This window comes from Saimiri boliviensis, chromosome 17, assembly GCF_048565385.1.
Source record: "Saimiri boliviensis isolate mSaiBol1 chromosome 17, mSaiBol1.pri, whole genome shotgun sequence".
Taxonomy (NCBI): domain Eukaryota; kingdom Metazoa; phylum Chordata; class Mammalia; order Primates; family Cebidae; genus Saimiri; species Saimiri boliviensis.
In genome coordinates, this window is record NC_133465.1 from 7,711,476 (window position 1) to 7,951,525 (window position 240,050).

The 240,050-nt window shown below is 52.9% G+C and overlaps 19 protein-coding genes and 1 long non-coding RNA gene across 36 annotated transcripts; 15 read left to right on the top strand and 5 right to left on the bottom strand.

Annotated features, from left to right (window-relative positions):
- The first annotated feature begins 2,389 nt into the window (after nt 1-2,389).
- On the top strand, nt 2,390-7,863 carry EIF5A (eukaryotic translation initiation factor 5A). Of its 3 annotated transcripts, none has more exons than XM_003929156.4 (6): nt 2,390-2,508; nt 5,011-5,196; nt 6,423-6,527; nt 6,748-6,879; nt 6,978-7,051; nt 7,219-7,863. In XM_003929156.4, exons 1-5 carry the CDS (start codon nt 2,440-2,442, stop codon nt 7,038-7,040), a joined length of 555 nt encoding a protein of 184 aa, XP_003929205.1. In that variant the 5' UTR covers nt 2,390-2,439; the 3' UTR covers nt 7,041-7,051; nt 7,219-7,863. The 3 variants fall into 3 exon arrangements, with proteins under 3 accessions (XP_003929205.1, XP_039331802.1, XP_039331804.1); XM_039475868.2 differs by lacking the exon at nt 2,390-2,508 and adding an exon at nt 2,982-3,144; XM_039475870.2 differs by lacking the exon at nt 2,390-2,508 and adding an exon at nt 3,362-3,506.
- Nucleotides 7,864-8,070: 207 nt separating this feature from the next.
- Nucleotides 8,071-10,847, bottom strand: GPS2 (G protein pathway suppressor 2). Its single transcript, XM_003929154.4, has 11 exons — nt 10,737-10,847; nt 10,379-10,524; nt 9,904-10,013; nt 9,707-9,819; nt 9,465-9,544; nt 9,291-9,373; nt 8,969-9,122; nt 8,790-8,879; nt 8,621-8,700; nt 8,439-8,534; nt 8,071-8,250 (listed from the first exon to the last, which is right to left on the bottom strand). Exons 2-11 carry the CDS (start codon nt 10,470-10,472, stop codon nt 8,167-8,169), a joined length of 984 nt encoding a protein of 327 aa, XP_003929203.1. The 5' UTR covers nt 10,473-10,524; nt 10,737-10,847; the 3' UTR covers nt 8,071-8,166.
- Nucleotides 10,848-11,030: 183 nt separating this feature from the next.
- NEURL4 (neuralized E3 ubiquitin protein ligase 4) lies at nt 11,031-24,967 on the bottom strand. 5 transcript variants are annotated; one of them, XM_003929152.4, is made up of 29 exons: nt 24,432-24,963; nt 22,820-23,264; nt 22,545-22,610; nt 22,099-22,397; nt 21,845-21,956; nt 21,666-21,754; nt 21,053-21,125; nt 20,624-20,885; nt 20,218-20,399; nt 19,830-19,915; nt 19,543-19,705; nt 19,256-19,454; nt 19,088-19,164; nt 18,923-19,001; nt 18,394-18,563; nt 18,174-18,305; nt 17,022-17,167; nt 16,721-16,945; nt 16,522-16,620; nt 16,273-16,434; nt 15,921-16,085; nt 14,408-14,566; nt 13,854-14,033; nt 13,628-13,715; nt 13,425-13,532; nt 13,143-13,287; nt 12,821-12,933; nt 12,567-12,732; nt 11,031-11,729 (listed from the first exon to the last, which is right to left on the bottom strand). In XM_003929152.4, exons 1-29 carry the CDS (start codon nt 24,711-24,713, stop codon nt 11,525-11,527), a joined length of 4,677 nt encoding a protein of 1,558 aa, XP_003929201.1. In that variant the 5' UTR covers nt 24,714-24,963; the 3' UTR covers nt 11,031-11,524. The 5 variants fall into 5 exon arrangements, 4 of the variants coding, with proteins under 4 accessions (XP_003929201.1, XP_010338077.1, XP_010338075.1 ...); XM_010339775.3 differs by having other exon boundaries at nt 18,388-18,563; XM_010339773.3 differs by lacking the exon at nt 22,545-22,610.
- Nucleotides 24,968-25,849: 882 nt separating this feature from the next.
- Nucleotides 25,850-30,007, top strand: LOC141581792 (uncharacterized). Its single transcript, XR_012514531.1, has 3 exons — nt 25,850-28,848; nt 29,152-29,331; nt 29,618-30,007. It is a non-coding gene; the product is annotated as an uncharacterized LOC141581792 (long non-coding RNA).
- Nucleotides 30,008-30,274: 267 nt separating this feature from the next.
- On the top strand, nt 30,275-52,204 carry ACAP1 (ArfGAP with coiled-coil, ankyrin repeat and PH domains 1). Of its 2 annotated transcripts, XM_039476582.2 has the most exons (22): nt 30,275-30,537; nt 31,049-31,106; nt 36,644-36,763; nt 36,967-37,020; nt 37,106-37,164; nt 38,173-38,356; nt 38,489-38,533; nt 38,645-38,740; nt 38,846-38,920; nt 39,659-39,768; nt 42,655-42,706; nt 42,802-42,902; nt 44,465-44,588; nt 44,692-44,903; nt 45,567-45,636; nt 45,773-45,867; nt 45,953-46,122; nt 46,673-46,845; nt 47,601-47,710; nt 47,784-47,894; nt 48,229-48,278; nt 48,572-52,204. In XM_039476582.2, the coding sequence occupies exons 1-22, from the start codon at nt 30,485-30,487 to the stop codon at nt 48,670-48,672; spliced, it is 2,223 nt and encodes a 740-aa protein (XP_039332516.1). In that variant the 5' UTR covers nt 30,275-30,484; the 3' UTR covers nt 48,673-52,204. The 2 variants fall into 2 exon arrangements, with proteins under 2 accessions (XP_039332516.1, XP_074244231.1); XM_074388130.1 differs by lacking the exon at nt 30,275-30,537 and having other exon boundaries at nt 31,049-31,125.
- KCTD11 (potassium channel tetramerization domain containing 11) lies at nt 50,206-52,204 on the top strand. Its single transcript, XM_003929158.4, has one exon. The coding sequence runs from the start codon at nt 50,206-50,208 to the stop codon at nt 50,902-50,904; it is 699 nt and encodes a 232-aa protein (XP_003929207.1). The 3' UTR covers nt 50,905-52,204.
- Nucleotides 52,205-52,388: 184 nt separating this feature from the next.
- Nucleotides 52,389-55,899, top strand: TMEM95 (transmembrane protein 95). Its single transcript, XM_003929159.4, has 7 exons — nt 52,389-52,632; nt 52,844-52,900; nt 53,092-53,172; nt 53,268-53,288; nt 53,400-53,504; nt 53,628-53,715; nt 53,832-55,899. The coding sequence occupies exons 1-7, from the start codon at nt 52,464-52,466 to the stop codon at nt 53,863-53,865; spliced, it is 555 nt and encodes a 184-aa protein (XP_003929208.2). The 5' UTR covers nt 52,389-52,463; the 3' UTR covers nt 53,866-55,899.
- Nucleotides 55,900-67,893: 11,994 nt separating this feature from the next.
- Nucleotides 67,894-76,110, top strand: TNK1 (tyrosine kinase non receptor 1). 2 transcript variants are annotated; one of them, XM_003929161.4, is made up of 13 exons: nt 67,894-67,952; nt 69,311-69,564; nt 69,724-69,794; nt 69,905-70,096; nt 70,189-70,344; nt 70,449-70,732; nt 70,963-71,233; nt 72,705-72,799; nt 73,130-73,294; nt 73,531-73,610; nt 74,199-74,497; nt 74,581-74,676; nt 75,370-76,110. In XM_003929161.4, the coding sequence occupies exons 2-13, from the start codon at nt 69,402-69,404 to the stop codon at nt 75,481-75,483; spliced, it is 1,986 nt and encodes a 661-aa protein (XP_003929210.1). In that variant the 5' UTR covers nt 67,894-67,952; nt 69,311-69,401; the 3' UTR covers nt 75,484-76,110. The 2 variants fall into 2 exon arrangements, with proteins under 2 accessions (XP_003929210.1, XP_010338081.1); XM_010339779.3 differs by lacking the exon at nt 67,894-67,952 and adding an exon at nt 67,966-68,550.
- Nucleotides 76,103-82,248, bottom strand: PLSCR3 (phospholipid scramblase 3). Of its 3 annotated transcripts, none has more exons than XM_010339778.3 (8): nt 81,119-82,248; nt 80,732-80,805; nt 80,231-80,466; nt 80,090-80,132; nt 79,830-79,987; nt 79,405-79,566; nt 76,983-77,144; nt 76,103-76,787 (listed from the first exon to the last, which is right to left on the bottom strand). In XM_010339778.3, exons 2-8 carry the CDS (start codon nt 80,736-80,738, stop codon nt 76,731-76,733), a joined length of 825 nt encoding a protein of 274 aa, XP_010338080.1. In that variant the 5' UTR covers nt 80,739-80,805; nt 81,119-82,248; the 3' UTR covers nt 76,103-76,730. The 3 variants fall into 3 exon arrangements, with proteins under 3 accessions (XP_010338080.1, XP_010338079.1, XP_074244234.1); XM_010339777.3 differs by having other exon boundaries at nt 79,767-79,987; nt 81,119-82,246; XM_074388133.1 differs by lacking the exons at nt 79,830-79,987; nt 80,231-80,466; nt 80,732-80,805; nt 81,119-82,248.
- A 6,606-nt stretch (nt 82,249-88,854) lies between these two features.
- On the bottom strand, nt 88,855-90,039 carry TMEM256 (transmembrane protein 256). The gene is made up of 4 exons (XM_003929164.4): nt 89,900-90,039; nt 89,567-89,598; nt 89,221-89,301; nt 88,855-89,088 (listed from the first exon to the last, which is right to left on the bottom strand). The coding sequence occupies exons 1-4, from the start codon at nt 89,982-89,984 to the stop codon at nt 88,945-88,947; spliced, it is 342 nt and encodes a 113-aa protein (XP_003929213.1). The 5' UTR covers nt 89,985-90,039; the 3' UTR covers nt 88,855-88,944.
- A 492-nt stretch (nt 90,040-90,531) lies between these two features.
- Nucleotides 90,532-106,614, top strand: NLGN2 (neuroligin 2). Of its 3 annotated transcripts, none has more exons than XM_039476660.2 (8): nt 90,533-91,491; nt 93,921-94,621; nt 98,088-98,138; nt 100,406-100,555; nt 100,726-100,911; nt 101,016-101,208; nt 102,244-102,840; nt 103,654-106,614. In XM_039476660.2, exons 2-8 carry the CDS (start codon nt 94,165-94,167, stop codon nt 104,525-104,527), a joined length of 2,508 nt encoding a protein of 835 aa, XP_039332594.1. In that variant the 5' UTR covers nt 90,533-91,491; nt 93,921-94,164; the 3' UTR covers nt 104,528-106,614. The 3 variants fall into 3 exon arrangements, with proteins under 3 accessions (XP_074244232.1, XP_039332594.1, XP_074244233.1); XM_074388132.1 differs by having other exon boundaries at nt 90,538-91,491; nt 94,489-94,621; XM_074388131.1 differs by lacking the exon at nt 98,088-98,138 and having other exon boundaries at nt 90,532-91,491.
- Nucleotides 106,615-106,679: 65 nt separating this feature from the next.
- On the top strand, nt 106,680-108,447 carry SPEM1 (spermatid maturation 1). The gene is made up of 3 exons (XM_003929172.4): nt 106,680-107,292; nt 107,389-107,449; nt 107,642-108,447. The coding sequence occupies exons 1-3, from the start codon at nt 106,984-106,986 to the stop codon at nt 108,364-108,366; spliced, it is 1,095 nt and encodes a 364-aa protein (XP_003929221.2). The 5' UTR covers nt 106,680-106,983; the 3' UTR covers nt 108,367-108,447.
- Nucleotides 108,448-110,978: 2,531 nt separating this feature from the next.
- On the top strand, nt 110,979-112,922 carry SPEM2 (SPEM family member 2). Its single transcript, XM_039476583.2, has 3 exons — nt 110,979-111,188; nt 111,355-111,412; nt 111,550-112,922. The coding sequence occupies exons 1-3, from the start codon at nt 111,051-111,053 to the stop codon at nt 112,851-112,853; spliced, it is 1,500 nt and encodes a 499-aa protein (XP_039332517.2). The 5' UTR covers nt 110,979-111,050; the 3' UTR covers nt 112,854-112,922.
- Nucleotides 112,923-113,967: 1,045 nt separating this feature from the next.
- Nucleotides 113,968-118,140, top strand: SPEM3 (SPEM family member 3). The gene is given in 4 exon segments (XM_039476584.2): nt 113,968-114,105; nt 114,562-114,619; nt 114,739-118,103; nt 118,105-118,140. Coding segments are annotated over 4 exon segments (3,597 nt in total).
- A 4,185-nt stretch (nt 118,141-122,325) lies between these two features.
- Nucleotides 122,326-125,401, top strand: TMEM102 (transmembrane protein 102). Its single transcript, XM_003929169.4, has 2 exons — nt 122,326-123,022; nt 123,125-125,401. The coding sequence occupies exons 1-2, from the start codon at nt 122,809-122,811 to the stop codon at nt 124,435-124,437; spliced, it is 1,527 nt and encodes a 508-aa protein (XP_003929218.3). The 5' UTR covers nt 122,326-122,808; the 3' UTR covers nt 124,438-125,401.
- A 46-nt stretch (nt 125,402-125,447) lies between these two features.
- On the top strand, nt 125,448-132,011 carry FGF11 (fibroblast growth factor 11). Its single transcript, XM_010339783.3, has 5 exons — nt 125,448-126,704; nt 128,366-128,476; nt 128,671-128,774; nt 129,507-129,705; nt 129,987-132,011. Exons 1-5 carry the CDS (start codon nt 126,512-126,514, stop codon nt 130,055-130,057), a joined length of 678 nt encoding a protein of 225 aa, XP_010338085.1. The 5' UTR covers nt 125,448-126,511; the 3' UTR covers nt 130,058-132,011.
- Nucleotides 132,012-132,157: 146 nt separating this feature from the next.
- Nucleotides 132,158-153,872, top strand: CHRNB1 (cholinergic receptor nicotinic beta 1 subunit). Of its 2 annotated transcripts, XM_010339784.3 has the most exons (11): nt 132,158-132,258; nt 132,343-132,482; nt 133,143-133,187; nt 133,855-133,964; nt 134,048-134,156; nt 134,494-134,641; nt 135,605-135,814; nt 147,061-147,284; nt 148,848-149,020; nt 149,365-149,512; nt 150,154-153,872. In XM_010339784.3, the coding sequence occupies exons 1-11, from the start codon at nt 132,201-132,203 to the stop codon at nt 150,292-150,294; spliced, it is 1,506 nt and encodes a 501-aa protein (XP_010338086.1). In that variant the 5' UTR covers nt 132,158-132,200; the 3' UTR covers nt 150,295-153,872. The 2 variants fall into 2 exon arrangements, with proteins under 2 accessions (XP_010338086.1, XP_010338087.1); XM_010339785.3 differs by lacking the exons at nt 132,158-132,258; nt 132,343-132,482 and adding an exon at nt 132,581-132,686.
- Nucleotides 153,042-176,478, bottom strand: ZBTB4 (zinc finger and BTB domain containing 4). Of its 4 annotated transcripts, none has more exons than XM_039476031.2 (4): nt 176,286-176,478; nt 162,417-162,487; nt 160,864-161,972; nt 153,042-157,629 (listed from the first exon to the last, which is right to left on the bottom strand). In XM_039476031.2, exons 3-4 carry the CDS (start codon nt 161,961-161,963, stop codon nt 155,682-155,684), a joined length of 3,048 nt encoding a protein of 1,015 aa, XP_039331965.1. In that variant the 5' UTR covers nt 161,964-161,972; nt 162,417-162,487; nt 176,286-176,478; the 3' UTR covers nt 153,042-155,681. The 4 variants fall into 4 exon arrangements, with proteins under 4 accessions (XP_039331965.1, XP_010338090.1, XP_010338089.1 ...); XM_010339788.3 differs by lacking the exon at nt 176,286-176,478 and adding an exon at nt 175,984-176,228; XM_010339787.3 differs by lacking the exon at nt 176,286-176,478 and adding an exon at nt 175,711-175,923.
- A 1,845-nt stretch (nt 176,479-178,323) lies between these two features.
- On the top strand, nt 178,324-179,832 carry SLC35G6 (solute carrier family 35 member G6). The gene has a single exon (XM_003929173.4). It carries the CDS (start codon nt 178,499-178,501, stop codon nt 179,336-179,338), a length of 840 nt encoding a protein of 279 aa, XP_003929222.2. The 5' UTR covers nt 178,324-178,498; the 3' UTR covers nt 179,339-179,832.
- An 866-nt stretch (nt 179,833-180,698) lies between these two features.
- On the top strand, nt 180,699-213,338 carry POLR2A (RNA polymerase II subunit A). The gene is made up of 29 exons (XM_003929165.4): nt 180,699-181,190; nt 192,779-192,911; nt 193,050-193,186; nt 193,279-193,452; nt 193,610-193,891; nt 194,228-194,389; nt 194,521-194,741; nt 194,946-195,078; nt 195,884-196,008; nt 196,126-196,336; nt 197,847-198,056; nt 198,148-198,316; nt 198,495-198,589; nt 198,740-198,943; nt 199,110-199,332; nt 199,730-199,913; nt 200,332-200,503; nt 200,599-200,704; nt 200,800-201,005; nt 206,803-207,027; nt 207,491-207,737; nt 208,074-208,174; nt 209,935-210,039; nt 210,128-210,310; nt 210,547-210,750; nt 210,893-211,079; nt 211,212-211,325; nt 211,507-211,656; nt 211,754-213,338. The coding sequence occupies exons 1-29, from the start codon at nt 181,098-181,100 to the stop codon at nt 212,908-212,910; spliced, it is 5,913 nt and encodes a 1,970-aa protein (XP_003929214.1). The 5' UTR covers nt 180,699-181,097; the 3' UTR covers nt 212,911-213,338.
- Nucleotides 213,339-240,050: the final 26,712 nt, after the last annotated feature.

The window sequence follows — 240,050 nt, forward strand, 5'->3', positions numbered from 1 at the left end:
AATCTTTCTGTTTCTATGGATTTATCTATTCTAGATGTTTTCTAAGAGTGGAATCATAGAATATGTGACATTTTGCGTCTGGGCTTTTTTTCACTTAGCATAGTGTTTTCCAAGATTCATTCAGTTACAGCATGTACTTAATCTCTTTTCATGGCTAAATAGTATTCCCCATTTTTTAATCCATTCATCTATTGACAGACAATAGGGTTTTTTCTACCTTTTTGCTACTGTGAATAAGTGCTGCTATGAATACTCACATGCCCGGATTTGCCTGAGTACCTGTTTTAAAATCTTTGGGAGTATATATATATGGAGTAGAATTGCTGGGTCATATAAACAATAAATACTTTGCTTTGAGAAAAGCAGGTGTTGGACTTTTTTTTTTTTTTTTTTTTTGATACGGAATTTTGCTCGTCTCCCAGCCTGGAGTGCAGTGGCACCATCTTGGCTCACAGCAACCTCCGCCTGGGTTCAAATGATTCTCATGCCTCAGCCTCCTGAGTAGCTGGGATTATAGATGCCCACCACGACACCCAGCTATTTTTTGTAATTTTGGTAGAGACAGGGTTTCACTATGTTGGCCACGTTGCTCTCAAGCTCCTGAACTCAGGTGATCTGCCGGCCTCAGCCTCCCAAAGTGCTAGCATTACAGCCGTGAGCCTTTGTGCCTGGTCAGTGTTGGACTTTTGAACAACGTACTCACAAAGTTTTTGTTGTTGTTGTTGTTTTGTTTTGTTTTAGCAAAGGAAAGGGCATGAATTTCAAAAAATTAAGGGGAAGTAGCTGGGGGTTAGTATTACAGGCTACACAAATGTAGTAATTCAATTTAATGTTTGCAGTTCACATGTATCGTGTCACAAGACTTGTTTTTTTTAAGGGACAGGGTCTCTATTGCTCAGGATCAAGAGCAGTGGTGGGGACTATAGCTCACTGAAGCCCTGAACTCCTAGACTCAAGCTATCCTTCCACCTTGGCCTCCCAAGAAAGAAGAGTAGCTAGGTCTACAGGTACCAGCCACTGAGCTGAGCTTCTTTTGTTTCTGTTTAATTCTTTATTTGTAGAGACAGGATCTTGTTATATTGCCCAGTCTTGTCCGTAACTGCTAGCCTCACAGGATCCTTCCACTTCAGCCTCCCAAAAAGCTAAGACTACAGGCCTGAGCCACTACAGCCAGCCCATGTTGCAGAATTTTCACAACGTCCTAAAAACTTGAGTTCAGGAATCATTATTATTCTCATTTTATGGGAAGAAAATCAAGGCAGAGCTATCTGAAGTAATTCCTTAAAGACACAAAAGAAGGACGAGATCTGAAGACCAGATCTTTGGTCGCTTTATTTCGGTCTTTTTTGTTGTTGTTGTTGTTGTTAAGAGTCTTGTTCTGGAGTGCAGTGGCTGATCTCGGCGCACTGCAACCTCCGCCTCCTGGGTTCAAGCCATTCTCCTGCCTCAGCCTCCCGAGTAGCTGGAATTACAGGCACACGCCACCACGCCCGGCTAATTTTGTATTTTTAATGGGGACCGGGTTTCACCATGTTGGCCAGGCTGATCTGGAACTCCTGACCTCAAGTGATCCGCTGGCCTCGGCCTCCCAAAGTGCTGGGGTTACAGGCTTGAGCTACCGCGCCCAGCCGCTCGTTTCAAGTCTTGTTACCTAACAAGGTAACGATGAAGGTAGTACTAGAAAGCCAGGAATTGGAAGACTATGACGTTTCAGGAAAAGCAGCAGAGTTCTTCCCTAAGATGGGGGTAGGAGGAGGGCAAAGAAAAGGTGGTTAGACAGCTTGTCTCCAGCTTCACGGTCTCCTAGGATTAAGACAATGTCAATGTAACCTAATATACCACTTTTTTTTTTTTGAGACAAAGTCTTGCTGTGTCGCCCAGGCTGGAGTGCAGTGGTGCGATCTCGGCTCACAGCAACCTCCGCCTTCTGGGTTCAAGCGATTCTCCTGCCTCAGCCTCCCCACTAGCTGGGATGACGGGCGCCTGCCACCACGCCCTGTTAATTTTTTTTTTCTGTTTTCACTAGAAACGGGGTTTCACTATGTTGGCCAGGCTGGTCTTGAACTCCTGGCCTCGTGATCCGCTTGCCTCGGCCTCCCAAAGTGCTGGGATTACAGGTGCGAGCCACCACTCCCGGCCCGCCACTCTTTTATAGACAGTTTTTTTCTAAAGGACCTCGTAGACAATTCTTTCGGGAGCCGCAGAGCACACCTGGGGAAAAGACAGGAATACTAACTAAGGGTCTCTAGGGATGCCATAGGGACCAACACGGACTGAGGGCTTCAACAAGATGGTGTCGCCGCAGGACCGCTCTATCTTCCCGGATGAACTCTATCGTAGCGCACAGGCGTTCGATTTAGAGAAGTGAAGCCGAGATGGGTGGGAACCTGACCACAGAAGCGCGCTAGGAAGAGTGGGGCGGAAAGACAATTCCCGCGCATGTGTGGAACTGAGGGGACGGATTCCAAGACAAGGGGCCCACCCCACAGAGCAAGTTTTCTGAAACGTGTGAGTCGTTTAAGTCCAGTGAAAGCCGAGGTGTGGCGTATCCTGCGACGCATGCGTTCTAGGCGAGACAAGCGGTATAGTGGCGTGGTCTTTTCAACGCCCGGCGTGCAGACGACGTCTGAGGTGGAAGGGGCATTTAAGATTCCGAACACGCATGCGTTCTGAGACCGAGGCGTTTCCTTCAGTGGGTGTGGAGTGGAGGGCTCCTTATTGCGCAGGCGCAAGGACTGTCCGGTAGGACGAGCGGTCTATCAAGGGGAGGGAAGAGGAGGTTGAAGAGATTAAAAAACCGGGTGCGCCTGCGCGTTGCCGATTAGTTAGAAGCGCTCAGGGTTTGTGAGGGGCGGAGTCACGTATGCGCGTCATTGGACGGGTAGGTGGGAGGGAGGGTGGAGATGGGGTGGGTGTGTGCGCTTGCGCAGTGCGGGGGTGGAGGGCGGAGGAGATAGCTAGCACGCTTGCGCGGCTGTCATAGGGCTGCTTGGTTGGTCAGTGGGGAGTCGGCGCCTGCGTACTAAGACCCGTGTGCAGCAGCGACGGCGGCGGTAGAGGCGGCGGCGGCGGCGGCAGCGGGCTCGGAGGCAGCGGTTGGGCTCGCGACGAGCGGACGGGGTCGAGTCAGTGCGTTCGCGCGAGGTGAGAGCGGGCAGGGCGCGCGTGCGCGGTACCTTGACTTGGGCCTGGGAGGAGAGATGGAACTGCGCGGGGGTCGGGGAGGGGGCAGAGGGGAGCGGCGGTCGCCGCGGCACGGGCTCGGTCGGAGAGCGGCGCGAGGTGCGGAGAGGCGCGGGCGCGCGCCCCGGTTGGCGCGCGGGGTGACGGTTGGGGCCGGCCCGGTGACGTTGGAGCGACGCAGGGAGGGGGACGGTGAGCCGCGCGGCCGCCACGCGGGAGAGGCCGCCAGGCGGCCACGCCGGGGCGAGGGCCAGGTGCCAGATCGGCCCACCGGGGCAAGGGTACCTCGCCGTTGAGGACCGGGCGCCGCGCGGCCACGTGAGGTGGGGGAGGGGGCTATTCGGTGAGAGGGCATGTTGGGGGGGTTGGCGGACGGTCGGGGGGAGGGGAGGCGGCGTGGCTCCGGCCTGGCGTAGCCTCAGAGGAGGGGGCGGCCGCGGCACCGGAAGTGCCCCCCACGGGATGCTGCCCTCGGGGTCTCAGGCCGCATGGCCGAGCGTGGACCGGGGCCGCATGGCAGCGCGGGGACCCCTCCCCCTAGGTCCCGGCCACCGGAAGCCCTGGACCGCCACATGGTCGGCAGGAGCCGGCAGCTCCTACGGCGGAGAGAGCTAGTCCTTGCGGGGGTTCCTAGGGTGCCTGAGGTTTTGCGGAGTGGGAGAAGCCTGAGGTCCGGGTCCTGATTACCCCGGAGAGCCCGCTGCAGGCATATGTTAGCGCTTCCCAACCTCATGGGCCTCAGGAGTTTTCTTCAAAACCTTCCTGTAAAGTGAGGCGGCCAGCCAGGTGTAAGTGGCACTCCTCCGAGCAGGGAGGCCGGAGAAATGGGGAAACTGAGGGTGTTTGGACAGGAGCCCAACTCTTCTGTCGTCCCGTGCCGACAGCGCCTTAAAGTCTCAGGCAGACGAGTTTCCCACCGTGATAGACGCTCTTCACCTTGTCACTGTCTTCTCGTTGTAACTGGTTTGGGAGTTCCTCGGTTTCGAAGTCCTTAATTCTACTAGCCTAGTATCATTTCTACTACTCACTACTACCAACCTTTTGCTTTCATTTTATTGTCATTCACCACCCCCCCACCTCTCCCACTTTCTACTGACTGTACTGGCCCGGCCTGAAAAGCCGACAGAACAGATGCATCCTGGGAAAAGTGGGAGGACCTTCCAGGAGAGGCTGGGTTCCTGGGTTCTCTTTGGGAACCAAGATCGAAGTGTTTGGCAGGGGGATCATTTCGGAAACAACTTTGCTTTCTCCCCCTTGGCTCCATCTGCAAGTGCATGTTGGCGAGGCGGGAATCCCCCAAAGAGGCCTTGTGGTTTCCTGTAGCAGTGACTGGTTTGTGTGTGGATGGGGGGGGGGGGGTGTAACAGATGGGTGGGGCCTTGTCCTCCGGTCTCCACCCTCCCCCCCATTAGCCCTGCCCTTTTGCTGGATCATAGCTGCTCACCTAATTATAGCCTTGGCTATATGTGGGGGAGAGGGGTGGTTGGTTTCAGTGGCAAGTAACACCTGAGTCCTCCACCCTCCCAAGAAGTAGGCCTTTTCTCATCTCTGAGTTTTGACATTCCAGCTCCCTAGAGCCTTCCTTTCCCAAGCCACCACTGTAGCTTTGATTTGTGGGAGAGAAACCAGCTATTCCACCCTCCCATATACACAACAGTTCTTGAGTATATTTGAGCCCAGTCAGTATTTAAGTTCAGGAACTTTGACTTTATTTTAGGTGGGTAATGGAATAAAGAGTTGGGAAAATGTTTCTAGAGAGAAATGGGATAGATTGGAGGTCCTGTTAACCTCCATGCTTATTCACTTCAGTTCTCTTCTTGGCTCTAGTTGGAATCGAAGCCTCTTAAAATGGCAGATGATTTGGACTTCGAGACAGGAGATGCAGGGGCCTCAGCCACCTTCCCCATGCAGTGCTCAGCATTACGTAAGAATGGCTTTGTGGTGCTCAAAGGCCGGCCATGTAAGATCGTCGAGATGTCTACTTCGAAGACTGGCAAGCACGGCCACGCCAAGGTTAGAATTTCACCTCCACATCTTGCTTTCCCTGTGTCTCCAGTAGCCTTGGCGCTCCCAGCAGTCAGCTGCCAACAGTGCTGACCTTCCTTTGACTTTGCTTTGATTGTCTGATTCCTTTTGTTTAGGACTCAGCCCTCATACCCATTGAGACCACTACACCTGTTCCCCAGTCTTCAGCCTCTTGCGGTTACCCTTCTGTCCCCCCATCATTCTCTGGCATTCCCTCCATTTCCCCAGCTTTGTGCCAGTCTCTTAACTTCAATTCACAGGCCTTTATGCTCTAGCTGTTTAGTTGCTCCTTCCTTATTCTTGGTTTTCACTTTTTCTGTTTCTCTCTTCCCTTGAGCCATTGTAGGTGGTTGTTTCCATTACTATGCCCAAGGTTTCTCCAATTCTGACAGAATGAGGCCTTCCCCTGGAGGGAGGGACTCCTGCATTAATTCTGAACTCTCAGATCACTTTGCTGCTTGATTCCTCAGTTCTAGCTTTCCCTTTGGTACTCTGATGCAGGATCACACTCCCCCTACCTGCCCCATCCCACTCTCCGTGAGCCTCCATGCTTGCTTGGGTTTTAACATTCTTGCTAGCACTTCCCTCATCACCTCAGACTTATCCTGTCTCTTTACAATTTTTTCAGCCTGGTTCTTGTTGAGTTTCTTGTGGTGATCTTCCTTCATCAGTTTTTCCATCTTTTGACTTGATGCTGATCTTGAGTTATTCCCTAATGGCTAGATCCTTCTCTGTGCTCCTCTGGCATCCTTACTTTCTGGCTGCATAGTTATTTCTGATCTCCCTGCAAGTCCCTTTTTCTTTTCCGCTCTTTCACATTCCTTCTTGTTTTCTTAGCCGTTTCCTTCTACCTTATTTCCCAATTTCTCAGTTCCTTATCCTGGTGTCCAGAAAACTCTTCCAAACTTTTACCCAGACTCCTCCCGCCTCCCCTAGACTCTTAGCATCAACTGTCTTCTCCAAGCCTGCCATGCCGTTTTCTCTTGTGCTGTCAACCCCAATCTCAGTGGTGGTCTTTTACAGCCTCTGTTGGTTGTTGTTTTTTCTTTTAAGAGGCTTTACTGTTTCTTTAGTTGATTGGTTCAGTTCCAACACTCCCAGTCTTTGCCCCAACAATGTAGTCTGACTTCCCTCATCAGGCAAGATCAAGTTGAGCCTTTGTTTTCTCCATCTTAGAGTTTGGTTGGGTTTCTCTTTGTGATGCATACATACAGGTCCACCTGGTTGGTATTGACATCTTTACTGGGAAGAAATATGAAGATATCTGCCCGTCAACTCATAATATGGATGTCCCCAACATCAAAAGGAATGATTTCCAGGTATGTAGATGGTCTGAATGAGGATGGGTTAGTGGTTTATGGTGGAGTGGGGTTGGAGGACAGGGACTGACCAGAAGAGCTTGTGCTGGGAGATAGGAGGGAAATGGCAGGAGAGGGTATTTGGTATTAGTTTGCTATCATTCCAATTTGTCTATCAGAGCCTTTACTCTCAGCCTACTTGGGCTTAATACCTTCAGCTTCCTTCCCTATGTGCCCCTAGCTGATTGGCATCCAGGATGGGTACCTATCACTGCTCCAGGACAGTGGGGAGGTGCGAGAGGACCTTCGTCTGCCTGAGGGAGATCTTGGCAAAGAGATTGAGCAGAAATACGACTGTGGAGAAGAGATCCTGGTATGGTGCCTCCCTCCCTGCTTTTGTGCTCAGCTTTGCTCTGTACATTTTTTCCTCTGAGCTCAGACATCTCCTGGCTGTCCCTCTTGCTCCTCCAGATCACGGTGCTGTCTGCCATGACAGAGGAGGCAGCTGTTGCAATCAAGGCCATGGCAAAATAACTGGCTCCCTGGTGAGTCACAAATCCTTCACTGTCCCCTTTACATTTTGTTGTCCTCAGCAGAGCTGCTCTAGTCTTAATTGCTCCAGGCTTACTTTCTGCCCCTAGCCTGGCCCTGTCTTCCCTGTCCTTCCTGTTAAAGGTATTATCCTGTCTTACAATTTCTCTCTCCAACCCAGGGTGGCGGTGGTGGCAGCAGTGATCCTCTGAACCTGCAGAGGCCCCCTCCCCTAGCCTGGCCTGGCTCTGGCCTGGTCCTAGGCTGGACGACTCCTACACAATTTATTTGACGTTTTATTTTGGTTTTCCCCACCCACCCCCCAATCTGTCGGGGAGCCCCTGCCCTTCACCCAGCTCCCTTGGCCAGGAGCAAGTGAAGCCATGGCCTTGGTGAGCTGCCCTCCTCTCCTCCCCTCACACTACAGCCCTGGTGGGGGAGAAGGGGTGGGTGCTGCTTGTGGTTTAGTATTTTTTTTTTTTTTTTTTTTTTTTTTTTTTTTAATTCAATCTGGAATCAGAAAGCAGTGGATTCTGGCAAATGGTCCTTAGGCCCTCCCCACTCATCCCTGGTCTGATCCCCTGTTCCCCATGGCCCTTTACCCTAAGCACCATCCCAACAGACTGGGGACCAGCCCCTCCCCTGCCTGTGTCTCTCCCCAAACCCCTTTAGATGGGGAGGGAAGAGGAGGAGAGGGGAGGGGACTTGCCCCTCCTCAGGCATCTGGGAGGGCCCTGCCCCCATGGGCTTTACCTTTCCCTGCGGGCTCTCTCCCCGACACATTTGTTAAAATCAAACCTGAATAAAACTACAAGTTTAATATGAAGCCCCCAACTCAGCTGCTTATTTCAATTAAATGGGTATATTTGGAAGCCACAAAAAGACTGACCTCTGCCACTGAGTTCATTGGAACCCACTATCTGTATCACTTTGACTTGCTGTGGACCTGTCAGCCATCCCCCGACCCTCCAAGCAGCCTTGACCTATTCCAGACAGTTGGGTGGGAGGCAACACAAACAGCAGCAGCCAGGGGCAGTGGCAGGTAGATTTTATTGGCCTGGGACACACAGGGGGTACCCTCACCCACAGTGGGATGGGGGGTATGGTGTTGAAGATAATAATCTGATGGTCACTTGTGGTAGAATCGCGGGTTCTGGCTGTGTTGGATGAAGGGGAGCCGAGGGCCAGGTTGGCTGGTAGCTGCAAAGCCCGACTGGCGGTGGTGATGAAAAGAGGGCTTTGTCACTGGGCATACTCTCCCTTCCACTAATACCCTTACTGATAACCACCCCCAAAGAGGAAGGAAAAACCGGATGATGTGGGCCACCTGTCCTACCTAATTCTGCTTTTCTGGATCCCCAGTGTAGGGATTCTGACAGGTAAGGTTGTTACCATTCTTACCTTTCCTGCTGGTTGGATCTGCACAGGGAGCTGGGGGGAAGCAAGGAGTCCAGGGGCTGGATGCAGAGCCTGGGGGTGCATGGGGCGCAGAGAGGACTGCAGAGAACAGAGTCAGGACCTGAGGCATACTGAAGCTCCCCTTAACATATCTTTAACCCTGACCTCCCAAGCGCCATACTCACTGAGTCAGAGAAGCCCGTCTGCTGGTTAGCATGTTCCATCTGCTTTTGCAAGGACAGGGCACCACCAGGCTGGAGGAAACCTAGGTGGGGAGCGGGGGCATGTGAAACAAGAATGACACAGGGAGGGGAGGACCCAGAGAGCTAGAGGTCCTGCATGGGATGTTATCACCTGTCTGAGTGGGCTGAAAGTGGCCGTGCACCGCATAGGGCTGTGGCTGTGGCTGAGATAGGTACTGCACTGCAGGGAACGCCGAAGGAGCTGAGAAAGAGACACAGCTATTAACCCTTTACTCAACAGCATTCCTCTTTTGACCCTGAGGAAAGCCAAGCCCCCATCCGATGACTCACCTCTGAGCTGCTGGCTAGGACTATAGGCTGGCTGTGTGGGCCCATAGTGAGGTGGGGGCTGAGCAGTCCCATAGGCTCCACCAGGACTGCCTTGGAATTGTCCATGCTCTGGTGTCCCCGCAAAAGCAGCCGCTGAGCCCACATAGTGCCGGGTCTAAGGAGGGAGAATGAGAACTCGCCTGCAAGCTCCTTGAAAGCTGAAACTCAGTGACTTATGTATATCTTTATGCTGTTTTCTCCTAAATTTAAGTGCTTGATATGTCTGTGACTTGAATACTGGTGGCAAGGATATTTGGGAGTAGGCATCCCATCCTATTCTTACCGTAAGCACTTGGGGTCCAAACATTTGTTTGGCTCTGTCAGCTGCCATAAGGGTGCCTGGGCGATTGTGTCCTCCAGGGCTCCCTAGCAGGGGAGAAGGGTGTTAGGATGCCGAAGCGGGAGGCTGCCACCTCAAAGGCGGCTGGTTCTATCGGGTAGTTTCTTCAGTCCTCACCCTGCATGCTGAGAAGATGAGTTCCTGTGTGAACAGTCAGGCTCTGCTGGTATGCAGCTGATGTCAGGGTGGTCAGGTCACTAGAGTGAAGGGAAAACAGGTGAAAGTCAAGGACAGACAGCCCCTCTTCTGTCATGAAACACTGGCGCTCTCACCGTCTGTCCCCAGCCCCACTTGGCCCCCATTTCCGCTTTTGGTATTAGTTTGCTATCATTCCGATTTGTCTATCACTCTCATCCCACCTTTGTTCCTTGCGCCTCCGTTTTTCCTCCTCGTGTAAGACTTTCTTGAGCTGCAGGAAAAGCTGGTGCTTCTCTTCTTGTAGGGCCAAAAGCTTCTCCTGCAACTTCAGAATCTGGGATGGGGTGGGGAGAGAAGATGAAGGCAGGAAGAGTCAAGGGAAGAAATCAGAGCTTGGAGAGATCAAGGGACTGCTTACTTGTTCCTTGGTCTCCTCTAGTGACATTCTCTCTTCCATTTCCTTTTTCTTCCTTCTTTCTTGCTCTTCCTTCATCTTCTGTTCCATCATCTTGTCCACCTCTTCTTCCTCTGGAGAATCAGGCAGAATGAGGAAAAGGCAGGGTAATAAAAATTCCAACGTTACAGATTGAAGACCAGCAAAACCCAGTCATCCCAACACGCCTGTGGGCTCTTTTGCCTCGAGGGGACACGCTCCCCCCATCGCTGCAATAGGGAATGGAATGGAGAGGCTTTATCAGGTGCTCTCCAAGGTCCTTCCCAGTTCAAGGGTTCTGGAGAGTGGACGAGGACGCTTAAATCCTACCACAACAGGGCTGTTCCTTCCCTCCTCTGCGCTCGGCAGCGGGCGCGCAGGTTGGCCGGTGGGTTGGGGCCAGCCCTGAGGTACAGGAGCCATTCTGGGCCGTATGCCCCCCGCTATGGCCCCGGCTCACCCTGCCGCTTGCGCTCCCGTTCCATCATAATGTGCCGGTGCAGCGCCCTGGCCATGGCGTTGGAAAGCTTGGGGCGCTCCAGGAGTGCAGGCATGGTGCTGCCGTGGACGCCCGGCTGTCTATCACTGCCAGACCTCAGACGAGACCTATAGGGAGGCGGGCGCTCAGAGGGGGCCGCGCCCGGCTCAGGCGGAAACCCGTCCGCCCGGCCCGCTCGCCGCCCCGGTCACGTGTCCCGGGAGCCAGCCACCCGGCCGAGCCCGCAGCCCCCGCTCCAGCACCCGCGCGGGCGGTGCTGGGTCCCCGGCTCGGTGCTGCCGCTCCCTGCCTGCCCAGCCCGGACACCAGACCTCCTTACCCGCCTTCTCAGCGCTTTCTCCGCGGCTCCGGCGCGCCCTGGGCCCTGCGTCACATCCGGCGGCCCGGCGAGTCCTTCCGGAGACACGGCGGCGGCCGACATCACTGGTTGGGTGAGAGAAGGCGGAAGCGCGCTGCGACGGGTGCCCGCGGCGTCCAAATCCCGTCGTTGCAGGCGACGAGCGCTGCACGACTGCTTTGGCATCCTTAGTTCTCTTAATTTCGCGGGCCCGCCTGGCAGTACCCCAGAGGACGCAGGCTCCGGAAAGGGGCGCGTGAGAGAGAGGCCGAGGCGGAGGCTCTGAGACGGTGTTTATTGGCTCCTTAGAAATCAGAGTCAGTAACAACTGTACAGAGGCCCCCGTCTTCCGTGCGCCCGCCCTTCCCCGCTCCCGCCCAGTGGCCCCGGAAAAAGCAGCTTCATATGGGCACAGGTAGAGACTCCTCTGGGATTCACAGTAACCAAAAACAAAAACGGAAATAAATTAAGTGATGTCGGGGAGGGGAGTAATAGGGAGTCATGTTCCGCAAATCAGTGCATGAAGAAGGGTACCAAGGCCTGGAGCTGGGCTCCCGCAGCTCCTCCCATCAGACGGAGTGCTGGGCCTCTGGACCTGGAGCTGTGCCGCTTCCCGCCTACATCTGAGAGCCTGCCTACATGCTCCTGAGCGGCCGCCGAGCCCCAGCACCTGTGCATGCCACAGTCACGGGAATGAGGTGGAGGCAGTCGCCACTCGGAGTCCATGGGCCCGAGGCCCGACTGTGCTTGTCGTAGTGGTGTCTCACCCCTCATTCCACCCGTACCAGCAGGGCATAGAGGAGTGTGGCCCCCTTCTCCTTAGTGACCCACTCAAGTTCGGCTGGGCTGAAGTGAGGGTCAGAGGGTTCTCCATGGGCAGCGGAAGGGGGTCCTGGGGTGTAGGAGCCAGGACGCACACACACCTGGAACGCCACCTGAGCCTGGTGCGTCCGCTGGGATTTGGGGTCCCGGAATCTGTCAGACAAGAAGAAAAAGGGAAGTGAAGCCTCTCGCCCCATCACCTCTCCCCTTGCAAAGTCTGTTCCAACCACACAAGCCTTGCTATACCTAGAAAATCCTCCCACCTCATGAGAACTTCCTTCTAGCTGTTCTTTCTACCTGAAATGCTTTTCCTCCCAAAGCCTGCTCAGCTACCCTTCACTTCCTTCACTTCATTTCACCTTCCTTCTTCAAGCCTTTGCTCGAATGTCTCACACCTTCCAGGCTGGAGTGCAGTGGCACAATCTCCGCTCACTGCAACCTCTGCCTCCTGTGCTCAAGTGATGCTCCTGCCTCAGCCTCCCAAGTAGCTGGGACTACAGGCGGGTGGCACCATGCCTGGCTAATTTTTGTATTTTTAGTAGAGACGGGGTTTCACCATATTGGCCCGGCTGCCCTTGAATTCCTGACCTCGTGATCTGCCCACTTCGGCCTCCCAAAGTGCTGGGATTACAGGCGTGAGCCACTGCACCTGGCCTCCCACCTTCTTACGATGCCCACAGCAACAGCACTGGTGTTTCCTTCACCCCACTCTTTGTTTCCGTAGTTCTTACTTAGACATACTAAATATTTACTATGTATAAACATTATAGAGAAAAGGCAGAAGTTCCACAAGAGCAAGGTTCCTTTACCCACTAGAAGAGCATACAAGTGGTTATTTGTTCAGTAAGTGAAGAAAGGACTGCGTTGGAGACTGGACAGCTAGCAAGACGAGAAAAGGGGAGGGTAAATCACGAAGACCCTAGTGGCTTCGCTGGGGCCCCTCTCCGTCTGAGGCCCTGGAAATCTCCCCCCACCCCTCCCAGTACTCACTGCACTTTGGAGGCCAGGGGCTCAGCCCCAGCATATTGAAGGGAGGGAGAAAGCAGCACCGGAGGGGGCTGCTCTTCCCGAGGAGGTGCACAGTTCTCGCCAGGCTCCTCAAACCCTACCCTAGGCTCTCCCTTCAAGGGACGGCAGCTCAAGATGGAGGCAGTACCTGGGAGGAGAACTGGGTTAGGACAGCCCTCTTTATTCCTCCACAGCCCCCGGGCTCAGCCCACCCTTCGAGGGCCTGCTCCCAGTACCTGCTCCCAGCTCCCCTCGGTCCAGCACTCTCCGTACAGCTGCCACATTGCTCCCGTGATATGCCATGTGCCATTTCTTGGTTAGTGTCCCAGCCTCCAGGCAGGGATTCACTCTAGGAGGTGGACAAGCGGGGCAGATCGAACAAAGGCCACTGGCTCCCCTATGGAGGAGCTTCACAGGGCTCTTCCTTAGGAAGTTCCTGGCACTTCCTGGCTTTTCCCTAGACAAAAGTTCTATCACTTCTTCCATGCACCCTCTTGGGATCCCCATTTCTCCAGGGAGCAAACAGTAGGGGAAATGAATGACCCTGCCCATATGTACCTGAGGTTGAACCTGCACCAGCCAAAGGGCAGTGCGTATTCCCGGGGAGGCTCCCCTCTGCGCCTGTGGGCCTCGTCTCCTCGCAGCTTCCAGCAAGACTCACAGTAACAGAGGCTTCGCTTTGGCGGAGGCATGAAATAATCTTCTGCAGGACAGTGAGTAGCAGGCTTGGTGCTGTGGCTCCCACCCTTGATCTCCAGCACACTGCCACCCTCCAGCTGCTCTCCAAGGCTCTGGGCCTGGCCCTGGGAATGAAGTCAGTTCTGGGGGACTGGGACTCACCAGGAAGCAGGAGGAGTTCTTGGAAGCGAGAGCAAAGGGCATGGTACTCGCAGCTCTTTAGAGGGCTAGCAGCAGGTGGTGGACCCCAGCACACACTCTCCTTGATACCTGAGGGAGCAGAGGGGCACAGGTCACAGGAGCTGGGCCAGAAGGGTGGGGGTGGGGGAGTGGGGCAGGAGCTGGGTCCCTTTGGGCTGGCACACCGTCCACCATGTCCGCTTTCTCCATGTCCCCTTGGGTTCCAGAACTTTTCCCACTGGCAGCCCCTGGTTCTGGGTTCACGATTGTCACCTGCAGAGAAGAGGGTAGTCAGACAGAGCTTGGTCAGATCCCAGAGCCTGCAGATCCCTCCCTGGACCACAGACTGTCCCTGTCCTGGACAGCCCAGACTCTCAGGCACCCCTCCTCCCTGCCCCCACTGCCACTAACCTGCTCACACTGGCCATAGAGGTCTACAAGCGCATGGCATGGCTGGGGCACATCTGGCACAGCTACCCCCTGGTCCACCCCATTGACATGGAGATGCAGTCCCCCAGAGCTGTCCAGCCGCAGTCCCAGGATGGTGCCTTCAGGGCACGTGTCCAGATTTGGCCCAAACTTCTCACAGATCTGGGAGGAGAGACCAGCTGTCTTCCAGAGGTCAGACTGCACCACAGCAGCTGTCCCGCCCTTTACTCTGTTTCCTGCTGCCAGTGCCTTGGCTTTGCTTCCACACTTGCCCGCTGCCGAGGCTCTCCTCCCGCTGCAGTTACCTAGAGCCCCTCCCCTTCCCCAAAATTGGCACATTCGCAATGGCAGGGACACTGCAGGAAGCAGCAGGCCTAAGACTGACCAGGCAGCGGTACTCAGCCTTGCCTGCCCACTACTGTCCCCCTTTTAGACCTGTGGTCCTACCTCCAGGGCCAGGGGTCCCTCTTCTCCCTTCTGGCCAGCCCTTCCCTACTGAGGCATGGTTCCATCCCTTCTCTCTGGCTCCTACTCACCTTGAGACCATTGTGGAAGACGCCACGGCCCCGAAGCAGCCAGGCTGCCCGTTTGAGGGCACACGCAGAAGCAGGGAAGTTGAGCCTCTCAGGTGCACAGGTGATGACTCCCAGGACAAGGGAAGATGTCCACTGTCGGTTTAGGAAATCTATCCGCACCTGGGGAGGAAGGAACTGCTCCACAATCACAGCCTCCCAGGAAGAACCAGGCTTCTCACCCTTGCCAAGGAGGGAATATTGCACCTCCCAGAGTGTGGCCTGGGATGCTGCCTTTTCTTATGCTTGGAAGGACCAGAAATGCAAATGTAGTTGTTTTTTCCCCCCTTAAAAAAAAAAAAAAAAAAAAAAAAAGAACCATCAGCTGGGTGTGGTGGCTCATGCCTGTAATCCCAGCACTTTGGGAGGCTGAGGCAGGTGGATCAACTGAGGTCAGGAGTTCAAGACCAACCTGAGCAACACGTGAAACCACGTCTCTACTAAAAATACAAAATTAGCCAGGCATGATGGTATGTGCCTGTAATCCCAGCTACTGGGGAGGCTGAGGCATGAGAATCACTTGAACCCGGGAGGTGGAGGTTGCAGTGAGCCCCAAGATCGCCGTTGCACTCCAGCCTGGGCAAGAGTGAAACTTCATCTCAAAAAAAAAAAAAAAATCATCTGCTCTGCACCTTCCCTGTTTGAACCTTTATCTTACTGTTGCCTCTGTAAGGATTCTTATCTCTAGCACTCCTTCACCTAGCTAGCTTTTTTTTTTTTTTTTTTTTTTTTTTTTGAGACAGTCTTGCTCCATCATCAGGCACCAGGCTGGAGTGCAGTGGCGCAATCTCAGATCACTGCAACCTCTGCCTCCTGGGTTCAAGCAATTCTTCTGCCTCAACCTCCCAAGTAGCTGGGACTACAGGCGTGCACCACCATGCCCTGCTCATTTTTCTACTTTAGTAGAGACAGGGTTTCACTATGTTGGCCAAGATGGTCTCGATCTCTTGACCTCGTGATCCGCCCGCCTAGGCCTCCCAAAGTGCTGGGATTACAGGCGTGAGCCACCACACCCAGCCAATTTTTAAATTTTTTTTGGAGACAGGGTTTCGCTATGTTGCCCAGGTTGGTCGTGAACTCATGAGCTCAAGCGATCCGCCTGCCTCAGCCTCCCAAAATGCTGGGATTACAGATAGGAGCCACCGCACCCAGATTTACCTGGCTACCTTTTGACATATCTTTGTGTCTGTAGTCAAAAGGCCCCCTCCTGGAAAGGCATCTCTGCCCCCACATATGGGATCCAGCATTTCCCTTGCACTACTCCAGCCTGTTCCTACTGCTTCACTTACCAGTCACCAGGTAGGGACTTCATGGTAACTGACTGACAACCCCCATTACAGGCTATGAATAAAAGCCCAGGAAGCTCATCCAAGTGGCTTCCTTTCTTTTTCTCCACCCAAAAAAGCCTTTCTTCAGGAACGTTGGTCCTGGATCACCGTGGAGCGAGAGGGACTAGGGATAAGGAGGCAGAGCCCACCTGGACCAGCAGCTGGGGCACCAGAGGCTGGTTGATGACAACGATGCCCTGATTGTAGCTGGCCACCCGTGTGGCCGTACGGTTCCCATTAGACAAGAGGATATTCTTCCCATGATTCTCCAGGAACTCAAGGGTGGCGGGCATGATACCCACTTCATTCTGGCCCTGGTGTGGAGGAAGGGACTGAGCTGCATGGGTTGCCAATGCCAGGATCGACCCACTCACTGGCATCTGCACAGAGCCTGAATGTGAGCCTCCACCCAATGAACAGAAAATCCAGAAAAGGCCTAGCATCCAACAGCCCAGCCACTGCCCAACCATATGCATAGCAGACCATCCTGCAGCCTCTTACTCCCAGGCCACGCTCCTCGCCCTCGTCATCCTCCTCGCCCTCACTGCCGGTGTCTGAACTGGGGGAAGGAGGCTGGGTGCCTTCTGACTCCTCTAGCCTCGTGGAACTGACAATTGACACACTGCGGACTGGCCCGTAGAGATCCAACACAGCCCACACGTTCTGGGAGACACACAAGACCCAAAACCTCAGAGATCAGCAGAAGACCTCAACCACACTCCCAGAACCCAAGGAAGCTCTCTGGTCTACCTTGGCAATGCCGGTGGCTGCAGGCCCCATATCCTCTCCATCCACGAGGATGTGCATCGTGTCATCTGCCCCCCGACGAACACCCACACGGCTCCCCACCTAGGACCAAGCCAAGACGAGAATAGACAATGCTCAGCCCACCTCTCCCTGCTGCCTCCACGCCCAACCCCTCCCCTGTCCCTGGAGCCAGCTGCTTCACCCCCAGCCTCTCTAGGTTCCGGCCATAGTTCATCCTCTGGAGCTGCCCATCACGTCTCACTTCACAGCTAGATACCATCCAAGTGGTCTTCGTCCGGAGCTCTGGTAGGGACGGAGGCAACCCTGGGCCACCGCCTGCTCCGGGTCCCATCTCCCCTGGTGGTAGTGTGGTCAGCCCCAGCCGCAGGGAACCTGCCCACTTCTCATCCAGCTCTTCCACTTTCACCTACGAGACACAGGAAATATGAACTGGCCAGTCATGATAGGCCTGGCAGCCCCTCTGTCACATTGCTACAGCCTACCTCAAAGACTTCCTCAGCCCTGAGTTCCTTGGTGCTGAAGACAAGGCCATGAGCATAGCCAGCAGCACGTACTGCCCTCGTGCCATCCTCCTCCAGAGTGACGTTCTTGCCACAAGTACTGTGGAATCGGTGAGCCACACCAGCCACTGCGAAAACATGGCACCAGAGGAAGGGGTAGGATTGGGGTGGCGAGCTTCAGATGGAACACAGAGCAAAGTTTTCAGATGAAACAAGATGTGGACACCAAGTGCCCATCTGCATCTGCCATTACTACTCAGGGCCTCCTGGCACCTCTTTATTCTATTTATTTATTTATTTATTAGATAGAGTCTTACTCTGTCACCAGGCTGGAGTGCAGTGGCGCAATCTTGGCTCACTGCAATCTCCGCCTCCTGGGTTCAAGTGATTCTTCCACCTCAGCCTCCCGAGTAGCTGGGACCACAGGCACGTGCCACCACGCCCGGCTATTTTTTTGTATTTTTAGTAGAGACAGGGTTTCACCATGTTGGCCAGGATGGTCTCGATCTCTTGACCTGGTGATCTGCCCGCCTTGGCCTCCCAAAGTGCTGGGATTACTGGCGTGAGCCACCGCACCCGGCCTTTATTCTATTTTTTTTGAGGCAGGGTCTTGCTCTGTCACTCAGCTAGAGTGCAGTGGCACAATCACGGCTCACTGCAACCTTGACTTCCTGGACTCCAGTGATACTCCCACCTCAGCCTCCCAAGTAACTGGGACCACAGGTACATGCCACCACACCTGCCTAATTTTTGTAGTTTTAGTAGAGATGGGGTTTCGTCATGTTTCCCAGCCTGGTCTTAAACTCTTGTGCCAGAGCAATCCACCTGCCTTGACCTCCCAAAGTGCCAGGATTATAGGCATGAGCTACTGTGCCAGGCCCTGACACCTCTTTGCATTATAGCAAGACTCATTTCCAAACCTGGCATGCTCAGCTTATGGTGTCCTGTCCAGGCTCTATGTGCCAGGTATAACCTCCCCGTCATCGGATGCTTGCCACCGTGAGCTGTCCCCTCCCTGGAGCCGGTGGCCACCCCAGCCAGCTGTCTTTGAACAGCCTCTCTAACCTGGAAGCCCTACTCCTCAGGTGCACAGCAGGCAAGCAGAGCCCATCCAGCCCCTGCCCTGCGGCACACCTGGGGAGTGTAGTGGGAAGGACTTCTCGGTGGCGGTGTTGCTGGTCGCCAGGCTGTTGTCCATGGGGCCGGTGGCATTGGTTATGGAAACTTGGACACATTGGCCATAGAGATCGACTACCGCATACACCTCTGGGGACGAGAGGGAAGGTCAGAAGCCTGATAGCCAGGGTGGTCTGGGCTGAGGGCGGCAGGCTGAAAGCCACGTAGTCACCTTTACCCGGAGGCAGGCCCGAGCACGCGGCGCCTTGGTCCTGGCCGTTGATAAAGTAGTGCAGGTCACCCTTGGCTGTTCGCATCATGCCAATGCGTGCACCTGTGCCCAGCGCGTCCAGGTCACACCCGTAATTGTTGCGCATTGTGTTCCCATCTTGCATGATGGCTGTGCCACTGGGGGGATGGCAGAAGGGTGAGTCAGCCTGCCAGCTTCATCTTCACATAGGCCGCTGCCCACTCCCTGCCTGTCAGAACCTTCCAGTGCCTTGGGCTGGGGTCTCGATCTGGGCGTAAGGCCCAATCCTATCTCCTTTGTCCCTGGGATCCTCTCAGGAAAAAGCAAGAACTACCTAAGAGAAAGGAGGACTGAGTCCCTGCGGGGCTGAGTAGGGATTCCCAGAATCCAAGGGAGGGGACAGGCAGATCCCCTAGGTCTGCCACTGCCCACAGCCACCGTAGGCCTAAACCTTGCTTCCCTGATCCCAGCCAGCTCCACCCAGCCCCAAGCTGGCCCCCAAAGCAGGAAGCCCGACCTCAGCATCCATGTGTCATAGTCAATGTCTGTCATAGTGTTGGGGAATTCCAGGTCTTCAGGGCGAATGGCAGTCACTCCTGGGAAGAGGCAGGGGTAGGTCAAGGCTGCTCCCCCAAGGCACAGGCATCCAGCAGCCCCCAACACACACACAGACACCCCTTACCAGCCTCAATGGAGCCTGACCAGCGGTCTACCATCTTCTGAATGACAATTTCAAACAGCTCTCCATCCCGAAGGGCTCTGCCAAGGAGATTGGTGATCAGAGAGGCTCTGCTTGGGTGGCTGAGGCTAGGCAATAGGAAGGTGGGGACATGAACGTCAAGAGACTGACCGATTGGAGATGACAATGGCGTCATTAAACTCGCTGCGGCAGTTGTGGCGGAGGGCGGTGCGGCCCCCGTTAGTGATGACGGCATTACTGCCGTGCAGCTGGTGGAAGCGCAGGTCAGAGCCCCCGGCCCCTGAGGACGGGGAGCTTGGAGACACCTGATTGTTCCCTTCAGGGAGTGGCTCAGGAACTGGAGGCACCTCTGTAAAAGTGGACATCACCCTTAGGTCTCTAGGTGTCTCTAAGACCTCCCAAGGCCACCCTAAGCCCCAGCCCAGCCCGGCCCTCACCCACGTCGTCCACAATGGTGGCCTGGGCCGCCTGGCCGTAGAGATCGACGACAGCATAGACGCCCGGGGGCACGTTCCAGGCAGCAGGGCCCTGAGTCATCCCATTGACAAAGAAGTGGAGAGTCCCGTCCTCCCGCCGCACCACGCCCACCGTGTCCCCTGCCTTGGAAGAAGGGGGTGCTGGAGTGAGGAGTCAGGCAGAGTTCCTGCCGGGGCTGGTCCTGCGTCAGCCCCACGGTGCCTGTGAAGCCTGCTGCGGCTGCCCGGCAGCACGCCCACTTTCCCACCTTGAGGCGGTCCAGGTTGTGCCCATATTCATCCAGGATGGTCGTCCCATTGTGCATCACCCCATTCCCAGTCATCATCCAGGTCCCTGGGGGGACAAGGAGCATCAGGGGACATGAGAGGACACACAGGGCTCCTCTCCTTTCCATAGCAGCGCCCACAGGACTCCCAAGCCCACAGCCCACCTTGCCTTTTCTTGGACAACTGGCTTTCTTCCCTGAGCAGGACAAGAAAACTCTGCAGCTCCCTGCCCACGGGGCACTCTCTAGCCATTGAATGAGTGGTCACAAGAGTGACAAATGAAAAAGGGGCTGGAGAACGAGTGCCAGGGATCTGGGGATAGCTTCCCCCCAAAACCCTATCCTGGCCCTGCCCTTCCTGGGAGCTCACCAGAGCGCAAGTTGGTCATGGTAGAGGGCAACTGGAGGTAGGCAGGGTTGTGGGTGGTGACGCCAATTTCAATGGAGCCAGCCCATTTGTCCACCATCTTGTCGATGCGCACCTGGAACACCTCTCCATCCCGCAGGGCTCGGCTGCTCAGCACCACGCCATGATTGAAGTCATCAGTGGCACTAAGGGCACAGTGAGTGGAGAGTCAGATGCCCAATACATGCTCTCAGTGTGCCAAGGCTTCGCCCGGCAATGCCTGCCAACACTCACTGCCCCAAGCCAAAGAGCTAAACCTCAACCTCCAGGAAGCTCCCCCGCCAGGCTCCCTCTGCCTTCCACTTCCTTGTCCCACCTCTCTCCCATTCAAACCCCTTCTTCAGGCTTCTTCCCACTCCATGGGCCATACTGGGGCCTCAGGGCAGTGCGTCCCTCGTGGGTGATGGCTGCTTTCTGGCCACAGTTGGGGTGGAAGAGCAGGCGCTCGGGTTCCGCCTGGGCAGGAGCAGCTCGTCGGAGAGCGCCCTCAGGGGACAGTGCCCGTAGGATGGCGTTGTTCCGGCGGAGACGGTCACTGTGGTTGTTATTGTGGACGATGGTCACCTTCACTGCCATCCCATACAAGTCCACCACACCATATACCACTGGGGGCGTCAAGGGGGTCGCCACTCCTGTGGCAGGAAGGTACAGGGATGTGGGAGTGGGCAGGGAGAATGAGAGGAGAAAGTCACACACAAGGAGACCAAGCACCAAAGAGAAGCAGGAGGAGGAGGTACGGACCCCAATCCCAGCCCCACCGAACGCCCTAGCCCAGAGGCCCTCTCTGAGCGGCCCTTACCCTGATCAATGCCATTGATGAAGAAGTGCAGGGCTGAGTTAGACTTCCTTGTGAGGCCAATGTGGTCACCCTCCTACTCAAAGAAGAAAAATAGTTCAGAGGAGTCCCGGGGCCTGCCCAGCACCCCACTCCACAAGGGAACAACTCCAGAAAGTATTCGCCAGAGTCTCAGATCACCCTCAAGGACAGGTCCTGGGCCCTTGTTTTCCAGATATGACAATTTCTACATTTCCTCAGTGCTCGATATGAGTCAGGCACTGAGTTAAACCACCTCACAGACATCAGCTTTGACAAGTCTCAGCCTATGGAATCAGCCTACTCGGAGGCTCATTTTAGAGGCCGCAGCAAATGGAGGGACAACCAAAGAGGGTCAGCTTCTTGCCTCAGTTTGCCACTACAAATGGGCAAAAAGTAAGAGGAATTCAACCATCTGACTCCAAAATCTGAGTGCTGAATTCTTGGGCAACTCAGCCTTCTTGGAAGGAACTTTTAGGCAGAAGATACAGGGACTTGCTCTAGGTTGAAGAGGAGAGAGCCTGCTTAGTGCCCAGGCAGGGACAGAGTACCTGTGGCTCCGCTGGAGAGTGACCCGAGGCTCTGTGCCCACCCTCACCTGCAACTCATCCAGACTGAATTCGCAGTACTCCCGGCGGGTACCCTTGCCATTCGTCAGAATTCCACAGCCGCTCATCATGATGGTGCCTGGGTGATGATAGACACAGGTTGGGGTATGGGCTTCCTTCCCCTCAGCAACACCAGGACTGCACCCCCACCCCTGCCCAGGGCTGGTACCTGACTGGAGGTTGGTCATGGTGGCTGGGTACTCCAAACTGTTGGGGTTGTGGGTAGTGACACCAATCTCAATGGAGCCTGACCACTTATCAACAAGCTTGTCGATACGGATCTGGCATTGAGGGAAAGAAATGCATAAAGGGCCCTTCAGCCCTTGGTTCTTCCCCAGGGCCCACCCTCCTAGCATCAAGGGCCAAGCCCCATCTTTAGCTCTCAGGGATAAGGTGCCAATCAGACCACAGGACTTTGCACACCTCAAACATCTCATTGTCCCGAAGTGGGCGGTTGGTCATGACAACCCCATTGTTAAATTCATCCAGGGGCCGCCGGCGCTCAGCTGTCTTATTATTGTTGCTGAGTTTGATGAGGGTCCCACACTTTTCATGAAAAAGCAGGGCATCGTTGGAAGTGAGAATGGGCGACGTGGCAGCACCGCTAGACCCCAGGCCTTCCCCTGCCGGCGGGGAGCTCAGGTTCACATTCAGAAGCCCTCCATTGTAGGCAGACAGGATGGTGTTGCTCACCACCTCAGACAGCTCCATGCTGGCGAAGTCTATAGCAGCAAGATGGAAGAAGGAAGCTGGGATGAGGCTCTATGCCCCCAGGCTTGGTGCCTCTCTCTGTACCCCTTCTCCTGAGGGCCCTCCCTTGTCCACCTCACTTCCCACTCCCCTTCCCAGGGCCTCCCCAAAGCCCTCACCATTATGCGACTCAAGGCTGTTAGGAAACGTCTCCGGCCGGGCCTGCGCTGGGGACACCATGAAGGCTGGGGACCAGGTAGGATGGGAGGGGAATAAGGGTTCAGTCCCTAATTCAGGGCCCATAGCCAGGAGACCCCCCATCCTCTAGCTCCCGCTCTCCCATTCAACAGACTTGGGGACCAAAGTGGCCCTGCCCACACCTAGCCTATCTTGTCACTGTTATTTCCCCCATTCCATCCCCACCCTGCCACCACTGCCCTAGCTGTGTTCTCACCTTCATCAGCAGAAGTCCCCTGTTCAGCCAAGGCAGAGTCTTCAAGGGGGGCCAAGGGCTCGAGGGGAGGTGTGGGGATGGGAGTAGGGGGGCTGAAGCCTGGCTCAGGGGGTAGCACAGTGATCTGGGTGCACTTGCCATAAAGGTCCACAACGGCCCAGACTCGAGGGGGCAGGCCTGTGGCGGCCACTCCACAATCCCGCCCATTCACCCAGAGCCGCAGCTCTCCAGCAGCTGTGCGCTCCACGCCCACACGGTCCCCTTCGCCAAGCTGGTCCAGGTCCTGACCATACTCCTCCAACACAGAGCGTCCATCTCTCAGCACAGAGCAGCCTGACACTACCCACGAGCCCCCCTTCAGCCCTGTGGCACTGCTTGGAAAGTCCAGCACACTGGGATCCAGCGCTGTCACCCCAATCTCAATGGAGCCACTCCAGGAGTTGACCTGGGATAGGGGTAGTGGACAGAGGCTTAAAATGGGCCACCCCCTATTCCACAGACTACCATATCTTCCCACCTCTCAGATAGCTAACTGGCTTTCTCTTGGAACACTAATCCAGAGATGCAGATAGTAATTTTATGGACTGTGGCTCGGTAATTATTTGGGCGTTCTTTCCTTTAGCAACTCTGCTTTCTACTCAGTCTTTACTGCACCACTCCTTTCCAAGCCAAGCAAGAGTTCCTTAGTTCTAGCCTCCTGTCTCCCCTGACTTCCCTGGGTTCTATGGCTCTCCAACCATCCAGATTCACCGACTTCCTATACCCACACCTCTTGCTCTGGTGTATCATTCCCTTCCCTTGGCCTAATTCTCTCCAAGGATCAGGCTCTACCCAGATTCAATCTTCTCCCAAGTTCTTTTTCTGTTAGTGTAGCCTCTTCAGTGAATCACACACACCTCCCTCACCCTGGATAGTTCTCCTCACCTCTGTTCTGGCACAGCCTGTGAGTTTGTCCTTCAATGGTTTGTTGTTTTTTGTTTTTTGTTTTTTGTTTTTTTTTTTTGAGACAGTGTCTGACTCATTCTGTTGCCCAGGCTGGAGTGCAGTGGCACGATCTCGGCTCACTGCAACCTCCGCCTCCCAGGTTCAAACCATTCTCCCGCCTCAGACTCCAGAGTAGCTGGGATTACAGGGGCGCGCCACCATGCATGGCTAATTTTTGTATTTCTAGTAGAGACGGGGTTGTTTCATCACATTCACTAGGCTGGTCTTGAATCCCTGACCTCAAGTGATCTGCCCACCTCGGACTCCCAAAGGGCTGGGATTAGGTTTGTTCGTTCCTTGGTATCTCTCTTCTCTTGCCATCACATCTCTGACATCTCTCCATCCTCCACGCCCAAGAAATTGTACCAGGAGGTCTGGTCCCAGCCAGTCTAGCGAGTTAGCCCTCGTGTCCCTTCTTTGCTTGAGAAAACTCAAGCTCTTAATGTCTTCTCCTTCAAACTGAATATTTCTGATTCATGCTGTCTTCCTGCCCGTCCCCTGGTACTCTATCACCTTTCTGTTCCCTCGGTGCCCGGCGATGTGAGCTACCCAGGCTGTCCTACCCCGTCTCCCTCTAGTCCCCTCCCACCGCCCTCCACATCTCGGTTCCGCGAACCCAGCGCTGCACCTTGCGGTCGATGCGGACGGTGAAGACGCGTCCATCGCGCAAGGGTTCTCGGCTCAACACCAGACCGTGGTTAAACTCCTGGCCCGGCTGCTGCCGCCGCGCTGTACGCCCACAGGCCGACAAGCTCACCAGGCGCCCAGTGCGCGGGTGCAGCTCCCCGCCGCTACCGAGAACCCCGCTGGACCCCGGTCCTGAGCTGCTTCCGCTGGGGCCCCCACCCCCGCTCGGCACCGGTCCGGGGCCTCCCCCAGAGCCCCCACTCCCACCCGACCCCGCCGCCATCTCCGCTGACACCGGGGCAGCGCGACAGCCGCGCTTGGCGGCACCGTGGCAACCGCGGCGGGCAGACACCCTGAGGAATACGACCGGGGGCTGAGGCCAGGTATGCTTTACGGCACTGCTGGGCAATGAAGCAGCCCGGGCTAGGAGCTGGGGACGACCACGGTGAGAACCGAAGGACGACGCGGTCGGGAGGCTCACTTTACGGCATAGCGGGATGACGGAGTGGCTCCGAGAGGGACGAAGACTTGGGAAGGGAGCTTTTGCGACAGTGGAAGGAAGACACGCCCACCGCAGGCATCTTTACGACGGTGGGTTGCTGGAGTCTAAACACTTTCTGCTTTGCGACAGCGGTACCGATGACTCCGCCCTCGCTTGGGGGAGGTGACACCTTGAAGCACCCACTTTACGGCAAGAGGGGGGCGTGACTCCCATTAGGCTGCACGCTCCGAACAGCGTGAACCGAGTCTGGAGAACCCAGGGAAGTGGTAGTGAAAGTCCAAGTGAAAGTCTATGCCCGCAAGGCCACCGAGACCGAAATGTCTTGCGACAGTGCCGCAATCCCTCTACTTTGCCTCACAACTCTGCGGAGAGACCGAGCGAGCCGACTGGCGGGGCTGGGGGAAGCTCGCTGATATTTCAAGTCAAGCTCAGCCTCAGCTCCAACTCAACCAAACTAGTCGATGTTTAAGGCCAAAAGTAAAGAGTCTAAAGAATCCTGACAGGCAGTTTCGAGCAACGGCGCTGAGGACCCAAAAGATCTCCCTTAGGGCCATGAAGCCCTCAGCCCAACTCCCCGACGCTCACACTCAGGCTGGAGGACCGTGACGTCACAATCGAGCTTCTCGCCCCCCGGCCTGGCCCCCTGACTGGGATTGGCTGATTTGGATGAGGGTGGTGATGGAGAAGGGCTGGAACAAATCGCACAAAGAAAGTCTTTAGGTGGAACACAAAGGAAAGGGGCGAGTGGAGGGACTTCCAGCCCGAGTCTTGATTCCGCCCGCCTCGGCTCCGGAGCAGGGGAGAAGGGGACCCGGGACTCAGCCGGAGCACCCCTGGCCGGCCCGCGGCGGAGGCGGGGCTAGGGGCGGGGCTAGTGGCGCCGGGAGGCGGGGCGGGATCCCCCGGGTGGGGCCTCGGCGAAGGTGGAGTCCCTAGGGGCTGCTGGCGGCCTCAGCCGGGACTCCCATGGAGGGGCAGCGGGAGGAGTGCCCGGAGCCGGGAGAGGAGTCGAGGCAGGCGCTGGGCAGCCCTCCGGAGTAGTCTTGTTTCACGGTTCTAGGCCCCTCGTGCTCTCAGGGGGCAGTGTAGCTGGCAGTACTGGTGCAAGCTGGCCCTCCAAGGGGACAGTGGTCCTTGGTTCCGGACCCAGTCAGCACCCAGGGGAGGCTGCCAGCCACAGCCTTGGGTCTAGAACCAGTGTATCTGGGGCGCCTGCAGGGCAAGAGGTAAACAGCCCTGGCTGCAGTCCGCACTCTGGGTCAACTTGCTTGAACCCCCAAAACTCCCAAGTGGACCGGCCCCGGAGCATCCTACGAAAGAACAGCTCCAACTTGATGCAGAAATCCCCTAATGTGGAGAAGTAAGGAGTTCAGCTCTGCGGTCAGGCAGCCCAGAGTCTGGAGGGTTCAGGACACCGGAGGGGCGGAGCCAGAAGGAAAGGGGCAGAGCCTTAAGAACGATTAGAGTAGGTGAGGGCAATTGAGTGGGAAATCCGAGGTTCTAGGCCTTCAGAAGAGCAGGTGTCCCATAAATCCTGGCTGCACAGTACTATGATTATCATTAAGTCTGACCCCATTCCCAACCTCAACAAAGGGGTATAAGAAACCTGTTTTACCGGGCGCGGTGACTCACACCTGTAATCCCAGCACTTTGGGAGGCCGGGGTGGGCAGATCACCTGAGGTCGGGAGTTCGCGACCAGCCTGCCCAACATGGTGAAACCCCGTCTCTACTAAAAGTACAAAAATTAGCCGGGTGTGGTGGCAGGCACCCGTAATTGCAGCTACATGTGAGGCTGAGGTGGGAGAATGGCTTGAACCCGGGAGGCAGAGGTTGCAGTGAGCTGAGACTGCACCATTGCACCCCAGCCTGGGTGACAGAGCAAGACTCCATCTCAAAAAACAAACGACAGCAACAAAAACTGTTTTGAATGACTGGAAAAATGAGGGACGCCTATTAGGAGGGGGTCACTAAAAGGTCTCCTCCCCCAGCCCCAGAAAGAAATCTCAGCACTGGGATGAGATGAATATCCTGGCCACCTACCACCCTGCTGACAAGGACTATGGATTTATGACGGTGGATGAGCCCAACACTCCCTACCACAGGTGGCGAGCCCTCCCCAGCCCTTCAGTTCAGAGATTCTTCTCTGTTCCATGGAGGGGACAGGTGGAGGAGGCAGAGAGAGCCTCAGGGACTGGACACTGCCTGACCCCCACCTCCCGGCCCTGCTTCCCCCTCCTCTGCAGGCTGCAGGACAGTTTTGAGAACCTCTCTGCCAGTTCCTCCCGCTCAGTGAATCCCGAGGTGCTAGCAGAGAGGTGAGAGTCCTGCCAGAGATCAGCTGGGGAGTGGGGCCTCTTCCTCCCTTCAGCCCTGAACTCTGGTCTGCTTTCTGACACCCACAGTGGGAAATGCTACAATTTCCATCAGGCCTGGGTGGAGGTGGGGTCTGCCAACTTGGCCCTGTTTACCACCCGTCCCCATTGCTATTTTCTTCTCTCGATGCCCCCAACTAGTCTCCCTCCCCTTCAGGATTGCCACGATGGACAATACCTGCCCCAAGGTCCTCCAGAACCGTGCTGACAGGAGCTCAGGGCCTGCAGACAACTTTTCCAAGACACGTGAGATGAGGGTTGGAGATTGAATGGAAAGGGGGAGGTGGAGAGCGCCTTCAGTGAGAGTGAGGTGGGAAAGCCAAGCTCTCACCGTGGTCACAGACTCCACCGACTTTGAAAAGCGTCGCAGAGCACACTATGCCGAAGGGAAGTTTCTCAAGGCTTGGAAAAACCGGCCCTTGGAGGATGAAGAGGACAGCAATGGTGGTAGTATCAGTAACAGCGGTGGCAGTCAAGATGTGATACCGGACCCAGAGACCAAGCCTGTGCAGAGAGGCTGGTCAGGAGAACGAGCCAGAGGAGCCAAAGACGAGCCAGGCCTGGCCACCCGGAGGCACATCCTTAAAGCCCAGGGTTAGCGATGGTGGGGCTCCAGGCACTGGGGGATTGTAGTCCAGAGCCCGCTCCTCACTTCTCTACCACAGTCTGTCTTCCTCAGTGCATCAGCCCAAGACCCTGCTGTCTGACAGGGAGGTAATGCTGGGAGGTGACCCCAGGAAAGAAAGAGGGCAGCTGGAGGAAGGACCCCACTCAGGATAGCCCCCAGAGATTATGGGCTGTTGAGAAATAGAAAGTCTGCTTGGGGGCTGATTTGTTGGCCAGGTCCAGTGGGTCACTCCTATAATCCCAGCACCTTGGGCGGCCGAGGTGGGACGATAGCTCGAGCCAGGAGTTTGAGGCTGCAGTGAGTGATGATGGTGCTACCACATTCCAGCCTGGGTGACACAGCGAGATCCTGTCTCAAAAATAAAATCTAAAAAAATAAAAAATACAGCTGGGCATAGTGGTACAGCCCTGTGATCCCAGCAACTCGGGAGGCTGAGGCTGGAGAATCACTTGAACCCGGAAGGCGGAGGTTGTGGTGAGCCAAGATCGTGCCACTGCACTCCGGTGTGGGCATCAAGAGCAAAACTCCATCTAAATAAAAATTAAAATAAATAAATAAAAGTCCGAAACAACCATAACGGGCAGTGGAGAGGTTCACTAAAGTTCTCTCAAACGGGAAGGGTAAGAAAAGTCAGTGAGGTGAGGACCCGGGACCTGAGCTGCTCCCCTCTGGTGAGGGGCCACGACAGACACCTGGGAGGCCTGGATACACCAGGTGGCCAGAAGACTCAGATTCATTTGGCTGATTCCTCAGATTCCTCCACCTACAGAAGTCAGTCGCCCCCAGCTGTGGCCACCATCATACTGGGGCAGGAGATTGCTCTGCATCGCAGGGAGTATTACGGCAAAGGACTATACCTGAGGTCCTGCTCCCACCCAGAGCTTATGGAGGATGTGGAAGATGAGCATCAGGATGGTGAGAGCCTGGGCAGGACAGCCTAGGGGGCAGGAGGGCTGGGAACCAATAGCCTGATGGGTACCCTTCCCCGATCCCTGATTCTAGGCTCCGGACACCGGACCTGGGTGATTGAGAACCCCAGAAACACTGAGGTCCACCTGCTGGACCACATAGGAGGCCCCTTTAGGGATCACAAGGCCCCGGAGAGCTCCCTGATGGTGACAGTGATACCACTGCAGCCTGTTGAGGGCACCAGGCCACCATCTCCCTGGGCCTGTCTCTTGGCAAGCTTCTGTTTCCCAGCCCTCTCAATTTTTTCAGGCCAGTACATCAGCAACAAGTGGTAGCAGAGGCCCTGAACATCATGGAGTCCAAGGCCCACATCAGACGGGAGAGGAACCAGGGAGACTCGGACGGTGCTGGGACCCCCTCCAGCTTGGCACCACCCACTGGCTCCATGCCCCCTCCTTGATTCCTCTCTGCCATGCCACCCCACTCCAGGTAGTTCCCTGTCCTTCAAAGACAGTGAGTCTCAAGTGGTATCCAGCTGGTGTCTGTGGCTGGTGGCCAAGGGGCTGAGCTGGCAGAGCTCAGGGAGTTCAGAGAGGGAGAGTGGAAGCAACCCCAGCTCCCCAAGCCAGAACCCCGACAGCCTGGCAGACTTAGCCTGGGCACTGGCCAGGGCAGTAGAGGAGCTGAGTTGGGAGGTTCTAGGGGACCCACGGTTACATGGGCAAGATCTCATGCCTGGTATGAGAAAGCCATGAACTTAAACTCTTCTCTCCAGCTGAAACCCTGGGACTTCGATGGACTCAGGAAGAGGAAACAAAACAATGGAAAGCGAGGCCGGCTAGGGGCGGAGTGGGGGCACCCTTCCCTTCCTGACCACCCTAGGAGTGGACAATAAAAAGCAGAAGAACAGGAGTCTGGGACTGTGAATTGGGTGCCCAGGCTGGGCCTGCTCATCATTCAGGAGAGGGGAGGGGGAAGGGGAGTTCACACACCGGAAAGATGAATCCGAGGGCAGGGTGAAGAAAGCTGGGAGCGATCCAGGGTCCTGGACCTTCTCCTCCACAGGAGCCTAGAATCCTGAGGAGGCCCAAGCTGCAGCCGGATGACAATGACGGATGCAGTTAATTTAGTGAACCACGAATTTACTGCTATCGTCTTCTTCACTTTGTGCAGCACTGGAGGAAGGGATTATCATTCCCATCTTCCAGGTGAGAAAACTGAGGAATCGGAGAGCTCCTCCAGGGACATGTGACTTCTAAGTGACAGAGTCAGGATTTGAACCTAGATCTGCCAGGCCCCCAAGACTCAACTACCAAGGGAGAAACAGGCTAGGGCCCCCAGGAGGAAGGAGCTGGCAGATTGTCTCTGAGGGCGGGGCTGTGGCTTCTCTGATCTCAGGCCCCCTCCTCCGCCCAGGCCCCGCCCCTGCCCCTCCCAGCACTGCCTGCAAGTGTGGGGTGAGAGCTCCTCCTAGGACACCCCTTTCCCCTTGGGGAAGCAATTGTGCCCCCCAGACCCTTCCCCACGGAGGACCCTCTCCTCCTTCCCCATAATCTCCCCTCCTGGGACAGAAAGCGCCTCCACCTGCATCCCCACTTGCCTGGCCTCCAGGGCCTGCTGGCCCCATAGCAGGCAAGCTGAGATGACGGTCAAGCTGGATTTTGAGGAGTGTCTCAAGGACTCCCCGCGTTTCCGGTAAGTGTGACCTGGTCTAGGGAGCCAAGGAGGGGAAGGTCTAACACCCCCAGCACACACACACACTTTCCCCAGGCCAGACCTCCTTTCAGGGAGCAGGCCTCAAAGAGGCAGGAGCGAGCTTGCGGGACAAGGTGGTACCCCAGCTATCAAAGCAGGGTGCTCCAATGGTCTCCACCCCTGCATGCTGCTCCTGGCCTCTGCAGTCTCCCTCACCCTGAGAGCTGGCATGCCCTCCTGCCTCTCACTGGGACCCCTGCCCCTCCCCCAGCACCTGCTCTGGGGCGGTTAGCAACTTCCTGCCCTGGCCACATCCACCCTCCTTCTACCCTTCCTGCTCTGGCCTGGGCGGTGGTAGCTTCTAGGCAGAGCAGAAGTGGGCGGGAGGATGAGCCTCTCAGCCCTGCAGCTTTGCCCTCCGCACCCGCCACCCTGCGACTCCATCTCCCGTGATGAGGCAGACAGCCCAGATGGACCCAGGCTCTGTTCCCATGACCCCCTTCTTTCCCAGAGCCTCTATTGAGCTGGTGGAAGCCGAAGTGTCAGAACTGGAGACCCGTCTGGAAAAGGTGACCCTGACATAGAGAGGTGACCCGGGAGCAAATTAGGTTGAGAGGGGTGGGGCCCGGGAGAAAGCTGGAGACAAGCATTCGTTTTAGAGATTATTGAATGCTGTGGGGGGCAGATATTTTGGAAACTTCAGAGAAGCAAAAAAGGTGATTCTGTACCCTCAAGAAGCTCAAGATCTTGGAAAACAAGACTTATTTTTGGGTTGGACATGGTGGCTCATGCCTGTAATCCCAGCACTTTTGAAGGCCAAGGCAGATGGATCACCTGAGGTCAGGAGTTCGAGACCAACCTGGCCAACAAGGGGAAATCCCATCTCTACTAAAAATGCAAAAATCAGCGGGGCGTAGTGTCGTGTGTCTGTAGTCCCAGCTACCACGGAGGCTGAGGCAGGAGAGTCACTTGAACCCAGGAAGTGGAGGTTGCAGTGAGCCGAGATCCTGCCACTGCCCTGCATCGTAAGTGACAGAGCGAGACTCTGTCTCAAAAAAAAAAAAAAAAGGACTTACTTTTGGACTTCCTTGTTCAGCTCTTGGGCTCCTCCTGCATTGTGCCAGGCCTTGGGCATTCAGGGAGGGCAAGATCATTTCTGCTCCCATGGAGCCCAAAGGCTGACTGGAATACCAACCAGCAAAACATTTCAGTTCAAAACAGTAGGTCTCCCCTGAACACTCTATCATACAGCATGTGTTCACAGATTCAGCTCGCTCATTCCCCTTACTTTGCTTTACTTTTCTCTGCAACATTTACCTCTGACGCATTATGTATCTGCATGCTATATATTAGTTCTTTATTGCTGTGTAACAAATTGTCACAAATTTAGTGGGCAACACTGTTTTTATGGGCAACATGGTGAGATTTCATCTCTACGAAAATATTATTTATTTATTTATTTATTTATTTGAGACACAGTCTTGCTCTGTCACCCAGGCTGGAGTGCAGTGGCAAGATCTCGGCTTAGTAGAACCTCTGCCTCCAGGGTTGAAGCGATTCTCCTCCGTCAGCCTCCCAAGTAGCTGAGATACCTGGCTAATTTTATTTTTTATTTTTAGTAGAGACGGGGGTCTCACCATGTTGGCTAAGCTGGCCTTGAACTCCTGACTTCAAATGATCCACCTGCTTTGGACTCCCAAAGTGCTGGGATTACAGGTGTGAGCCACCATACATGGCCTAAACTTTTTATTTTGAGTACATTATTGACTCAGGAGACTAGTAAGGAGCGGTCTCACGTACCCATCACCCAGCCTCCCCCAGTGGTGGCATCTTATACAACACTAGTACATTATTAAAACCAGGAAATTAACATTGTCACATTACAATTAACAATAGAGTCTAGGCCGGGCGCGGTGGCTCATGCCCGTAATCCCAGCACTTTGGGAGGCCGAGGCGGGTGGATCACGAGGTTAAGAGATCGAGACCATCCTGGTCAACATGGTGAAACCCCGTCTCTACTAAAAATACAAAAAATTAGCTGGGCATGGTGGCGCGTGCCTGTAATCCCAGCTACTCAGGAGGCTGAGGCAGGAGAATTGCCCAAACCCAGGAGGCGGAGGTTGCGGTGAGCCGAGATCGCACCATTGCACTCCAGCCTGGGTAACAAGAGCAAAACTCCGTCTCAAAAAAAAAAAAAAAAAAGGCCGGGCGCGGTGGCTCAAGCCTGTAATCCCAGCACTTTGGGAGGCCGAGGCGGGTGGATCACGAGGTCAAGAGATCCAGACCATCCTGGTCAACATGGTGAAACCCCGTCTCTACTAAAAATACAAAACATTAGCTGGGCATGGTGGCGCGTGCCTGTAATCCCAGCTACTCGGGAGGCTGAGGCAGGAGAATTGCCTCAACCCAGGAGGCGGAGGTTGCGGTGAGCCGAGATTGCGCCATTGCACTCCAACCTGGGTAACAAGAGCGAAACTCCGTCTCAAAAAAAAACAAAAAAACAAAAAAACAATAGCGTCTATAGACCCTACTTCAATTTTACAATTTGCATATACTCTTGTGTGTTCTTTTTAGTTTTGAAACAGAGTCTCACTCTGTTGCCCAGGCTGGAGGGCAGTGGTGCAATCTCGGCTCACTGCAAACTTCGTCTCCCAGGTTCAAGCGATTCCCCACCTCAGCCTCACGAGTAGCTGGGACTAAAGGTACCCGCCACCACGCCCAGCTAATTTTTGTATTTTTAGAGACAGAGTTTTGCCAGTTGGCCAGGATGGTCTCCATCTCTTGACTTCGGGATCCACCCGCCTTGGCTTCTTAAAGTGCTGGGATTACAGGTGTGAGGCACTGTGCCCAGCCTTTTTGTATGTAATTCTATGGTACTTTATCACATGTATGGATTCCTTTAACCATCACCTCATTCAGCATACAAATGAACACGAGGAATTCCTTTACAGTGGTACCCGATACCCTTCCCACACTCTTCTCTCATTCGTGGCAACCACTGATTTGTTCTCCATCTCTCTACTTTTATCATTTCCAGAATGTTGTATCAATAAAATCATAGAGTATGTGACCTTTTGAGATTTGGCTTTTTGGCTTCCCCCCCCACCACACACACACACACACACACACACACACACACACACACTCCTCTCTCTCTCTCTCTCTCTCTCTCACACACACACACACACACACACACACACACTCAGAGTAATGCTCCTGCCGGGTGTGGTGGCTCATGAGTGTCATCCCAACTACTCAGGAGGTCAAGGCAGGAGGGTTGCTTGGGGCCAGAAGCTCAAGACCAGCCTGGGCAACATAGCAAGATCCCTATCTCTGATTTTCTTAAAATTAGCCAGGCATGGTAGTATTTGCCTGTAATCTCAGCTACTCAGGAAGCAAAAGGCTGGAGGATCCCTTGAACCCAGGAGTTCAAGGCTGCAGTTGAGCTATGATTCTACCACTGTACTCCAGCCTGGGCAACAGAAACCTCAACTCTCAAAATAATCATCAATTTTTTAAAAAGATTAATGCTTTTGAAGTTTATCCACATCGTTGCACATATCAACAGTTTATTCCTTTTTATTGCTGAGTACTATTCTATTGTACAGATGTCCCAGTCTGTCACTAGTCCAGTCTTATAAATATAAGTTCCTTACTCATCTAAGGGGCAGGGGCAGAGATGGTTAAGGAAAGAACGAGCCACTCAGTTCCTAGAGTCACACAGTGGTTTGTGAATATCCTTGTCCCTTGTCACAGACAACCCATGGTGATGTCTGATAAGATTTGATCTTGGTCAGTTTCCTGAGCATTACTGAACCTGCCAATAGCTTGACCTCAAGTCAAGCTCTATTTCCCTGAAGCCTCCGCAAGCCCCAGAAAATGGTTTTCAGTTCAACAGAAGTGCTGACCAACAAAACTGAATGCCTCTATACAGCCCAAGCTTTCTGAGCCCCTGCTGCTCTGGACTTCCACACATGAGCTCCCTGGTGGTCTCCTGCCATCCTGGGCTGAGCTGAGGGCTCCATGGACACTTACTTGCTCCATCCCAGGTATGGTGACTCAGGCCAGAGCCAAGTGGCATCACCTCAGAGGCAGTGTAGTTGCAACTCTGTAGGTAACAAGGTCCAGGGCTCAGGAGACTGACTCTGGGTTCTGATCACCCAGAGAGACCCTCCTCAGGCAGCCATTCCCTCCAAGTTTACCAAGTCTCTCTCTTTTTTTTTTGAGATAGAGTTTCATGCCTGTCGGGTTGGAGTGCCCTGGTGTGAGCTTGGCTCACTGCAACCTTCATCTCCCAGGTTCAAGTGATTCTCCTGCCTTGGCCTGCCAAAGTGCTGGGATAACAGCCATGACCCACCGTGCCCACCCTCTTTTTTGGGGGGCGGGGCAGGGGAGAGAGTTTCCCTCTTGTTCCTCAGGCTGGAATGCAATGGCACAATCTCAGCTCACTGCAACCTTCACCTCCAGGGTTCAAGCAATTCTCCTTCCTCAGCCTCCTGAATAGCTGGGATAACAGGCATGTGCCACCACACCCGGCTACTTTTGTATTTTTAGTAGAGACGGGGTTTCTCCATGTTGGTCAGGCTGGTCTCGAACTCCCAACCTCAGGCGATCCACCCGCCTCGGCCTCCCAAAGTTCTGGGATTAAAGGCGTGAGCCACTGTGCCTGGCCCAATTTTGTATTTTTAGTAGAGATGGGGTTTCACTATGTTGGTCAGGCTGGTGGCCAATTCCTGACCTCAGGTGATCCACCCACCTTGGCCTCCCAAAGTGTTGGGATTACAGGTGTGAGCCACTGCGCCTGGCCTATCAAGTCTCTTTGTCAATCAAACGGGCCAGATAGGATGGGCCTCAGGAGTACCCCAACATCTCCTCTTGGCCCTGACCTGTGGCCTGGATGATGGATTAATATTTATGAGGGAATGTGCAGTGAGCACAGAATGGGACAACACCTAGCCACAAATAATATAGATTTTGGGCCGGACACAGTGGCTCATGCCTGTATGTGATTCCAGCACTTTGGGAGGGAGGCTGAGGCAGGTGAATCACGAGGTCAGGAGTTTGAGACCAGCCTGGCCAACATGGTGAAACCCCATCTCTACTAAAAACACAAAAAAATTAAGCAAGGCATAGTGGCAAGCACCTGTAATCCCAGCTATTTGGGAGGCTGAGGCAGGAGAAACACTTGAACCTGGGAGGTGGGGGTTGCAGTGAGCTGCTGAGATTGTGTTACTGCACTCCAGCCTGGGTGACAGTGCAAGACTCCCTTTCAGGAAAAAAATAATAATAATAATATAGGGTTTTTTTGTTTGTTTGTTTGTTTGAGACAGAGTCTCACACTGTCACCCAGGCTGAAGTGCAGTGGCACCATCTTGGATCACTGCAGCTCCGACCTCCTGGGTTCAGGCAGTTCTCCTGCCTTAGCCACCGCAAATAACTGAGATTACAGTCACATGGCACCATCTCAGCTCACTGCAGTCTCAACCTCCCAGGTTCAAGCAGTTCTCCTGCCTTAGTCCCCTAAGTAGCTGGGATTATAGGCATGCGCCACCACACCTGGCTAACTTTTGTATTTTTAGTAGAGATGGGTTTCACCATGTTGCTCAGGCTGGTCTCGAACTCCTGGACTCAAGTGATTGGCCCACCTCAGCCTCCCAAAGGGCTGGGATTACAGGCATAAGCCACCACACCTGCCAATCCTGTAGAATTTAATAGCAACCATGTAGAGCATCCAGACGGTGCAGGAGGTTGGACTCTCCAGGGAGCTCTGGATCTAAGCAGGTAGGCAGGGTAGGAAGAGATGTGTGGACAGGGAAAGATGTTTTGGAGGTAAGGCTGACAGAGGTGTTGGTGACAGGCTGAGAGGAATGGGCAGGAATTTGGTTTCAGGCCCAGGGCAGTGGGAGCAAAGCAGCAGCAATGAGAACATACCAGATGTGTGTTAGATACAGGGAGAGCTGGACGAGCCTGGAGGGGAGTGAGGCCAGACAGGAATGGCAAGCGCCGCCCTGGGCAAGGGGAAAGGAAGTGGGGCAGGGGTGGGGGCATCACCTGGTGTGGGGCCAATGGCACAGCTCCCTGTTACCCTCCCCTCCTTCTTTCCCAGCTCTTGAAGCTGGGCACCGGTCTCCTGGAAAGTGGGCGCCATTACCTTACCGCTAGCCGCGCCTTCATTGTCGGCATTTGTGACCTGGCCCACCTGGGTCCACCAGAGCCCATGATGGCGGTATGTGGAGGGTCTGCATCTGGGTGGGAGGGAATCTGGGATGAGGTGATGCTGTGGAAGAGGAGGGCTGGCCTGGGTATGCAGGTTCCAGGCCAGAGCAGGGCTGGGCTGCCGTCCTAGACAGCCACAGCAGGCTGGGACTTGAGTCAGGCGGACCCTGCCACCCCAAGCCTGGTACTCTTTCTGTTCCTCTTCTTGTCTAGGAGTGTCTGGAGAAATTTACTGTGAGCCTGAACCACAAGCTGGACAGCCATGCGGTAAATAGGGGAAGGTAGGGATTGCAGGGATGGTGGCCGGGTCGTCTCCAGTCCACCCCAACCTACCAACTTCTCCTTCCCTTAGGAGCTTCTAGATGCCATCCAACACACGCTGCAGCAGCAGATCCAGACCCTGGTCAAGGAGTGAGATGGGGCTGGGCGCGGTGGCTCATGCCTGTAATCCCAGCACTTGTGTGGGAAGACAAGCCGGAAGGACTGCTTGAGCCTAGGAGTTTGAGACCAACCTGGCCAACATGGCAAAACTCTTGTCTCCACAAAAAATACAAAAATTAGGCCGGGCGCAGTGGCTCATGCCTGTGATCCTGGCACTTTGGGAGGCCAAAGTGGATGGATCGCGTGAGGTCAGGAGTTCAAGATTAGCCTGTCCAACGTGGCAAAACCCTGGCTCTATTAAAAAATACAGGAAAAAAAAAAAAGGCCAGGTGTGGTGGTTCACGCCTGTAGTCCCAGCACTTTGGTAGGCCGAGGCGGGTGGATCACAAGGTCAGGAGTTTGAGACCATCCTGGCCAACATGGTGAAACCTTATCTCTACTAAAAATACAGAAATTAGCTGGGCATGGTGGCATGCTCTTGTAGTCCCAGCTACTTGGGAGACTGAGGCAGAGAATCGCTTGGGCTGTGGAGATTGCAGTGGGTTGAGATTGCCACTGCACTCCAGCTTGGTGATAGAGCAAGACTCCGTCTCAAAAAAAAAAAAAAAAAAAAAAAAAAAAAAAAATTTAGCTGGGAGTGGTGGCAGGTGCCTATAATCCCAGCTACTCAGGAGGTTGAGGCAGGAGCATCGCTTGAACCCAGGAGGCAGAGGTTGCAGTGAGCTGAGATGGCGCTCCAGCCTGGGTGACAGAGCAAGACCCTGTCTCAAAAACAGAAGGGGAGAGGAGTGAGATGGGAGGGAAGGGAGACTTATTTCCCAGAAACCAGTTCTCTGCCCTCTTCCCATGAGCACAGGGGCCTCCCCAGTGACAGAGTTGTGGGCTTGGGGGTTTCTGGTGGTCTGACTTCCATCCCAGGGGTCCCCTCGGGTTTCCCATGATGCAGAGACTAACTGAAAGGACGTGAGGGCCTTATCCTGGGAACGCTCTGCTGGGGCAGGTGGGTGTCAGCTGCGATTCTGTTGTCCCCATCCCTAGAGGTCTGCGGGGTTTCCGAGAGGCTCGCCGGGAGTTCTGGCGAGGGGCTGAGAGCCTGGAGGCTGCTCTGACTCACAACGCAGAGGTTCCCAGGCGCCGGGCCCAGGAGGCAGAAGAGGCAGGAGCTGCTTTGAGGACGGCTCGAGCTGGATACCGAGGACGGGCACTGGATTATGCCCTGCAGGTGCCTGCCCCAACCTGTCTCCATGGGGTACCAGAGCCACAGGTGTCACCTGGAGGCTGGGGAGTCGCCAGTGTGCAGTGGGAAGGGTTGCTGTGTTTTCAAGACTGACCTGGGGTCTTTTTGCATCCTCAGATCAATGTGATCGAGGACAAGAGGAAGTTTGACATCATGGAGTTTGTGAGTTGCGGTATGGGTGAGGGCAGGGTGGAGAGGAGCCTGCTGCCAGCACAAGACCAAGGGGAAAGGGGTCCTTACTCAGCCTGGCCCCCTGCCCACCTTGTCTCCCAGGTGCTGCATTTGGTGGAGGCCCAGGCTACCCATTTCCAGCAGGGCCATGAGGAGCTGAGCCGGCTGGCCCAGTATCGAAAGGAGCTGGGCGCCCAGGTGGGACCCAGGGCACAGCAGGTCATGGAGGGAGGTTAGGGAGCTCTGAGCTGACTCTTCTAATAGGGGGGCCTTGGACATCTGAGATACCCTTCCTGTGCCCAGTTGCACCAGCTGGTCTTGAATTCAGCACGAGAAAAGAGGGACATGGAGCAGAGACACGTGCTGCTGAAACAGAAGGTGAGGGGCCAGGTGTGGTGGCTCATGACCATCATCCCAACATGTTGGGAGACTGAGGTGGAAGGATTGCTTGAGGTCTGGAGTTCAAGATTAGTCTACACAACGTAGTGAGACTCCATCTCTACAGAAAATTTTAAAATTAGCTGGTGTGGTGGTACACACCTGTACTTCTAGCTACTTTGGAGGCTGAGGTGGGAGGATTGCTTGAGCCCAAGAGTTCAAGACTGCAGTGAGCTATGATCACACCACTGCACTTAAGCCTGGGTGAAAGAGCAAGACCCTGTCTCTAAAAATAAATTTTAGAAGATATGTAAAGCCCGGGTGTGGTGGTTCACGCCTGTAATCCCAGCACTTTGGGAGGCCAAGGCGGGCAGATTGGCTCAGGTCAGGAGTTCGAGACCAGTCTGGCCAACATGATGAAACTCCGCCTCTACTAAAAATACAAAAAAAAAAAAAAAAAAGGCTGGGCGTGGTGATGGGCACCTGTAGTCCCAGTTACTCGGGAGGCTGAGGCAGGGGAGCTGCTTGAGCCTGGGAGGTGGAGGTGGCAGTGAGCTAAGATCGCGCCACTGCACACCAGCCTGGGGGACAGACCAAGACTCCAACTAAAAAAATTTTTTTTTCAAAAAGCAGAAAGTGAGGGCTAGGGCTGATGCTGGGGCTGTGGGCAGGAGGCAGACGCCTGTGGCCTTCGTCTCTGCCCACCTCAGTTGCTCTTTGATCCTCTTGTGCCTCCAGGAGCTGGGTGGGGAGGAGCCAGAACCAGGCTTACGAGAGGGGCCTGGGGGCCTGGTGATGGAAGGACATCTCTTCAAACGGGCCAGCAACGCATTTAAGACCTGGAGCAGGTAAGGAGAGGACACCCCGATCAGCCCACCCCACCCAATTATGTATTTTGAGTGGTAATAGTGTGCTAAGCACTGCAAGGAAAAACGGATGAACCCCCTGCCTTTGTAGAGTTTACATTCCATCAGCAAAGACAGACGATAAACCTAGTAAGTAAATTACATGCTATGTTAGAAGGTGATGACGCTATTAGAGAAAGGTAATGAAGCAAGGGATGATGTGGAGAGCTGGATAGGGGTTGCAATTCCAAATAACTGGGCAGGGTGGGCTTCATGAGAAGGTAACTTTTGAACAAAGACTTGAAGGATATCTTGGGGAAAAAAGTTCTAGATAGAGGCCAGGTGTGGTGGCTCATGCCTGTAATCCCAGCACTCCGGGAGGCTGAGGCAGGCGGCTCCCCTGAGGTTGGGAGTTTGAGACCAGCCTGACCAACATGGAGAAACCCCCATCTCTACTAAAAATACAAAATTAGCCAGGAGTGGTGGCCCATGCCTGTAATCCCAGCTACTCAGGAGGCTGAAGCAGCAGGAGAATCACTTGAACCCAGGAAGCAGAGGTTATGGTGAGCTGAGAGCATGCCATTGTACTCCAGCTGGGCAACAAGAGTGAAACTGTGTCTCAAAAAAAAAAGAAGAAGAAGAAGAAGAAAAGAAGGTTTTAGACAGAAGGGAGAGCCAGTGCCAAGCCCCTAAGCTAACTGGGGTGTTGGAAGAGCAGGGAGGCAGCTCTGGGTCTGGACAGAGTGACGGAGGAGAAAGTGGTATGAGATGAAATTGGAGCTAATGGGGGCGTGAGTCATTACAGGGCCCTGTGGTTTTTGAAGGGATTTGGGGTCTACTCTGAGGGCAATTCGGAGCTGCTACAGGGTTTGGAACAGGATGGCGACATGCTCTGACTGGACTCCTTCCCCTTCCAGGGCCACTGCTATCCCATGTGGGATCTCTGTGCAATTAGAAAATGGAGCCACTTCCCCAAGATGCTTTTTTTAGGTTTTTTTTTTTTTTTTTTTTTTTTTTTTTTTTTTGAGACGGAGTTTCGCTCTTGTTAACCCAGGCTGGAGTGCAATGGCACGATCTCGGCTCACCACAACCTCCGCCTCCTGGGTTCAGGCAATTCTCCTGCCTCAGCCTCCTGAGTAGCTGGGATTACAGGCACACGCCACCATGCCCAGCTAATTTTTTGTATTTTTAGTAGAGACGGGGTTTCACCATGTTGACCAGGATGGTCTCGATCTCTCGACCTCGTGATCCACCCGCCTCGGCCTCCCAAAGTGCTGGGATTACAGGCTTGAGCCACCGCGCCCGGCCTAGTTTTTTGTTTTTTTGAGACGGAGTGTCACTCTGTTGCCCAGCCTGGAGTGCAGTGGGGCAACCTCATCTCACTACAACCTCTACCCCCTGAGCTCAAGTGATCCTTCCTCCTCAGCTTCCTAAGTACCTGAGACCACAGGTGTGTGCCACCATGCCTGGCTAATTTTTGTATTTTTGGTAGAGACAGAGTTTCACCATGTTGTCCAAGCTAGGCTCAAACTCCTGACCTCAAGCAACCTGCCTGCCTCAGCCTCCCAAAGTGCTGAGATTACTAGTCCCCAAGATACTTTTTTTTTTTGAGATGAAGTCTCACTCTGTCACCCAGGCTGGAGTGCAGTGGCATGATCTTTGCTTACTGCAACCTCTGCCTCCTGGCGATTCAAGTGATTCTCCTGCCTCAGTCTCTCGAGCAGGTGGGATTACAGGCACCTGCCACCACGCCCAGCTAATTTTTGTTTTTTTTTAGTAGCGATGGTGTTTCACCATGTTGGTCAGGCTGGGTTGACCTCAGCTAATCAACCCACCTCAGCCTCCCAAAATGCTTGGATTATAGGTGTGGTGAGTCACCTCTCCTGGCCTGATACTTTCATTTGTCAAAAATTTTAGCAATCTTGGCAAGTAACACTGGTGTCTAGAGAAAGAAAGAAAATTAACTTTTAAAGTATTTAAAATGTTTATTTATTTTGAGATGGAGTCTCACTCTGTTGCCCAGACTGGAAAGTGCCATGGCACAATCTCAGCTCACTGCAATCTCTGCCTCCCGGGATCAAGAGATTCTCCTGTCTCAGCCGGGTGCGTTGCCTCACGCCTGTAATCCCAGCACTTTTGGGAGGCTGAGGTGGGCAGATCATGAGGTCAGGAGTTCGAGACCAGCCTGGCCAGCATGGTAAAACCCTGTCTCTACTAAAAGGATAAAAATTAGCTGGGAGTGGTGGCGCACACCTGTAATCCTAGCTACTCAGGAGTCTGAGGCAGTAGAATTGTTTGAATCTGGGAGGTGAAGGCTGCAGTGAGCTGAGATGGAGCCACTGCCCTCCAGCCTGGGTGACAGAGCAAGACACCGTCTCAGGAAAAAAAAAAAAAAAAAAAAAAAAGAGAGAGAGAGAGAGAGAGATTCTCCTGTCTCAGCTTCCCGAGTAGCTGGGATTACAGACACCCGCCACCACGCCCAGCTAATTTTCGCATTTTTAGTAGAGAGGAGTTTCACCATACTGGTCAGACTGGTCGTGAACTCCTAACCTCAGATGATCCACAGTGTCAGGATTACAGGCATGAGCCTAGCCTAAGTATTTTTTTTTTTTAATTGTAGCAATAGACGTTTTATTAGAAAAAGAATTTTACTGCCATCTGCTGGAAAGTTGTCTTCATAACTAGGTCAAATCTGGGTTGTCCAGAATATGAATAGCACCATTTAGATGTTCCAATCTGCGCAACTGTGCACCCTTCTCTAGAATGTCTCATGGAACGGTCAGCCCAGGTGTCTCTCCTCTCAGTAAGATCCTCATGGGCAAAGAGCACAGCCTCTCTTCCGTCCCTCATCCTAAAGCTGCCCATGTCTGTAATGATTTCCATCTACAGACGCTGGTTCACCATTCAGAGCAACCAACTGGTTTACCAGAAGAAGTACAAGGTGAGTAGGCCTGGGTCCTGGGTGCCTGGGCCCCAGGGAGACTCAGCCTTTGCCTGCGGCTGGACATCCACCCCCTTCTCACCTTGTCCCACCAGGACCCTGTGACTGTGGTGGTGGACGACCTTCGTCTCTGCACAGTCAAACTCTGCCCTGACTCAGAAAGGCGGTTCTGCTTTGAGGTGGTGTCCACCAGCAAGTGAGTGCAATCCCCCGGGGTGATATTCTAATATATCTAAATAGTTACCAATCTGAAAGGCAGGGCCCACCACAATGGAGGCCCCCCATGCAGCTCCAGACCTAAACCTTTGGCGGCTAGATTGGGGGGCCATTGTGGGAGAGGGTACAGGGTGATGGGGGATATTTAGGAGAATATTACCAACTGGTACAGAGTCCTTTTCTTTTCTTTTTTGAGACAGTCTTGCTTGTCACCCAAACTGAAGTGCAGTGGCACGATCTTGGATCACTGCAACCTTCGCCCCCCACCCCCAGGTTCAAGCGATTTTCCTGCCTCAGCCTCCTGAGTAGCTGGGATTACAGGCGCCTGCCACCGCACCTGGCTAATTTTTATATTTTTAGTAGAGACAGAGTTTCACCATGTTGGCCAGGCTGGTCTTAAACTCCTGACCTTGTGATCTAGCCCCCTCAGCCTCCCAAAGTGCTGGGATTACAGGTGTGAGCCACCGTGCTTGGCTAGAAGTCCTTTTTTTTTCTGAGACAAAGTCTTGCTCTGTCGCCCAGGCTGGAGTAGTGGTGTGATCTTGGCTCACTGCAACCTCCACCACCCAGGTTCAAGCAATTCTCCTGTCTCGCCTCCTGAGCAGCTGGGACTACAGGCACACGAGACAACACCCAGTTAACTTTTTGTATTTTTTTTTTTTTTTTTTTTTTTTTTGAGACGGAGTTTTGCTCTTGTTACCCAGACTGGAGTGCAATGGCGCGATCTCGGCTCACCGCAACCTCCGCCTCCCGGGTTTAGGCAATTCTCCTGCCTCAGCCTCCTGAGTAGCTGGGATTACAGGCACGTGCCACCATGCCCAGCTAATTTTGTGTGTGTGTTTTTTTTTTTTTTTTTTTTTTTTTTTGAGACGGAGTTTCGCTCTTGTTACCCAGGCTAGAGTGCAATGGCACGATCTCGGCTCACCGCAACCTCCGCCTCCTGGGTTCAGGCAATTCTCCTGCCTCAGCCTCCTGAGTAGCTGGGATTACAGGCATGAGCCACCATGCCCAGCTAATTTTTTTGTATTTTTAGTAGAGACAGGGTTTCACCATGTTGACCAGGATGGTCTCGATCTCTCAACCTCGTGATCCACCCGCCTCGGCCTCCCAAAGTGCTGGGATTACAGGCTTGAGCCACCGCGCCCGGCCCTTTTTTGTGTTTTTAGTAGAGACGGGGTTTCACCATGTTGACCAGGATGGTCTCGATCTCTCGACCTCGTGATCCACCCGCCTCGGCCTCCCAAAGTGCTGGGATTACAAGCTTGAGCCACCGCACCCGGCCACTTTTTGTATTTTTTTTTTTTAAGTAGAGATGGGTTTTCACCATATTGGCCAGGCTGGTCTTGAACTCCTGAGCTTGTGATCTACCTGCCTGGGCCTCCCAAAATTCTGGAATTATAGGTGTGAGCCACCGCGCCTGGCTAAAAGTCTTTCAATATGACTGGGACTGGCTGAATACTGGTTCAATGTCAGCCTGCCCATCCTGCCACTTTGCTTCCCAGCCTCAGACTCCGCTACTCTCTCCCTCACCCTCCTACCTAGGTCCTGCTTCCTCCAGGCTGACTCAGAGCGCCTCCTGCAGCTGTGGGTCAGTGCTGTGCAGAGCAGCATCGCTTCTGCCTTCAGTCAGGCTCACCTTGATGACAGCCCCAGGGGTCTGGGCCAGGTACCTTAACCTGGGGGTGGGGGTGCAGAGCCAGGCTGCCTGTGGGGATGGGGCACCCCTTACCCTAGGCCCCTCGGCCACCCTTTCTCCCCCTCTCCCCCAGGGCTCAGGACACCTGGCCATAGGCTCTGCTGCCACCCTGGGCTCTGGTGGAATGGCCAGGGGAAGGGAGCCTGGGGGAGTCGGGCACGTGGCAGCCCAGGTACAGAGTGTGGATGGCAATGCCCAGTGCTGCGACTGCCGGGAGCCAGCCCCGGAGTGGGCCAGCATCAACCTTGGCGTCACCCTCTGCATTGAGTGTTCCGGCATCCACAGGTCACTCCCGAAGCCCAAGCATGAGTCCTGCTCCTTCAGGCTGCAGCGCAGCTCCCAATATAGAGCTCATCACACAGGCCCCTCTTTCCTTCCCTGTCCTGGCTTCTTCTCTTAGCTTCTGGCTTTGTCACTGGGCACCGGGCCTGGGCCCAAGCCTGTGGGGTGCCAGTTGGACCCAGGTGGGCCTAGCCCCTCTGTATCCTAGTCTGGCCAGAATTGCAGGACACCCAGTTTGTTGGCTTGGTTGGAAGAAATGTGGAGTCAAGGTTGCTGAGGGTGGGGAAGCCAATGAAGACCAGAGAAGAGGTCATGAGGCCTTAGGAAGTCTCTAGAGCCCTCACCCCCCCACCTCAGTGTGGTGGAAGGAGGGAAGGAGGGTGACATGGGAGAGACTGTCCAGGCTAAAGTGTCACTAGGAAGGGAGGTGGCTAGAGCAATGAGGGTCTCGAAATGAAACCTAAGGAAGAAGAAATGGTGACGGGGCAGGGTCCTGTGGGGCCAGGTGGGGGCTACATGGTGGCTACATGGCACAGCTGCCCTGCCTCCTGGGCCGGCACCTCTGCATGGGCTCCCCTGCTGGCCTTGCCTCCCAGTATCCAGGTGCAGTGCAGCTCCCCAGGCCACTCCCCATACAGGACCTGACCCTCCCCTCTGGCCCTCCAGGAGTCTTGGTGTTCACTTCTCCAAAGTCCGGTCTCTGACCCTCGACTCATGGGAGCCAGAACTAGTGAAGGTAACTTGGGGCACTGTGAAGATTGGAGGCAAGAACGTCGGGGGCAAGGAAATCGGGGTGCAGGGGCCTGAGCCCTGAGGAGACAGATACTCACCGTCACCCTCCCTGTCTCTGACCCTGTCTGGGCCTCCTGAAGCTCATGTGCGAGCTGGGAAATGTCGTCATCAATCAGATCTATGAGGCCCGTGTGGAGGCCATGGCAGTGAAGAAACCAGGGCCCAGCTGCTCCCGGTGAGCTTGGGGTTCAGCCTCCTAGGGGAATGGAGGGAACCTGGAGCAAGAAGTGGGAAGACTGTCTGCTTCTCCCCTCCCACAGACAGGAGAAAGAGGCCTGGATTCAAGCTAAATACGTGGAGAAGAAGTTCCTGACCAAGCTGCCTGAGATTCGAGGGCGAAGAGGTGGCCGGGGGCCCCCAAGGGGGCAGCCTCCTGTGCCCCCGAAGCCTTCCATCAGGCCTCGGCCAGGAAGCTTGAGATCCAAGCCAGGTATAGGGCAGGTTGGGCATTCATTGAACATCTGCTATGAGCTCAGCCCTGTGCCAGGTTCTGTAGGGAGGTACAGAGGGTAAGGCCCAGGCCTTCCCCTGGAGCATGGTGGCAGGACCAGACTGCAGTTTCAGGGGTTATGGTGGAGTGTCACATGAAGAATGGGAAGGAGTGTGGAGCTGGGTGTAGGCAGGAAGGATAAGGGGTGTCAGCAGCATGAGAAAAGGAGAAGGAGTGGCGGTGGGTTTGGCTGGAGTGGCAGGGGTTGAGAGCTGAGGCCGAGTGTCAAGGAGTCCGCTCACCTGTGTCATCCGGTGGTTGGACCAGATCGGGTGATGACGCCGTCTCTCCCCACACCCCAGAGGCTCCTACATGTACACAGTCACACGTACGCATACCCACGCCTGCATCACTCTACTCCTCCACAGTCCCAAGCCTCCCCACAATTCAGAAGAGACCTGTCTCATTATGGCACTGGGGCACCGTGCTAAGGGTTTTCTTCCCGGACTTGGAGCTGCTTCCCCCTAACAGAACCAAATCCCCCAAACAGAGCCCCCGTCTGAGGACCTGGGAAGCCTGCACCCTGGCGCCCTGCTGTTTCGAGCATCTGGGCATCCTCCATCTCTTCCCACCATGGCCGATGCCCTTGCCCATGGAGCTGATGTCAACTGGGTCAATGGAGGCCAAGAGAATGCCACACCACTGATCCAGGCCACAGCTGCTGTGAGAGCCCTGCCAACTTCCCCACCCTACCCTAGAGCTCTGACACCTACTCCTGACTCTGGGCCCTGCCCTTACCTCCTCTTCCTGACACCTGTTCCCTAGCGCCCCCACCCATATAGAGAGAAGCACTAGAGACTGGTTGCTAAGAGTGTGTGATTTCGAGGCAGAGAACCCAAGCTCTCACCCCTCACAGGAGACTTTTAACAAGTTATTAACCTCTGTCTCATCTGTAAAATAGGGATAACAGCCAGGCAGGGTGGCTCACACCTGTAATCCCAGCACTTTGGGAAGCTGAGGCTGGCGGATCACCTGAGGTTGGGAGTTTGTGACCAGCCTGACCAACATGGAGAAACCCTGTCTCTACTAAAAATATAAAATTAGCCCGGGGTGGTGGCAGATGCCTGTAATTCCAGCTACTCGGCTGGCTGAGGTAGCAGAATCACTTGAACCCAGGAGGTGGAGGTTGCAGTGAGCCAAAATTGCATCACTGCACTCCAGCCTGGGCAGCAAGAAGGGAACTCCATCTGGGGGGAGGGCGGGGGGGAAGGGATAACATACCTCCTAAGCTTGTACTACAGATTAACATATAAATACACGCAAAGAGCTAGAGCCAAGCCTGACGGCTGTAACCCCTTCCACGCTCCTGATGAACACACCCCACCCTTCCATTCTCTGAACTGGCCCTACCCTAAGACATCTTGAACTCTACCACTGAGGATGCCACCCTCAACCCTCTTCTCAACTTCTCTATGCAGAATTCTCTTCTTGCCTGTGAGTTTCTCCTCCAGAATGGGGCGAACGTGAACCAAGTGGACAGTGCCGGCCGGGGCCCGCTACACCACGCAACGATCCTTGGCCACACGGGGTAGGGATGACGGCCGTGGGGAGGAAGGCTGGGAGGAGTTGGGTGGCCGGCTGACCCTGGCTCTTCTCTCCAGACTCGCCTGCCTGTTCCTGAAACGGGGGGCTGATTTGGGGGCTCGAGACTCTGAAGGCAGGGACCCTCTGACCATCGCCATGGAAACAGCTAATGCTGACATCGTCACCCTGTGAGAATGCCTGAAGGGGTGGGGCAGGTGCAGGGATCCCCCCTCCACCCGCCCACGTTCGGTGGGGCCTGGGGAAGGGCCCGGCCAGCGCCGGGACCAGGCGCGAGAAAGGCTGTTCCAAGTGTGCAATGGGACGTGGAGTAGAAGGCAGGCGGGCAGGCGGGGTGCAAGGATGCTCAGCCCACCCTGACAGGCGTCATTGGCCTATCAACATTGCTGTCAGGCATCTTTTTAGCCCAGAACCCCGGTGGGCAGATGAACCAGCTGGAAGAATGGGAAGTTGGGCGGGGAGATGAGAACAGTGTCGTTCATTTCTTAATTCCCTCCCGTTCAGGCTACGACTGGCAAAAATGAGGGAGGCTGAAGCGGCCCAGGGCCAGGCAGGTAAAGAATCCACCCACCCCACTCCCTAGGCACAGCACCTGAACTCTGCGCTTCTGGTCCACGGTGACCTCTCTCCCTAGTGCCCGACTGCATTCATTCCGTTATTTAATAAATGCGTATTGCGTGCGTACGACGTGCCAGGCCCTGGAATAGGGCAAAGCGTAGGCACTGCGCGGCGCGCACGTTCCCACCCACGCTCGGAGCGCGAGGGCCCCAGGCGGGCCCAGGGCCCCGCCCTTCTGCCCTTTTGCACTGGGGCCTAGACGCCCCCCGGCCTTCCCTCCCTCCCCCAGGAGATGAGACGTATCTAGACATCTTCCGAGACTTCTCCCTCATGGCGTCAGACGACCCGGAGAAGCTGCGCCGGCGCAGTCACGACCTCCACACCCTGTGACCCCAGGCCTTCGCGGCCCGCGCCGCCCTCCCCTCCCCTCCCCTCCCCTCCCGCCACCGGGCCCTCCGCCATTAAAGCCACTGTGCTTCGCTCTTTCCTTCTGGTTCACTTCTTGGGCGCCACCTTCGGGCCCTCAGGGCGTTGGGCGCTGCGGCTCCCGGGGTGCGGGGAGCGGCTGGGGCGTTGCGGGCTCGAGTCCAGCAAGGGGCGACTCCGCGGAGCGAGGCGGCAGCTTCGGCCGCGGCCCGGGCGCTGCGGGGCGGGTGCTCTCGGGCTCGGGCTCGGTGGCCAGCCCCGTCCTGCCGACGGGTGGGGCCGGCCCTGGGGCTCGCGGGCCCGCGCGGCCGCCGAGAGAGCGCGCCGGGCCGCCCCTGTAGGGAGGCATCCCCGGAATGCCGCGGCTCAGCACCCGCCCCCTCGGGAATTCCCCGCGGGAGCCGCGGGGAGGAACGCGGCCCCCGGGCCGGCCTCGGGCTCCGAGCCGCGGGATTAGAGGCTCCAGCCCCGCAGAGCTGCAGACGTGAGGCTGGGCACACCTGAGCGGCGGCGGGGCGGTCGCGGCCACATCCGGGGCGACGCGCCTGAGTCACCTGCCCCTCGGCGTCCGCCAGTCCGGCCGGTCCGCCCCGTCTCTCCCGTCCGAGGCTCTCCCCCAACCCCCCAAGGGCCGCGCGGGGGCGGGGCGGGGGCGGGGGCGGGGCGCCAGGGGGCGGGGCTGTCTCTTAAAGGGCCCCGGGCCGCTGCCCTCAGGCCACTTCCTGGGGGCGGAGAGGACCTCAGCAGCTTCGGCGACACCCGGGGAAGGCGGCGGCGGCCGGGCACCGGGACTCCCGGCTGTTTTCATCAGAGCCCTCGGACACTCCCAGCCCGGGCTGAGCACGCATCGTCGCCACCCGGCGAAGTCGAGGCGGCTCCGCCATCCGCTCCCGTCAGTTCCGCCTCCATCTTCTGCGACCCGCGCCGGCAGCCCGGCCTGGCCTCGGAGTGGCCCCGGGGCCCGGGTGGACTCGACCTCGGCGGCAGCGATCTGCCCGGGGTCTCCGAGTCGGCCCTTCAGAGTCGGCCCTGTGCTCGCCACCGTCACCTGCTGGTTGGATTCCGGAAACCCACTGTCTGAAGACCACGGAGGAGAGTCGCTGACCACCCCAAATCGGATACGTCCAGACCTCAAGCTCCCTTCCCCTCTCTGGCGGCCCTCTGCTTTTTTCATCCCTTCTCTCAACTTTTCAGGAATTTCTGTCCCCTGAGACCAGCCCCCTACCCACCACCAAAGTAACCCGGGTGAGCCCCACACCTTACTGCCTGTGCTCCGCCTGTGCCTCTAACCCAGCAAGCCTGACAGTTTCGACCCAATTCTGCACACACCCAGGAAGCTGTGCCTTTTCTTTTCTTTCGGTGTCTCCTGTACTTCCCAAAATTTCTCCTCCTCCTGTGCCCTCTTCGCCCCCCTCCTTTGGGGGCCCCGTGACCCTAAATGTGGGGGGCACACTATATTCCACCACTTTGGAGACCCTGACTCGCTTCCCAGACTCCATGCTGGGGGCTATGTTTAGGGCCGGCACTCCCATGCCCCCCAACCTCAATTCCCAAGGAGGCGGCCACTACTTCATCGACCGGGATGGCAAGGCCTTCCGGCACATCCTCAATTTCCTGAGGCTGGGCCGTCTGGACCTGCCCCTCGGGTATGGAGAGACAGCGCTTCTCAGGGCAGAGGCTGACTTCTACCAGATCCGGCCCCTCCTGGACGCGCTGCGGGAACTGGAGGCCTCTCGGGGGACCCCTGCACCCACAGCTGCCCTGCTCCACGCAGATGTAGATGTCAGCCCCCGCCTCGTGCACTTCTCTGATCGCCGGGGACCCCATCACTATGAGCTGAGCTCTGTCCAGGTGGACACCTTCCGAGCCAACCTCTTCTGCACTGATCCTGAGTGTCTAGGTGCTTTGCGGGCCCGATTTGGTGTGACCAGTGGAGATAGGGCAGAGGGGAGCCCACATTTTCATCTGGAGTGGGCCCCCTGCCCCGTGGAACTCCCGGAGGCGGAGTATGGGAGACTGGGACTGCAGCCACTGTGGACTGGGGGGCCAGGAGAGCGGCGGGAGGTGGTGGGCACGCCAAGCTTCCTGGAGGAGGTGCTGCGGGTGGCTCTTGAGCATGGCTTCCGCCTAGACTCTGTCTTCCCCGACCCTGAAGACCTGCTCAACTCCCGGTCTCTGCGCTTTGTCCGACACTGAGGACGCTGTTCTCATTCCGACTCTGGGAAGAGAGGGAATGGGGCAGTTAATGGGGTACTGGCACCCCTGAAGCCTCTTTCCAGCTCTGCTTCAGGAGCTATGAGAGTCAGGACTCCCCTGCACCTGACTGAAGCTCAGATCTGGGCAGGAATTCCCAAACCTGAGCCCGCCAAGGACTCACAGGGGTCCAGAAGGTCTCGACTGGTGCAAATCCTCGGAGGGGCAGGGAAGGTTCTCTTGGCTTGTTCTCACCTAAGGCTGGAGGCTGCCAATCTCTCCTTGATTGGAGTTCGGTGTTTAAGGGCCTGGAAAGGTGGGGAACACCTCTTTACCCAGACTAAGCCTGACAAAACCCTGGAAGGATATTGAGGTCTGGGGAAAAGGGAGGACTTGACATGGCCCCATGGGGTCTCCTCCACCACCGCTTCTCCTCCTGAAGCTGGGTGGCCTGGCCTGACCAATGAGATGCCAGAACACTCTGGAACAAGGGAAGACGAGTTCTTCGCTGTGTTCCAAGCCATCTACTGAGGGAGAGAGAAAGGCCACACCCCACCCTCGGTTGATGTACGGGAGCTGGGAGAGTCCCCATGGCAATGGGGCTGGAGCATCCCTCATCTGGAAGAATCCCATCTTGATGGTGGGGCTGGCCATGGGGAAGAGGGTAGTATCTGTTGAGTCCTTGGGCTTCCTTCGTGTGTGCCTGCACATCAGCCAGTGTGTCTGACTGATGCAGAGGTCCCTGGCATCCCGGTTCCCACCTGTGTTGCTGACTACAGTGTCTGTGATGTCTGCGTGTCCAGGCCTGTTTGGGGTTGTCCAGCAACTATTCTGGCCCAGGGTGTGTCTCTAGTATATATGTGAGGAGGTTGACAATTAGTCGTTTAATCACAGGATGTGTGTGTGTGTGTGTGTGTGTGTGTTTACGTGCTCGAATGCATATGCATCACCACGTAGCCAGGAGGGGCCTGTTGGGGTTTGAGTCACTGGGATCTTCCCCGTGAGAGGTAAGAGAAGTCACTGGGCTTAGCTGGGCCTCTGAGGCCTGTATGGAACTCTTGGTTGCTGTGGCAACCATGGGCCTGTTGCTAGGAGATAGCTGGGAAGGCCCAAGGCGGCCCAGGGCAGAGAGAGGAGACAAGAGTTTGGGGCGGTGGGGGAGGAGATGGGAAGGGATGGGATTTCTGGCTCCCTGAGCGGATGGGATACTCGCGCGCAGCTTCTTCATGGGGGTGTCACACATTATTTATCACTGGTCATGATTTACAAGAAGAAAAATAAAACGGCTTTTGGAACCACATAATTGTGACGGCTGTTGAGGGCCAGGCTGAGGGTGCCGTCCCTGCACCACAGAAGCCCTGCTTTCTCTGCCCATCGCCTGCTGGAGAGGCCTTCAGGACCCCAGTTTCCTGAGCCCCAGCTTTACCCCAGCTGAGGATGGGTCGTGGCATTGTTCATTGTTCTGGAACACTCTAGAACCTCCAGGCAAGGGCTGGAGCCAGGGCTGCAGAGCATTCCTTGGCCCAGCTGGGGCAGGCCTGCCCTGCCCCCCAGTGGTCCTCATGTGGAGGCTGGCACTAGGCGGGGTTTTCCTGGCAGCCGCCCAGGCCTGTGTCTTCTGCCGCCTCCCAGCCCACGACTTGTCAGGCCGCCTGGCTCGGCTCTGCAGCCTGATGGAGGCCGGGCAGAAGGAATGTGAAGCCTCCCTGGACTTCTCGGCCTTTGCCTTAGGTGGGACCAGATATTCGAGGATGGGCCCATAAGCAGTCACCCCCATACCCCCAAAGGGTGGCATGTGACCTCCCAGCTGTGCCCTCCATCTGTGGCCCTTTCTGAACATGCTGGTCTCTCCCTCTGAGAGAGCACCATATCCGGGAAAGTCGGGAGAGACCCTAGACCCTGGGCTGGTGACGGACTCGCTGGTTCTCGCCCATCTCCGCAGATGAGATGTCTATGAACAAAGTCACAGAGAAGACTCACAGAGTCCTGAGGGTCATGGGTGAGGTCAAGGGGAAAGCGTGACCTAGGGGCTTGGGTAGACACCAAAGACAGGGGTGGGCAACAAGGGCTGGGGGGGTGGGCAGGGAAAGGTGGAGGGGTGGAGACGGGAGGGCTGATCGGGAGGGGGCTGCGTGAAGGGAGAGGGAACTGGCCCAGTTGAGGCCCAGCGAAGCTGCTCTGCGTCCCCAGAGATCAAAGAGGCTCTCTCCTTACTCCCTTCATATTGGAGATGGCTTCGAAACACCAAGCTCCCTGAGTACACAAGGGAAGGTACTGATGCGGGGTGGCCTCGAGGGGAGCCCAGGGTCTCAGGCAAAGGGGTGTGTCCACTCACACTCCTGCCCCTTCCTTGTCTTTCACTGCAGCTCTCTGTCCCCCCGCCTGCCGTGAGTAGGAAAGGAAAGGGGTTGCAAGCCTGGGGCCTGCGGGGTGTCAGAGGAGGGCCTGGGAGGAAGCTGGGTACAGGCTGGGGTGGAGGCCGGGCCTCCCCTCCCCAGCGCTGCCTCCGCTGTCTCCTGCAGGGGGCAGCACTGCGCTGTACAACTGCTCTACCTGTGAGGGGACCGAGGTGTCCTGCTGGCCCCGAAAGCGCTGCTTCCCAGGTCCGCATGCCCATCCTGGCCCCCCCCCCGCCCCCCACCTTGCCCAGATCCCTGAGTCCTTGAGCTCCCCAGCTGGTGAGTGTGGGTCCCAGAATCATTCGCTGTCTCCTGGGTCCCCTGCAGGAAGTCATGATCTTTGGGAAGCCAAGATTCTGCTCCTCTCTGTCTTCGGAGCTGTCCTGCTTCTGGGTGTTCTGAGCCTCCTGGTGGAGTGAGTTTGGGGATAAGGACGGGAATCCTGCCCTGCCCAGTGCCTTCCACCGCCCACCCTCCCTCCGCCCCTCCTAGGCGCCTCCTTTAGGCTTCCCATCCTCCGTCTTCCCTCAGGTCTCACCACCTCCAAGCAAAAAAGAGCTTATGAAGACCCTGAAAACCTCCCAGCCTCCAGCTCTAAGGAGTGTGCACTCTCAACTTCCACATCCCTTGGAGCGGAACCACCCAGCCCCTTAGTCCCAGCTCCAAAGACGGTCTTCCAGATCCTAAAACCCAGACATCCCTGCTTCTGGTTGGTGAGATAATGAAAAAAACAAGAAAATCCCAAAAAACCCAGACATCCCCACAGTCCCAGGTCGGAAGGCCTCCCGGGAACCCAGGCACCCACAGCTGGAAAGATCCTCCCCTCTGGCCCTCAACCAATCACACGGCGCTGTCAACAATGCCAGGAAAATATCGACAGAAGGAAAGAATCCCCTACACCACTCCCACCACGCCCACACCCCCTTCTGCCTGTTCCCGGAAAGTGGGGGCGACTGCCCCAGAAGCGACTCCAGGCCTTCCTGTGACTGACTGGGAATCCAGGAATGCGTGTTCTGGAAAACTCACCCCACTGGAGTGAGACCACATCAGTTGGTTCGCTGGCATCCCTTCCTCCATCGTGTTAACACAGTGAAACCCTGGCCTCCCTCAGAGCCCTCTGCCCTGCCAGGCCCTACTAAACCTGCTGTTCACGGTCTCTGCCCCTGCCTGGCCTCTGTCTGCAACTGGAGAGGGCAGAGGAAAAATGGGACTCTCAGAGTAGCACAGTGCATCTCAGATGCGGGTGATTTTGCACCCCAGTACACATTTTGCAACATCTGGAGTGGTTTTGTACTGTTTTGACTTGGGGATGTGTCACTGGCCTCTGGTGGGTAGAGACTAGAGATGAGCTAAACATCCCACAATGCACAGGAAAGTCCCCACAGCAAAGAATCATCCCGTCCAAAATGTCAGTGTTTACCAGGAAAGGGAGATAGAAAAAAAAAACAAAAAACAGAAACAAAGAAAAGAAAGAGGCCAGGCGCAGTGGCTCACACCTGTAACCCCAGGACTTTGAGAGGCTGAGGTGACCAGATTACGAGGTCGGGAGTTCAAGACCAGCCTGGCTAGCATGGTGAAACCCCCTCTCTACTAAAAATACAAAAATTGGCTGGGTGTGGCGGCAGGCACCTGTAACCCCAGCTACTTGGGAGGCTGAGGCACGAGAATTGCTTGAACCTGGGAGGAGGTTGCAGTGAGACGAGATTGCGCCACTGCACTCCACCTGCTGACAGAGTGAGATTCCATCTCAAAAAAAAAAAAAAAAGAAAAGAAAGGAAAAGAAAGAAAACGTCAGAGCCTGGTTGAGAAACCCTGGTTTTTGGTGCCCTGCCTGTTAGGAATATTTGGCTTGGGAATGGAATGTGGGACATGGAACATGAGAAGAAAGGCCTGTCGCCAACCGCAAGTCACATTTTGAGTGCCCAGGCCTGGCAGGGATCTCAGCCCTTACCTAGCCCGGGGTTTTTGTTTTGTTTTGTTTTGTTTTTTTTTTTTGAGACGGAGTTTCGCTCTTGTTACCCAGGCTGGAGTGCAATGGCGCTATCTCGGCTCACCGCAACCTCCGCCTCCTGGGCTCAGGCAATTCTCCTGCCTCAGCCTCCTGAGTAGCTGGGATTACAGGCACGTGCCACCATGACCAGCTAATTTTTTTGTATTTTTAGTAGAGACGGGGTTTCACCATGTTGACCAAGATGGTCTCGATCTCTCGACCTTGTGATCCACCCGCCTCGGCCTCCCAAAGTGCTGGGATTACAGGCTTGAGCCACCGCGCCCGGCGCCCGGGGGTTTTCAAACTGGGTACCTCAAGGCTCCAGGATAAGTGTTCTCAACCAGCTGTATATCAGAGCCACCTGGGCAGCCTTAAAACCACCTGTGCTTCAGCCCCATCTCCAGAGATTCTAGAGTAAGTGGTCTTACATGGGGCCTTCATTAGTGCAACCTACAGCCAGGGTTGGAATCATTGTTCTGGGATACCCAGAGAGGCCCTAAAGATGGGAAGAATTCCTACCCCTTCCATGAGAGTACCTCTCCCTTTTCCCCCAATATTAAAAAAAATTAAAAATTATTATTATTATTATTATTGAGACAGAGTCTTGCCCTGTTGCCCAGGCTGGAGTGCAGTGGGGCATCTCTGCTCACTGTAGCCTCCACCTCCCAGGTTCAAGCAATTCTCCTGTCTCAGTGTCCGAGTAGCTGGGATTACAGGTGCCCACCACTACACCCGGCTAATTTTCGTATGTTTAGTAGAGACGTGGTTTTGCCATGATGGCCAGACTGGTCTCAAACTCCTGACCTCAGGTGAACCACCCAGCTTGGCCTCCCAAAGTGCTGGGATTACAGGCATGAGCCACTGAGCCCAGCTTATTATTATTATTATTATTTTGAGACAGAGTCTCACTTTGTTGCCCAGGCTGGAGTGCAGTGGTGCGATCTCAGCTCACTGCAACCTCTGCCTCCTGGGTTCAAGCGATTCTCCTACCTCAGCCTCCCTAGTAGCTGGGATTATGGCACCCACCACCACACCCGTCTAATTTTTGTATTTTAGTAGAGATGGGGTTTCACCACGTTGGCCAGGCTGGTCTCCAACTCCTGACCTCAGAAGATCTGCCTGCCTCAGCCTCCCAGAGTGCTGAGATTACAGGCATGAGCCATTGCACCCAGCCTATTTTTTAAATTTAGAAAAAAAAAAAAAAAAAAAAAAAAAATATATATATATATATATATATATATATATATATATATATTTTTAGATGGAGTTTCGCTCTTGTAACCCAGGCTGGAGTGCAATGGCGCGATCTCGGCTCACCGCAACCTCCGCCTCCCGGGTTCAGGCAATTCTCCTGCCTCAGCCTCCTGAGTAGCTGGGATTACAGGCACACGCCACCATGCCCAGCTAATTTTTTGTATTTTTTTTTTTTAGTAGAGACGGGGTTGCACCATGTTGACCAGGATGGTCTCGATCTGTTGACCTTGTGATCCACCCGCCTCGGCCTCCCAAAGTGCTGGGATTACAGGCTTGAGCCACCGTGCCCGGCCAGAAAATATATATTTTACGAGACAAGGTTTTCACTATGTTTACCAGGCTGGTCTCAAGCTCCCGGCCTCAAGCAGTCCCCTTGCCTCATTGTCTCAGATTGCTGGGATTACAGGCATGAGCCACTGCATTCAGCCAAGTACCTCTCTATTTGTTTTCTCCATTCCATTTCAATCCCTTCATGTAACACATGAGAAAAATGAGGCCCAGAGATCATGTGAGATCATACAACTCATTCATTCATTCATCTGACAAAGGCTTGGTGAGTATCCACCCACTAAGAAGGGATGGGAAGCCATGCTTCCTGACTGCTCTGGACTGCAGTAGCTGCCTGTACCCTCCCTTGCTGTCCCCTCTTTCCAGGTTCAACATTTTGGAGCTGTCCTTGTTTTCATAGCCAATATTCAGGAGGTCAACCGTCCTACCCATTTTTATTTTTGTTTTCTTTCTTTCTTTCTTTCTCTTTCTTTCTTTCTTTCTTTCTTTCTTTCTTCCTTTCTTCCTTCCTTCCTTCCTTCCTTCCTTTCCTTCCTTCCTTTCTTTCTTTCTTTCTTTTTTGAGACGGAGTTTCGCTCTTGTTACCCAGGCTGGAGTGCAATGGCGCGATCTCGGCTCACCGCAACCTCCGCCTCCTGGGTTCAGGCAATTCTCCTGCCTCAGCCTCCTGAGTAGCTGGGATTACAGGCACGTGCCACCATGCCCAGCCACGTTTTTGTATTTTTAGTAGAGATGGGGTTTCACCATGTTGACCAGGATGGTCTCGATCTCTTGACCTCGTGATCTACCCGCCTCAGCCTCCCAAAGTGCTGGGATTATAGGTGTGAGCCACCGCGGCCGGCGCTCTTTCTTCCTTTCTTTCTTTTGACAGAGTCTGGCTTTGTTGACCAGGCTGAAGTGCAGTGGCTCGATCTTGGCTCACTGCAACTTCTGCCTCTCGGGTTCAAGCAATTCTCCAGCTTCAACCTTCCCAGTAGCTGGGATTACCTGTGTGTGCCACCACACCTGGCTAATTTTTGTATTTTTAGTAGAGACAGAGTTTCACCATGTTGGCCAGACTGGTCTTGAACTCCTGGCCTCAAGCAATCCGCCTGCCTTGGCCTCCCAAAGTGCTGGGATTACAGGCATAAGCCACTGTGCCTGGCCAGGAGGTCAAGCAGTCCTGCCGATTTTTCAGTGGTCTCTATCCTGTCTGTCCAATCCTCCCATAGCCCACCCAGAACCCTCTCACAATGGACCCCAGTCTCCCGGAGGCACCACTTGACTGCCTGCTCCCCTGAACGAATCTCACCCTCAGTGGCCATGCTGACCTTCCTAAAAACTCCACACTGCTCACAACCCCCAGCCCAGCATCAACTGATGATTAAAAATTTGGGCTTTTGGCTGGGCATGGTGGCTCACACCTGTAATCTCAACCCTTTGGGAGGCCGAGGCAGGTGGTTCATGAGGTCAGGAGACCGAGACCAGCCTGACCAACATGGTAAAACCTACCTCTACTAAAAATACAAATATTAACTGGGTGTGGTGGCACATGCCTGTAATCCCAGCTACACAGGAGGCTGAGGCAGGAGAATTGCTTGAACCTGGGAGGCGGAGGTTATAGTGAGTCAAGATCACACCATTGCACTCCAGCCTGGGGGACACAGGAAGACTCTGTCTCAAAAAAAAAAAAAAAAGAGCTGGGTGTGATGGTGCACGCCTGTAGTCCCAGCTACTCAGGAGGCTGAGGTGGGAAGATCGCTTGAACCCAGGATGTTGAAGGTGAAGTGAGCTGAGATCACGCCACTGCACTCCAGCTTGGGTGTCAGAGTGAGACCCTGTCTGAAAGAAAGAAAGAAAGAAAGAAAGAAAGAAAGAAAGACAAACTCCACCAAACTCCCATGCCACATGCTCATGAAGAGCCTACTACGGGAATGTATATCACAAGGGTGCAGAGAAGGGGCTGGGGTTGCCAGGGACACACCCTGGAGTCTGCCATGTACCAAACACTGTGGACACAAAGATTAAAAAAAACATTAGAAGGCCGGCCGCGGTGGCTCAAGCCTGTAATCCCAGCACTTTGGGAGGCCGAGGCGGGTGGATCACGAGATCAAGAGATCGAGCCCACCCTGGTCAACATGGTGAAACCCCGTCTCTACTAAAAATACAAAAAATTAGCTGGGCATGGTGGCGCGTGCCTGTAATCCCAGCTACTCAGGAGGCTGAGGCAGGAGAATTGCCTGAACCCAGGAGGCGGAGGTTGCGGTGAGCCCAGACCGCGCCATTGCACTCCAGCCTAGGTAACAAGAGCGAAACTCCGTCTCAGAAAAAAAAAAAAAAAAAACCCATTAGATGGCCAGGTGCAGTGGCTCATGCCTGTAATCCCAGCACTTTGGGAGCCCAAGGCAGATGTATCACCTGAGGTCAAGAGTTTGACATCAGCCTCACCAACATGGTGAAACCCTGCCTCTAAGAATACAAAAATTAGCCAAGTGTTTTGGCATGCGCCTGTAATCCCAGCTACTCGGGAGGTGGAGGCAGGAGAGCTGCTTGAACCTGGGAGGCGGAGGTTACAGTGAGCTGAGATTGTACCACTGCACTCCAGCCTGGGTGATGGAGTGAGACTCTGTCCCCAAAACACCAAAAAACCATTGATGGTGGGCTCATAGGGCAGCACGTGGTCTGGAGGGAAGATGGGTAAAGAAACGCCACCACCTTGATGTGACACAGTTGAGGGACGTCTAGAGAAGGGACACCCCCAGGGGCTCAAAGGATTTTCAGAAGCGGTTGTGTCTGAGCGAAAAGAGAATGGCACCCCAGGTATAAGGACAAGTCTGGGCAACGAGAGATGAAAAAGCAGGAAGTGTTTGGGCAGCTACAGGTGATTCAGTATGGCTGTCGGGGGTGCGTTGGGTGGGCAGTGTTGAGAGAGAAAGCCGCAGGGATATGTGGGGGCCAGATTCCAGGAAGTATTACACAGGTAGATCATTTGCTACTGATGAGAAGTGCACATGTGGGAATGGCGGGAAGAGAAGAAGGAAGAGAATGTTCAGGATACAGTTGGCACTGCCGTGAAGCTCCACAGAAGTCACAAGATGGGTGACAGGCTCAGGAAGGAAGGTGAACTTGAATATGGGGAATCTGAGATACCTGGGGGCATTCAAATAGAGATTCCAGGTAGGGCTACCTTTGGACAGCTCTGGCTTGAGGAGCAGATAGAACAAGTAGGAGCTGCTGATGGAGAGCCTTGAATGTCAGGGAAAATAGAGGCCAGGTCTGTAGTCTGCAGTCAGTCAAGGAAAAGCTAGGGCATGTCTCTCTTTTTTTTTTTTTTTTTTTTTTTTTTTTTTTTTTTGAGATAGAGTCTTGCTCTGTCGCCCAGGCTGGAGTGCAATGGTGTGATCTAGGCTCACTACAACCTCTGCCTCCTGGGTTCAAGCGATTCTCCTGCCTCAGCCTCCTGAGTAGCTGGGATTACAGACATGTACCACCATGCCCAGCTAATTTTTGTATTTTTAGTAGAGACGGGGTTTCACCATGTTGGCCAGGATGATCTCAATCCCTTTACCTCGTGATCTGCCTCGCTCAGCCTCCCAAAGTCCAAAGTGCTGGGATTACAGGCGTAAGCCACCGAACCTGGACTTCTTTCTTTCTTTTTTTTTGAGATAGAGTCTCACTTTGTTGCCCAGGCTGGAGTACAATGGCATGATCTCGGCTCACTGTCACCTCCACCTCACAGGTTCAAGTGATTCCCCTGCCTCCGCTTCCCGGGTAGCTGGGACGGCAGGTGCACATCACCAGACTCGGCTGATTTTTATATTTTCAGTAGAGACAGACTTGTGCCATTTTGGCCAGGCTAGTCTCAAACTCCTGACCTCAGGTGACCTGCCAGCCTTGGCCTCCCAAAGTTCTGGGATTACAGGCATGAACCACTGCACCTGGCTGGGCATGTCTTTAAGCAAGAGATTATAACAGCTAATGCTGAATGAGTGCCAATATAGGTGGGACACAGTCTCAAGCATTTTATTTTTATTTATTTATTTATTTATTGAGACAGGGCCTCACTCTGTAGCCCAGGCTGGAGTGCAGTGGCTTGATCTTGGGTGCAATCACAGCTTACTGCAGCCTCGGCCTCCCCAGCTCAAGCAATGCTCCTACCTCAGCCTCCCAAGTAGCTGGGACTATAGGCACTTGTCACCACACCCAGCTTTTTTTTTTTTTTTTTTTTTTTTTTTTTGAGACGGAGTTTCGCTCTTGTTACCCAGGCTGGAGTGCAATGGCGCGATCTAGGCTCACCGCAACCTCCGCCTCCTGGGCTCAGGCAATTCTCCTGCCTCAGCCTCCTGAGTAGCTGGGATTACAGGCACGCGCCACCATGCCCAGCTAATTTTTTGTATTTTTTTTAGTAGAGACAGGGTTGCACCATGTTGACCAGGATGGTCTCGATCTCTCGACCTCGTGATCCACCTGCCTCGGCCTCCCAAAGTGCTGGGATTACAGGCTTGAGCCACCGCGCCCGGCCCCAGAAACGTTTTGTTTTTTTTTTTTTTTTTGAGACGGAGTTTCGCCCTTGTTACCCAGGCTGGAGTGCAATGGCGTGATCTCGGCTCACCGCAACCTCCGCCTCCTGGGCTCAGGCAATTCTCCTGCCTCAGCCTCCTGAGTAGCTGGGATTACAGGCACGCGCCACCATGCCCAGCTAATTTTTTGCACTTTTAGTAGAGACGGGGTTTCACCATGTTGACCAGGATGGTCTCGATCTCTCGACCTCGTGATCCACCCGCCTCGGCCTCCCAAAGTGCTGGGATTACAGGCTTGAGCCACCGCGCCCAGCCAGAAACGTTTTTAAATGGCCTCCAAATCCTCTCTGACCTGCCTTCCATGGAGAGGTGGGTTCTATGGATCCTTCCCTTGAATCTGGGCTCTGTGTCTGGCTGACCTATAAAATGTGGCAGAAGTGACACTGTGCCACTTTCGGGGTTCCCACCTTAAAGAAATGGCACCTTCCACTTTCTGTCACTTGGGGCACTCATTCTTGAACCTAGTCACCATCTCTGAGGAGTCCCAGGCTTCAAGAAGAATCCACCTAAGGGGTCACAGCCAAATGCCAGCATCTCCTGCCACACATATAAGAGATACTACAGCCCCAGATGTCCAGTTACCCCCAGATTTTTATTTTTTCCTGCTAAGACCCCAGATATTGTAAAGCAGAGATTATCCCCACAGTGTCCTGCTGGAATTCCGGACTCACAAAGATCAGGGGCATAATCAAACGGTGTTTTTTTATGCCACCTGCTTTTTTGTTTGTTTGGTTGGTTTTTTTTTTTTTTTTTTTTTTTTTTAGACGGAGTCTCACTCTGTCGCCCAGGCTGGAGTGCAGTGGCGCAATTTCGGCTCTCTGTAACCTCTGCCTCCTGGATTCAAGTGATTCTTCTGCCTCAGCCTCCCAAGTAGCTGGGATTACAGGCACCTGCTACCACGACTGGCTAATTTTTGTATTTTTAGTAGAGACGAGGTTTCACCATGTTGGCCAGGCTGGTCTCAAACTCCTGATCTCAGGTAATTCCCCCACCTCGGCCTCCCAAAGTGCTGGGATCACAGGCATGAGCCATCGCACCCAGCTGCCACTAGGTATTATTCCTTCAAAACAGATAACTGAAAAAAAAAAAAAAAAAAAAAAAAAAAACAGATAACTGGTGCAGTGGGGCAGGAAAAGAAGCTTAGGACTTGGCACCATGTTGGCCAAGATGGTCTCAATCTCTTGACCTTTTGATCTGCCCGCCTCAGCCTCCCTGCCTCAGGGTGGTGGGTCTATCCTAGCCATGTGCACCAGGGACATTACTTCAGGAATCTGAGCCTCAGTTCTCCTGCCTGCAAAATAGAGTTAATGATGCCTAATGTGTATGGAGACAGCGTGTCAGACAGTCTAAGCATTTTATGCACTGTATTAGTTATGTGTAGCCATGTAAGACATTTTTCTAAAACTCGGGCCTAAAGCAATAACCATTATCTCACGGTGTCTGCAGATTAGAAATATGGGGCTGAGAGTGGTGGCTCATGTCTATAATGTCAGCACTTTGAGAGGTCAAGGTGGGAGGATTGCTTGAGGCCAGGAGTTCAAGGCCAGCCTGGGCAATGGAGCAAGACTCCATCTCAAAAAAAAAAAAAAAAAAGGCCAGGTGCAGTGGCTCACATCTGTAATTCCAGCACTTTGGGAAGCCGAGGTGGGCAGATCACCTGAGGTCAGGAGTTCGAGACCAGCCTGGCCAACAGGGTGAAACTCTGTCTCTACTAAAAATATACCAAAAAAAAAAAAAAAAAAAAATTAGCTGGGTGTGGTGGCAAGCACCTGTATTCCCAGCTACTTAGGAGGCCTAGGCAGGAGAATCACTTGAACTTGGGAGATGGAGGTTGCAGTGAGCCAGGATCACACCATTGCACTCCAGCCTGAGCAGCAGGAGCTAAACTCCGTCTCAGAGAAAAAAAAAAAAAAAAAAAAAAATTAGCCAGGCATGGTGGTGTGCACGTGTAGTCCCGGGTACTTGGAAGTATGAGGCAGAAAGATCACCTGAGCCTGGGAGGTCAAGGCCTCAGTGAATCATGATTGTGCCATTACACATTAGCCTGAGAGAGAGAGTGAGACCCCACTAAAAAAAAAAAAAAAAATAGAAATTTGGGAGCAGCTTCACTGGGTGGTTCTGGCTCAGGGCCTCACACGATGCTGTATCCAAGATGTCAGTCAGGGCTGCAGAAATGTAAGGGTTGATGGGGCTGGAGGATCAGGTTCCCAGATGGGCCCACTTGTGTGCCTGGCATGTTGGTGTTGGCTGTTAGCAGGATGCCTCAGTTCCTTGACACATGGAGCTCTCTCCACAGGGCTGCTTGAATGTCCTCTTTTTTTTTTTTTTTTTTTTTTGAGAGGGAGTCTTGCTTGTCGCCCAGGCTGGAATGCAGTGGCGTGATCATGGCTCATTGCAACTTCTGCCTCCTTGGTTCAGGTGATTCTCCTGCTTTAGCTTCCCAAGTAACTGGGATTAAAGGCGTGTGCCACCACGCTTGGCTAATTTTTTATATCTTTAGTAGAGACAGGATTTCACCATGTTGGCCAGGCTGGTCTTGAACCCCTGACCTTGTACCTCCAGGGTTCAACTTTGGAGCGAAGGCAATTCTCCTGTCTTAGCCCCAAAGTAGCTGGGATTACAGGCACCTGCCATCACACCTGGCTAATTTTTGTATTTTTGTAGAGACGAGGTTTCACCATGTTGGCCAGGTTGGTCTCAAACTCCCAACCTCAAGTGATCTGCCCACGTTGACCTCCCAGGGTGCTGGGATTACAGGCGTGAGGCACAGTGCCCGGCCTTGAATGTCCTCTTGACATGGTGGCTGGCTTTCCCCAGAGGGAGTGATCAAGAGAGCCAGGCAGAAGCCATGCTGCCTTACACGACTTGTCTCAGAAGTCACACACTATCCCTTCTGGGGATCCCACTGATTACACTGATGAGCCCCATTCATTGTGGGAAGAGACTGTATTACAGTAGGAATACCAGGAGGGGAGTTGCAGCAGCAGCCACTTTGGAGGCTGGCTACCACACAGGTGGACACAGTTACTTCTCCAATAACCCCATAAGGTAGATACTCCTAACACACGTATCCTGTAGATGAGGAAACAGATAGAAATGTGGAGTAACTTGTTCAGATTCACAGTCTTTTTTTTTTTTTTTTTTTTTGAGACAGAATCTTTCTCTGTCGCCAGGCTGGAGTGTAGTGGCTTGATCTTGGCTCACTGCAACCTCAGGTTGCAGTTCAGGTTATTCTCCTGCCTCAGCCTCCTGAGTAGCTGGGATTACAGATACCCACCACTATGCCTGGCTGATTTTTTTTTTTTTTTTTTTTTTTGGCATTTCTAGTAGAGATGGGGTTTCACCATATTGGCCAGGATGATCTCGAACTACTGACTTTGTGATCTACCTGACTTGGCCTTCCAAAGTGCTGGGATTACAGGTGTGAGCCACCGTGCCTGGCCTGGAGCTCTTAATTTCAAACCTCTCCTTTGCTTCACCCGATTCAGATGACTCTGTCTCACCCATTCGTTCAGCAAACGTTGCTGAGCACTTAGCACATAAGTCAGGCACCTGGCTCCCAACATGCCCTACACGAGAGACTGAACATGGGAGACGTAGTAATGCCCAGGGAAGATGGAGTCCTTGTCTACCTGCAGCTAAGAGTCTAGCAGGGGAAACAAGTTACTGGCACATTCTACAGAGTGATGAGTGCAATGACAGGAAGGCGTGGGAGTCTTGGGGCGCAGAGGAAGACATAAACCAGTCAGGGACAGGTGTCTTTCTTTTTTGTTGTTGTTTTTTTTTTTTTTTTGAGGGGGCACAAAGTCTCTGTTGCCCAGGCTGAATTGCAGTGGCCACAATCTCACAATCTCAGCTCACTGCAACCTCCACCTCCCAGGTTCAAGCAATTCTCCTGCCTCAGCCTCCTAAGTAGCTGGGATTACAGACACCTGCCACCACGCCTGGCTACTTTTTGCATTTTTAGTAGAGACAGGGTTTTGCCATGTTGGCCAGGCTAGTCTTGAACTTCTGACCTCAGGCGATCTGCCCGCCTCAACCTCCCAAAGTGCTGGGCTTACAGGTGTGAGCCACCGCACCTGGCCAGGGATAGGTGTCTTGCACTTAGCAGGTGAGACAAGAGTAGGCCAGACTGGGAGGACTTTTCCCAGCAGAGAGAACAGTCATGCAGAGGCTCAGGGAAGAGGGAGCCAAGACGCTCAGAAATTTCCCACTGAGAGCCTGGCTTGGGGGAGGTGGAAGAGGTAGAGCTCAGTGATGTCAGGATCACAGCAGGGAGGGAGAAGCTAAGGAGGTACTAATGTGGTACCTCATTGGCATGGAAAGGCCTCTGCACAGGAATTGGCCTCACTCAACCTGTGAGTCTCCCATCCCACCCCCATCCAAGGCGGTGAAGGGCCAGCCAGGCAGCTCAGTACCCTCTCTGCTTATCTTCCCCTGTGGGGGAACAATTGGCCCTGCTGCTGTGAATGTGGTTATCATTCCCGGATGCAGAGCCTGCAGGGCAGGGCAGAGGTTAGGGAGTGGGTGGTGTCCCATCTGTGTCTCCAGGTTTAAGTGTTAATGGGTGCTGCATCCCAGCCTGGAGGAGGTGCTTCCTGATGGCCATAGGGTGGCCAGGCTGTGCTTCCCCCATATCCTATCCTCTTTATGGGCAAAGGTGGGGAGGAGAGAAACTTAAGTCCAAAAGTAAGAAATAGGCCGGGTGAGGTGGCTCACGCCTGTAATCCTAGCACTTTGGGAGGCTGAGGTGGGTGGATCATTTGAGGTCAGGAGTTCAAGACCGACCTGGCCAAGATGGTGAAACCTCATCTGTACTAAAAATACAAAAAAAAAAAAAAAAAAAATTAGCTGGGCATGGTGGCAGAGACTTGTAGTCCCAGCTATGTGGGAGGCTGAGGCAGGAGAATCACTTGAACTTGGGAGGTAGAGGGTGCAGAGAGCTGAGATCGAGCCAGTGCACTCTAGCCTGGGTGAGGAAGAAATAGGGAGGAAGGGAGAAATAAAAAGGCTTCTAGGCCAGGCCCGGGGGCTCACACCTGTAATCCCAGCACTTTGGGAGGCCTGCCTCGGCAGGTGGAGCAACTGAGGTCAGGAGTTCAAGACCAGCCTGGCTGCCTGGCTAACATGGTGAAACTCCATCTCTGCCAAAAATACCCCGAAAATTAGCTGGGCAAAAAAAATTAGCCCCGCCTCTACCCTGTGGAGTCACAGAACCTGTATCAGAGATCGCCGATGTGCAGAAACAATTATAGTGTGATGAGTGGTCCTGGTTGGAGAGACAGGGTTTTGCCCTGTTGGCCAGGCTAGTCTTGAACTTCTGACCTCAGGCGATCCGCTGCAAGAAGACAACACCATGAAACAGCATTATGAAGATTTTCCTGTCCCACACAGGATCCACATAGGGATTGACCCTGGCCACAGATCCTTGGCGGCAGCCTGAATCACTCTGTCTAACTTGGCTTCAAGGCCACTCCACCAACCTTTGTTATATAGAGCTCCAGGCCCCTGGGTACCCGCTGTCCGCTCACAATTTCCCTTACACACACCTGGACCCCTCCCTTCCTTCACATCATAAGCAAAGAGGAAGAAGAAGAGCCAAGGCTGGAAAACACTGTGGTGGCAGGTGGGATCCAACATCCCACATGTTTACCAAGACGGGGAGGGTTTTCCCCTCCAAGAGACCCTTGGACAGCAGCTGCTATGTTCACGTATCCTTCCTTGGGACGGGGGCAGACTAGATGTCCTGGCGGCTTCCTCTCTGGGACCCCAGAGGAAAGTGGGAGAAATGCTCCTCCCTGGGGCCTTCTTAAAGGTCCTGGACTGAGTCCCATTGGGCACAGGCCATGTAGCAGTGTGCAGGTCGCTGGTTTCGGCAGAGCTTACATGGAGGGCAGGCGTTATGCTGGAATGAAGCCCAGCCGTGTCAGTGATGGGGAAGGGTGCCCTGAGGCATGGAATGCTGTCCATGATCAACAGCAGCTTCCACTGTAGACTCTTTCTAGTCTGGGGCTTGCTCTCTGTACCAACATCAACATCTCTCTGCCCTGGCCCCATTCCAGGCTTCATTAAGCAAAGAGTGCTAGGAAGTTCTGGACCCCCTGCCAGAGGGCAGGAACTACGTCCTGTTTAGCCTTTATTCCCCGTGCCTGGACAGGACAGCTCTTATCGGATGCTTATTCGCTTCAGGGGTGGGGTCCTGGCTGAGAGGAGAAGGATTTGGCAAGAGAGGGCATGGGGGACAGAGACAGAGGAGCAAAGTCTGGGGAGGGGTGGGAAGTTCTTGGGAGAAAAGTGGAAAGACATGAAGGAAGGCGAGCAGAGGACGAGGAAAGGGGGCTTCTCACCTTCCGGGTGATCTGGCCTGGAGGAGGGAGGGGCCGCCAGCCGCCCTCGCCACCGTCACCTTGCCCTACCAGGGAACTCGGGGGTGCGGCCCGGCCCTCGACAGCCCAGGGCCAGCCGCCAGGTCCCCGCCCTCCGCAGGATTTACTCCTGTCCCGCCTTCTTCAGCCCAGGCAGCCTGGGAGGTTCCGCAGTCGCCGCTTCCGCCTCGGCCAGGTGAGGGGGGGGGGTCCGCACCCAGCAGGGGGCCAGGGCTGGCGCGGGCAGAGGAATAGCCATCTCTGGAGGCGAGTCTGTGGGGTACCGGGCCTGTCCCCTTCTCCCGAGTCCTTCCCTCCTGTCTCCCTTCTCCCACGCTCCCCCCTTCCCACCAGGCACGCAGGGCCTTGTACCCGGGGTCCCCCAGGGTCCTGGGCTTTCTCCTTCGCCATCCAACCCCTGCTGGCACCGGGTTCTGAGCCCACCTGTGCGTTTCCAACTAGCCCCAGCCTCGGTCTTCTTCTTCCTCCTTGCTTAGACCGTAGGGGAAGGGAGGGCTCCAGGTGTGTGTTATTTAATAAAGGTTGGTGGAGTTGCCTTGAAGCCAAGTTAGACAGAGTGATTCAGGCTGCCGCCAGGGATCTGTACCTGGGGCTGAGCTCAGGTGGGTGTGAGGCTGTGTACCTGATAGCCTCAGCGCCTCCGCAGGCAGCACCTAAGCCTAGCGGCCATCACCATGCCTGATTTGATTTCAAATGTGGCTGCCTCCAGTGGAGGAGAGGCATTACCCTGGACCTCTTTTGGCTTGAGGGAGCCCTATGCCCCCATAGCTCAGGTACGTGTGTCTGCTCTACCTCAACGTCTTGTGTGTTGTGTTCATGTGGACCTTCATGTTTTAGCGAAGTGGGGTGGTGTCTAGGTGTTTGGAGGCCGTGAACTGCCGTGTCCCGTGCATGTGACATGGCTGTACAAGGAACATCTCATGGAAGGACATGGATGTGCACCGTGTGTGGCAGTCAGCCTGGGTGTTTTGTGACTGCGTGCTGGAACGCTTCAGCGTTAAGCGGACATGTATCTATAGTCTCGGGTGTGTTTTGCAGCGTATCTGTAGGTCTCAGTATGTGTGTGTGGCCGTGTGTGGGAGGCAATGTACCTTCATGTGTGTACATGCTCTACCTACATGTCGGAGGTACAGTGTGGTTGGCATATCTGGGCATCTCCAGTGTGTGTGGTCGGCAAACACGTCTCATGTTGGAGAAAGGGAGGTGTCTCAGGTGTGTATGAGTGAGTGTCTCAGGTGTGTATGTGCCACTGTGTGCTCAGGTCTAAAAGAGCAGTATTTCTGGGTGTGTGATGTGCCATGCTATCTCCGAGTCAGGAGGGGAACATACCTGGAGTCTGTAGTGGGAGCAGGCAGTGTACTAAAATTGCAGGTGTGAGCAGGACAGGTTACTCATCGGTGAGGGGATAGAGTACCCGGATGCTGTGGGCATAAGGAACATTCTACCTGGGGTTTGTGTGTGTGAGTGGCAGCGATCCTGACTGTCTATGCTGTGTCCCTACCTCTGTACCTGAGTGTTTCTGATGACTTGCAGGTGGAGCTGGAAACCGGATCTCTCTAGGGCCTACCCTGGGTGGAACAGCTGAAGGAGAGTGCTGCCATCCTTAGGGACTCCTCCTCCAGACATGCTTCCTGAGGCTGGCTCCCTGTGGCTACTAAAGCTGCTCCGGGACATCCAGCTGGCCCAATTTTACTGGCCCATCCTTGAGGAGCTTAATGTCACTCGGCCAGAGCACTTCGACTTTGTCAAGCCTGAGGACCTGGACAGCATTGGCATGGGCCGGCCTGGTGAGCGACCCTTGCCCCAGGCCCTATTCTCTCTGTCCACAGCCTATCAGTTGCCTCCCCCAACCACAACCCTCTCCCAGCCCTTTTCTTCCCTGGAAATCTCTCTGCACTGTTCCCCACCCCCACCTCCACCCCAGCCCTGATTCTGGCCTCCCACAGCCCAGCGCAGACTGTCCGAAGCTCTAAAGAGGCAACGATCCGGGCCTAAGTCTAAGAACTGGGTCTACAAGGTCTGTGTTGTGGGTGGGACAGCCTGGGCCTAGGAATGGGGGGGGGCGGGGTTGGAGGGCAGGGAGGAGATGCAGAGCTCTACATACCGGATTTCCCACCCCTGTTTCAGATCCTTGGAGGTTTTGCCCCTGAGCACAAGGAGCCCACCCTGCCCTCGCAGGGCCCACTGCACCTGCCTGAGCCAGAGGGCGGACTCAAGTGTCTGATCCCAGAGGGTGCTGTGTGCAGAAGGGAGCTGCTGGGCTCCGGCTGCTTTGGGGTGGTGCACCGAGGGCTGTGGACGCTGCCCAGCGGCAAGAGTGTGAGTGTCCGGGGAGCCTGCGTCATCCAGGCCAGCTGCCCCCTCTGTTCTTCATGCCCGCAATGCCTGAAGGCGCTTCCCCCCACCTCCAGGTCCCAGTGGCTGTCAAGTCCCTCCGGGTAGGTCCTGAAGGCCCGGTGGGCACAGAGCTGGGGGACTTCCTGCGAGAGGTGTCGGTCATGATGAACCTGGAGCACCCGCACGTGCTGCGTCTGCACGGCCTGGTACTGGGCCAGCCTCTGCAGATGGTGAGCAGGTCCAGCCGCTGCTTCCCCGAGAGCCGTGCGGCACGAGCGTGGGCGGCCAGAGTCCTGTGGGTCCGGCTGACGCGGCACGGTGCTCCCTCCCGCAGGTGATGGAGCTGGCGCCACTGGGCTCCCTGCACGCGCGCCTAACGGCCCCGGCCCCGACACCCCCACTGCCTGTGGCCCTGCTCTTCCTCTTCCTGCGGCAGTTGGCGGGGGCCATGGCCTACCTAGGGGCCCGCGGGCTGGTGCATCGAGACCTCGCGACGCGCAACCTGCTGCTGGCGTCGGCGCGCACCATCAAGGTGGCGGACTTCGGGCTGGTGCGGCCTCTGAGCGGCGCCCGGGGCCGCTACGTCATGGGCGGGCCCCGCCCCATCCCCTACGCCTGGTGAGCTGGGGCGGCGGGGGCGGTCGGGCTCCCAGCAGGGCGCATGGGGAGGGCAACAGCCGAGGGAGATCGGAGGGGGCCGGGCTTCTGAGGCAGGCTGGGACAGGAGGGGTTATCCTCCTTGGAAAAGGGGACTTCTGTGGACGATGGGAGCGCCCTGGGGTGCTCCGTGGAAGGTGAGCGCCAAGGAGCACGTGTCCGGCCCTCTTCAGCTCCACTTGCTTCTGCAGGTGTGCCCCCGAGAGCCTGCGCCACGGAGCCTTCTCGTCTGCCTCGGACGTGTGGATGTTTGGGGTGACGCTGTGGGAGATGTTCTCCGGGGGCGAGGAACCCTGGGCTGGGGTCCCACCGTACCTCATCCTGCAGCGGCTGGAGGACAGAGCCCGGCTGCCTAGGCCCCCCCTCTGCTCCAGGACCCTCTACTCCCTCGCCTTGCGCTGCTGGGCCCCCCATCCTGCTGACCGGCCTAGCTTTACCCACCTGGAAGACCTGCTGCAAGAGGTGGGGACCCCCTCGCTCACCAGATACACAGTCTCTCTGCCCTCCATTCGCCCTTCCAGAGTGCCATACAAAGACCGACGTATCCAGATGCCTGTGCTGGGCCCTGGGACTCAGCTCTGAGCAAATCAGATGCAGTCCCTACCTGCAGGGAGCTCAGAATTCTGGGGAGGCGGCTTGAGGCTACACAGATGGAAGCTGAAAGGCTGGGGTCTGTGTCTGGGGCAGAAAAGGGCCGTAGAGGAGACAGCAGTCAGCTGCAGTGGGTGTTGACAGGCAGAGGAAGAGAAACGTTCGGCATGGGAGGGGAAAATAGAAGTAATGAGGCCACCGAGTGAGCAGGAGCTGTGTCATGGAGGGCTTTGCAAGGTGTGTTAAGCTAACTAACGTGTAGAGCAATTGACCTGTCGGGGACGCTGCAGTGTCCGCTCTACGTCGGCACTATGCAGATTCACTCATTTAGTTCCCTCAACCACTGGATGAGGTTATTATTACCGAGACAGAGTCTCACTTTGTCACCCTAGCTGAAGTGCAGTGGTGGGATCTCAGCTCCCTGCAACCTCCACCTCCTGGGTTCAAACGATTTTCCTGCCTCAGCGTCCTGAGTAGCTGGGACTACAGGCATCTGCCACCACATCCAGCTAATTTTTGTATTTTTAGTAGAGACGGGGTTTCACCATGTTAGCCAGGCTGGTCTCGAATTCCTGACCTCCAATGATCCACCCGCCCCAGCCTCCCAAAGTGTTGGGATTACAGGCGCGAGCCACTGTGCCCGGCCTGGATGAGGTAATTATTATTATCTCCATGTTACTGATGGGCAGTTGAGGCACTGACTGTTTAAGTGACTTGCCTAAAGTCACACAATACATGGAGGAGCTGGGATTTGAGCCCATCGATTTGACTTCAGAGCTGTTCCCTAAGTTGCTACACTCTACTGCTAAAGTTTAGTCTTCACTCTGAAGGCATTTGGGAGCCATGGAAGCCTACTGAACAGGGCGGTGACAAGCCGCTCTGCCAATTACAACACTCTGGGTGGTGCAGGAATGGATTAGAGGGCTGATGACGAGGATGAAGGACCAGGTAGGCAACAGTGGCTGTGAAGCAGAGAAAGATGAGGAGGTCTGGATGAGGGTAGAGGCCGTGGGGCTGCAGAGCCGTGGAAATTTCCCAGAGGGGCTTGGGAGGAATCTGACGGGCCCGGATGTGGAGTAAAAGCAGAGTACGGGGTGATGCTCCCGTCAGTGCCCCTAGATAGAGCCAGGGCCCTCCTCTCTCGCTCCCTGAGCCCTGACCTGTTTGTCATGGGATCCAGGTCTGCCTCCCTCACTGAATTACAACTGGGGCACAGGGAGAGTCCCACCCTGGGCCTAGCACAGGCGACATACAGAGCGGGGCTCTTCTTTATTCCTGCTCCCATTATTACCTTTCTGACTCAGGCCACAAGCCCAGCCACCCTTTCCTCCTGTCTCCACAGGCCTGGCCTTCAGAAGGATGCTGTGTGAGGGATGTCACAGAGCCAGGCGCCCTGAGGATGGAGCCTGGTGACCCCATCACAGTCATCGAGGGCAGGTGACAGCCCCATGCCTCCCAAGCATCCCCAGGAGGATACCCTCCCAACCTTCCTGATTCCTGATCCCGTCTCTGCTTCTCTCCAGCTCCTTGAACCCTGATCTTCTGTCTCTTCTCTCCCCACTGGGCCCTGAATGCTCCAGCATGGTTCTAGCCTCCCTGCTGGAGCCACTGCTGGTCCATAGAGCCCTATCACATTAGCGAAACGGCTTCCCTTCCTCCAGGCAGACGCGGCTCCAAGGCACATAGCCTAGTGAGCTGAATGTGGGCCAGGGTCCAGCCCTAACTGCGGCCTGTTTCCATCCTATTTACCAGCTCCTCTTTCCACAGCCCTGACTCCACAGTCTGGAAGGGCCAGAATGGTCGCACCTTCAAAGTGGGCAGCTTCCCAGCCTCCGCAGTGACTCTGGCAGAGGCAGGGGGCTTGCCAGCCACCCGTCCAGTCCACAGAGGCACCCCTGCCCGGGGAGATCAACACCCAGGAAGCATAGATGGGTGAGGACCTGAAAGGGTGGGGGACAGGGGTGGGCTGGGAGAACTGACAAAGTCTAGGGACTTCTCTGGAAAGGAAGCTTGGAGACAGGACCAGAGTGAAGCTGCACCCTCCTCCCTGGGCCCTGGGTCTCCTAGGTTCCCCCGTGAGGTTTTTTTTTTTTGGTGGGGGGAAGGGATATTGATCTGTGGGATGGGGAGGGTTGGTGTGGAGGAAGAACTGGATCTCTCTCCAACAGAGACAGAAAGAAAGCAAATCTTTGGGATGTGCCTCCAGCACGGGGCCAGAGAAGGAATGCACCCCTCGAGAGGATGAAAGGTGGGTGTGGTGGGACTCCGGGGTCTCTGAGGAGATCAAACCAGCCCTTCAATTCTGACCCCCTGCCCTGAATCCGTGCCTTTGCATCTATTATTTCCTTCCTCTGAATTCTGTCTGCTGGCATCCTAGGTGGACTGAAATCTTCAAAGATAGGAAGCCCTCTTGCTTTTCCTACTGAAGAACACCTCCACACTCTGGGCCCTCCGCCTAGGCCTTGGTGTCCATGTGCACCTCTGTTCTATTGTCCTACCTGACACATGAACCACAGCTCATCTGCAAATACTTGCGGAAACCATCCAGCCCAGCATAGATGAAGACAGAGAGTGGGCGGGGTGCGGCAGCTCATGCCTGTAATCCCAGCACTTTGGGAGGCCAAGGTGGGCGGATGGCTTGAGTCCGGGAGTTTGAGACTAGCCTGGGCAACATGGCAAAACCCTGTCTCTACAAAAATAGAAAAATTAGCCAGGTGTGGTGGCAGACACCTGTGGACCCAGCTACTCAGGAGGCTGAGGTGGGAGGATCACTTGAGCCTGGGAGGCAGAGGCTGCAGCAAGCCGAGATCAAGCTGTTTCTTTCTCAACTGTGCAGGCATTTCCAGGAGTCTGGAGTCAGTTCTGTCCCTTGGTCCTCGCCCCACAGGGGGTGGTTCAAGCCCCCCTGAGATTCGACAAGCCAGAGCTGTACCCCAGGGACCCCCAGGCCTGCCTCCACGCCCACCTTTATCCTCTAGCTCACCTCAGCCCAGCCAGCTCCCTAGGGAGCGGCTTCCCTGGCCCAAAAGAAAACCCCCACACAATCAGCCCATGGGAGCGCCTGGAGCTAGCAAAGCCGCTGTCCTCTCTGGAGGCCTCTTGCCCGATCCTCAGTTGCAGAGGAAGATTATGGAGGTGAGGTCTCACTGAAATGGCCTGGTGTCCGGAAGGGGCTACATGCAGGGGCAGGGGCCTGAGTGAGGCTTTGTGTGTCACAGGTGGAACTGAGTGTGCATGGAGTCACCCACCAGGAGTGCCAGGCAGCACTGGGAGCCACTAGGGGAGATGTGGTTTCAGCCATCCAGAACCTTAAGGTAAAGCCAGCCCCGGCCAGGCGTGGTGGCTCATGCCTGTAATCCCAGCACTTTGGGAGGCCTAGGCAGGCAGATCACCTGAGTCAGGATTTCAAGATCAGCCTGGCCAGTATGGTGAAACCCTGTCTCTACTGAAAATATAAAAAATTAGCCGATCACCTGTAATCCCAGCTACTTAGGAGGCTGAGGCAGGAGAATTGCTTGAACCTGGGAGGTGGAGGTTGCAGTGAGTCCAGATCGCACCATTGCACTCCACCCTGGCAGACAAGACTGAAACTGAGTCTTAAAAAAAAAAAAAAAAAAAAGGCCACCGGGCGCGGTGGCTCAAGCCTGTAATCCCAGCACTTTGGGAGGCCGAGGCGGGTAGATCACGAGGTCAAGAGATCCGAGACCATCCTGGTCAACATGGTGAAACCCCGTCTCTACTAAAAAATACAAAAAATTAGCTGGGCGTGGTGGTGCGTGCCTGTAATCCCAGCTACTCAGGCGGCTGAGGCAGGAGAATTGCCTGAAGCCAGGAGGCGGAGGTTGCGGTGAGCCAAGATCGCGCCATTGCACTCCAGCCTGGGTAACAAGAGCGAAACTCCGTCTCAAAAAAAAAGGAAAAAAAAGCTAGCCCCTTCTCTTGGCGTCCCTCCTCTCCTGTCCCTGCCACCTGGCAGTCAGCTGCAGCCCACCCTCCTGCTTCCACAGGTAGACCAGCTCTTCCACCTGAGTAGCCGGTCCAGGGCTGACTGCCGGCGCATCCTAGAGCATTACCAGTGGGACCTCTCAGCTGCCAGTCGCTATGTCCTGGCCAGGCCCTGAGCTCGCTTCTGTGGGCATGGACACCAACATGAAAAGCCTAGGCCCCTGAGGGCCTGACCACGTGGGACCAAGCAGAACCAGAACAAGGTCCTGACAGGGGTAGACTTTCCACCTGGGGAGGAGCCCAGGGTTGGGCACTGGGAAGTGTCTCCTGCTTCCCATGCTCCTTGGCCTCTGAAGGCTGAAGCTCCTTTGGCTGGGTCAAGAAGGTTCTAGCCTGCCCACTACATTCTCAAACAAGAGGACAACTTGGAAGAAAAGAGCTGCTATACATCATATCCAGAGGAAGCTTCTACTCGCTAGAGAGGATGATCAAGGGGCCACACTGGACCATGTGAACAGCCATCCTGAACTGCCATCTGCTATCGCCCTAGACTGTGGGGCAGCCATCTTGGATGATGGAAGCCGCCATATTGACTTGGGGTATGAGGCCCAAACTCTCTTTGTTTGGTCCAGGGCCATGGTGGGTGATGACGACTGCTCTTTGCGCTCAAGGACGTTTGATGCTGGCACTATGGATCATGAGACCGGCCAGCCCCTGCCCCAGCCCTCACATTCCCCTTTGTTTTTCCTGGCACCAACTCCTTCCACCCTTCCCTATTACATACGTCTTCCAATGTCCAAAAAGTTACAAAGTTTATATGAATGTAACATACAAAGATGCAGCCTTTTTCCTAGGGCAAGGGAAGGAAGGGCGGTTAAATAAGGCACAGGAAGAGCAGCAAGCACCAGCTGAGGGCAGGGCCCTAGTGGGAGAGGAAGTTGGCACTGGGGTCCCCCTGCAGCTATTGTTGGGGAGGTGGAGACCCCATTGAGTGCCACGGTCTGAAGCTGAACTAATTAGCTGAGCAGATGCAGGGGTGGGGTGGCTATGTCCACCGTCTTTGGTGCAGCTTGCCCTTCCCCACCCCAGCCCTCTTATAAAACCCCAGAGTCCAGGGTTCCAGAGGCCTCCTTTGGAGCAGAGGCCCTGAAAGGGGGTGGGAGGGCGTACGTAGGGAAAGTTTGACAGCTGTTATGCCTGTGTGCCGAGGGACTGCTGGGGCAGTGGTGGGAGGTAGCAGGAGAAGGGCTGCCCCTCCTTGGGGACCACAGGGGCAGGAGGCCAGGGAGTAGGGTAGGGATGGGGGCCACCTTCTGTCCCCTGCAGTGTACATGGAGGAAAGGGGCTGCCCAGAGGAGGGCCAGGGCAGATGACCATCTGGAGTTCTGGCTGAGGCGATGGTCTCCTCACACCATGGTGGCCTCTAACTGGTGACGGCAGAGGGCCCAGCGCCTCCTCGCTTCTCGAAGAACATGTAGTCCTAAGAGGAGGCCACTGTCACCAGGAGATCCGGCAGGGCCAGCCCAGCTCGGCTGTGACAGGCCAGCTCTGGAACTTTGACCCCCCCTCCAACATCTATCCCTGACCTTCCCCTAGCAAGAGGCCAGGAAATGCATAAAGCTTCAACTGACGGCAAAGGACAGGCAGGAGGTGGGGACAGGGGCAGCCAACTCACAATGAGGAATGTGGCTCCCAGCAGCACAGCCTTCACCCTCACATCCAAGTCCAGTGGGAACTGTAGGCCAAAGTCATCCGCATCCGTGAGGGCTTCTCGGACCAGGCCCCCCCACTGCTTGCTGATGCGGCCCACACTTCGGGATTCATCCCGTGTCTTCACCTGTCGGCGGGGAGGCAGGAATGAGCCAACTGAGGAGTAAGCGGCCAGTCTCACGTGCCTCCGGTCTCACTCCCACAGTCGCATGTATGAATTTACAGGCTCTTCACTCAGTGAACCTTCCCTTCTAGAGGTCACCCAGTGATCGCTTTCCCAACCGGTTCCCATCACCAAGTATGACAGCTGGGGAAACTGAGGCACTCCAGATCACGCTGTAAGTCTCTAACCAAAATCAGGATTCAGACTCAGATCTGCTGCTATCCGAAGGTGATGCATGACCTAACTGAGTATCAGCGATGGGAGAAATGGAAGCATGATCTCATCCAATCCCCGTAGGGTATAGCTGTTTGCTAACTGCTCTGGTTCCCAATGCCCCTGCCACCCACAACTGGCACAGTCTGTGTCCTGCACAAAGTACCCTGGCCAAAAGGGCAAGGAAAGCTGCCTGAATTCTGGCTGTACTTCACCAGCCAAGAAGGCTCCTAGAAGGCTGTGTCTGTCCCAAAGAGTGCCTTCTCTCTAATGCAAAGTAGGGGAGGGCCTTGTCCAGCACTGCATGAGAACCTCATCTAGAGGGGATACATGCCTCTCTACTGTGGGGAGGGGCAGCAGTCAGTAGCCTTTGAGGACCACAATTTCCACTGGCTTCTCTGAGCCACACAGCAACAGGGCCTGCCGATGTGGGTAGTTGCTGCCCGTTACTTCCTGGTCCTTTTCCAGTGCTCATTCTCCAGTGATTACAACTGGAGTGATTTCCTTTTGTGTCATTGCCATCCCCTTCCTGCACTGTCCTATAGCTCTGGGGCATTTCCTGCCATGGTCCTAAGGGTACAGCCGCAAGTATGGACCATTTATAATTAAGTGAAAGGGACACTGGCCCTATGAGAACCCTACAGCCTATAAATTCCCACCCAGAGATTCCCACGCAGTTATTAGTTCTTATTCCCAACTGGTTCCCATCACAGAATCTCCCTTTGGCTACTAGGGTGACTCATTTTTTCAAAGCAGCCTTAGATAGGTACCTCATTAGAAGTGTTGGAAAGTCTACGAGATTATACCTGTTGTTTCTCCCTTACCTGCACAAGGAAGTATCCTTTAAAGAACTCAAGGGTCAGGCCAGGCACGGTGGCTCATGCCTGTAATCCCAGCACTTTGAGAGGCAGAGACGGGCAGATCACGAGGTCAGGAGTTCGAGACCAGCCTGGCCAGCATGGTGAAACCCTGTCTCGCTACTTGGGAGGTTGAGGCAGGAGAATTGCTTGAACCTGGGAGGCAGAGATTGCAGTGAGCCGAGATTGTGCCACTGCACTCTAGCCTGGGTGACAGAGCGAGACTCCATCTCAAAAAAAAAAAAAAAAAAAACAACTCAAGGGTCTGTGGAGTGCCTCTGTCTTCTAGAATCCAAGGTGCTTCCCAAGGCCTCACTCTGAAATTCTCACCACTTGGGATCTCCAGTTCCAGGTTGGTGACAGGGATGCACAGTGAGAAGGACAGACTTGGATTTCAGAATGGAAGGGTCATTTGGATTCTACTTTAGCAGGGCAAGCCACAGGATGTTAACATGTTAAAATTGTGCTTGTGGCTGGGCGTCGCGGCTCATGCCTGTAATCCTAGCACTTTGGGAGGCCGAGCTGGGTGGATCACCTGAGGTCAGGAGTTTGAGACCAGCCTGTCCAACATGGTGAAAACCCCGTCTCTACTAAAAATACAAAAATTAGTTGGGCATGGTGGCTGTAATTCCAGCTACTTAGGAGGCTGAGGCAGGAGAATCACTTGAACCCAGGAAGCGGAGGTTGCAGTGAGCCAATATTGCCCCATTGTACTGCAGCCTGGGCAACGAGAATGAAACTCTGTCTAAAAAAAAAAAAAAAAAAAAAAAAAAAATCGTACTTGCTCCAGGGCCTGGGCTGGGCTCACGAACTCATACACAGCAGCCACATGGGACCAGCCCACGCAGACTTAATCATCCTTCACCCTAAATCCAGGCTGGCATTAGATTTTTTTCCTGCCCATCTCAGGGCCATGTGTAATAATCAGAATTGCTCCTTAAGATGAAATCCTCCTTGTTATGCTCATAAAAGGGGGATTTTTATAGCACGGGGCCATCCAATTTACAAACGGAGGAATGCTGGAAATGCGGTAGGAGTGACAGTGGATTTGGATTGATGAGCTGAGGTTTTGACCTTAGTGTTAGGCATCCTGCCTCATGGAGGTGTCATCTTGGTTTATGAAGATCCCAAGAATCTCTAGGTATTCCTGATACCTCAAAGTTGGTGTCTGTGCCACAGCCACAGGTCCAGCAGGGCCCCACCACTCGCAAGACTGTCTGGCGATCCGCATCCTGGATGGAGAACTTGGGGAGGAAGGGATGCCAGGTCTGTACCACGTGGCCGATAGTGGTGCCTGGTGGAGCCTGGACTTCCATCTGGAGTGGGAAGCAGACAGGATCACTGTTGAGGCACGGTCTCTATCACCCAGCTCTATCATCTGTCTACTTGGCCCTCTCACTCAACCTCCCATCCCCACCTGCCCACTCCCACCTGAGCCAGGTCTAGTCTCAGGCGGATCTCATCATTGGCCCGCCCCACCAAGGCCCGCCCTCCGGGCCCCATCCCTCCCGCCCACCTCCTGGAGGCCACAGGGGCAGCAGCTGCAGCCACAGTGCAGCGGGCGGAGCAAACGCAGCACCTCGCGGTCCCCGGAGTCCGCCAGGCGGACACGCAGCGGCCGGCGGGCGCCACAGCACAGACGGGCGCAGCAGTTGCTCTCCTCGGCCGCCTGACCCAGGGGCTGCCCGGCCCCAGAGCGCAGTTCATACCGGTTACAGGTCTCCCAGCCTAGGAACGCTGCCAGGGATGACACGGGGAGACTTATAGAGCCTCGCGCGCCCAGGAGCCCACCATCCCGGCCACCATCACGAGGTCCAACCTCCTACTCCTTCCACTTACTTTCCACTCGCTCAGCCTTCTGATGAATCAAAATCTGATCAATCTGGGAGAGAAGGGCGGTGCGCACATCAGCCGGCCCATCTGGACGCCCGGGTCCCCTCCCAGTCACCCTCCTTCCCTCCGTCGCCGCCTCCCACTCACCTGCACCAGGAATTCGAGGCCAGAAGGCACCCCTGGCACTGGCAAGAAGGGGGCAGCAGATCCCGAGGCCACGGGGCCGGGCGAGGGGAAGAGGGCGAAGCCGGGAGCTGGGGCAGGTACCTGGGCGGGCACTGGCGCCTGCCCGGGCCCAGGATGTAGCGCCGGCTCTGGGTACCCAGTGGTCACAGGGTAGGGAGGTGGGGGCGAAGGGGCGTAGCCTTTGGGGGGCAAGTAGCCTGTAAAGGGGTGGGGGCAGGATAGATTAGAAAGGGCTCCGAGGCCTCATCGCCTTATTCCTCAGCCCATGGACCCCGAGGCTCGGGGGAAATGTGGTGCGAAGAGGCAGAGAAAGATGGGGCAGGGGAGCATGGTGGAGGTTCCCCGGAAGGAAGGGAGGGGCCCCACCCAGCCAGTCCGAGCACATTCCGGGAGGATGTGTTCGCACCCGGCTCCCAAGTCCGTGGGGGGATAACGGAGACCCCTGGCCTTGCGCGCACTTACCTGCCATGGGAGAAGGTTGGGGTTTTCGGGATGTTGGTGTCTGGGTGGCTTAGTTCTGGAAGCGATGGCAAACTCTGAGACAGCCAGACAGACACAGAAACAGACACAAAGACGGACAGGCAAATGTGGAGAGGCAGCTGCGCCCGGCGCCGGCCCAGAATCTCTAGGGCGGCGCCTCTGACTCGGGGAGAAACCCAAAGTGTCAGTGGCCGGGGCTGGGTACCTGGGACCCTGGATTCCCTAGGGGGCCCCAGAACCGCCCCCTCCCTTTGTTCTCCCATTCTGCGGAGGCGTCTGTGGGCGGACGGCAGGACAGATGGACCCGCGATCAGACCAACGGCCCCACCTCGAGGACGGTCTCCCTGATCCCTCTGTGCCCCCGCTCACCTGGAGCCCCCAAAACAGCCCGGTGCCTAGCACTCGGCGGCTCACCAGTGCTGGCGGAGGCGGAGGCGGGCCCGGGTTCGGACCCCGGCCCCGCCCCGCGACCCGCCGGGCCCGCCCTCTCCTGGGCAGCGCGTCTGCGTCGAGAGGAAGGAGGCCGCCAGCTGCCCAGGGAAGCCGAGCTTGCGCTTCGTCCCTCGGCAGTCGCCGGCGTTCCCGCCCCTTCCGCTCGGACTGCAGAAGCCGGGAGAGTAGGAGCGCCTGCGGAGGGCAGCGGCTGGGCCGGGGCCCGGCTAACCCCGCTGGGCCGGCGGGCTTGCGTGCTCAGCGCCCTTGGTGGGAGGCGAGGGTGGCCCGCGCCGCCCTGGCCCCTGGGCTCCTCCTCCCAAGGGCGGTCGGGCCACGCTGACGCAGCGAAACACCCTTCACTCTCACTCCTTGCCTTCCAGGACTGGCTCCTGGCTCCCCTTCTGCCTCCCAGGGGCGACCTCGCCCTCTGCCCTCCCTGGCGCAGCGGTGACCCACACGGGCACCTCTCAGCGACAGCACTTTCTGCAGGTGCCCCAGCCACGCGGGCGACAGGCCGCCAAACGATGTCAGTGAGCGTGCTCAGGGCGCCCAGGGGACCAGAGAAGGAAGCGCGGTCAGAAAAGGACCCTGAGACGAGTCTCTTCGACTGGATCCTGAGCCAGGGCCAGTCCTGGCCTTGGGCAAGAGATGAGTTTGGAGAGGGAGTGCAGTCCACGGACACTGGGGGCCATGTGGAAGCTGGGATTTGGCCCCACGGGCAGCAAGAAGCCCACCGAGACATTTTTGGGACAGAGAAGGTCATGTGTGTTTTAGAAAGATCGTGACAGAACGCAGTGGCTCACGCCTGTAATCCCAGCACTTTGGGAGGCCCAGGCAGGCAGATCACCTGAGGTCTGGAGTTTGAGACTAGCCTGACCAACACGGATAAATCCCGTCTCTACTAAAAATACAAAATTAGCCGGGCATCATGGCGCATGCTTGCAATCCCAGCTACTCGGGAGGCTGAAGCAGGAGAATCACTTGAACCCAGGAGGCAGAGGTTGTGGTGAGCCGAGATCACGCCGTTGCATTCCAGCCTGGGCAACAAGAGCAAAATTCTGTCTCAAAAATAATTAAAAAAATAAATAAATACAAAAATTAGCCAGGCCTGGTGGCAGGCGCCTGTAGTCCCAGCTACTCCGGAGGCTGAGGCAGGAGAATCTCTTGAACCCATGAGGCACAGGTTGCAGTGAGCTGAGATGGTGCCATTGCACTCCAGCCTGGGCAACAAGAACAAGACTCCATCTCAAAATAAATAATTAAAGAGGGCAGGCTAGGAAGGCATCACCCAGAAGGCAATAGCTGAGCAAGAACCTAAAGGAGGTGAGGGACCAAGCTGTGCAGATGACTTGTTAAGTGTTTCAGGCAGAGGGAACAGCAGGGACAAAGGTCCTGAGGCAGAAGACCCACAAGGCTGGAATGGAGTTAATGAGGGGAAGGTCAGAGAGATCATAGAAGGCCAGATGAAGATGCCCTCTGAGATGAAGGACGTAAATGCAGTCAGAGCACTGGACTGGAAGGCAGAAGCCTGGGGACCCAGCCTTGGCTCTGCCACTGGACCTTTAGGTCACTCTGGTTTTTCTGTTTTTTGGTTTTTTGTTTTTAATCTCACTCTGTCAGCAAGGCTGGAGTGCAGTGGTGTGATCTTGGCTCACTACAGCCTCTACCTCCCAGACTCAAGCAATTCTGCCTAAGCCGTCCAAGTAGCTGGGGCTACTGCCACGATGCCCAGCTCATTTTTGTATTCTTAGTGGAAAAGGGGTTGTTGGCCAGGCTGGTCTCAAACTCTTGGTCTCAAGTGATCCTCCCACCTTGGTCTCCCAAAGTGCTGGGATTACAGGTGTGAGCCACTGTACCTAGCCCCTTTGGGCCACTCTGGAGTTCCCCTCTGAGGCCTTATTTATTTACTCAGACAGGGTCTTGGTCTGTTGCCCAGGCTAGAGTGCAGTGGCATGATCTCCACTCATAACTTCTGCTTCCCAGTCAAGGCATCCTCCCACCTCAGCCTCCCGAGTAGCTGGGAAGACAGGCATGTGCCACTAGGCCCAGCTAATTTTTGTATTTTTTGTAGAGATGAGGTTTGGCCATGTCGTGCAGGCTGGTCTTGAACTCCTGGGCTTCAGTGATCCACCTGCCTCAGCCTCCCAAAGTGCTGAGACTACAGGTGTGAGCCATTACACCCAGCCTATTTATTCATCTATGAGACTGAGGTCTCACTCTGTCACTCGGGCTGGAGTGCCATGGCACCATCAGAGATCACTGCAGCCTCAAACTCCTAGGCTTGGCCGGGCACAGTGGCTCACAACTCTAATCCCAGCATTTGAGACGCTGAGGCAGTCAGATCACTGAGGGTCAGGAGTTTGAGACCAGCCTGGCCAACACAGTGAAACCCCATCTCTACAAAAAAATTACCCGGGCGTGGTGGCACATGCCTATAATCCCACCTACTTGGGAGGCTGAGGCACGAGAATCACTTGGGAATCACCTGGGAGACAAAGGCTACAGTTTGCTGAGATCGAACCACTGCACTCCAGCCTGGGCAACAGAGCAAGACTCCGTCTCAAACAAAAACAAAACTTCTAGGCTCCAGTTATCCTCGTGCCTCAGCCTCCTGGGCACTGGGACTCCAGGCAAATGCCATCACATTATTTTAATGATTTTAGAGACAGCATCTCACTGTGTTGCCCGGGCTGGTCTTGACTGCTTGGGGTGCAGCTGTCCTCCCACTTTAGCCTCCCAAGTAACTGGGTAGGAGGCTGAGGCAGGAGGATTGCTTGGGCCTGGGAGTTTGAGACTAGCCTAGGCAACCGACATGGTGAGATCGCATCTCATCTGTGTTTCATTTTTGAGATGGAGTCTCACTGTGTCGCCCACACTGCAGTGCAGTGGTATGATCTTGGCTCACTGCCACCTCTGCCTCCTGGGTTCAAGCAACTTTTCTGCCTCAGCCTCCTGAGTAGCTGGGACCACAGGTGCACACCACCATGCCCGGCTAATTTTTGTATTTTTAGTAGCGACAGGGTTTCAGCATGCTGGCCAGGCTGGTCTCGAACTCCTTACCTTGTGATCTGCCCCCCTCAAGCCTGCCAAAGTGTGGGGATTACAGGTGTGAGCCGCCATGCCTGGTGAGACCCCATCTCTACAAAATAATTAAATATTAGCCAGGCATGGTAGTGCACACCTGTAGTCCCAGCTACTCAGGAGGCCGAGGTGACAGAATTGCTTGAGCTGGGGAAATAGAGACTGCAGCCGGTTCTTATGGCACCACTGCACTCCAACTGGGTGACAACATGAGACCCTGTCTCAAACAAAACGAAAAAGAACAGAGAGGCTGTGAACAGCTGGATGGTGCAGGGTGCACTCCTTCAGATTTAGAAGGCCTCACCAAGGTGATCCTATTGAAGCTGAACTAACTATGCATAAAGTGGAGAAGTGTATTCTAGGCACAAAGAATAACTGGTAAAACATGCTGAAAAGAGCAGCTCAAAACATTGAGGCAGAAGAAAATGTGGTGGGTTGGCAATGCAGATGCCACGTAGTGACGAAGAGTCAAGGCTCGGATGGCCAGTGCAGGCCTTTCAGGCAGTGGGATGGCACTTGGAATCTATTTGCAATGCAATAGTACGTCACTGAAAAGTTTAAGTCACTCATTCTTTTTTTTGAGATGGGGTCTTGCTATGTTGTCCAGGCTGGAGTACAGTGGCTATTCACAGGCTTGATCTTAGCACACTTGTCTCAAACTCCTAGTCCCAAGCGATCCTTCTGCCTCAGCCTCCTGAGTAGGTGGGACTACAGGCATACACCACCACATCCAGCTGTCTTCATTTTTAATTTATATTTTTGTGTATGCTTTATAAAGTACAATCTGTATAATATTTTGAGGGTATGTTTAATTTTTCTGAAGGTATGCATTTATTTTTTATTTTTAATTTTTGAGACAGGGTCTTGCTCTGTCACCCAGGCTGGAGGGCAGTGACACGATCTCGGCTCACTGCCACCTCTGCCTCCTGGGTTCAAGCGATCCTCATGCCTCAGCCACCCAAGTTGCTGGGATTACAGGCACACACCACCTCGCTGGCTAATTTTTGTATTTTTAGTAGAGACGGGGTTTCGCCATGTTGGCCAGGCTGGTCTGGAACTCCTCAACTCATGTTATCCTCCTGCCTTCGCCTCCCAGGATTACAGGTGCTGGGACTACAGGCGTGAGCCACTGCGCCCCGCCTAAAGGTATGCATTTTTAAAAGTGTGCAGATTCTTTCTCTATGTGAGAAGATTTTAGGTAATTTCATCTCATTCCATTATCTCTAAATACAATCTGCATACTTTTAATTCCAGAATTTCTATCACCAACACTGGGGTCTACTGAGCTCCTGAATCCTGTAACAGCAGCTTTCAAGGCTTCCCTGAAGCAACAAAGAGTATTAGAGACCTGAAGAATTCCTAGGGGCTGGCCTGAGGATTGGGAGAAGGTCAGCAGAGAGACAAGGACAGGACCAAATGGTGGAGGGCCTTGTGCTGAGATGCTGGACTATCTTCTGAGGGGATTGGGGAGCCACTGAAGCATTTATATACAAGGAGGTGGCATAATTAAGGGTACACTCGTAGATCACAATATTTCTTCATTTTAAAGATTAGTCAGGCAGGGTGTGGTGGCTCACGCCTGTAATCCCAGCACTTTGGGAGGTCGAGGTGGGTGGATCACCTGAGGTTGGGAGTTCGAGACCAGCCTGACCAACGTGGAAAAACCCCATCTCTACTAAAAATACAAAATTAGCTGGGCGTGGTGGCACATGCCTGTAAGACCAGCTACTCAGGAGGCTGAGGCATGAGAATTGCTTGAACTTGGGAGGCGGAGGCTGCAATGAGCTGAGATCATGCCACTGCACTCCAGCCTGGGCAACAGAGCAAGACTCCATCTCAAACAAAAACAAAAACAAAACTAGGCTCAAGCTATTCTCGTGCCTCAGCCTCCTGAGCACTGGGACTACAGGCAAATGCCATCACATTATTTTAATGATTTTAGAGACAGCATCTCACCGTGTTGCCCAGGCTGTAGCTGTCCTTCCACTTTAGCCTATCAAGTAACTGGGTAGGAGACTGAGGCAGGATTGCTTGGGCCTAGGAATTTAAGACTAGCCTAGGCAACCAACATAGTGAGACCCCATTTCATCTCTCTCTCTTTTTTTTTTTTTTTTTTGAGTCTCACTCTGTTGCCCAAGCTGGAGTTCAGTTGCATGATCTCAGCTCACCACAACCTTTGCCTCCCCGGTTCAAGCAATTCTCCTGCCTCAGCCTCCTGAGTAGCTGGGATGACGAGTGAACCGCCACATTGGGCTAATTTTTTGTTTGTTTGTTTATTTATTTATTTGAGACAGAGTATTGCTCAGCCGCCCAGGCTGAAGTGCAATAAATAGCACATTCTCGGCTCACTGCAACGTCTGCCTCTCAGGTTCAAGAGATTCTCCAGCCTCAGCCTCCCAACTAGCTGGGATTACAGGCACACATCACCATGTCTGGCTAATTTTTTTTTTTTTTTAATAGAGACAGGATTTCACCATGTTGGCCAGGCTGGTCTCAAACTCCTCAGATGATCCACCTGCCTCAGCTTCCCAAAGTGCTGGGATTACAGGCGTGGGCCACCATGACTGGCCATCTGTTTTTTTTTTTTTTTTTTTTTTTTTTTTTTTTGAGACAGAGTCCCACTCTGTTGCCCAGGCTGGAGTGCAGTGGTGTGATCTCAGCTCACTGCAACCTCTGCCTCCCGGTTCAAGAGATTCTCCTGCCTCAGCCTCCCGAGTGGCTGGAACTACCAGTGTGTGCGACCATGCCTGGCTAATTTCTGTATTTTTATTAGAGATGGAGTTTCACCATGCTGGCCAGGCTGGTCTCGAACCCCTGACCGCATGATCTGCCCGCCTCAGGCTCCCAAAGTGCTGGGATTACAGGGGCGAGCCATGGCACCTGGCCCCAGTTCTCCAGATGCTGTGACTGCACTCCAGCCTGCCCTCACACCTTTTCTCACTCCTTTCCTGCCTAACTCACTCAGCCCACACTGAGGACCCCCATTTCTCCAAACCCCTCTCCTCCCCGTCTTGTTCTTTGTTCATTGTTTTTTCCACACAATAGAGCTCCTTTAAGGATCATGGCAAGCATTGTGACGCATTTTCTGATGCCCAAACATGATGATCTGTCCCTGCTTTGAACCCCAAAGTATTTTGTAACTAATGACACTCCTATCGTGCCTTGCCTTAATCCTCACTTCTAGAGTAAGTGGGTGCTTGATAAATTTTTCTAACAACAGGGCTGAAAACCATGATCCTATGGTAATTTTAAAAAATCTCAGCACTTTGGGAGCCCGAGGTGGGTAGACTGCTTGACGTCAGGAGTTCAAGACCAGCTTCGCCATTATGGTGAAACCCCATCTCTACTAAAAATACAAAACTTAGGTGGGTGTGATGGCACATGCCTGTAATCCCAGCAACTTGAGAGGCTGAGGCAGGGGAATGACTTGAACCCAGGAGGGGAAGGATGCAGTGAGCCAAGCTCATGCCACTGCACTCCACCCTGGGAAACAGTGAGACTTTGCCTCAAAAAAATAAATAAAATTAGGATGGGCGGGGTGGCTTATGCCAGTAATCCCAGCACTTTGGGAGACAGAGGTGGCTGGATCACCTGAGGCTGGGAGTTCCAGACCAGCTTAACCAACATGGAGAAACCTCATCTCTACTAAAAATACAAAATTAGCCAGGTGTGGTGGTGCATGCCTATAATCCCAGCTACTAGGGAGGCTGAGGCAGGAGAATCACTTGAACCCGGGAGGTGCAGGTTGTGGTCAGTCGAGATCGCAGCATTGCACTCCAGCCTGGGCAACAAGAGTGAAGCTCCATCTCAATAAATAAATAGATAAATAAAATAAAAATAAAACAGACTGGGCTTGGTGGCTCATGCCTGTAACCCTAGCACTTTGGGAGGCTGAGGCAGGCAGATCACCTGAGGTCAGGAGTTCGAAACCAGCCTGGCCAACATGGTGAAGCCCGTCTCTACTAAAAATACAAAAATTAGTTGGGTGTGGTGGCGGGCACCTGTAATCTTCAGCTATTTGGGAGGCTGAGGCAGAAGAATCACTTGAACCCAGGAGGTACAGGTTGCAGTGAGCTGAGATGGAGCCACTGCACTCCAGCCTGGGTGACAGAGGAAGACTCCATCTCAAAATAAGAATAGTCACTAAATAAATAAATTAAACAAATGAAAAACCTAGTGAGCATCAGAATCACAAGGTTGAGCTTATTAGAATACAGGTTCTCAGGACCGAAAGAGCACTTCAGTAGCAATCTGCATTATTTCTTTTTTTCTTTTTAAGACGGGATTTCACCATGTTGGTCAGGCTGGTCTTGAACTCCCAATCTCAGGTGATCCGCCTGCCTTAGCCTCCAAATTGCTTGGATTATAGGCGTGAGCCACCACGCCCGGCGGAATCTGCATTATTTCAAGCATTCTTTATGATTTTGATGCCTACCACGGTAAGAACATGATAACAAGGTAACTTGAAGTGGACAGAATCCCCAGACCTAAGGCTCGCTGATTAAGTCTTAAGAAATGGAGGGAGTTCAGAGGTTGAATCCCCACCCTTCGTTCTCCTCCAAGAGGTTAGATGAACAAAGACGCCAAAGTTTATTTGCCTTTCCTTTTTAATCCTCTTTTTACTCCAACTGTTTTTTAAAAAACTGCCCAGAAAACCCAGTAATTAAGCAAAAGGAAGCTCAAAGAGCCAAGGCAAGCCAGCCCAAGAGTAGCAGGGTCCCTCCCGCAGGGGCCAAAGGCTGGATGCTGGGGTCTCCACTCAGAGCCTGGTAGTAAAAGCTGGTGCAGAATAAGGTCGTTCCGGAAGCTAGCAGTAACCCAGCCTGAAGGAGACATGGCACAGAAAACAGGACTATAAGAACATGGCAGGCTGAGAGGGAGGGTGTGGGTCTTGGTCAGGGTTAGGCACAGGATAAGACTACCCAGAGGAGGGGTTAGGCCCAGGGAAAGATTACCCAGAGGGGCTTTCTGCAATGGGGCACCCCTAACAGGGCCAGGCTGTGGAAGAAGTGGTGTTTGTTGGCCTTGTCAAAGAGCTGTAAGGAAAAGAGAAACGAAGGGATATAGTAGGCAGTGCAGGTGCCTGAGATCTCCTGATGATACAGGGACCGAAGTTCGTGTCCCCACCTCACCCGGGAAGTCTCAGCTTGCTCCCAGGCCTTTGGCTTACAGAGCCTTTGGCCTTTGCTGGTCTAGAGATCCGAGGCTCGCCTCCCACTCCCGGCCCACTTCCCCAGTGGTCCCCAGACTTTGTGCCTTCAGAGACCCGCGAATCAGGGAGCCCTAGCGCAATTACTTCACCTCCTTTCCGTAGGCATCTGGGAATTGGGCGCCTGTGGAGAAAAGAAGCAAAGGTTACCGGTCCCAGTGCCAGCCCTGACCACCCCCAATCCGAGGGGATCCAGGTGGACACCGACGAGAAACGGCACCACCCCCAGGAAGCTTCCGATTGGTGGGAACACGCTCGGGCAGTACTGGGAACCAATTGGACCCGGCTGGGGGACTTCAAAAGGCTTCAGGCTCCGCGGGCTGGCAGATAAACATGAGGCCGGGGACTTCCCACAGGTTCCGCCCATGCACTAGACCCCAGAGGACGTCCCAGGCACAGTCCCAGCTTCGTCCCCAGCCCCCGACCGTGCGCGCCGTAGGAGGCCAAGCCTAAGGCCGCAGCTCCGGACAAAGCGCCCAGGCGGCGGAAAGCTGCCGCTGACCCGGCCATAGCTGTAGAACAGGACGCACGGGACGAACGCCGCCTAGGCCAGCCAAGAGGCCAGCCAATCCCGGAAGCCCATGCAAATAAGGTTCACAGGCGCCCAATCCGGGGCGTGTTCACTTCAGCATTGAGCTCTTCACCCACCTTTGTAAAACCGCTGCAGAGTGGCGAAGACGTCTGGCGGGCGGAGAAACCAACACCAATTAGGAGCGGAGGAGCTAAGAAGTGGGGGGCGGGGTTGAGGGCGGGACTAGCGGATTTGCGTCACGGATTGGCCCACTTTCCAAGTTGATAGCCTCTTCGAACGCCCCACCCCCCCATCGCTCCGGCCAATTTCCAAAGATCCCGGTCTTCTCTCAAAGTTCCGCCCCTTTTCCCGCAGGCTCCTCCTGTTCAGCTTCAAATCAAGCCCACTCCCAAAAAGAGGCGGCCCCAAAGATACCCAAGCCCCACCTATTGCCAGTAAGCCCCGCCCACTGCACGAATGGCTCCTCCCCATGTCTGAAGGCTCCGCCCTCTTTGCATGATGCCCCGCCCCCTATGGGTCAGATTTTCTCCCCTCCCTAGACCGCGAGAGCCCAGAGGGTGGAAGATCGGGGGAGGGGGGTGTCTCCACCCTGCCCTGGCCCGCTACGTCCATCTGTCCGTCTGTCCACTCCCGCCTCCTCCCACCATCTCCAATCCCCCCACTCTCCGGAGGGCGGGCGGGCAGGCGGGTGCGAGCGGGGGGTGTGCGCCGCTCTCTCGGCAGGGGGCGGGGGAGGCGGCCGCGCGGTGACGCGCGGGGCTGCTGCGGCTGCTCCGCCGGCGGATCATCACTCTCGGGCTGGGATGGACGCGGGGCGGGCGGGCCCTGGCGCGCGGAGCCGGGAGTCCGGGCCTCCCGGCTGCTGAGCGTCCCTCGAAGCCTCCCCTCACCTCCGCCTTCCCTCCTAGGAGCCGCGCTGACCCCCGCCCCGGGGCTCTGGACTCGGCTCCCGCCCTCCTCTGACTCCCCGGACCTCCCCCTCCTGCCCGCCCTCGGGATCGACTAGATCCCTCCCCCTCCCCGAGGATTCCGGCTAGATCCCTGCCCCTGCACCGCGGATCCTGCGCTCCCGGGCCCCGGGCCCCTGGGGATTGCCGTGTACTCCTCCTCCAGCACCCGAGCCTTAGGATCCTCCGCTTGGACCGCCTTCTGGTCCCTCGAAGCCGGCCCACGGAACCAGTGGACCCTCAATCTAGTCCTGTCCCGTTGCCCCCTCTTTGCTGTATCGTCCCTACTGCGGGGTTCCCTATTCTCGGGCTCCCCTAGATCCCATCCCCTAGCTCTCCTTTTCCCGGGGATCGACTGGATCCCGGCCCCGCCCCCCGGGGCTGGGGCGATCCCCCTCCCCCGCCGGGTGAGGCGCTGCGGGCGGGGGCTGGGCCTGCGGGGCCGCGGGGGCTCAGAGGCCGCCGCCCCCTCCCGAAGGCCGTTCGCCCCCAACTCGGAGCCCTGGATGGAGGCATCACGGCCCCAGGGCTGAGCCAGGTAGGACCTAAGCCGGGCCGGTGGAGGGGGCTGTGTGGCGGTCCACTGGGGTCTCCCTCTCCCCATCTCCCTCCCTGCGCCTGGTTTCCCCCAGCCTGCTCTGTCTGCGTGTCTCCGCCTAGGGATGCTCTCGCCGTGTCTCTGCGTCTTGGTCTCTTTGTCTCTGCCTCTCTCCAGTCCATGAATGATCCTTTGAATGGGCCCACAGACCCCGTGTGTTCCCATCTCCCCCTCCCCCTCCTTCTCCCCTTCCCGGCCAAGCCATTTTCACCACTGCAGGAAGCGGGGGCCTGCGGCCTGAGCCCCCGTCCCTCAACTCTCCCCGGCTGGGGGAGTCAGGCCTGGGCAGGAATGGAGAGAGAAGGCAGAGGGATGGGGAGAAGGAGGAGGGAGCAAGATGTGGCAGACAGAGATGGGGAGATAAAATGGGGGAGACAGAGATGGGGAAAGAGGAGAGAGAGAGAGAAGGTTTGAGGGGGGAATTTGGGAAGGTATTTGGAGGAGAGAGAGAGAAAGAAATGAGAAACACCAAGGAGAGAGATACAGAAGAGAAAGATGTAAAAAGACCGAGGGCGAGAGACTGAAGGCAAGAGCTGGAGCAAGCTGGAAGAGGCCCAGGAAAGATGTTCCCAGGGAGCACTACGGAGAGGAGAGAGATGGGGGGGCCTCCAGTGGGAGGGAAGGAGGGAGCGGAGCTGGCTGGCGGGAGGAGGCCAGGGGCCTAGAGTACCCTCAGGAGGAGAGGGTGACTGAGACAGATCTTGTTGTGGGGAGGGGGGAGGGGGCAGCAAGGCCATGGTAGCTGAGCCCAGTCCGGCACAGCAGAAGGAGATCCTGGGGGAATCAGCCTGAGCCACCTCCAGGTGATGGGGGAACAGGAGCCTTAGAGCGCCTGAAAGGCAGGGGGCATGGCTGGGTGTGTGTGGTAAGGATTCCTGTGTCCTCATCTCTGGAATAAATTGACACCTGCAGAGAGCCACCCGTTGGCTGGCGCCTGGCTCGGAAAACTCCGCGTCAGCAAACAGCTCTGGCGGCTGGTGGGGGGGTGCAGGGGGGGCTTGCCAAAATGACCTGGGTGCCTGCCCCTCTGGTCTGATCTTTTCCCTTGCCTGGCCCCTGCTGCCCTGAGCACCCAAGCATCAGAGCAGCAACCTGGGGGGGGGGGCGGCGGGGGCAGCAAGGGGAAGGGTGGGTGAATGGATGGGATGGGATGGGAAGAGAAGAAAGCTAAGAGTTGCCCCCAGGACATGGGTCACCATGACCTGCAAAGATGAAGAGGCGGTGGGGTTCAAGGCTGCTTGAGATTGCTGGAGGGGAATAGTAGGCTCCTGTGACGTCTCAAGCCCACCTCCCCACCCCTCTCCCCACCCAGAAGCCTGGTCACTAAGGCTAGGCTCTGACTGGCCAACAGGGGGCAAGAGGCAGGGCTTTTAGGGTTCTTGGTGCCCCCAATCTGCCCCTCCTCTCAACATATAAACTTCTTCCTTTATGCTAAGGTTGGGGGGAACTCTTGCATCTTGACTCATGCCTCTGCCCTTCCCCTCATGCCCTGAGTGGACCCCCAAACCAAGCCAGCCCCTTTCCATCTTCCTCCAGACCCCCCCCCTCCAGGGTTAAAGCTGCAGCCCGTTGTTGCCGAGGTAACATTGCGGGGCAGCATCCCGTCACCCGGCAACCGGCGGCAGGATCACGAATCTGTACCTGGATTTGCCCCTCCAGCGTCCCCTCCCTACTCTAATCCCAGCCTCAAGGCACCCCAACTTCTGAGGGAAGACATGGAGAGAGCCTGGAGAGATAGGGGTCCCGGGCAGCACATATCCTTAGGGAATGGTGTGCTGAAGAGGGGATAAGGTGCTGGGTTTGTGCAGTCCCAAGAAAATGCCTGAGTCTTGCCTGGGGAGGGGGTTCGGCGCCGTGAAATTACAGCTCAGAAGTAATTAACAGGTGTAAACAAACCTGCCACTTCCTGCTAATTAATGACTTGGTATTTTTATTTCCTCTTCCTTGTCTACTTTGTTCCCTCTCAAGGAGGTGGGAACTGGGACTCCCGAGTCCCTGAGGAGAGGCTGCCTGGGAGGGAAACCTCAGCTGGAAGAGGGCACGCGGGGTCCGGGGAGCTGAGCCTGCTCTTCTCAGGCTGGGTCGTGGACTTTAACCACATCTGGCCCCCACCCCCAGCCTGGGCTCCTGCTGAGGGGAGAAGGGCTGCTGGGTGGGAGTGGGGAGGTGCCAGGGGGCCTGTGGGTGGAAGAAGGGGGCAGCTTGGTCTGAATTCCAAGTCACTAACCACTTGTCTCTTCTGTTTCCCCGTTCCTTTCTGTCTGCCCCATCCAATTTCCCTTCCCCTCTTCCTCCTCTCCTCTGTATTTTTCTGTCTGTCCGTCTGTCTGTATCCTGCCGCCCTGTCCCTCTCGCTCCATCTCCCGCAGGTCGGGCCTGCCTTCACCTTCTCCCACCTCCTTCCCCTTCCCCACCCCGTGCCCCCTCCATGGAGAGGAACAGGCCCCTTCTCTGTCCAGTCTAACCCAGGTCCCTCCCCACCCCCCTCCTCCCTTCTTTCCCCCACCCCCTCCTCCCTCCTGGGGCGAGGGGGGCCTCCCTCCCTCTCCCCCCCCTTCTCTCTCTCTCCGAGGGGGGGGGTCCCGGGGAGGGAGGGGGGGTCCCCCGATCAGCATGTGGCTCCTGGCGCTGTGTCTGGTGGGGCTGGCGGGGGCTCAACGGGGGGGAGGGGGGCCCGGCGGCGGCGCCCAGGGCGGCCCGGGCCTGGGCCTCGGCAGCCTCGGGGAGGAGCGCTTCCCGGTGGTGAACACGGCCTACGGGCGAGTGCGCGGCGTGCGGCGCGAGCTCAACAACGAGATCCTGGGCCCCGTCGTGCAGTTCTTGGGCGTGCCCTACGCCACGCCGCCCCTGGGCGCCCGCCGCTTCCAGCCGCCTGAGGCGCCCGCCTCGTGGCCCGGCGTGCGCAACGCCACCACCCTGCCGCCCGCCTGCCCGCAGAATCTGCACGGGGCGCTGCCCGCCATCATGCTGCCTGTGTGGTTCACCGACAACTTGGAGGCGGCCGCCACCTACGTGCAGAACCAGAGCGAGGACTGCCTGTACCTCAACCTCTACGTGCCCACCGAGGACGGTAAGGGCGGGGGCACGAAGCCGGGCACCCCGTGGACACAGCCCACAAACGCACATGCAAGTCCTCGGGCACTGACACCGCTCTCCGGCTCAGAAATGGGCCTTTGTGGGGGCAGTGAGGGACGGAGTGCCCCTGCAGCCTCTACAGACCCACCCAAGGATTTCAAGGGTGCCCCCAGGCAGTCCCAGGCACACATCCCACAGACAGCTGTCCCAGAAGTTCTTTGTGCCCATAGGGAGCCATGGCAGGAATAGCAGGCACTGGTCTAGGCTCACTGGCTCTCTCCAAGTAGGCACAGTCTGCCAGCTAATCTCAGCCTGGTCACGGAGTGGGAATCCGGCGATCATCCCCTGCTCAGACACCCACTCCCTTGCCCCACCTCCCTGGCCAGACCTGGGCTTGTTCCTGGCAGAATACCCAGGTTAGCTGCATCTCCACCTCAAGGACAACGCAGGCTCTCCCTCTCCCCCTGGCCAGTGAGGGCTGCCTTCCACCTATCACATCATGTCCAGAGCCCCTTGCCTGGGCCGAGTGTATTGACAGTGGTACCAATGCCCTTGTCTTCTCCCCTGACCTCTGTATTTCCCTAAAGGATCAGGGAAGCTCTGGCCGAGGGCCCCTCCACTCAGCATGGCCCACCTATCTTCCCTGGGGCTCTTGAACTTCTGTTCTTAATGAACTCTTGTTCACTACAGGACTGCTCATAGCCTCTGGCATACTCCTGGACAGGTCACCCTCCATCCTCAGCACACCAAGACTAATCAGAACACCTTCCAGAGTCTGAACAGGGTGCAGTAGGTGGATTCCAGCCATCGCAGCAGACCAGCCTCACAAACAGCCCCCCCATGGCTCTTCTGACACCCATCTCACCAAAGCATGATAGCACCTGCATAGAGGCCATCCGCAGCCCCCACACTTCCCACAGGCGGTGTTTCCAGCACCCTTACACATAGGCCTGGTACCCAGGAGCCCCTAATGTACCCGTCCACACCCAGCACCTCCACAGCATGCGTCCAAGTCCCGCAGCAGACTGCAAATCCCAACTACTCGACACTTAAATCATCACCCAACTGACCTATACACTGATCATGGGCTCCAGCACCCCACAATCACAATACCCAATACCTTCACATCACACACGCCCCCACCATGGATCTGAAATTGCATACCCCGTCACCTACACACACCTGTGCTCCCCAGCATCCCTGGATATAGACCATGTGCCCTAAGAACATCCAAATATATACCTTATACCCCAGTAACCCTGCGCCTGTGTGCTCAGCAGTCTCCTCACACAGTCCCGACACCCCCAACACTCCCCAGTCATTATTCCCCCCTCTCCTACCGGGAGATCATCTGCACCGCACCTCAGGTGGTGAGAACACATCCGGCAACCTTGCACCCTACTCACCTAACAAGTACTCCAACACCATGCCCCCCTGTACCCCAAATCCCCCCTGACAATCCCAGAACACCTCAGGCACCCCAACACTTATGTACTCCAACCCACCCATGTCCATCCCAAAACCTCCCAAATGGACCATTCACCCTATAAACGCCATCCAAGCCATACCCCTCTTCATGTAAACCACACCTCCCAAACCCTTACACACAGCTCACACAGCATCATCTACTCTAATCCCATCTGATTTTGAAGCCCCCTGGTTCCCCATAAGCCATTTATCCCAGAACATGCCACATGTTCCCCCGAGTACAACACCCCGCACAGGAGAGCCTTGCCCTCCACACTCCTCTGCCGTCCCAGCACGTGAGCCCTTCACCTCAGTACCTCTAGGCAGATGGCCCATCGCAGCCCTCCTCACTCACAGGCTGTGCACATCCCACGGTCCCCTTATGGGTGCTGTCTTGTCACCCCTCACGTGAAACATTCACCCAGCACTCGCCACCAATGGACTGTCCACCGCAACACCACCACGAAATTGTCCAGCCCTACCCCCACACCACCCTTGCCCATACCTTCTATATTTTTAACCACTGCTTATTGCAGACCTGCTTGGGGCCTGACACATTCAGGTGATCTCACTGAATCTTCACACCAGCTCTGGGAGGAAGAGGTTGACTCAGCGCGCGCGTGCGCGCACGCACACACACACACACACACACACACACACACACACACCTCATAGTCTCATGCACACGCGTGCCCTACTGACTTTGTCCCCACCCCATCCTCTCACAAAGAAGAGGTGCTGTTCCCAGTGGGTCTCCATGCGGCCATCACTGCCACTTAGGAGACACCTTCCAGAGCTTGCCTTGGCCTTGACCTATCCTTCCTGGTGCTAGTCCCCTTGCCGTTGAGGAAAAAAACCAATCAGCCTGGGGAACCCCCAGGCCCTGGGGCTGCAGCTCTGCCCTGACCAATCCTGTAATCTGGAATAAGCCTGGAGCCAGTGTCTGGGCCTTTTCTTCACACTGGGCGAACCTCGTGCTCCTGGTACCTGCTGGCACCTGTGTCAGCCTGGCTCAGGGCACTGTGTTTCTCCTTCCCTGTTTGTGGACTGAACTACCCCCTCAGCTGTTGGGGAAAGGGGGCTTCTTGGCAGTGGAGCAGGGGCAGGGGAGGGGGGGGTGGTGACTCAGGTGGGAAATTCACCATTTTGGGGGGAGGAGAGGAAGCCTGGGTAAGGGACGAGGTTGGGGGGAGCGCGGAGGGTTGAGCTGGAGTGGAGGGCAAGACCTGATGACCCCCTTCCCTGCTTTGCCCACACTGGGGAGCTGGGGTGAGAAGCCAGGCCTGTGAGAGCGGATAGATGAGAAGTGCTGGTGGTGAGGCTGGGTAGCGGGCGGGCAGCCCCGGCTGACCTTCCCATAGCCCCCCAGTGGAGAGCAGAAGGCTTCTGGGACTGAGCTGCAGGGCAGGCTGCTCCCAACCCATCCCGCCTGCTACCCTGCAGAGTGGTCCAGAGGGAAGCAGAGTCCTTTCTGCTGCACTCTCTCCTCCCTACAGCCTTGTGGGGGCGGCAGGCAGGTGCTTCGCTGGCCCTGAAGGGGGCCTTCTGAGAGGTGGCCTGGGTGGCAGGCTGGCCTTGGTCTCCCAGGGGCTCTGGGTGGGCTTCCCCTCCCCTCCCACCCCACCTCTAACACTGTTTCATTTCCAGCAATTAGCAAACACATCGACAAGCCAAAACCTTTCCAGCCAAGTCGATATGTCTTAAGACAGGCCTCAGCCCACTCAGGCACCCCACCCCCCCAAAACCAGCCTTTTCTTTGGGGCATGACTTTTTCCGGGGAGGGGAACAAAATTGGGTTGTAGAAACGTTTTTCTCTTTTCTTGGTTTCTTTTTCTTGCAAACAAAATTTTGCTTTTTTGGCTTATTTTTTCTGCCTCCCCCACCCTCCCCTTTTCTGCTTTCTCTCCTCCCCTCCCCATCCGCCACCTCCCCCCGACCCCCATCTTTCCCCACAAAATTGTCCTTTTTTCTCTGTTTTGTGTTCCCGGTCTTAGGTCCGCTCACAAAAAAACGTGACGAGGCGACGCTCAATCCGCCAGACACAGGTAGATTTAAAAATCCCGCTGCTGCATGTGGTTGCTTATCAGAGAACGTTCATGGCCCTGACCCTCACTAAATGTCCCCACAGCCCCCAAGGCCCCTCAGTCGTTCTCCCCAACTAAAATGAAAAAGAAAAGAAAAGAAAAATTTTTAATAATTGGAAAAAAGAATTATGAAAACTTCAAACAAAATTTGAACAATGTTGGACCCACTAGAAAACCTGCCAGATAAAGTGAACCATGGTGAAAATCAGCTGAAAAATGAAAGGCAATTGGAATGTCAGAAAAAAAAATCAAAAGAATTGGATAAAATGTATTGAATTTGAAAGAAATCTGGACGGTTTTGAAACTTGTGAAATGTAACATTTGAAAGAAAAACTATTTGAAATTGAAGCAAAACAACAGCTCAAAAAAAAAAATTCAAAGTTGGCAAATTGATGACACCACTGAACATCAGAAGCCTGTCGCAATTTCCAAAACCCTGTCAGACACAGAAAACGCAAACATTGGAAGTGAATGAAAGAATCTGAAAATTTTTGAAAACAGGGCCCAATATCTTGAAGTTTCACCACAAAATTTTGAAAAAAAAAAAAAAAAAAATGCAAAGAATTTTTTTTCTTTTTTTCTTTTTTTCCAAAATGGATCTTTTTGTTTTTTCTTTTCTTGTTGAATCTGCCCCGAGAGCTTCTTGCTTTTTGGTTGTTGTTTTTTTCTTTCTTTCTTCTTTCTTGATCCTGTTTTTGTTGTGGGTTTTGAATTCTTGTTGCCCCAGCCCCTCTTCCTGCTCCTTCCCTTTCTGACCCCTCCTCCCCCCGCACTGGGAGAGGGGTGGGGGGAGGATGGGAAAACTGAGGGCACTTAGGACACGGCCTTGGCGGGGAAGGAGATTCCAGCCTAAAAGTGCTGGCAGGTCACTTGAGGTTCAGGAACAAAGGCGAGGAGAGGACAGGACAGGATTTGGGGAGGGCGTAGAAAGGGTGCTGCCTACTGGGCGCTCTGCTGGAAGCAGTCAGAAGCATGGGGGCTGCAGAGGGGGTCTTAAGAGATGGGAAGCAGGAAGCCATCTGTGAGGCCCAGGGGAATATCTTAGTGACCTGCAGGCTGACCTTCTGGCAGGAGGGACATTTCTAGCAGGATAAGGGAGGTGGGCAGAGGCACTGGGGACCAGCTGTGGAGGCCCAGGCCTGGCTTTGGTTTGCTGAGTGTCCTGGTAGCAGGGAGAGCTGGTGTCAAGAAAGAGGAGGGCCTGTGGCCAGGGGTGACCCCAGCCCTAGCACTGTGGCTGAATCGTGGGGAGCTACAGGGGAGGGTACTGTCGCCTCGGGGACCCTGGCAAGCACTCTCAGACTCCCACCTCCTCTGGAATTAGTCACCCTTCAGTCCAATCTGGAGTGATTCAAGAGCCTCAACACGTGGCATTGATCAGGGGCTCCTCTGGGGGCATGGCGGGAAAGAGTCCCAGTGCAGAACCCAGGGCTCAGGCCAGTTTGGGGATGTCCAAGACTAGAGAGCTGCACCCTGGCTTCATTAAGCAGGCTCTTCCTCCTCCTGCCACAGTAATTAGGCTGGGGGTTGCCATGGTGACTAGGGAGGTGACCTAGAAAGGAATTAGGGCGGGGAGGAGACCAAGCCCCAGGGACCCTAGGCCTGGCACCCCATCACCCACAGACCAGGGACCCTAGACCTGGCACCCCATCACCCACAGACCAGGGACCCTAGGCCTGGCACCCCTCATCCACAGACCAGGGACCCTAGGCCTGGTACCCCGTCACCCACAGACCAGGGACCCTAGGCCTGGCACCCCTCACCCACAGACCAGGGTACCATGTGGAGCAGAGGCCCAAGGGCTAAGTTGGAGGAGACGCCAGGACCCTCCCAGCAGCTCCAGCGCCAAATTCTAGCCTCGGGAGTTTGCTCTTCTCAGGGACAGGAAGGAGATGTGTTGGGGGGCGGTGCTCGGGGTTCCTTGGATCCAGCAGATGTCCTAAGGAGGGCCACTTCCCACCCCCAGCCTCTGTGGGGTTTCTTGGAAGGTCTGCATTAGAGGAGTGCCGTGGGGCAGGCTGGCATAGGGTCGGGAGGAACCGTCTGCCAGGGCTAGCTGGGGAGGGAGGAGGGGAATCCGGTCTTGCCCCCCAGGGATGGGAGTGACGTGTCTCCTGAGCTCCGGGCCAGTCCTCAGCAGGCTTGGGAGCTGGGCAGTGCTGCTTCCAGTCTGACTGTGTCCTTGTCCCTGACCCCCTGGCCCACCTGCCCACCCCCTCCCCACACAGATATCCGTGACCCTGGGAAGAAGCCCGTGATGCTGTTTCTCCACGGCGGGTCCTACATGGAGGGCACCGGAAACATGTTCGATGGCTCAGTCCTGGCTGCCTATGGCAACGTCATTGTAGCCACGCTCAACTACCGTCTTGGGGTGCTCGGTGAGGGTGGGCAGCCAACTCTGGGGATGGGGAGAGTCTGGGAGGTGGGCCTCTTGGGCAGGGTTTCTCCACATCCAGTAGAATAGCTTCTGGGCTGGACTGAGCTGCCCAGGAAGGGGGCCGGAGCGCTGTGACATATCCAGGGAGCCCTCTTCTTCTTCCACACCCAGGTTTTCTCAGCACCGGGGACCAGGCAGCAAAAGGCAACTATGGGCTCCTGGACCAGATCCAGGCCCTGCGCTGGCTCAGTGAAAACATCGCCCATTTTGGGGGCGACCCCGAGCGCATCACCATCTTTGGGTCCGGGGCAGGGGCCTCCTGCGTCAACCTTTTGATCCTCTCCCACCATTCAGAAGGTACCAGCAGTGTCCCAGCCTGCCCCACCCTTCCCGACCCTGCCAGCTCCCCTTTCTTCAGGCTGGTACTCACAGCCTGGCCTGAGGTCTGCCTGTCCCACCAGGGCTGTTCCAGAAGGCCATCGCCCAGAGTGGCACTGCCATTTCCAGCTGGTCCGTCAACTACCAGCCGCTCAAATACACGCGGCTGCTGGCAGCCAAAGTGGGCTGTGACCGAGAGGACAGCGCCGAAGCTGTGGAGTGTCTGCGTCGGAAGCCCTCCCGGGAACTGGTGGACCAGGACGTGCAGCCCGCCCGGTATGGGGTGGGAGAGGGCTGGGTCCAGGCCTTCACTCTACTTGCTGGTTCCAAGGAGGCTGAGGTGACCGGTGCCCGTGGGCATCCCATTTGGCAAGGAGAAATGGGCCGGGCACCATGGCTCACGCCTGTAATCCCAGCACTTTGGGAGGCTGAGGCGGGTGGATCGCGAGGTGAAGAGGTTGAGGCCATCTTGGCCAACATGATGAAACCCCGTCTCTACTAGGCCGGGCGCGGTGGCTCACACCTGTAATCTCACCACTTTGGGAGGCCAAGGCGGGTGGATCACCTGAGGTCAGGAGTTCAAGACGAGCCTGGGGAACAGGGTGAAACCCCGTCTCTACTAAAAATACAAAAAACTAGCCGGCCGTGGCAGTGTGCGCCTGTAACCCCAGCTACTCAGGAGGCTGAGACAGGAGAATTGCTTGAACCCAGGAGGAGGAGGTTGCAGTGAGCCGAGATCTCACCTTTGCACTCCATCCTGGGCGACAGAGTGAGACTCCATCTCAATACAAAAAATTAGCTGGGTGATTAGAACACCTTAAGTAGTAAAAAATAAAATACAATACAATAAATTAGCTGGGTGTGGTGGTGTGCCCCTGTCGTCCCAGCTGCTTGGTAGGCTGAGGCAGGAGAATTGCTTGAACCTGGGAGGTGGAGGTTGCAGTGAGCTGAGATCACACCACTGCACTCCAGCCTGGCGACAGAGTGAGACCCCGTCGCAAACAAATGAAAAAACAAACAAACAAAAAGAAAAAAAAGGAGAAATGGGCTTCAGGCCCCCATTAAGTGGCCTTCTCTTGCAAGCCTTCCTTTAGTGGAGGTGCCCAGAAGAGCAGGTGAGCACAGGGTGCCGTGAAGTGCTTTGGGAAGACTTCGGGAGAGGCCAGACCCCTCAAAGGACACACTGGAGGATTTCAAGTTGGGAAAAAGGGTCTTGCAGGTGGAGGGAAGCATCTTTGTGTGGGCTTAGCAGGCCACAGGCTGCAAGGAGGCCATTGAGCAGGTGGTGAGACCCTGACCCCTTCTCCCCAGCTACCACATCGCCTTTGGGCCCGTGGTGGACGGCGACGTGGTCCCCGATGACCCTGAGATCCTCATGCAGCAGGGAGAATTCCTCAACTACGACATGCTCATCGGCGTCAACCAGGGAGAGGGTCTCAAGTTCGTGGAGGACTCTGCAGAGAGCGAGGACGGTGTGTCTGCCAGCGCCTTCGACTTCACTGTGTCCAACTTTGTGGACAACCTGTATGGCTACCCGGAGGGCAAGGATGTGCTTCGGGAGACCATCAAGTTCATGTACACAGACTGGGCTGACCGGGACAATGGCGAGATGCGCCGCAAGACCCTGCTGGCGCTCTTCACCGACCACCAATGGGTGGCACCAGCTGTGGCCACCGCCAAGCTGCACGCTGACTACCAGTCTCCTGTCTACTTTTACACCTTCTACCACCACTGCCAGGCGGAGGGTCGGCCTGAGTGGGCAGATGCAGCACATGGGGACGAACTGCCCTATGTCTTTGGTGTGCCCATGGTGGGTGCCACCGATCTCTTCCCCTGTAACTTTTCCAAGAATGACGTCATGCTCAGTGCTGTGGTCATGACCTACTGGACCAACTTCGCCAAGACTGGGTGAGGGTCAGAGGGGCTGGGCAGGGCCAGGTGGGGTGGGCGGGGCCCTGCCTCCTTCATATGGCTGCCATCCCTTTGTTAAGGCACTCTGGGCTGCCCTCTTGCTCGAGTGAAACTAACCTAGACACCTCTGTGTCAGGCATTGAGTTGAGTGTGGGAGATTCAGCAGCATCAGGCAGAGGGACCCCTATCCTTTCTGGGGAGTGGGGGGCCCACTCAGCAGCTTGGTGTCCATCCCTCCCTCCCTCTTTGCCTGACCCTCCCCCACCGCCCAACCCCCCTAGGGCTCAGCATCTCTGGCTGGCTGCTCAGGTGTGCGTCTGAGTGTGTGCAAAGTTTGTCTCTGTCTGTTTCTTTATTTCCGTCTCTGGAAATCCACGGACAGCTGTCCCCTTCCCTCTGCTCTTTTTGGTGTTTCCTCTTTGCTGTTTCTGGCTGCCGGCTGATTTCAGCCTGGCTATCTCTCTGTCTCTGGCTGTCCCTCTCGTGTCTTTGACTCTGTCTCCGTCTCGTTTAGTCTCAGCTTCTGCTTCTCCCTGGCTATCTCCGTCTGCCCCTGCCCCTCTGCCCGCATTTCTGGCTGTCTTTGGCAGTCCGTCTCCATCCCTATTTGTCTCTCTGACTTTGTCTCTTGCCGTTTTTCTGTCTCTTCATATCCATCTGTGTCTCTCTGCCTTGGTGACTTTTTCTCTGGCTTTCCTGCTCCCCACTCCCCGCCCCCCCCCCGTCTATCTGCCTCCCTGCCCACTACCACCCACCCTTCTTCAGAGCCTTGCCCTCACTCCTCCTTTCCCTGCCCTCCTGTGCCCACAGGGACCCCAACCAACCAGTGCCACAGGATACCAAGTTCATCCACACGAAACCCAATCGCTTTGAGGAGGTGGTGTGGAGCAAATTCAACAGCAAGGAGAAGCAGTATCTGCACATAGGCTTGAAGCCACGAGTGCGTGACAACTACCGCGCCAACAAGGTGGCCTTCTGGCTGGAGCTCGTGCCCCACCTGCACAACCTACACACGGAGCTTTTCACCACCACCACGCGCCTGCCTCCCTACGCCACGCGCTGGCCGCCTCGCCCACCCGCCGGTGCCCCGGGTACACGCCGCCCCCCGCCGCCCGCCACCCTTCCGCCCGAGCCCGAGCCTGAGCCAGGCCCGAGGGCCTACGACCGCTTCCCCGGGGACTCGAGGGACTACTCCACGGAGCTGAGCGTCACCGTGGCCGTGGGTGCCTCCCTCCTCTTCCTCAACATCCTGGCCTTTGCTGCCCTCTACTACAAGCGGGACCGGCGACAGGAGCTGCGCTGCCGGAGGCTTAGCCCACCTGGCGGCTCTGGCTCTGGCGTGCCCGGTGGGGGCCCCTTGCTCCCCACCGCCGGCCGCGAGCTGCCACCAGAGGAGGAGCTGGTGTCCCTGCAGCTGAAGCGGGGTGGTGGCGTCGGGGCGGACCCTGCTGAGGCTCTGCGCCCTGCCTGCCCACCCGACTACACCCTGGCCCTGCGCCGGGCACCGGACGATGTGCCTCTCTTGGCCCCAGGGGCCCTGACCCTGCTGCCCAGTGGCCTGGGGCCACCGCCACCCCCACCGCCTCCGTCCCTTCATCCCTTTGGGCCCTTCCCCCCGCCTCCCCCCACCGCTACCAGCCACAACAACACGCTACCCCACCCCCACTCCACCACTCGGGTATAGGGAGCGGCGTGGGGAGGCCCTCCTCCCCGGCCCCCCCCGGCCCGGCCCCTCCGAAGGCAGGGAGGAGGACTCGGCGACCGGCTTTTCTCCTGGGGAGTCGTCACGTGCCATCCAGCAGCACAAAGGTGGACCTGGGACCCCTCGCTGCGACGTGTGCTTTCCCACGCGGAGAAGCCCAGTCTCCTCTCTGGACCTGGGCCTTTGAACAACTGGGGGGCGTTTTCTCCCCTCCATTGGGACACCCATCTTCGGTGTGTGGCAATGTGGAAGTATTTTCCCAAGTGCAGGTGTGCTTTCTCAAGGGGGTGTGTTTTCCCATGTGCAGGGTGAGGTTTTTTTTTTGCCGCCCTGGACACATGTTGGCCCCCTCAAAGAATTTCTGTGGGGATTTGTACCCCAGAATCCTGTTCCTTCAGGCCTTCTCCCACCTGCTCCCCTCCCTTCCCCTGGAGACCCTGGAAGTGGTATGTTCACATGCAGTGACCCTTGGCCACCAGACCACAGAGGGTGGAGCCCGGGAAGCAGCGAGGAAATCACAGCCCCCCTCGACCCTGCCTCCCCTGTGCCCCACCCTGGTGAAGCATGTTCCCCCGCCCCCCGCCCCTCCTTTTGGCACAAGTCAGATGGAAGCACGTTCTCCAGGGTGGCCCTCCCCTTCCTCAGAGGACGGGCACAGATTTCCTGCCCGGGGGGAGGGAGGAGTCCACGCATCCTGGTGCTGCCTGGAAGCTTCTCTTCCCGTGGCCCAGGAAGCATTTCTGAGTGGAAACGTGTTTGCACGTGGATGTGTGTTTCCCATGCAGGTGGCTCCTCTCTCCCCAGCCCTTCCCTGCCTCCCCCAGGCCCCAGGCCCAGCCCTCAATCCCTCCTCTCATGGCAAGTGAGCACAGACCTCTAGTGGACAGGAGCTGAGGAGGGTGCAAAACCCAGAGGGAGGCCCCGCTCCCTCCCTCGGAGATGAAGAGGTAGGGGAGGGGGCGTGGCATGTGCGGCCCACAGAGGCCATGCACGTCTGAGCAAAGCCCTCAGCCCTCAGGGGGGCAAGAACAGCCTTTTCCTCAGGCCTCGGAGCGCGCTGCTCAGCTGTGCCAAACCGGGTAGGTGGATTTGAGCAGAAAGACCCCCAAAATGTGCCAAGCATTTCCCAGTTCCCGGCAGGGCAGGAGGAACTAGAGGCAAGCAGAATACAGGGTGAGGGATGTGGCGGGTTAGGGGGGTCTCCTCTGTGCCCCTTCTCCTCGCCGCGTCTCCCCCACCCTGCCTCAGTCCCCCGTTCCTCTTCATCTCCGTCTCCCTCTTTGAAGCTGTCCCCCTCTCAGCATCAGACCCGCCTTCTCCTCAGCTGACCCCCCTCCTTCTCTGACCCCCGCCCCCTCCTTGGCTGAAAGAAAGGAGCCTTGAGGGGCCGAGGGGAGGCGGTGGGGAGAAAGATCTCATCGGGCAAATTGGGGAGAATGAGGTCAGCGGTGCTGAGGAACGGGTGGAGGGGGCAGTGGGGACGGAGCTCGGGCAGACCCGAGCGGGAAGAATCTGACATGTGTGAGATGACGCCTTGGAGGGCCTTGGGTTTGAGCCTCTGGGGAAAGAATGACGTCAGGAAGGGACCAGGGGATGCCAGTGGACGAGGGGAGAATCCTCATCTGCTGGCGTTTTCTAGGGTGTTGGTGCCAAACTTGAGTGGGGGTGGGGTGCTGTCTTCCACTGACCCCCAAATCCAGAATCCCTGGTCTTGAGTCCCCAGACCTTCGCCTTATGACTCGTCCCTTCTCCTCCTACCTCCATCCACGGAAAATTAGTTCTTTTCTGATCCTTTCCCCTGCCTGGTCTAGCTCCTGTCCAAACAGCCATGCCCTCCAACTGCTAGAGACCTGGGCCCTGAACCCTGTAGACAGCTGCCCCCAGAATTGGGGCATGGGAGGGGGGCTGGGGGACCCCATGATTCAGCCACGGACTCCAATGCCCAGCTCCTCTCCCCAGAACAATCCTGATAATCCCACGTCCCTACCCCAACCCTTTGCGGCTCTGTACACATTTTTAAACCTGGCAAAAGATGAAGAGAATATTGTAAATATAAAAGTTTAACTGTTGGTTATGGCTCCTCTGTTGTGGGGAGGGCGGTCTCTGAAGAAACGAGCCCCGGGCAAGTGACAGGGGAGGAGGGGTCCTGACCCCCAGCCCTGCTTTTCAGGGACCAGCTCTGAGGCCTGAGAGGGAGGGGGAGTGGGTCAGGGGGTCTAGTTGCCATGGTAACGGGTCTGTTTGGCAAATGAACTGTCTGTGCTGAGACTGGAGCCTGGGGTCGTTCCACAATAGAAGGAGGGACAAGGGCTGATGGGGGCAGATGCCAAACAGGCCAGAGGCCCAGTGGGTTGGTTCAGGCAGCTGGCTCAGCACAGGCCTGTGAGGCGAGAGGTGTGGCCCCTGCCAAGGCCTGGGCTCAGGCGGGAGGGGCCGCCATGGGCCCAGGACTCAGGGTGGCCCCGTGGCACACTGTAAGGGAGTGGCCTGGCCCCATTGTGACCTGCTCACTCCCAGGACCCTCAGGGATAGGCAGGCAGCCAGTGGACACTGTGGGCACAGTGGGCTGGGGGCCTAAGGGCCCTGGTGGCCCTAGGGACCCCATGGCTATGGCAGAGTGGCCGAGGCCCGAGCGGGCCTCATATCATGACTGCAACAGCAACAGCTGCCAGGACCTGGGCAACTCCGTCCTGTTGCTGCTGGGCCTCATCATCTGCATTAACATTGGCATCAATATGGTGACCCTGGTCAGGGTGGGGCCGGGCAGGAAGGAACCGGTGGGATGTGGGGGCCGGGCCTGGTGGCCAGGGCCTGCGTAGGATCACCATGTCTCCCCCATCTAGCTCTGGAGCCGACTCCGTGGGGTCTTACACCAAGCATTCCACGATATCGTTTGTGAGAAAGGTGAGCAGGGCTCGGGGCTGGGCATAGGAGGGGCAGAAACCAGGTGCTCTAGCCTCAGCCCTGAATTAGCCCCTTCCCTTCTTGCTCTTCCCTCTCAGACAGCAGAGCTGTGCAGCTGCTCTCCCTGGGCCCTGCCTCTCTGTCCCTGTCGGAGCTGGCCTCCCCAGTAGTCTCACCTCTCTCCATCCACAGAAGCTCCTAAGTCATCCTCACCGGAAAAGCAGACCCAGCCCTCGGAGAAGCAGAGTTCCCCTGCGGTCCATCTTCGGTGCACCACGGACCCTGTGATGATGACTGTGACCCCACCCCCCGCTCGCCGCCGTCGCCGTCGAGGCTCTCCTGCACGCTGCACTCACCGCCCAGTAACTTGGGCTCCTGACACTGACGATGAGAAGCCCCATCAGTACCCAGCCATCTGCTGCCACCACTGGGATGGCCCCGAGGACTGGGAAGGCTTCCAACCCACTCAGGGGACCTGGCTTCCCTGGAGTCAGGATGCCCCGGAGCCCCCTCCCCAGACCACCCACTTCCAGCCTACCATAGAGGAAAGGCCCCTCAAAACAGACATGAGGTCCGAGCTGGGTCTAAGAGCCTATGTGTATCCTGTGAACCCCCCACCTCCCAGCCCTGAGGCTCCTAGCAACAAGAACAGTGGGGAGGGGGCGGTGCTGGAGGCAGAGGCGGCTCAGTGCCAGCCTGTCCACCCTCCCACCCTGGGCCCAGCAGTCGTCCCTGAATTTTTCCGGCGCCGCTCCTCAGGCCGAATAGTGTATGATGCCCGGGACGTGAGGCGGCGGCTTCGGGAACTGACCCGGGAGGTGGAGGCCCTGTCCCACTGCTACCCAATGCCCTCTGGATCCAGCACTGCTGAGGCGACAAGCAAGAATTGGGTGTACCGTTCCCTGACTGAGAGGTGACTGGAAGAAAATAAAAAGGAGAGAGGAGGTGATCTGTGGTGGTGTTGGAGTGTGGCTGTGCAGAGAATGCTGTTCCTGGCCACAGGGCCCTGAGCCCTGAGGACCCTCATCAGCCTTTCACGCCATAGGCCTGTCCCTGTCCTCAGCCTTTCCCAGGCCCTTCTTGGTTCCAAGGCTCTCATCTGCCTCTACCTTGTTTTTCCTTCTTTCTTTCTTTTTTTTTTTTTTGTATTTTAGTAGACCGGGTTTTGCCATGTTGACCAGGCTGGTCTTAAACTCCTGACCTCGGGTGATCCGCTCACCTTGGCCTCCCAAAGTGCTGGGATAACAGGCGTGAGCCACCACACCTGGCCACGCCACTGGTTTTTATAGAGACCAGGTTTCACCACTTTGTTCAGGCTGGTCTCAAATTCTTCAAGTGATCCGCCTGCCTAAACCTCTGAAAGTGCTGGGATTACAAGTGTGAGCTGCCTCGCCCAGCCTGTTTCTTCCCCCACCCCTGAGACAGGGTCTTGCTCTGCCCGCCAGGCTGGAGTGCAGTGGTGCAATCATGTCTCACTGGAGCCTCAACCTCCCAAGCTTAAGCAATCTTCCCGCCTCAGCCTCCTAAGTAGCTGGGACTACAGGCCCCACCATGCCCACTTAACACCCTGTTTTCTTTAGTGCACAGAGAAGCCCCTAAATTCTATGCCAGGTCCCCAGGCTGTCCTGCACTAGAAGAGAGGCCTCCATCTCCATGGCCCTAGCTCCTCAAAAGGCTAGTGCCTGCCAGAGTCCAAGGTTAGGCTGCAGCCACAGGTGAGGCATGGTTCCCATGTAAGCCCTGGTTTATTTAGGGAGGGATGGCTGAGAGGGTGTCCAGCCCCTCACAGTTCCCCAGTCACCCTGAACCTATTATGCCCTTGAGCAGGATTGAGGCAGAGGATGAAATACTGGGGACCTGCTCAAGGGGTACCTCACTGTAACATCACGGCTCTCTGTGACCTCACTCCTCTGATTAACCCACCACGTCACCTGGGAGGAGACTAAGCTCAAAGAAGCTAAGTGACTTGCTCATGGCTACACAGACACTGAGGATCAAGTTCATGGCCTCAGACGCCCCATCCCATTGCTGCAGAACCAGCCTGGCCCACCAGAATCTACCACCTTCCTCAGTTTGCCATGTGGACTCAGAAACTCAGAAACACAGAAGTTCAGGCCCTGCCCTTCTCCTAGACAATTGGGATCCCCATACATGCACACACACATACCACTTGGGAACAAGCGGCCACGTGCACGAGCCCTGGCTGAGGAAGCTGGACTTCACCTTCCACTGTAGACACATTCCTGGAATGTGAGCAGACAGACCGTTTGCGAATGGCCCTGCTTCTCTCATTCAGCTAATGTTACTGATCACTTTCAACTGAGTCCACTCAGAGGATATATACTGAGCATCTACTATGTGTTTGGAGGCTGGATGGGAAATGCTTACTGGCCTTTATTTCTACTGAGTAGTTCACTGTGTAAACAAATGGCTTGCAGTCTCCAGGGTGCCACTCTCATATATCCCAGTGATGCACCTGTTTGAAGTCAAACACTTTTTGTCATATTAACAATTACATCTATTTTGTGCTTTGTTAATTTCATGTGGTTTTTCTTTCTTTCTTTTTCTTTTTTTTTTTTTTTTTTTTTTTGGAGACGGTCTCTCTCTGGCCCAGGCTGGAGTGCAGTGAGTGGCATGATCTCGGCTCACTGCAACCTCTGGCTCCCAGGTTCAAGTGATTCTTCTGCCTCAGCCTCCCAAGTAGCTGGGAATACAGGCACCTGGCACCACACCCAGCTAATTTTTGTATTTTTAGTAGAGCCTTCGCCGTATTGGCCAGGGTGGTCTCAAACTCCTGATCTCAGGTGATCTACCTGCTTGGGATTATAGGCGTGAGCCACCGCACCCGGCAGGTTAGTGAGGGTGGGTCGGTGGGAGTGCAGGGGGTTAGGATGGAGAAACCATGGCTGGGGTCAGTTCCTGGCAGAGGCAGCAACCTCAGTGAGGAAGACGTCAGTGTGGCGAAGGGGCCGCTGAGCCCAGGGACCAGCAACACCTAGGGCTGCAGTCTCTGGCCAGGAAGAGTTGGACAGAGATGAGAGCTAGAGGAGTTATGACAGGCAAATGGGCAGAGTAGGGAGGGACTGCTACAGTAGGGTGACACCTGAGGGGACTCTTACTATCCACCTGCCCATCTAGTCACTCTAGCCACTGGCCCCAAAGTAGCCATGGGGCAGGGCACACCAACAGGCTACGTAAGGTGCCATAATGTCTGAAAAGAACAATGAAACAGGAAATACCTTATGTATGCTTCAACCCCTGTGAAGACTGTGTCATTCTGTAACTACCCTATTTTCAGCTCTGGAAGCAGGTGTGGGGTTAAGCAAGCCTCAAGGAGACCGAGGAACAGACTGAGATCTGGGTTGTCTGGGGACCGGCTCCACCAAGTAGGAGCCCATGGTAGAGAAGGCGGTAGAAGGGGCTGGCAAAGGGATAAAAGCTGCCACCTCCACATTGTGACACTCGCTAGCTTGCCTCATTGTGACCTGGCTCCCTTACCAGCTTTTAGCTATCTCTGGAGATTGGCATGAGTGCAGTGTGGGTCGGGGCCGGGGGTGGGGGTGGGGGGGCGTGGCCCAGGTGGCCCAAGGACCCCCCCTCCATGGAAAACCAGCTATGGGATAACACCCTGGGATGTCGCAATCAATACCAAGAAAACCCCCAGGCTGCTGAGGACATCTTACTCCTGCTGCTGGGCCTTGTCGTTCTTGTCAACATTGGCATCAATGTGGCCACTATGGTCAGTGATGATTGTGGACCACCTCTGGGGATGAAGAGGGCCGAGGGTGGGAGCCAGCTGCAGCCTGCACCTCCGCCTGCACGTGTGGTCTAGACTGGGGCGGGAGCAGGGGCGGTGGTGCTGGGGGTGGAGATCCTGGCCTTCACTGTCTTCCACCCTGTCCCAGATGTGGCATGGACTCCAGAATGCCTTGGACAAGTTGATTGACTGGACTCCTCAGAAAAGTAAGTGCGGCTGCCGGAGAGGGAGGGGACCCCCAGCCCCACCCCTGACGACGGCCCTAGAAACCCAGGCCCCAGTGTTCCCAACCTGGAGCTCTTCCGACAATGGCCCTGATCTCGTGGACTCTTGCCTTCCCCAGATGAAGTTCAGGCCAGTGAAAGCCCCCTCAGTGGTCCCCCAAACAAGGCTCAGGACATCCACATCCACTGCATCCTGGACCCTGTACAGGTGAAGATGGCCCCATCCACGTGGCCTTCCTCTTCCTCCTGCTGCCACTTCTCCGGCCCTCACAGTAGCAGTCGTCTTCGTGGTCGTCGCCGCCGCCGCCGCCGATGCCGCCGCTGTCACCGTTGCTGCTGCAACCACCAGCAGCAGCCGCAGAACTACAGACAAATCCCCCACAGGCGCTCGGCCTTCGGTAACCCACATCGAGGCCGAAAGATGTCACAACTGCACGGGGTGCCCTTCTTTGATCGGGAGGACCCAGATTCCTCTCTGGAGGTGGAGGACGGCCTGTCCTTCCCACATCCCAAGTGCCCACGCTGGGGCTGGGGTGGGTTTTATCAGAAAGCGGGCCTGCCCTCCAATGTGGGGCTGTGGGGCCACCAGGGTGGAATCCTGGCCAGTCTGCCACCGCCCTCTCTCTACCTGTCACCTGAGCTGCACCGCATGCCCAGGCGTGTAGAGGCCAAGTCCGAGCTGAGGCTGCAATCCTACGGGCCCCATGGTTCCCAGTCCCGACTGTGGGGCAATGTGGAGGCTGAGCAGTGGGCCTCGTCTCCGCCACCTCCCCGCCGGCTGCCCCCTAACCCCTGTTGGGTCCCTGTGGGGCACGGCCCTTACCCTTCAGTGGGCTGGACGCTGTATGACTCCCGGGATCAGCGGCGTCGTGGCATGGAGGGCTTTGAGCCCCCTGCTGCCTTGGTGTCCCGGAACGCCCGGCCCCAGGCCCGGGGCTACCGGGAGCACCACTCCCCACAGTCCCACCGGCGGACCCTGCTTTGTCACGCTCACGGCCCGTCCAGCTGCAGCCCCCACCCATCCACAGAACACTTAGGCTACAGCTCCCGGGACCCCCATGAGGTGCGGTGCCGGGCAGCCGACTGGGCTGAGGCTCTGCCTGCGCGGGGTCCTCTGACTGCCTCCGCCTCCCTGACGATCTTGGACACAGCCTCTCACCAACGGAACCCAGCTCCAAGCTCGGCGCGGCTCCCCCATTCCTCCCAGCCGCAGCCCAAAGTCCAGGCTGCAGATCCTGCCCCACCCCCGACCATGTTCGTCCCACTCAGCCGGAATCCAGGGGGCCATGCTGACTACCAGGTGTACGACAGCCTGGAGCTGAAGCGGCAGGTGCAGAAGAGCAGAGCCAGGTCCAGCTCACTGCCACCAGCTTCCACCTTCGCCTCGAGGCCCTCTCTGCACAGGACCAGGAAACTCAACTGACCGGCAGGCGAATATGGGGCATGGGGCAGGGCATGGAGAGAGAGGAATAAAGAGAAAAGAGTCCAGGAAGCACTCTGGTGGTCTGTAACTTGGGAGTGCCACTCCTTCGGCCAGCCTGGGTCTCTGCCCTTGGCTTCCTGAAATGAGAAACCAGTGTCCCCTTCTTGGTGTGAGGTGCCCCATGGCTTCGTGGCTATGCGCCTGCCGCAGGCCTGCGTGGTCCGCACCATGCACTGCGTAAATCTTGCAGCAGCAGACGACAAATGACCGATCTCTGGCCACCACCCGGGCTCTCTATTCTCCTTGTTCCCAGAAAGGATCAGGTCTGGATTCTGAACTCTGTCTTGAGTGGGGCTCTTTGGGATCCACTTAGCACAGGGTACAGGACCAGGCTGAGGCTCTGGATGCCAGCCAGGCCTGCCCCAGGGCCCTGAGGTGGAGGTCTTCCCAGTCTTTGGGGTGTTCAAGGGGTGGAGGTTTCAGGATTCTGAAATGAAATTGTAGGAGTGCCGGGGTGCAGTGGCTCTCACCTGTAATCTCAGCACTTTGGGAGGCCAAGGCGGGTGGATCACCTGAGGCCAGGAGTTCGAGACCAGCCTGGCCAAGATGGTGAAACCCTGTCTCTACTAAAAATACAAAAATTAGCTGAGTGTTGTGGTGCACGCCTGTAATCCCAGCTACTCAGGAGGCTGAGGCAGTGAATTGCTTGAACCTGGGAGGTGGAGGCTGCAGTGAGTTGAAATCACACCACTGCACTCTAGCCTCGGTGACAGAGCGAGACTCTGTCTCAAATGAAAAAAAAAAAAAAAAAAAAAAGAAACTGCAGGAGCGATGGAATGAGTGAGTGAGTGAATGAATCATCCAGCAGTAGGGAACAATGGAGACACAGGAGAGGTGCATTGGCCTCCAGACCCCGTTTGACTGTCCACACCAGGTGACTCAAACCTGGTTATCAGAGAATTCCACCCTGGGCCCTTCTCTTCCTCAACCTTCCTCATTGTGACCCTGACCTGCCTTATTATGACTCAGTCCACCCCCTCCCCGACAACAGGAGTCTTGCTCTTAGTGACTATGTGAGGGTCAGGGGGCCCAGGCAGTCCTGGGACCCCAGGCCATGGGTGAGCCAGACTATCACAGAGCCCAGGTGTGCTCTGGCACCAACCCCAAAAAGTGCCAGGACTTAGGAGACTCAATTCTTCTTCTTCTGGGCAGCTTCATCTTGCTCAACGTGTGGATCAATGTGGTGACTCTGGTCAGGACAGGATCTGGGTAGCAGGATTGGGGGAACCCTGGGGTCTTGAAGGGGCTGAGGTGGGAGGGCTGTCGGGGCGTGGCCAGATAAGAGTTGGACTTAGGGCTGGGCGCAGTGGCTCACGCTTGTAATCCCAGCACTTTGGGAGGCCAAGGCGGCCGGATCACCTGAGGTCAGGAGTTGGAAACCAGCCTGGCCAACATGGAGAAACCCCATCTCCACTAAAAATACAAAATTAGCCAGGCATGTTAGCACATGCCTGCAATCCCAGCTACTCGGGAGCCTGAGGCAGGAGAATCGCTTGAACCTAGGAAGCAGAGGTTGCGGTGAGCCAAGATCGCACCATTGCACTCCAGCCCGGGCAACAAGAGTGAAACTCCAACTCAAAAAAAAAACACAGTTGAACTTAGGGGCTCACCCTACTTCCAGACTCACCTCCTCTCCTGTTTCCCTCAGCTCTGGAAGTATCTGAAGAGCTCCTTGCGGATTCTTTTCCATCACTTTTTTCCCAAAGGTGAGTGGGCCCTGGTATGGGTTCCCAGGGATATGGGCCTGTCCCCTTTCTCCTATCCCTGTCCCGGATCTCAGTTCCTAAGGAACCTGGGCTTTGTCCCATCTCACATCTACCTGCAGACAAGCAACCCAGCGGCATAGACAGCCATCCCGTATGTATTTGCTCCTCCGCGGATCCCAAGAACCTGTGCTTGAAAGTCTCTTCCCGTGTCCATCATCGCCCAGGCTTCCTGCTCAGGCATGTTAACCACTTTGACTCCTGGATACCAGACACGAAGGATAAGAAGGTTTCTAGGTGTTGCTGGATGTCACCTAAATGTGGATGTGCCAGGACTCCCAGGGAGTCTCCATGGGGACTGTGCAAGGAGGAGATGATGGGAGCTGGGGAGGCCCCTCAGGCGACCGCCTCTAAGGCTCAAGTGTCCTTGCTCTCGAAGCCAGAGACATCTTCCCAGTTCCCAAAGACGACCAAGCTGGACATGGGCCCACGCCACTTGCCCCAAGAGAGCAAGACTAAGACCCCAGACTCTGTCCCAGCCCAGGCCCCAGCTCAGGCCCAGATCCGTTCCCCAGCCCACACCCCTGTACACACCCCCACCCACCCCCAGACCCATTCCATGGCCCACACCTCTGTGCACACCCCTGCCTATTCCCGGACACACTCCAAGGCCCACACCCCTGAGGGCACCCACTCCCAGGCCCTGGACACCTCCGCCCAGGCCCAAGCCCACACCTCGGCCCCTGCCCCAGCTCAGGCTCTGGCCCACAACCAAGCTTACATCCCAGCTCCTACCCCAACCCAGGCCCTAGCTCACACTCAAGCCCAGACCTCAGCCCAGGCCCAAACTCACTCTCAGCTCCACATCCCTGAGCATACACACTCCCAGGCCCACAGCCCTGAGGACACCTCAGCCCATGCCCCAGCCCACTCCCAAGCCCAGGTTCCTATGCCTGTCCCAGCCCACCTCCAGGCCCATGCCCTTGAGCACACCTCAGCCCATTCTCCGGCATATAGCCCAGGCCACTCTCATCCAGGCCGAAGCTCGGTTCCTGTCTCAGCCTCTGACCCACCTCCTCCCGGAACTCTTGCCCCAGCCACTACTCCTGTCCTAGCTCCTACACCAGCCCCTGTCCCAGCCTCTGCCCCAGCACTGGTCATGGCCCTGACTACCACTACCATCCCTGCTCCTGTCCCTGCCCCCACACCTGCCCCTATCACAGCTCCTACACCCTCTATCCCACCTGCCTTCAGCCATGGCCTCTCCACTGGCCATGTGGTCTATGATGCCCGCAGGGCAAAGCAGAACTTCTGCCATATGTGCAGCCCGAAGGACCCTGGGTATTCCAGAAAAGACTTGGGTACCCTTTTCAGGCCCCAAGAGGGTCAGGACCTGGTGAGTTCTGGTATATCTGAGCAAACAAAGCAATGCAGTGGGGACAGTGCCGAGCCTCCTGCAGGATCCATACTGGGCTACCTGGAGCTGGGGAATATGGAATGGAAGACCTCAGACGATGCCAAAGATAAGTGCTCCCAGACCAAGACTTTCCCTTACTGCAGCTTTCATCCTTGCAGTTCCGAGAACACAGACTCCCAGGCTCCAGTCTACCCCAAATTCCTTGTCTACTCCCAGGATACTGCATGTGCCAAGCCTTGCTTTCATTCTGCAACCACTGCCCAGAGCTCACTGTGCACCCTTCCTTCACCATGCACTCTTTCCCTGCCGCTCGTTCCTCCCAGATCCTTTGTCCCTCCTCAACCCACCAACTATCAGAAGCCCTCCACCTTAGTACAAACCCCTACAGTTCTCCCAACTTCCAAGACTCCTCAGTCTAACACCACTTGCCCAGCCCCCATCCCTTCCCCATTCGCCACCAGTTCCCAACCCCTGATCCAACCCCAATGCCCTGAATGTCAAGAGAGTCTAGGCCTTACCCAAGATTCTGGCCTTCAAAGGACCCGATGCCCTACAAAAGACTCCAGAGTTCCCAGGAATCTGGACCTTACCCAAAACCTAGACCTCCACAAAAACCCAGGCCTTACCCAAGATCCAGGCCTCCACAAGAAACCAGGTCTTGCTCAAAATCCAGGCCTCCACAAATTCCCAGGCCTTTCCCAAGATTCTTATCTCTGCCAGAATCCAAGCCCTTCCCAAGACTTTGGTCTTCATGAGAATTCAGGCATTACTCAAGATTCCCACCCCCAAAAGAACACAGGTCTGACTCAGGAAGTTGGTATCCTTAGGAGCTCATGTCTCACCCAACCCTCTGGCCTACACAAGAAAACACCATTTACCCAAACTTCTGACCTTCAGAGGAGTTCAGGCTTTATGCAAGACTCTGGAGTCTACAAAAATCTTGAACCAAACCAAGAGACTGTAGTCTACAAAAGTCAAGATCTCTCCCAAGCAACTGACCACCAAAAGAACCCACGCCCTTCTAAAGATCCTGGAGGTCACAAGAATACCTGCAATGTCCAAGATCCAGGAATTGGTAGTACCCCAGGCCTTACAGAAGATTCCGGATCCCGGAAGGGTCCATACTTTGCCCAAGACTCTGAAGTCAACAAGAGCTCAGGACTTATCCAGGAATCTTGTCTCCACAAGAGCCCAGGCCTCGTCCAAACCTCTGACCTCCCAAAGTGTTCAGGCCTTACGCAAGACTCAGGAAACTACAAGAGTCCAGGCCTTATCCAAGACAGTGGTGGCCGCAAAGTTCAAGGCCTTGATGAAGATTCCAACCTCCGTAAGAGTCCCAGCCTTACCCAAGCCACTAAAGGTGAAAGAAGATTTAGCCCTCCGCAAGATGTTGGAGTTTACAGGAGCTCAGAACATAACCAGGACTCTAATCTCCACAAGTACCCGGGAATTCATCAAGATCCTGGCCCGCATAAAGAGCTAGCCCTTGCCCAAGACTCTGGCCACCCCAAGATTTCAGGCTTTCCCCAGGAACCCGGCCCCTACAAGAACTCATGCTTTATCCCAGATCCTGGCCTCCACAAGAACCCAAGCCCTGCCCTAGGTTCTGGCTGTGCTCAGCTTTTGTCCCCACTTCAGAATCCAAAGTCCACACTGTCCATGATGAAGTCACTTGTGCCTGAGAAGGCTGCTCAGAAGGAGGACACCCAGCAGCATGTCGTCTGGGCTCCTGTCCAACTCAACCGGAACTCCTGCTCTTCCAAGGTGGTCTACAACGACCCGCAGACCTTCTCAGAGGTACCTGTACTCATTGAGCTGCAGTCATTCTCCCAGCGGGCAGGCAGCCAGCACTGGGTGTACCGCCCTGTGGGTACAGTTCCTTCAGGCTACCAGAACTATCGTCAGATGTCTATGCCTCCCCAGATCAACTGGAAGGCCCACTACCCTGGACCAGGCATCCGGGCAGGACATGTGGTTTTTGATGCCCGTAAGAGACAGTTGGCCGTGGGCAAGGACAAGTGTGAAGCTCTGAGTCCCAGGCGCCTTCGTCAAGAGGCACCTAGCAACTCAGGGGAAACCACCAAGGAGTGGGGATTTCAGAATGTGATGAGAACTTTGGACAAAGAGGGGACAAAAGTGCATCAGGAATAAAGAGGCGAGAGAAATGTGCTGTGTTTGTTTGAGGACATCCACCCCAGCCCACCCCTGATGCTGGCCACCCACAGAGCCAATGAAGACTGGTCCCAATTTCTCCTCTGTAGCTGCATAGCTAAACCCATTATCATTGAAGCCCTAGAGCTGCTCTGTCCAATACACTAGCCATTAAACAAATATGGTTCTTTTTTTTTTTTGAGACGGAGTTTCGCTCTTGTTACCCAGGCTGGAGTGCAATGGCGCGATCTCGGCTCACCGCAACCTCCGCCTCCTGGGTTCAGGCAATTCTCCTGCCTCAGCCTCCTGAGTAGCTGGGATTACAGGCATGCGCCACCATGCCCAGCTAATTTTTTGTATTTTTAGTAGAGACGGGGTTTCACCATGTTGACCAGGATGGTCTCGATCTCTTGACCTCGTGATCCACCCGCCTCGGCCTCCCAAAGTGCTGGGATTACAGGCTTGAGCCACTGCACCCGGCAAATATGGTTATTAAAATGTAAATTAGGCCAGGCATGGTGGCTCACACCTGTAATCCCAGCACTTTGGGAGACTGAGATGGGCCGGTCATGAGGTCAGAAGTTTGAGACCAGCCTGGCCAACATGGTAAAACCCCATCTCTACTAAAAATACAAAAATTAGCCAGGCATGGTGGCACATCCCTGTAATACCAGTTACTCAGGAGACTTAGACAGAAGACTTGCTTTGACCTGGGCGGCAGAGGTTGTGGTGAGCCAAGATCATACCACTGCACTCCAGCCTGGGTGACAGAGCCAGACTCTCTCAAAAATTAAAAAGTAAATTAAAGTTAAACAAAATTTTAAATTCTGTTCCTCAGTCACATCTATATTTCTTTTGTTTTTTCTTTCTTTCTCTCTCTCTCTCTCTCCTCTCTCTCTCATTCTTTCTTTCTTGACAGTCTTGCTGTGTGTCACCCAGGCTGAAGTGCAATGGCCCAACCTCGGCTCACTGCAACCTTCACCACCTGGGTTCAAACGATTCTCCTGCCTCAACCTCCCTAGTAGCTAGGATTACATGCGTGCGCCACCACACCCAGCTAATTTTTGTATTTTTAGTAGAGACGGGATTTCACCACGTTGGCCAGGCTGTTCTCAAACTCCTGACCTCAAGTGATCTGCCCTCCTTGGCCTCCCAAAGTGCTGGGATTACAGGTGTGAGCCAGGGCGCCTGGCCACATTATCTACATTTCAAGTGCTCAACAGCCGCATGTGGTTAGTGGCTACTTGTCAGACAGGATCAACTCAGGGCATCGCCATCATCACAGAAAATTATATTGGCGAGCAATGCTTTAAAGTTTAGAGGAACGATTCCTTGTCACCCATTCTTTTCTCTCTCTTTTTTTTTTTTTTTTATGAGACAGGATTTCACTCTTGTTGCCCAGGATAGAGTGCAGTGGTGCAATCTTGGCTCACTGCAGTTGCTCCCTGGGTTCAAACGATCCTCCTGCCTCTGCCTCCTGAGGAGCTGGAATTACAGGTGTGCACCACCACATCCGGCTAATTTTTTTTTTTTTAATTTTTTTTTTTTTAGTAGAGATGGGGTTTCACCATGTTGGCCAGGCTGGTCTCAAACTCCTGACCTCAGATGATCTGCCCGCCTCGGCTTCCCAAAGTGCTGGGATTACAGGCATGAGCGACCCCAGCCGGCCCTTGTCACCCATTCTTAACATCTTCCAAGCTCCCACAGAGTCCAGAGAACTTAGTTCTTTTTAGAGTACCTTGGAAGCCACCCTCTGGGAAGGAGATGAGATGCAGGGATGCCCAATGCCTGGTTACTCCAGACTGTGAGAAAGAGCCCAGTCTCCAGTTCTTTTGATCTGGCCTCTTGGGTCACAGCCAGACGTGTGTGTATGGGGACATACCTCCGCAGTTCTGGGCTGTTTTGGTGTTCTCAGTTCTCCCAGGGATCCCAGCTCTGGTTGCTGAGGGAAAAAAGCTCTCTGTCAGTGACAAGGAACCTCTGATGTCTGGGTTTCCCAAATTGATCTCTAGAGTTGGGGAGTCTCTTCCTTTTACAGGCCTCTAATTTTCCTAGGTGTCCCTCCTTAGTCCCTTATCCATGGACTTAGGCCTATGCCATCCTGGAGACAGACCAAAGGCAGAAGGAATGTAAGAAAGTCCTGGCCCACGCTAGGTGTGGTGGCTCATGCCTGTAATCCCAGCACTTTGGGAGGCCAAGGCGGGCAGATCATCTGAGGTCAGGAGTTCGAGACCAGCCTGACCAAAATGGTGGAACCCAGTCTCTACTACAAATACAAAAATTAGCTGGATGTGGTAGTGGGCACCTGTAATCTTAGCTACTTGGGAAGCTGAGGCAAGAGAATCTCTTGAATTCGGAGGTGGAGACTGCAGTGAGCTGAGATCGCACCATTGCTCTCCAGCCTAGGCAACAAGAGCAGAACTCAGTCTCAAAAAAAAAAAAAAAAAAAAAAAAAAAATTCTGGCCCAGTGATGGATTAGTCTGATCTGTTTCCTATCTTTTTTTTTTTTTTTTTTTTGAGTTGGAGTTTTTGCTCTCGTTACCCAGGCTGGAGTGCAATGGTGCGATCTCGGCTCACCGCAACCTCCGCCTCCTGGGTTCAGGCAATTCTCCTGCCTCAGCCTCCTGAGTAGCTGGGATTACAGGCACGCGCCACCATGCCCAGCTAATTTTTTGTATTTTTAGTAGAGACGGGGTTTCACCATGTTGACCAGGTTGGTCTCGATCTCTCGACCTCGTGATCCACCCGCCTCGGCCTCCCAAAGTGCTGGGATTACAGGCTTGAGCCACCGCGCCCGGCCTGGTTTCCTATCTTTCTATCCAGTTGTCCTGGCTCCTGGTCCCATGGTGGTTTACAGGCATGTTCTGCTCCCTGATAACATGGGTTACTTAAAGCAATTTCCTGCTCTTGATAATTTTCCATTGCCTTGCCCCACTAACATGTATGTCTCTTCTATGAGTCCAATGTCCATTTCTAAGTCACCATCTGTGTGCTCCTGCCCAACACTACCACCTTTGGGATTCCAAGATGCTGCCCCCACCACCCAGCCAGGGAATCCTTTTTCAGCACTTCCCTGGCTCAGCTCTGACCTTGGACACGTCATATACAACCTTTCTAGGCAGTACTCTGCTCATCCCCAAAATGAGGAAGTTATAATTGCATGGAAGCATTCTTACAGATATAAGTGAGCAGGGCTCCTGTATTACATAGAGAGGCAGGGGCCCCTATCTCTCTCCAGGTCCTAAGGCGTATCCCTCTTTACTCTTTTTTTGAAATGGAGTCTCGCTCTGTCACCCAGGCTGGAATGCAGTGGCGTGATCTCAGCTTACTGCAACCTTTGCTTCCCAGGTTCAAGCAATTCCTCTGCCTCAACCTTCCAAATAGCTGGGACTACAGGTGCACACCACCACGCGAGGTTAATTTTTTTATTATTGGTAGAGACAGGGTTTCACTATATTGGCCAGGCTGATCTCGAACTCCTGACCTGGTGATCTGCCCGCCTCGGCCTCACGAAGTGCTGGGATTACAGGAGTGAGCCACTGTGCCCAGCACTTTTTTCTTTTTTTTTTTGAGACGGAGTTTCGCTCTTGTCGCCCAGACTGAATTGCAATGGCATGATCTTGGGTCACCACAACCTCCGCCTCCTGGGTTCAAGTGATCCTCCTGCCTCAGCCTCCTGAGTAGCTGGGATTATAAGCGCCGCCATTACACCCGGCTAATATTTGTATTTTTGTAGATACCGTGTTTCACCACGTTGGCCAGGCTGGTCTCGAACTCCTGACCTCAGGTGATCCACCCGCCTGGATCTCCCAAAGTGTTGCGATTACAGGCGTGAGCCATCGCGCCCGGCCCGTCCCTCCTCAGATCCATCCTATTACCCGTCTCAAACCTCAAGGAATGTTTGAGTGGAGTTGACATGGGCATGAAAGGAGACAAAATAGTCAATCTCCAGAGAACTACAACTTCCATCAGGCACTACTTCGGCGGAACGGGAAAGGATGTGGGGGCGTGGCTCCTCCGCCCAAGTAGCGCGGGAAACTACAACTCCCAGGATAGCGCGAGATCGCAGCAGAACGAAAGGAGTGACTGAACCCTGACTGGCGACCCGACCCAGCCGAAACCACCCTGACAGCCTCCAGAAAGGGGCGTGGCCGAACATGTAGGGGCGTGGCCACGTGGGCATCAGGAAGAAGTAACCTGTTGAATCTATTTCTCCTCCCCACCTTTACTGCTTTTTCCCATAAGAGAGAAGCCGCAGACCAATAAGCCTCTTCAAAAAAAGAGGTAAAGGCAGGTAGACAAGATGCAGCGGCGGAGGCTGGCTACTGCATTCCGTAGGAGGCGCCAACAGCTACTTTTTACCTGCTGAGTCCGGTGAACCAGTTCATGGGGGCGGGGACCTGCATATGAGAAAAGGGCCAGGATAGAGGAAGTATTTATTTGTTCATTTTGAGAATTAAATTTAGAACCCATCATCTACAGACCCATTTGTAGACTGCGTCTGGGGCACTCGCTCGGCCTCAAAAGGAGGAAAGCACGGGGGCGACTTTTTGGCAGCAAAGGAAAGGCCCGTCTCGGCTACCTGCCTTCCGTGTTTTCCGTGGCCTAACGCGATAGAACCAAATGGCTTCCGCGGTCTGGGGAAGTGCCCCCTGGTGGGGCCCGCCGCCCCCGGCCCCAGCTCGGCCGCTCACGGACATCGACTTCTGCTCCGGGGCGCAGCTGCAGGAATTGACCCAGCTGATCCAGGAGCTGGGTGTGCAGGAGAGCTGGAGTGACGGGCCCAAGCCGGGAGCCGACCTCCTCCGGGCCAAGGACTTTGTCTTCTCTTTTCTTGGTAAGTCGCCCTACTTGCCTTTGGGAACTCACAGCTCTCAGCCTCGCCACCACCCAGCCCCGGCTTTGGGCGACGCCCTCATGTTCCCTTCACTTTTTTCAGGTCTAGTTCACCGTCGGGACCCTCGGCTTCCTCCCCAGGCAGAACTCTTGCTGCTTCGTGGTGGGATTCGCGAGGGCTCCCTGGATCTGGGGCATGCACCCCTGGGTCCCTACGCCCGGGGCCCTCACTACGATGCCGGCTTCACACTCCTAGTGCCCCTGTTTTCGCTGGACGGCACTGAACTGCAACTGGACCTGGAATCTGGTTACACACAGGTCCGCCTCCCAGAACTGGTATGCGGAACCCCCATCCGGGAGATGTGGCAGGATTGCTTAGGACCCCCAGTCCCAGGAGGATGTGATTCGATCCACCGAACCGGGAGCAAAGAAAGTCCCAAGGATTCGCAAAGCTCTGTAGACCAGCGTTACAGCCACGTCACTGAGCACGAGGCGCCAGTGCCTTTGGAAAAATCACCTAGCGACGTTTCAGCGTCCGAGTCTCCACAGCATGACGTCATCGACCTTGGCTCCACCGCACCTTTGAAAACACCGAGTAGTGACGTCCCCAAGGCAGCCGTCGAAAGCCCAGTCCCAAAACCGTCGGACCCTTGGGACGCATGGCCCACATTATGCCCCGCCCAGGTGGCTGCCTGGTTCTTTGCTACGCTGGCGGCAGTCGCCGAGTCTCTGATCCCGGTCCCGGGTGCTCCACGTCTGGTGCATGCAGCTCGCCACGCGGGTTTCACCACCATCCTCCTGGCTACCCCTGAGCCCCCTCGCCGCCTCCTGCTCTTCGACCTGATCCCAGTGCTGTCCGTGGCCGGCTGGCCCGAGGGGGCTCGGAGCCACTCTTGGGCTGGCCCACTGGCCTCTGAGTCGGCTTCCTTCTACCTGGTGCCGGGTGGCGGCACCGAGCGGCCATGCGCCTCCGCCTGGCAGCTCTGCTTCGCCCGCCAGGAGCTGGCGCTCAAAGCGCGCATACCAGCGCCGCTGCTGCAGGCGCACGCGGCGGCCCAGGCGCTACTGCGCCCGCTGGTGGCCGGGACCCGGGCGACGGCGCCGTACCTCCTGCGGACGCTGCTGTACTGGGCGTGCGAGCGGCTGCCTGCGCTCTACCTGGCGCGGCCGGAAAACGCAGGCGCCTGCTGCCTCGGGCTGCTGGACGAGCTCGGCCGAGTGCTCGAGGCTGGAACGTTGCCTCACTATTTTCTGAGCGGCCGAGAGCTCCGTACGGGGGACGGCTCGGCTGCGCTGCTCGGGGCGTTGGCCCGGCTCCGCGGGGACCCTGCCAGGGCTCTCCGCGCCGCGGTGGAGGAGGCCAAGGTGGCCCGCAAGGGGGGCGGTCTGGCGGGCGTGGGGGGCGGGGCCCATTAAAGACGCTGCTCCTACTGGTGGAAGTGCCTCCGTGGGCGAGCGGGACCTGGGGGGCACTGCTGGCCCCTTGCCTGGGGGGGCTGACAGAGTGCCCTGGGCCTGAAGGGCCCCTTCTGGAAGGCCTCCTCAATGTTTCCTCCTCTGCGCCCCCAGCCCGGCCCCCAGCACGGGTCGCCACGTTCCAGCCTCGCAACTCTCCACATCTGCGGCCAGCACTCTGCCCAGGGGCAGCTTCCAGAAACCGTCCAGTTCTCTTGGTCATTTCTCTTAGGGACCAATAGAAACGGGAGGAACGTATTTGCTGACCAAACGGGGAAAGGAGTTATGGAGACCAGGAGCTCACACAATTTGGCTCAGAGGCAGAGATATTAAGGAGGCCGGATTTCGCCCGAGGCTGGATCTCACCACGACCCCGCCTCCATCTCTCCAGTTCTTCTCCCACTTTCCTCGTGCGGTTCTGTCCTCACTGACATCCCGGCCAGCAGGGTCCCTCTCCATTCTCCCAGCGTCCGCCATTCCGTCTCCCTTAAGCCCAACCTCTCCTTTCCACCCAGGGTTGTGTCGTGAAAGTCCCCTTGTCCCTCCTCCTCTGAAGCCTGAGGTGTGCGGCCTTGCCTCGGCTTTGCCTGCTTGTAAGACACAGTCCCCACTCTCTGCCTCCAAGGAACCCTGGGGTTCCTCCAGCCCAGCTTCCCCCTCCTATTTCCCAGCGTCTCCGCCCCCTGCCCCGCCCCCGGGCCGGCTCTCCGAGGAGGGGGAACTGCCGTCGCCGCCGCCGCCTCAGCTTCCCCCAGCCGCTGCCGCCGCTCTGCCTGGTCCAGCCACCGGCCCAGTGCTCTGACTTCGCCCGACCGGGGAGCTCCGCAGAGACACCCTCACTCCTTGAGGGTCCGGGACGCCTAGCCGGGCGTGGGGGGAAGCTCCGTTTGCGGGGGACAGGGAGGGAGGAGCCTGGAGCCGAAGCCAGCGCCACCCGCCGCCGGATCAACAGGACAGGACAGGTTGAGGGGCGTCGGGGAAAGGAAGAGGGGGTGCTATAGGCAATCCCGGGGAGGACGAGGAAGCCCTGTCGCAGGAAGCTCTGATCCGCTCTGATTTGTAGGGGGCCTGTTCACATTTGGGGACTGGTGACAACGTGGGTGCACTCCTCTCTCGGGGGGGGGGGCTGGTTAGATTGGAGGGTGTGGGATCTAAACTGTACCAGCTGTCCCCAATAAAATTTAAGGGGCAGCCAGGGCGTAGAAAAACATAACAGGGATGTGCCTCATTTTGAGGTGGCAGAAGACACCTCAAACTACCTGGTGTATCCACTAGAAAGGGTGGATTTGGAGGTGACTTCAAAAGGACTGGAGGGTGTGAAGGTGAAGAAAGGGTCTTGGCCGCTAGAATTCTAGGCTACTAGACACGGGGGGACTTGGTGAAAAAGGTATTATCCAGCCAGAGGGTCTGGGAGCCCCGTCTTACTGAACGTGGGCAACCTGGATATTCTGAGATGTTTTGGGGAGATTTCAGTGAAAAAAGTGGGGGATCCCCTCCGCTTAGAGTGTAGCAAGGGAAAAAACACCAAGGTTGGGTTCCTTCCTGACATTGGCAGTGCCCCAGTAGGGGTGAGGTGATCGATATCCCCAAAGCTAAAGTCCCACACCCTGTAGATTACAAGAGTGGATTTGGTAGGAGTGTGCCCCAAAATACAGTGGAAAGGTGTCTGGAGATATTTAAACCACGTCTTGGAAATTTTGGGGGGCTTGGCTTTGGGACAGGTGAAGTGGGGACAGACACTGGAGAGGAGGGAAAGGGGACGTTTTCAATACGAGGCAAAACTCGAGGGTGGGATCAACTGAGGACTGCTTAGGCTGCTGGATCTGGTGGCGCTAGCACTGGGCCCACGGGTGGAAGCTGGCTGCTGTGGAGGGGGAACCTGGGGGTAGTCTGGGGCTTCTCCTCAGGTCCTGTGGGTGGGGCAGCAAGTAGGGGCCTGAGCGTCAAGAGCATGCCCTAGTGAGCGGGCTCCTCTCGGGGAGCCCAGCGCGCTCCGGGCGCCGGCCGGTTTGGGGGTGTCTCCTCCCGGGGCGCCATGGCGGCGCTGGCCAGTAGCTTGATCCGGCAGAAGCGGGAGGTCCGCGAGCCCGGGGGCAACCGGCCGGTGTCGGCGCAGCGGCGCGTGTGTCCCCGCGGCACCAAGTCCCTTTGCCAGAAGCAGCTCCTCATCCTGCTGTCCAAGGTGCGACTGTGCGGGGGGCGGCCGGCGCGGCCAGACCGCGGCCCGGGTGAGTGCGGCTGGGGCGGGGTCTCCCGGCCAGATGTTTCTCTGCCTGGGAGGTTGAGGCCAGGGACTCTGAAGAATAGGGCCCAGCTGAGGGGATCCCCGAAAGTGGAAGGGGGTGGGCCAGGACAGCAAAGTCCCTACCAGGCTGTGCCTCAGTTTCCCCTTTTCTTTTGTCCATAACCTGGAGTCACCTTATTTTCGAGGTCAAGGGGAAGGCTTGATGGGCTAAGTGTGGCGCCCCGAAAGCCTCGCAGTTCCTGCTCGTCCCACCTCCCCAACACAGCAGTCCCCACCCCCACCGTCCTCCGCCTACGTGCCGGTTCTCGCGATTCTTTCAATCTGGAGCAGAGGGGCCTAGGGGGTTCCAGACGCCTGGGTCACCCCAAGGGTTTCTGCAGCTGCAGCCGCGCGCCCCCCCGTCGCCCCCGCCCATCCCGGTTCTCCCGCTCCTCCACCCCTGGGCTTGCTTCCTCCTGGTCGAGCTCTCTTGGCTCCGAGCCAATCTCCCCAGCTCTCCCTCGGGTGTCCTTGCAGCTACCTCGCCAGCCAGCCCTCTATGCGCCCTCCTCCCGTGACCTGCGCTTCAAGAACGGAGCTGGGCACCCCCTCCCATCACCCCCGCGCCACTCCGAAATCGGGTCCCGTAGGCTCAGGGGACCCTATGCTGGGTGGAACTCAGACACAGTTCACGGCTAGAGGTGGGCGCCGAGTCTTGGGGGTCGTACCACCTACAAGGGGGGGACAGGGAAGTCGGCAGAGAGCAAGCGATGGGGGAGGAGAGTTATGAGAGTTTCAGTGTGGTCCCCGTCCAGGTACGACAGTCAGGGACTCCCTCTGGCTCTGCTCCCGTCCGCTCCCAACTCCCCTAAGGGCAGCTCCCTCACGCCCTCCTCCCCGCACCACCAGCTGCCCATAGTGGTACAGTCCGCAGCCCACCCTCTGAGTGGGACTGGGCCCCCACGTGACTCAGCCTGTCTCTCCATCTCAGCCCCCACCCCCCATATCCTTGGTAAGGTCCCCCTACCCCAGGCGGGTTACCTGGCCGAAAGAGAGAGGCTGAGCCTCGGGGAGAACTGGGCCCCCGCGAGCCAGCAGACGGACAGACAGACAGACAGACAGACAGACAGATGGGTCAGTGTCAGACAGTCCGGCTCTGGGCCAAGGCAAGGCTCTCGCCAAGCTAGCGGCAGCCGCAGCAGGTGCTGAGTCAGCGTCAGGCCCAGTCCCACCCCCACGCCCGAGGGAGAGCCCCTACCCTGTGGTCAACTTGCTGCTGCCACTGCCCCCCACCTTCGCAAACACACTGCCCCTTCGGTGCCCCTGTGGTCTCCCTCTGTCCCCTGCCTATTGATATCTCTCTCCCCTTCCTCCTCCCCCTCTCCTCCCCCCTTCTGGTTGAGCTGTAGGGTAGGAATTAAGCCATTTAAATACATTTCAATAAATTAAACTGAAAGCTCCTGGTTATAGGAAACAGAAGGGACCCACACCAGCTTTCCCAGGAGTTAGAGGTGGGAGAGAGCGTGCTTGGAGGGTAAGAGGGCTGGGGCCCTGGGACCCTCTTCCTTCCTTTCATTCTCCTTTCTTCCCTCTGATCCTGCCAAGTGTAGGTATGTTGCTGGGAACAGAGATGTCATTTTCAAAGATGAATGTCTCTCTCTCCAGAGCCTCAGCTCAAAGGCATCGTCACCAAACTCTTCTGCCGCCAGGGTTTCTACCTCCAGGCAAATCCCGATGGGAGCATCCAGGGCACCCCAGAGGATACCAGCTCCTTCAGTGAGAGGGGAAGCCGGCCGCTGGGTGGGAAGGGGGAGAATGGGGACAGCAGATGACACTCCTGTTCCCCTTTCAGCTTCTGTTGCCACTGGTCTGTCTTCCTGACCCCTAACGGAAGAAGTGGAGCTGTGAGGAGGGGGGCTCAGGTGAGGGTCAGAGCCTGGTTATTGATGCTCCCTCTCTCTACCCCCCAGCCCACTTCAACCTGATCCCTGTGGGGCTCCGTGTGGTCACCATCCAGAGTGCCAAGCTGGGTCACTACATGGCCATGAATGCTGAGGGACTGCTCTACAGTTCGGTGAGACAATGAGGCTGAGTGGCTGGGGAATACTGGGAACTCCCCTTCCTCAACTTGTCCCTTGAGGGAAGGACATTTTGTAATGTGGGACACCTCCCTCCAGCTTTTACTGATGGCCTATCATCGCTGCTCATTCCAGAGCAGCTTCTCTAGGGTCTCTCCAATCCCCACGCGTGCACCCCCCCCCCAACACAGCCCCAGGCTCTTTGAATGTCCAACTCTTTCTTGTAGGGCCCCTACTTCTCACCCCACCTCCTCCAGACTTTGTTATTACTCACTTCCCTAGAGTCATCCAGGACAGGGGTTAGTGAGAGGCTGGGGGTACAGTGGAGAGAAGGAATCTTATTCCAAGACCTCTAAAAGTCTAGTTCTTTTTTTTTTTTTTTTTTTTTAAATAGTGACAGGGTCTTGCTGTGTTGGCCAGGCTGGTCTCGAACTCCTGACCTCAGGTAATCTACCCACCTCAGCCTCCCAAAGTGCTGGGATTACAGGCTTGAGCTGCGGCGCCCAGCCCAGAGCCTAGTTCTTAACCCTCAGGGGCCCACCAGGCTTCTTCCTCGTCCTTCCTTTGCTTCCAGGTCCTACGTGGACTCAGAAGTTGTCCTCCCCATCCCTGCAAAAAACATATGGATTACATCCTGGCTTGTGCATTCCACGGGCTCCCTTCTGCCCAGTGATGTGTCTTTTTGTCTCTCTGTCTTTGTGTGCTTTTCTGGGTCTTTGTCTCCTTAGCCGCATTTCACAGCTGAGTGTCGCTTTAAGGAGTGCGTCTTTGAGAATTACTACGTCCTGTACGCCTCTGCTCTCTACCGCCAGCGTCGTTCTGGCCGGGCCTGGTACCTCGGCCTGGACAAGGAGGGCCGGGTCATGAAGGGAAACCGAGTTAAGAAGACCAAGGCAGCCGCCCACTTCCTGCCCAAGCTCCTGGAGGGTGGGTATAGATTCAAGAAAATGTAGGCCACCAGAGAGGGTGTTGACCTTGACATGGACATTTAGGGGCAGACGGCTCAGGCTACGAGTGATAAGAGGACCCTGTTATGGCAGATCAAGCCAGGAAGCCTTTGCCGTTTGGGGGTTTGGGGCACTCTCCTGTGGGTTGGGGTTCCGGGAGGGCGAGTGTACGGGAAGGGAGCCCTTTCGGAGCACTGGTCCGGCCTGGGTCCCTCTGTGCCTAACGCTCCTTCCCTGCTCCTCTCTTTCTTCCCTTCACAGTGGCCATGTACCGGGAGCCTTCTCTCCACAGTGTCCCCGAGACCTCCCCTTCCAGTGCCCCTGCCCCCTGAAATGTAGTCCCTGGACTGGAGGCTCCCTGCACTCACAGTGAGCCAGCCACCACCACAGCCTGTCTCCCAGTCCCGCTCTTACCCCTGCTGCCACCCACACGCCCTGAGCAGCCAGGTCTCACCAGCTGCTCCACTCTGAGGGAGCCTAGGGGCAAGCTGTGACTTCCGGGGGCTGCTGAGACCCTTAGATCCTTGGGTTTAGGAGGGAGTCAGAGAGGGAGATGTCTGAAGATGGTCCTGGCTGATCACTTCTTTCTTCCCACGCTCACACAACCCCCAGGTCTTTTCCTGAGATGGCGCTGGGAGTTCCCAAACGGACAGCCAGGGCATAAACACTCCCCACCCCGGCTCAGCCAGTTCCTAGAGTCCTGTGCCCCTTTTCATTGCCACTGAGCCATTTATAGATTCACTGGAGTTCAGGATTCATGTGTCCTTCTTTTCCTCCTCTACCTTCTGCCTTGGTCTGGACACGTTCTGGAACACTGGACACCCTAGCCAGGGCCACTGCTGCACTAGGGCCTGTGCTGGAAGCCAAGCATGCTGCCAGGCTTTGCTCTGGATCCATCAGGCATCTGCCCTTGACTTGGATGGACCCCTGGTTTCCAAGTAGAAAGGGGCTAGCTTTGAGCTTTGTCTAGCTGTTGGCTTTGGCCTGAACTGGAACCAGTCTCAGATGACCACAGGTTTAACCTTCTTATCCCAGAGACACCCAATTCTAGAGCATTATGGAGCCATATTTCCTCCTGACTCCCAGCTCTAGAACATAGACCATGACTCCCAGCCCTTTTATCCAGGACGGAACTGGGGCCTGGATAGCCATATTACTGCTCTAAGTTCTAGCCCCACCCTCCCACCTTCTTGAATGATTACCTATTACGGATGAGTTCTGGAAAAGACCCAGCTATGATTCATAAAAACAGTTCTGGATGAATCAAGAACCACTTCTTGGTTTTCCTAGATAATTCTCTAAAAATATGATTCTTCCATATAGAATGCTAAGCTTATTTTTACATGCAGTTTCTAGCTCCTTCAACCCAGCTGAGGTCGTGTCAGGGAGACAGAGTCTGGAGAAGGGCAGAGGAATTTTGGAAGGATCCCTGGCTCATAGTAGGGAAGCTGAGATGGGGAAGGGGTCAACATTATGGCATGATTGAACCTACATCTGTGTTGGGTGGACATGAATACTTCGCTACCTCAGCAGGAATCCCTTCCAGGTCCCCTTTAAAGCTGAGGTCTTTAGAGTAATGCGTCCTGGATAAAAAGGACAAACGGACGCAGCCTTGACCCTCCCAGTTAGGAGACCCTGATTCAGCAATAAGTTTCACCCTTCTCCTCTACAGATCAGGCCAAGGAGGGCGAAGGCCTCTTGCACTCCAGACCTCATATGCCCCGACAGCTTCTAGTTGAATAGAACTTGCTTTACCTTACAGCTTAGAACCTCAGCTGGGTTTTAGGTACCCAAAAAGGGCCTGTCTAAAATTTTTGGAAAAACGTGGAGCACTAGGGGCAGCCTGGAAAAGACCCAGAACCTGCTAGTGATCTAGGAGGGAGACTTCCATAGCTTAAGACTTGGGTAGGGGCTGGGCATGGTGGCTCATGCCTGTAATCCTAGCACTTTGGGAGGCCGAGGTGGGTGGATCACCTGAGGTCAGGGGTTCAAGACCAGCCTGACCATCATGGTGAAACCACATCTTAAAAAAAAAAAAAAAAAAAAAAAAAAAAAAAGACTTGGGTAGGGTAGGGTAGGCTGTGGAGGCCCTAAGAGAGGGACTAGGGCTTCAAGGCAGGTCACTCTTCCTTAGGCTGTTCTACTTCTGGCTTGTTGCAAGAGGAGTAGACGCCCCCTCACCCACACAAATCCCTGCTCAGGCTCTACCCAACTCCTGGCACTGCTCCCAGGGGATCGGGTCTCCACTCTATGCTTTCTCAATTAAAGACGATTTATACAACTGAAGTGCTGTCTGTCATCTGTTGGTGGCGGGCTTGGCAGTTGCTCGAGGCAGGATCAAGTCCCGGGGGCGGGGCGGGTGGGCTGGCGGCTGCCCCCAGCAACAGGTGCACATTCCCGGGCTCCTCGTCACTTCCTCTGTGCTGGCGGTCCCAGCGGCTCTCCGAGCCAACTCACTGAGCGAACCGCCAGGCTATGACTCCAGGGGCTCTGCTGATGCTGCTGGGGGCGCTGGGGGCGCCGCTCGCCCCAGGTGAGTGCAGGTCCCAAAGGGACAGTGACGGTACCAGCGGTCGCGGCCAGGCACCAGGGCTGCACTTACTCTCTCCTCCCCCAGGCGTCCGCGGCTCCGAGGCGGAGGGCCGACTCCGGGAGAAACTTTTCTCCGGCTATGATAGCTCCGTGCGGCCAGCGCGGGAGGTGGGAGACCGTGTCCGGGTCAGCGTTGGTCTCATCCTGGCGCAACTCATCAGCCTGGTGAGGGCGCGCGGGGGTGGAGGTCAGAACCGTGGACCGGCCGGGGGAGTGGCTCTAGGCCAGGGAGGACCCAGGACAGGCTGGGGGCAGGGCCTGGGACGAGACCAGGTTGAAATGGACCAGCCTTTAGTGAAAATTGGGTCGAAATCGGACAAATGGACAAGCTCTGGCCTTGGCTGGTGGACCGGCCTGGAGTAGAGCTGGGTAGGGTGATGGGCGGACCTGTGAGCGGACCTTAAAGTGGAGCTGGGGCCGAGGCAGGGGCTAGGGGACGGACCTCGAGGCGGGGCCACATGGGTCCTGAGCTCCCAGGGTGGAGCGGAGCTCGGTGCTCAGGGGTGACAGCGGGTGGAGGTTCGGGGCTGGGTGGATTGTGAGCTGTGGGCAGGGCCCGGGACCGAGCTAGGCGGAGGGCTAGGCAGGCGCGGGTCTGGTAGGTTGATAGGCTGGAAGTGTAGAAGGCAGGAAGGGGTGTTTCTGAGACAGAGGCAGGGCTCAAACTAACGCCGCTTTTGGGAGGTGGGACTTGGACCCAAGAGGCCCAAGAGATTGGGGCTCAGAAAAAGGGGGCGAGGTTCCCAGGAGAGCTTGGCCTGCCAGGCCCTCTCATTTCTCTCCACCCTACTTCACCTTTACCCCTTGAATTTGTTTTCCTTCTAGAACGAGAAGGATGAAGAGATGAGCACAAAGGTGTACTTAGACTTGGTATGGAGACCCTGGGGGTGGGAAAGAACTTCCCGCTGCCTTGACGATTTCCTTGAATATCCAGCCCAGTAAGAATATTTTTTACATCATGACCTTAGATAACACGTATATAACTGAAGCAAAAGCTCAAGGAAACAACACCTAACTTTACTGCAGGAGTTGCATCCCATGCATTTTTATTTCTAATTGTGTTTGTGTGTGAGACGCAGTCTCACTATGTTGCCCAGGCTGGTCTTGAACGCGGGGACTCGAGCCATCCACCAGCCACTGGGGGAATCTCCTAAAGTTCTGGGATTACAAGCGTGAGCCACTGCACCTGGCCCATTCTAATTTTTAAAACGCTGGTTTGGGATCACTAATTTGATTCCCCATCCACGAAAGGGTCTCGAATTGCAGTTCGAAAACCACAGTTTTAGAGGCTAGCTAGTGCAGCCTCCTCATTTTACAGAGTAAAAAATTTGAAACTCAGTGCAGGGGAAGGGAAATGAGCTGATGTGGATCCCAGCGAGTGAAGGAGAAGCCAGAACCAGAACCCTGCCCCCGTGACCCACAGTTCATGCCGGCCCTGCTCCCCTCCCTTGCACTATCTTCCTGGGCTTCCTTTGGAAATCGCAAGTCCCCTTCCGGCCTCCAACCCAGGACAGCCCCTCAGCCTCTGTCTCCCTAGGAGTGGACTGACTACAGGCTGAGCTGGGACCCTGCGGAGCACGACGGCATCGATTTGCTCCGTATCACCGCGGAATCCGTGTGGCTCCCAGACGTGGTGCTAATGAACAAGTAGGAGACCTTCCAAAGCCCGGGAGGTGGGGCGGGGCCTCGGGGGGCGGGGCCTGATCCCAGATGAGATTCCTTCTCTGCAGCAATGATGGAAATTTTGACGTGGCTCTGGACATTAACGTCGTGGTGTCCTCTGACGGCTCCGTGCGCTGGCAGCCCCCGGGCATCTATCGCAGCAGCTGCAGCATCCAGGTTTCCAGGCTCCACATTGGAAGCTGAAGGAGCTCTTAGAAACCCTCGCTTTCCTTAGACATCCTGACTCCCCAGCAACTCCCATCCTTCATCTAATCCCCATGACCCTCATCTCTTGTCTGCCCTCCTGGTTTTCCACGGAGTCTTCTGTACACTTTCTTTAACTTCTAATCTTAATCAGTGACTGCCTCCCCCCCGATTTTCTCAATGGCTTCCCTTCATAACCCTCCAGTTCCTCCGTGATTCACCTTCCCTGTGCCCTCCCCAAAGACCTCCCAAACTCCACCATCGCTGACCGGTTCTCTGGCGCTGACCTGTGACTCTCCCCTCCATCCAGGTCACCTACTTCCCCTTCGACTGGCAGAACTGCACTATGGTGTTCAGTTCCTACAGCTACGACAGCTCGGAGGTCAGCCTGCAGACAGGCCTGGGTCCTGATGGGCAAGAGCAGCAGGAGATCCACATTCATGAAGGGACTTTCATTGGTGAGTGGACATGACTCCTACATCCACAGGCTCTAGGAGTTCCAGCTTCTTCTTTTTTTTTTTTGAAACAGAGTCTTGCTCTGTACCCAGGCTGGAGTGGCATGATCTTGGCTCACTGCAACCTCCGCCTCCCAGGTTCAAGGAATTCTCCTGCCTCAGCCTCCCAAGTAGCTGGGACTATAGGTGCCCACCACTATGCCCGGCTAATTTTTTTTTTTTTTTTTTTTTTTTTGTATTTTTGGTAGAGACGGGGTTTTACTATGTTAGCCAGACTGGTCTTGAACTCCTGACCTCGTGATTCCCCTGCCGCAGCCTCCCAAAGTGCTGGGATTACGGGTGTGAGCCAACATGTCTGGCAATTTCCAGCTTCTAAAAGGCTCATAAATATACTGTCAGTGATGCCCAATACAGCCCTTGGGGGTCAGCAAGATGGGTATGGCTATCTACATTTTTAAAATATGGGAATTGAGGCCAGGCTCATGTCTGTAATACTAGCACTTTGGGAGGCCAATGTCGCCGGATCATTTGAGTTCTGGAGTTTGAGACCAGCTTGACCAACATGGTAAAACCCCCTCTCTACTAAAAAAACACACACACACACACACACACACACAAAAGTCAGGTGTGGTGGTGAGCACTTGTAATCCCAGCTACTTGGGAGGCTGAGGTAGGAGAATTGCCTGAACCTGGGAGGCAGAGGTTGCAGTGAGCTGAGACGGTGCCACTGCACTCCAGCCCGAGTGACAAAGTGAGAGTCCATCTCAAAAAAAATTTTTTAATGAATATAAATATTGAAATTGAGACTTGTCCAAGTTTATTAGAGATGGGCTACTCAGCACGGTATCCACAGCTAGTCACATCAGGCCAGCCCTCTCTGGTCTAAGCGGTGGCAGAGCAAGCCATACCTGGCACTAACCAGGACAGCTCCCACATCTGTGTCCCCTTCCTTCTGCTCATCCCCAGAGAATGGCCAATGGGAGATTATCCACAAGCCCTCTCGGCTAATCCAGCCTCTAGGTGCTCCAAGGGGAGGGAGAGAAGGACAGTGCCAGGAAGTCATTTTCTACCTCATCATCCGCCGGAAGCCTCTCTTCTACCTGGTCAACGTCATTGCCCCATGCATCCTCATCACTCTCCTGGCTATCTTCGTCTTCTACCTGCCACCAGATGCAGGTAACGGGGAAGGGGCTCCTGCCCATTTGTCACTAGCTCAGCTTCTTCCTCTTCATCCTTAATCCAGGCAGGGTTGTCCTGCCAATCCAAAGCATCACAGACTGGGCCTCAGCAATCCCACCCAGGCTCTGTCTCCCTTTGGCTGCCACCTTCCCTCTGCTCAGTGAAACCTGAACTCTTTCCTAATAAGAGTCCCAGCCTGGGCTGAGTGTGGTGGCTCACGCCTGTAATCTCATCACTTTAGGAGGCCGAGGTGGGTGGATCACCTGAGGTCAGGCAGCCTGACCAACATGGAGAAATCCCATCTCTACTAAAAATACAAAATTAGCTGGGCATGGTGGCGCACACCTCTAGTCCTAGCTACTGAGGCGACTGAGGCAGGAGAATAGCTTGAACCCAGGAGGTGGAGGTGGCAGCGAGCTGGGATCATGCCATTGCACTCCAGCGTGGGTGACAGAGCAAGACTCCATCTCAAACATAAATAAATAAAGAGTCCTCTAATCCATAAAACCTCTACTCCTCTGAACAACAAACCTCTAGGCTTGGATAACTCTCCCATTCCCTCTCCCCATTGCTAACATCCCCTGCCCACTTTCAGACACTCATTAGTCCTTTAATTTTTAATTTTTATTTTTGAGACGGGATATTGCTCTGTTTCCCAGGCTGGTGTGCAGTGGTGTGATCATAGCTTGCTAGAGCCTCAAACTCTTGGGCTTAAGTGACCCTCCCATCTCAGCCTCCTGGGTAGCTGAGACCGCAGGTGTCCGCAACCACATCGGCTGATTTTTTTGTATTTTTGGTAGAGAAGGGGTTTCACCATGTTGCCCAGCCTGGTCTGCAACTCCTGAACTCAAGCGACGTGCGCTCCTCAGCCTCCCAGCATGCTGGGATTACAGGCATGAGCCACCACACCCGGTCCCCACTAGTCCTTTAACCTTTTTTCCCTGGGAAATATATATAGTAATAGCCAACATTTCTTTAGGAGGCAGCATAATATGATAACTTTGGGCAAATTCCTTAATCTCTCTCTCTCTTTTTTTTTTTCTTTTCTTTTTCTTTCTTTCTTTTTTTTTGAGACAGAGTTTTGCTCTGTTGCCCTGTCTGGAGTGCAGATTTTGGCTCACTGCCACCTCCACCTCCCAGGTTCAAGCGATTCTCCTGCCTCAGCCTCCCGAGTAGCTGGGATTACAGGCGCCCACTACCATACCTGGCTAAATTTTTGTAATTTTAGTAGAGACAGGGTTTCACCATGTTGGCAAGGCTGGTCTTGAACTCCTGACCTCAGGTGATCCGTCCACCTCGGCCTCCTAAAGTGATGGGATTACAGGCATGAGCCACCTTGTCTGGCCAAATTCCTTAATCTCTATGTGTCTCAGTTTCCTGATCTGCAAGTGGGGCCAACCATTGTCCCTATTGCTAGGATTATTGTGAGGATTGACTGAGTTAATAGAGCTATGCCTGGCACACAGTAAGTTCTATGTAAGCATTGGGTTTGGGTTGTTTTTTGTTTTTCTTTTTAGTTTTGAGCACTTACTATAAGGTAATTCATTTAACATGTTACATGTATTAATTCTAATCTTCACAACAATCCTGTGAGGTTAAGTAACCAATTGTCATTCTCATTTTACAGTGGAGGATAGAGAGGCTGAAAGAGTTTAAGTCATTTGCCTGATATTACACAGTTAGAGAGGAGCAGTGTTGCAATTCCAGCCTGGGTCAGTGGCAACCTGATTCACAGACCTGACATCCTTAACTCTGGTATTCAAAACGTGCTTTCTTCCTCTTCGCCATCAACTCCTCTGTCTACAGAAGGAGAGCGGGCCGGGCGCAGTGGCTCATGCCCGTAATCCCAGCACTTTGGAAGGCCAAGGGCGGCAGATCACGAGACCAAGAGTTTGAGACCAGCCTGACCAATGTGTTGAAACTCCATCTCTACTAAAAATACAAAAATTAGCCAGGCGCGGTGGCTCACACTTGTAATCCCAGCACTTTGGGAGGCCGAGGCGGGTGGATCATGATGTCAGGAGATTGAGACCATCCTGGTCAACATGATGAAACCCCGTCTCTACTGAAATAAAAAAATTAGCCGGGCATGGTGGTGCGTGCCTGTAGTCCCAGCTACTTGGGAGGCTGAGGCAGGAGAACCACTTGAACCCAGGAGGCAAGATGCAGTGAGCCGAGATCGCGCCACTGCACTCCAGCCTGGTGCCTGGCAACAGAGCGAGACTCTGTCTCGGAAAAAAAAAAAAAATACAAAAATCAGCTGCATTTGGTGGTTCATGCCTGTAGTCCCAGCTACTCAGGAGAAATGCTTGAACCTGGGAGGCAGAGATTGCACTGAGCTGAGATCACACCACTCACACCACTGCACTCCAGCCTGGGCAACAGAGAGACTCTGTCTCAAAAAAAAAAAAAAAAAAAAAAAAGAGAGAGTGATACAGTTCTAGGAAACACTTTCAAACGGAACCCCTCAGCCCAGCACTTTGGAAGGCCAAGACATGAGAATTTCTTAAGCCCAGGAGTTCGAGATCAGCCTGAGCAACATAGCAAGATCCTGTTTCTACAAAAACAACAAGATATAAAAAGCAAAAGTTAGTCCGACGTGGTGGTGCATACCTCTACCTACTCAGGAGGGTGAGATGGGAGGATCACTTAGAGCCTGGGAGGTTGAGGCTGCAGTGAGCTGATTTCACCACCGTGCTCCAGCCTGGGGAGTTACAAAGCAAGACGCTATCTCAAAAAAAAAAAAAAAAAAAAAAAAAAGTAACCCTTACTTCTGCCTAGAACCAGATAAATCTTGGAACCCAACATTAGAGGACTAAAGTAGAGTAGCCCATAAAAGTTATTTATTTCAGTACCATTCATGAAGTTTGCAATGTCTGTTGTATGCCAAGGGAAGAATCACCCACCTGTCATGTCATTGTATACTTTGTTTCTTTCTTTCTGTTTTCTTTTTTTTAGATGGAGTCTCTGTCTGTCATAGGCTGGAGTGCAGTGGAGTGATCTTGGCTCACTGCAACCTCCTCCTCCTGGGTTCAAGCGATTCTCCTGCCTCAGCCTCCCCAGTAGCTAGGACTATAGGTGTCTGCCACCACGCCTGGTTAATTTTTGTATTTTTAGTAGAGACGGGGTTTCACCATGTTGACCAGGATAGTCTTTTTTTTTTTTTTTTTTTTTTTTTGAGACGTCGTTTTGCTCTTGTTACCCAGGCTGGAGTGCGATGGCGCGATCTCGGCTCACCGCAACCTCCGTCTCCTGGGTTCAGGCAATTCTCCTGCCTCAGCCTCCTGAGTAGCTGGGATTACAGGCACGCGCCACCATGCCCAGCTAATTTCTTGTATTTTTAGTAGAGACGGGGTTTCACCATGTTGACTGGGATGGTCTCGATCTCTTGACCTCGTGATCCACCCGCCTCAGCCTCCCAAAGTGCTGGGATTACAGGCTTGAGCCACCGCGCCCGGCTTGACCAGGATAGTCTTGATCTCTTGACCTCGTGATCTGCCTGCCTCGGCCTCCCAAAGTGCTGGGATTACAGGATCGAGCCATCGCACCAGGCCTGTTTTATTTATTTATTTATTTGACATGGAGTCTGACTCTGTTGCCCAGGCTGGAGTGCAGTGGCTCCATCTCGGCTCACCACAACCTCTGCCTCCCGGGTTCGAATGATAATCTCACGTTAGCTTCTCGAATAGCTAAGACTACAGGCACATACCACCACACCCAGTTTATGTCTTTTGTATTTTAGTAGAGACGGGGTTTCACCATGTTGCCCAGGCTGGTCTCATAAACTCAGGCAATCCACCCACCTCAGACTCCCAAAGTGCTAGGATTACAGGCATGAGCCACAGCAGCCTGTTTCATTGTTAGATCTTTCAAATTGCTGCATGGTATCTTAAAAAGCCACAGGGGGCCGGGCATGGTGGCTCAAGCCTGTAATCCCAGCACTTTGGGAGGCCAAGGCGGGTGGATCACAAGGTCAAGAGATCGAGACCATCCTGGTCAACATGGTGAAACCCCGTCTCTACTAAAAATACAAAAAAAATAGCTGGGCATGGTGGTGCGTGCCTGTAATCCCAGCTACTCAGGAGGCTGAGGCAGGAGAATTGCCTGAACCCAGGAGGCGGAGGTTGCGGTGAGCCGAGATCGCGCCATTGCACTCCAGCCTGGGTAACAAGAGCGAAACTCCGTCTCAAAAAAAAAAAAAAAAAAAAAAAAGCCACAGGGATTGGTCTTCATTCACGCAACATTTATTTGGTATTTGAAACGTGCTAAGCACTGGGAATACATTAATAAAAGAGACAAAAATTCTTGCCCTCATGGAGTTTACATGCTAATGTGGGATTCAGTCAATAAACAAAATAAATAAGAGGACAAGTCCCAAAGATGAAAATAAAATAAGAAAAGAAGTTGAGAGCTCCGTGCGGTGCCTCATGCCTATAATCCCAGCCCTTTGGGAGGCCAAGGAGGGCAGAACACGCGGTCAAGAGATGGAGACCATCCTGGCCAACATGGTGAAATACTGTCTCTACTAAAAGTACAAAAATAAGCTGGGCATGGTGGTGTGCACCAATAGTCTCAGCTTCTCAGGAGGCTGAGGCAGGAGAATTGCTTGAACCTGGGAGGTGAAGGTTGCAGTGAGCCGAGATCCCATCGCTGGGCTCCAGTAGGGGTTGTGACTTAAAGATAGGGTGTCTGGGAATTTGTCATTGAAAGGGGAATCTTTGAACAAAGAAGGAGGCGAGAGAATGATTCTGGCAGGTGTCTGGGGCAAAAATGAGCCAGCCAGAGGAACTAGTGAATGCAAGGCCCTGGGATGGGAGGGTGCCTTGTATACTCAAGAAAGAGGAGGCCAGCGGAACTGAATGAAGTAAGCAAAGGGGAAAGCTTTAGGAGATGAAGTCAAGGAGCTCATGGGAAAGACGTATAGACCATAATAAGACCTTTGCTTTCATGTGGAAAGAGATGGGGAGCCACTGGAAGCTTTTGGAAAGAGGAGTGATATGCCGGCCAGGCATGGTGGCTCATGCCTGTAATCCCAGCGCTTTGGGAGGCCAAGGCAGGCGGATCTTCTGAGACCAGGGGTTTGAGACCAGCCTGGCCAACATGGTGAAACCTCGTCTCTACAAAAACACAAAAAATTACCTGGGTGTGGTGGCGGGCGCCTGTAGTCCCCCCTACTCGGGAGGCTGAAGCAGGAGAATCTCTTGAACCCAGAAGGTGGAGGTTACCGTAAGCCGAGATCACACCATTGCACTCCAGACTGGGAGACAGAGCGAGACTCCATCTCAAAAAAAAAAAAAAAAAAAAAAAAAAAAAAAAGTGATATAATCTGATTTACAAATCTGATTTACATTTCTCTTTTTTTTTTTTTCAGACGAGTCTCGCTCTGTCACCCAGGCTGGAGTGCAATGGCACTATCTTGGCCCACTGCCACCTCCTCCTGTGTTCAAGTGATTCTCCTATCTCGGCCTCCCAAGTAGCTGAGATTATAGGTGCCCTCCACCATGCCCAGCTAATTTCTGTATTCAGTAGAGATGGGGTTTCACCACGTTGGCCAGGCTGGTCTTGAACTCCCGACCTCAGATGATCCGCCCACCTCGGCCTCCCAAAGTGCTGGGATTACAGGCATGAGCCACCGTGCCTGGCATTTTTGTTGCTGTTGTTGTTGAGACAGAATCTCACTGTGGTCCAGGCTGGAGTGCAGTGGCAGGATCTCAGCTTATTGCAACCTCTGCTGCCCAGGTTCAACCAATTCTCCTGCCTCGGCCTCCCAAGTAGCTGGGATTACAGGCACCTGCCACCGAACCTGGCTAATTTTTGTATTTTTAGTAGAGACGGGGTTTCACCATGTTGGCCAGGCTGGTCTCAAACTTCTGACCTCAAGTGATCCGCCCACCTTGGCCTCCCAAAGTGCTGGGACTACAGGCATGAGCCACTGCATCTGGCTTTTTTTTTTGGACAGAGTTCTGCTCTGTCACCCAGGCAAAGTGCAGTGGCTGAATCTCAGCTCACAGCAACATCCACCTCCCAGGTTAAGTGATTCTCTTGCCTCAGTCTCCCAAGTAGCTAGGATTTTAGGCACACACCACCATGCTCAGCTAATTTTTTTGTACTTTTAGTAGAGATGAGGTTTTGCCATCTTGGCCAGGCTGGTCTCGAACTCCTGACCTTGGGTGATCCACCCGCCTTGGCTTCCCAAAGTGCCAGGATTACAGGTATGAGCCATTGCGCCCAGCTTGATTTATATTTCAACAAAATCAGTCTGGCTGCTCTGTTGAGAACAGACAGCATGGGAGAAAAGGATGAAGAGGGCCGGGCACGGTGGCTCACGCCTGTAATCTCAGCACTTTGGGAGGCCGAGATGGGTGGATCACCTGAGGTCAGGAGTTCGAGACCAGCCTGGCCAACATGGTGACACCCCATCTCTAAAAAAAAAAGGATGAAGAAAAGAGACCCCTTGGGAGGCCTTCACAATAATGCAAATCTAAGATAATATGCTTTGGAGCAAGGTGGTGATGTAGAGGTGGAATTTGACTCTAGACCAAATTGAGGACTAGCTAGAACAGGAACAGGGCAGAAGCAGTTTTCCATAAGACATACCTACCAGTGTGCCATGTTATTTTACCATTGCCATCAGAAGATCTAGGACTTACCACCCTTTTCCATGGCAATCACCTGATGACCCAGAAGTTAGTACCCTTTCCCTAAAATTTTCTGCCTAATCCATCACTTAATCTGCATGTAATTAAAGGTAGATATAAATGGCCAAGCATGATGGCTCACACCTGTAATCCCAGCACTTTGGGAGGCTGAGACAGGTGGATCATTTGAGGTCAAAAGTTCGAAACCAGCCTGGTCAACATGGTGAAACTTCATCTCTATGAAAATACAAAAGTTATCCAGGCGTGGTGGCACATGCCTGTAATCCCAGCTACTCGGCAGGCTAAGACAGAAGAATCGCTTGAACCTGGGAGGCAGAGGTTGCAGTGAGCCGTGATTGCGCCACAGCACTCCAGCCTGGGTGAGAGAGCAAGACTCCATCTCAAAAAAATAAATAATAAATAAATACATAAAAGTAGATATGCCGGGCGCGGTGGCTCAAGCCTGTAATCCCAGCACTTTGGGAGGTCGAGGCGGGTGGATCACGAGGTCAAGAGATCGAGACCAGCCTGGTCAACATGGTGAAACCCCGTCTCTACTAAAAATACCAAAAAATTAGCTGGGCATGGTGGCGCGTGCCTGTAATCCCAGCTACTCAGGAGGCTGAGGCAGGAGAATTGCCTGAACCCAGGAGGCGGAGGTTGCGGTGAGCCGAGATCACGCCATTGCACTCCAGCCTGGGTAACAAGAGTGAAACTCTGTCTCAAAAAAAAAAAAAAAAAAGCCAGGCGCGGTGGCTCAAGCCTGTAATCCCAGCACTTTGGGAGGCCGAGGCGGGTGGATCACAAGGTCAAGAGATCGAGACCATCCTGGTCAACATAGTGAAACCCCGTCTCTACTAAAAATACAAAAAATTAGCTGGGCATGGTTGTGCGTGCCTGTAATCCCAGCTACTCAGGAGGCTGAGACAGGAGAATTGCCTGAACCCAGGAGGCGGAGGTTGCGGTGAGCCGAGATCGCGCCATTGCACTCCAGCCTGGGTAACAAGAGCGAAACTCCGGCTCAAAAAAAAAAAAAAAAAAAAAAAAAAAAAAAAAAAGTAGATATAAGGCTGGGCACAGTGGCCCACACCTGTAATCCCAGAACTTTGGGAGGCTGAGGTGGGCGAATTACGAGGTCAGGAGTTCGAGACCAACCTGACCAACATAGTGAAACCCCATCTCTACAAAAAATACGAAAAAATTAGCCAGGCCTGGTGGTGGGCGCCTGTAATCCCAGCTACTTGGAGGCTGAGGCAAGAATTGCTTGAACCTGGCAGTCGCAGGTTGTAGTGAGCTGAGATTGTACCACTGTACTCCAGCCCAGGCAACAGTGCAAGACTCCATGTCAAAAAAAAAAAAAAGAAAGTAGGTATAAATATGACTGCAAAACTGCCCTGAGCTACTGCTGTCAGCACACTACCTCTGTGGTAGCCCTGCTCTGCAGAAGTCCCGGAGCTGTGGCACTGCCTCTTCGATAAAGCTGTTTTCTTCTACCCTACCACCAGCTTGCCCTTGAATTCTTCCTGGGCAAAGTCAAGAACCCTCGAAGCTGAGCCCCACTTCAAGACTTGCCTGTCCGGCATCAGTGGTAGTGGTAGATAAAATAAGTCATCAGTTTCAGGCTATACTTTGAAGGTAGAGTCAAAAGGGTTTGCTATGTATTAAATATTGGGTGAGAGAGAGAGAAGAGAAGAGAGAGAGACGTGTTGAGAATGACTCAAAGGAGTTTGATCTGAGCCACAGGAAAGATGGAGTTGTCACTTAAGAGATAGAGAAGACTCGCCTGGCACTGTGGCTCATGCCTGTAATCCCAGCATTTTGGGAGGCCAAGGCAGGCAGATCCCTTAAGATCAGGAGTTTGGAGAACCCAACATCGATAGTCCCTTGAAAACGCATGCTGTCGAGCTCTGGAAAAAACCCACAGCTTTTAAGAAGTACCTGCAAGAAATCTACTCAAAGCAGGTCACCAGCCAGGAGTCCTGGCCCAGGCTGCCCAGCCTGTCCTTGTGTCATCTTTTTAATTTTTCCTTAGATGGTTTGTCCTTTTTGTGATTTCTGTATAGGACTCTGTATCTTGAGCTGTGGTATTATTTTTGTTTTGTTTTGTCTTTTTTTTTTTTTTGAGATGGAGTTTCGCTCTTGTTACCCAGGCTGGAGTGCAATGGCACGATCTTGGCTCACCGCAACCTCTGCCTCCTGGGTTCCGGCGATTCTCCTGCCTCAGCCTCCTGAGTAGCTGGGATTACAGGCACGCGCCACCATGCCCAGCTAATTTTTCGTATTTTTAGTAGAGACGGGGTTTCATTATGTTGACCAGGATGGTCTCGATCTCTTTACCTCGTGACCCACCCGCCTCAGCCTCCCAAAGTGCTGGGATTACAGGCTTGAGCCACGGAGCCCGGCCTTTGTTTTGTCTTTTAAATTAAGCCTCGGTTGAGCCCTTGTGATGTATATTAAATAAATGCATTTTGGTCATTAAAAAAAAAAAAAGATCAGGAGTTTGAGAGCAGCCTGGCCAACATGGTGAAATCCTGTCTCTAATAAATACAAAAAATTAGCTGGGTATAGCGGCAGGTGCCTGTAATTCCAGCTACTCGGTAGGCTGAGACAGGAGAATCGCTTGAACCCAGGAGGCAGAGGTTGTAGTGAGCCTCGATCACGCCACTGCACTGCAGCCTGGTGATAGAGTGAGACTGTCTAAAAAAAAAAAAAAAAAAAAAAAAAAGAGATAGGGAAGACTGTGGGAGAAGTAGCTTTAGTGGTAGTAAGAGAATTTAGTTTTAGCCGGGCACGGTGGCTCAAGCCTGTAATCCCAGCACTTTGGGAGGCCGAGGCGGGTGGATCACGAGGTAGAGATCGAGACCATCCTGGTCAACATGGTGAAACCCCGTCTCTACTAAAAGTGCAAAAAATTAACTGGGCATGGTGGCACGTGCCTGTAATCCCAGCTACTCAGGAGGCTGAGGCAGGAGAATTGCCTGAGCCCAGGAGGCGGAGGTTGCAGTGAGCCGAGATCGCGCCATTGCACTCCAGCCTGGGTAACAAGGGCGAAACTCCGTCTCAAAAAAAAAAAAAAAAAAAGAGAATTTAGTTTTAGACTTTTTTTTTTTTTTTTCCTGATTTTTTGGTTTTTTGGTTTTTTTTTTGAGACAGAGTTTCACTTTTGTTGCCCAGGCTGGAGTGCAATCGTGCAATCTCAGCTCACTGCAACCTCCACCTCCTGGGTTCAAGTGATTCTCCTGCCTCAGCCTCCCTAGTAGTACCTAGGGATTATAGGTGCTCCTCACCACGCCCAGCTAGTTTTTTGTATTTTTAGTAACGATGGGGTTTCTCTATGTTGGCCAGGCTGATCTCAAACTCCTGACCTCACACGATCCACCTGCCTCAGCCTCCCAAAGTGCCGGGATTACAAGTGTGAGCCACTGCACCCGGCTCAGTTTTGGACATGTTAAACTTGAAACATTTATTGGACACCCAAGTATCCAAGAGAGGTTGAGTAGGCAGATGGATATGTATCTGGCATTCAGGGGAGACACACAAATGCAGGAATGATTTGCGTGCAGATGGCCCTTTTAAAAGCCTGTCTTTTTTCCCCCTCCCCAGAGAGAATTTTGCTATATTGCTCAGACTGGAATACAGAAGTGCAATCACAACTCACTGTAGCCTCCATCTTCCAGGCTCAAGTGGTCCTCCCAACTTAGCCTCCCAAATAGTTGGGACCACAAGCATGTGCCACTGTGCCTAGATAATTTAAAAAAAATTTTTGAGGTCGGGCGCGGTGGCTCAAGCCTGTAATCCCAGCACTTTGGGAGGCCGAGGTGGGTGGATCACAAGGTCGAGAGATCGAGACCGACCTGGTCAACATGGTGAAACCCCGTCTCTACTAAAAATACAAAAATTAGCTGGGCATGGTGGCGCGTGCCTGTAATCCCAGCTACTCAGGAGGCTGAGGCAGGAGAATTGCCTGAACCCAGGAGGCAGAGGTTGCGGTGAGCCGAGATCGCGCCATTGCACTCCAGCCTGGGTAACAAGAGTGAAACTCTGTCTCAAAAAAAAAAAAATTTTTTTTGGAGAGGCTGGGCACAGTGGCTTACACTTGTAATCCCAACACTTTGGGAGGCCAGGCAGGTGGATCACTTGAACTGAGGAGTTCAAGATCACCCTGGGCAACATGGTAAAACCCCATCTCTACAAAAAGTACAAAAATTAGCCAGGTGTGGTGATGTGTAGTTGCAGTCCCAGCTACTCAGGAGGCTGAGGTGGGAGGATCACTTGAGCCCTGGAGGTGGAGGTTTCGATGAGCCATTATCATGCCACTGCACTCCAGCCTGGGTGACAGAGCAAGACCCTGACTCAATTATTATTATTATTATTTTTTTTTAAGAGATGAGGTCTTCCTGTGTTGCTCAGGCTGGTCTCAAACTCCTGGGTTCGAGCAATCCTGCCACCTTGACCTCCCAAAGTGCTGGGGCTATGGGGATGAGCCACTGTGCCTGGCTGCAGAAGCCTGTCTTTGAATGGGCTGGAAACTTGATCACTGATTATGCCATAGAGCTTTCTTTAGGGCCAGTCCTAATCCTTCTGTCTTCCCCTCTGCCCTTCAAGGAGAGAAGATGGGGCTGTCAATCTTTGCCCTGCTGACGCTTACTGTGTTCCTGTTGCTGCTGGCTGACAAAGTACCTGAGACCTCCCTCGCGGTGCCCATTATTATCAAGTACCTCATGTTTACCATGGTCCTCGTCACCTTCTCAGTCATCCTTAGTGTCGTGGTTCTCAATCTGCATCACCGCTCTCCCCACACCCACCAAATGCCCCTTTGGGTCCGTCAGGTAAGAAAGATCTCCTTCTCCAACCCCAATCTTCCTTTTACAGAGCATAGGGAGAGCATTGCTATGGCGTAGAGTGTTGACGTGCCCAAACCTGCTAGATGTTGAAATGATGCACAATTAAGCTGGCCCCCCATCATTATCATTTCATAGATCCCATACTCTCTTAATCAATACTGCTCATCTCAGGTCCCAGGGAAATATAATATTCTTACAGCTACTATCAGATTGAAAGCTTTCCAAAGAGGGGGAAGCCCCCTCTTTCCAGATGGGATACATCCCAACCCACTAAAGAACCTGTTGTTGTTTTTTCCTGAGCAGCGTTTGTATGATTTTTGGGTTTTTTTTGAGACGGAGTTTCACTCTTGCCCGGGCTGGAGTGCAATGACGCAATCTCGGCTCACTGAACCTCTGCCTCCCAGGTTCAAGCGATTCTCCTGCCTCAGCCTCCTGAATAGCTGGGTCTACAGGTGTGTGTCACCATGCCTGGCTAATTTTTTGTATTTTTAGTAGAAACAGTTTCACCACGTTAGTCAGGCTGGTCTTGAACTCCTGACCTCAGGTGATCTGCCTGCCTGAGCCTCCCAAACTGCTGAAATTACAGGCGTGAGCCACCATGCCCGGTTTTTTTTTGTTTTTGTTTTTTTGAGATGGAGTCTCACTCCGTTACCCAGGCTGGGGTGCAGTGGCGCCATCTCGGCTCACTCCATCCTTCGCCTTCTGGGTTTAAGTGATTCTTCTGCCTCAGCCTCCTGAGTAGCTGGGATTACAGGCGTGTGCCACCGCCCCTAGCTAATTTTTATATTTTTAGTAGAGGCAAGGTTTCACCATGTTGGGCCAGGCTGGTCTCAAATTCCTGACTTTGAGATCCGCCCATTTTGGCTTCCCAAAATGTTGAGATTACAGGTGTGAGCCACCGTGCCTGGTTTATTTATTTGTTTGTTTGTTTATTTTTTTTTTTTAAAGATGGGGTTTCACCATGATGGCCAGGCTGGTCTTGAACTTCTGACCTCAGGTGATCCACCCACCTCGGCCTCCCAAAGTGTTAGGATTACAGGCGTGAGCCACTGCGCCCGGCCTTTTGTTTGTTTGTTTGTTTGTTTTTAGACTGAGTTCTGCTCTTGTTGCCTAGGCTGGAGTGCAATGGCATGATCTCAGCTCACTGCAACCTCCACCTCCCGGGTTCAACCGATTCTCCTGCCTCAGCATCCCTAGTAGCTGGGATTACAGGCTTGTGCCACCACGCCCGGCTGATTTTTTATTTTTAGTAGAGACAGGGTTTCTCCATGTTGCTCAGGCTGGTCTCAAACTGCCGATCTCAGGTGATCCACCCACCTCGGCCTCCCGAAGTGCTGGGATTACAGGCGCGAGCCACTGCAACCATCCCAACCCGCTAAAGAGCTCTTAAATCTGTGTGGCAGCATTTCCTTGCGTAGTTCCTTGTTTGTGGAAGAATGTGAACGCACACACGAACGGGAATGGGCATGTGGAGTGGGGTGGCTGGCTGTTTCCCTTCTGGTTTGAAAGCATGAAAGCATCCACCAATACTCCTCTTGTACTCTGCAGATCTTCATCCACAAACTTCCAGTGTACCTGGGTCTAAAAAGGCCCAAACCTGAGAGAGAGCAGATGCCGGAGCCGCTTCAGTCTTCTTCTCCAGGAAGTGGCTGGGGTCGGGGAACAGATGAATATTTCATCCGGAAGCCGCCAACTGATTTTCTCTTCCCCAAACCCAACAGGTAGGACTACACCCATGACCCACGTAAAAGGGAGAGGGAGAACTACAATTCCCGGAAGACTGTGCGGAAGAAACGGCCCATGCTCCCGGAAGATGCTGTGGTTGAGCATCATGGGAGTTGTAGTACCCCTTGCTGCTCGCATTGAAGGGAGGTGGGAACTAAAACGTAGGCGGTGGAAGAAGTTGCACAAGGCTGGAGAGATCACTGCCGGCGGGGAGAGCATGAAGGGCACGTTCGGGTTTTACGAACTGGCAACTTGTTGGAGGCAGTTGGAGCGGGGCCTGGATCGCTGGCACTGGCTGTCTTTGCGTCTGGGCGTGGCCAAACAGTCACTCCTCTTCCAGGTTCCAGCCTGAACTGTCTGCCCCTGATCTGCGGCGATTTATCGATGGTCCAAACAGGGCTGTGGCCCTGCCTCCGGAGCTACGGGAGGTCGTCTCCTCAATCAGTTACATCGCTCGACAGCTGCAGGAACAGGAGGACCACGATGCGGTATGTCCAACGGGGGTGGAACAAGGCCAGGGCTAGGTGACCTTGGCCCCACCCCCAAATTACGCCCCAGGAACTCGCTTTCCCCGTTTTTTGTTTGTTTGTTTGTTTTGTTTTTTTGTCTTTTGAGACCGAGTCTCGCTCTGTCGCCCAGGCTGGAGTGCAGTGGCGCGAGCTTGGCTCACTACAACCTCTGCCTCCCAGGTTTAAGCGATTCTCTTGCCTCAGTCTCCCGAGTAGCTAGGACGACAGGCGCGCGAGCCACCACGCCTAGCTAATTTTTGTATTTTTAGTAGAGACGGGGTTTCAGCATTTTGGCCAGGCTGGTCTTGAACTCTTGACCTCAGGCGATCCGCTCTCTTAGGCCTCCCAACGTGCTGGGATTACAGGGGTGAGCCACCGCACCTGGCCTCGCTTTCGTTTCTGATTGGACATCTCCCTCATTTGGTCCCACCCCCTGCTTACCTGCTGATTCTTTATGCCCATCCATTGGCTGCACTTTGGCTTTCCTGTTGCGCTGCCGGCTCTTGCCTCAAACCGGTGGTAGGAGGACCCCGGGGGGTACACGGCAGGGAAGTGGGGTGGGGAGGCTTCCCTGGGAGTCAGGGCCCAGAGCTCAGGAAGTTTCCTTTGCCTACCCGCAGCTGAAGGAGGATTGGCAGTTTGTGGCCATGGTAGTGGACCGCCTCTTCCTGTGGACTTTCATCATCTTCACCAGCGTTGGGACCCTAGTCATCTTCTTGGACGCCACATACCACTTGCCCCCTCCAGACCCCTTTCCTTGAAGACTGCAGGGTCGAGACCCAGGCCCTCTGCCACCTAAAGTAAGAGTTTGGCGGTGCTGTCAAGCCCTATCCTCTGCCTCTTAACTCCTTCACAAGGAGCCCTGGCCTCTGATTTCATTTCTGGGGACGGCAGTGGGACTGAGGGCTGGGTAGGCAGGTGTCTTGGAGCCACCTGACATGCATTATAATCTGATTTAGTCTTTGGGTTCTTAAAGAAGCTCTTTTGGGTATTCATATGTAGGTTGCCAGTGAAATAGAACAAAGAACAGGAACTAGATTGTAAGCCTTATGAGGACAAGAAGTGTGTCTTGTCCACTGTAACATCCCCAGGACTGTGCACAGGTCCTGACCTATAGTTAAGTGCTTAACATTTGTTGAATAGAGGAAAGAAACTTTGGGAAGTAAATATAGTAATTAATAATGTTTATAAGCTGGCCATGGTTGCTCAGGCCTGTAATCCCAGTGACTCAGGAGACTGAGGTGGGAGGATCACTTGAGCCCCAGTTTGAGACCAGCCTGGGTAACATAGTGAGATCCTGTCTCTAAAAAAATAGAAATAAAGGCCGGGCGTGGTAATCCAAGCACTTTGGAGGCCAAGGCGGGTGGATCACCTGAGGTCGGGAGTTCGAGACCAGCCTGACCAATATGGTGAAACCCCATCTTAATTTAAAAAAAAAAAAAAAATTGAAATAAAGTAGTGCGTATTGCTTGCATGTTGGGTCTTGTGGTTGTTTTCTTTTTATGCTTCTGTAGTTTATTATGTTTTGTAATGTGTACTATCTTTAGGATAAAAAAGTTATTTCTACAAGCATGCATTGGTAATGAGAACAGAAAACAAGCTAACAAGATTTTTTTTTTTTTTTTTTTTTTGATGGAATCTTGGCTCTTGTCACCCTGGCTGGAGTCCAATGGCATGATGTCTGCTCACTGCAACCTCTACCTCCTGGGTTCAAGCGAGTCTCCTGCCTCAGGCTCCCAAGTAGTTGGGATTACAGGCATGCACCACCACACCTGGCTAATTTTTGTATTTTTAGTAAAGACAGGGTTTTGCCATGTTGGCCAGGCTACTCTCGAACTCTTGACCTTGTGATCCACCCACCTTGGACTCCCAAATTGCTGGGATTACAGGTGCGAGCCACTGCGCCCGGCCAAAAACAAGTATTTTAAAGACCGTAATTCAAGTTCCAGCCTTGGTGCTCACACAAGCCACTAAACTGCTCTGTACTTGTTTCCACATCTGTAAGATGAAACTGATGACAGCGTATGCCCTATAGGATTGTCTGGGGATCACATAAGAAGATGGGAAAAAAGCATTATGTGGTATGTATCAGAGGTTGCAATGGTGTTTTGTTTTGCCTGTATAGTTTTAAATTTGAACTAGTTCACTACTTTTAAAATGTGGATATTTCACAAGAAATTTGGCTTCCCAGCTGCTCTTGTAAATAGTTTTATGGCCAGGTACAGTGGCTCACGCCTGTAATCACAGCACTTTGGGAGGCCAAGGCATGCAAATCACGAGGTCAGGAGTTCGAGACCAGCCTGGCCAACATGGTGAAACCCTGTCTCTACTAAAAATACAAAAAGTTCGCTGGGTGTAGTGGCACACGCCTGTAATCCCAGGTACTCAGGAGGCTGAGACAGGAGAATTGCTTGAACCTGGGAGGTAGAGGTTGCAGTGAGCTGAGATCACATCATTATACTCCAGCCTGGGTGACAGTGAGACTCCATCTCAAAAAAAAAAAAAGAAAGAAAGAAAAAGAATTTTATCAAAAAACCAAAAACTATAGAGATAGGGACTCACTATGTTGCCCAGGCTGGTCTTGAACTTCTGAGCTCAAGCGATTCACCCATCTCAGCCTCCCAAAATGCTAGCATTGCAGGTGTGAGCCATCACACCCAGCCCCAAAAATAATTTTAAAAACTATAGTAGGCTGGGTGCGTTGGCTCACGCCTGTAATCCCAGCACTTTGGGAGGCCAAGGCAGGTGGACTATGAAGTGAGGAGTTTGAGACCAGCCTGGAAAACATGGTGAAACCCCATCTCTACTAACAATACAAAGTTTAGTTGGGCATGGTGGTGCATGCCTGTAATCCCAGTTCCTCAGGAGACTGAGGCAGAGGTTGCAGTGAACCAAGATCGCACCACTGCACTCCAGTCTGGCTACAGAGCAAGACTCTGTCTCAAAACAAAAGAAAACCTATAGTAACACCAGGCCCGATTCCCCTGTTGGCAACAGCTTGGCTAGAGCTTAGTAGCTGCCCACTCTGGTCAAGTTATTCATACCAGAATTCCTCAAAGCCCCTGTACACCTGCCCATCCCTCCATAACACTAGAAAAGATACAGGGGAGCAGAGGGGGAGGCAAGGAGTTGAAGCCAATTGGGAGGCTACAGGTGGGGAAAAAAAAATGTTTATCTTTTATGGCCATCACACATTTTGTACCTCAGTTTCCTTTCAATTTGGAAGAAAGGTTACACCTGGTTTAAGGCAGGGCCATTTTGTACACAGAGACCTTTGGCCCTGCAGGTTGCATGAACTGGAGTGTTAACATTTCTGGCTGGAGGTTGGGCCAAAGTCAGCTTGAGCTTAGAGTCGACAAGCCCTAACTCAACTACTCAACTGCTGGAAGTTGCTGTCCAAAGAGGGAGCAGTGGCCATAACTTGCAGGGATCCCTGTGGGACAAAGTTAGCATGTTCCTTTCCCCCAGACCCGCCAGCCACGAAATAATTGCACCTGGCATCCCAATGTGGAGCACAGTTCATTTGTCTGGTTGGTTTATTGGCCTACAGAGTTGGACACACACACAAATGCGGAGATAAATATTGGTCAGTTTCTCTAAATTTGGGTCCTCACTACACATAGAGCTAGAGTCTGTAGAATTCTAAATCCTGCGTGCTGTGGCACAGAACCAGTGGCCTTCCCACTCCGCCGCCACCCTTCTTCCCAGGGAACATGGGGAAAGAGGGCACAAACTGACAAGACGTGATCATTTTCAAAAGACAAAACTGCAAAATCCCAAATTTCCAACATCTGAAACTCACAATATTCAAATTCCCCAGTTCAAATACATATATTTTAATCTCCACGTCGCCACAATCTCATTTGTTGCCCAGAACCACCACATTCTGGAAGCTATTTTCCTTACTCATATTTAACAAAAAATAAATGTCTCCAATCTCAATTCTCCCAACAACAACAAAAAAAAAAAAAAAAAAAAAAAAAAGAGTCCATGGTTTCGGAGTTTTGACCTATTCTGAAGTTCCAATTCTCGGGTCCATCCTCAATCCTTAACCCTTCCATTGCCCATGCCTGTCTGCCTCAGAGGAGTACGGGTTAAGGATATAGGGGCACTGCCATCACCTCTGCCCCTGCCTCCAGGCCTTCCTCAGTCTCTCTTGTGGTTCCGCTGTATAGATAGATAGATAGATAATTTGTGTGTAGATATATATATGTATTCTTTATGTATTATTTATTTATTTATTTATTTATTTTTTGCAGTTTTTCTAAAGTGCCAGAAACAAGATTTGTGGGAATTTTTAGTGATTTTTTTTTTTTTCTTTTTTTTTTTTTGCATTTTTCCCTGTTTGAAACTTTTTCCCCCCTTAAAAATTGGAACTTGGTACATTCAGTAGGAAATTCATCACTCAGGCTGTGGCCAAGATCAATAAAAGTGCAAAGAGACAGAGGAGGAATGCAGGAGACTCCTCTATGGTTAACATTGAGGGAGCCTGTCTAAAACCTCCCCTTTTGTATATGCTGGGAGGGTATGAGGGGCAGGAGGATGGTCCTGGCCCTCCCTAAACTCACCTCCCTCCAAAAGCCATGATCTTGCCCTCGGCAGTGATTGCTGCTAGGGCAGCCATTTTGGCCCCAAAAAACAGTAGCTGGGGAAAAGGCGCCATTTTGATGACAGCAACTTTTCCTTTTCAAACTGCACTCCTCTAATTCCCATTTGTCAAATTTGCTCCCCCAAACTGGCTCTCCCCTTGTGAGCTATTTTCTGGGGGGAGGTGGGTGGGATGGGAAATGTTTATCCAATCACAGAGCAGGGAAGCCCAGTTTTCAAAGAGCATTAGGAACAAACATTTCTTCATCTCCCCCACTGGAAGGAAATACAGGGACCCCTGACCAGGGTTAACTAGTGCAAATTAGGGATTAGGGACTATTTAAAGTCCCTGTACCCCATCCCTAGGCTGGGATCTTTGGGTGTGGGGAACTGAGTCAAAGATGGGGTGTAAGGTGCTATTTTGGAGGGAAAGTTGGTGGGGATACCCCAAAGCCCACCAGAAGAGTAGAATGGTTCCCCCCAAACCATCTGGAGTGACTGGTGAGGGGAGTGACACTGGGAAGACGGAAATACAGGTAAGGGTCAAGGTCATGTGCAAATCCTGGGCTTACCCACCCATCCTACCCCTACCGTTTTTCTGGCTATTTGGTCTAGTCTGGGAGACACCATCAGGAAAAAAGCAGGGATAAAGTAGATTCCCTTCTCCATCCCATAAAGAGTTCTTCTCTCCTGGCCCCCAAATCTGGTTTAGCCCAGAAGAGGCCATATGTAGAGGCAGAAAGAGGTGTGATCTGCTCACCTCTTTTGCCTTGGAAGAATCTGGGGCTCACTGGATTTGGGTGTCAAGATAGGGCCAATATTTCCCTGCCCTGGGCTGGGAAAGTACTCAGCCGTGGAACAGGCAGCCCAGAGGGGCAGCCCTCCCCTAAACCTCCCGGACCTGGGTTGGGAGAGGCCATCTCCAAAGTCCAGCAATATGGGGAGGAACATGGAAGATCCAAAGGCGTGAGAGCCGAGGAAGGCGTCTTGATGCAAGGGAAACAGGGACATGGAGACCCACGCTTGGGAAGGATGGAACCCAAAACCATGCTCCCAGGTGGGTGGGGTCAGGTATCACAATGGTCTGGTCCAGGCCCTGGGCCACAAAGAATGGAATGTGCTAGGAAGCATCTGGAAAGGGCTTAGAGAAAGCTTCAGAACAAGTGGGGGTCATCAGGTGAGAGAGATGGTTTCCCCCTAGGTTTACGAATCGGGGAGCAGGTTAGACATTCAGAGCTGGTGGGGGCTGTGAGTAGAGATTCAGGTTAAGTATATTGCTCAGTTGCCCCAAGGGCTGGAGAAGGGGGGAAGCTGGCCCTGCCCCTCATGGAGGCCATTCCCTGGAGGAAGACTGAGAGGGGAATCACGAAAGATCCCTTCCCAGGAGGTGGGAAAACTACAATCTCACACAAAGCAGCCTGACCCCTGAGCTCCAGGGGCCCCCAAGTCCCTGCACAAGAGTGTGGAGGGGCTCCCAAGGGGCAGGGAGGCCAGGGAGCTGGTAGTGGTGGGGGGTTCAGGGAGGGTGGCATCTGGTGAAAGGGGGATTGAGCCCCAGGATTCACCCCACATCACCCTTCTGGGTTCTCTCAACTCCTGCCCTTTCCCCTTCTCCCTTAGGGGGAATTGGTGGAGGAAGAGTTGGGGCAGGTGGTGTTGGCGGAGTAGGGGGTGCTGCTTGAGGATTCACTGCGTAGCCAAAGACCCCTGGTAGGAAGGGAAGGGCCCCCCCACCCTTCTCATCAGGCAGGACCATGTTGAGAGCAACCGGGAGAGCGGCCAAGTTACTGAAGTTGTAAGGGTAGGCGGCAAGGAGCTGGGGGCCGTAGACGAGCGGGTAGGGCTCAGGGTAGAAAGTAACTTTGGCAGCCCCTATCCCCTCCATCCGGTCCCCGTCACCAGCCCCCACTGGCCCTTCACCCCCAGATTTTCCCCTGCCACCGCCATGTTCCCGGCCACTCCCAATCAAAGCCAGTGGAAATTCCTGCACAGGTGGGTATGCGTAGCTGCCCCCACCTGCCACCACCGGGGGCTCCTCACCCCCTGAGATGACAGGGTCCTGGAGTGAGGCAGTCTCGGAAGCTTCCTCAGCAGCAGTGCTCCCACTGCCTGCCTCGCCGCTGGAGGAGGAGACTTGCATCTCTTGGGGGGCTTCCTCCTTGACGTTCCCGGGCCTGGTGCCGGCGCTGCCCTTGGAATAGGCGATGACAGGGGTGGGGGTACCCCCGGGCCGCTCAGCAGCATGCCTCTGCCCGTGGCGGCTCAGGGCAGCTGCAGTCTTACACACCTTGGCGCAGTGGGGGCAGGTGAACCGGGTGGAGGGCCTTCGGCCGGTGCGGGAGCTGTGGGAGCCACCGCCGTGGGCCTCTTGGTGCTTTCGTAGCTTTCTCAGGGTGGCGAAGGTCTGGGCACAGTCGCCGCAGCGGTGCCTCCGCTCTGTGCGGGCACGCCCTGCTGGGCTCTCAGCCGCCGGGGTGTCCTCCCAGCTCCTCCGTTCCAGCTTCTGCCGCCAGCGCGGTGGCCTGCGGCTTCGGGGCAGCCCCCCGCCCCCGGCCCCGGCGCCTCCGGCAGCGCCAGCCTTGCGCTTGGGTTTGTAGGAATAGTAGGGCCTCCAGAGCTGGTCCTCCCCACCGGCCTTGGATTCCTCCTCCTCCTCCTCCTCCTCTTCGTCCTCCTCCTCTTCGTCCTCCTCACTCTCCTCCATCTCCTCGCCGCTCAGCTCCCCAGGACGCAGGTCGGTCTCCGAGATGCGGCGCTTGACGATAGCCTCCTCCCCAATTCGCACAGTGATCTGACACAGCGGAGGTGGGGCCTGCAGCTGAGAGGGGCCCCGGCCAGCCCCCGCGGGGAGGCTCCCGCCTCCACCCATCCCACCCACGGGCTTGGCTGTGTAAGTCAGAGTCCTTCCAGCCCGTGGGTTCCGGCCCTTGGCCTCCTCCGTGGCGGTGGCTGTGGCTGGGCCTGCGGCGGTGGCTGGGCTGACCGCTGTGGCTGGGCTGGTGGGCGTGGCTGCAGGCTCAGGGGGAGGAGGTGGGTACTCCCGTTTCTTGGGTGGCCTCGGGGGCGCAGTGTAAGTGATAACAGAGGCGGCTTGGGACCCTGCTGCGCTGGTCGTCCCACTCCCTGCTCCACCACTGCTGCTGCCCCCGTGGACAATGACAGAAGGGGCTGGGTGAGCAAAAGTGATGACTGAGGGTGGAGGGCCAGGCTCTGGGGCAGGTGGGGGCCCGGGCGGTGGGCTGGCTGGCATTGCCACTGGGGCCGGTGTGTTGAGGCTTGGAGAAAGAGGGGCCTCTGGGGCTCCCTGGCTGTAGGTCTTGTAGGGCCGCTTGGCTGCCCGCATGGGGAGCAGGCGGTAGAGCTTGAGAGTATTAAGCTTGGGTTTGTAGCCTCCATTGGGCGTCTTCTCACTGGCGAGGAGGCCCGGGCTAATGCCATGGAAAGCTCGCTGGTGCGTCTTCAGGTTATAATAAGTAACAAAGGTCTCCCAGCAGAAGATGCACTGGTACCTGGTCAGGACAGCAGGGAACAGGGCAGGAACACAGCCACTTGAGTCAAGGGCCCTGAAGCCTCCCAGGTCCTCCTACGCCCTCCGCTCAAACCTGTGGCTCCCACAGCCATCTGCCCACCCTCCTGGTGCTGCCTGCCTCACCAGGACAGCCTCAGTGAGGAGCGCGCATCCGAGCTCGGTGCCTCCGCCAGCTGTTCCATCTGGGACCCAGCCTAACTCACACAGCCTTCTTCTGAAGCCCAAATGACAGAATGGGGAAATGCCTTAAGAACAGGGACGTTGGCCGGGCGCGGTGGCTCAAGCCTGTAATCCCAGCACTTTGGGAGGCCGAGGCGGGTGGATCACGAGGTCGAGAGATCGAGACCATCCTGGTCAACATGGTGAAACCCTGTCTCTACTAAAAATTCAAAAAGTTAGCTGGGCAGGGTGGCGCGTGCCTGTAATCCCAGCTACTCAGGAGGCTGAGGCAGGAGAATTGTCTGAACCCAGGAGGCGGAGGTTGCGGTGAGCCGAGATGGCACCATTGCACTCCAGCCTGGGTAACAAGAGCGAAACTCCGTCTCAAAAAACAAAAACAAAAACAAAAAAAAAACCAAAAACAAGAACAGGGACGCAATGTGGAAACAAGCCTGCTCTGAATAGTCTAACTACTGCTGGACATGCCTGTGTCTCTGCAGTCCTTTCTCATGAGGGCAACTTTCTCTTTCCCTCTAGGCTTTCCCCATAGCAGCAAGCCAGGACATGCATGGCACAAAGAGGCGCTAATAAACCTCAGCTGAAGGAACTAGGGCTGGAGGAAGGCAGACGGGCGAGTGGGGGTGAGCAGGGGCCAGTATCAGGATGTTGTATTTTCCTTTTAAAATTGTTTGTAGGGCTGGGCATGGTGGTTCACGCATTTAATCCCAGCTCTTTGGGAGGCCAAGGCAGGTGGATCACAAGGTCAGGAGTTCAAGTCCAGCCTGGCCAAGATGGTGAAACCCTGTCTCTATTAAAAATATAAAAATTGGCCGGGGGCGGTGGCTCAAGCCTGTAATCCCAGCACTTTGGGAGGCCGAGGCGGGTGGATCACGAGGTCAAGAGATTGAGACCATCCTGGTCAACATGGTGAAACCCCGTCTCTACTAAAAATACAAAAAGTTAGCTGGGCATGGTGGCACGTGCCTGTAATCCCAGCTACTCAGGAGGCTGAGGCAGGAGAATTGCCTGAACCCAGGAGACGGAGGTTGCGGTGAGCCAAGATCGCGCCATTGCACTCCAGCCTGGGTAACAAGAGCGAAACTCCTTCTCAAAAAAAAAAAAAAATACATATATATATATATATATATATATATATATATATATATATAAACATTAGCTGGGCATGGTGGCAGGCGCCTGTAATCTCAGCTACTTGGGAGGCTAAGGCAGAAAATCGCTTGAACCCGGGTGGGGGTAAAGATTGCAGTGAGCCAAGATTATGCCACTGTACCCCAGCCTGGGCAATAAAGTGAGACTCCATCTCAAAAAAAAAAAAAAAGCTGGGCACAGTGGCTCATGCCTATAATGCCAGCACTTTGGGAGGTTGAGGCACGTGGATCACAAGGTCAGGAGATTGAGACCATCCTAGCTAACACAGTGAAAACCTGTCTCTACTAAAATTACAAAAAATTAGCCAGGCGAGGTGGCACACACCTGTAGTCCCAGCTACTTGGGAGACTGAGGCAGGAGAATCGCTTGAACCCAGGAGGCAGAGGTTGCAGTGAGCCAAGATCATCCCATTGCACTCTAGCCTGGGCAACAAGAGCAAAACTCAGTCTAAAAAAAAAAAAAAAATTGTAGAGGTGGGGTCTCTCTCCAGGGAGGTGGAGGTTGTGGTGAGCCAAGATCATGCCACTACAACCCAGCCTGGGCAACAAAGTGAGACTGTCTCAAAAATAAAATCAAATAAAATAAAATTGTTTATAGAGGCCAGGTGCAGTGGCTCACCCCTATAATCCCAGCATTTTGAGAGGCTGAGGCTGGTGGATCACCTAAGGTCAGGAGTTCGAGAACAGCCTGGCTAACATGGTAAAACCTGCTCTACTAAAAATACAAAAATTAAGACCAGGCACAGTGGCTCACGCCTGTAATCCCAGCACTTTGGGAGGCTGAGGCTGGTGGATCACCTGAGGACAGAAGTTTGAGACCAGCCTGACCAACATGGTGAAACGCCAACTAAAAATACAAAAAAAATTAGCTGGGCATGGTGGTGGGCACCTGTAATCCCAACTACTTAAGAGGCTGAGGCAGGAGAATCGCTTGAACCTGGAGGCAGAGGTTACAGTAAGCTGAGATCATGCCATTGTATTCCAGGCTGGGTGACAAAGCAAGATTCCATCTCTAAAAAAAAAAAAAAACAAAAAACAAAAAACCCAGGCCTCGTGCAGTGGCTCATGCCTGTAATCCCAGCACTTTGGGAGGCCGAGGTGGGCAGATCAGCCGAGGCCAGGAGTTCCAGACAAGCCTGGCCAACATGGTGAAGCCCTGTCTCTACTAAAAATACAAGCATTAGCCAGGCATAATGGTGGGAGCAAAACTCTGTCTCAAAACAAACAAAAAACAAAAATGAGCTGGGCGTGGTAGTGCATGCCTATAATCCCAGATACTCAACTTGAACCCAGGAGATGGAGGTTGCAGTGAGCTGAGATCCAATCTCTCTAGCCTGGGGGACAGAGTGAGACTCTAGCTTAAAAAAAAAAAAAAAAAAAAGTCAGGCATAGTGACTCACACCTATAATCCCAGCATTTTGGGAGGAGGGAGGATCACCTGAGGTCAGGAGTTTGAGACCAGCCTGACCAACATGGGGAAACCCCGTCTCTACTAAAAATACAGAATTAGCCAGGCATAGTGGTACATGCCTGTTATCCCAGCTACTCGGGAGACTGAGGCAGGAGAATCACTTGAACCCAGGAGGCAGAGGTTGCAATGAGCCAAGATCATGCCATTGCACTCTAGCCTGGGCAACAAGAGCAAAACTCCGTTTCAAAAAAAAAAAAAAATTGTAGAGATGGGGTCTCTGTGTTGTCCAGGCTCATCTCAAACTCCTAGCCTCAGGCAGTCCTCCCACCTCAGCCTCCCAAAGTGCTGGGATTACTGCAGCTGACCTAGTTTCAGGATAACTTTCTGGGCCCCAAGCCCCACCCATTGCCACCATAGTCCCGGTGATCTCTGAGTTCTGGCCAAGGCTGTTCCCCCACCAGCCTGGACTACTCACCTGCGCTCCCCAGTGTGCCACACCTCATGCTTAGTGCGGTACTCTGCCAGGGCGAACACCTTCTCGCAGTAGCGGCAGGGGTACTTCCTCCGCCATGAGTGTACGTTGCTATGCCTCTTGAGACTGGACAGGGTCACGTAGGAACGCTCACAGGCCGCACACACATACAGCACGTGGCCGCCCACCACCTTCACCACGTGCTCGGGGCCCCCTCGGAAGCCCACTGGTGGAGGCAGGGCTGAGGCATCCACCCCTGCAGGACCACCAGGGCCAGCGCCCCCAGCACCCAGCCCTGTAGACCCTCGAGTGCTGGCCCCCCGTCGGCACTGGGCCTCATGGGTCTGCAGCCTTTTGGGATGGATGAAGCTTTTTCCACACTGTGGGCAGGGGAGGGGCCGCCGGGGCAGAGAGCACTGCAAGTCAGGGGCCTGGACCTCAGCCCTGTCACCCTCCCACTCCCCAGCTGGCCGGGGCCCCGGCCCAAAGCTGTCCTCTTCAGGCTGCGAAGTGTCCATGGGGGCTGGGGTAGGAGGTACCCAGGCATCGCCTCCCTCCCCCAAGCCCTGAAGGCGAGAGATGCCCAGACGGCGCCCCAAAGCTCCGATCTCTGCTACAGCTGCCCCGTCCCCTCCACCGCCAGGCAGCGCAAGCCGGGCGCTATAGATGAAGTTGAGGACATCAGAAAATGCAGCTGCTGGGACCCCTGGCAGCTCCAGGACCCGGGGTGGGGATGAAGCAGGGGGAGAGGCTGGAGAGGGAGAGGAAGAGGAAGAGGAGGAAGAGGAGGAAGAGGAGGAAGCAGAGGAGGAGGAAGAGGAAGAAGACGAGGAAGAAGAGGAGGAGGAAGAGGCAGCTGTGGTGGTAGCAGGGTTGGGTGCTGAGCCCGCAGTAGCTGGTGGGAGGGGCAGCGGGGCTGAAGTGAGCAGGGCCTCTCTGAAGAAGGGACTTGAAGCAGCTAGGACGCTGCGGTGAGCAGGGAACTTGGTGTCTCCAGCTATGAGGGTGACGTCACAGAAGAGGCCACGGAGCCGCTGTTCATTGAGCTGGTGCAGGACAGCGGGAGCATGGGACGGGTCTGTCACCTCTGCAGGTGGGGGCATGGTGCCAGCCTAGACAGTGAAAGAAGAGGCCGAGGAGAGTCTCAGAGGCTGGGCAGAGGGCAGGGGCTTCTAAGATCAGGCAGGGAGTGGGTCAGGGCTGCTGGTCAGAAACTAGCGGAAGGCTGAATCACTTTAGGTCACAGAAATCAGGGGTTGGCCCTTAGCCACCCAAGTCTGGCCAGCATCCAGGACCAGTATGTCTAACTCACCTCTGTATCTGGAAGAGGCCAGACATACCTAAGGTCATGGTGAAGGTCAAGGGGTCATGACCTCTGAAGTCACAGACTAGGGAGGTCAGCAATGGAAACCTCTCTCGTGGGAAGGAGGGGGAAGTCCCGCTACTCCTGAAAGCCATTTCACAGAACTCCCCAGCCTAGAAAAAATGGCCGCCCTGCTGGCCTGCTGCTTTGGGTCTAGTTTTTCAACACTGCAGTCCTCTGGGCACCTTCTCACCTGAGAGCGCAGCCAACATGGAGTGGGACGGGGGGTGGCTCAGCGAGTCCCTTCTGCTGGGCCTCTTCCTTCTGTGGAGAAACAGAAACCATATCAGGGGAACCCAGAGGAGGAGCCCGGAAAGGTCCTCAGGGAGGGAAGTGGGAGGAAAAGCCCCCAGGAAGTGGGGAGGGTGCAGCACTGTGGCCAGAGAGGACACCCGGGTCAGCCCAGACCCCTCCCCCAAGCCACAATCAGGTTATTTGTTTAGCTGCATCCAATCAAACCTAGAAGGTCACAAAGATTCTCGAAAAGCCTTGTTCTGCGAGCCCAGAGAAGTACGGTGACAAGATAATTTGCATATTCCCAATTCACCTCCAAACAATATAGCAGCAGCACGGGTCCAGCCCACAGGTTCAGGGAAGCCTGTCACATCACTCTCGAGTCCCTTTGCCCCAATCCTCAGGCCTCAGAGAAAGTCAAAGATTTGCACATGGTCTTTTACCACAAGCATCTCATTTACATATCAAAATAATTTGTTGAGTTTTTTAAAAATTGAACCTAATTTGGTAGCTATGCAAATTAGGAGAGGACCGCCTCACATCCTACCAGCCTCCTAAATTTTAGAGAGGGTTTCTGGCCCAGCTGCCAGGCAACCACTGAAGACCACTGACCCGCACACAACTGCCAGCTTGCTCTAGTCTCTGGAGGGTACTGGAAAGGTCCCAAGACTGGAAGGCCTGGTCCCACGCCTTACTCAGAGACTGATGCCCTAGGGGTTTGGGCTGAAAAAGCAGCAGAATCACAACTCCTACATCACCTCTTGCTGGGAGACTCATCCAAAGGGAAGAGCAAGGCTGGGCACGGTGGCTCATGCCTGTAATCCCAGCACTTTGGGAGGCCAAGGTGGGTGGATCACCTCATGGAGTTCAAGATCAGCCTGGCCAACATGGCGAAACCCTATCTCTACTAAAAATACAAAAAAAATAGCCAGGCGTGGTGGCTCATGCCTGTAATTGCAGCACTTTGGGAGGCCAACACAGGTGGATCATGAGGTCAGGAGTTCAAGTCTAGTCTGACCAACATAGTGAAACCCCATCTCTATAAAAAATACAAAAAATTAGCTGGCCGTGGTGGCAGGCACCTGTAATCCCAGCTACTTGGGAAGCTGAGGCAGGAGAATCGCCTGAACCCAAGAGGCGGAGGTTGCAGTGAGCCAAGATTGCGGCATTTTACTCCAGCCTGGGCAACAGTGTAAGACTCTGTTGAAAGAAAGAAAGAGAGAGAGAGAGTGAAAAAAAGAAAAGGAAGGAAGGAAAAGAAAAGAGAGAGAAAGAAAAAGAGAGAGGGAGGGAGAGAGAAGGAAGGAAGGAAGGAAGGAAGGAAGGAAGGAAGGAAGGAAAAACTGCTGTAAAAAAAAAACAAAAACAAAAAACACAAAGCTAAGAGCAAGCAACTCAAAAGCAAGCTCAGGCTGGCAGCCACTCTGAGCGCCACACCTCCGCTTTCCCCTGCAGACACCATTAGGGCCTTGAGGACTCTTTTCAGTTGAATGTTTGAGTTCCAAAGCCATACAGAGACTTATCCGAAGTCACACAGAGCTGGTAATAACAGGGATCTCGCCTGCGGCCTGTGACTTGAACTCTCCAGACCCTCTCCTCCACCCTCCACAAAGCCTGGAGCTACTGCCTATCTTTGAGGGTGTCCTTCCGTATGCCCTGGGCCACATGTATCTTCAGAGGTATCTGGCATCAGGAGTTCTTTATACAATTCCCATCCCCTGAAAAAATAAGTTATTTCCCATTTATTACTCATGCTATCTGGACTCAAAGGCCTATATATTACTCATATACCCCAGAATACTTTCCTGATACCTCTCCTGGATAGGAAGAAGGAAGATGGAAAACAGGGGTGATATTCCAAAGTTTTAACGACCCTATCTGCCAGGCACAGATCAGGTTCTAGGTCAAGTGTGACCCTGTCAGTTGGTAAATTTCAGATAGGTCAGTCACCCTGAGGAAGGGGCCTCACCACATTCACGGGCAGGTGTTCAGTTCTCTCACTCCCTTCCATGATAACTGCTGGTCCACTGGGACCCCAAGAGTCAGTGTTTTATTTGCATCACCTCATTCGTTCCTCATCACTATCCTGAAAGGTAGCAGTTAGCTTTCCCACTTTAAAATGACACTAAGGCTGGCATGGTGGCTCATGCCTGTACTCGCAGCGCTTTGGGAGGCCAAAGCAGGCAGATCCTTTGAGGTCAGGAGTTTTGAGACCAGCCTGGCCAACGTGGCTGAACTCCTTAAAAATACCAAAAAATCGGCCGGGCGCGGTGGCTCAAGCCTGTAATCCCAGCACTTTGGGAGGCCGAGGCGGGTGGATCACAAGGTCGAGAGATCGAGACCAACCTGGTCAACATGGTGAAACCCCGTCTCTACTAAAAAAAAAATACAAAAAATTAGCTGGGCATGGTGGCACGTGCCTATAATCCCAGCTACTCAGGAGGCTGAGGCAGGAGAATTGCCTGAACCCAGGAGACGGAGGTTGCGGTGAGCCGAGATCGTGCCATTGCACTCCAGCCTGGGTAACAAGAGCGAAACTCCGTCTCAAAAAAAAAAAAAAAAAAAAAAAAAAATACCAAAAAATGTGGCCGGGCGCGGTGGCTCAAGCCTGTAATCCCAGCACTTTGGGAGGCCGAGGCGGGTGGATCACAAGGTCGAGAGATCGAGACCATCCTGGTCAACATGGTGAAACCCCGTCTCTACTAAAAATACAAAAATGTAGCTGGGCATGGTGGCACATGCCTGTAATCCAAGCTACTCAGGAGGCTGAGGCAGGAGAATTGCCTGAACCCGGGAGGCAGAGGTTGCGGTGAGCCGAGATTATGCCATTGCACTCCAGCCTGGGTAACAAGAACGAAACTCCGTCTCAAAAAAAAAAAAAAAAAAAACCAAACAAAAAAAAAACCAAAAAATGCTAAAAATACAAAAAATACAAGAAAAACTAGCCAGGCATGGTGATGGGCACCTGCAATCCAGCTACTTGGGAGGCTCAGGCAGGAGAATTGCTGGAACCCAGGAAGCAGAGGCTGTAGTAAGCTGAGATCGCACCACTGTACTCCAGCCTGGGTAACAGAGTGAGACTCTGTCTCAAAAAATAAAAATAGGCTGGGCATGGTGGCTCATCCTGTAATCTCAGCACTTTGGGAGGCCGAGGCAGGCAGATCACAAGGTCAGGAGTTTGAGACCAGCCTAGCCAACATGGTGAAACCCTGTCTTTACTAAAAATACAAAAGAAATTAGCCAGGTGTGGTGGCAGGTGCCTGTAATCCCAGCTACTCAGGAGGGTGAGACAGGTGAATCGCTTGAACCCAGGAAAGTGGAGGTTGCAGTGAGCTGAGATCGAGCCATTGCACTCCAGCCTGGGCAACAAGAGTGAAACTTCGTCTCAAAAAAATAAATAAATAAAATGACAAATTATGGCTTATAGACTCTAGGTAGCTGGCCAAAGGACATATGACTGGCTAGTAGCAGAGCTGGGACCTCATCCCAGTAAGTTTGGCTCCAAAGCCTGTGCTCCTGAAGCCTACCTGCTGCCCTTCTGAAAATTAGAAAAAAAGGCTATTTTCTGCAGGAGGTAGCAGTCCTGTGCAGGTGAGCAAAGTCAAGGTTTGCTTCCAGCTCCCAATCACCCCATTGGGTGGGTCTGCCCTCCTGTAAAACCATGTGGGGTGGTCTTAGTGCCTGTGCATGTGTGACTGCCACATAGTACTTGGACAAGGCCTGTCAGGGCTTTTTTTGTTTTTGAGACGGAGTCTCGATCTGTCGCCAGGCTGGAGTGCAGCAGCACAATCTCAGCTCACTGCAATCTCTGCCTCCCGTGTTCAAGCTATTATCCTGCCTCAGCCTCCCGGGTAGCTGGGATTACAGATGCATGCCACCATATCCAGCTAATTTTTTTTTTTTTTTTTTTGTATTGTTAGTAGAGACGGGGTTTCACCATGTTGGCCAGGATGGTCTTGATCTCCTGACCTCGTGATCTGTCTGCCTCAGCCTCCCAAAGTACTGGGATTACATGTGTGAGCCACTGCACCCAGCCAGGGCTTCTTAGATCCTCAACGCTGGACTGGCCCTTGGAGATAACACAGAATCACTGCCATCATGTTCTCTGTAGCTGCCATTTATGAGAAAAAACTTTTTTTGAGACGACGTTTCATTCTGTTGCCCAAGCTGGAGTGCAGGGGTGCAAACATGGCTTACTGTAGCCTCAACCTCCCAGGCTCAAATGATCCTCCAGCTTCAGCCTCCTGAGTAGCTGCAACCACAGGCATATGCTACAATACCTGGCTAATTTATTTATCTACTTTTGTAGAGACGGGATCTTGTCATGTTGCCCAGGCTTGAAATACTTAGTATGTGCAAAGTATAATGCTAAGCATTTTATCTGCATCATCTCATTTCAACACTCAAAATGGCCTCTGTGAGGCAACAGGCTTAAAGAAATCAAACACTTTAAACTCCTCCCTTTCAGTTAGAGCGAAAGTAGTGATGGGGAGATTTGCTTCTGGGTTTGTTGCTAGCCAACCCAGCAGTTTGCAAGCAGCTTGAGCTAAACCACTCTCTCACCAGCTACTGCCCTTCAAGGCCTTTTAGGAAGTGGAAAAGACTAGCTATGCGACCCGAGGCAGGTTACTTAACCTCTCTGTATCTGTTTCCTTGTCTTTAAGGTGGGGACGATTAACAGTTCCTGCTTTGTCCAGTTGCTGTAAAGATTAAGTGAGCTAGGCCAGGCGCGGTGGCTCAAGCCTGTAATCCCAGCACTTTGGGAGGCTGAGGTGGGTGGATCACGAGGTCGAGAGATCGAGACCATCCCGGTCAACATGGTGAAACCCCGTCTCCACTAAAAATACAAAAAATTAGCTGGGCATGGTGGCGCGTGCCTGTAATCCCAGCTACTCAGGAGGCTGAGGCAGGAGAATTGCCTGAGCCCAGGAGGCGAAGGTTGCGGTGAGCCGAGATCGCGCCATTGCACTCCAGCCTGGGTAACAAGAGAGAAACTCCGTCTCAAAAAAAAAAAAAAAGATTAAGTGAGCTAACAACTGGCAATACCTAGTTCATAGAACTCAGTCCTGGAAAATGGTAGGGAGAAGCAGTGAAGAAAACAAAGGCGGAAATTGGGCTTCATGATAGTTGGTGGCTCTGTGACTTTTTTTTTTTCTTTTTTTTGAGACAGAGTTTCGCTCTTGTTATCAGGTTGGAGTGCAATGGTGCGATCTCGGCTCACCGCAACCTCTGCCTCCTGGGTTCAGGCAATTCTCCTGCCTCAGCCTCCTGAGTAGCTGGGATTACAGGCACGCACTGCCACACCCAGCTAATTTTTTGTGTTTTTAGTATAGCCGGGGTTTCACCATGTTGACTGGGATGGTCTCTTATCTCTTGACCTTGTGATCCGCCCGCCTCAGCCTCCCAAAGTGCTGGGATTACAGGCTTGAGCCACTGCGCCCAGCGTTTTTTTCTGTTTTTTTTTTTTTTTTTTTTTTTTTTTTTTTTTTTTTTTGAGATGGAGTCTTGTTCTGTCACCCAGGCTGGAGAGCAGTGGCGAAATCTCCGCTCACTGCAACCTCTGCCTCCCAGGCTCAAGCAACTCTCCTGCCTCAGCCTCCTGAGTACCTGGGATGATAGGTGCACGCCCCCATGCCCAGTTAATTTTTGTTACCTTTTTAGTAGAGACAGGGTTTCTACTAAAAAAATACAAAGTACAAGACCAGCCAGGCTGGTCTTGAACTCCTGACTTCAAGTGATCCGCCGCCTCAGTCTCCCAAAGTGCTGGGATTACAGGTGTGAGCCACCTCGAAGGCCTTTTTTTTTTTTTTTTTTGAGATGGATTCTCATTCTGTTGCCCAGGCTGGAGTGCAGTGGCAGGATCTTGACTCACTGCAATCTCTGCCTCCCAGGTTCAGGTGATTCTCCTGCCTCAGTCTCCTGAGTAGCTGGGATTACAGGTGCCTGCCACCACACCTGGCTAATTTTTTTGTATTTTTCTTTTTTTAAGACAGAGTTTTGCTCTGTTGCCCAGGCTGGAGTGCAATGGCATGATCTCTGCTCACTATAACCTCTGCCTCCTGGATTCAAGCAATTCTCTTGCCTCAGCCTCCAGAGTAGCTTGGATTATAGGTGTGCACCACCATGCCCAGCTAATGTTTTTCTATTTTTAGTAGGGGCAGGGTTTTACCATGTTGGCCAGGCTGGTCTCAAACTCCTGACCTCCTGATCCACCTGCCTTGGCCTCCCAAAGTGCTGGGATTAACAGGCATGAGCCACCGTGTGAGCCACCATGGCTGGCCATTCTTTCTTCTTTTTATTTTTGAGAGAGTCTTACTCCATTGCCCAGATTGGAGTGCAGTGGCACAATCATGGTTCATTGCAGACTCCACCTCCCAGGCTCTGGTGACCTCCCACCTCAGTGTCCCTAGTAGTTGGGACCACAGGTGCACACCACAATGCCAAGTCAATTTATTTTCTATTTTTAGTAGAGATCGGATCTCCCTTTGTGGGCCAGGCTGGTATCGAACTCCTGGGCTCAAGTGATCCTTCTGCCTTGGCCTCCCAAAAGTGCTGGGATTACATGCATGAGCCACCGAACCTGGACCAACTGTTTCTCTCTTTTTTTTTGTTTGTTTGTGTTTTTTGGGGGGATGATGTGTAGCTCTGTCACCCAGGCTAGAGTGCAGTGGCACAATCTTGGTTCACTGCAACCTCTGCCTACCGGTTCCAAGTGATTCTCCTGCCTCAACCTCCCAAGTCACTGGGACTACATGTGCGTACCAGCTAATTTTTGTATTTTGAGTAGAGATAGAGTTTTACCATGTTGGCCAGACTAGTCTTGAACTCCTGACCTCAGGTGATCCCCTCGCCTCAGCCTCCCAAAGTACTGGGATTACAGATGCGAGCCAGCAAACCCAAGTCCAGCCAACTGGTTTTTTTTTTTTTTTTTTAAAGACAGAGTCTTGCTCTGTTTCCCAGGCTGGAGTGAGTGGTGGGATTGCAGCTCAAGTAATCCTCTCACCTCTTAGCTTTCTGAGTAGCTGGGACTACAGGTACCTGCCACCATGACCAGCTAATTTTTGTATTTTTTGTAGAGACCATGTTCCCGAGGGCTGGTCTTGAATTCCTGGGCTAAGCAATCCATCCAGCTCAGCCTCCCAAAGTGCTGGGATTATGGTAGAGAGCCACCGCGCCCAGCTCCTATTTCTCATTTATCTCTGGAATGTAAGCTCCAAGGGGTAAAAGGTAGGGATTTTGTTTTGTTTTGTTTTTGAGATGGCATCTCACTCTGTTGCCCAGGCTGGAGTGCAGTGGCTGGATCTCGGCTCAGTGCAACCTCCGCCTCGTGGGCTCAAGCAATTCTCCTGCCTCAGCCTCCCAAGTAGCTGGAACTACAGGCAGGTGCCACCACGCCCAGCTAATTTTTTTGTATTTTTTAGTAGAGACGGGGTTTCACCATGTTGGCCTGGATGGTCTTGATCTCTTGACCTCATGATCCGCCTGCCTCGGCTTCCCAAAGTGCTGGGATTACAGGCGTGAGCCACCGTGCCTGGCCTAATTTTTGCATTCTTAGTAGAGATGGGGTTTCACCATGTTGGTCAGGCTGGTCTTGAACTCCTGACCTTGGGTAATCCGCCCACCTCGGCCTCCCAAAGTGCTGCAATTACAGGTGTAAGCCACTGTGGCCAGTCTTTTTTTTTTTTTTTTTTTTTGAACACAAGGTCTCACTTTGTCACCCAGGCTGAAGTGCAGGGGTATGATCACAGCTCACTGCAGCCCTCACCTCCCCCAGGCTCAGGTGATTCTCTCATTTCAGCCTCCCAAGTAGCTGGGACTACAGGCATAGGCCACCATACCCAGTGAATTTTTTGTATTTTTAGTAGACATAGGGTTTTACCATATTGCCCAGGTTGGTCTCGAACTCCTGGGATCAAGCAATTTACCACCTTGGACGCCCAAAGTGTTGGGATTATAGGTATAAGCCATGGTGCCCAGCCAGGGGTAGGGAATTTTGTCTGCTTTGTTCATTGCAGTAACTCAAGTCCTTAGAATGGGCCTAGCACATAATAGGTGGTAAAAGCAAAACAAAACAAAACAAAAAAATGGCAAGTGAACGAACCTGTCCTCAAAGTCTGTCTGGAGTCCATCCATCCTCAAGGGAGGAAGCCTTCATCTGTGCTGGACTGAGTTGGCCAGGAGATAGGGATGACAATTATAACTTTACCATGTCTGGACCAGGCACAGTGGCTCACGCCTATAATTCCAGCACTTTGGGAGGCTGAGGCAGGCCAATTACTTGGGGTGAGGAGTTCCAGCCTGGCCAACATGATGAAACCCCGTCTGTACTAAAAATATAAAAATTAGCCAGGTGTGGTGGTGCACATCTGTAACCCCAGATACTCAGGTGGCTGAGGCAGGAGAATTAATTGCTTGAACCAGGGAGGCAGAGGTTGCAGCAAGTAGATATTGCACCATTGCATTCCAGCCTGGGCGACAGAATGAAACTCTGCCTCAAAAAAAAAAGAAAAAAGAAAAAAAAAAGCCGGGCATGGTGGCTCAGGCCTGTAATCTCAGCACTTTGGGAGGCCAAGGTGGGTGGATCACCTGTGGTCAGGAGTTCAGGACGAGCCTGGCCAACATGATGAAACCCCATCTCTACGGAAAATACAAAAATTAGCTGGGCATGGTGGTGAGCACCTGTAATCCCAGCTACTCGGGAAGCTGAGGCAGAAGAATCACTTGAACCTGGAAGGTGGAGGTTGCAGTGAGCCAAGATTGTGTCATTGCACTCCAGCCTGGGTGAGAAGAGCAAAATTCCATCTAAAAAAATAAAAATAAAAACGGCCAGGCATGGTGGCTCATGCCTGTAATCCCAGAACTTTGGGAGGCCAAGGGGGGCAGATCACCTGGGGTCAGAAGTTCGAGACCAAACCCCCATCTCTACTAAAAATACAAAAATTAGCCAGGCGTGGTGGCATATGCCTGTAATCCCAGCTACTCAGGAGGCTGAGGCAGGAGAATCGCTTGAACGCAGGAGGCGGAGATTGCAGTGAGGATCATGCCATTGCATTCTAGCCCGGGCAACAAGAGGGAAACTCCGTCTCGGGGCGGAGGGAAGCGGGAGCGGAAAAAAAAGAAACAACCTGACCACTCTGGAGTCCTCACAATTTGCCTGAGACTCTTCTTGGGGCTTCACATGCATTGCCTAATTTAATGATATTTTCAGTACGGCCACCCACAGTAGGTATTTATATTATCCTGTTGCCCAGGCTGGAATGCAGTGGCATCATCTCTGCTCACCTCAACCTCTGTCTCCCAGGTTCAAGCAATTCTCCTACCTCAGCCTCCCAAGTAATTGGGGTTACAGGTGTGCATCACCACACCCAGCTAGGTTTCTTTTTTTGAGATGAAGTGTCGCTCTGTTACCCAGATTGGACCTCGGCTCACTGCAACCTTCCTCCACCTCCTGGGTTCAAATCATTCTCCTGCCTCAGCCTCCTGAGTAGCTGGGATTATAGGAGTGTGCCACCACACCCGTCTAATTTTTGTATTTTTAGTAGAGATGGGGTTTCACCATGTTTGTTAGGCTGGTCTTGAACTCCTGATGTCAAGCAATCTACCTGCCTCAGCCTCCCAAAGTGCTGGGATTACAGGCACGAGCCACCATGCCTGGCCTAGTTTTGTATTTTTAGTAGAGACGATGTTTCTTGATGTTGGCCAGGCCAGTCTCGAACTCCTGACCTCAGGTGATCCACCTGCCTTGGCCTCCCAAAGTGCTGGGATAACAGGCATGAGTCACCATCAGCCTGGCCATATTATTCTAATTTTACAGAAGAGGAAACCAAGGCTAAGAGAGGGATGTACCTTGCTCAAGGTCGCTCAGCTTGTAAGTAGCAGTCAATATTCGAATCCAGACCTGGCTGACCCCAGATGCTCAATCTTTCCCTCTGCCATACTGCTAGACCCGGCCCTGAAGGGGGCCTATGGCCCGCCAGCTGGTTACATAAACCACCACACAAGGTCTCACGTGCTAAGTGCTAAATGTGTCATGTCTGACTCCACCCTTTCCCTCGCTCCCACATCCAGCAGTCATCAAGTGTGGCTGAAACTGCGTCCGAGCTTGGGAACGGCTCCTGAAATCTTCCCTTCAATAGCTCAGGTCCTTGTTAACACTCACATGGTTCAAGGCTATGGCTTCCCAGCTATCCCCTGGCTTCCAGGCTTACCTACCTCCTCCTGCAGAGGGTCAACGTCCCTAATCACAGCTCAGGACTATCTCTCCTGGGCTTGAACCTCCACTAGTCCCCACTGACTCTAGAATAAAGTTCAGATTCTTTCACCAGGCAGTCAAGAGCACTGGTCTAACTCCAATCTTCCTTTTTATTTATTTATTTATTTATTTATTTATTTATTTTTTTGAGACGGAGTTTCGCTCTTGTTACCCAGGCTGGAGTGCAATGGCGCTATCTCGGCTCACCGCAACCTCCGCCTCCTGGGTTCAGGCAATTCTCCTGCCTCAGCCTCCTGAGTAGCTGGGATTATAGGCATGCGCCACCATGCCCAGCTAATTTTTTGTATTTTTAGTAGAGACGGGGTTTCACCATATTGACCAGGATGGTCTCGATCTCTTGACCTCGTGATCCACCCGCCTCGGCCTCCCAAAGTGCTGGGATTACAGGCTTGAGCCACCGTGCCCGGCCCAATCTTCCTTTTTAATCTTGCCTTGTGTTAGTCTCTTCAAACACACAGTACTCAGTGTGAGCCAGGCGTGGTGGCATGTACACATAGTCCTAGCTACTCAGGAGGCTGAGGCGAGATGATTGCTTGAGCCCAGGAATTTGAGTCCAGCTTGGGCAACATAGTGAGACCCATCTCTAAACAAACAAAGGAAACCCCAGACACTCAGTGTACTCTCCAGCCTCTATACATCCCATATTTCCATGCCTTTGTCTGTGCTGGCTGTCCCACCAGAAATGCTCTTTCCCCAACCTTCTCAAAATTCCTCTGCAATGTTAAGATCTAACTCCAAGGCCACCTCCTTCTGAGCCCTCCCTGACCCACAGGATGAGGACAATCTCTCCTTCCTCTGACTCATCAACCTTTGGGCCCCTATGGCCAGTATGCACCTTACACAGCAGCAGAGACTCAGGTTCTCATACCACCGGCTGGGGCTCCGTAAGCATCCGGGTCTTCTGAAATGGACTGCAGAACTAGGTTTTGCAGCAACTAGGGGAAGAGTGTTGGAGGGGGTCGCACAGAAAGGACCATCCACTGAATGCTCTGGAAGGCAGCAGAGCACAGTAGTTAAGAGCACAAGATCTGCCACTTGACTGCCTGGGTTCAAATACAGCTTCGCCTCTTACTAGCTAAGTGACTTGGGGCAAATTACTTAACTTCTCTGGAAAAAGGGAGGTGATTAGCGTGCCACTCACCATGCTGTTCTGCCGACTAACTGAGTGGCCACACATAAAAGCCCTGAGAACAGTGGCTGGTGCACAGTCAGTGCTAAGCAAGTGTGTGCTGCCATCATTATGAGCGAAGCCCTGAGAAGGGAATTCCCAGTCTTGGTGAAGGGCTGACGGGGCTGATGGGGCTGGCACAGGCACAGCCCCCAGACTCTAGCCACTTTCCCAGTCCGTTTCCCAAGTGCTTTTGGATGATACGCAGGGCAGGCAATCAGCCCCCTTCTGCGGATGAGGAACCAAGCTGCTTTCAGATAAAGTGCCAGTGAGGGAATGGTAAAGACGCCAGAACGCCTCAGCCCTAGGCCAGGGCTCCGTTCTCTGCACCAGGCCGTCACTGCGCACCTGCTGTGCAGGCTCCCACGGTGGCAACCCCCTCCCAGCCCCCCAGGCCAGAGAGCCTGTCCGAAGTGCCCGCCCTTCCCCCACGTACACACATCCAGCCAGGCCGGGTGCAGTAGACAGCGGTGTGCAGGCTTGGAATGCACTCGCGCATACACCCCTACAGAAGGGCCCGGGCCCCAAAGGTGAGGAAAACCTGTTCTGAGGAATCTGCCTAGTGAGCGAATTCCGTTCCGAGGCCCTTCCACCGTCGCAGGAGTGGGGCCCAGTGTGCGTCAGAGATACCCACGAGGGGGGCAGAGAGGGAGAGGGCGAAGCGGGAGGAGGCTGACAACTTCACGTTTCTTTTTCCCATTTTAGTGACAAGAGTCACACCCAGCCTTTACATAAACATGCCAAGGAGCCGCTCTGTCTAAGCTTACTTCCCTTGAGGCCGCCCAGCCTCTCCTCCGGGTGACCCTGACATGACATGCTGGGTGGGCTGCTGAGGGGCACACACAGACCCTGCAAAGACTAGCTGGGCCACTCGACAACACCCATGCTCCCCGGCCGCCCTGCACTACCCTGCATTTATCTCTGGCCTTCCTCATACCATATCCCCCGGCAGCCCCACCGCCACTCAGGCACACAGACGGCAGGCACGCACACGCAGCCTGCTTGCGGCTGGCCTCCTGGGTCTGAGGCCCACACTGCCCTTGTCACGCCACCTCCCTCCTCACATGTGTTTTCTGACCAGCTTGCCTCCCAGCCCAGCAGCCCAGACAGGCTCCTACAAACAACGTCACAAAAGAATCCTGTGGAGAATGTTGCAAACACACAACCTTCCCCTTGCCTGGCTGCCCATGATCCCATAAACACAACTGGTGCATCCCACCCTGAGTCCCTGACACCAGCGCCAGCTGACCCACAGGCCCCTGAGACACACCCTGGGGTTCCTGACTCCCCTCAGGATCTTCCAGATCTGAGTTCTAGACGCGTAGCCCCCACCCAACTCGCTCATCGCTGACACACAAACCCATCCATCGCCCTCTTCACCACTGGACCACACCTCAGCAAGGCCACAGAAATGGGACCCAGATGTGACGCCTTTTGACTCAAAGGCCCACAACCGTCCTCTCCAAAAGGGCACATATACTCTGCATCCTGGCACCCTCCGCAACACATACAGCATGCCAGCTCTGCAGAAAACAGTTCATAAACAGGTCATAGGTGCAGCACAAGACACACATGTGAGAAAACACATGCTGTAGGAAACACACAGCCCCACATCCAACAAACTCTGCACTCAGCGTCCTATGCCCAGCTCAGAATGCCCATCTGTCACCCAAAGCCACAGGGCTCGTCTTGTAATTCTGCCCCACAACACTGGACACCCCTCCTGGCTTTCTATCTCCATAGCCTAGGGAAGGCCCTACCCGGACCTTTGGCTGCCAGACCAGCAAACGGTGGTGCCCAGGAGAGGTTTACCTTGCCTCACCACACAGCACGAGACACAGGATCTCCAAGACTCACAGCCACAACCCTGCCCCGACGGCACGGCGGTTCCGGGGCCCCAGCTCGCCCTGCGCACCCCGCACACCCCAACTCTGGGGCGCTCGGCGGCCCACCCCTCCCCCTCTCTGCCTGGCTCCTACGCCATCGCCCTCCCAGCAGCTTGCAGCGCTTGCCCGGGCTCACACCCGCCCCACCCCACCCCCAACCTGCCCCACGCGAAGGGGGGGACTAGGCTGCAGAATTAACCCTTCAAAAGGGGAGTGAGCGCCGCCCCTTCCACGGCCCCAGGCGATCGCGTCCCCCGGCCGCCGCTTGCTCGCTTGCTCGGACGCCATACCAGGGCCCCCTTAGTCGCCCCCCAGCGTCGTGCGCACCCGGGGGCGGGGCCAGGCTCAGCCCCCGACCCCTGCGCCCCCAGGTCAACCCCAAAGGAGAGCGGTCTGCGCGCGGGGCGCGGCCGGGGCTCCCGCGGCGCCGGGCAGCGGGGAGGGGGCCCGGTAGTTGGCTCCGGTCCGCCCTAGCCCTGCCCAGTTCGCCCCGGGGCCCACCTGACTGCGATGGCGCCGCGTCCGCCAGGCCCGGCTCATCACCGTGGCCGCCCCGGGCCGCTCCAGTTTCGCCCGCCTCCAGCTCCGGCTCCGGCTCCAGCTCCGGCCCCAGCCCCCCCAGCGCCTGGCCCCGGCCCGGCCCCGCCGCCGCCGCCGCCGCCGCCGCCGCTGACATCATCGGCTCCCCCCGCCCCGGTCCTACCCCCACCCCCACCCCCGGAAACAGTCCCCCCCCAGCGCCGCCGCCGCCGCGGAGAGGAGGCCGACGCAGCGCAGCAGACGGCGACACAAAGCTCCGAGCGCCCGACGGCCTTCCCCGGGACTGATCCCCGGCAGGACGCCGCGCCGCTCTGGGCCACCAGGCGGGTGGACACCGAGCGGGGCGCGGGTCCGGCTGCAGCACCCCGGCAGAGGCGCAAGACCACTGACCCCCAGGGAAAGGGCTCCCTCCGCCCTTCCCCCTGCACGCCCTTCACTCAGAAGTGCACACTGCTTGAAAGCATAACACACAGGCTCTCAGGGTGCAGAAATGACACGCCAGACTCATAATCAGGCCCAGTGGGATCCACAGACCCAGGGTCAGCACACTCGGAGGGCCAGCCCTGGACACACACACACACACACACACCCCAGGAATGCGTAGGGACGCTCAGCAGGCCGCAGAGAAGGAAGGCTCTGGCCCCGAGTAAGGGGCACACATCAGCGACCACCAGCGCAAATGAACACACAAAGCTCGCTGGGTCCTTTGTCCCTACCAGCAGATAGATCCACATCTGTATACCTGAATGTAAATGCAGAGGCCCTGGTGTTGGCCTCTTGGGACAACATCAACAAAACACCAGGTGGAAGCACACACAGAAAAAACACGTTCCTGACACTCCAGCGGGACAATCCCAAGGACTCCTCCCTCGTGCTAGAAAATTTAAAACTCTGGAGATGGAGGAGCCAGGCTTCAGAGCTTCTTTCCTTAAAACCTCTCTCAAACAATGCAAAATATAAACAAACAAATTAATGTAAAGCCACAGAGCTAGCCATAAAAAGAATAAAAGAATCAGACAAACTTTGGAGTCATGGAGACATACATAGAAAAGTAACAGAGTTGGGCTGGGCATGGTGGCTCACGTTTGGAATCCCAGCCTGGAATCCCAGCACTTTGGGAGGCTGAGGGGGTGAATCACTTCAGGTCAGGAGTTCCAGACCAGCTTGACCAACAAGATGAAACCCCGCCTCTACCAAACAAACAAACAAAAAACAAAATTAGTCAGGCGTGGTGGTGCACGTTTGTAATCCCCACGACTTGGGAGGCTGAGGCAGGAGAATTGCCTGAATCCAGAAGGCAGAGGTTGCAGTGAGCTGAGGTTGCACCATTGCACCAGCCTGGGCAACAAGGCAACAAGAGTGAAACTCCGTCTAAAAAAAGCAGCAGAGTGGGAAAATAGGCCCACTACCACCTTAGGAGGGTTCCAGGGAAGAACCCCACCCCCACTCCAACTAGGTCACAATGGCTGGAGTTCTGAGGGGCCCAGGGTCCCTGAGCCAGGAGGAGAGGAAGAAGTCCAAGGAAAGATGGTGAGTGTGGGGGCCAGGGGCCCAACACCCCCTCCCTATAGTTCCTGGCTACTCTGTTTCCCCTCCTTTCCTAAAACTTAGCTGTCTCAGAGATACCCACAAATGGAATTCATAAAGGTGTACCCAGATGTCTGTGGAACCTGTGGCATCACACAGATGCATGGCATCTGAGGCTGCCTCCCCTTCCTCAATTCAACAGAGCATCCTGGGTCCTTTTTCTCCTCCCAGGAACAACTTACCCAGAGAAACACGATGCTCCAGGACCGCTCACTCCCTGCCTCCTGCTCCAGGCCCGTATTATACGACCTCACTCATCTTTTAGGCGCTTTCTAGCTTCCAAGAGTTCCTTAGCAAAATAGCCAAACCCTCTACAGTCCCACAGGGTCCCGGACCCCCTCCTGGCACCTGCCCCGCCCCAGGTCGCCTGGGCTGTGGCTGCCCTCATGCCTGAGCTCCTTTCTCCCTAACAGGCTGGCAGTCACCCCTTCTTCAACCTGTTCGACTTCACACAGCCATCGCCACCCTCCACTCCACCCAACCTCCCCTCGCACCAGTGCTGCCGGCCCTCTGATGCCACCAAGGGCTTGCTGGTGGCCCTGCTGGGTGGGGGCCTGCCTGCTGGCTTCGTAGGCTTCTTTTCTCGTATGGCGTACCAGGCTTCCCACCTGCCCTCGCTGGAGCTGCTCGTCTGTCGATGCCTCTTCCACCTCCCTATTGCCCTGCTACTTAAACTGCGTGGCAACCCACTTCTGGGACCTCCTGACGTCCGAGGCTGGGCCTGCCTCCATGCCCTGCTCAACGTCTTCAGCATTGGCTGTGCCTACACTGCGGTTCAGATGGTGCCTGCTGGTAACGCTGCCACTGTTCGCAAAGGTTCTTCCACTGTCTGCTCCGCTCTCCTCGCTCTCTGCCTTGAGAGCCAGGGTCTCAGTGGCTACGACTGGTGTGGACTGCTGGGCAGCACCCTAGGACTGATCATCATTGTGGGATCTGGAATAGGGACACTGCAGGAGGGGACCACGGGCCTCTACACCGCCCTGGGCTATGTGCTGGCTTTCCTGGGAGGCCTGGCACTGTCCCTGGGGCTTCTGGTCTACCGTTCTCTGGACTTCCCCTCCTGCCTCCCAACAGTGGCCTTCCTGTTTGGCTTGGTGGGGCTGCTGGGCTCTGTGCCAAGCCTCTTTGTGCTGCAGACCCCTGTGCTGCCCAGTGATCCCCTGAGTTGGAGTTGTGTCGGGGCAGTGGTGGTCCTTGCCTTGGTCTCCTTTGCATGCGTGAGCTACGCGGTCACCAAGGCCCACCCTGCCCTGGTGTGCGCTGTCCTGCACTCTGAGGTGGTGGTGGCCCTTATGCTGCAGTATTATGTGCTCCATGAGACCGTAGCACCTTCCGACATCGTGGGGGCAGGGGTTGTGCTGGGCAGCATTGCCATCATCACAGCCCGGAACCTCAGCTGTGAGAGGGAAGGGAAGGTGGAGGAGTGAGACAGAACCCGGGAGCCTGGGGATTGGGAGGGACGGGGGCACACAGAGGTAAAGACTGAAGACAAACATGGGAGGACAAGTGACCGGAAAAGAACTGGTGTGGGAGAGGGATACCTGTCAGAGTCAAGGGTGACTTGGGGACTTGGTGGAGAGGGACTACCTAGAAGACCTAGAACCCTGGGACCAGGGGATGTGGAGTGCAGGCAAGGTCCCGGGAATGGAATCAGGGCATAACTAAGGGGTAAAGTCTGAGGAGCAGATCCAAGGGGCTGAGGCAGGCAGGCCGTGGGCTGCGAGGAGGACTTCACTCATCAGCAAAGAGAAGAGCACTGGGGCTGGAGTGTTCCGGCAAAGACAGCCAGCAGCTGCGCTGGGGGAGGGGAGCGTGCCTCCCCACCTCTCCCCTCCTGGCGAAGGTTTCCTTTCCTCGTGCTTGTGCCCCCCCTTGGGGTGGTGACGTGACATTGACATCAACAAGGATTACTCTGAATGTGGCTGTGCAGTGGTGTCTCTGCTTTGGAGGGAGAGCGGAAGTCCTACGACTGTTTTCATTGGAGAATTCCTTGGGGTCCCCGCCCCCCATTTTATTCCTGAAATATTCTACAAAGTGGAGGATTTCCTAATGTTCAGATGACTTGACCCTAAATCCCCCCGGACTTTTGTGGCCCGCCCTATGGCTAATCTGCTTTTCTCGGATTGTCGCGGTCCCGTGATATATCCCGGACAGTGGCCAGGCTCCTTCCGGAGCCGGCCTCCGAGGTGAGGTCTCTTCGAGCGGTTCAGGCTATGGATCCAGGACCGTGGCTCAGTACAGCGCTACATTAGAGGCCAGGAGGTGCCCACCCGTCTCTGGGGGCCGTTTGACAATACTTCCGGACAAGCCACTGTCCCAGCCATCTTGATTTGTTCATGCATATTCAGCACGAGAACTGCATATTCATGAGCAACCGCCCTCCCCCGGGAGCCCACTCGGGAGGACCTGCCCCGCCCCGCCTCTATTACCGATTAGCAGAGCAGACCATTTTCCAGCTGGGGGGGGGGCTACGAGTGAGAGGCTTTTGCTGAAGATGAAATCGTGGTCCAAACTAGAATGAAAGCGGCCCAATTTTACCCTCGAGTCTTCAAACCTTAAGCCTCAGTGCAGGAGGGAGCAGCGAGGGGAAGCGATGGGATTAAAGAAAAAATTCCTCGCTGTCACTTCAAAAGGTCGCCCAACCAGCGAGCGGGGGAGGATCCACCACTCTGGCTCGCACCCCGTGCGGGCCTGCGCAGGCAGCCCCGTAGCGCAAGGCAGGGCGGGAAAGGAAGGGGCGGGGACACAAGGGCGAATCTATAAGAGGCGTCGTTCGGCGAGTTCGCTGCTCAGAAGCGCCGAGAGCGCGGCCGGGACGGTTGGAGAAGAAGGCGGCTCCCGGAAGGGGGAGAGACAAACTGCCGTAACCTCTGCCGTTCAGGAGCCCGGTTACTTATTTATTCGTTACCCTTTTTCTTCTTCCTCCCCCAAAAACCTTTCCTTTCCCCTTTCTTTTTTTTTCCTTTTTGGGAGCTAAAAAATTTCCGGAAAGGGAAAGAAGGGCTCCTTTCGCTCCTTATTTCTCCGCCTCCTTCCCTCCCCCACCTTTCCCTCCTCCGGCTTTTTCCTCCCAACTCGGGGAGGTCCTTCCCTGTGGCCGCCCTGACGAGGTCTGAGCACCTAGGCGGAGGCGGCGCAGGCTTTTTGTAGTGAGGTTTGCGCCTGCGCAGCTCGGCTGCCTTCGCCATGCACGGGGGTGGCCCCCCCTCGGGGGACAGCGCATGCCCGCTGCGCACCATCAAGAGAGTGCAGTTCGGAGTCCTGAGCCCGGATGAACTGGTAAGCAGCTCTCCCCTCCCCTTCCTCCCTCCTCCCCTGGCGGGCGGGGCCGGACGGAGGCTGCGGAAACTTGGCGCTTCTCGCCGCCTGTGGGTTGCCGGGCTGGGAGGATGGCTCAGCAGCGCCAAGGCCGTGCAGGCGCCAGTCTCAGGCCTCCCAGAGTTACGTTTTGCAGAGTTGAGCAAGCTTAGCGCTTTGTCCGACTTGGGCCGGCTGGAGGGAGAGAAGGGTGACTGATTTCACACTACAGAGTTACCTACGTTAAAGGAGAATCCTGGGGAGTTTACAAGTTTGATTAAGAAGCCAAACCCCGGATAGTTCCCTCCTCTTCTATAATACACATGTTAATTAAGCACCTGCTCTGTTGTAGACACAAGAGACTCTGAGGTTTCAGAGGTGAACACGACAGACCAGGACCCTACTACCTTCAAGAGCACTGTCTATGTGAAGGCGCAGGCAGTAAACATGAATACAATTAATGAATAAAATAATTCAGTTAATGGCAGTTGTCTCGAATAGAGTGAAACTGGGTAATGCTGTGGAGAGTCACTGAGGTGGGCTTATTTTGTTTGTTTGTTTATTTATTTTTGGGGGTACGGAGTTTCGCTGTTGTTGCCCAAGCTGGAGTACAATGGCGCGATCTTGGCTCACTGCAACTTACGTCTCGGGGGGTGAAGCGATTCTCCTGCCTCAGTCTCCCGAGTAGCTGGGATAACAGGCATGTACCACCACGCCTGGCTAATTTTGTATTTTTAATAGAGACGGGATTTCGCCATGTTGGTCAGTCCGGTCTCGAACTCCCGACCTCAGGTTATCCGTCCACCTAGGCCTCCCAAAGTGCTGGGATTACAGGCGTGAGCCACCACACCCGGCTATGACTGTTACTATTTTTGAGACAAAGTCTCGCTCTGTTGCCCAGGCTGGAGTGCAATGGCACAATCTCGGCTCACTGCAACCTCTGACTCCCGGGTTCAAGCGATTATCCTGCCTTAGCCTCCCGAGTAGCTGGGATTACAGGCGTTCGCCACCATGCCCCGCTAATTTTTGTATTTTTAGTGTAGGAAGGGTTTTGTTATGTTGGCCAGGCTTCTGTCTGACACCTAACCCTCAGGTGATCCGCTTTTGTTTTGTTTTGTTTTGTTTTAAAAGGCGGAGTTTTCCTTTTGTTCCGCAGGCAGGAGTTCAGTGGCTGAACTCCTGACCTAAGGTGATCCACCCGTCTTGGCCTCCCAAAGTGCTGTGATTACAGGCATGAGCCACAGCTCCTGGCTGAGGTGGGGCTACTTCAGTTAGGATGGTGTCAAGGTCTGGGAAGTCCTGTCTGAGAAGACGACGTTATCTCGATGAGAGGCAGCCAGTCATCGAAGCCATAGTTTCTAGGGTGAGAACTTTTCAGGGAAATAGCAAGTGCAGAGGGCCTGAGGGAGAAATGAACTTGGACTTGACCTAGAAGCTGAAAGATGACCAGTGTGGCTGAGGTTTAGTGGATGAGAGAAGAAGAGTTACAGAAATAGTCTAGAGAAGCATGGGATATTATATGTTATGGTAAGGAGTCAAAACTCAATTCTACTTTCAGTACGTAGTCGTTGGACAATTATAAACAGGAGAGTGACAGCAAACTCACATTTGGAAGAATACTGCTTTAGTTGCTCTATGAAGAACTGATGGGGGGCCAGGGAGGAAGAATGGAAGCAGGAGAGACCAGAGAGAGGAGAGTAGTCCTAGGGGAGAGCTATTGTTGACTTGGACTTCTTCCCTTGTGGAGCTAAGTAGAGGGAGCTCACTGGCTGGAAAGAATGGAGTTAAGTGGCTGTTTGTGGATAGAGACCATTTTGCTGGGAGAGAGTTCAGCTATGTCAGGAGTCAGAACGTCCTGATCTCACACCATACCACAGAATCAGTTCCAGATGAAGTGAAGACTTTTTTTATTTTTTTTTTTGAGACAGTCTCTGTCGCCCAGGCTGGACTGCAGTGGCGTGATCTCGGCTCAGTACAACCTCCGCCTCATGGGTTCAGGTGATTTTCCTGCTTCAGTCTCCCGAGTAGCCGGGGACTACAGGCACATGCCACCACGCCCGGCTAATTTGTTGTATTTTAGTAAAGACAGGGTTTCACTCTGTTAGCCAGGATGGTCTGTACTAAAAATACAAAAAATTAGCTGGGTGTGGTGGCATGCGCCTGTAGTCCCGGCTACTCGGGAGGCTGAAGCAGGAGAACACTTGAACCCATGAGGCGGAGGTTGTACTGAGCCGAGGTCATGCCACTGCAGCCCAGCCTGGGTGACAGAGGGAAACTCTTGTCTCAAAAAAAAAAAAAAAAAAAAAAAAAAAAGCTTAATGATGCCCTTTTCCCAGTCTTGCATGATTCAGTAAATAGTTTCTCCATTCATCTGTTAGCTCAGGCCCAAAACCTAAAAGCCGTTTTTGATTCTCTTTATCACAATGAGTTCATCTGCCAGAGTGTCAGTTCTACTTTTAAAAATATGTCTGGAATCCAGTCATTTATGACCATTTCCACCACCACATCCCACCATATTCCACCCCACTATCATCTTTTCCGTGGGCTGCTGTAGTAGCCCCAGTTGGTCTTCCTTGGCAAGCATGGCTAGAGCAGGCTAGAGAGATCTCTTCATCCCATCCCTTCCTTTCATGGAATCCTCTCCAGAACTTTCAGACTCCTTACTCTGACCTATAAAGTCCTGTTTTATCTGGCCCTTGCTTTCCTCTCCATCTCATTACTAGTCTCCTTTTTGCTTTTCTTTAACCACATTGACTGCTTGCTCCTCTAACACTGCAAGCTTATTCCTACCTCAAGGACTTTATTATTCACTGTTCCTCCTGCTTGGAACAACATTGCTCAGACCTCTGCTCTGCATGCCTGCCGGTTCCTTTATGTCTATATGCTCTCTGTTGAAATAGCGTATCTTTTTTTTTTTTTTTTTTCCCTGAAACAGGGTCTCTCTGTCACCCAAGCTGGAGTGCAGTGGCTCGATCACAGCTCATTGCAGCATCCTAGGTTCAAAAGATGCCCCCAGGCCAGGCACACTTGCTCACGCATGTAATCTCAGCACTTTGGGAGGCCCAGGGGGGCAGATCACGGGGACAGGAGTTCAAGACCAGGCTGGCAAAACGGTGAAACCCTGTCTCTACTAAAAATACAAAAATTGGCTGCGTGTGGTGGCATATGCCTGTAGTTCAGCTATTCGGGAGGCTGAGGCAGGAGAATTGCTTGAACCCAGGAGGCGGAGGGTGCAGTGAGCTGAGACTGCACCATTGTGCTAGCCTGGGTGACAGCAAGACTCTGATTAAAAAAAAAAAAAGGTGCTCCCACCTCAGACCCCCAACCCCCACCTCAGTAGCTGGGACTACAGGCTCATACCACCATGCCTAATTTTTATATTTGTTGTTGAGATGGATTCTCACTGTGTTACCCAGGCTGGTGAACTAGGCTCAAGCGATCCCCTGCCTCGACCTCCCAAAGTGCTGGGATTCCAGGCATGAGTCGCTGCGCTGGTACATGTCATATCTTTAGGAGCACTTCCTGACTACTCTGTTGAAATAGCGTCCCCCGCACCGTGCCCCTGCTTTTTCTGACCATTCCATACTGTATTTTCCTTTACAGCCTGTCACTCCTGAAAGGATTAGTTTTTCTGTTTCTTGCTTCCTGCTAGACAATGGGTTTCATGAGGGACCTTGTCTGTGTTATTCACGATTATTCAGTATCTCAGGCACTGCCTGGCACATAATAGATATGTAATAAAAATTGGTTTAATAGGCCAGGCTCAGTAGCTCACACCTGTAATCCCAGCACTTTAGGAGGCCGAGGTGGGTGGATCACCTGAGGTTGGTTGGGAGTTTGAGACTAGCCTGACCAACATGGAGAAACCCTATCTCTACTAAAAAAAAAAAAAAAATTGTATACAAAAAATTAACTGGGCATGGTGACACATGCCTGTGATCCCAGCAACTCGGAGGCTGAGGTAAGAGAATCGCTTGAACCCAGGAGGTGGAGGTTGCGGTGAGCCAAGATTTCGCCAGTCCACTCCAGCCTGAGCGACAAGAGCGAAACTCTGTGTCAAGAAAAAAAAAAAAAAATTAAATTAGTTAAATAAACAAGTGAATGAAACAACTGGACAAATATTCATAGATACGTGTAAAAGGACTTTTATTGCAACATTGTTTGAAAGTGACAATTATTGGTTTTCCTCAGTTCTTAAAAATGGGTGAAAAAAAGTGACAATTATAAATCACTTAATATTTACTAATAGGAATCCTGTTGAATAACTTAGGGTGTATTCTTACACTGTAATGGAAGACCTCCACACCTGTAATCCCAGCACTTTGGGAGGCCGAGGCAGGTGGATCGTGAGTCAGGAGTTCAAGACCAACCTGGCTAACATGTTGGCCAACGTCTCTACTAATACTATTGGGCGTGGTGGCAGGCACCTGTAATCGCAACTGCTCGGTAGGCTGACGCAGGAGAATCACTTGAACCTGGGAGGTAGAGGTTGCAGTGAGCCAAGATGGCGGCACTGCATTCCCAGCGTGGGTGACAGTGAAACACCCTCTCAAAAAAAAAAAAAAAAAAAGAAGAAGACCTTCCCAGTAGGGTCCCACACTGTGCTGATGCTCTGAGGCACTGTAGCACACTCACAGCAGCTGCAGTGAGGTATTTTAAATTTCCAAGGGAAGCACAGGTCAGATACGTCGGGAACTCCTAGTTCCTGGTAGTTCAACATTAGTTTCAACAGTAGATGGTGCCAAATCCCTTTCTATGACGTCATATCTTTGTGAAGCTGGGTTTTTAGCAGTTGCTAAGCACAGGCAAAAATCAGTTCGTATAAAAAATAAAAGTGGTGCTGTTCAGTTTGATTCCGAGGTTTGAGAGGTTGTGCAGTGCCTAACAGGTGCCATAAATGAATGATGTGGCTATTTGAGAAAGAATAAAAATACCTTGTTTTAATACATTAAAATAGTATTTTCAAATTATGTGTATTTTTTCAAATGGCTAGTAAGTTCCTAGGACATAAATGCTTAAGTTGTTTGGGTCTAGATGCTTAATAAGTTGCTGTCCTTTTTTTTTTTTTTTTTTTTGAGACGGAGTTTCACTCTTGTTACCCAGGCTGGAGTGCAATGGCATGATCTCGGCTCACCACAACCTCCGCCTCCTGGGTTCAGGCAATTCTCCTGCCTCAGCCTCCTGAGTAGCTGGGATTACAGGCACGTGCCACCATGCCCAGCTAATTTTTCGTGTTTTTAGTAGAGACGGGGTTTCACCATGTTGACCGGGATGGTCTCGATCTCTCGACCTCGTGATCCACCCGCCTCGGCCTCCCAAAGTGCTGGGATTACAAGCTTGAGCCACCACGCCCGGCCTTTTTTTTTTTTTTTTTTTTTAAAAACAGAGTCTTGCTCTGTTGCCTAAGCCAGAGTGCAGTGGTGAGATCTCAGCTCACTGTAATCTCCACCTCCTGAGTTCAAGTGATTCTCCTGCCTCAACCTCCCAAATAGCTGGGATCACAGGTGCCCGCCACCATGCCCAGCTAATTTTTATATTTTTGGTAGAGGGTTTTGCCACATTGGCCAAATGGATCTCAAACTTCTGACCTCAAGTGATCTGCCCACGCTGGCCTCCCAAAGTGCTGGGATTACAGGTATGAGCCACCTTGCTTGACCGTGGCTCTCTTTTGACATAGTAAGTGCTGTGAGTTACGGAAATGATAAGGGCACTGTGGGCTGATGTTAGGGAATTCATGGATAAATGAAAAAGTTACTCAAGTGTATGCAGAGTGATAATCTTATGTTAAAATGGGGACATATTTACATTTTTTTTCTTAAGTGTGAAAAAAAAAGTCTGGGTGCCATGGCTCATGCCTGTATAATCCCAGCACTTTGGGAGGCCGAGGCAGGCAGATCACCTGAGGTCAGGAGTTCAAGACCAGCCTGGCTAACGTGGTGAAACCCCATCTCTACTAAAAATGCAAAAATTAGTTGGGTGTGGTGGTGAGCGCCTGTAATCCCAGCTACTTGGGAGGCTGAGCCACAAGAACCAGTTGAACCTGGGAGGTGGAGGTTGTAGTGACCTGAGATTGAATAACGACAACAAATAAACAAAAGTATGGGACACTGTTGCCAGAACTCTACCGGAGTCATCTCAGGGGTGTATGATTGTTGGGGGGCTCTCATAGTGCTCTGCATGTCTTGCATTTTATACAGTGTCTGTGTTTTGAGGGGCTAAACAAATGGTTCCGTTTTGGGTAGAAGGATGGGTGAGTAAGGGGCCTCTTGTTGTGGAACAGGTGGTATTTTAGGCTAAAATGTTTTTTCTTTTTTTTTTTTTTTGAGATGGAGTTTCCCTCTTGTTACCCAGACTGGAGTGCAATGGCGCGATCTCGGCTCACCGCAACCTCCACCTCCTGGGTTCAGGCAATTCTCCTGCCTCAGCTTCCTGAGTAGCTGGGATTACAGGCACATGCCACCATGCCCAGCTAATTTTTTGTATTTTTAGTAGAGACGGGGTTTTACCATGTTGACCAGGCTGGTCTCGATCTCTTGACCTCGTGATCCGCCCGCCTCAGCCTCCCAAAGTGCTGGGATTACAGGCTTGAGCCACCGCGCCCGGCTAAAATGTTTTCTAGAGGTCTTGGGCGGGGGTCAGTGCATGGAGGGACAGAGGGCTCTCTGAATTGGCTTTGAGATAGTTGTTGTCCTTGCTGTTACAGATTTAGATGTTGTTAGGTAAGGGACGGAAGCGAGGAGAGTGGGTACTAGAGCTTTATACAGAGTGTGCACAAAATTTTGGGGAAAGAGGGAGCTGGATTTCATTCACAGTTGTTGACCCCTTATTCATTAAAAACAACTGTCTACCATGGAATGCATAACTTAACTTATTTATATCCTAACTTATTAAAATAAGGATTTAAAGCAGTAATTTGTTTTTTCTGTTTTTTTTTTTTTTTTTTTTTTTTTTTAAACAATCTAGTTCTGTGGCCCAGGCAGGAGTGCAGTGGCATGGTCTCTGCTCACTGCAACCTCTGCCTCCCAGGCTCAAGCGATTCTCCTGCCTCAGCCTCCCGAGTAACTGGGATTATAGGCACCCACCAACACTCCCAGCTAATATTTGTATTTTTATTAGAGACAGGGTTTCACCATGTTGGCCAGGCTGGTCTCGAACTCCTGACTTCAGGTGATCTGCCCGCCTCGGCCTCCCATAGTGCTGGGATTATAGGCATGAGCCACCATGCCTGGCCAGTAATATATTCTCTTAGGTAGAGTGTGGGCTACATTAATGAGTCAGAAGATTATCCTTGTCTTCAGATTATTTATAATCTTGTGAGGGGGTTTCCTATGCAGCAAATATTTACTTAGCTGGGCTAAGTGCTGGGATGGTTGCTGGGCTAGGTGCTGAGGACGTAAAGAGAAATAAAACATGATCCTTGCCCTCAAGGATTACAGTCCGATGGGAGAGACAGTTACATAACCAGGTAATTAAAATGGGGCCTGAGAACCTTGCTGGGGTGTGCATAAGGCTAGGAAGAGAGAGAAGAGTTCACAAGGAGATGACGTCTCAACTGGGCCTTAAAGAATAAACAGAAGTTTACTCTAAAGGGGGCACATGAAGCAAAAGGAGTTTTGAGGAAGCTGTTGTGCTCACAACATAAATAGGTGGGAGGTAGGTAGGAGAATGTGGTACCAAATAAAGCTGTAAAAGCAACTTTAAGCCAAGTTATAAGGACCTTGTCAGCCTTGCTAAAGGCAGAGGAAAGAGAATGAGTATTTACTGAGATTCTGTGACAGCCCTTTTGTTCTGTGACCTGAGGGACAGAACCCAAAGAAAACCCAGCCTGACTGACTGGCCACCCCCTCAAGAGTTTAAACTTTATCTTGTAGGCAGTGAAACCAGTATTGGCTGAAGGGCTGGGGGCTAAAATATAATTTAAAATGACAGTTGGAGGCTGGGCGCGGTGGCTCATGCCTGTAATCACAGCACTTTGGGAGGCCAAGGTGGGTGGATAACTTGAGGCCAGGAGTTTGAGACCATCCTGGCCAACATGGTGAAACCCCGTCTCTACTAAAAATACAAAAATTAGCCAGGCATGGTGTTGGGCACCTATAATCCCAGCTACTTGGAAGGCTGAGGCACAAGAATCAGTTGAACCCCAGAGGCAGAGGTTGCAGTGAGCTAAGATTGTACCACTGCACTCCAGCCTGGGTGACAGAGTGAGACCCTTTCTCAAAAAATAAAAATAAATGAGCCAGGTGTGGTGGCTCACACCTGTAATCCCAGTACTTTGGGAGGCTGAGGCAAGTGGATCATGAGGTCAGGAGATCGAGACCGTCCTTGCCAACATGGTGAAACCTCATCTCTACTAAAAATACAAAAATTAGCTAGGCGTGGTGGTGTGCGCTTGTAGTCCCAGCAACTTGGGAGGCTGAGGCAGGAGAATTGCTTGAACCCAGGAGGTGGAGGTTGCAGTGAGCTGAGATCACACCACTGCACTCCAGCCTGGGTGACAGTAAGACTCTGTCTAAAAAAATAATGATAGTAAAATAAAAATCAGAGTTTGTGAAATTGTGGTGCAGGGATAGCTCTTCTCATTAACCAGGATATGCATGTCTGCTGTCTAGGACACCCCCTGCCCAGTCTCAGAAATCCTGACAGCAGAATTGGTCATTAGGAAGGTGTTTGGCATGGTCAACATAGACTTTGAACAGAGAGAGGTTAAAAATTTTGAGCGTGATTTCCCTTAGGCCCCTCTACAGTGTCTGTTCTGGAGGCTAGGTTTATAACCTTCCGCTTTTTCTTGGTCTCTCATTCAAGGTGAACAAACCCCCTTTATGTTTCTCACCAGACACAATGCAGCTGATGAGGTTCCAGCTTTGCGAATTTAGTCATACATGGGGACTGTCTCCCTGAGATTTTGTCAGGTCATGTTGACGAGGATTTTGAACCTGTCCGAGGCTAAGAGGTGTTCAGAACTTGAGCCTTGCATCTGTAGACCATTTTGGTTTCTACCCAGCAGTGGCCAGTCAGATCTATTATGAGGGGATTACTGGTTTGACTGTCAGGGTAACCTCTCTTTTTCCAAGTTTTTTGAGGATACTTCCCTGCAGTGCAGAGTCCTAAGCAGTAGGTCAGTTGAACAGACATTTGTTAGGAGACTGCCGTGTTTCAGGAAGGCCCAGGTGATTCAGGATGGTTGAGGGATTCTGCCTGCCTCAGAGGTGCTTATCGTTATGGGGGAGACTCACCCCCATAGGCCATTTTATTGCATTGTTGTATGTGTAGCCATAGGGGGGCTTGGATGCACAGAGGAGGGGTGCCTATGAATTTTGGAGAGGCTGTGGAAAGGCTTCCTGGAGGAAGTAGTGCCCGAGCTGAGTCTTCAAATAGGAGCTTTGCAGTGGGGAAGAATATTCCAAGGAGAGAGAGGCACTAGCATACAGAAAACCCCAGAGGAGTGCAGCATGTGTTTTGCTGGGTGATAGGAGGACTCCAGGGGATTGTCAGTGAGGAGTAAACAGGAAGGTGTGGAGCATCAGGGAAACGAAGGTTGGGAACATCGTGAAACCATTATGGTAAGCTGTCCTGCTGAGTTTGGATGTCAGTTTAAGGACAAGAGGATATGAATGATTATATTTTTATTTTATTTATTTTTGGCACACATTTTCATTTTAGAATGAGCACCCTAGTTGTGTGGAAGGATTGGAAGAGACAGGCTGGTGACCATCGCTCTGATGTAGACTACAAAGGAAGGGCCTGAACTAGGGCAGTGGTTGTGGGGATGGAGAAGAGAGGCAAGACTCAAGAAATACTTAGTGAGCCAGGTGTGGTGGCTCACACCTGTAATCCCAGCTGAGATCCCGCCACTGCATTCCAACCTGGATGACAGCGAGAGACTCTCCCCACCCCCCAAAAAATAGGTAAAAGTGACCAGTACTTGGTGAATGATTGAATAATAATAGTGGCCATTCATAAAGCAACAATCACATCCTGGATTTAAACAGGCTAATTAAGTCCTTAATGGTTACACAGTTCATAAGTAATAGAGGCAGAATTCCAAAGCAAGGGTCCCTGATGGCTAAGTCCATGTTCTTTGGACTGCTTTATGCTTGAAGGTAAGGAAAGGTAAGCATGGGTTTCTGAATCTAGGATGGAGACGAAAGGAAGAAGGCTTTTGTGGAAAGGGAGTTTGCTTTTAGACCTGTTTAATTTGCTTTATTGGTGTGATGTTTGCAGGGGGTTCAGTAGGTAGTTAAATATTTGAACCCTAAGTCCAGAAGAAAAGTGAGGCCTGGAGTTAGAGAGTTGAGAATGAGTGTACAAGCTTGCCTTGGAAATCCGTGAGTTTGATTCTGGACCACTGCAGTAAAGCAAGTCGTGTGAAGTTTTTTGGTTGCCCTGTGCATATAAGTTATGTTTATACTATGCTGTAGTCTTCTAAGTGTAAGTGCAATAGCATTATACCTTTGTTTTTTTTTGTTGTTGTTGTGTTTTTTTGTTTTGTTTTGTTGTTTTTTTTTTTTTTTTGAGACAGAGTCTCTCTGTCACCCAGGCCGGAGTGCAGTGGCGTAATCTCAGTGCACTACAACCTCCGCCTCCCGGGTTCAAGCGATTCTCCTGCCTCAACCTCCTGAGTAGCTAGGATCATAGGTACCCAGCACCACGCCTGGCTGATTTTTTTTATTTTTAGTAGAGATGGTGTTTCACCATGCTGGCCAGGCTAGTCTTGAACTTCTGACCTCAGGTGATCCACCCAACTCAGCCTCCCAAAGTGCTGGAATTACAGATGTGAGCCACCGTGCCCAGCCCATCTACTTCTGAGTTCTTCTGTTTCCTCCTTTCCTTCACTGAAATGTCCCTGTCAAGTCCTGGCTCCACCTTTCTTGGGATACTAGCTGTTCACTTTTGCTTCAAATCACTTCCACCAACGTGTCTTCCTAGCACCTGTTTCTCCAGTCTTTTAATAATCTCTCCCTCTGGACATGAACGTGTTCAAGCAAGGTCAGGCCTTGAGAAGGAGGGCATGACAAAGATGAGGGTAAAGAAACAGGACTGCATCTCTGAGTGCCTTGTTCATTATCAGGGGCTTCAGTTGGCAGGGCACATCTTGGAGCAGAACACCTGGGCTGTCATGGCAAGGGTACCAGTACAGAGAGGCTCCTGCCAGGGTCTCAGATTATGAGCTTGATTTCTGCTTGGGAGGAACAAATAAAGCATTGTTTTGTTTTTTGTTTTTCCTGAAACAACTTTTATTTCTTTTTGTGGTTAATTCTGTGGATGTCAGAGACCTAGAATTTAACCCAGATGAAAGTCTGGAGTTTGTGGGGTTTGTGCCTCCTAGTGGCAGGTGACTTGTATGGAACTCAGTGTTGACCATTATTTAGTGTGAGTGCTTTTCCTGCCTCAGTGACTGGAATAAGCCTCTGATTTGGGATATTCAACCTATTCCCCTTATTCTAGGCTAAACTTACTTAGTTCTTCTATAAGTAGTTCAGGGTTTTCCCAGACCTTAGTACAGAGCTTCCCAGCCACAAAAGCTAGGAACTGGGAACGCTGTTTAGTTTTTGGCTTTTCTTTCTTTGCAGAAGCGAATGTCTGTGACGGAGGGTGGTATCAAATACCCGGAGACGACTGAGGGAGGCCGCCCCAAGCTTGGGGGGCTGATGGATCCAAGACAGGGGGTGATTGAGCGGACTGGCCGCTGCCAAACATGTGCAGGTAAGTGCTAGGCGCTGGGTGGGATCCCAAAGGGGAGGTAGGTTGGGTCCTCAAGGAAAACTAGGGCTGATGGTAGACACCTGGAGGCCTCAGCAATGAGTGGAGCTGGGAGCAAAGCACTGGGTGTGTGTCCCACAGGAAACATGACAGAGTGTCCTGGCCACTTTGGCCACATTGAACTGGCCAAGCCTGTGTTTCACGTGGGCTTTCTGGTGAAGACAATGAAAGTTTTGCGCTGTGTCTGCTTCTTCTGCTCCAAACTGCTTGTGGACTCTGTGAGTGGGGAATGGGCTCTGGTCTGGGAGGGAGGCTGCTGGTGGTGGGGAGGGGGATGGCTTCCACTGACCCTGCTCTGTCCTGTCCCCAGAACAACCCAAAGATCAAGGACATCCTGGCCAAATCCAAGGGACAGCCCAAGAAGCGGCTCACACATGTCTACGACCTTTGCAAGGGCAAAAACATCTGCGAGGGTGGGGAGGAGATGGACAACAAGTTCGGTGTGGAACAGCCTGAGGGTGACGAGGATCTGACCAAAGAGAAGGTAGCTGGGGCTGGGGGAGACTTGGGAAGGAGGGGTCAGAAGGTGGCCGTAGAGGCCTGGAGGGAGGAAACTGGAAGGGAAGGACAAGGAGGAGCTGGCCTGGTGTGGAGGGAAATGGCTCAACCTCTGGGCTCTGGCTCCTCTATCTCCTTGGAAGGGCCATGGTGGCTGTGGGCGGTACCAGCCCAGGATCCGACGTTCTGGCCTGGAGCTATATGCGGAATGGAAGCATGTTAATGAGGACTCTCAGGAGAAGAAGATCCTGCTGAGTCCAGAGAGAGTGCATGAGATCTTCAAACGCATCTCAGATGAGGAGTGTTTTGTGCTGGGCATGGAGCCCCGCTATGCGCGGCCAGAGTGGATGATCGTCACAGTGCTGCCTGTGCCCCCACTCTCCGTGCGGCCTGCTGTTGTGATGCAGGGCTCTGCCCGCAACCAGGTCAGTGGCTCCAGGGCTCTGCCTCTTAGCTGGAGGGCAAGATGTCTAAAGGGAGGAAGCCTTGTAGGTGGGGCTGGGGTGTGCCTTGGGGATGGATGGATCGATGGATGGACCTGGATTTCAAAATCCCCTGCTACTTACTGATTGTATGTCCTTTCATGTGTCCCTTTATGTGGTTAAAGGCCACAAAGGTGTTTCTGAATCGTATCAGTGATAGTGGGCAGCCCTGCCTCCCGGGGTGGAGTGAGGATGAGAGCGGTGCTGTGTGCCTGGCACACGCCTGCCAAGCGCTGGCAGTGGTGGCTGGACCATGATGATTCTGACTTTCTGCCTCAGGATGACCTGACTCACAAACTGGCTGACATTGTGAAGATCAACAATCAGCTGCGGCGCAACGAGCAAAATGGTGCAGCGGCCCATGTCATTGCAGAGGATGTGAAGCTCCTCCAGTTCCATGTGGCCACCATGGTGGACAATGAGCTGCCTGGCCTACCCCGTGTGAGTTAGCATGCTCCCCACCCGTCTGTGGATTGGAGCCAGGGTCGGGGCTAGCATGAGGCCTCAGAGCTCTGGAAGAGGGCCCAGTGTTGACTTTCTGGGCCACCCCCACCCTGTGTTTTTCCTCACAGGCCATGCAGAAGTCTGGGCGTCCCCTCAAGTCTCTGAAGCAGCGGTTGAAGGGCAAGGAAGGCCGGGTGCGGGGGAACCTGATGGGCAAACGAGTGGACTTCTCGGCCCGTACTGTCATCACCCCCGACCCCAACCTCTCCATTGACCAGGTTGGCGTGCCCCGCTCCATTGCCGCCAACATGACCTTTGCGGAGATTGTCACTCCCTTCAACATTGACAGGTGTGCCTCCATTGGAAATGGCTAGGGAAGACATGGCCTCAGTGGCAAGGCTTTGAGAGTGTGTTCATCCTACCTCGGGAGTGGGCTTGAAGCAAGGAGGAGTTGAAGTTCTGAAGTTAAACTTGCACTTAGGGCTTTGGGGTGAGGGTGGCTGCAGGGGCTTTTTAGGAAGCATTGTATTCATTGCACCTCTTTCCTTCCTAGACTTCAAGAATTAGTGCGCAGGGGGAACAGCCAGTACCCAGGGGCCAAGTACATCATCCGAGACAATGGAGATCGGATTGACTTGCGTTTTCACCCCAAGCCCAGTGACCTTCATCTGCAGACCGGCTATAAGGCATGTCACAGACCAGGGCCTGTCTCAGCCACCTGAGCAGAAAGCTTTCTGAAATGGGGCAGGCTGGGATAGGCCATCTGAGTCTGTCTTGTTCATTGGGATTCAGACTTGACTCTCTTGTTAAAGGCTACTGCTGTCCAGGTGTGCAGGCAGCTGCTGGCCATTGGCATTCAGGGTGAGGGTTGCACAAACCCAGGGGCAGCATGCATGTGGCAGAGAAGAGGGATCTGTGGAGGAGCAGCACAGAAGGCTTTATGCTCAGAATCTCTCTTGCTTTTCTTTCCTCACCGAATTCCTTGAGATTGGTGGATGCTATATTCTATTCATCCCTGATAACCTGGTGTCTGGCCCAGGCCCTTGTCCAAAAGAGGTGTTTAATAAGTGTTTCAAGTGAATTAGCACCATGGTGTCAGCTCTTTGAGGTTGCAAAGGACTTTTTTTTTTTTTTTTTTTTTTTAAAACTCTGGTGTGTACAGTGTAGTGCTGGTATCTTGGCTCACTGCAACCTCCGCCTCCTGGGTTCAAGCAGTTCTCCTGCGTCAGCCTCCCGAGTAGCTGGGATTACAGGCGTGTAATCCCACGCCCTGCTCAATTTTGTGTTTTTAGTACAGACGGGGATTCGCCATGTTGGTCAGGCTGGTCTTGAACTCCTGACCTCAAGTGGTGTTCCCACCTTGGTCTCCCAAAGTGCTTGGATTACAGACATGAGCCACCTTGCCTGACCTGCAAAGGACTTTAGATTCATTGTCATTTCATTCTTAGATACCTCCTTCACTGAGGCCTTTACCTTATCTTACCTTCCTAGGTGGAACGACACATGTGTGATGGGGACATTGTTATCTTCAACCGGCAGCCGACCCTGCACAAGATGTCCATGATGGGGCATCGGGTCCGCATCCTCCCCTGGTCCACCTTCCGCTTGAATCTTAGGTCAGTCCTGGCTGAGGGAAGCAGGTTGGAATTGGGGTTGTGGGCACCACACTGGGCAGCTCCTCAAGGTTTCACTGCCAACATCTTCCCAACCCTGACTTTTCTCTTTCACTGTAGTGTGACAACTCCATACAATGCAGACTTTGATGGGGACGAGATGAACTTGCACTTGCCACAATCTCTGGAAACGCGGGCAGAGATCCAGGAGCTGGCCATGGTTCCTCGCATGATTGTCACGCCCCAGAGCAATCGGCCTGTCATGGGTATCGTGCAGGACACACTGACAGCAGTGCGCAAATTCACCAAGAGAGATGTCTTCCTGGAGCGGGTATGTGCTCAAAATGGAAACCTGGCTTGAGTGGGCAGCGGGGCTCCAGGTGTAAGATGGAGGCCAGGGAGAAAGGGCTGTGGTTTTTTTCCTGCCTTACCCTGCACTTGTCTGTCTGTGGGATCGCTTTTGCTGGTGGACAAAAGAAAAGGGGCTTAGGAAAACTCAGGCCAAAAAGGGTGTAAGTCATTAGTTCCCTATTTAATTCCTTAAAGTTTCATGTAAGCCGGGCGCGGTGGCTCAAGCCTGTAATCCCAGCACTTTGGGAGGCCGAGGCGGGTGGATCACGAGGTCAAGAGATCGAGACCATCCTGGTCAACATGGTGAAACCCCGTCTCTACTAAAAATACTAAAAAAATTAGCTGGAGGCCGGGCGCGGTGGCTCAAGCCTGTAATCCCAGCACTTTGGGAGGCCGAGGCGGGTGGATCACAAGGTCGAGAGATCAAGACCATCCTGGTCAACATGGTGAAACCCCGTCTCTACTAAAAATACAAAAAATCAGCTGGGCATGGTGGTGCATGCCTGTAATCCCAGCTACTCAGGAGGCTGGGGCAGGAGAATTGCCTGAACCCAGGAGGCGGAGGTTGCGGTGAGCCGAGATCGCGCCATTGCACTCCAGCCTGGGTAACAAGAGCAAAACTCCGTCTCAAAAAAAAAAAAAAAAAAAAAAAAAAAAAAAAAAAAATTAGCTGGGCATGGTGGCGTGTGCCTGTAATCCCAGCTACTCAGGAGGCTGAGGCAGGAGAATTGCCTGAACCCAGGAGGCGGAGGTTGCGGTGAGCCGAGATCGCGCCATTGCACTCCAGCCTGGGCAACAAGAGCGAAACTCCGTCTCAAAAAAAAAAAAAAAAAAAAAAAAGTTTCATGTAATTCCAGATATTGTCTGTAAAGGAAAGATAAAGGGGAAAGTAAGTAGGACCTTGTTAAAATTTTATTTTTCCATTTTTTTACCTTCACTCATTTCCTAATTATTAAGAGAAGTTTATGCTTATTGTTTAAGAAAAAAACTAAAAAAAAACAATTTTACTATTACAATGAATTTTTAATTAAAAGTTTGGGATCGGGTGTGGTGGCTCACGCCTATAATTCTAGCATTTTGGGAGGCTGAGGCAGGCACATCACTTGAGGCCTGAAGTTGGAGATAACCCTGGCCAATATGGTGAAACCCCATATCCACCAAAAATACAAAAATTAGCTGGACATAGTGGCAGGCACCAGTAATCCCACCTATTCGAGAGGCTGAAGCAAAAGAATTGCTTGACCCCAGTAGGCTGAGGTTGCAGTGAGCCCCGATTGTGCCGTCGCACTGCAGCCTGGGTAACAAAGCGAGACACTGTCTCAAAAAAAAAAAAAAAAAAGAAAAGTTTGGAAAAAACTTTTCCTGACATCTCTGCCTCCAGAGTCTGGTTTTCTCCCTTGGGCAGGGAAGCTCTCTAACATTTCTCTCACATTCCTGAGATGTGAGGCCTGCAGTCTGACTTCCTCTGTGTCTTACTCTTTGTCTCACAGGGTGAAGTGATGAACCTCCTGATGTTCCTGTCGACGTGGGATGGGAAGGTCCCACAGCCAGCCATCCTAAAGCCCCGGCCCCTGTGGACAGGCAAGCAGATCTTCTCCCTCATCATACCTGGCCACATCAATTGTATCCGCACCCACAGCACCCACCCTGATGACGAAGACAGTGGCCCTTACAAGCACATTTCTCCTGGGGACACCAAGGTAGGGCCTGGCTTCTGAGTGTGTGAGGACAGAATTCGGACATGGGAACCAGGACCAGAAGAGGGGCCTTGAGTGGATGCTTTGTCCTTAGGTGGTGGTGGAGAATGGAGAGCTGATCATGGGCATCCTGTGTAAGAAGTCTCTGGGCACGTCAGCTGGCTCCCTGGTCCACATCTCCTACCTAGAGATGGGTCATGACATCACTCGCCTCTTCTACTCTAACATTCAGACCGTCATTAACAACTGGCTCCTCATCGAGGGTGAGCGTGGAGGCAGGAGCAAGCCCTCTCTGACTTCTCTCACTTGTTCCTGTCTTTCCATCCGTTTCTTTCCTCCTTGGATTTGGTGTCCCCCCTTCTGCTGTCTTGGCTATAATTCCATTCCATGTTTCTTAGAGGTCCAAAGAGGGGATTGCTGATGATTTTTCCCTGTCTCTAGGTCATACCATTGGCATTGGGGACTCCATTGCTGATTCTAAGACTTACCAGGACATTCAGAACACTATTAAGAAGGCCAAGCAGGATGTAATAGAGGTGAGAGGGAAGGCTGCCAGAGACGGAGTATGGGTTTTGCAGGGGCTTTGAACTTAGGAACTTAGCATCATCAAGAACAAAGGGAGTGCAAGGTTAGAGGAAAGGGGCGGAAAGAAGGGATTGATGTCTCACCGGGAACTCTGCCTCCAGGTCATCGAGAAGGCACATAATAATGAGCTGGAGCCCACCCCAGGGAACACTCTGCGGCAGACTTTTGAGAATCAGGTGAACCGCATTCTTAACGATGCCCGAGACAAGACCGGCTCCTCTGCTCAGAAATCTTTGTCTGAATACAACAACTTCAAGTCTATGGTCGTGTCCGGAGCTAAAGGTTCCAAGATTAACATCTCCCAGGTGAGGAGCCATCTCTTTCCACACACGGGCCACACTGAAGTTTGGGAAGAGGAAGGAAGCTGACTGTATCTTGGTCGAGAGGATCACAGGAGTTGGGGGGAAATCTTGGGAACCATTATTCTTAAGGCAAAGGGAGTTCAGTATGTCCCACCTTCCTGTTTCCCAGGTCATTGCTGTCGTTGGGCAGCAGAACGTGGAGGGCAAGCGGATTCCATTTGGCTTCAAGCACCGGACTCTGCCTCACTTCATCAAGGATGACTATGGGCCTGAGAGCCGTGGCTTTGTGGAGAACTCCTACCTGGCCGGCCTCACACCCACCGAGTTCTTCTTCCATGCCATGGGGGGTCGTGAGGGGCTCATTGACACAGCTGTTAAGACTGCTGAGACTGGTGAGGCTTTCTTCATGGATCTTCCTTGGGCTATTAACAAGGACTGCTGCAGACTGAGAAACCCCTGACAGTTGGGAGTAGAAATTCTCAGGCTTCTTTCCCAGGGGTATCATTCTGGCCCTTGTGGAAAGATTAGAGACTCAGAGTAGGCACTAACACCCTCATTTGGATTGCTGTGCAGCATTCCACAACCCAGGGATAGAGCCTCTGGGGCTGTGCTGGCCTGTCCCCTTGGGGTGGTTCCTGCTGGGCTTTTTGTCCTGCTAGAGTTTTTATTCAAAGGTATTAAAGACAAAGGGGCTACTAGCTAACTCTTCTGAAAGTCAGGTAGCCTGGGTCTTTGGGCTTTATCATTCTCTTTTTGCCTTGGGTCCTACAACTGATTACTTCCCTCCAGGATACATCCAGCGGCGGCTGATCAAGTCCATGGAGTCAGTGATGGTGAAGTATGATGCAACTGTGCGGAACTCCATCAACCAGGTGGTACAGCTGCGCTACGGCGAAGATGGCCTGGCGGGTGAGAGCGTTGAGTTCCAGAACCTGGCTACGCTTAAGCCTTCCAACAAGGCTTTTGAGAAGAAGTAAGGAGGCGCAGGCGGGTGGTTCTTGCTCCTGGGGCTCAGGGCCTGAGTAATAGGGTTCCCATCCCCACTCCAAAGAGACAGCCTGGTGTATGTCTAGCACTAGAGCTTACCTTTTAGTGTCCTTTCCCCTACCTATCTGAAACAGCTGTGTGATGGGGAAGAAGGGGTGGATAAAGGTAGATTTAAGATTGGTCCCCACTTTGTCCCTGCTGAGGTTATAAAGCAACTGCAGAGGGCCAGGCATGTACTCAGGTCCCAGTGGCAGTCCTTGAGCCTGGATCTTTCTCTGTCCAGGATTCTTGCCTCTGAACCACTGTACCTGGTTGGCTGTGCACCTGTGGGAGCCTCACGGTGCTTTTTGTGGGGATGAAGGTCCCACAGGCCACCTGCCCACTGACTACCCCTTTTATTTCAGGTTCCGCTTTGATTATACCAATGAGAGGGCCCTGCGGCGCACGCTGCAGGAGGACCTGGTGAAGGACGTGTTGAGCAATGCTCATATACAGAATGAGTTGGAGCGGGAATTTGAGCGGATGCGGGAGGATCGGGAGGTGCTCAGGGTCATCTTCCCAACTGGAGACAGCAAGGTGCGTGTGGTGTGGGTGGGAAGTGCTACACTACAGATGTGCCGCCCTGGATGGCTGTCCCGACTCAACCCTCCCTCCCTTCCCTCCTTCCTCAGGTCGTCCTCCCCTGTAACCTGCTGCGCATGATCTGGAATGCTCAGAAAATCTTCCATATCAACCCGCGCCTTCCCTCTGACCTGCACCCCATCAAAGTGGTAGAAGGTGAGTACCTGCTGAGGGGTCTACAAGCCAGGCTAGGGGAAAGGAGACTGCTGGGCCCTGGTCTAACAAGCTCTTCACCTTTAATTGGTCCCCAGGAGTCAAGGAATTGAGCAAGAAGCTGGTGATCGTGAATGGGGATGACCCACTGAGCCGGCAGGCCCAGGAAAATGCCACGCTGCTCTTCAACATCCACCTGCGATCCACATTGTGTTCCCGCCGCATGGCGGAGGAGTTTCGGCTCAGTGGAGAGGCCTTTGACTGGCTGCTTGGGGAGATTGAGTCCAAGTTCAACCAAGCCATTGTGAGTGTTGTGCTCCTCATGGCAGTCTTGTTTTTCTCCTTTTACCTGTTGACTTCTCTGGTTTCCAAGAACAGCCCACTTCTGTCTGTAATCACCTAATAACAGCTCTCATTCATGGAGAGACTGCTGTGTACCTTACCAAGTTCTGTATTTGGCCAATATTGGCTTTAGAATACTCTTAAGAGGGGAGGGCTTGTTAGTCCCAGGTTGCAGACACGAAAAGGCTTGGAGAGAGTGGCTGGATTGTATGATGGTCATGGTGGGAAATAAGTGGCATGACTGGGATGTGATGTAGGAGAATTGTTTGGTTTTTTTTCCCCTACAGTCCCTGCTGTGTGCACAGTCTAATTTAGATAAAGACAGGGAATTGGAGGGAGTAAATAGAAAAAAGGGTTTACAGATACTGGAATATGCTTTCACTGGTGTTAAGGATTTTATAGGATAATAACAGGGTAAGGCCAGTGTCATTATAATGTCATTATACCTCTGAATCTGTTTAAGTCAATTTTTTTTTTTGAGACAGAGTTTCGCTTTTGTTACCCAGGCTGGAGTGCAATGGTGCGATCTCGGCTCACCGCAACCTCCGCCTCCTGGGTTCAGGCAATTCTCCTGCCTCAGCCTCCTAAGTAGCTGGGATTACAGGCACGCGCCACCATGCCCAGCTAATTTTTTGTATTTTCAGTAGAGACGGGGTTTCACCATGTTGACCAGGATGGTCTCAATCTCTTGACCTCGTGATCCACCCACCTCGGCCTCCCAAAGTGCTGGGATCACAGGCTTGAGCCACCGCATCCGGCCTTTAAGTCAATTTTTATAAAATAATTAAAAACGTATTAGGAAACACTGTAGAGCACGGCTGAAAGAAATTAAAAAGACCTAAATGAAAGATATCTCATGTTCATGGATTGAAAGACTGAATATTGTTAAATAGCGCTACTTCCCAAAGTGATCTATAGATTCAGTATAATCCCTATCAAAATCCCAACTGGCTTTTTGGCAGAAATTTACAAGCTGATGCTAAAATTCATATGGAAATGCAAGGGACATAGAATAGCCAAAACAATATTTAAAAATAACAAAAATTGTATAACTCTCATTCCTTGATCTTAAAACTTCAGAGCTACAGTAAGCAAGACAGTGTACTCTGTCATAAAGGTACATATGAAGACTGATAGACTAGAGTTCAGAAATAAACCCTGACATTTACTGTCACTTGATTTTTCACAAGAGTGCCAATTTAACTAAATGGGGAAAGAATAGTCTTTTCAGCAAGTGGTGCTGGGGCAGCTGGATATCCACATGCAAAAGAAGTTGGATTCCTACCTCATACCATGTACAAAAACTATCTCAAAATCCTTAAATTCAAGATTTAATGCTATAAAACTCTTAGACGGAAACTTGGATAACTCTTAATGACTGGATTAGGCAGTGAATTCTTAGTACACCAAAAGCATAAGCATCCAAAGGGAAAAATAGAGATGAATTGGACTTCATCAAAATTTAAAACTTCATGCTTCATAGAAAGCATTATCAAGAAAGTAAAAAGATAACACAGAGAGCAGAAGATATTTGGGCTTTTTTCCCACATGTCATGAGGGCTGGATGGTGATGTGGGCGGACGGGGTGGGGGAGGTCTCTCCTTGCGGCAGTATACCAGAGCAGAGTACAACGTGAAGGGAGTCATGGCAGGACAGCATAAAAAAGTTTCCTCCACTCTTTGACTGAGTACTAGTTGAAAGGAGTGCTGCTATAATCAAAAGAGGCATTATGCTTCCAGAAAAATCTCAAGGAAAACTATTGCAAGCAAGAGTAGTTGCTGTTGGATCAGGTTCTAAAGGTAAGAGTGGAAAGATTCAACCAGTTAGCCTGAAAGTTGGAGACAAAGTTGTTATCTCAGAACATGGAGGCATCAGAGTGATTCTAGATGACAAGGATTATTTCCTATTTAGAGATGGTGACATTCTTGTAAAGTATATAGACTGTCACTATTGAAATGGCATCAGCCTGAAGCTGCCCATTCCACTGAATTTCTGAAATCTTTCATCATGTAAATAGTTTCCATGGCCAGGTGCGGTGGCTCACGCCTGTAATCCCAGCACTTTGGGAGGCCAAGGCAGGCACACTTGCAGTCAGGAGTTGGAGACCAGCCTGGCAAATATGGTAAAATCCTGTCTTAAAAACAAAATTGGCCGGGCGCGGTGGCTCAAGCCTGTAATCCCAGCACTTTGGGAGACCGAGGCGGGTGGATCACGAGGTCGAGAGATCGAGACCGTCCTGGTCAACATAGTGAAACCCCGTCTCTACTAAAAATACTAAAAAAAAATTAGCTGGGCATGGTGGCGCGTGCCTGTAATCCCACCCACTCAGGAGGCTGAGGCAGGAGAATTGCCTGAACCCAGGAGGCGGAGGTTGCGGTGAGCCGAGATCGCGCCATTGCACTCCAGCCTGGGTAACAAGAGGGAAACTCTGTCTCAAAAAAAAAAAACCAAAAAAATTTATATACACACACATAATGAAAAGTTAATAAAAACAATTTCCATATCTCTCTTTTATTTTTTATTTTGTTTTATTTTTTTTTTTGAGACAGAGTTTCGCTCGTTACCCAGGCTGGAGTGCAATGGCGCGATCTCGGCTCACTGCAACCTCCGCCTCCTGGGTTCAGGCAATTCTCCTGCCTCAGCCTCCCGAGTAGCTGGGATTACAGGCACGTGCCACCATGCCCAGCTAATTTTTTGTATTTTTAGTAGAGACGGGGTTTCACTATGTTGACCGGGATGGTCTCGATCTCTCGACCTCGTGATCTACCCGCCTCGGCCTCCCAAAGTGCTGGGATTACAGGCTTGAGCCACCGCGCCCGGCCAACTATCTCTTTTATAATAAACTAATAACTAATGACAAAAGAAGAAAATATTTGGAAATCATCTATCTCAATAAGGGCCATACATGAAAAATATGTAAAGGACTGTATAACAAGTCAACAATAAAAAGTTTAAAAGGATTTCAATACGTGTGTCCTGGCCGGGCATGGTGGCTCACGCCTGTAATCCCAGCACTTTGGGAGGCCAAGGCATGCGGATCACCTGAGGTCAGGGGTTTGAGACCAGCCTGGCCAACATGGTGAAACCTGTCTTAAAAATATGTATATATATATTTCCATATTTCTCTTTTATAATAAACTAATAATGACAAAATATTTGGAAATCATCTATCTCATAAGGATCATACATAAAAAATATAAAAGACTATAATAAGTCAACAATAAAAGGTCTCAAAGGATTTCAATACATGTGTCCCGGCTGGGCATGGTGGCTCACGCCTATAATCCTAGCACTTTGGGAGGCCAAGGCGGGCAGATCACCTGAGGTCAGGAGTTCAAGACTGACCTGACCAACATGCAGAAACCCCATCTCTACTAAAAATACAAAATTAGCTGGGCGTGGTGGCACATGTCTGTAATCTGTAATCCCAGCTACCCTGGAGGCTGAGGCAGGAGAATTACTTGAACCTGGAGGCGGAGGTCTCAGTGAACCCAGTTTCCCCAAAGAAGAGTACTAGTCATGTAAATGATCAGTAAATGCATGAAAAGATTCAACATCATTACCCATCAGGGAAATGCAAATGAAACCAGAGTTTCATGTGCCACTTCACATCCACTAGGATGACTGTAATCCAAAACACAGATAATAACAAGTGTTGATAAGGATGTGGAAAAATTAGAACCCTCATACATTGCTGGTAGGAAAGGTACAACTGCCTTAGGAAGTTAAACATAGAATTACCATATGGCCCAGTAGTTTAATCCCTACATCTATCTATCTATCTATCTATCTATCTATCTATCTATCAATCAATCAATCATCTAATCTATCCATCCTCAAGAGAACAGAAACCATATGGCCACACAAACATTTATATACAAATTTTCATAGCAGTGTTACAGTAAGCAGTGAAAACTTAAGTGTCCATCCATTGATGAATGGATAAGCAAAATGTATTCTGTCCATTTGAGGGAACACCATTCAGCAATAAAAAGTCATGAACGGCTGGGCAAGGTGGCTTACACCTGTAATCCCACCCCTTTAGGAGGCGGCTGAGGTGGGCAGATCACTTGAGGTCAGGAGTTCGATACCAGCCTGCCCAACATGGTAAAACCCCATCTCTACTAAAAATAGAAATATGAGCCAGATGAACACTTCTAATCCCAGCTACTTGGGAGGCTAAGGCAGGAGGATCACTTGAACCTGGGAGGCAGAGGTTGCGGTGAGCCAAGATTGTACCACTACACTCCAGCCTGGATGACCATCTCAAAAAAAAAGTAATGAACAGCCAGGCACAGTGGTTCATGTCTATAATCCTAGCTTTTTGGGTGACTGAGGTGGGAGGATTGCTTGAGCCCAGGAGTTCAAGACCAGCCTTGAGCAACGTGGCAAAACCCTATCTCTACAAAAAAAAAAAAAAAAAATAGCCAGGCATGGTGGAGTACACCTGTAATCCCAGCTACTTGGGAGGCTGAGGTAGGAGAATCACCTAAGGCTAGGGGGTTGAGGCTGCAGTAGTGAACTGAGATTATGTACTGTACTCCACCCTGGGCGACAGAGTGAGACTGTCTCAAAAAAAAAAAAAAAAAAAAAAGCTGTCAAGCTTATCTGTGATAGGCCAGATGCAGCTCATAACTTTAATCTCAACACTTTGGAAGATTGAGGCAGGCGGCTCACCAGAACCCAGGAGTTTGAGACCAGCCTGGGCAACATAACAAAATCCTGCCTTTACCAGTGATGAATCTTAAACACATATTTACTTAGTGGAATAAATTAGTCTGAAAAGGTTAGATACTGTGGGATTCCAGGTAAGTTTAATTTCTTATATGGCTATCTCATGACACATATGGGGAGCTTCTTAGTTAGCTAATTTATAAAATGAATATTTACCCTGTAACTTTAACATAAGTTTAGAAATTTGGATCTTGGCTGGGTGTGGTGGCTCACACCTGTAATCCCATCACTTTGGGAGGCCAAGGCAGGTACAGAGTCTGATTTAGGGCCATAGTTCGAGACCAACATGGAGAAACCCCATATCTACTAAAAATACAAAATTAAGCCGGGCGCGGTGGCTCAAGCCTGTAATCCCAGCACTTTGGGAGGCCGAGGCGGGTGGATCACGAGGTCGAGAGATCGAGACCATCCTGGTCAACATGGTGAAACGCCGTCTCTACTAAAAGTGCAAAAAATTAGCTGGGCATGGTGGCACGTGCCTGTAATCCCAGCTACTCAGGAGGCTGAGGCAGGAGAATTGCCTGAGCCCAGGAGGCGGAGGTTGCGGTGAGCCAGTAACAAGGGCGAAACTCCGTCTCAAAAAAAAAAAAAAAAAAAAAAAAAATTAGCCAGGCATGGTGGTGCATACCTGTAATCCCAGCTACTTGGGAAGCTGAGGCGGGAGAATTGCTTGAACCTGGGAGGTGGAGGTTGCAGTGAGCTGAGATCACACTATTGCACTCTAGCCTGGGTGACAAGGTCAGACTCCATCTCAAAAAAAAAAAAAAAAGAAATTTGGATCTCAGATGGTATAGTAGCTTTTTCTGGATGTGCTGCATACCAGGTGCCAAATGGTATCCTGTAAATGGAAGCTCTGTGTGAGGAAGGGGATGATTACATAATAAGGGTTTTTCTGTCTGTTTTTAGTAGCTGTCTGCCTTTTCCAAACTCATCAGCCCCTGTCCTTTGAGAATACAATCCTGGCCCATTCCACTCATTAACCGGAAGAGAGTTGTTGGCTTTGTCTGATGCTAGCTTTTCCTTAGGCCCATCCTGGTGAAATGGTGGGAGCTCTGGCTGCACAGTCCCTTGGAGAACCTGCTACCCAGATGACCTTGAACACCTTCCACTATGCTGGTGTGTCTGCCAAGAATGTGACACTGGGTGTGCCCCGACTTAAGGAGCTCATCAACATTTCCAAGAAGCCAAAGACCCCTTCGCTTACTGTCTTCCTGTTGGGCCAGTCCGCTCGAGATGCTGAGAGAGCCAAGGTAAGGATCGAAGGTACTGGGTTTCTTGGCAGGAAGAAAGGAAGGAGAACTCGGCCAGGCACGGTGGCTCACGCCTGTAATCCCAGCACTTTGGGAGGCCGAGGTAGGTGGATCGCCTGAGGTCAGGAGTTCGAGACCTTCTGGCCAACATGGCAAAACCCTGTCTCTACTAAAAGTACAAAAATTAATTAGCAAGGCATGGTAGTGTGTGCCTGTAATCCCAGCTACAAGGAGGGGTTGAGGCAGGAGGATTGCTTGAACCTGGGAGGTGGAGGTTGCAGTGAGCTGAGATCGTACCCACTGCAGTCCAGCCTGGGCAACAGAGCGAGACTCCATCTCAAGAAAAAAAAAAAAGAACTCTTCCCCATGAATAAAGGGTTTTGGATTCCCTTGATAAGGAGGTTTAGAAGAGGCCTTTAGGGCTATTCGGTTCCCTGTGTCATGAATTCCTGTCTCTTGCCAGGATATTCTGTGCCGCCTGGAGCATACAACGTTGAGGAAGGTGACTGCCAACACAGCCATCTACTATGACCCCAACCCCCAGAGCACAGTGGTGGCAGAGGATCAGGAGTGGGTGAATGTCTACTATGAGATGCCTGACTTTGATGTGGCCCGAATCTCGCCCTGGCTGTTGCGGGTGGAGCTGGATCGGAAGCACATGACTGACCGGAAGCTGACCATGGAGCAGATTGCTGAGAAGATCAATGCTGGTAAGCCTCAGAGGAGGCTGGCTCAGGAACCCTGCTATCTGGGCTGCCACCTGTCACATTCACCACACCTGAGCCCCTAAAGAGCCACCCACCCTCACCACCATCCACATCCCAGTTCCACCCCTCCAAGGCATGCTCTGACTCTCCAGGTCCTCTGTGTACTCCCTTTCTCCTCTCAGTGTTCCCCCTTCCTCTTTCCAAGGGTTTCTGTGAAAAGGAAGGTTCTGTGAGGAGGAGAGGGAGCCAAAAGTGAGCCTTGCTCAGAGCTGCGAATGGATGGTGGCTAGGGCCGATCCTGTTAGCTGCAGCCATTCTCATGGTTCCTCACCCCTCCAGGTTTTGGTGACGACTTGAATTGCATCTTTAACGATGACAATGCAGAGAAGCTGGTGCTTCGTATTCGCATCATGAACAGCGATGAGAACAAGATGCAAGAGGTAACAGGCCCAAGAAGAAGTCAATGTGTCACATGTGTAAAACTCTTAAATCATGTTAGGGACCAAAGAAATGAAGATGGCAGTCAACATTGAGGGGCCAGTTGTACCCACCTAACTTAGGGATGGGGAATGGTGATTAGCAACGATCTTCAGAGTCCACAGCAGTGGCCAAGTAGATAAAACAGATAGTGTTAAAATAGGAGTGGCTCCCTCTTACCCTGTCACTTGGCTCTGCTCCCCCGAGGCTCCTGCCAGTTGCTTTCCTTCGGCAATGCAAACCCCAGTCCTGAGGCAGGGGGTCAAACTTGGGGGTAGGTTGGGCAGTAGGAATTGCTATGTCCTAGGGGAAGTTGTGTGACATGTACAAGACCCCTGAAAAGGCTGGACCAGTGACCAGTCCTGGGCATGGCTCCTAAGATACTTTCTTATAGCACATGTTGGTGCCTGGTGCTTCAGTAATAAAAACTGAGAATTCAGGCTGGGCACAGTGGCTCACGCCTATAATCCCAGCACTTTGGGAGGCCAAGGCAGGCAAATCACTTGAGGTCGGGATTTCGAGACCAGCCTGACCAACATGGAGAAACCCCCATCTCTACTAAAAGTACAAAATGAGCTGGGGATGGTTGTGGATGCCTGTAATTCTAGCTACTCTGGAGGCCAAGGCAGGAGAATCTCTTGAACTTGGGAGGTGGGAGTTGTGGTAAGCCAAGATTGTACCTTTGCACTCCAGCCTGGGCGACAAGAGTGAAACTCTGTCTCAAAATGAACAAACAAAAACTGAAGAACTGCTGTCAGAGAACAGTTATAAAAGCATTGATAGGTCTTGATGGAATATAGTATATGACCTTTTTTTTTTTTTAAGACAGGGTTTCACCATGTTGGCCAGGCTGGTCTTGAACTCCTGACCTCAGGTGATCCACCTGCTTTGGCCTCCCAAAGTGCCGAGATTACAGGCGTGAGCCACCACGTCCGGCCCAGTATATGACTGTTAAGCGATGACTGTCATGACAGCAGCAGCCTAGGTGAACACATGAGGTGCCAGAGCAGGGCATGCTATGTGCTTGGGCACTGCCACTGAGGACACGATATGTACATGGAGCAAGCTGCTTGCTAGGCAGGACTGCACCAGAGTGGATGTGTTAGGGTAGTGGGATTTGGGTGCCTTTCCTTAGGCTTTTTTTTTTTTTTTTTTTTTTTTTTGAGACGGAGTTTCGCTCGTTACCCAGGCTGGAGTGCAATGGCACGATCTCGGCTCACTGCAACCTCCGCCTCCTGGGTTCAGGTAATTCTCCTGCCTCAGCCTCCTGAGTAGCTGGGATTACAGGCACACGCCACCATGCCCAGCTGATTTTTTGTATTTTTAGTAGAGACGGGGTTTCACCATGTCGACCAGGATGGTCTCGAACTCTCGACCTCGTGATCCACCCGCCTTGGCCTCCCAAAGTGCTGGGATTACAGGCTTGAGCCACCGCGCCCGGCTCCTTAGGCTTTTAATATTGTAAAATCAGCAAGTCTCACTGGAGAGCTGCTGGAACTGAGCTGAGATCGTGCCGTTAAACACTCCAGCCTGGGCTGACAGCAGTGAGACCCTGTCTCAAAAAAAAAAGTCTCACTGGAACTGTGAGGGGCAGAGCCTGGTGGCTGACTCTTAGGTCCTCAAGGAGGCTATAGTTTGAGTGCTGGGGAGGAGAGAAGACCAGAGGAGGCTACAGTTTTAGGTGAGGACCGGTGAGGAGACCAGGACCTCACTCTTGCTGCAGGAGGAAGAGGTGGTGGACAAGATGGATGATGACGTCTTCCTGCGCTGCATCGAGTCCAACATGCTGACAGATATGACCCTGCAGGGCATCGAGCAGATCAGCAAGGTCAGCCGCTCCCTCTGCCCCCGCCTTCCCTCCGCCCGCTTCCCCACCTCACCGCCCTACACACTTTGAGCACGCGTCTTCTCCACAGGTGTACATGCACTTGCCACAGACAGACAACAAGAAGAAGATCATCATCACGGAGGACGGGGAGTTCAAGGCCCTGCAGGAGTGGATCCTGGAGACGGACGGTGTGAGCTTGATGCGGGTGCTGAGTGAGAAGGACGTGGACCCCGTGCGCACCACATCCAATGACATCGTGGAGATCTTCACGGTGAGCTCCAAGTGTGCTGCCCAGAGGCCTTCCGTGCATCTCTGGCTCTCAGACTCCTCATTCTGTGCTCCCCACTCAAAGGATTTCCTCAGGCTCAGAATTTTTCTGCTGAATCCATTCTGAGAGTGGGATATCCTGGCTCCTGACACCCTCCCTGGATGGTCACAGCAGGAGCAGCGAAGAGAGCAGAGTTGCTGGGTTCTGACTTTCCTTTCCTCATCCCTCCCCCGTGCCAGGTGCTGGGCATTGAAGCCGTGCGGAAGGCCCTGGAGCGGGAGCTGTACCATGTCATCTCCTTCGATGGCTCCTATGTCAATTACCGACACTTGGCTCTCTTGTGTGATACCATGACCTGTCGCGGCCACTTGATGGCCATCACCCGACACGGAGTCAACCGCCAGGACACAGGACCACTCATGAAGTGTTCCTTTGAGGAAACGGTACAGTGTAACTTCTGAATAGGGCAGAAGGAGGGAGCAGTGTGGGAAGAAGGGTGCCCACCTGGGGCGGCTGGTCTGTGGCAGTGGGACAGCCAGGTGCTGTGTGTGGAGAGGTCTGATGGGGCCTGTCCGCTGTGTTCAGGTGGACGTGCTTATGGAAGCAGCCGCACATGGCGAGAGCGACCCCATGAAGGGGGTCTCTGAGAATATCATGCTGGGCCAGCTGGCTCCGGCCGGCACTGGCTGCTTTGACCTCCTGCTTGATGCAGAGAAGTGCAAGTATGGCATGGAGATCCCCACCAATATCCCCGGCCTGGGGGCTGCTGGACGTGAGTATGAAGGGCCCCAGCTGCCCAGGACCTGGCTGGGTCAGCAAGGTGGTGGGGCAGGCCATGGGTGGGAGGGTGTCACCAGTCCCTGCTGTTCTTGCTCTTCATGAGTTCCTGTGTGCCTCTTTGCAGCCACCGGCATGTTCTTTGGGTCAGCACCCAGTCCTATGGGTGGAATCTCTCCTGCCATGACTCCTTGGAACCAGGGTGCAACCCCTGCCTATGGCGCCTGGTCCCCCAGTGTTGGTGAGTAACCTGGTCCAGGAAGAGGGCTCTCCACGTGGTTCAGAGGTGGGTGAGCTGAGATCATGCACAGTAGCCGTTGTTGGAACTCAAGGCCGAAGAGGGCTAGTGAAAGGTGTGGCAGGGAGAGTTGGGGTCATCTGGGCTCTAGCTCTGTCCTTAACCTGTTTCTCTTACTCTGTAGGGAGTGGCATGACCCCAGGGGCAGCTGGCTTCTCTCCCAGTGCTGCGTCTGATGCCAGCGGCTTCAGCCCGGGTTACTCCCCTGCCTGGTCTCCCACACCAGGCTCCCCAGGCTCCCCAGGTCCCTCAAGCCCCTACATCCCTTCACCAGGTGAGTTACCGCCATCTGTCAGGCCAGGTTTGTTTCCTCCTCAGTTCTGCGTGAGTCTTCCCACCGCTCATCTCCTTCGTTGGCTTCTTCTCCACAGGTGGTGCCATGTCTCCCAGCTACTCACCGACGTCACCTGCCTATGAGCCCCGCTCTCCTGGGGGCTACACACCCCAGAGTCCCTCTTATTCTCCCACTTCCCCCTCCTACTCCCCCACCTCTCCATCCTATTCTCCAACCAGTCCCAACTATAGCCCCACATCACCCAGCTACTCCCCAACATCACCCAGCTACTCACCGACCTCTCCCAGCTATTCACCCACCTCTCCCAGCTATTCACCTACCTCTCCTAGCTATTCACCCACCTCTCCCAGCTATTCACCCACTTCCCCCAGCTACTCGCCCACCTCTCCCAGCTACTCACCCACCTCTCCCAGCTACTCACCGACATCTCCCAGCTACTCACCAACTTCACCCAGCTATTCTCCCACTTCCCCCAGCTACTCACCGACCTCTCCAAGTTATTCACCTACCTCTCCCAGCTACTCACCCACTTCTCCAAGTTACTCACCCACCAGCCCGAACTATTCTCCAACCAGTCCCAATTATACCCCAACATCACCCAGCTACAGTCCAACATCACCCAGCTATTCACCTACCAGTCCCAACTACACACCTACCAGCCCTAACTACAGCCCAACCTCTCCAAGCTACTCTCCGACGTCACCCAGCTACTCCCCAACCTCACCAAGTTATTCCCCTTCCAGCCCACGATACACACCACAGTCTCCAACCTATACCCCAAGCTCACCCAGCTACAGCCCCAGCTCGCCCAGCTACAGCCCAACCTCACCCAAATACACCCCAACCAGTCCTTCCTACAGTCCCAGCTCCCCAGAATATACCCCAACTTCTCCCAAGTACTCGCCTACCAGTCCCAAATACTCACCCACCTCTCCCAAGTACTCACCTACCAGCCCCACCTATTCACCCACTACCCCGAAGTACTCCCCAACTTCCCCTACTTACTCCCCAACCTCTCCAGTCTACACCCCGACTTCCCCCAAGTACTCGCCTACTAGCCCCACTTACTCGCCCACTTCCCCCAAGTATTCACCGACCAGCCCCACCTACTCGCCCACCTCCCCGAAAGGCTCGACCTACTCTCCTACTTCCCCTGGCTACTCACCCACCAGCCCCACCTACAGCCTCACCAGCCCGGCCATCAGCCCAGATGACAGTGACGAGGAGAACTGAGGGCGCCGGGAGTGCAGCGGCGGGCTGGGGCCCAGGGCAGTGTGCCCAGGCTGTGCAGTTCTTGCCTCCCTCTTGGGGTGTTGTCCCCAGTCTAGCCCCTTGTACATACCACCTTGTGGCAGAGCTCCCAGTGAACTGGATCCCGTGTCTGATGCAGCCTCTTGTCTTGTTTTCCACTCATGCCGTCAGAACCCCCTGGCCCGGGGGTGGTCTCGTTCCTACCCCACCCACCCCCTGCCTGTCCCCAAATTGAAGATGCTTGCCTGTGGCTTGATAGGGGGGCAGTAAAGGGTGTTTTAACTTAGGGGTAGTTCCTGCTCTGAGTGGTTACAGCTGATCCTTGGGAAGAACAAAGCTGAAGCTGCCTTTTGTCTGTTATTTTATTTTTTTGAAGTTTAAATAAAGTTTACTAATTTTGACCAAAAGTATGTACGTTGAGTGCTTCTTTGGGGTTCAGGGTACCCACAGGCCTCTGCCTCCTGCCTGGACTGCTGATCTGTTAAGGGGAGGGGACCAGGAAAGTGGGAGGTGACCTTATAGTCACTAAACCCACACACAGCCCCTGCTCTGTGCCGGGCACTGCTCTACTGAGTGTGTTGTCACAACAGATGCAGCTCTTGTCCTGCTTTAAGATAATACTGACCATAACAGCCTTTTAACTTGTTTTATTGTCATAAATAATTTGGAAAAGGATAGAAAGATATAATGCAGGCCTGGTGAGATGGCTCATGCCTATAATCCCCGTGCTTTGGGAGAGGTGGGCGGGTCACAAGGTCAGGAGTTTGACCAGCCTGACGAACACAGTGTAACCCTGTGTCTACTAAAAATACAAAAATTAGATGGGTGTGGTGGCACGGGCCTGTAATTCCAGCTGCTCTGGAGGCTGAGGAAGGAGAATCGCTTGAACCCAGGAGGCAGAAGTTGCAGTGAGTTGAGATTGTCCCATTGGATTCCAGCCTGGGCAACAAAGCAAGACTCTCATCTCAAAAAAGAAACGTGTAATCCAGAGGCAGAGAAATGATCACTCTTAATCCCACCACTAGGAGGCATACTTCCTTTTGGTATTTTTTCCTATGCTTTGCTTGAGTCACTAACAAATGAACAAAAATGTATTTTCATCTTGGCCTCAAACCAAAAGTGAAGATACAGATGCTGTAATAGAGAAGCTGAAGTAGGTCTTGAGGGTAATATGCTGGTTTTAGTTGGCCATTTTCCCCCCTTTCATTAGCACCTTAGTGTAGGTATCAATGTTCTGTATCCTCTGCAAGTTATTTCTGGTTTATGTATTTTGTTTAGTTTAATTTTTTTGACATGGAATCTCCCTCTGTCGCCCAGGCTGGAGAGCAGTGGTGCAATCTCAGCTCACTGCAACCTCTGTCTCCTGGGTTCAAGCGATTCTTCCTGCCTCAGCCTCTCAAGTAGCTGGGACTACAGGCACCTGCTGCCACACCCAGCTACATTTTGCATTTTTAGTAAAAACTAGACAGGATTTTACCATGTTGGCCAGGCTGGTCTCGAACTCCTGCCTTCAGGTGATCCACCTGCCTCGACCTCCCAAAGTGTTGGCATTACAGGCGTGAGTCACTGCACCCAGCCGACTTAGGTATTTATTTTTTATTTTGAAATATTCAAAAGAATAAAAAATTATATAGACAACACCTATTATCACAAATTACAGATGACAGTTAACCATCTGCCATATTTAATCCAGTTTGTTTGTTTTTTGTTTTTGGAACAGAATCTTCCTTTGTCACCAGGCTGGAGTGCAATGGCACAATCTTGGCTCACTGCCATCTCCATCTCCCGGGTTCAAGCGATTCCCCTACCTCAGCTTCCTGAGTAGCTGAGACTAAAGGCACGTGCCACCACTCCCAGCTAATCTTTAGTAGAGACGGGGTTTCACCATGTGGTCTCGATCTGACCTCGTGATTCACCCACCTCAGCCTCCCAAAGTGCTGGGATTGCAGGCATGAGCCCCCGAGCCTGGCCATTTAATCCAGATTTTAAATTGTTTGAAAGAAGTTACTTTTGGGCCGGGCGCGGTGGCTCAAGCCTGTAATCCCAGCACTTTGGGAGGCCGAGGCGGGTGGATCACGAGGTCGAGAGATCGAGACCATCCTGGTCAACATGGTGAAACCCCGTCTCTATTAAAAATACAAAAAATTAGCTGGGCATGGTGGCTCGTGCCTGTAATCCCAGCTACTCAGGAGGCTGAGGCAGGAGAATTGCCTGAACCCAGGAGGCGGAGGTTGCGGTGAGCCGAGATCACGCCATTGCACTCCAGCCTGGGTAACAAGAGTGAAACTCCGTCTCAAAAAAAAAAAAAAAAAAAGTTACTTTTGTCTTTATTAAAAGGATAGGTTTTTACTATTTTAAAAATAAGCACTGTGGAAAGAAAATATATCTCATACCTAGAAATTAGTGTTGGGGCTGGGCTTCGTGGCTCATGCCTGTAATCCCAGCACCTGGGAAGCCAATGTGGTGGATTGCTTGAGCTCAGGAGATTGAGACCAGCCTGGGCAACGTGGCAAAAACCCATCTCTATAAAAAATACAAAAATTAAGCGTAGTGACATGCACCTGTGGTCCCAGCTACTTGGGAGGCTGAGGTGAGAGGAAAACATGAGCCCAGGAGGCAGAGGTTGCAGTAAGCCCTGATTGTGCCATTGCACTACAGCCTGGGTGAGTGAGACCCTGTCTCAAAAAAAAAAAAAAAAAAAAAAACCTTGCTCCTGCCCCTCTCTTTGCACCTCTTCCCATCATTTCTGAAATGTTCTTTAAAATACTTGACCTAGGAAAAAAAAAGAAAAAGAAACTAGGCCGGGTGCGGTGGCCTGTAATCCCAGCACTTTGGGAGGCCAATCACAAGGTCAAGAGTTCAAGACCAGCCTGGCCAAGATGGTGAAACCCTGTCTGTACTAAAAATACAAAAATTAGTTAGTCACAGTGGCAGGTTCCTGTAATCCCAGCTACTCGGGAGGCTGAGGCAGGAGAATTGCTTGAACCCAGGTAGCAGAGGTTGCAGTTAGCCAAGATCGCACCACTGCACTCCAGCCTGGGTGACAAAGTGAGACTCCATCTCAAAAAAGAAAGAAACTAGTGTTGGCAGTTGATGAACATAATTCCAGAAATTTTTAAAAAATTTTACATCTTTTTCTTTAAATTGTATAATTTTTTTTGTTGTTATATAACAAACCTGCACACGCGTGTGCCAGAAATTTTTATTGGCACGTGTCTGAGGGGATAGATAGAAAATAACTAAAAACTAATTCTTAATTTCTGTTCTTAGTTTGTTGTTTTCTGTCTTTCCACCGTTCGGGGGTTTATTCTATGATTCTTTTAATGGTTCCTTAATTTTGGTCATGCTTTTTAGGTTTAAATAGTTATCATTACATTTTAAATAAATGAAGAGGAAACTAATAGCTTTTAATATTTACCTAGTTTTGTTGTTGTTGTTTGTTGTTGTTGTTGTTATTTTGAGACCAAGTCTCACTCTGCTGCCCGGGCTGGAGAGCAGTGATGCAATCTTGACTAACTGAAACCTCTGCCTCCCATGTTCAAAAGATTCTCCTGCCTCAGCCTCTGGGGTAGCTGGGATTTCAGGCGTGGGCCACCATGCCTGGCTACTCTTTGTCTTTTTAGTAGAGATGGGGTTTCACTGTGTTGGCCAGTCTGGTCTCAAACTCCTGACCTCAGGTGATCCACCTGCCTCGGCCTCCCAAAGTGCTGGAATTACAGGTGTGAGCCACCATGCTTGGCCTATTTAGCCTTATCTATGCTCTCATTCCTTCCTGAAGCTCTGAGTTACCCTAACATCATTTCTCTTCTGCCTAAAGAACTTTTTTTTTTTTTTTTTGAGACGGAGTCTTGCTCTGTCACCAGAGCAAGACTGGAGTGCAGTGGCGAAATCTCGGCTCACTGCAACCTCCACCTCCTGGGTTCAAGTGATTCTTCCACCTCAGCCTCCCGAGTAGCTGGGACCAGAGGCACGTGCCACCATGCCCGACTAATTTTTTTTGTATTTTTAGTAGAGACGGGGTTTCACCGTGTTGGCCAGGATGGTCTCAATCTCTTGACCTCATGATCCACCCTCCTCGGCCTCCCAGAGTGCTGGGATTACAGGTGTGAGCCACTGCGCCTGGCCCAAGAACTTCTTTTAGTATTTTTTATAGCGCAGCATTGCTGGTGACAAGTGATCTTAGTTTTCTTTTTATCTGGGAAATGTCTATTTTGCCTTCATTCCTAAAGAATATCTTCACTGGAGATAGGATTGTGGTATGACAGTTTTAGTTTTTTCTTTTAGCGCCTTTTTTTTTTTAAAAAGATGGGGTTTCACCATGTTGGCCAGGCTGGTCTTGAACTCCTGACTTCAGGTGATCCACCCGCCTCTGCCTCCCAAAGTGCTGAGATTACAGGCATGAGCCACCGTGCCCGGCATTTTTTTTTTTTTTTTTTTTTTTTTTTTTTTTTTTTTTTGAGACAGTCTTACTCTGTTGCCCAGATGAGTGCAGTGGTACGATCTTGGCTCACTGCAGCCTGCACCTCCTGGTTCAAGCAATTCTCCTGCCTGCCTCAACCTCCTGAGTAGCTGGAATTACAGTCTGTGCCACCATACCTGGCTAAGTTTTGTATTTTTAATAGAGACGGGGTTTCTCCATGCTAGTCAGGCTGATCTTGAACTCGTGATCCCACCTCGGCCTCCCAAAGTGCTGGGATTACAGGCCTGGCCTTTTTTTTTTTTTTTTTTTTTTTTGAGTTTAGTAGAGGTTTAAAAGGCAAAAGATAAAGAGCAGCGCTCTCCCTTGCCACAAAGAGGGGCTTCTGAAAGTGAAATCTCTAAGACAGGGGCCCCCTGAGGCCATTTATCCGGCCCCCTGCCGCACTTCAGGAAGGGGCACCTCTTTCATTGGTGGTCAGTGAGAGGAGCACAGCATGTGGCGGCCCTCCAACGGTCTGAGGGACAGTGAACTGGCCCCCTGTGTAAAAAGTTTGGGGACGCCTGCTCTAAGATGTCTTACCATCTTCTGGCCCTCACAGTTTCTAATGAGAAGTTCACAGTCCTTAGAATCATTATTTCCAGTGTTATTTTTCTCTGGATGCTTTCAAGATTTTCTATCTTTGGTTCTTTGGTTTTTGACAGTTTGGCTTTGATGCCTGTTTCTCTCCAGAGAAACAGAACCACTGGGGGAGATGTATATATGTATATATCTTCCTGTACTAATAATCACATTACTTTTATATGTGATTTTATATATATATATATATATATGGGGTTTTTTTCTTTTTTTCTTTTTCTTTTCTTCCTTTTTTTTTTTTTGAGACAGTCTTGCTCTGTTGCCTGGCTGAAGTGCAGTGGCATGATCTCGGCTCACTGCAACCTCTGCCTCCCGGGTTCAAACAATTCTCCTGCTCCAGCCGCCCGAGTAGCTGGGATTACAGGTGAGTACCACCATGCCTGGCTAATCTTTTGTATTTTTAGTAGAGATAGGGTTTCACCACGCTGGCCATGCTGGTCTCGAACTCCTGACTTCGTGATCTGCCCGCCTTGGCCTCCCAAAGTGCTAGGATTACAGGCGTGAGCCACCATGCCCGGCCACCTATGAGGTTTTTTTTTCTATTTATTTACTTGAGCTTCCCCACAGCAAATATCAGGGGGGGTTGTCATGGGAATTGGCTCAAACGATTACAGGGACCAAGATGTTTCACAATCTGCCATCTGTAATCTGGAGAACCAGGAAGCTGGTGGTGTAATTCAGTCTGAGTCCAAAGGCCTGAGAACTGGAGGTGGGGTTGTGGTGGTGGTGGCAGTGGTGGTGCTGGTGTAAGTCACAGTGTCTAAAGACCCAAGAATCAGGAACTTCTAGGTCCAAAGACAGGAGAAGTTGGATGTCTGAGCTCAAGGAGAGGACTTACCCTTCCTCTATCTTTTTGTTCTTTCCAAGCCCTCACTTGATTAGAATGCTGCCCACCTACGCTGGTTCAAGAGAATCTTCCTTACCCAGTCTACCGATTGAAATGCCGATCTCTTCAAGAAACACTCTCACCGACACACCCAGAAACAATATTTTTCCAGCTCTCTGGGCGTTCCTTAACTCAGTCAAGTTGACACATAAAATTAACCATCACAGTATTCCCGGGCAAAGTTTTCTCATTTATCCTGTTTGTGTTTTCCTGAGATTTTTGGTTCTGTAAAATTGTCTTTTAGTGTATTTGGGAAGTTTTTAGACATTATTCTTTACAATTTTTTTTCTGTCCTTCTGAGAATTCAGTAGCTTGCATCTTAGACTATTTGATTTTGCCCCACAGGTGTTTGAGGCTCTTAATCGTTTTTGCAAATTTTTTTTCTTTTTTTTTTTTTGAGATGGAGTTTCACTCTTGTTGCACAGGCTGGACTTGGCTCAGCAAGAGCAATGGCTCAACCTCGGCTCACTGCAACCTCTGCCTCCCGGGTTCAAGCAATTCTCCTGCCTCAGCCTCCTGAGTAGCCAGGATTATAGGCACCTGCCACCATGCCCAACTAATTTTTGTATTTTTAGTAGAGACAGGGTTTCATCATATCGACCAGGCTGGTCTTGAACTCCTGACCTCGCGATCCACCTGCCTCGGCCTCCCAAAGTGCTAGGATTACAGGCAGGAGCCACTGTGCCTGGCCTGCTGGGTTCTTTATCTTTATTGTGTGTGTGTGTGTGTGTGTGTGTGTGTGTGTGTGTGTGTGTGGTTTTTTTTGTTTGTTTGTTTGTTTGTTTTAGATGGAGTTTCGTTCTTGTTGCCCAGGCTGGAGTGCAATGATGCAATATCAGCTCACTGCAACCTCCGCTTCCCGGGTTCAAGTGATCCTCCTGCCTCAGCCTCCTGAGTAGCTGGGACTACAGGCATGTGCCACCACACCGGCTAATTTTATATTTTTTTAGTAGAGACAGGGTTTGTCCATACTAGTCAGGTGAGTCTCGAACTCCTAACCTCAGGTGATCTGCCTGCCTCCCAAACTGTTGGGGTTACAGGCATGAGCCACTGAGCCTGGCATAGTTTTTAATTTTTATAAAGTCCAATTTATCTATTTTGTTTTTGTTGCTGCTCATACTTTTGGTGTCACATCTAAAATTCTACTGCCAAATCTGTGGTCATGATAATTTCCCCCTATTTTTTTTTAAGAGTTGGTTTTAGTTCTTTTGTCTCTCTCTCTTTTTTTTTTTTTTTTTTTTTTGGAGATAGATTCTCACTCTGCTTACTTGGTTGCTCAGTGCAGCCTTGACCTCTGGGGCTCAAATGATTCTGCCACCTCAGCCTCCCTAGTAGCTGGGATGACAGATTTGCACCACTACACTCAACTAATTTTTAAAATTTTTTTTATAAGAAGAGGGTCATATTGCTATGTTGCCCAGCCTGGTCTCAGACTCCTGGGCTCAAATGATCTTTCTGCCTCAGACTCCCAAAGTGCTGGGATTACAAACATAAGCCACCATGCTAGCCTAACTTCACTCTTGTATGTGGACATCCAGTTGTCTCAGGATCATTTGTTGAAGTAACTATTGTTTCCGCATTGAATGGTCTTGGCACGCTTGTCAAAAATCAACAGGGGCTGGGCTCCATGGCTCACGCTTACAATCCCAGCACTTTGGGAGGCCAAGGCAGGTGGATTGCTTGAAGTCAGGAGTTGTATTTAACCTTACAGGTTAAATCCTGGGCCACCACATAGGAATTGAAGAGGCCAGGCGCCTCCTAATTACAAACGGCGTGAACTACCTTCTTCCAGTAGGCAGGCCAGTGGGAGATTCTCTGGGGACCCACCCCTATCTGCCCTCTGTATCTATTACAGTACTGTTATTTCTCCCCTCTAAAGAACTCCATCTAACTGCTGTCAGAACAAGGATAAGGCTAAGGAGCAATACCCATTTCAACTGCTTCCTGCTGACAGGGGGCGCTGTTTTGGGGAAATGGCAGTGAGATCTCCCTCAGAGGCCTATCTAAGGGTCCCTTGCAAAAGGGGTCACCTCTGAGGCTCCGGTTGCACGACCATTTAGAGTTTGATGGCCTGAGCTGAGAAGAGACAAACCAAGTTATTAGAAAACATGTATCAAGGTGAAATAAGGTGGGAGTAAGGACAGCTCAAAAAATCCTGAGGCCTCGGCTGGGAATGGTAGCTCACATCTGTAATCCCAGCATTTTGGGAGGCCAAGGAGGGTGAATCACCTGAGATCAGGAGTTCAAGACCAGCCTGACCAACAGGGAGAAACCTTGTCTCTACTGAAAATACAAAAATTAACTGGGCATAGTGGTGCATGCCTATAATCCCAGCAGGAGAATCACTTGAACCCAGGAGGCAGAGGTTGCAGTAAACCAAGATAAGGCCACTGTGCTCCAGTTTGGGTGGTAGAGCAAGATGCCGTATTTTTTTAAAAAAGAAAGAAAGCAAAGAAATGGCCGGGAATGGTGGCTCAAGCCTGTATTCCCAGCACTTTGGGAGGCTGAGGCAGATGGATCACCTGAGGTCAGGAGTTCAAGACCAGCCTGGCCAACATGGTGAAAGCCCATCTCTACTAAAAATACCAAAAGAATTAGCTGGGAATAGTGGCAGGTGCCTGTAATCCCAGTGACTTGGGAGGTGGAGGCAGGAGAATCACTTGAACCCAGGAGGTGGAAGTTTCAGTGAGCCAAGATCCTGCCATTGCACTCCAGCCTGACAAGAGCAAAACTCCATCTCAAAAAAAAAAAGTCCTCGGCCGGGCGCGGTGGCTCAAGCCTGTAATCCCAGCACTTTGGGAGGCCGAGGCGGGTGGATCACAAGGTCGAGAGATCGAGACCAACCTGGTCAACATGGTGAAACCCCATCTCTACTAAAAATACAAAAAATTAGCTGGGCATGGTGGCGCGTGCCTATAATCCCAGCTACTCAGGAGGCTGAGGCAGGAGAATTGCCTGAACCCAGGAGGCGGAGGTTGCGGTGAGCCGAGATCGCGCCATTGCACTCCAGCCTGGGTAACAAGAGCGAAACTCCGTCTCAAAAAAAAAAAGAAAAAAAAAAAAGTCCTGAGGCCTTTTACTGGTTTGTACAAGAAAAGCCAAAAGCCTGATCCGTGAAAAAAACATTTTATCTTTTATTTTTTTTATTCGAGACGGAGTTTCGCTCTTGTTACCCAGGCTGGAGTGCAATGGCACGATCTCGGCTCACCGCAACCTCCGCCTCCTGGGTTCAACCAATTCTCCTGCCTCAGCCTCCTGAGTAGCTGGGATTACAGGCACGCGCCACCATGCCCAGCTAATTTTTTGTATTTTTAGTAGAGACAGCGTTTCCCATGTTGACCAGGATGGTCTCGATCTCTCGACCTCGTGATCCACCCGCCTCGGCCTCCCAAAGTGCTGGGATTACAGGCTCGAGCCACCGCGCCCGGCCTCCATTTTATCATTTTTGTCCTTTTGCCAGCATGTCATCCTTCTGGGTTCCCTTCCCTGAGCCCACTCCTAAACCAACCAGTCTAAGGTTTGGGAAATTAACTCTGCCCAGTTTGGAGAAGGCATCTGAGGGTAGCGTCCGGTAGTATGGAGACACAATTACCTATTGGTAAAGAGAGGACAGAGGAGAAAAAAGGGAAAAAAAAGAAGGCATTTTCCTCGAGGAGTCCCCGGGGTTCGGGATGCATTCAGAAGGGGCACAGAATGAAGATGAACGGCTACTTACCTAAAAAGACGGGAACGGACGTCCCTGGTTCTTTCTCTTCCGAGCAAATACCCAGGGTATATATGAGGGTGAGAAAGTGAGGCATGGCTGCTTCTCTCTTCTGTCCTTGTATCCCTGGGTCTCAGCAACCATGACAGGGTACCACCCATGGGTGTCGAAGTGGTTTCACTCATGTTAACAGAGGGCTTAGGGGCTGAGAGTATCTACTTTACCCACATATGCTCTATCTCCCCTGCTGTCAGTAGCTTTTAAATTCCCTAGACCTCATGTATGCCATGGATACTAGCATGATCTTTAGCCACGGAATGGGAAGCTTGGCTTAATCAGCAGGAATTAGCTACGCCCACCGGCACTGTGCCTTTTAACTTCCATTATCATCTGCCTCTGGATCCCTCGGATCCAGTTTTCTTTCTAGGGGTTTGACCGGAAGCTTGAAATTGAGTTTGGGACAAAAAGTTTCTTGGGGGTTTGCATGGACTCTTCATCATAAGCTGAATGCTAGGGCGAGGCTGTGGGATTGAGCCTTCCTCCAACAAGGGAGAGAAAAAGATGTCTCGTGTGACATGCCCAGGTAACTGGTGGCTATAGTTATGCTTGCTAAGATTTGGGTGCATGAGCCTTGGCTTTGGTCAGCTCCCTTGGTCTTAACTTTCCCAAAAAACCCTGCTTATTCCTGTAAACCCACCCGGGAACTCTGGCTGCAGCTCAGAAGGAACAAGAGGGATGGCTGATGTAAAAGACTGGATCAATATTCTGGTTCTGAACAATTATGCTGCAAATCCTACCAGGTAACAGGAATAAACAGGACGCCCATAACTCAGAGGTTTCCTCCAAAGTTTGTTCACGGCAGTATTCCCTACTCGGTTATTAAAGGCTGAAAATAATTCCAAGTAATTTTCCTTGATTCTGAAAAACAAAACAAGGATCAGCAATGGTCCAAGCATAAGTCCACAAGATTACTTCAGTTTTCTATTAGTTCAGTCCATTCAGTTAACTCTTGTTTTGCTTGCTATTCATGAACATTTCAGCTCTTAATGAGTCCTGTAGGTTTTTCCTTTATTCCAGTGTCACAGTCTCCAAAGTTATGAGAAACTGGTATTTGAGCTTACCTGTCAGAGTCCCATAGCTTATAATTTTTTAACTTTTACTTTAAGTTCTGGGATACATGTGCAGAACGTGCAGGTTTGTTACATAGGTAGATATGTGCCGTGGTGGTTTGTTACACCTATCAACCTGTCATTTAGGTTTTGAACTCCGCATGCATTAGGTATTTTTCCTAGCGCTCTCCCTCCCCTCGGCCCCACCCCGCAACAGGCCTTGGTGTGTGGTGTTCCCCTCCCGGTGTCCGTGCGTTCTCATTGTTGAACTCCCACTTATGAATGAGAGTATAAGCTGTTTGGTTTTCTGTTCCTGTGTTAGTTTGCTGACAATGACAGCTTCCAACTTCATCCATGTCTCTGCAAAGGATATGCACTCATTTTTTTTATGGCTGCAGAGTCCTATAGCTTATTTTAAACCACCTTATGGAAAGGATCAAAACAAGACTCCAGGGTAGTTACAATTAGAAACACAATTGACAAAGAACTTTGGTTATCTCTGTGGTTTATAATTACTTAACATAACGATCTTAATTATGATGGATAGTATATACTTTAGACATTAGAATTTTAGAAATCCCATATAATTTTGGGACATATATTAGTATTATTCACCAGAATATAACTGAAAGAAGACTGAACACCATTTTGGCAATCGCATGTAACTAAACATGTCAAATAATTCTATTTACCTCTCTTTTGGATACTCCAGGGGCCCTTTGTAACATGCAAAAGCTGGGCATCAGGAAAGACAATTTTGTAACTGAAGTTTAACGCCGGAAAGCCTGTTGAATATGTTAGAGGTTTAAAACTTAATGTTATGAAATAGAATTCCAGATCACCATAAATTATTATTTTGCCAATATGACTCAGAAATTTAAAAAAGCAAAACCTTGGCCGGGCGTGGTGGCTCATGCCTGTAATCTCAACATTTTGGGAGATCAAGGTGGGAGGATCTCTCAAGCCCAGGAGTTAGAGACCAGCCTAGGCAACATAGCAAGACCCTGTCTCTACAAATAATTTTTTTTTTTTTTTTTTTTTTGAGACGGAGTTTCACTCTTGTTACCCAGGCTGGAGTGCAATGGCGCGATCTCGGCTCACCGCAACCTCCGCCTCCTGGGTTCAGGCAATTCTCCTGCCTCAGCCTCCTGAGTAGCTGGGATTACAGGCACGTGCCACCATGCCCAGCTAATTTTTTGTACTTTTTTAGTAGAGACGGGGTTTCACCATGTTGACCAGGATGGTCTCGATCTCTCGACCTCGTGATCCACCCGCCTCGGCCTCCCAAAGTGCTGGGATTACAGGCTTGAGCCACCGCGCCCGGCATCTACAAATAATTTAAAAATTTACCAGACATGGTAGCATGCGCCTATAGTCCCACCTACTCCGGAAGCTGAGGCAGGAGGACCACTCGAGTCCAGGAATTCAAGGTTACAGTAGGATATGATGTTGCCACCATGCGCCAGCCTGGGCGACAGATAAAATCATAAGGACTGGGCGTGGTGGTACTGTGGCAGGCCAGATCTCACTAACACAGGCCTCCATACCAACTGTTTCAGTACTGACTGAGTGGTTAAGTTAAATATTAAAAGCCAGTGCCATTATACAAAGACTGGAATGTAATAAAAGCCCACCAAGAGTTTTGCCTAGGCCCTTCCTGGGCCTTAAATCATGACCAAATAACGAAGGAATTCTTAACAGGACCCATTTCGGATTAAATAAATTTTACCGTGGGTCTGAAGAAACTCCCCAGGCCTCCACAAACAAGTTTATTGGGGGTCTGAAGGAACTCCCCAAACCTTCATGATTTAGCAGGAAACAAGATAAGGGTAATCACCCCAGCACCTGGACCCATTTAGATTAAGTAAATTTGATGAGGCTTCAGAGGAAAGTCTTTAGGACTCAGACCTTAGTTACAAATTAAAAGAAGTTAACCAGCTGGGTGCAGTGGCTCATGTCTGTAATCCCAGCACTTTGGGAGGCTGAGGTGGGCAGATCACTTGAGGTCAGAAGTTCTAGACCAGCCTGACCAACATAGTGAAACCCCGTCTCTACTGAAAATACAAAAAAAATTAGCCTGGGATGCCTGTAGTCACATCTACTCCGGAGGCTGAGACAGGTGAATTGCTTGAACTGGGAGGTGGAGGTTGCAGTGAGCTGAGACTGTGCTACTGTGCTCCAGCCTGGGCAGCAGAGAAAAACTCAGTCTCAAAAAAAATTCAAAACAAAATAGAAAAACCAAAGAAGTTAATCATATATGTCTTTAAATGAATGCACACTTACACACAGACATATAGCTCAGAGGTATATAAGCTCTGGAAAACTGTAATTTTGAGTTGGCCTGGCAATAATTTCCAGGCCCTCTTCCTATAACTGATTGCAGAAATAAAAACTCTCTTCCTCCCCAGATCATCTGCATTTCATTATTGGGCCATGAGAAATAGCAGCCCTACCCTCAGTGTGGTCTGGGAACAACACATGCTTATAATCCCAGCTACTCAAGAGGCCAAGGCAGGAGGATTGCTTGAGCCCAGAAGTTTGAGGCCAGCTTTGGTCATATAGTGAGACCCTGTCTCTTAAAACAAACAAACAGAAACATATATATGTGTGTGTGCATGTGTGTGCAGGTGTGCGTGTGTGTATGTATAATTAAAAAAACGAAAAAGTAAATGAGACAGGAATAATACAAGATGGTCACAGGAGAATAAAAATTCCAGGCAGCAGTTTCACATGACCAGAGCCTATGGGCTGATAAGACCCTAAAAAACAGGGTGTGGACCAAGCTGGCTGAGAGAGACTGGACCCAACATGGTGCGGGGTTCAACCTAGGTTTCACCTAAGACCTCATCATGCCGGGCGCGGTGGCTCAAGCCTGTAATCCCAGCACTTTGGGAGGCCGAGGCGGGTGGATCACAAGGTCGAGAGATCAAGACCAACCTGGTCAACATGGTGAAACCCCGTCTCTACTAAAAATACAAAAAATTAGCTGGGCATGGTGGCACGTGCCTGTAATCCCAGCTACTCAGGAGGCTGAGGCAGGAGAATTGCCTGAACCCAGGAGGCGGAGGTTGCGGTGAGCCGAGATCGCGCCATTGCACTCCAGCCTGGGTAACAAGAGCGAAACTCCGTCTCAAAAAAAAAGAAAGAAAGAAAGAAAGAAAAATTAGCTGGATGTGGTGGTGTGAGCCTATAATCCCAGTTACTTGGAAGGCTGAGGGAGGAGAATTGCTTGAACCCAGGAGGCAGAGGTTCCAGTGAGCTGAGATTGGGCCACTGTTCTCCAGCCTGGATGACAGAGTGAGACTCCATCTCAAAAAAAAAAAAAAAAAAAAAAAAAGAAAGAAAGAAAGAAAATAAATCAGAGGATGTTGTATTATCTACTGCTGTGTAGCAAATTACCCCAAAAACTAGTGCTTATCAACATTTATTTTATCAGTTTGTGTGTATGAAGAATCCAAATGTTATTTTATTTATTTTTATATTTATTTTTTTGAGACAGAGTCTCACTCTCTCATCAGGCTGGAGGGCAGTGGTGCGATCTTGGCTCACTGCAACCTCCACCCGCTGGGTTCAAGTGATTCTCCTGCCTCAGCCTCCAGAGTAACTGGAATTACAGGCTTGAGCCACCACACCCAGGTAATTTTTGTATTTTTAGTAGAGAAGGGGTTTCACCATGTTGGCCGGGATGGTCTGGATCTCTTGACCTCGTGATCTGCCCACCTCGGCCTCCCAAAATGCTGGGATTACAGCCATGAGCCACTGCGCCTGGCCTGTTACTTTTTAAAAGTGAGCTGAAATTTGCAAAACCTAAAATCAACCATTTTAAACTGAACTATTTTATTTGGTGGCATCTAGTACATTCACAATGTTGTGCAGTCATCACCTCTAGTTCCAGTCATTTTCACTGCCCTGAAGAAAGCCCTGTACTCCAAAGCAGTCACTGCCCGTTTCCCTTTTCCCAGGCCCCAACAACCACCAATTTGCTTTCTGTCTTTATAATCTGGGTACTTTTGCAATGACCTTGACATGCCAATTCTGAAATTTGTAATAAAGAGTAAAGGGCCATGAATAATCAAGACACTTGCAGAAAGAGGAGAAAGGGAAACTTGCCCTATCAAATGTCAAGATTTATTATTTAATTAATTTATTTATTTAGAGAGAGGGTCTTGCTCTGTTGCCCAGGCTAGTGTTCAGTGACACAATCGGAGCTCACTGCAGCTTCAACCCCCTGAGCTCAAGCATCCCTCCTGCCTCAGTCCCTGAGTAGCTGGGACTATAGCCGGGTAGCTGTGCACCTCCATGCCAGCTCTTTTTTTTTTTTTTTTTTTTGTAGAGATGGGTTTTCATTTTATTGCCCTGTCTGGTCTCGAACTCCTGGACTCAGTGATCCTCCTTCCTCAACCTCCCAAAGTGCTGGGATTACAGAAGTGTGCTACCATTTCCGGCCTCAAGATTTATTTTCTTTCTTTCTTTCTTTCTTTCTTTTTTTTTTTTTTTGAGACAGAGTTTCACTGTCATTGCCCAAGCTGGAGTACAACGACGCGATCTCAGCTCACTGCAACCTCTGCCTCCCGGTTCAAGTGATTCTCCTGCCTCAGGAGAATCTCCTGGCTCAGCCTCCCGAGTAGCTGGGATTACAGGCACCTACCACCATGCTCAGTTAACTTTTTGGATTTTTGGTAGAGACAGGGTTTCGCCATGTTAGCCAGGCTGGTCTTGAATTCTTTTTTTTTTTTTTTTTTGAGAAGGGGTTTCGCTCTTGTTACCCAGGCTGGAGTGCAATGGCGCGATCTCGGCTCACCGCAACCTCCGCCTCCTGGGTTCAGGCAATTCTCCTGCCTCTGCCTCCTGAGTAGCTGAGATTACAGGCACGCGCCACCATGCCCAGCTAGTTTTTTGTATTTTTAGTAGAGACGGGGTTTCACCATGTTGACCAGGATGGTCTCGATCTCTTGACCTCGTGATCCACCTGCCTCGGCCTCCCAAAGTGCTGGGATTACAGGCTTGAACCACCGTGCCCGGCCCGGTCTTGAATTCTTAACCTCAGGTGATTTGCCTGTCGAGGCCTCTGAAAGTGCTGGAATTGTAGCCTTAAATGAAATCAGCTGACCCCATTTTCCCAGCCAAATGTTGCCTTTTTGGCCTGCCCCGCCCCTATCCTGTGCCCTTAAAAGACTTTAGCTGGTGAGCAACACAAACAGCTGAGCAGCAAGCGGAGAAGCAACCGATCATCAGAGACTACAGATAGACGCAGCGAACTTCTGAGGTCTGAATGACCTGATTCTTTCTGGAAGCTGGACAGATCACGGGCTGCCACTTTGACCCTCCACTGAGCTGGCCGATGCTTGGCTGTCCTTGGACAGCAGAGGTGAAAAAACACTGGTTGTAACGTGCTTGGACGCTGCTGGGGGACCCGCACAGAGCCTGCTCCCACCTGAGAGGAAACACTGGTCAGTTCTAACATTTGTTTGCTCCAGTTACTGCACGCACTCACTCGTGCGCCTCCTCCCTCGAGGAGCGGCCAGTGGTGGGCTGAGTTACAAGAGCCACTCCAGTTCCCTCCGGTGAAGGGGATCAAGGGAACGACCCCGTTGAATCAGGACCAGCTGAGCTGGCTCCTTGGTAAAAGTCACATTCCAGCTGGCTTCCATTGATCTGCCCACATGCAAATGTCTGAAAAATATCTTAAAGACAAATCTTAAATTTTGGTAACAGTGATGTTATCTATAGGAGCAAATGGGAACGGTACACATCTTGTGACCTCTGGCTACATGACTCCTGATCATCAAGGAATTATAGAAGAATAGCTGATTATCTTTTAACTATGCCTACATTTTAGCAGAATTCATGCTGCTCCCATAATCCTATCACTGTGGCCTTTCATTACTCTTACAAAGGTGGTTTTAGTCCCAGAGGGGTCCGTTCTGGGAAGGGACTGCTATCATCCTTGTTCACCTTAAACTATAAACTAAAGTCCTCCCATAGTTGACTTGGCCTAGGCCCAGGAATGAGCAAGGGCAGTTAACTTGTGCATTTAGAAGCAAGATAGAGTCCAATTTATGTTGGATTTCTCTCATGGCTACAATTTTTTTTTTTTTTTTTTTTGAGACGGAGTTTCGCTCTTGTTACCCAGGCTGGAGTGCAATGGCGCGATCTCGGCTCACCGCAACCTCCGCCTCCTGGGTTCAGGCAATTCTCCTGCCTCAGCCTCCTGAGTAGCTGGGATTACAGGCACGCGCCACCATGCCCAGCTAATTTTTTGTATTTTTTAGTAGAGATGGGGTTTCACCATGTTGACCAGGCTGGTCTCGATCTCTCGACCTCGTGATCCACCCGCCTCGGCCTCCCAAAGTGCTGGGATTACAGGCTTGAGCCACCGCGCCCGGCCTAATTTTTTTTTTTTTTTTAGATGGAGTCTCACTCTGTCACCAGGCTGGAGTGCAGTGGCGTAACCTCCACCTCCTGGGTTCAAGTGATTCTCCTGCCTCAGTCTCCCGACTAGCTGGGACTACAGGCATGCACCACCACACCCAGCTAATTTTTGTATTTTTAATAGAGATGGGGTTTCACCATGTTGGCCAGGATGGCCTTGATCTCTTGACCTCATGATCTGCCTACCTCGGCCTCCCAAAGTGCTGCGATTACAGGCATGAGCCACATCGCATCCGGCCATGGCTACAATTTTTGCACAGGCAGTTTCATAAGATCCCTGTATCAGCTTCACATTCAGACTCTGCCCAGGAGCTTTCTCCAGCAGGGCTTAGAGCACAACCCTAGAGCAGTGAGATGAGATATTGGGAAAACCATTCCTAGAGCAGAATGCCTGGCCCAGCAGCAGAAATGCATCACCTAAAATGCAAATTCTGTGTCCCAGACCTACCAGATGAAAATTCTATGTTGTTTTTCTTTTGTTTTGTTTTTGAGAGAGTCTCGCTCTGTTACCAGGCTGGAGTCCAGTGGCACAATCTTGGCTCACTGCAACCTCTGCCTCCTGGGTTCAAGGAATTCTCTGCCTCAGCCTCCAGAGTAGCTGGGATTACAGGCACCCGCCATCACACCCAGCTAATTTTTGTACTTTTAGTAGAGACAGGGTTTCACCATCTTGGCCAAGCTGGTCTTGAACTCCTGGCCTTGTGATCCACCTGCCTCCTCAGCCTCCCAAAGTGCTGGGATTACAGGCATGAGCCACGGCACCTGGACAGAACTCTGTGTTTTAACAAATTCTCCAGGTGAAGCTGGGTGTGGCGGTTCATACCTGCAGTCCTAGCTCCTCAGCAAGCTGAGGCGGGAAGATTGCTTGAGCCCAGGAGTTCAAGGTTACAGTGACATATGCACAAACCACTGTACTCCAGCCCACGTGACAGACCAGCAAGACCCTGTCATTAAAAAAAAAAGTGTGTGGGGGCGGGGAGGTGGGCACAGTGGCTCAGGCCTGTAATCCTAGCACTTTGGGAGGCCGAGGCCGGCAGATCACTGACGTCAGGAGTTTGAGACCAGCCTGGCCAACATGGTGAAACTCTGTCTCTACTAAAAATACAGAAATTAGCCAGAAATCGCCTGAATCCAGGAGGTGGAGGTTGCAGTGAGCCAAGATTGTGCCACCATACTCCAGCCTGGGCAACAGAGCGAGACTCCGTCTCAAAAAAAAAAAAAAAAAAAAAAAAAAAATCCCTTCTGAATCTTCTTGATGCCTGTAATCCTAGCACTTTGGGAGGCTGAGGCGGATGGATCACTTGAGGTCAGAAGTTTGAGACCAGCCTGACCAACATGGTGAAACCCCTTCTCTACTAAAAATACAAAAATTACCTGGGAATAGTGGCATGTGCCTGTAATCCCAGCGGCTCGTGAGGCTGAGGCAGGGGAATCGCTTCAACTCAGGAGGCGGAGGTTTCAGTGAGCTAAGATCATGTCATTGCACTCCAGCCTGGGTGACAAGAGTGAGACTTTGTCTCAAAAACAAAAAAAACCTCCAGGTAGTTGGCACCTGGTGTGGCTGCACCCTAAAGTTTTCCCTAGAGCTTCAAAGATGATCCATTCATAGCAGAAAAAGCAACAGACAGAAATCAGAGAGCTACGTTCTAGCTCTTTGACTAATTGGCTTTATTTGTTGTTTTTGAGATACAGTCTTGCTCTATTGCCAGGCTAGAGTACAGGGGCACGATCTCAGCTCACTGCAGCCTCAACCTTCTGGGCTCAAGCAATCCTCCCACCTCACCTTCTGAGTAGTTGGGACCACAGGTGCACACCACCACTCCTGGCTAAATTTTGTACTTTTTGTAGAGATGGGGTTTTACTATGTTGCCCAGGCTGGTCTCAAACTCCTGATCTCAAGAGATCCACCTGCCTCTGCCTCCTAAAGTGCTGGAATTACAGGTGTGAGCCACTGTGTCTGGCCGACAACTTGGCTTTGTACATACTTGCTTTACCTCTCTGAATCTATAGGTGTGTTTCTCTCTCTCTCTCTCTTTTTTTTTTTTTAAGATGGGGTTCACCACGATGGCCAGGCTGGTCTTGAACTCCTGACCTCAGGTGATCCACCCACCTCGGCCTCCCAAAGTGCTCGGATTACAGGCGTGAGCCACTGCACCCGGCCTATATGTGTGTTTCTCTAATAAAGTGGGGATCATAATATCACCAGAGGTAGTAGCGAGGATTGAACTAAATACTATTGAATATTGAGTATGTCCAGAACCCAGCATGGTACCTGGGACAGAGAAGAGCCCAGTGAATGGCAGCTGTCACAGCTATGACTGGCAGTTATTATAGTCTTTCAGTAATAGCTGTGCAAATATGCACAAGCTCCTAGTTTCTCTGACTCATTTCTTTTCTCTGCAACATGCAGTTAAAATCATCACCTCCCAGGCTTGTTTGGCGAATCAAGGAGGATGAAACATGAAAGGAATGTTTTATCTAAACAAAAACATGAAACTATGAAAACATGAACTAAAACACAAAAGATCAGAAATATTCTACCTAGGCCAGGCAAGGTGGCTCATGCCTGTACTGTAATCCCAGCACTTTGGGAGGCCGAGGCAGGTGGATCATCTGAGGTCAGGAGTTCAAGACTAGCCTGGTCAACATGGTGAAATCCCATCTCTACTAAAAATACAAAAATTATCCAGGCGTGGTAGCACATGCCTGTAATCCCAGCTACTTAGGAGGCTCAGGTAGGAGAATTGCTTGAGCCTGGGGGACAGAGGTTGCAGTGTGCTGAGGCTTGAGCCACTACGCCTGGTCTATTTCTGGAATTTTCCATTGAATATGTGTGAATTGTGGTTGAACACTGGTAACTGAAACCTAAGAAAGTGACATTATGGAAAGCGAAACTGTAGATAAGAGGGATCTGTTGTTTACTGCTCATATTTCTATAAGGAAGCGTTTATATAGAGTTGTTTATTATTTTATGTTTTAAGTTTTTAATTTTATTTAATTTTATTTATTTTTTTAAGAGACAAGATTTCACCATGTTAGCCAGGATGGTCTCGATCTTCTGACCTTGTGATGCACCTACCTCAGCCTCCCAGAGTGTTGGGATTATAGGTGTGAGCCACTGCGCCTGGCCTATTTATTTTTTATTTTTATTTTTATTTTATCCCATCCCCCTATTTTTAATTTTTATTTTTTTTTGAGACAGAGTCTCGCTCTTGTTGACCAGGCTGGAGTGCAACAGCATGATCTTGGCTCACTGCAATCTCTGCCAAGCTATTCTCCTGACTCAGCCTCCCCTGTAGCTGGGATCACAAACACGTGCCACCACACCAGGCTACTTTTGGGGTTTTGGTTTTTTTTTTAGCCATGTTGGTTAGTCTGGTCTCGAACTCCTGACCTCGGGTGTTCCAGTCACCTTGGCCTCCCAAAGTGCTGGGATTACAGGCGTGAGATACCGCACTCAGCCTTTACTTTTTAATTTTTTTTAGGCAAGGTCTTGCTCCAACACCCAGGCTGGACTGCAGTGGCTCGGTCTCAGCTCACTGCATCCTTGACCTCCCGGGCTCAAGCAATTCTCCCACCTCAGTCTCCTGAGTAGCTGGTACCACAGGTGTGAGCCACCATGCCAGCGTCATTTTTGTATTTTTTGTAGAGAAGGGGTTTCACTATGTTTGCCAGGCTGGTCTTCAGCTCCTGAGCTCCAGTGATCCACCTGCCCCAACCTTCCAAAATGCGGGGACTGTAGGCATGAGCCACCATGCCAGGCTTATAAATAGAGTTTTGTATGAATGTATACATACACACAGATAGGTAACTACAAAACTCTCTCTTTCTTTAAACCTGCGTGTGTGTAGTTATATAGATTTCTTTTTTTTTTCTTTTTTTGAGACAGAGTCTCACTTTGTCACCCAGGCTGGACTGCAGTGGCGTAATCTTGGCTCCTTGCAACCTCTGTCTCCTGGGCTCAAGTGATTCTCGTGCCTCAGCCTCCTGAGTAGCTGGGATTACAGGCACATGCCACCAAGCCCAGCTAAATTTTTTTGTATTTTTAGTAGAGATGGAGTTTCATCGTATTGGTCAGGCTGGTTTCACCATGTTGGCCAGGCTGGTCTTGAATGCCTGACCTCAGTGATTGGCCTGTCTTGACCTCCCAAAGTGCTAGGATTATAGGCATGAGCCACACTGCACTTGGTCAGATTTTTTTTTTTTTTTTTTTTTTTAAGATGGGGTTCACTACGATGGCCAGGCTGGTCTTGAACTCCTGATCTCAGGTGATCCACCCACCTCAGCCTCCCAAAGTGCTCGGATTACAGGCGTGAGCCACTGCACCCGGCCTATATGTGTGTTTCTCTAATAAAGTGGGGATCATAATATCACCAGAGGTAGTAGCGAGGATTGAACTAAATGCTATTGAATATTGAATATGTCCAGAACCCAGCATGGTACCTGGGACAGAGAAGAGCCCGGTGAATGGCAGCTGTCACAGCTATGACTGGCAGTTATTATAGTCTTTCAGTAATAGCTGTGCAAATATGCACAAGCTCCTAGTTTCTCTGACTCATTTCTTTTCTCTGCAACATGCAGATAAAATCATCACCTCCCAGGCTTGTTTGGCGAATCAAGGAGGATGAAACATGAAAGGAATGTTTTATCTAAACAAAAACGTGCAACCCTGACCCTCCTCTCTGCTCACCAAGCCCTGCCCCATCATCAGGCTGGGTCCTCTCTCCCCTCGTCCAGAGGGGAATGGAACATGTCAGGAGATATAGGAGGTCATTTGGAAACCAGGTTTGAATTCTGGGACCTCCACATCTTGGCTGTGGCATTTGAGCAAAATCATTCGCTATTCCATGCAACAAATATTTACTGAGCAACTACTATGGTAAGGCATTAGCCAGGTTCTGGGGAACAAAGATGAGTAAACCATAGTCCCTGCCTCCATCACGTGACAGTACGAGGGTCAGATGAGCACAGATGGTAACATCATGAGAGAGTGGGGTGGTTGGGGCAAGAACAGGCATCTATGTAACTCAGAGGGAACCTCTAACCAGGGAGAGAAGGTCCAGGTAAAGTCTCCTGGGGAATTCCCTGGGACCACCCATTCACTTGACAAATACATAAAGTGCCTACTGTGTGTCAGGCACTAACCAGGCACCAGAGAGACAATGGTCCACAAGACAGACTTGGTCCCTGCACCAGTGGAACTTCACGGTAGAGTGAGGGAGGCAGATCAGAAGTGTGAGTTTAGATCAATGCAATGATAGAAACACACACAGCACTGTGATCAAGACTAACATAGTGGATACATATATGGAATGGGGGCTGGTGAGGCAGAATTCTTCGATGTTGGACCAGAATTAGAGTGTCCTTGTGAACTTATGCAATATGTGTTTATCCTATCTTTGCTAAAAGCCCTAACTTCCAGGAATGCTGAGTTTACCCAGTGCCCAGGTCGTAGTTACTAAATACTCTTCTCCGTGAAAGGGCACCATTCCTTGAAGAGATGGCTTCTGATCTCAGGGCTGGTGCTGAGAAAGTACAAGGTGCAGCCGGAACACCTTATTACGAAAGAAAGGAACAGAAGGATGGAAGGAAAAGAGGGAGGCAGGAAGGGAGGGGAAGGAAGGATTATACAATTTCTATATGAAGTCTATTTGTGATACCAAACTTGGTAATATAATGAATGAACCACCTTAAATATAGCACATGTATATTCTTAAAATAACCAGTGAAGGAAACTAGAAGCCAGAATGGTTCAGAGGCCAAGGAAGGAGGGTTTCAGAATGAGAGTGGAAAACAATCGTAGAGGCTGCTGGATTTAGTACAAGAGAGACCTTTGGCGATGACCAACAAGGAGGTGAAGTAGAGGGAAGGGGACACGTGGGTCATCAGTGAAGAGATGGTAGGTAAAGTCTGGGGATGAGCCCAGCATGGTGGCACATACCTGTAATCCGGACTACTTGGGAGGCTGAGGCAGGAGGACTCCTTGAGCTCTGGAATTAGAGACCAGCCTAGGCAATATAATAAGACTGCATCTCAAATAAATAAATAATAAATAAATATAGACAGACAGACAGACATCTGGCTTGGTGCAGTGGTTCATGCCTGTAATCCCAGCATTTCGGGAGATCCAGGCAGCAGATCACGAGGTCAAGAGATCAAGACCATCCAGGCCCACACAGTGAAAGCCCATCTCTACTAAAAATACAAAAATTATCTTGGTGAGGTGGCACGTGCCTGTAGTCCCAGCTACTTGGGAAGCTGAGGCAGGAGAGTCGCTTGAACCCGGGAGGCAGAGGTTGCAGTGAGTGGAGATCACACCATTGCACTCCAGCCTGGGGACAGAGTGAGACTCTGTCTCAAAAGAAAAAATAAATAAATAAGTAATGACATCTAGGGAAGGCAGAGGTAGCAGGTTGGAGCAGAAAGAAAAAGGAGCCCAGGACAGGGCTTCGAGTTATTTGATTGACTGATTAAAGCTTATATAAAGCTTACAAATTTTGACCAAAAGTGAGTGTGGTGGTGGCTTTGGGTGGCATTCAGTCCTCTCTTGGGTCTGGTAGCAACTCATCCTGGTTTTTCCAGAACTGTTCTGGTTTTGGCATTGAAAGTTCTTCATCCTAGGAAACTCCTCAGCCCTTGGCAAACTGGGATGGTCAGCGTCCACTCCCAGGCTGCTACTATAATTTAATATTCAGTAGTCACTGCCAGACTGGGGAGGCTAGTCCATATTTATTCATTCAACAAACTTTTGCTGGCCGTGGAAATACAGTGCCTGCAAAGCATACAGAGTTGCTACCCTTACAGACTACATGAAATTCCTTATTTGCATTTAAGTGATATATATCTATATATTTTTTGAGACACAGTTTTGCTCTTGTTGCCCAGGCTAGAGTGCAAATGCATGACCTCAGATCACTGCAAACATTGCCCCCTGAGTTCAAGCGATTCTCCTGCCTCAGCCTCCTGAGTAGCTGGGATTACAGGCATGTGCCGCCATGCCTGGCGAATTTTTGTATTTTTAGTAGAGATAAGATTTCACCATGTTGGCCAGGGTGGTCCCAAACTCCTGACCTCAGGTGATCCACCCGCCTTGGCCTCTCAAAGTGCTGGGATTATAGGCGTGAGCTGCCACACCTTGCATTATGGGATATTAATCAAGCTGGATCTCCAAAAAGAAAAACAAAAAACAAAATGACAAAGCACATTTTCCCCTCAGTATCATGGCTGAAAATGTGAAAAGCTTCGTATCCGAGTCATGGCACCAAAAAAAAAAAAATAATTATAAAAAAAAAAGAAAATGTGAAAGGTAAGAAAAGTATAAAAAGGCAGAAAAAAATATTGGCAAGTTTCCTTTCAGTATTTTTCCTACATGTTTCCCAAGTTACTTCCTATCAGTGTCCTAAAAAATGCAAGTTAATTTTAACTTTGGCTGCAAACCAAGAACAAAAAGGTTAAGTGTATTGAATTCATTTTTCAAGCCAAAATGAAAGGATCTGAGGGTGATCTGCTGCCTCCAAAGGTTCAATCCCTGTTTTTTTCCACTAGCAGGTGTGATCATAGGCTGGCCGAGGTGGGTGATGAGTTTCCCTCTCCTCAGCAGGCTTCTTGCCGTACAATTTTTTTCTTTTTACAAATTAAAATGCTGCATTCACCTGATAATAAAAATCAAGTAGAGGCTGGGCACGGTAGCTCACACCTGTAATCCCAGCACTTTGGCAGGCTGAGGTGGACAGATCACTTGAGGTCAGGAGTTCGAGACCAGCCTGACCAACATGGTGAAACCCCGTTTCTTCTAAAAATACAAACATTGCCTGGCATGGTGGTAAGCGCCTGTAATCCCAGCTACTCGGGAGGCTGAGACAGGAGAATTGCTTGAACCCAGGCAGCGGAGACTGCAAGGAGCTGAGACTGAACCATTACACTCCAGCCTGGGCAACAAGAGTGAAATTCATCTCAAAAAAAAAAAAAAAAAAAAAAAAACAGAGATCATAATGAAAAACAACAGGGCTTACCCTTGCCCTCCTATTTCACCTATCCTACCCCACTCTCACAACCTAGAGGCAACCCTTTTAAAGCTTTCTGTTTTTATTCTGGAAGTTATTTCCAAAATCCTAGCTAAAATGCTCGTATTTCTTTTTTTTCTGAGACGAAGTCACTCTGTCACCCAGGCTGGAGTGCAGTGGCGTGATCTCAGCTCACTGCAAACTCCGCCTCCTGGGTTCAAGCGATTCTCCTGCCTCAGCCTTCCAAGTAGCTGGGATTACAGGCGTGTACCACCATGCCCAGCTAATGTTTTGTATTTTTAGTAGAGAAGGGGTTTCACCGTGTTAGCCAGGATGGTCTCGATCTCCTGACCTCGAGATCCACCCACCTCAGCTCCCAAAGTGCTGGGATTATAGGCGTGAGCCACCAAACCTGGCCTGAAAATGCTCATATTTCTATTTCTTTTCTTTCTTGAGACGAGGTCTCACTGTGTCACTCGGGCTGGAGTGCAGTGACCTGATCTTGGCTGACTGCAATCTATGCTTCCCAAGCTTAAGCAATCCTCCTACCTCAACCTCCTGAGTAGCTGGGACTATAGGTACACACCACCACATCCAGCTAATTTTTTTTTCTGTGTTTTTGGTAGAGATGATGTTTCACCACATTGCTGATCTCTAACTCCTGAGCTCAAGCCGTTTGCCTGCCTTGGCCTCCAAAAGTGCTGGGATCTGAGCCACTGAACCTGGCTTCTATTTCTTTATATATGAAATTTAGTTGATATTGACTTTCTAATATAAAACATGAACTGTTACATAAGCAAAATATGTATTAAAAAACATGAATTTTTTTTTTGTTGTTGTTACCTCAGGCTGGAGTGTGGTGGCACGATCTTGGCTCACTGCAGCCTCCACCTCCCAGGTTCAATCAATTCTCCTGAGTTCAAGCAGCCTCCCGAGTAGCTGGGATTACAGGCATCCACCACCATGCCTGGCTGACTTTTTTTATCTTTAGTAGAGATGGCATTTCATCATGTTGGCCAGGCTGGTCCCACACTCCTGTCCTCGTGATCTGCCCGCCTTGGCCTCCCAAAGTGCTGGGATTACAGGCGTGAGCCACCACACCTGGCTCTATTTTTTTTGTTTTTCTTTTTCTTCTCTTTTTTTTTGAGACAGAGTCTCACTCTGTCACTCAGGCTGGAGTGCAATGGTGTGATCTCGGCTCACTGCAACCTCCGCCTCCCGAGTTCAAGTGATTCTCATGCCTCAGCCTCCTGAGTAGCTGGGATTACAGGTGCCCGCCACCACACGTGGCTAATTTTTGTATTTTTAGTAGAGACGGGGTTTCACCATGTTGGCCAGGCTGGTCTTCAGCTACTGACCTCATGATCCGCCAACCTCAGCCTCCAAAAGTGCTGGGATTACAGGCGTGAGCCGCCGCACCCGGCCTATTCCATCTATTTTTGTCAGTGTTTCTGGTGAGAGAAGCAGCTTGTAATTCCTCTTTCTCTCCTCACTTCTACATGTGAGCTTTTCTCAGCTTCACATTAACAAAAGTGGGCATTTGTAGTCTTTGCTGCCTTTAAGTCTTCTGGATCTTTCTACAGGTTGACTCTAACAGTTAAAATCCAGTCAAGGAGATTTACATTATTATGGCCACATAAACATTGGTTAAGCTCAGGCCAAGCAATGTGCTGGAATTACACTTGCTTCTCCATGTAGTCAATCACACAGTCCATGTGTCACTCAAAGAACAACGTGGCAAATAAGCACTAAGGTCCTAAACTGATACTGTTTTAGTTGAATATAATTATGTCCTGTTATAGCTTGTTTTTCATTTATTTTTTATTTTATTTTATTTTATTTTATTATTATTTTTTTTTGAGACAGAGTTTCGCTCTTGTTACCCAGGCTGGAGTGCAATGGCGCGATCTCGGCTCACCACAACCTCCGCCTC

Excerpts from the sequence above, each read along its gene's own strand:
- EIF5A (XM_003929156.4), top strand. The coding sequence starts at position 2,440 with ATGTGTGGAACTGAGGGGACGGATTCCAAGACAAGGGGCCCACCCCAC. Across the intron at positions 5,197-6,422 it reads GCAAGCACGGCCACGCCAAG|GTCCACCTGGTTGGTATTGA; the intron begins GTTAGAATTTCA and ends GCATACATACAG. Across the intron at positions 6,528-6,747 it reads TCAAAAGGAATGATTTCCAG|CTGATTGGCATCCAGGATGG; the intron begins GTATGTAGATGG and ends ATGTGCCCCTAG.
- GPS2 (XM_003929154.4), bottom strand. The coding sequence starts at position 10,472 with ATGCCTGCACTCCTGGAGCGCCCCAAGCTTTCCAACGCCATGGCCAGG. Across the intron at positions 9,374-9,464 it reads TCATCTTCTCAGCATGCAGG|GGAGCCCTGGAGGACACAAT; the intron begins GTGAGGACTGAA and ends CTCCCCTGCTAG. Across the intron at positions 8,880-8,968 it reads TCCTAGCCAGCAGCTCAGAG|CTCCTTCGGCGTTCCCTGCA; the intron begins GTGAGTCATCGG and ends TCTCTTTCTCAG.
- NEURL4 (XM_010339775.3), bottom strand. The coding sequence starts at position 24,713 with ATGGCGGCGGGGTCGGGTGGGAGTGGGGGCTCTGGGGGAGGCCCCGGA. Across the intron at positions 16,086-16,272 it reads GCGAGGAGCGTGGCCTGGGA|GGCCAGAATGAAGTGGGTAT; the intron begins GTAAGAGGCTGC and ends CCTCCACACCAG. Across the intron at positions 13,533-13,627 it reads GAAAGCGGACATGGTGGACG|GTATCAAGGAGAGTGTGTGC; the intron begins GTGTGCCAGCCC and ends CTGCTCCCTCAG.
- ACAP1 (XM_039476582.2), top strand. The coding sequence starts at position 30,485 with ATGACGGTCAAGCTGGATTTTGAGGAGTGTCTCAAGGACTCCCCGCGT. Across the intron at positions 37,021-37,105 it reads ACAAGCTGGACAGCCATGCG|GAGCTTCTAGATGCCATCCA; the intron begins GTAAATAGGGGA and ends TCCTTCCCTTAG. Across the intron at positions 37,165-38,172 it reads ATCCAGACCCTGGTCAAGGA|AGGTCTGCGGGGTTTCCGAG; the intron begins GTGAGATGGGGC and ends CCCCATCCCTAG.
- KCTD11 (XM_003929158.4), top strand. The coding sequence starts at position 50,206 with ATGCTGGGGGCTATGTTTAGGGCCGGCACTCCCATGCCCCCCAACCTC.
- TMEM95 (XM_003929159.4), top strand. The coding sequence starts at position 52,464 with ATGTGGAGGCTGGCACTAGGCGGGGTTTTCCTGGCAGCCGCCCAGGCC. Across the intron at positions 52,633-52,843 it reads CTTCTCGGCCTTTGCCTTAG|ATGAGATGTCTATGAACAAA; the intron begins GTGGGACCAGAT and ends CCATCTCCGCAG. Across the intron at positions 53,716-53,831 it reads GTTCTGAGCCTCCTGGTGGA|GTCTCACCACCTCCAAGCAA; the intron begins GTGAGTTTGGGG and ends GTCTTCCCTCAG.
- TNK1 (XM_003929161.4), top strand. The coding sequence starts at position 69,402 with ATGCTTCCTGAGGCTGGCTCCCTGTGGCTACTAAAGCTGCTCCGGGAC. Across the intron at positions 72,800-73,129 it reads ATCACAGTCATCGAGGGCAG|CCCTGACTCCACAGTCTGGA; the intron begins GTGACAGCCCCA and ends CTCTTTCCACAG. Across the intron at positions 74,677-75,369 it reads CAGCCATCCAGAACCTTAAG|GTAGACCAGCTCTTCCACCT; the intron begins GTAAAGCCAGCC and ends CTGCTTCCACAG.
- PLSCR3 (XM_010339777.3), bottom strand. Across the intron at positions 77,145-79,404 it reads GCACAGACACCAACTTTGAG|GTGAAGACACGGGATGAATC; the intron begins GTATCAGGAATA and ends CCCCGCCGACAG. Across the intron at positions 76,788-76,982 it reads TGGGAGCCACATTCCTCATT|GACTACATGTTCTTCGAGAA; the intron begins GTGAGTTGGCTG and ends GCCTCCTCTTAG.
- TMEM256 (XM_003929164.4), bottom strand. The coding sequence starts at position 89,984 with ATGGCCGGGTCAGCGGCAGCTTTCCGCCGCCTGGGCGCTTTGTCCGGA. Across the intron at positions 89,302-89,566 it reads CAGATGCCTACGGAAAGGAG|CTCTTTGACAAGGCCAACAA; the intron begins GTGAAGTAATTG and ends TTTTCCTTACAG. Across the intron at positions 89,089-89,220 it reads ATTGCAGAAAGCCCCTCTGG|GCTGGGTTACTGCTAGCTTC; the intron begins GTAATCTTTCCC and ends TGTCTCCTTCAG.
- NLGN2 (XM_039476660.2), top strand. The coding sequence starts at position 94,165 with ATGTGGCTCCTGGCGCTGTGTCTGGTGGGGCTGGCGGGGGCTCAACGG. Across the intron at positions 101,209-102,243 it reads CAGGACGTGCAGCCCGCCCG|CTACCACATCGCCTTTGGGC; the intron begins GTATGGGGTGGG and ends CCTTCTCCCCAG. Across the intron at positions 102,841-103,653 it reads ACCAACTTCGCCAAGACTGG|GGACCCCAACCAACCAGTGC; the intron begins GTGAGGGTCAGA and ends CTGTGCCCACAG.
- SPEM1 (XM_003929172.4), top strand. The coding sequence starts at position 106,984 with ATGGGCCCAGGACTCAGGGTGGCCCCGTGGCACACTGTAAGGGAGTGG. Across the intron at positions 107,293-107,388 it reads GCATCAATATGGTGACCCTG|CTCTGGAGCCGACTCCGTGG; the intron begins GTCAGGGTGGGG and ends TCCCCCATCTAG. Across the intron at positions 107,450-107,641 it reads CGATATCGTTTGTGAGAAAG|AAGCTCCTAAGTCATCCTCA; the intron begins GTGAGCAGGGCT and ends CTCCATCCACAG.
- SPEM2 (XM_039476583.2), top strand. The coding sequence starts at position 111,051 with ATGGAAAACCAGCTATGGGATAACACCCTGGGATGTCGCAATCAATAC. Across the intron at positions 111,189-111,354 it reads GCATCAATGTGGCCACTATG|ATGTGGCATGGACTCCAGAA; the intron begins GTCAGTGATGAT and ends ACCCTGTCCCAG. Across the intron at positions 111,413-111,549 it reads TGACTGGACTCCTCAGAAAA|ATGAAGTTCAGGCCAGTGAA; the intron begins GTAAGTGCGGCT and ends TGCCTTCCCCAG.
- TMEM102 (XM_003929169.4), top strand. The coding sequence starts at position 122,809 with ATGGCTTCCGCGGTCTGGGGAAGTGCCCCCTGGTGGGGCCCGCCGCCC. Across the intron at positions 123,023-123,124 it reads CTTTGTCTTCTCTTTTCTTG|GTCTAGTTCACCGTCGGGAC; the intron begins GTAAGTCGCCCT and ends CACTTTTTTCAG.
- FGF11 (XM_010339783.3), top strand. The coding sequence starts at position 126,512 with ATGGCGGCGCTGGCCAGTAGCTTGATCCGGCAGAAGCGGGAGGTCCGC. Across the intron at positions 128,775-129,506 it reads AGGGACTGCTCTACAGTTCG|CCGCATTTCACAGCTGAGTG; the intron begins GTGAGACAATGA and ends TTGTCTCCTTAG. Across the intron at positions 129,706-129,986 it reads CCTGCCCAAGCTCCTGGAGG|TGGCCATGTACCGGGAGCCT; the intron begins GTGGGTATAGAT and ends TTCCCTTCACAG.
- CHRNB1 (XM_010339784.3), top strand. The coding sequence starts at position 132,201 with ATGACTCCAGGGGCTCTGCTGATGCTGCTGGGGGCGCTGGGGGCGCCG. Across the intron at positions 134,157-134,493 it reads GCAGCAGCTGCAGCATCCAG|GTCACCTACTTCCCCTTCGA; the intron begins GTTTCCAGGCTC and ends CCCTCCATCCAG. Across the intron at positions 134,642-135,604 it reads TCATGAAGGGACTTTCATTG|AGAATGGCCAATGGGAGATT; the intron begins GTGAGTGGACAT and ends GCTCATCCCCAG.
- ZBTB4 (XM_039476031.2), bottom strand. The coding sequence starts at position 161,963 with ATGCCCCCACCTGCAGAGGTGACAGACCCGTCCCATGCTCCCGCTGTC. Across the intron at positions 157,630-160,863 it reads TGGCACACTGGGGAGCGCAG|GTACCAGTGCATCTTCTGCT; the intron begins GTGAGTAGTCCA and ends TGTCCTGACCAG.
- SLC35G6 (XM_003929173.4), top strand. The coding sequence starts at position 178,499 with ATGGCGTACCAGGCTTCCCACCTGCCCTCGCTGGAGCTGCTCGTCTGT.
- POLR2A (XM_003929165.4), top strand. The coding sequence starts at position 181,098 with ATGCACGGGGGTGGCCCCCCCTCGGGGGACAGCGCATGCCCGCTGCGC. Across the intron at positions 193,187-193,278 it reads CCAAACTGCTTGTGGACTCT|AACAACCCAAAGATCAAGGA; the intron begins GTGAGTGGGGAA and ends TCCTGTCCCCAG. Across the intron at positions 194,390-194,520 it reads AGCTGCCTGGCCTACCCCGT|GCCATGCAGAAGTCTGGGCG; the intron begins GTGAGTTAGCAT and ends TTTTCCTCACAG.